Below are 288,358 nucleotides of genomic sequence, written 5' to 3'. Positions count from 1 at the left end.
GACTGCCTCCCACCAGGGTCTGTTACCCAGAATCCCTTGCAAACCTAAAAAATTGTAAAAAAAACCACATTTTCCCCACATTTATGTCGTGGAAAGTTCCGGAATCTGCGTGGATCCACAAATTTCCACCCACCCCGCGTTCCCCAAAGTCTTACGAGAAAAACGGTACCTCACTTGTGTGGGTCGGCCTAGTGCCCGCGACAGGAAACGGCGCAAAACGCAACCTGGTCACACCTCAATTTCGCAGTGAAAAATGACCCTTTTTTGGAAAAATGACTAGCTGTAGTTTTTGAACCCTAGCTCTGCGGGCACCTTGGGAAACCTAGCAAACCTATACATTTTTTAAAACTAGACACCCAGGGGAATCCAGGATGGGGTGAGTTGACTGCCTCCCACCAGGGTCTGTTACCCAGAATCCCTTGCAAACCTAAAAAATTGTCCAAAAAAACACATTTTCTCCACATTTCTGTCGTGGAAAGTTACGGAATCTGCGTGGATCCACAAATTTCCACCCACCCCGCCTTCCCCAAAGTCTTACGAGAAAAACGGTACCTCACTTGTGTGAGTCGGCCTAGTGCCCGCGACTGGAAACGGCGCAAAACGCAACCTGGTCAGGTCACTCCTCAATTTCGCAGTGAAAAATGACCCTTTTTTGAAAAAATGCTTAGCTGTAGTTTTTGAACCCTAGCTCTGTGGGCACCTTGGGAAACCTAGCAAACCTATACATTTTTGAAAACTAGACACCCAGGGGAATCCAGGATGGGGTGACTTGACTGCCTCCCACCAGGGTCTGTTACCCAGAATCCCTTGCAAACCTAAAAAATTGTCAAAAAAAACACATTTTCCCCACATTTCTGTCGTGGAAAGTTCCCGAATCTGCGTGGATCCACAAATTTCCACCCACCCCGCGTTCCCCAAAGTCTTACAAGAAAAACGGTACCTCACTTGTGTGGGTCGGCCTAGTGCCCGCGACAGGAAACGGCGCAAAACGCAACCTGGTCACACCTCAATTTCGCAGTGAAAAATGACCCTTTTTTGGAAAAATGACTAGCTGTAGTTTTTGAACCCTAGCTCTGCGGGCACCTTGGGAAACCTAGCAAACCTATACATTTTTGAAAACTAGACACCCAGGGGAATCCAGGATGGGGTGACTTGACTGCCTCCCACCAGCGTCTGTTACCCAGAATCCCTTGCAAACCTAAACAATTGACAAAAAAAACACATTTTCCCCACATTTCTGTCGTGGAAAGTTCCGGAATCTGCGTGGATCCACAAATTTCCACCCACCCCGCGTTCCCCAAAGTCTTACGAGAAAAACGGTACCTCACTTGTGTGGGTCGGCCTAGTGCCCGCGACAGGAAACGGCGCAAAACGCAACCTGGTCACACCTCAATTTCGCAGTGAAAAATGACCCTTTTTTGGAAAAATGACTAGCTGTAGTTTTTGAACCCTAGCTCTGCGGGCACCTTGGGAAACCTAGCAAACCTATACATTTTTGAAAACTAGACACCCAGGGGAATCCAGGATGGGGTGACTTGACTGCCTCCCACCAGGGTCTGTTACCCAGAATCCCTTGCAAACCTAAAAAATTGTCAAAAAAAACACATTTTCCCCACATTTCTGTCGTGGAAAGTTCCGGAATCTGCGTGGATCCACAAATTTCCACCCACCCCGCGTTCCCCAAAGTCTTACGAGAAAAACGGTACCTCACTTGTGTGGGTCGGCCTAGTGCCCGCGACAGGAAACGGCGCAAAACGCAACCTGGTCACACCTCAATTTCGCAGTGAAAAATGACCCTTTTTTGGAAAAATTACTAGCTGTAGTTTTTGAACCCTAGCTCTGCGGGCACCTTGGGAAACCTAGCAAACCTATACATTTTTGAAAACTAGACCCCCAGGGGAATCCAGGATGGGGTGACTTGACTGCCTCCCACCAGGGTCTGTTACCCAGAATACCTTGCAAACCTAAAAAGTTGTAAAAAAAACCACATTTTCCCCACATTTCTGTCGTGGAAAGTTCCGGAATCTGCGTGGATCCACAAGTTTCCACCCACCCCGCGTCCCCCAAAGTCTTACGAGAAAAACAGTACCTCACTTGTGTGGGTCGGCCTAGTGCCCGTGACAGGAAACGGCGCAAAACGCAACCTGGTCACACCTCAATTTCGCAGTGAAAAATGACCCTTTTTTGGAAAAATGACTAGCTGTAGTTTTTGAACCCTAGCTCTGCGGGCACCTTGGGAAATGTTAGAAATGGCGATTTCTGGTTGGCTAAGGCTTGCGCCAAGGTCAGGCAGAAAACACCACTCTAGTCAGGGCAAGGAAGTTACACGCCAAAGATAACCCCTGCTCACCCCCTTGGTAGCTTGGCACGAGAAGTCAGGCTTATCTCTGAGGCGATGTGTAAAGCGTTTGCGCGCGCACCCAGCAACAACACCCAAGGCCCACCACAAAAGAAACTCCACACAAGGTATTATATAACAATAGCCTTTGTATTACCAAAACACATTAGATAAAAACACACACTTTACAATGTGCCAACAGGCACGGGCAGAATTTACAAGGGATTATATGTACAGAGGACAGGGCCACATGGACCACTGTCAGGAATTAGCACTCTTAGAACATAGGAATAATACTGTAGTACAAAATAGCAAATGTAGCACACAACCAGTAACTACTGGTAACAGGTAAATACCACCTACGCAACCCTAACCACCTTAGGAAAATATTGCGCAGGGAACCAGGACCTCACTAGCACCACCTGTACTAGGGAGAAAAGCAACCACCTAAGTATCACAATACCTGTAGGGGTAAACGCACATTACACATGATGCATCACATTCAGAGGTGTAGGAAAGGAAAACACATGACGCATAAAAACACATTCAGCGGTGCAGGTTAGGAAGAATAACGCAAAACTCACATTAGCCACCACTGTGGCAGTCCCTAGGCCAATTGGCCTTGAAGGGGCAAGGACGCCCTGTGTCCAGCAGAGTCAGAGCGTGCATGCGCAGGCTGCGCAAACCAGGGCGCACAAGGCACAACCTACACGTAGCAGTTGCCCACTAAGTGCTGGGCAACTGGAGAGATGCTGGGGCACCACTGTGCCCTCCTAAACAAATATGGCAGGGGTTGGAGCCTCCTAGGCTCTGAAATGAATAATGTGCCTTTTTGGGAGCCTTCTAGGCTCTTTCAATGATGTGCCCCCTAGAGCGTTCTAGCGCTCTAGAACAACGATTGCCCTCCTCGTTGGAGCGGCCCGCTGCCTTCCGGGGCCGCTCTGAGTACCAAAGGAAATGCCCCCGTGTGCGTTGGAGCCCTCGCCGGCTCTTCAAAACATAGCCCCCAACGGTGGAGTCCTTCTCATGGACTCAAAGAGAATAATGCCCCCAAACGTCGGAGCCTCGGGCTCTGAACCAATGATGCGCCGATAGGTGGGGGCGAAGGGGGCGTTCTCCGTGGGGAGCCCCCGTCGGAGCGGCCCGCAATAGCGGCGCCGCTGCGGAGGGCAGGGATCAGAAGCCCCCACCCCCCCGGAGTCCCGCTTACCTGGGGCTCTGCTCCGGGGTGCAGGGCAGCTGGGCGGGAACTTCCTCCGGTCCTCGGAGGCTCCCGTCTGCCTCCTTTAGTGACGCCTGCACTTCACCCGGAGGGGGGGAACTCGAAGCGGAGTCCTCCTCACCGGGGCTCTCCCTCGCTGCCGGGAGCCCCGCGGGTGCAGGTGCTGGCTTTCTCCTCCCGCCCAGGAACGCGGGGTGGGCTCCCGTCGACTTCCTGGTGTGGGACGAGGCCCCGCCCACGTCTCCACAAGACTTGCCTGACTTCCTGTGCGTCCCGAACCGGGCTGCAGCAGTGATCTTTCCCGTCACAAGAGGGGTGGGCTCCCTCGTAATAAGCAATATACGGTGGGGTGGGCACCCGCCGTAAGAAAATAATTAAATAAGCGGGGTAGGCACCCGCAAGTGCACCACAATGCGGGGTGGGCTCCCGCTATAAATATCGCAGATTAGCAGGGAATCCCTACGTCGGGGTTCCCTCGCTGATAATTGCAGCGCCGCGCTGCTGGCCCCAAATGAAGCGCTCCCAGCGCTATGGGGGAAAGAAAAGCGCTTCCAGGCGCTTAGGGGTGCCAGTAACCACAAAGTCCAGCAAAGTTCTTCTCTGCATGCCGCAGGGCAGGGGTGGGGGGGCAAGGCTGGACCCAGAGCCAGCTCACTGGGCCTCCAGGCAGGGAGGTAGTCCAAGTGGCGGTCCTCTGGTCCAGCGGCAGCAGCAGCAGTCCCCCTCAGGTAAGATCCTGGCAGAGAACAGATTCTGTGGGGACACAGCCCCATTTTTACACATAGCTTTCCTTTGTCTCAAGGTGCAGGGAAGGGGCGAACCAGTTACAACTGGTTCCTGAGCACTTTGTTTTGCTCAGCCCCTCTCCCTATTCAGAGTGCAGGCCAGGGTCATCAGTCGCACCACAGGGGGCGGAGCCAGCATTGTGTGGGGAAACCCAGCCCTATTCAGGACCCAGGTGTACTCCTCCCACCCATCTAGCTGCTGATCTCCCTATTCACCACTTGGTGACTCCTCCTGACTCTGGGGATTCCCTGGCCCATCACATGACCTCAACCAGCCAATCGCCAGACAAGGCACACATTTTACACTGCACACCGAAGTGCCCACTTCTAGAAGTGGCACTTCCATACTAGCTACACGCACGCCGCACGCATCATTGCGCAGCATTTAACCACACGAGTCCGCACATACCAGACTCGACCCTGCACACCCCACGCATCAGGAACTACCAGGGACCCATACATTCCCCATGCATTCCTATGGGAGGGCAGGCCTATCTCACCACATGCACTCAGAGGGCGCACGCACTTTACCCTGGGACACAGGGAAAGTGCGCAGAAACCAAAAACCACTATCACCAGGTCACCAATACAAGCAAAAAGTTCAGGGGTGAACCTGCCAGAAGGGCCAAGTCCAACAGGAAACCTAGCAAACCTATACATTTTTGAAAACTAGACACCCAGGGGAATCCAGGATGGGGTGACTTGACTGCCTCCCACCAGGGTCTGTTACCCAGAATCCCTTGCAAACCTAAAAAATTGTCAAAAAAAACACATTTTCCCCACATTTCTGTCGTGGAAAGTTCCGGAATCTGCGTGGATCCACAAATTTCCACCCACCCCGCGTTCCCCAAAGTCTTACGAGAAAAACGGTACCTCACTTGTGTGGGTCGGCCTAGTGCCCGCGACAGGAAACGGCGCAAAACGCAACCTGGTCACACCTCAATTTCGCAGTGAAAAATGACCCTTTTTTGGAAAAATGACTAGCTGTAGTTTTTGAACCCTAGCTCTGCGGGCACCTTGGGAAACCTAGCAAACCTATACATTTTTGAAAAGTAGACACCCAGGGGAATCCAGGATGGGGGGACTTGACTGCCTCCCACCAGGGTCTGTTACCCAGAATCCCTTGCAAACCTAAAAAATTGTCAAAAAAAACACATTTTCCACACATTTCTGTCGTGGAAAGTTCCGGAATCTGCGTGGATCCACAAATTTCCACCCACCCCACGTTCCCCAAAGTCTTACGAGAAAAACGGTAGCTCACTTGTGTGGGTCGGCCTAGTGCCCGCGACAGGAAACGGCGCAAAACGCAACCTGGTCACACCTCAATTTCGCAGTGAAAAATGACCCTTTTTTGGAAAAATGACTAGCTGTAGTTTTTGAACCCTACCTCTGCGGGCACCTTGGGAAACCTATCAAACCTATACATTTTTGAAAAGTAGACACCCAGGGGAATCCAGGATGGGGTGACTTGACTGCCTCCCACCAGGGTCTGTTACCCAGAATCCCTTGCAAACCTAAAAAATTGACAAAAAAAACACATTTTCCCCACATTTCTGTCGTGGAAAGTTCCGGAATCTGCGTGGATGCACAAATTTTCACCCACCCCGCGTTCCCCAAAGTCTTACGAGAAAAACGGTACCTCAGTTGTGTGGGTCGGCCTAGTGCCCGCGACAGGAAACGGCACAAAACGCAACCTGGTCACACCTCAATTTCGCAGTGAAAAATGACCCTTTTTTGGAAAAATGACTAGCTGTAGTTTTTGAACCCTAGCTCTGCGGGCACCTTGGGAAACCTAGCAAACCTATACATTTTTGAAAAGTGACACCCAGGGGAATCCAGGATGGGGGGACTTGACTGCCTCCCACCAGGGTCTGTTACCCAGAATCCCTTGCAAACCTAAAAAATTGTCAAAAAAAACACATTTTCCACACATTTCTGTCGTGGAAAGTTCCGGAATCTGCGTGGATCCACAAATTTCCACCCACCCCACGTTCCCCAAAGTCTTACGAGAAAAACGGTAGCTCACTTGTGTGGGTCGGCCTAGTGCCCGCGACAGGAAACGGCGCAAAACGCAACCTGGTCACACCTCAATTTCGCAGTGAAAAATGACCCTTTTTTGGAAAAATGACTAGCTGTAGTTTTTGAATCCTACCTCTGCGGGCACCTTGGAAAACCTATCAAACCTATACATTTTTGAAAAGTAGACACCCAGGGGAATCCAGGATTGGGTGACTTGACTGCCTCCCACCAGGGTCTGTTACCCAGAATCCCTTGCAAACCTAAAAAATTGTCAAAAAAACCACATTTTCCCCACATTTCTGTCGTGGAAAGTTTCGGAATCTGCGTGGATGCACAAATTTCCACCCACCCCGCGTTCCCCAAAGTCTTACGAGAAAAACGGTACCTCAGTTGTGTGGGTCGGCCTAGTGCCCGCGACAGGAAACGGCACAAAACGCAACCTGGTCACACCTCAATTTCGCAGTGAAAAATGACCCTTTTTTGGAAAAATGACTAGCTGTAGTTTTTGAACCCTAGCTCTGCGGGCACCTTGGGAAACCTAGCAAACCTATACATTTTTTAAAACTAGACACCCAGGGGAATCCAGGATGGGGTGACTTGACTGCCTCCCACCAGGGTCTGTTACCCAGAATCCCTTGCAAACCTAAAAAATTGTCAAAAAAAACACATTATCCCCACATTTCTGTCGTGGAAAGTTCCGGAATCTGCGTGGATCCACAAATTTCCACCCACCCCGCGTTCCCCAAAGTCTTACGAGAAAAACGGTACCTCACTTGTGTGGGTCGGCCTAGTGCCCGCGACAGGAAACGGCGCAAAACATAGTGAGGTGACATCAAAATTGCCTATCTCAAAACCTCCTAGTTTTGCAAGGGGGGTCTCTTGGGTTTTTGGCCCGGTGCACGGCGGCCATCTAGGGAAACCTACCAAACCCATACATTTCTGAAAACTAGACACCCGGGGGCTTCCAGGGAGGTATGGCTTGCGTGGATCCCCCAAAGTTTCCTTACACAGAATCCCCCGCAAACCTCAAATTTACCTGAAAAAAGCACTTTTTTCACACTTTTTTGTGTGGGAAAGTTGTGGCATCACTGGGCTCACTCAAATTTCCCACCTCCCAGCGTTCCCCTGGGTCTCCCGGTAAAAATTGTGCCTCACTTGTGTGGGAGGCCCAAGTACCCGCGACAGGCAAGGGCCCAAAACGTAGTGATGCGACATCAACATTGCCTATCTCAAAACCACCTGGTTTTGCAAGGGGGGTCTCTTGGGTTTTTGGCCCGGTGCACGGCGGCCATCTAGGGAAACCTTCCAAACCCATACATTTCTGAAAACTAGACACCCGGGGGCTTCCAGGGAGGTATGGCTTGCGTGGATCCCCCAACGTTTCCTTACCCAGAATCCCCTGCAAACCTCAATTTTAGGTGAAAAAAGCACTTTTTTCACACTTTTTTGTGTGAGAAACTTGTGGCATCACCGGGCTCACTCAAATTTCACACCTCCCAGCGTTCCCCTGGGTCTCCCGGTAAAAATGGTGCCTCACTTGTGTGGGAGGCCCAAGTACCCGCGACAGGCAAGGGCCCAAAACGTAGTGATGCGACATCAACATTGCCTATCTCAAAACCACCTGGTTTTGCAAGGGGGGTCTCTTGGGTTTTTGGCCCGGTACACGGCGGCCATCTAGGGAAACCTACCAAACCCATACATTTCTGAAAACTAGACACCCGGGGGCTTCCAGGGAGGTATGGCTTGCGTGGATTCCCCAACGTTTCCTTACCCAGAATCCCCTGCAAACCTCAATTTTAGCTGAAAAAATCACTTTTTTCACACTTTTTTGTGTGGGAAACTTGTGGCATCACCGGGCTCACTCAAATTTCACACCTCCCAGCGTTCTCCTGGGTCTCCCGGTAAAAATGGTGCCTCACTTGTGTGGGAGGCCCAAGTACCCGCGACAGACAAGGGCCCAAAACGTAGTGATGCGACATCAACATTGCCTATCTCAAAACCACCTGGTTTTGCAAGGGGGGTCTCTTGGGTTTTTGGCCCGGTGCACGGCGGCCATCTAGGGAAACCTACCAAACCCATACATTTCTGAAAACTAGACACCCTGGGGCTTCCAGGGAGGTATGGCTTGCGTGGATCCCCCAACGTTTCCTTCCCAGAATCCCCTGCAAACCTCAATTTTAGCAGAAAAAAGCACTTTTTTCACACTTTTTTGTGTGGGAAACTTGTGGCATCACCGGGCTCACTCAAATTTCACACCTCCCAGCGTTCCCCTGGGTTTCCCGGTAAAAATGGTGCCTCACTTGTGTGGGAGGCCCAAGTACCCGCAACAGGCAAGGGCCCAAAACGTAGTGATGCGACATCAACATTGCCTATCTCAAAACCACCTGGTTTTGCAAGGGGGGTCTCTTGGGTTTTTGGCCCGGTGCACGGCGGCCATCTAGGGAAACCTACCAAACCTATACATTTCTGAAAACTAGACACCCGGGGGCTTCCAGGGAAGTATGGCTTGCGTGGATCCCCCAATGTTTCCTTACCCAGAATCCCCCGCAAACCTCAAATTTACCTGAAAAAATCACTTTTTTCACAATTTTTTGTGTGGGAAAGTTGTGGCATCACTGGGCTCACTCAAATTTCCCACCTCCCAGCGTTCCCCTGGGTCTCCCAGTAAAAAGGGTGCCTCACTTGTGTGGGAGGCCCAAGTACCCGCGACAGGCAAGGGCCCAAAACATAGTGATGCAACATCAACATTGCCTATCTCAAAACCACCTGGTTTTGCAAGGGGGGTCTCTTGGGTTTTTGGCCCGGTGCACGGTGGCCATCTAGGGAAACCTACCAAACCCATACATTTCTGAAAACTAGACACCCGGGGGCTTCCAGGGAGGTATGGCTTGCGTGGATCCCCCAACGTTTCCTTACCCAGAATCCCCCGCAAACCTCAATTTTAGCTGAAAAAATCACTTTTTTCACACTTTTTTGTGTGGGAAACTTGTGGCATCACCGGGCTCACTCAAATTTCCCACCTCCCAGCATTCCCCTGGGTCTCCCGGTAAAAATGGTGCCTCACTTGTGTGGGAGGCCCAAGTACCCGCGACAGGCAAGGGCCCAAAACGTAGTGATGCGACATCAACATTGCCTATCTCAAAACCACCAGGTTTTGAAAGGGGGTCTCTTGGGTTTTTGGCCCGGTGCACGGCGGCCATCTAGGGAAACCTACCAAACCCATACATTTCTGAAAACTACACACCCGGGGGCTTCCAGGGAGGTATGGCTTGCGTGGATCCCCCAACGTTTCCTTACCCAGAATCCCCTGCAAACCTCAATTTTAGCTGAAAAAAGCACTTTTTCACACTTTTTTGTGTGGGAAACTTGTGGCATCACCGGGCTCACTCAAATTTCACACCTCCCAGCGTTCCCCTGGGTCTCCCGGTAAAAATGGTGCCTCACTTGTGTGGGAGGCCCAAGTACCCACGACAGGCAAGGGCCCAAAACGTAGTGATGCGACATCAACATTGCCTATCTCAAAACCACCTGGTTTTGCAAGGGGGGTCTCTTGGGTTTTTGGCCCGGTGCACGGCGGCCATCTAGGGAAACCTACCAAACCCATACATTTCTGAAAACTAGACACCTGGGGGCTTCCAGGGAGGTATGGCTTGCGTGGATCCCCCTACATTTCCTTTCCCAGAATCCCCTGCAAACCTCAATTTTAGCTGAAAAAAATCACTTTTTTCACACTTTTTTGTGTGGGAAAGTTGTGGCATCACCGGGCTCACTCAAATTTCACAACTCCCAGCGTTCCCCTGGGTCTCCCGGTAAAAATGGTGCCTCACTTGTGTGGGAGGCCCAATTACCCGCGACAGGCAAGGGCCCAAAACGTAGTGATGCGACATCAACATTGCCTATCTCAAAACCACCTGGTTTTGCAAGGGGGGTCTCTTGGGATTTTGTTCCGGTGCACGGCGGCCATCTAGGGAAACCTACCAAACCCATACATTTCTGAAAACTAGACACCCGGGGGCTTCCAGGGAGGTATGGCTTGCGTGGTTCCCCCAACGTTTCCTTACCCAGAATCCCCTGCAAACATCAATTTTAGCTGAAAAAATCACTTTTTTCACACATTTTTGTGTGGGAACATTGTGGCATCACCGGGCACACTCAAATTTCACACCTCCCAGCATTCCCCTGGGTCTCCCGGTAAAAATGGTGCCTCACTTGTGTGGGAGGCCCAAGTACCCACGACAGGCAAGGGCCCAAAACGTAGTGATGCGACATCAACATTGCCTATCTCAAAACCACCTGGTTTTGCAAGGGGGGTCTCTTGGGTTTTTGGCCCGGTGCACGGCGGCCATCTAGGGAAACCTACCAAAACCATATATTTCTGAAAACTAGACACCCGGGGGCTTCCAGGGAGGTATGGCTTGCGTGAATCCCCCAACGTTTCCTTACCCAGAATCCCCTGCAAACCTCAATTTTAGCTGAAAAAATCACTTTTTTCACACTTTTTTGTGTGGGAAAGTTGTGGCATCACCGGGCTCACTCAGATTTCACACCTCACAGCGTTCCCCTGGGTCTCCCGGTAAAAATGGTGCCTCACTTGTGTGGGAGGCCCAAGTACCCGCGACAGGCAAGGGCCCAAAACGTAGTGATGCGACATCAACATTGCCTATCTCAAAACCACCTGGTTTTGCAAGGGGGGTCTCTTGGGTTTTTAGCCCGGTGCACGGCGGCCATCTAGGGAAACCTACCAAACCCAAACATTTCTGAAAACTAGACACCCGGGGCCTTCCAGGGAGGTATGGCTTGCGTGGATCCCCCAATGTTTCCTTACCCAGAATCCCCTGCAAACTTCAATTTTAGCTGAAAAAAGCACTTTTTTCACACTTTTTTGTGTGGGAAACTTGTGGCATCACCGGGCTCACTCAAATTTCACACCTCCCAGCGTTCCCCTGGGTCTCCCAGTAAAAATGGTGCCTCACTTGTGTGGGAGGCCCAAGTACCCGCGACAGGCAAGGGCCCAAAACGTAGTGATGCAACATTTGGGATAGGCAATGTTGATGTCGCATCACTACGTTTTGGGCCCTTGCCTGTCGTGGGTACTTGGGCCTCCCACACAAGTGAGGCACCATTTTTACCGGGAGACCCAGGGGAACGCTGGGAGGTGTGAAATTTGAGTGAGCCTGGTGATGCCACAAGTTTCCCACACAAAAAAGTGTGAAAAAAGTGCTTTTTTCAGCTAAAATTGAGGTTTGCAGGGGATTCTGGGTAAGGAAACGTTGGGGGATCCACGCAAGCCATACCTCCCTGGAAGCCCCCGGGTGTCTAGTTTTCAGAAATGTATGGGTTTGGTAGGTTTCCCTAGATGGCCGCCGTGCACCGGGCCAAAAACCCAAGTGACCCCCCTTGCAAAACCAGGTGGTTTTGAGATAGGCAATGTTGATGTCGCATCACTACGTTTTGGGCCCTTGCCTGTCGCGGGTACTTGGGCCTCCCACACAAGTGAGGCACCATTTTTACCGGGAGACCCAGGGGAACGCTGGGAAGTGTGAAATTTGAGTGAGCCCGGTGATGCCACAACTTTCCCACACAAAAAAGTGTGAAAAAAGTGATTTTTTCAGCTAAAATTGAGGTTTGCAGGGGATTCTGGGTAAGGAAACGTTAGGGGATCCACGCAAGCCATACCTCCCTGGAAGCCCCCGGGTGTCTAGTTTTCAGAAATGTATGGGTTTGGTAGGTTTCCCTAGATGGCCGCCGTGCACCGGGCCAAAAACCCTAGAGACCCCCCTTGCAAAACCAGGTGGTTTTGAGATAGGCAATGTTGATGTCGCATCACTACGTTTTGGGCCCTTGCCTGTCGCGGGTACTTGGGCCTCCCACACAAGTGAGGCACCATTTTTACAGGGAGACCCAGGGGAACGCTGGGAGGTGTGAAATTTGAGTGAGCCCGGTGATGCCACAAGTTTCCCACACAAAAAAGTGTGAAAAAAGTGCTTTTTTCAGCTAAAATTGAGGTTTGCAGGGGATTCTGGGTAAGGAAACGTTGGGGGATCCACGCAAGCCATACCTCCCTGGAAGCCCCCGAGTGTCTAGTTTTCAGAAATGTATGGGTTTGGTAGGTTTCCCTAGATGGCCGCCGTGCACCGGGCCAAAAACCCAAGAGACCCCCCTTGCAAAACCAGGTGGTTTTGAGATAGGCAATGTTGATGTCGCATCACTACGTTTTGGGCCCTTGCCTGTCGCGGGTACTTGGGCCTCCCACACAAGTGAGGCACCATTTTTACCGGGAGACCCAGGGGAACGCTGGGAGGTGTGAAATTTGAGTGAGCCCGGTGATGCCACAAGTTTCCCACACAAAAAAGTGTGAAAAAAGTGATTTTTTCAGCTAAAATTGAGGTTTGCAGGGGATTCTGGGTAAGGAAACGTTGGGGGATCCACGCAAGCCATACCTCCCTGGAAGCCCCCGGGTGTCTAGTTTTCAGAAATGTATGGGCTTGGTAGGTTTCCCTAGATGGCCGCCGTGCACCGGGCCAAAAACCCAAGAGACCCCCTTGCAAAACCAGGTGGTTTTGAGATAGGCAATGTTGATGTCGCATCACTACGTTTTGGGCCCTTGCCTGTCGCGGGTACTTGGGCCTCCCACACAAGTGAGGCACCATTTTTACCGGGAGACCCAGGGGAATGCTGGGAGGTGTGAAATTTGAGTGAGCCCGGTGATGCCACAAGTTTCCCACACAAAAAAGTGTGAAAAAAGTGATTTTTTCAGCTAAAATTGAGGTTTGCAGGGGATTCTGGGTAAGGAAACGTTGGGGGATCCATGCAAGCCATACCTCCCTGGAAGCCGCCAGGTGTCTAGTTTTCAGAAATGTATGGGTTTGGTAGGTTTCCCTAGATGGCCGCCGTGCACCGGGCCAAAAACCCAAGAGACCCCCTTGCAAAACCAGATGGTTTTGAGATAGGCAATTTTGATGTCGCATCACTACGTTTTGGGCCCTTGCCTGTCGCGGGTACTTGGGCCTCCCACACAAGTGAGGCACCATTTTTACCGAGAGACCCAGGGGAACGCTGGGAGGTGGGAAATTTGAGTGAGCCCGGTGATGCCACAAGTTTCCCACACAAAAAAATTGTGAAAAAAGTGATTTTTTCAGCTAAAATTGAGGTTTGCGGGGGATTCTGGGTAAGGAAACGTTGGGGAATCCACGCAATCCATACCTCCCTGGAAGCCCCCCGGTGTCTAGTTTTCAGAAATGTATGGGTTTGGTAGGTTTCCTTAGATGGCCGCCGAGCACGGGCCAAAAAGACAGTTGATCCCCTTGCAAAACCAGAACGTTTTGACATTGTTTCTACAACGTGAGAATTTCGGCACAATATTGCATGGACAATGTGACAGATATTTTGAGGTTTGCAGGACATTGAGGATAAAAAACCTTTTTGTAATTCACAAGAGAGACATCACCATGAACTCCCATGGGTTTACGACAATATCTACACTTGGTGGGTTATTTTTACATGGAACATACACCTTGGCAGAGAAACTAAAAAGACAAAGAATCCTGCACAGCCACCTATTCCTCAAACGCACACACATACTGGTTGGATTTGGCACGAGGGCGAGTGATGGTTCAGTATATTAAATTTTATTAACAAGAGATTTCACAAAAATGAAATGCACTGTCAGTAATTCAATGGAGAAAAAACTGAACCAATGACTCGCAGCTCGTGAGCTGTAAAGCCACGGCAAGGCACCAACCGCTTTACAGGCCATTCACACACCTTTCATACGTGATACACACAAGACCATTCGCACCACCAGGCACAAAAACAGCACATTACAAAATTCACAAAAGGGACAAGGTACACCCTGCTTCAGAAAGGCAAATATTACTGCACAGCCATCTAATCCTCAAGCACACACACATACTGGTTGGATTTGGCACGAGGGTGAGTGATGGTTCAGAATATACAATTGTATTAGCAAGTGATTTCACAAAAATGAAATGCACTGTTAATAATTGAAAGGGCGAGAAACTGAACCATTGACTCACAGCTCGTGAGCTGTAAAGCCACGACAAGGCACCAACCTCTTTACAGGCCATTCATACACCTTTCATACGCGTGAGACATACAAAACCATTCACACCGCCAGCCGCGGGCCCATCACATAACAAAACTCACACCAGCACACAGGGCCATTCAAGGGCCCATCACTTTCACACGCCCACATTCCTGACACAGCAACTACACAAGCAGATGGATTGCGTGGAGTGGCACTCAGCTAGCAGTGTGTGTAGTGACCAGCAGCAAGTCACTACTCACACACAGCCAGCCAAGCACCAGTCCACGTACACCGCTAGCCGAGCACCAGTCCACGCACACCGCTAGCTAAACACCAGTCAACGCACACCGCTAGCCAAGCGCCAGTCGAGGCACACCACCAGCCAATCCCCAGTCCACGCACACCGCCAGCCAAGCACCAGTCCACGCACACCGCCAGCCAAGCACCAGTCCACACACACCGCCAGCCAAGCACCAGTCCATGCACACCACCAGCCAAGCACCAGTCCATGCACACCGCCAGCCAAGCACCAGTCCACGCACACCGCCAGCCAACCACCAGTCCACGCACACCGCCAGCCAAGCACCAGTCCACGCACACCACCAGCCAAGCACCAGTCCATGCACACCGCCAGCCAAGCACCATTCCACGTACACCGCCAAAGAAGTGCCAGTCCACACACACTGCCAACACATTTAGGATTTTTTTAGACAAAAATAAAAACACAAACAAATCACAAATAGATACAAATCTACAAACACAAAATCAGAAACTAAACACATTGCACTAACGGCAACCTTGAAACAGAATCAAATTTTTCAAAGAATACAAACCAATCAGTTAACTTTACCACTCATGAATGCTCCCAAAAAATCTTTTGCGTATGGTACGCTCTAAAACAAGCAGGGACACACAGCCCAGGTTTAGATGGACAGTCGGGGCAATACATACGAATCTCCTTCCGCGTACCTCTTCGCCAACAGACTCTGCATCTCCTAGTGGGAAAATCTTTTGCCGGTGTGGGAGGGATGAAATCAGGAAAGTGGCGATCTTTCAATCGAACCACATCCTCCACCACTCCAAATCTAGGAACACTTGCCTGTTCCACAACAACAAGGCTAGCTATCACAGAGTGCTGAAACTGAAGAAATGTCAACTTTGACGCAGGAGAACACTCCTTGAACACAATAAAAGCATTGAACATTGCTAATTCGAAGAAATGGATGGCCAACTTCTTATACCAAACATAAGCCCTCCGAATAGCAGAGTAAGGTTCCAACCTCTGATCTACTCTGTCAACACCACCCATGTGCTTATTGTAGTCTAGAATGCACACAGGTTTGCGCACTTCAGCAACCTGACCCCAAACAGCCACAGGTGAAGTACTCTCATCATGGATGGTAGTCAGCATGTACACATCCCTCCTGTCCACAAATTTTACAGCTAGTAGTTCATCACTACGCAAGGAACTGCACTGCCCCCTCTGAAGTTTTTTGCAAACAAGCTCTTTCGGATAAGCTTTACGGTTAGAGCGGATTGTGCCACATGCAAAAGTGTCCACTTTATACACTTCCTTAAATAATTGCACAGCAGTATAGAAGTTATCAAGGTACAAATAGTGGCCTCTGTTAAACAGTCTCCTAGCAAGATCCCACACAATTTTCTCTGCAACTCCAAAAGTGGACGGACAACCTGGGGGGTCAATAGCAGAATCTCTACCAGTGTACACACGAAAATTAAAAACATATCCTGTCCTACTCTCAGACAACATATACAGCTTAATTCCATAGCGTGCCCTCTTGCTAGGGATGTACTGCCTAAAAACCAAACAGGCCCTTGAACAAGACCAAAGACTCATCAATAGATATTTCTTTCCCTGGAGTATAGATCTCAGAAAATCGATCCACAAAGTGATCAAGAACGGGCCGAATCTTAAAAAGACGGTCACAGTCAGGGTGATCTCGTGGCAACGCCATAGAATTATCAACAAAATGCAGCATACGTAGCAAAAGTAAATACCGATTACGAGTCATAACTGCAGGAAATATGGCAGTTGCCAACAAGGGGCTAGTAGACCAATATGAAGCCAAGGTTGGCTTCCTTACCACACCCATCAATAAAGTCAAACCCAAAAACTTCTTAATCTCTTCCAGATATGTGGGAGTCCACCGGGTAGCTCTAGACTGGGGCCTAAGTTTGTCGCTGTTGTTCCTCAAAAACTGTTCAGCATACAAATTCGTCTGCTCAACAATCTCACCCAAAAATACATCATCCATAAACAACTGAAAAAACTGTATAAGCAGAAAGTTTTCACAATTCACTGTACACCCTGCATCACCGCTAAAGGCAGGCAACACCGGCTGCACCATGTTTGGATCAACCCAAAGTCCAGCACTTCCAGTAGGAAGCCTATCAGCCTCAGACTGCAATCCAGATGCCTCTTGCACCATCGGCACAGCAGTTTCCTCCTCTAAGACAGGCACTTCATCCGCACTGAGAGTTGCTTCATCCACACCAAGAGCACCTTCATCTGCACTGAGAGTACCTTCATCATCCGATGATTCCATGTTGAGTCAAAACTCACTGCCAGAATCTTCCCCTCCCTCCTCTCCCTCAGACGCACTGTCAGTCTCATAATCATGCTCAGAGGAAGATTCAAGAAGCATACCGACCACCTGTTGAGCAGTCATTCAACGGCTAGCCATATTGCTTACTAATAAAGATAACTTGTCAAACAAGTCAACAACAACAAACTCTTTGTAAAATAAGTAATAAGCAAAAAGCACCTTTATCAAAAACTCAAATATACTCCAAAACAATACCACTCACTTGCCAGAGGCAGCTAAACTACTCACCACCACCAACTCTGTACAGACACAGTATGGATCAACAATATCCCACTAAAAAAGAAAGAGAAAAGCAATTACACATAAGACTATGCAAAACACATCGCAAATAATTTCATGCTCAAACCACTAACTAAATATGCCGCCATTATGACATCACTTACAAAAAAATTCATTCAGACATTATATTATTACTCATTTGGTGTAAATACAACAACAAAAAATGTCTTACCAACACAATGCAACTACACAAAACTGCAGAACAGCCACCGTCGAAAAGCTTTAGACTAGAATAAAAAGAAGAAAAAAAAGTTATTGTAACATATGCATATAATGCTCTAGACCATCACGTACTGCGCAAAATGTATTGCTTGACCCTCCCACTTTCAAAAAGGAAAGATCGATGGCCCAATCCTTTACAAGCAATGCGGCGAGAATCTGGAACTGAGCCTCAGCTCCGGACCTCCCCCTCCCTCTTCCCAGTCCTTCAAAACTAACCTCAAAGTTCACCTCCTGCAAAGACACTTCCAAACTTAATTCACACCCTCTCTATTGTGTGAAGGAAGTCTTTACATTATAGGAAATTCTGTTCTCCATGCCCGTAGAAGTGCCTACCCAGTGTGTTCCTGTGTTTTGCGTGTCTGCCATTTATTGCACTTTTATACCTCTACTTGTACTTTGTACTCTTTTGTAAGTTGACACCACTACAGTACACCTGCTTGTGCTAAGACATCAAGCCTTCTAAGGTCTAGTGGGGCCTTCTACGGTGTAGCATGGGAATGTGCTCCCTCAGTACAGTGGTGTGGTGGACTGGTCATGAATGCTGAACCCGGTTACCCATTTCCAAATTCAACAGCTCCGGCCATAGTGCCACATCCCCACTGAACGCCATACTTGCCCACTGAGAGAAACTCGCACTGCCTTCAGCTATAACCTAATTGTGCTCGCTATAAACACTTGGATGTGGCTCAATTCAAATTATGCACTTGATAAGAGTAATACGCTGCCTAAAAAAAAAAAAACACTCCTAGGGAATGCAAAGCATGTGAAATGTAAGCAGAAACAACATGGTTACCTAAACGATCTCTCACTAACTATTCAGAAATCAGCGAGTGGTTTCACCGGAAAAGTTATGGACATGACTAGAGGGCCCTGAAGGGAACCGTTTCACTGTCCATTGCTTACATCCTTACAAAACATAAGCAGTATGGTAGACCACATCCATAAACACAGAACCATGGTGCACATTGTGTTTTCCAATTCACCAATCAACCAGGTATTGCAGTACCTCCAGAAATGGTACACTCTCCCACCCTGGAAACAACAATGCTATTCAAAGGAAGACGAGAAAACGAAAGTAGCAATACACTGGCAAACTCTGATGCTGGTGTACTTGGATGCAAATTAAATCAATCTGGCCACTTTGCAACCCCTTTGTCTTACTTTATTTCGCCCCCCCTGGGAACAACAATGCTGTTCAAAGTTAGATGAGAAAACGAAAGACGCACTTCACTGGCAAACTCTGATGCTGGTGTACTTGGATGCAAATAAAAACAATCTGGCCACTTGGCAACCCCTCTGTCTTACTTTATTTCGCCCCCCCTGGGAACAACAATACTGTTCAAAGGAAGACGAGAAAACGAAAGTAGCACTTCACTGGCAAACTCTGATGCTGGTGTACTTGATGCAAATAAAATCAATCTGGCCACTTTGCAACCCCTCTGTCTTACTTTCTTTCGCCCCCCCTTGGTACAACAATGCTGTTCAAAGTTAGACGAGAAAACGAAAGTAGCACTTCACTGGCAAACTCTGATGCTGGTGTACTTGGATGCTAATAAAATCAATCTGGCCACTTTGCAACCCCTCTGTCTTACTTTATTTAGCCCCCCCTGGGAACAACAATACTGTTCAAAGTTACACGAGTAAACGAAAGTAGCACTTCACTGGCAAACTCTGTGATGCTGGTGTATTTGTATACTAAAAAAAAAAAACAGGGCACTTTGCAACCCCTCTGACTTATTTTGTTTCACCCCCCACCCCCCTACCAGCACCCACCGATCACAAGATGTAAAAGAAATCAATCTGGCCACTTTGCAATCCCTCTGTCTAACTTTATTTTGCCCCCGGGGAACAACAATGCTGTTCAAAGGAAGACCAGAAAACGAAAGTAGCACTTCACTGGAAAACTATGTGATGCTGGTGTATTTGGATGCACATAAAATCAATCTGGCCACTTTGCAACCCCTATGGCTTACTTTATTTCGCCCCCCACCCCCATCCCACGCTAGCAGCACCCCTCATACAGAAAACGAGAGAAAAAGGGCATCTCTCGAAAACGAGCGTTTATTTTTTGGATCCATTTCACATAAAAGCAACTGCACTTGGATGATCCAAGCGCAGGAACAAAGCGGAGCCTACATAAAAACATTTCTACCCCCCCCCCAACATTGTGCCCCCACCCTACCTAACCCACCGATGCAATAATACCCCCTCCTCAGCCCCAAAACTGACCTTTACTCTCCGACGCGCAGGAAGCAAATGGCTTCCTGCGCCTCGGAGAGCAAAGGGGAAGCCTCCGGTGATGTCAGCGCGGCTCGCGCGCTGACGTCATTGATGACGCAGGCGGGGGGGCGGGGGGAGGCAGGGAAAGGTCTTCCCCTGCCTCCCCAGTAAAAAAAAAAATCGACGAATCACCAGGGGAGCGCCAGCGCTTCCCCCAAGGGTGGGTCCCATGACGAGATGGTCTCGTCATGGGCACAGCGCGACTGTGCTCCATGACGAGACCATCTCGTCATGGGCACAGAAGGGGTTAACACTATAATGTCCACAACACACAACTAAATTAAACTATAAAATAATAAAACAATTAAAAATTATTTTTCAATTAAAAACTATTACTATTAACACTTAACTATAAAGTAATTAAAATGTATCTAATCCCCACCCTTTACCCCTTTAAAAGTAAAAACAATACACAAATAATAAACAATTACCCAAAATAAATATTGAATAATTAACATTAATTAACAACTAAATATTAATTAATTAAACACAAATTACTTACCCTCTATTACCCCTATAAACACCAGAACAGACACCTACAATTAATTACACATGTGCCATAATAAATGTTTATTTAATTTAATTAATATCAAGTAAAAAAACATTTATTAATAAACTACTTAACACACTTTACCCCTATAAACCCCAAAATAGACACCTAAAATAATTACACAATTACCATAATTAATTACCAATGAATTATTTATAATTAATTAACAACCAACTATTGATTCATTAATTAAAAATAAATTACTTCCCACCCTTTACACATATAAACACCAAAACACACACCTAAAATTAATTTCACAATTACCATAATTAATTACAAATTTAAGGGCCTATTACTTTCGCCACCGTAGCGGAGTGCGGGACCGCCATGCACATTAGGATGCACCCGCCACACTGGCGGGCGTATCCTGTGCCTTTTCCATTGCGGGTGGATTTGCTGGCAGCAGACCCGCCCACAATGGAAAAGAACTGTGCACATCATTGCCATGCACTACATGGCATGGCAATTAGGGGGGTACCATAGGTACCCCCATGTGCACCCCCCCACCCCCCTTCACCCTGGGGGCCGCAGCGGGCCCCCAAAGCAAAGACCGTATGCCCGTTGCCGCCGTGGAAAGGCATACGACCGCCAGCATTGTAATATGGATGGCGGTGTCTTTCAGACACCACCACCATAAGCAGGCACTTTTTCCACCGGTCGACTTGTTGACCGGCGGAAAAGCGGCGGACTGTCTTTCCGTCCGCCGCGGAACCCCCAGCCATTATAATATGGCGGGGGGTCTTTGTTGTGTGGATGGCGGGTGGATCGCCTCCGCCGGGCCGGCAGTGACTTCATAATAAAGTACTTTACACATTTAACACTATAACATATCAATTACAAAATATTAATAAATACAAAATATGCAATTAATTTAATATATTTAAATTACGTCCTACCCTATTCCCCTATAAACCCACAACCTCTCTACAGAACTAAAGATGCAAAATTCAAAGAAAAAAAATTAATAACTACTAAAAATGTAAACACATATATTGAAAATACAAACAACTCACACAAAAAACATACATCACATACATTTAAAACATATGATAAAATACATAACACAAATAAAAAAAATTGTATTTTTAACAAATATATTTTTGCAAACGATATTAAAAACTTCGATATTTTTAAACTCAATATTACTTACCTTAAGTCGATATTCTTGAACATAATATTCTTGCTGTCGATATTTCTGAACCACGATATTTCTGACTCGATATTTTTGCAATTCGATATTTTAAACTTGATATTCTGTGCGCACACACTGCACTCTGCATCCCTGATGTCGTACTTTGCATCGCAAGCCCCATCAACAGGATCCTCAATGACAACGCAAAAGTATCTAGCACCGCAATCTTGCCTCATCAATTTGGCTATGCAGTGCATCTAGATACGGACCCTCGCAACGCTCTACAACCAGGAATTAAGGTACTATTTTTAGCAAGCCTAACTGGGTCCCAAGAGCTGGCCCGTGCTTCATCATGGTTGGCCTGAACTTGCAATTGTGTTCCAATTCAGCACAACCAGATGTCCACAATGGGCGTTTTGTGCTGTTTGGCACTATTTTCACTGAAACTGTAAAAATTGACTATCTACGGTTCTACAAACAGTATTTTTGTAATTTGCCCATGTTTTATTTAATAAATTAAGCTATATTTTTCAAACTTTGGGCATCATTAGGATGGCGGGCGGACTTTGCCCGCCCGCCATCCTGACGGAAAACAGGACCGCCCACCATATGTGCAGCGGTCCCACATCACTCATTTTTAACGTTGCGGCGGGCAATGCTTTCAGCATGACCCGCCGCAATGCCAAAAGTGCATGTTGTGCATATGCATGCGCAATGTGGCAGCCACCGCGTGGTGCCTGCCATGTTGTGCATGCACATGCAGGGGGTACCATAGGTACCCCCCATGTATCCCCACCCCCCCAACATCCTGGGAGCCCGCAACAGGCCCCCAACTTGAAAATCCGCATGCCTTTCCCGCCATGGAAAGGCTGCCTCCCGCCTGCATCCTGATATGGATGATGGTGTTTAGAAGACACTGCCACTGTATTAAACCCTTTTCGCCCGGTTGACTTGTCGACCGGGCAGAAAAGCGGCAGACGGTCTTCCCGTCCGCCGCGGTCCCCCCGCCATACTAATATGGCAGGGGGGAAATGAGTGGCAGGCGGGGAAGGAAGTAGGGCGGATCGCCACAGCCATGCGGGGGGTGGCGATCCGCCCTACATCCTAATGGGCCCCCTGGTGTGGTGTTCTTACTGTTTTACTGTTTAAAGTGTTGCAAAAAATACTTTACACATTCCCCCAACCCAAGACCACTGTTAAAATCTAGGTATCTGGGTGGATTGCATGGAGGTGTCCCAGCAGTTGCAATGCCCATGAGGGACTAGAGGACAGCGCTGGAGTGTAGACAAGATGGAGATGGCAGTGCTGACCTCGGGCTTGTCCTGGCCTAGTGAGGTATGTTGAGGCCCACACATGCTCGAGTTATAAACGAGCTGACCACAGGGTGACAGGAATGGAGAAGGTCTCCCCTACGGAAGAGATGGTAATCGATATGCCACCGTGGCCCGGCCTGCTGAAGTGAGAGAGTATAGCCGGCAGCGAAGCAAGGCAGGAAGCGCGCAACTGAACATACAGTGCACTGAGTGACAACCCGGGTAGATTGGATCGTCCCGCGGCTATGTACTGTGTGTGTGCCACCTACTTTACCCCGATGGAGACTGTGCCCATGTGGTAGGGCACGGGCCTCAGCCTTGGGGAGACTGCCACAGTCTGAGAAAAGAAGCACCTGTGAGCTTTCAACTGCCTGTCCCCTTTGTCATTGGGGAGGTGTATTGGATGTGGGAGCCCCATCAAGGAAGAAACATGGTGCCGGAGTATAAGATGCGCCGCGAGGCCCGAAGCGTGATGTAAGCTGCTGCTACCTCCTGAACTGACTACAGCCGCCCAAGCCCTGAGGTCCAAGAGACAGGGTGCGTGGCCCAACAGGGGGCTCACATTGTGAATATGAACTGGTGCCTGGAGAGAAGTGCACCCTAGGTGCCAAGTCATGCGTTTGCAGTATACCATGAGTGAGGAAGTGCAAGGCAGACTGACATGGCCTGCGGTGGCAATGAGGCAGCACCACTTATCAGTGAAAATTCAGGGGGTTGGGTTTTTCACCAGGAACAGCAGTGTACGAAGCCTAGGGGCCGTGCTGGCATTGCAAACAGCCCAGCACCTGCACCTCTACCCGCAGCATGGATCCCAGCTTCAGCCAGGACTGCCATAGCCGGAAGAGAATAGGGCTGCAGTGCCACCTACTGGCAAATGGTGGTTTATGAGCCTGTGAAAGAGGAGCAGTTTTACAGTACAGTTGCTTCCGGCACTAAGGTACGCTCCTGTGGAGCACTGATAATGAGTCACCCACACCCAACAGAGTTACATTTGAAAAGAGATGCACAGCCCATACAGCGAGTCTAGGAATTCAAAGAAAGTGTATGAGGCACCACAGAAAGAGACTCGCCTAGACAGTGCAACATGCTCCCTGTGAACTGCTCCTCGTTCGGGGGAGAGTCTTTTAACCCCCACAAAGAGCCCCAGGAAGCCCAAAGTGGCTCCACCCAGAAAGCTGCCAACAGTACGATGACAGAAAAAGAGAGTGACACCAAAGGCAGATGAGGAGAGTGAAAGCCACTGTAAATGCAGCAACAGATGGGTATTTCTCCCAATAGACGGCGCAGTGTGTATTTGATCAGAGTACAGAGGTCATCCATCGGCAAGGAAAGGAGACTGGCCCTAATGGTGAACACACACTAATGCAAGTCAGAACCAAGGCATCAGTGGAGACTGCCCAAGAAGAGAAAGAAAGGACATCAGCTCAGAGAGGCACTGAGGCCTGAGTCTGGAGATCAGACAGCATGGGCATGAGCCTATGAGTGAGGCGCAAGGAGTGCATCCTCAAACAAAGAGGCAACCTGTGAGAGGTCCAAAAAGAGGAGCTCTGTGAGAGGTCCTGGGAAGAGGAGACCTGTGAGAAGTTCATGAAGAGCAGACCAGTGAGAGGTCCACGAAGAGGAGACTTGTGAGAGGTCCACAAAGAGGAGACCAGTGAGAGGTCCATGAAGGGAAGACCTGTGAGAGGTCCATGACTTGATGAAGTTTTGGTTTCTACAAGTAGGACAGGACGTAACCAGAGAGGTTCCTGTAAAAAGAAGATCACAGCAAGAGGACTGGTCAGGGAAGAAAGAAGAGGAGAGAGTCAGTCCTAGAGGTTAGGACGTGACCAGGAAGGTCCAAGTGGAGTGCACGTCACTTAGAGAGGCCTGGTCTGTGGGAAGAGGAGAAGAAGGAAAGGAAAAAAGATGGAAGAGGAGAAGAAAAGTGTGGCACAAGGCCACAGCACTAAAACATAAAGTAAAAGAAGACGAAGAGAATGTTTTGTACTAGACACCTGTTGTACCGAAAAATTCCAGACTAGGACCAACAAGTGTTACCGCAATCAAGTACATCCTTAAGAACATTCAAGGAGCACTGGACATCCCAGAGGGCAATGAGGCATATTTGGCACTGTGGGAGGCTGGCCACCCAGGAACTAGCTGTGTACACTGGTGAACCTGACGCCTGCTGGTGAGAGCAATCTTGACCATTGGAAGATCCACTCTTGGGATTGCATGTGAGGCTCGGACATGGCCCTGTTGGGAGTTCTTCAGTGACCCCTTGGCAATGCCTATCAGACGCCTGCACAGGCCACGCAGTCCCATGGCAATCCAGGGGCAAGGGCCTCAAGGGATTCCCATGAGAAGGGAGCCCCTCCAAGAGAGATGTGACTCCACGACAGGTATCAAGAAGCAACAAAAGCATGCATAGAGAATCGGTCATCCCAAAGACTGCCCTGCAGATGCCTTTGCACCAGAGTTTACATGGCAGGAGTACACAGGCCCTAAAACAACTACCCTTAAAGCGGAGCAAATGACTTGAAGGTGGGACTGGTGGTGATTCCTCCGTGGCCCTAAAGTGTGGGATGGTGGGGATACTGCGCAGTCCAAACACAGTCCTGTGGAAGCCTGGTGAAGAGGACTTCAGGGGATTCCAGTGAGAGGGGAATCCTGATAAGAGAGGGAAGCCTGAAGTTGCTCCACCATCAGGCAGCTGAAAGCACTGTGGCATCCGAGGAAGATTCTTCAACAGTCGCCGTGATGTCATCTGTCTGTGGAGGCTTGCAATCCATGGAGCCAGTGCGCTTTGGAAGACATATCTGCAGCACACTCCACCACTGCTCCAAAGGCACCCTCGCAGTGAACATTGTAAATTGACTTCCACACAGTAAGACCAAGTGGCACAGGACCCACAGCGCCCAGGTGGACTGTGACGGTTCGAACTGGGGAGCGAGAAATCTGGGCTTCATCTACACTGCAATTCGTGCCCAGGGTAGTCTGTTTGATACAACAGAGGTGTGCCATGATGCCTGGTTCTCCCAGCTGCACATGTACACGTATCCTGTCCTGCAACCCACCTTAATAGACTGAGTGGAGTTTTGTATGTTATTTTGTGCTCTACCACAGGTTGGACTCGTTGTCCATTTTTAATAAAGTTTGGGAGGGACGTAGTGACCAGCTGGTCATGGTCTATTGAGGGCTGGCTTCCACACTCACCCCACACCCATCCATCACAGGTGTCACCATTGAGGTGATCCAGCCAATAAATGGGGCTGGGCGCACGTGCCCTGGGCCAGTTCCAGAATGCACGCTACTGTATCTATGTGTTTATTATAACTGCATTTGGGCCTAGGGCCCTAACCTTACAGAAACCATACACATTATTTGAATTTAACACCAAGGAGATTCCAGGGTGCTGTGTGTTGAGTGAATCCCACAAGGTTTATGTTAAGATGTAAGATTTATGGGTTCTTCACAAAAGTTGGTCATTCAAGTAGTCTTTATTAGATCAAAGGTAAAGACCACCAGTCCGGACGCAGGTCAGACAACAACTGACACTGGCAGACTCTAAGTTCCAAATGGAATATCCACATTGCTAGGTAACCTACAAAGGGTTCTATTTAAAGTGGAAATATTCAACCACAACACATCTCCCTCCCATGAAAGGAAATTTAAAAAAAAATACAATAATAGAAAAAGTAACCATACACAAGCATCGAATGGATAAAACAGGTAACAATATTACATAACAGCTAACATGAAAAGAATTCACATGAATACTTAAAACACAAAGAAAATTCAGCCTAACAACGTGAGTACTACATCATGAAATAATCACGATGCCAAACAGGAGGAAACCTTGCCCTTCCAGTGGAAAGACCCTTTTTTATCAACCCTGATCTTCTGACCAGGACTCTATCTCCAACAGACCATTTTTTCTCACAAACTCTATTTTTCCCATCAAATCTGACTTTATACTTCCCTTGATGAATTAATATTCTACACTGCATTCTCTCTTTGGATTGACACACACTAATACTCCTCTTCAACCAAGCTGGAATCAACTTATCATGAGGTTTTCTCCCTCTCAAGATTGAAAAAGGTGACAACAAGGTTACATTATTTGGAGTATTACGATGAGCCCAAAATGTCTCCCTGAGCAAGCATTTTAGAGAAGATTGGGTATGCAAAGCTCTCTGAACACAATTCTTCACAATTTTGTTCATACTTTCTGCTAGACCATTAGCTTGTGGTAGGTGCAATGCAGTTTTATAATGTTTGATAGACAAATCATTAAGGAAAACACACATCTCTTGAGAAACAAATTGGACCCCTTTATCAGTAATGAGACACTTGGGAATTCCTTCCCTAGAAAATTCTTCTGTAAGAAATTCAATCACAGTCTGAGTATTGACCATGGGCACACATTTGGTTACAACCCATTTGGAAGTATAATCTACCAACAATAGTACATAACGTTCATCTTGTCGTAAAAGATCAAAAGGTCAAGGGGGGCAGAGCTTGCCGGCGACTATGGCGGACGTGTGAGCGCTGAGCTCTCCGCAATAGCCCTAGCCCTCACACAATCCTTCAATCGATCCTTCACGGCAGAGCTAACAAGTGGACAGGAGGGGGGATTCCCTCCTTTACCTGGCGGGGCTGTCTGCGATCTCCAGCAGCGGACGGCGGAGCCCGGCGGGGCGCGAGCGGTGTCTTGCTCGGCGGACCAGGCCGACATCCCCGAACTATCCTGTGACCCTCCCCGGCGTGCGTAACACAGTGTGCGGCGTGACCGTCAGAGGCAGACCCGGTCAGCCGCGCCCATTGGCCTCAGTGGAGAGGGAAGGTGGAGCTGGGGCGCTGACGGCTCCGGAGGGAACAACGGACTTGTGTGGACCCATAGGAGGTGGGGGGGGAGCGTGACGAAGCGACCCCCCCTGCTCGGCAGGGCCGCAACTCGGGACTTCCAGTGGCGGCAGTTTGGCACGCGTGGAGCCCCCGCGCCGATCGACACACCTGTGGATCCTGACTGGTGGCAGGCTGCACACGCGGGGGGCCCCACCCAGAGACCCCCACTGCACCGGGATAATTGGCAGAACACTGGCTTGAGTAACGGTGCGTGCACTGGGGGCCCGTGGTAGGAGGCGAGCGCCCTGGCGCCTCTGTGGCACTTCGCTGGCCGCATCCCTTCCCTAAAAGCCCGCTACAAGCTCCTCAGAGGCAGGTGAGGTCGGCGCTGGGTGAGAGCCTGCGGGGGGGAGTTGCGGTGGCACGACCCTGAGTCTTCGTGGCATGGAGACTTACGGGCTTCCTTGGTGTTGGTGCCCTCCCCCCTGCCACCCGAGGTCGCTATTCTGGACTGCAGGGTTTGCGGAAGAGGTCAACATTCGGCTCCAGTCTTTACCTGACTTGGTCCTTGGGAGCGCGCTGTGGCTGGAGTGCTCTCTCGCACAACCCCTTTTTCTGCAGGAGGCCAGTCTCTACATGGTGGCTGCACGGAGGGCAGTCCAGACTGCTAGTAGGCAGAGCTATATACTGCGGTGAGTGCCTGGAGCATTGGATTCCTTGGCCCTGGCAGAGGCTTTGCTGAGTGTTTGGCGGGGACCCTCGGGGTGGTTGCCTGGACTTGGGTGCAGCGCTGACATCTGCCCTACGTGTGCGGGCCTTGCTTTTGGCTGTTGCCGACTGCCACACCAGGGGCGCCTTCTCAGTGGCGGACGACCGCTGATTGCGTGGAGGAGAGTGGAGCGCGCCGCCTGAACGGGGAGAGCTGCGTCCTGCCCGGGCCTGTCGTGGTTTTTGCGGACCGCCGGCGGCGGAGGCCTGTTTGGGTGCCAGCGGACTGGCCCAGACCGAGTGCAGTGAGGAAAGTTGGGGACCGGTTCGTGACCCTGTGCTGGGGGTCTGGTGGCGTTGCAGACCAGGCTACCTCGGAGAGCCCGGCTATTGAACCTCGGCGAGGTGTGGTGGTGCGGCCCTTGACCTGCTTCGCTGGGGTCGCACGCCATGCGGTTTCCCGGATTGGAGCTAGAATTCGACTCAGTGCGGCTGGACCACCGGGATTGCTGACCCATAGAATCATCATGGGTAGAGGTGACAAGACTCAGCCCAAAATATCTTTCGACCCCCGCAAGCCGAAGGGACCCGGTGTCGTGGTGCCGGAGACGTCTCCCTGCAGTGCTGCCTCGGAGAGCTCTATGTGTGCAGACATCAGAGAAATGTTAGCGACCATGGAAAAGGGTCTGCAGGGCAGTCTGACAGCGATCGGTACCAAGCTTGACGCACTCTCCTACCGCATGGACCACATGTCGGAGCGGGTGGACAAGAATGCGGAAAGACTGGATATGTCTGAGAAGAGAATAACGCAAGTAGAGGAAGCGCAGTCGGAATGGGATACGGATCGCAAACAATTCAGCAGATTGCTTCAGGTCATCCAGGACAAGTCGGAGGACTTGGAGGCCCGCTCGAGGAGATCGAATATTCGCATAATGGAGTCAACACACACTGGGAGGATGGAACTCTTTGTGGAAAAACTATTGCATGCCCTACTGGGGGAGGACGTGTTCTCCCCCATGTTCGTCGTTGAGAGAACCCATCGTTCGCTGGGCCCCCGCCCCAAGCCGGGGGCACCTGCGAGACCCATTATAGCAAAGCTGCTGAACTACAGGGACAGAGACACAGCCCTGCGGGTGGCAAGAGAAAAAGGGAAGTTGCAATTTGAAGGAATGGACATCTCCATTTACCCGGACTTCACGGCGAAAGTCCAAGAAGAACGGCGGCAGTTCGCACCATAAAAAAAACAACTTCGCGACCTAGGACTGGATTACGCTATGTTATACCCGGCGAAGCTCCGGATCAACAGGCAAGGTCACTCGCATTTCTTCACTGACCCGAGGGAACGGCAGCGATCCCTGAAGGAATGGTCTAAGGACCAGCGGAACAGTCCACGGTGCCACACTGACGCTCGTGCGAATACCCCCCGCTTAGAGGAGCAGGACTAGGTTGTTGGTTGTGGCTTAATTTTGCAAACGGCCACACAGTTTGGGTGTGCTAGCTGGACGGGGGGCATCTGCTACCCTGGCAGTGGCTGGGACTCCTGGAGCTGAGTGACAGCGGAGGATGTGGCGGTCACGCTTGAGGACTTCCCAGTTGCTACTTGGTGAGACCTTTCTGATATATTGAGGGTGCCTAGACACTGTGGTCCTAGACTCATGGGCTCTGGGGAGGGTGGATTACTTGCTCTCACTTGCTGCCGGCTTGACTGCCCCATGAACTTTGGAACTGAGGGGTCCCCACTAGGTTGGTTCCCTACATTTGCTGTGTTGGCCTGCATCTGAGGCTATTGGATGCTGGGTGGGATGGTTGCACGGGGCCCCCTCGGACCGGCAGGTATGCATCGCTGGACGTGACGCTTGGACCCCGCTTGGGGTGTTGGGAATCCCCCTGGACCTATTGGTGAAGGGAGGAGAGCAGCTCGTGCTGTACTGCTATATGGGGGCAATGGTGTGGGGACACGTCTATACAGTGGCCTGTTGAAAGGTTGTTTTTGCCCGGTGACCTCTGCCCCAGCGCTGTTGGCTCGCATGGTACCTACGGGGGCCGGATTGGGGAATGTTCTAAGTATTTGTTGTAGTGGGGGGAGGGGGGTAGGGACGGGGTCCTGTCTGGCCAGGTTGGGGGCGGTCGGCTGTGGGAGGGGGGAAGTGACGCTAGGGGGACATTTTGGGGTTGGGGAATGGGGTACGCACGGTACACTGAGAAGCATGTCTTCTGTACTATCTTCGCATGTCCGAACTAAGTTGCCCGGTGGTGACCAGTGGGTGGCGCTTCGCACAGGGACCATATCTGCTGAGACTATGGTATGTATTGGCGGGGATGTCTGACCCTAGAGTTGTGAATGGTGACAATGGCGCTGTGGCTCTGAGAGCGTTGACGTGGAATGTCAGGGGGTTGAATGATTTCCGCAAACTGAGAAAAGTGTTGAATTATTTCCACAGGCACCACATTGACCTGGCACTTATACAAGAGACCCACCTCCCACTTACGAGTAAAATGCTTTCAGTGAAGGGACTGGCGGGTAACAGTGTGGCGGCGGGCTTTACTACGCACTCCAGAGGGGTGGTCACATGGGTAAACCCACGATCAAAATTGAAATTAACGATGCTGGCTGCCGACTCGGACGGGCGCTATTTGATTGCTAGGTGTGTCGGGAAAGGTCATGATCTAGTTGTAGTCAATGTTTACGGCCCCAATTATGATAACCCAGAGTTCTACGCCGCACTGGCCGCACATTGTAGGCAATACGTACACGCTGGAATGGTGTGGGGCGGTGACCTTAATTTTACATTCAACTCGAACTTGGACCGCTCTTCGGGGCAGATGCGCTGCCCGGCGGCTGCCGCCTTACACATGCAAGCGGAACTGACTAGACTTGAAATGGTGGATGTCTGGAGACACAGACACCCTGGGAAAGGGGATATACGCATTACTCTGCATACCATGACGTGCATACCAGAATCGACTATTGGTTAGCATCACAGTCGCTGCTGGCGGTTATTAAGGGGTGCGAGGTCTTACTACGTACTCTGTCAGACCACTCCCCCCTTCTTTTGATACTGGATACTCCGGTCAAAAGAATTCCGCCGTTCACATGGCGGCTGCCACCCTACTCACTGTTAGACGAGGTGTTTAGGGGGGAATTGGCGGAGGACATAGACATCTTCTTCGCGATTAACTTGGGGTCTGTTCAGAGTTTCCAAACGGTGTGGGACTCGTTCAAAGCCTATATTCGCGGTATAGCTATGGCCAAGCACTCTAGTGTTCTTAAGTCCATACGGCAGAGGCTAAGGGCCCTGGTGGCGCAACTCGCGCAGTTGGAAGAGCACCATGGGATATCCGCGGATCCCGATGTAGCGGCTCAGATTCAAGAGTTGGTTTCTGAATACAATAGTGAAGGGGATACGGAAGTGCAGCATATGGGCAAGTATGCCACGGCCCGTACATATGGGGAGGGTGACCGCCCGAGCTCCTTATTAGCGGGGATACTTCGCAACGCGAGGAGGCCCCTGGTCATTGACGAACTTGTTACTGCCTCTGGGGCAGTGATTACCGGTGAGAGAGAGATTATTGATGAATTCAGGGACTACTATGCTGGACTTTATAAATCTAAGTCCTCTCAAATGGAGGAGGAAATAGATGACTACCTCAGTTATATTAAAATGCCCTTTTTGTCTAACTCTCAGAGGGAATTTCTGATGCTGCCCATACAAAAGGACGAGATTCTGGAGACACTGGAGGGCATGAAAACAGGCAGTGCCCCGGGGGCGGATGGGCTGACGGTGGCCTTTTACAAGGCCTTCAAGGATAAGCTCCTCCCGCATCTGATGACTCTCTTTGATGATATATGCCAGGAAGGTAGCATGCCTGACACTATGCGAGAGGCTCTGTTAGTCGCCATTTTGAAACCCGGGAGACCTCCTAACTTGTGCGGATCCTACAGGCCGCTCTCCCTGATTAATGTTGACGCCAAGTTGTATGCCAAGGTCCTGGCTACGTGCTTAGCACTGCTGGTGCCGGAGCTCGTGGCTCCGGAGCAGGCGGGCTTTATCCCGGCCAGAAACCTCACATATAATATCCGCACGGTACTTGGTGCCATGCAGCACGTGCGCCCAGAGTGCAAGGCCTTAGCTCTCTTCCTAGACATGGAGAAGGCGTTCGACTCTGTGGAATGGCCCTTTATGGTGAGGGTATTGAGGAAACTCGGACTGGGAAAGCCTTTCCTGCAGATGCTTGGAGCATTGTAATATCGACCTACTGCCAGGCTGCGTATAGGTGACCACGTTACGGAGGCCTTGGAAGTTGGCAGGGAGACCAGGCAGGGCTGTCCCCTTTCCCCCCTCCTATATGCGCTAGTGGCGGAACCCTTAGCGTGCGCAATGAGAGAATACCATAGATTTGAGGGTATTAACTTTCCCACCTATAAGATCGGTATTTCAACATACGCAGACGATACGGTGCTATACGTCTGCGATCCGGAGGAGAATCTCTCTCCTATATTGAGTGAGGTGGTCAGGTTTGGGGCCCTGTCTGGCCTCAAGGTGAACTGGAACAAGTCGCTGGCATTCCCTCTGACTCCGGTTACTTTGCCGTTCCCTATGGAATACTCCCTGCAGTGGACGACAGACTCAATCCGATACTTGGGGATTCGGCTCCACAAGGATCCGGAGGTTCTGCTCAGGGGAAACTACGGGGTGGCTTACGCCAACCTCGTTGATGATGTAGAGGTGTGGAATAGGCTTCCCCTGTCTCTGCTGGGCAGAATAGCCATCATGAAAATGGTGGTCTTGCCAAGATTTTTGTTCCTATTCAATAACATCCCTATAGTGCTCTCCAAGGCCTTTTTCGCGCAGTTGACCCAAACCCTTATTAAGCTGGCCTGGGGTGGTAAATAGCCCAGAGTTCAGTGGAAGGTGTTAACGCTGCCTTATGAGATGGGAGGGCTTGGAGCCCCGGACCTGGAAAGGTATTACAGGGTAGCGCAGGCGGCCCACCTGCACACGTGGATACATGCCAACTCTGATGTCCCACATGTGATATTGGAGCGAATGTTTGCAGACCCACTCCCCCTGCCGGCGACTGTCTTCCAGCCGGTTGATCGCAGTGTAGGAACATTGGATTCGATAAAAGCCACGAACCACGCTTGGCATGCGTTACTGAGAGCGCAAGACCGTGTACTATTGTATTCCCCACTGATGCAGGTGGAGTGGGCGGTCTGGCTCCCCCCCTGCGAGAGGCAGGAGTGCTTTGGGCGCCGTTAGGATGGCGGATCTGTTTCTGGACGGGGTGGTTAAGACATGGGAGCAGATCGGCTTGACTCGGCCTGAGGCTACGCTACTCCAACGCTTTCAATTTCATAGGGTCGGTAGTGCACTTGCGGCTCAGTTGGGGTCGGACATGCCAGAGCCTCCGGAAATCTCGGAACTTGCCTATGTCATTAAAACGGTGGCGCCGTCCAAACTGGTTACGACCCTTAAAAAAATTGGAGACCAGCACAAGACGCACCAGTACTCCACAGCGAGGCGAGACTGGCAGACCGACCTTCAAATGGATATTACTGATGAGATGTGGAAATACTGCTGCTCTAGCACCAAGAAGGTGTCCCTAAATGGTCGGCACAGATTGATACATTTTAAGTACTTACAGCGGGTTTATTATACCCCGGAGAGACTGCATAGGTACGGGCTCCGCCTAACAGTGGAGTGTGAGCGCTGTCACTTCCCAGTGGCGGACGTCATACATATGGCCTGGTACTGCCCGGGAATAGCCTAGTTTTGGACGGTGGTGTTCCGGGAACTGAGCCAGATTTTGGAAACGGAGATACAGCCCAACCCATCACTGGCGTTGCTGGGTTATTCCAGGCCGCTCCCGCTAGCACTGCGACGTCTGACAGATATGGCGCTGTTAATAGCTAGGTGAGTGGTGGCGGCATGCTGGATGAGAGGGCCACTTCCCACTAAGAAACGGTGGTCCAGGGATATGCTGTATTGCAGCACACAGGCGGAGACATAGCGAATTGCTACCCCCGAAAAGTCGCCCCAAGAACTTCTGGGGTTTGTATAGAACGTACTTGACTACCGGGGTCACCGAGACGGCTGGCCAGGGGGAGACACAGAGTGAGGAATCCAATGCACACAATGGGACCGAGGGGGGCACGGGACTAGATCAGGACCCTACGGGCGCATGATGGTGTGGGATGTCGGTGTGGCAGCTGGGATGGACGCTTGTGCGTAGAGAGAGTGGAAGGGTGCACCTCGGATCTGACTGGCGCGCTCTAAATGGGGTCACTCGGGGTGTGAACGAGTACTGCAAGGTTGTATACGGTCTAAATGCGGGGGGCGCTATCACTGGTTACTGCTAGGAGTAAGGACTGCGGACGTGTATGCATGTAGATGGGACGAAGGAGGAGACAGCTAGTGTGCGGTGGGTGGGGTGGGTGGTTGGGGGTTGTGACATGATTAAAAACTTACAGGAACTAGGCCAGGTTTGTAGGCGCTGGTGGATAATTGTAGGCTTGCCATTCATAAACGTAAGGCTGTAGTATGGACTGGGGACTAGTGCAGCCACCAATCGCAGAAGCAATCATGACCGGTCTATTGTATATGATGTTTTACTGAGACACCGCCGGTCCTCCGGGATGTCGGCTAAATGGCCGTGTAAGAGACAACTTAACTGCCCTGCTGGTAGGTTGGGTCCTCCCATTGCTATGTGATTCCACGGCGGTCTGCCCTGTACAATTCCTATATGTCAATAAAGGTTTTTTGAAAAATAAAAAAAAAATAAAAAAAAATCAAAAGGTCCAGCAATATCTAAACCCAACTTAACCCAAGGTTCAGTGGGAATCTCCACAGGAGAAAGAGGAGCTACGTAAGTTTTCCTGCTTTTATCATTATTGGAGCACTCCCAACAATCCTTAACAACTTCTTCCACCTGATGATCCATACCAGGCCACCAATACCATTGACGAGCCCTAGCCTTGGTCAGATTCCTTCCCAAACGTCCTTCGTGAGCCAAGTTAATTCATTTACTCCAAAGACTACGAGGGGGTATCATTCTCTCACCTCTGAGTAATTTCTCATCCATTATACACAACTCATCTTTCACGTGCAAGAAAGATCTGTAAGTGTCTGGCACCTCTTGATCTGAAGGTCAACCCTTGACAATCCAATCTTTAAGTACATCCCATTCCTTATCTTCTCGACAAGATTGATCTCATTCATCAGCATGAACAGCAGACTCACAGACCCATGCTACCAAAGAATCTTCAACTCCATCTCCAACAACATCTAATGGCATCCTAGATAAACAATCAGCTGGTAAATTTTTGGAACCCTGAACATATTCAGCTCTAAAGTTAAACTCCGTTAATCTTTCCATCCATCTTTTGATGCGAGGAGATGTTTCAGCCTCTCTACAAGAAAATATCTGACAAAGCGGTCGATGATCTGTTTTAACCAGTATGGGTATACCCCATAAGAAAAACTTAAAATGACGGATGGCCCAATATACTGCCAAAGCTTCACGCTCTACAACAGAATATCTCTCCTCAGCACCCCTCAAGGAACGTGAAGCAAATGCAAAAAAAAAATGTCTCCATCCACTACTTGAGACAATACCGCTCCTAGACCCCTCATACTTGCATCTGTAGTTAAGACTGTCTTTTTACAAGCATCAAAATGTCCAAGTGTAGGCATTTTGCCAATAATCTTCTTAATGCTGTTAAAAGAAATTGCACACTCTTGCGACCATTCAAACGTAGCATTTTTTTTAGCAATGATCTCAACGGTAAAGACAAGCTAGCAAAATTCGGAATAAATTTAGAGCAAAATTCCGCAAGCCCCAAAAAGGATCGTACTTGATCCTTACCTGAAGGTACAGGTGCTTTAACTACACTTTCAGCTAGATCTAACTTTGGACTAATTCCTTCACCTGAAATCGTATGCCCCAAATAGTTCACAGAGGTTACACAAAATTTACATTTTTCTTTCTTGATTACAAGTCCCGAACTTTGCAAACGAGAAAGAAACTCCCGCAAATGTTTGTCATGTTCATTCTTATCACAACCATAAATTAACATGTCATCTTGAAACACCAATACTTTCTGTAAACATTCCAGCACTTTACACATGACTCTCTGAAAGCAAGCAGCTGCCGAGGCTAAACCAAAAGGCATGCGGACAAATCTGTAAGCGCCTATGGGTGTGACAAACGAAGTTTTGACTCCGGATGGAGCTTCACTTGGTGGTATGCTGACGATAAATCCATCACACTGAAAAATTTCCCATCTTTTATTAGTGCCAGAGTCTCTGAAATATTTGGTAGGGGTTGTCTGTCCACCCAGATGTGCTTATTAAGTTCCCTCAAGTCCACACATATCCTGACACTCTTTCCACCATCCTTGGGCACTAAAACCACTGGAGCCAACCATTCCGAGCTTTCTATCTCCTCGATGACATCAGCTTGAAGGAGTTTTTTGATTTCATGTTCTAAAGGCTCCATCATTTAATGTGGTACTCTCCTCACTTTTGAGACAGATGGTTGAGCTCCGTGCTTCAGAATAATTTTGTGTTCAAAACTCTTCAACAAACCCAAATTGCCACAGAAAACTGTGGGGAATTCTGCACAAATGTCATCAGAAGACTGACTGGTAGACAGTAACAACACTTTCTCAGGCAAGTTGGGATTTAAAGTGATACCCATATCTCTCTGATGTCTCCACCCCAACAAGTTATCTCCTCTTCTGGCCACATACACTTTACCAACAGTTTCTCTGTCCTTAAATTGAATTTTCATCACTACGTACCCTAGAACATCAATATTTTTGCCCCCATAACCAACTGGATTAATGTCAGGTGGGGAAAGCTCTAAATTCTCCTTGTCAAACAATATCTCCCAATTCTTATCTCCAATCATTGTATAAGGAGACCCAGGGTCAGCTAAAACCGGCAACTTTTTCCCTCCAACTATGATGTCACAGACAGGCATCTCCAAGACATCACCATCCACTACACCATTTTCTTCTTTTACACTTAATATAAAATTTCCTCGTTCTTCCACACATGGAACCACTTGAGTTTTAACACAGCGACACATACGAGCATAGTGTCCCTTTTTGCCACAGTTTTTACACAATGCAAATCTACCAAAACAACTTCGACTATTCGATACATGTCCTTCACTACCACACCTAAAGCATTTGAAACCATTTGGGAAACGGCCTGTATATTGGTAATCACTATTGCCAAATTTCTTACGTACCTCTGCACTGTTTTGTCTCTTGACATCACCAACCTTATCGCAGGCACTATTTTCCTCATTTCTTTTGTTGTCATCATTTTTTTTTATCTCATTGACAGCTACTTCTTCCTTAAGCACCGCGTCACCCTTAACATCCTTCATCTCACGCACCCACATATTCGTGTTTTCTAGGCTTTCTACAATAGCTAATGTCTCTTTGAGATCAGGATTTTTAGCTAAAAGTGTTTGCTGAACTTTCTCATTATTAGTACATCTCACAAACTGATCCCTTATTAAAGAATCTGTGAGTTGCTCAAAATTACATGTGCGAGCTAAAGTTTTTAAAGTTGCCACATAGTTCCCAATTTTCTCCAATTTTCCTTGCAGCCTCGTAAAGAATTTATGTCGTTCTAAGACGACATTTATTCTAGCCCCAAAATGCCTCTCTAACATCATTACCGACATGTCATAAACATTCTCAGGTTCACCTTCACCTCGCCCCAAAACAATTTCATCTAGGCTTTCATAGACATGTCTACCCTCAATTCCTAGATTGTGTAAAAGAATCGCTTGTTTCCTAAGCGCAGAGAATTTCTCCCCACCAATGGCCAACAAATATGAGTCAAATAACAGCTTCCACCTACTCCAAGGAAGAGTAGGTTCACCTTTATCTGAGAGGAACTGTGGGGGTTGGGACATGTTAGAGGATGACATAATGGGTAAGCGCAAAATGGTTAATTATCCACTACAAATAAGTTGTAGAATTTGCATACACCAGCAATCAATGTCACCTTATAGCAGTAAGTAATGATAAATGAAGAATTATGACACGCAAGGTTAGAAATTATAAATCCACAAAGGTGTGCGCATCACCGCACATCTCCAAGGTGTGCACTCAACAAGCGAACTAGATGTGCGCCTTACTCCGCTCTTTACAGTGTTTCTTCACCCTTTACTGCGCTACTCTGCACTCCTTCATGCTCATTGTATGTGAATTGGTGTGCGCGTCACCGCGCATGTGCAGAGGAGTAGTGGAATAGTGGAGCACACAGCTGTAGAGGCAAAATCCAGGGTGTGCGTGTCACCGCGTCACCGCGCATGAAAAGAATATGCTCCGGAAACTCCGTAGAAGTGTAATACTTCGAGAGGTCGTGTCGTGCCTCCACACGTCAGGGAACACTTTGAGAGAGCTGGATCACGTCGTGTCTCACCTCCGCACGTCACAGAAGCCGCTGAACAGCACGCACGCTCCCCCAGGACAGCATGGATCCAGTGATCACGAGAGGCATTTGAATAATGCAGGTAACGGTCATATATGAAAAGTCCGATTTTGTATATTTCCGTTTCAAAGGGCAAGTTTCCAACTTAGTTTCCTTGCGAATATGTTTTTCCTAGTAAATTAAATGTTCCTTCAACGCTGTTACTCCGTCAGCTCTGGAATTCAAATCCGTGGGTTTCTTTAGAGAACTGGTGGTCAATACTTGAATACCCGATCGTCGCCAATGTTAAGATGTAAGATTTCTGGGTTCTTCACAAAAGTTGGTAATTCAAGTAGTCTTTATTAGATCAAAGGTAAAGACCACCAGTCCGGACGCAGGTCAGACAACAACTGACACTGGCAGACTCTAAGTTCCAAATGGAACATCCACATTGCTAGGTAACCTACAAAGGATTCTATTTAAAGTGGAAATATTCAACCACAACAGTTTATTTACCCACAATGCCTTGCAAACCTTAAACTGTGCCTAAAATCACGCATTTCTGTGAAGGAAATGTCAGGAATCCGCAGCATTGCCCAGCGTTACCCCCCTTGTAATGACAAAATGCTGCCCCACTTGTGTGGCTGTGCCAGTACCTGTGACAGAAATGGATGAAACCAAGGTCAATAGGAGCCTTTGCTAGGAGACTCCCATTGACTGTGGTTTGATCTGTTCCTGCCCCTCCCTCAAGGTAGAGCCTGAGGGCTCTTTGTAAGCCTCTTAGCCCTACCACACAAGTGGGGTACTGTTCCTATTGAGAGATATGTGGGAACTCGGGTGGTAGGAAATTTGTGGCACCCCACAGATGCCAAAGCTTTCCATTACAGAAATGTGAGAAAAATGTGTATTTTCCAGCAAAGTTTGAGGTCTGCAAGGCCTTCTGGCTTAAATTACCTAGAGAGCGCTGTGCACGTCACACACCTCTGGACTCCACTAGTTTTCAGAAATGTGTGGGTTTGGTAGTTTTGCCTGGGTAGTGGCACAGAGAAGCCCAAATTCACAGCTGGCCACATTGCAAAAACAGGGTGATTTCAGTTGAAAAATGTGATGTATCCATGTTGTGTTTTTAACACTTTCCAATTGTTGGTGCTTGGACCACCCAAAATAATTGGGTTTCCTGTTGAAGTGGAGGCATGTGGAAATGCTGGGTGGTTCTGCAATTTGTGGATCACAACAGATTTTAGAAATATCCATCACAAAATGAAATAAAGAAGTGATCTTAACCATTTACATAAACATTCATGTTTTGCAGGGTATCGTGGGTTCAAGGCAAGGTATACCATTCTGGGCACTCGTGGGTGTTCAGTTTAAAAAAATGAGGGGTTGTTACTGTACTTTCAAACTAACACCACTGCTCAAACAGGCTAAGTTCAAAGAACAGATACTAATCACAGTACCAGAATATTAAAACCAACACTACTGAAGGTGAGTAAAAAAATCAGGACAGGGCACCAACTGGTTTATCAGCCATTCACATGCCATTCACACACCACATACAAGACTTGCATACTGCCAGCCAGAGCCCCAATCCAACACATCTGCACCCTCACATCAACATACAGCCAACATTCCAGGGGCCATCGTATTATACACCACAGGAGGGATGCAATAGAAATGGAGTTGCAAAACATTTGCACTTTACTGCCAACTCAAAGCTGGTGGTAAGCCATTTTCAAATTGGAAGGGGTCCACAAGGGACCATTTCCTCTTGGAGAATGTGTGAAAAATAAAAATCCCATGAACCACTACCTGCTCATTAAAAATTAAAAGATAAAACAGTGACACATGTGGTCTTCTGACTCCAGCAAGCCACCATCCCTGCGATGGCTGCGATTCCTAATGGGTCACAAATTGTGACCTAGCTTATTAGTATTCATGAGGCAGGTTCACTTGTGAACCACTACAAATAGCTTAAGGAGTTTCATACATTTGGAATAGCAATTTACTAATTGTGATTCAAAGAAAATCACAATTAGGTAATCATTATTCCTAATATTGACACATCTAGCCCAAAATGCCTTGCAGATGTGGCACACATCTAACTCTTAGTGGATGCAAGACATGTTTTATCCAAGCAAGTCTCCCAAGTGTGAAAATTACACAAAAACTCAGAGCTTGTAAGGATTGAAACATTATGTAAAATATGCATGACACAAAAATAATAATTTTCTTGCATATTAAAAATTGTAACCAGGCCAAAGTTCACCCTGTTGATTTTTTCTACCCTGTACCAATTGTCTTGGATTACCTTAGAGTGACAAGATTACATTTCTGGATTTACCTTTATCTCTTTCCTACCAAATATTGGCCTTGTTCAGCACAGCACCAAGCTTCTCCATGATAAAGGCTGGACCTGAGACCTCCAACAAATGTCATTAAGTTGATGGTAGTTTGGTACATACTACAATTCATAAACTATTACAAACACTCAAGTATTAAAAAATGTAAAAAAAGGTATGACTTTATAAAGAGGCTTTCAATACGAAAATATTATTTCCTAGAAAGAGCACACACCTATATTTATATTTCATTCACAAAAATGTTATATCCCAGATACATACATTTTAGTCCCAAACAACTAAGCAAACACTTGCACCCACACATGCACATACTGAAGAAACTGATATCTGGTAAAAAAGAAAAAGAAAATAAACACATAATAATATTAAGAATCTAATCCAGTTTAAGGTATTTTTTTCGCAAAAATAAAATTGCATTGTGGTCACAATCAGTAAAATTGCATTAAATGAAAAAGACTTAAGCTTTCTTGGACTAAAACGTCTTTAAGCCACCTTCATCAGGGTACAAACATAGACAGATACTGAAAAAATGGAATCCTCCTCATCATTGCAAAGGGTTTTTCAAGACACCTATTCACAGGAATCATTATATGCAATGCGTGTAAACCAGACATCTTTCATCAAAAAGATTCTGATTCCTCTTTTGTAACATGTAATATTCACATTCGAAATGATAACCTCAATATAAATCAGGAAATATTTTGCAAGTCCAGAAACTTATATTTTCTAACATGTGCATGTGTGTAATTGCTTTCTTAGTTGTTAGAGATTAAACAGAATTCTTCTATTGTACAATTGTTTTAGAAGTGTACACTCACTAAGAAAATAATACAATTGTATTAAAAGAGTTTTGTAGTATTTTAAAAAGGGGCGATACATTTAAAAAAAAATATTGGAGTGCTTTCTAATAATTTAGTTTTTGTGATCTGAAACAAACGTCATTGTTGCAGTCTAGTCAGGTAATTAGAGTTCTTTCAATTTTTGGCCTGCATGTCTTCCCCTGTGTGCTAACTTTTTATCTGAAGTTTCCCCTTGAGAGTGATTGGTCCACCTCGCACCTCATCTTCAAACATGGAAGATGGCCTCCAGGTTGAGGATCTCCTACAAGTAGCTCAGTCAGAAGATCCCTTGCATATTCCCTTCTCAATCAATAAATACCAGAGTTGTTCAAACAACCTCCAACATGTCTGGACATTGACACTACTTACTCAGATCATAACACCATCTGCTCCACATCTGCTTTCTGCACCCAGCTGCCCAGTGGCAATACAATTGACTTATTCTACACAGCAGTTTTAAGGGAGCTCACTAAAGAACATCAGAAACATCTCAAGAAGAAATAATACCTGCCGACCAACATGCAACATAAAGAAAGGAACGCATTGAAGGAGCTTAAAAACAACCCCGATATAGTCATCAAAGAGGCGGACATGGGGGGAACGTGGTCCTTTTAAATACTGATGATTACATTTCGGAGGCACAGAGGCAACTTAATGACAAATCTTGCTACATGCAACTTCCCAATAACCCAACCAAAAGGATTCTCCAGGACCTTAAAAAGAAATTGAAAGGATAGCTTGCCAACAACGTACTCATCATTGAAGAACGAAATGACCTATTTATTGATCATCCCACCATGGCGACGCTTTATCTACTGCCGAAAATACATAAGAATGGTATAAGACCACCAGGAAGACCCATCATTGCAGGAGTGAACTCCATCTGCTCAAAGATAGCGGAATTTATTGATGTACAACTGCAACCTTTTATGAGGGATCTTCCGTTGTACATACCGTATACGAAAGACATTCTACTCAAACTCAACAATATCCCATGGGACAAGGATTGTATCCTGACCACTATAGACGTAGTCAGCCTCTATTCCTCAATACCTCTATACTCTATCCTCTAGACCTGTTTATTTAACCAGTAACTCCTTCTATTACTGCCTTCTATTAGCTACACCTATTCAGCTTGGCGCCGGGAAACCCTTTTTGGGTAGCTGTTGCGCCCTATAAATTAAAATAATAAATAAATAAAATTTGCCACGAGGACGGCATGGAGGCAGTCTGCAAAGAATTATCGACCAAATCAGTCCATTACATGGAGTCAAATGAGATGATTCTAGAAATGTTGCACTTCTGCTTAACAAACAATGTATTCTCTTTCAACTCCCAATATTACTTGCAGTTACAGGGAAGTGCAATGGGAGCCAAATTTTCCCCACCATACACATTTATTTTCATGGGACTAGTGAAAAAGTATAGGTTTTGGGATGACACTTTTTCCACCTACACTCCACACATTCTGTTTTGGGGGTCATTAAATCGACCACATCCTCTGCATTTTGCAGGGGACACAAACAACTCTGAATGAATTTCTTAACAAAATCAACACCAACAGATGCAATATCCAGACTGCTTCTACAAGTTCACCAACAGAACTTGATTTCCTGGATATTACAATCTTTGTGGAAGATGATAAACTGCAGACTAAAGCTTTCCGGAAACCTACATCAGCCAACTCAATACTCAGAGCAGACAGCTGTCATCCTCCCAAAACCATTTTGAACATTCCTAAAGGGGAATTCAGATGAATGAAAAGAAATTGCAGCAACTTGAACATCTATAGAGATAAGTCACAAGACCTTATAGAGAGACTGTCCAAAAGAGGATACCATCGGAATTTTTTGGAAAAAAACGCTAAAGACTGCGAAAGTCTATCCCGGGAAACATTGCTCACACCTAGGATCACCAATCAATCTGACCAGCCCAATAAGATCCAGTTTCTCACAGACTTCCATAATGGCCACCAACACATTCGAAAAACATTCCAAAAACATTGGTATTTGTTGATGGACAGTGTCTCCCTCATCAATCGGATGGAAAACCATCCCCAAATGGGCTTTAGAAGAGCCAGGAACTTGAGACAGATTTTGCTGCATTGCAGTGTTGTGATTGGCTCAGGGGAGCCTGGGTGCCTCCAGGCTGCCTCCTGTTCCTGCCAGCGGGAGGAGAGATACGACCAGAAGGAGCGGTAACGAGGACAGGGACAGCAGGTAAGTTAAATTATTTATTTATTTAAACACCCCCTCTCCACGCCGTTCCCACTCCCGCCCCTTCACCCACAATCCATCTGACTGCTGCTGCCTACGGCCATCTGCTAAAAGTGGTACGCAAAGGATCTCCCTACAGAGTAGGTAAATCTACCCCTTCCCGTAAGAATGATCGCTCTCATCAATCAATCCAATAAAAGGAAGACTTTCACATCATACAATTATAAATCATTGAATCAGAATTGCTGCTTCAGATTATTTCTTATTGCACTGCTTCTTTTCTTCCTGAGAACTGTGAAGTTTGTGATTCAATTGTGCAAATCGTTTAGTCAGTAGGAAACAAATGTGATTGTGCCAATGAAAATTCAGATTGTGCCACCCAGCAATATACAAAATGGATGCCTGTAGAAAGAAGATAGTGCTTACAAGCGAAATGACTTTTCTTTTTCTGTAATTTGCCCTGGGTTTGATGGTGAAGTCTTTGGTCCACACGTATGTGACATCACCACATTAGTCACTCAGCATGGAACCTCGTTCTCATGGCAACTTTTGGGCCTTCTGGTGTGACAGGGTCTGAATAGTTGTGGCCTTGTACTGGAAATTCTCTGAAGGTAGGTCTGCTGTCCTACCCAGTGTAAGCCTATGATAAAGAAACCACTGCTGCTATGGATCAACACACTATTTAGTATGCATGCTGGTCATTTCAAGAATATTTTTCTTTGTGGTACATTTAGGATCCTTCAGTTCTATCACATTACAATTCATTATGTTACAACAATAGATCATTAGCTCATGACATACTGCTCAAAATATTTACAGTGAGAATAACCCCTAACCAGTGTTGTGGTGTTTAAATTGTGAATCGCAGAATTTATTCAGATAAAGGCAAAACTAATCCTAGTTTCAGTATAGACTAGACCATACACTAATCCATTTATCTGGGTTCATGCAGGAGTCTTTTTTCATATCATTCTTCAAACTATGTTATATGTGTCCCTCTGCGAAAAATCAATACCAATGCTGAGAACTACAAGTTTAATTTTGTTATGTTTTGCCTTTATATTGTTCACTTCAGGAAGTTGGTTGAGAAACTTCAATTACATCTTCCCACTGACAGTAAGAATTCATTAAATGCAACAATAATTCTAAAGGCACTGAACACAATTCTCCAATACTGATCCCTGATTTAGTCTTAATAATGATGTGGTATTTTTAGATTTTGAATATTGAATTAGTCAAAAAATGTCAAGGGCCCTATTTGCAAAGTTTGCAAATGTTTAGGTGACTCAAAACTCCAATAAATTTCACTGACCAGGGACCTAAAACAATTAAACTCACAGATGGTACTTACAACAGTTAAAAAGTCCATGAATATAAAAGATCTACTACAGGATCACAATTATATTTAAGGCTCCCAGTATTCAGTTTTTACTGATTTTTTATAGATCAATACATACAGAAAACAATTTGTTTACCGTCTGTATTTATTTTTACAAGAAGAAAAATACTGCAAATTGGGCTTCTAATGAGTGACTTCCTATGCTGACTGCTGTGAATTCCAAGATGATATATAAGCAGATAGACAGCATGTGGAGTTAAGAACAAGTTAAGATTTAATTACAACAAATACATTTCAACATGTGCCTGTATTTAAATTGCTAATATTTACCTGTGGTTGTAGTGTTTTGCTACAGTTGGGTACTGAATTTGCTGAAACGCGACAGGCATCAAAGTATGAGTGCATGTTTATCTTTAAATAAATGTGGAAATGTACTGTTTTTAACTCCATTTATTTACAAGCCACAAAATAAATATGGATAAATACTAAGAAAATGGTCAAAATATTAATATGGATAAATACAGACAGAAATGTTAATAATATAAATACCATAAAACCAGGAGCCCTAATTATATTTAAGGAAGGAAACGTGGCTTCCAAGAAGAAGAGGATGGTTCTACCCTTAGAAAGTCTATACATTTCCACATTGTTGTAAACATGTGGGTATTTGCAAACCTTTTTTTGTCAAAATCTTTTTTATTGATTTAAAAATAAACTACACAACACATTGTAGCTCCACCGAGCACAGTTCATATGCCAAGAGTTACAGATGTCTGAAAAGAGACACAGCATTTCCACAAGTTCTCTGCATATCTTATTTGTCTTTAAACATTTCCCTGCTATGATAGGTCTGTCTGTACGATGCTTCAAATACAAAGCTTATGTGTTCCAGGTTGCAACTGCAGTTTGTGCTCGAAAGCCTATAAAGAACACATAGCTTGAAAACAAAACCAAAACAGAAACAATCAACCATTTCCGTGGTGGCTTGTGCTATTGGTCCAAGTGGGACTGGGGGTGCAACAGGACGGGCACCACTTTGGACCCGATAGGAACACGAGTCTCCCACACCATCCCCAGGAGGGACAGCACCGCCAGTCTCGCTGGGGTCTTCATTGAATTCGGCGGGACCCAACCGCCTGGAAGATCAAGGATGACGCCCAATCTATTAAATCTGAAAGAGATGGAGGGCTTGCAGTCTTTGAACACAGGCAAACATGGGCACACCCTTTCCAACAGTTAACCCACCAAGGAATTCCAGACATAATAGAAGCCCCTCCATGTGTCCTCAACAATATCCGTCATTTGCTAGTGACCAGAGCCCGCCACAGTCAGGTATGCCATTGAGTGAGAAGGGGACCTCGGTTTTTTACCATACGGCAGCTATTGCAATCTTGGCTGCTCCCAAGCATAGCCACATAATGGAATGGTCCCCTTGGCTTTGGTATTTCAGACCAGGGTCCCGCACCCCTAGGAGAGTGTGTTCTATGGTATCTAAGATTGGGTATCCCAGCATAAGTTTAATTTTGGAGAGTATTTCTAGCCAGAAAGGTTGAATAGAGGGGCAGTTCCACCAAATATGACAGAAGTCTCCCAGCAGCCCACAGCCCCTCCAGCATTTGTCTGAAATGTTAGGGAATATAGTGTGTAGTTTCTAGGGATGTAAATACCATTCATACATAATTTTGTAATAAGCTTCACTTAGGAACAGGGAGCGATTATATTTGATGATGTCTTTGTGCAGGGAGCTACACTGTTTTTCCTCCATGTGGGTGGCAGTAAAGTGTCCCAAAATCTTCGGTGTTGTGGGGGCGGTTGGGGACCCACAGTTAAAATAAGGGAGTATAAAAATGATATGCAGCCTTTAGTCGTAGTCCAAGATTGAGCAAATTTTTCAATTGGGATCAAGTTCCTGGTCACGGCAAGCCACACCTGGGGTTGTTGCACCCAATGTTTTAGCTATAAATAACAATATTCTTCTATGGGCGGCAACTTAACGAAGGCTGAGCATTCCGTGAAGTAAGCAGTTCACCCTGCTTGAAGAGGTCAGATAACATGAGGCCTCCACCTTCCCTCCTGCTATTGAAGGGACCCTCCCTGAGGGGCAGGGGAAAGGCCAAATTGAAATCAATGGGGGTATAGGGGAAGGAGAGGTCGTCAAGGGCAACATCTTGGTGACGCTGTCCCATATTTGAAGGGTGGTGGCTGTGGGGGTGTTGAGGTATACATTAGGAGGTCTATCTTGCTTCTGCTTCCATGGAAGGTCCCGTATGGTTCTGCTGCCCCCTATCTGCTGATCCCTATGGAGCCAGTGTTTCTCAGATGCTTTGAGGGACCACTTAGCAAGCACCCGGAGTTGGGAAGCTTTGTAATACCCATTGAAATCAGGAAGGGCATGGTCTACTTAATAGCCGCTGGGATAAGCAAGCCCTTTGTCCCTGACAAATAAATGTAGTTGTCATCTTTTTCAGCTCTGAGAACAAGTCTTTGTCTACAGTGGTCGGAAGGCCCTGAAATAGGTAAAGGAGACGGGGTAGGACATTCATCTTAATTCCATTTATTCTGCCTATCCAAGAAATAAATGCAGATTGCCATTTTTTAAAATCAGATTTAAGCTGTCGCAATAAGGGGGGAAGTTAGCCTTATAGAGGCACGGGATTTTGGGGGTGATTTTGATGCCAAGGTAAGTAATTTCTTTGCGTGCGCAGCAAAAAGGAGATTTCTCCTCAACTGATGCCATAGTTTCTCAGGGTAGTGTTAGATTGAGGAAAAAGGATTTAGACAGATTTACTATGAATCCTGCGGCCCGTTCAAAACGACTGAGTTTCATGTGTATATCTGGCAGCGTAGCCAGCAGGTTGGTGATGGGTAGTAGGACATCGTCCATGAAGAGCAACATTTTGTGCTCGTCTGTGCTGAACATGACCCCTTGGTTGTCTGGGTTGGCCCCTATCTGTGCTGCCAGTGGTTCAGAGCAGAGGGCGAAGAACTTGGGAGAGAAGGGGCAGCCCTGTCTCGTACCCTGTGAGAGTTGAAAAGATTCTGAGGCTTCCCCGTTTACCAGGACTCGGGATCTGGGGGAGTGATAATCAGCCTGCACTATTCCTATAGAGGATTTGCTAAACCCAAATCGACATAGAGAGCGGTTTAAGAAGGAACAATCAACGCGGTCGCAGGCCTTCTCCTCATCTAATGAAAGAAGAGCCTCTGGGAAATGCTTTTTCTGCACTTTCTCGATTAAATGCAGTATCCTGCGTAGGTTGTCATGGGTCTGCCGCCCCTTAATGAAGCCCGATTGGTCGGGGTGAATTAGTGCAGGTAGAACATTTTCTAGTCTGCTGGCCAGTATTTTGGAGTAGAGTTTAGCATCAAGGTTGAAGAGGTCTATGGACCAGTATGAAGCGCAAAGTTGAGGATCTTTACCTGCCTTATGGACTATGGTGATCAAAGCTTACCTCATGGGTGCAAATGTTTGGTAAAAGAGGGCTTTCAGCAAGGAGGGGCCTGGGAATTTCTGGAGTTTAAGGGTTTCTATCGCCTTTTGGACCTCCTCTATTGAAATTGGTTTGCTAAGTTCAATGTTGGTAGCAGGGGGGACCTGTGGAAGTTCTAGGGAGTCTAAATAACTAGATTAGTCCTGTTCTGTTAAGCTGTCTGCAGTATAAAGTGAGCAATAGAAATCCCGGAAAGCGTTTGCTTTCTCCCCTTTGCTGATGTGTGAGACACCAGCGCCATCAACTATTTGGTTAACGTACTCTTTTTCCTGCTTCGCTCTGACCTGATGTGCCAGTAATGAGCCTACTTTGTTGCCCCCATTATATAATTGGCCTTGAAGGTGCAAAATGTTTTTTTCCGCCCTGTTGGTATATATGGCCTGCATCTTCCCCTTTAATGGCATTACCTTCTGTAGGGTTTGTACATAAGGGGCATCTTTATGTGATCTTTCCGCCACTCGTAAGTCCCCCTCCAGGAAAACCCTTTTCCCTGTCTGTTGTTTTTTTAGAGTGGTAGCCAAGGCTATACATTTGCCCCATATGACTGCCTTAAAGGCATCCCAATTATTTACATGGGAGGTATCTGTGGGGTCATTTGTGGCAAAGAACTCTTAATTGATCTCCTCAGGTCATCCCGGAGGAGCCTGTCTCTGCTAAGAGAGTTGAGAAAGTACCATCTAACGTGTTTAGTAGGTGGGGCTGGCCAGTTGATTGATATCTTCAATGGGGCATGATCCGAGAGGCATATCGGGTGAAAATGGGCCCCAAAAAGTGATTGGGAAAGAGTTTGACTAGTAAAAATATGATCAATCCTGGAATATGTTCTATGGGAGTGGGAAAAATGAGTAATCTCGAGTTGAGGGATTAAGGGCCCTCCGTGTGTCTACCAGACCCATGCATTGCAAAGAGACTTTAAGTGACTTCCTGAACACCCCTCCTGCTGATCTGTGTGGGTGAGTCATGTCCATGGATCAATCCCAAATAAGGTTGAAATCCTCTAATAGAAGCATGTCCCCCCCCCGGCAAAATTCTCCAGTGTCGATAGGAATGTGTGGAGGAAATCCAATTGCCCCGTGTTGGGCATGTGTACCGTGCCTATCGTTCCCTCAAATCGCCCATGACTATAAGAAACCTCCCTGCTTTGTCAGTTTTAGTGTCGTGGGGGTGGAAGTGAACCGAAGAGTGGAAGAGGAGGGCATGGTCAAGGAGCGAAAAATTAAACGGTAGTCTTTATGTTTCAGGTGAAGGTCTTTGCCTTTTTCAGGTGGGTTTATTGCATAGCCACTATCGTAATCTGATGATCTCCCATGAATTTTATTGGGGGAGTTAAGACCCCTTACATTCCATGATTCCATGACATGTAGTTAACCGCGAATCATCATGGGGCATACAGTACCTCCACCCGGGAGAGCCAGCTAGTGGCCTGCCTCGGTCGCATCTCCCGCCAAGCCCCAATCCATCCACCGCCCAAGCAGACTTGACATAGAAGTCACATCTCGAAGCACCACTTTAAAAACACATTAACAACAAATCAAAAAATATGAACAATAACTTTGAGCTGAGAAGCTCCAAACACAATATGAGAACCTCACGTTAAGTAGCTCCAGGGGCGAGCCCACTCCCACTCCCAGAACCTTGTTAACATACCTTTTGGGGCACTTGACGTCTAGCAAGTCACCATCATTGAAATAGACAGGGGAGAGTCATTACTAGACCATATATGACAAACACTTCCCTCTAGCGGAGTCTCGGGCCCTAAGCCCTCGGTTGTAGGAAGACTCCGCCCTAGTTTTGCTCCTTCCTCACTTTACATTGTCGCTTACCAGATCAAATATGGGGGGCACACTGGGTCTGACTTGAGTCCTGGGGCCAGAGCTTCTGTAAGTGTCACCCCTTTGCCTTCTTGCGACCTCTCCTGGGCGTCTGCGATGGGCCGAGTGAGCTTTGTTCCGTCGGATGACACATGTTTTCATCTCTAGAGTTTGTTGCCTGTTGCGGTGAAGTGTTCTTGAGTCCAAGCAGGTCCTCTGCTTCTTCTAGTTCTGTGAAGTGGTATTGTTTACCGTCCAACAGAAAGGCTATGCCGAAAGGGTAAGTCCACTTGTATTTAATTTGGCGTTCCCGTAGAGCTTCTGTGATGGGGCGTAATTGTTGTCTGCGTTCCAGTGTAGCTAGGGCCACGTCCTGAAAAAGAGAGCATAACGCATCCTGGAATGTGACTTATCACCGCTTCAAGCTTTTCAGAGGACCATTTCCTTGACTTTAAAGGAGCTAAACTTGGCATGGATGTCTCTTTTTGTCACCTGTTGTCTTCCTGTAGTCTTGGACAAACCCTGTGAACTCGTTCCAGCTGGACTTCCAGGCAGCCATCTCCCAGGACCATGGAGAAGAGTCCCACCATGAATGCTTCTAGGTCAGGCCCTTCACTTCCTTCCTCCAGTTCTCTCACCCTTAAGTTGTCCCTGCAGGAACGGTTCTCGAGGTCTTCACATTTGAGCGTGGGAGCACGTAGTTGACTGTGCAAGTTGGGGGCACCTTCTTCCAAGGGAGATATTCGATCTTCTAGTTCTCGGATTTTGTTTCTGGGTCTAAGGTACGTCTGCAAACAAGTCCACATCAGCCTACAGCACCACCAGCTTTGTTCCCATCTCTGCTCTGAACGCATCAAACGAGGCGCCTATGTCAATTTAATGTCCTCCCTCAGCTCTTTCTTAAAGTCTCTCAGCGACGCCAGCAGATCTTCTCGGGTGAGTGCCATTGCGCCCGAGCTTGTGCATCTCCTTCCTTTTCCACCCTGGTGTCAGATGGGGCAAAATAGTTGGAGACTATATTGCTTTGAGCATTCCTCAGTGGCATAGGGATGGGGGCTTTGGTCAGCGTGGAGCCGCCCACTTCTCGATCAAGCGTGGGTCCAGGGAAGGACCCTCTGGTGTGCTACGGGGCTCTGCGCGGCAACCATTGGTGTCTAGGTCTGTAGGGCACCTGGCGTTCGGTCTGGTCAACTAAAATTAGGGTGGGAGCCCCCAACCGACCACTGGATCGCCCTTCTTTTTTTTCGTATAATCTGTTTATTGAGTATAGCAAGAAAACAATACAATAGTGAGATATTAACCACTTTCACTAGGCATAGCAGACAGGTACATTTACCAAGACTTCTTGTGTACTCCCACACTAATGCCACCTCATATGTCTTCATCTGGAGCCACTCTGCCACCCCTTGCTCCATCTGTATGTAATCTCCAGGCATGAGGATGCCTGCAAATGTTCCCTCTGAACGAGTTCCATTTTCCCTAAATCTTTTCCCATTTCCGATGGCATCCTCTATTTTTATAGACCTCAATCTCAGCAATCATGCACCAGTCCATGTCTTGTTCCTAATCCACTGGGATTGGCGGCTCTGCTGCTCCCCATCTCTGGGCAATATTGCGTTTTGCAATCATAAGGTCCATAGTACACCACAACTGTTCGACCCAATATATATCGGTTGCCTCCCATATATTCAGTAAGCACAGTTTCGGGAACAATGGGATGACCCCACAACCTACGTCTTTTATAAGCGTAACTATTGCCTTCCAGTATGACTGAATCAAGGGACACTCCCAGATAATATGAAAGAAAGTGCCCTCTTTTCCACAGAGCCTTTTGCACCGAGCCTCATCGGTCCTGCCCATTTTTACCAGTGTAGTGCATGTAATATATGATCTATGTAGTGTTTTTAGTTGGATGAGACACAATTGTGATGTTATTGCAACTTCCCGGGGGCAATGCCAGTGCCTCCATCCACTCCTCCTCCTCTAGAAGCACAATGTCAGCTTGCAAACGTTCACGTAAGGTGAGGAGCGGGTCAGGTAAGTTATTACTAATTTTTTTATAGGTCAGGGATATCACTTTGCATTGCATATGCTCTGATAGAAGCCTTTTCTCCAGATGTGATGCTTCCCATATGTCCTCTCCTTCTAGGACTAACCCTCCGAGAGCATGTCTCATTTGGGAATATCGGGAATGTTCCTTCTCAGAGAGCTCGTATTCTTCTTAAAGTTCCATAAATGGGATTATTTTCCCCCTTGCCCACAGATCATTCACCCCTGAGATGCTGGCGTTCCATTTATTAAAACCCTGGTAGCGGCCAAACTTGCACAGGCAGTCTGCCCACCAGAGGGGTGTGGCTAGTGTCACCTTTTTCTCCCAACCGAGATGTGTAGTTACTTTGTGCCACATGACTACCGTTTGGGCCATGGGCCGTGTTAATTTCTGCTTTTTGGGATTGGTATATAGTGCTTTGGTGTACCCCTGAATCCCATCAACCATTCGTCCATATGACACGACGGATCCACCTGTGTGCAGTAAACCCATTTATTAATGACTGCTAAATGAGCTGCCCTATAATACGCCTGAATATTTGGCAGCGCGATTCCTCAGTCGTACCAGCCCCTGATGAGTTTGTGGGCTGCTATATGTGGAGGCTTCCCATCCCAGAGCAGGTTCCTAACCTCCCCGTCTATGGAACTAAAGTAAGTTTCAGGAATAGGGTGTGTTTTGCACAGCGTAAAGGAACCGCGGCAGGGCCATCATTTTAAATAATGCCACTCTTCCCAACAGGGATAATGGCTGGGCATGCCAATGTTGCACATCTCCCTGCTGTCGGACAAATGGAGAAAGGAGATCACGCTCATAGAAAAGATCCTCCCTGGAGGTGACATATATACCCAAGTATGTGAATCCTTCCATCACAATTTTTTCTTCGCAGCCTACAGGCACGACAGGAGTGGGCCCCCATAGGGGGAACACTACCGACTTGGAACAGTTGATGGTGTACCCCGAGAATGGACCGAAGGTAGAGCAGATTTGGAGTATCCTATCAATAGAGGATTGCAACGATGCTCCATATCGGAGTATATAGTCTGTGTAAAGCAAAATCCTATCTTTGCGTCCCTCTGTCCATCGTAACCCTCAGATAATTGGGTCCCCGTGAATCCAGCTTGCTAAGGGCTCCAGTATCATGGCGAACATCAGCGGAGATAGTGGGTAACCCTACCATGCTCCTCGATTTAGTGTAAAGATGGTTGATGTTCGACCGTTTACTATGACTTGAGCCAGAGGTGCTGTATATAGCAGCTGCAGCTATTCCATAAACATTTCGCCCACCCCCATGCGCCCTAGAACTGCGAACATGTATGGTCACTTGTCTGTGTCGAAAGCCATACGTGCGTCCAATGATAGTATTGCTGCATCTTCCCAGATAGAATCCCTTCGGCCAAAAACTGTGTTCAATCTCCTCAGGTTAAGAGTGGTTTTGCATCCGGGTATGAATCTGTACTGGTCCGGATGCACGAGCTTGGCCACAATTGGGATCAATCGTTGAGCCAGGACCTTGGCTAGAATTTGACCTCCACGTTAATTAGAAATTTCGGCCTATGGGAAGATCATTCTTCCGCTAGCTTACCCTTCTTTTGTATGACTACAAGTAAAGCTAGTCTCTGGTCGCTGGGTAATAAAGCCAGCAGTCTACTTTCTTCGTACATATTGAGGATGTGAGGCGCTTCTTTGTTGCAGTTAGTTTAAGGAGCTAGATTGGGATACCATTAGGTCACATGGCTTTGCCGGATTGTTTGGTGTTTAAGGCTGTGATTATTTCCTCTGCCGTGACGTTTTCCTCGAGCGATTCCCTATCTTCTTGTGAGAGGGCATGAATTTGGATTTCTGCTAACAATTGTCTTGATTCCTCGATCATGCCGAGCCCCCCCGGGGAGTAGAGATGTGTGTAGTGGGCCGCGAAGGCCTCTGCAATTTCTTGCGGGTCGCACAGCCACTCCCCCTCCGCTCCCTTGATTGTCATGACCCATCTGTCTGCCTTTTGTCTTTTATTTAACCAGGCTAGCAATCTATCCGCTCTATCTCCATGCTTGTAGACTCTGTGGCGAATTGCCAGGAGCCTGCCTCTAGCTGTTTCCGTCTCTAAGTTTCTATATTCCTGTCGCTTTATCCCTAATGTATGCTGGGTCTCTTCAGCTAAGGGGGTGGGGGACTGTTCAATAGCTAGCAGGTCTCGCTTCAGCGCCTCTAGCTTAGCCGTATTTTCTTTCCTGTGTCTGACCATAAGGGAGAGAGCCTGTACCTTCAGAACCGCCTTGTATGCCTCCCAAATGGTCCGAGAAGACTTGACCGATCCCACATTTTCTACACAAGTAGTCGTCTGTGGCTTTTGTGATGTCTGTTTTAATATGTGGTACGGTGATGAACCAGGGACTGATCAATATGGACTTGCGAGTGGATCTCATACCCAAGCTATATTTTGCTCACAATGGTACACGATCCGATATCCCCTTAATCAAGTGTTTGATTTATGTGAAATATTGTTTGTCTACCGCGACCGTGAGGATGTGGTCTATTCGGGGCAAGCTGTTGTGTGCCCCTGAATAGAACGTGAACTGTCATGCCTCAGGGTGGGCTTCTCGCCACACATCTACCAGGCTAAGGACGTCCAGGAATTCTCTCATTTTGTTACAGTTGCGTGTATTGGCTCTTGGCGGGAGCCTATCTATCCAGTCACCAAGAGTCATGTTGAGGTCGCCGCCTATCATCAGTGCCCCCTCAGAGAAATCCAGGATAATTTTGTTTAGGTCGAGTAGTGCCAGGTTGTGTAGTGCAGGTGGCACGTATGCCAATAGTATATTGATTCTTCTGCCCTTCCAGAAACCAGTGCTCCCGCAAATCTGCCTTGTTTGCCCATGTATATATTAGCCTCTGTGCAGGGGAATAGTTTGCGCACCATGATCCCTGCCCCCCCTGGAGCCTGAAGTGAACCATGAATGGGCAACATGTTTATAGCCCCATCTGTTAAACGCCTCACAGCTAATCCCAACCAGGTGGGTCTCCTGGAGCAGCTCCATATCTGGAACTTGTCTTTTAATGTATTTAGGCACAATCGCTCTTTTAAGTTTGTCCCCTAGGCCGTTAACGTTCCAAGGGAGTATTTGAATTGATGTTTCTGACCTCCCCTCCGTCACGGGCATGCCAGTCTCTTCCGTTGAGTTAGAGGTCATTTACGTGTTCATTGTATATGGAGCGATAAGTGGACCGGCACGGTATGTGTGGTCGGCCGAACTGTTTCCTGTGCTGCCTAAGTGATTAATTAGTCTGCTATGAAAGGTGTGTCTTCCGGAGTCCCCTGAGTGAACCTCAGTGCTGTTGCAAATAAACAGTGTTACAAAATTAACAACAAATGTTACGACAAATCCCCCCCCGGAACCACCCCTCCCCCTCTCCTTGCCTCCCTGCATTATGGTTTCAAAAGAGCCCGCCTTCCCAACTTTGCAGAGTGGCCGCCACCCATCCATCCCTGTATCGGAGGAGCCATGTGCCCAACCTCCTGCCCGCCCATACCTCAAGTCTAACTTGACAAGGTGTTACAATAGATACATGAATGCAGTTATCATTATATTCAGCCGTCTCTTCTTCTGTATAGTTTCGGTGATCGTCTATTTCTTTGTCGCCAAACCAGGTCGCCAGTCACTAGCACAGTGCCCCTGTAGTCTCAGAGACCGTGCAACCTTTTCTTTGGGAGTCTTTCGGCATCACTTGGCACTGGAGAGATTGAACCTCCTTATTCAGTTTGTGCCGTGCTGGGTCATTTATTAGATTTCTTATTATTGAGAGATCCTTCTTCCTGATTTGGGTCCTGACGTCTCTGTGTTTTCCCCTGTCACTGGTCACGCTGATCTGGATCACCCTGATCGCCAACTCTGCGCCATCCCTCCAGCAAGTCCCAAACCTCTCCTGGCTCGGTGAAGAACCAGCTTTTGCCCTCCGCCTCGACCCTGAGCTTTGCTGGAAACAACATTGCATACTTTAGTTCCTTCTCTCTGAGGGCTTTTTTAACCTCTAGGAAATTCTGTCTCTGTTTCAGTACCTTCATAGTGAAGTCGGGAATTGTTGTATTTAAGAGGTGATGCATTGCGTTGGAGAAAAACATCATAATCTCTGTAGTTGAATACTCAATCCAGGATGGGCCGGGGGGGGTGCACCAGGCCGGGCCCTGCCTCCCGGTACTCGATGCGCCTCTCTATGGAAAAGTAATTAGAGAGATTGTGGGCTGCAAATGTTTTGTGATTAGATCTTCCAGAAAGAGATCCACTGCCGGTCCCTCGGCCCGCTCTGGCAGTCCCAGAATTCTGATGTTGTTTCTCCTTGATCTGCCCTCATAATCATCCAGTTGTGTTGCTAATGCTTTGCTAGTGGCTTGAAGGTCAAGGACTTGTTTCTTCAAGTCTGCCGTGTCCGAAACCAGGCCGTGAGTCACATCTTCCACTTCCTTGACCTGTGTGTCCATTTTTCTCAAGTCCACCAGCAGCAGGGAGATATCTGTTGACACTGAATCCAAGTGCGCCCCTCAAGGGATGTGCGCACACTGGTGATGGCATTATATCCTGCAGCATGGGGGATTCCTTCTCAGCCTGTTTTTGTTGAGTCTCTTGCTCCGGGTCCGGCTGCCCAGCTGCCCCGTCCTGCACTTTTTGCCATGTAAATTCATCCAACTTTGATTGATGTGAGCCACGCCCGCCTCTACTGCCCGACATCGTTGCGTTAATGTGGCGCCTCCAGTGAGGTAGCGTGCGTATTCTCTGGGTACTCGCTGCCATAAGCCAGGGATCCCCATGCCACCTGTCGGTTTCCTCCTTGTGAACTCACACGCCTTTGTGTTATGTGCTTGTACTGCCGCAATCTTCAGGTGTAATTTCGACTTTGAGCTATGACTGGGCAGTGAGTAGACATTGCTGCATGTCACGGCAGTAGTCGGAGCCTAACGTCCACTCCCACTGCTTAAGCCCTTAATCTGCCCCTCCCCCAGCGCTCAGGGCCCATGGTGCCTTAGGATGGTAGCGTGGCTCCCCCACCTGCCAGAAGTCTCTCCACACTTTGTACTGTTTTTTTTTTTAATCAGGAGTTTACAGCGACCGAGGAACAAGATATGAGGCTATTGCACATTAGCGCTTACACTGCGGTCTTGCCAGTCGTAAATGTTACTGGCCGCTCAGTGTCTTCATAGCACCCCCCACATGCTCTTGGTTCATGCTGTTCGCAGGCTGCATGCTCTTAGCCATGAGGACAGAGCACTGTTTGCCCCGGGGGTCAGGCGCATTCCTCACCGGTCTGGTTGTGTCATTCTTGGTGGACAGGACACGGGCCCCTTCTTGCTGGTTCCTCTCGCAGGTTTTCAGCCGGTGTGGAGCACTGCAGCACATTCTCTGTCAGTTTACCGCCGAGCTCAGAGTCTAGATGTTTTTTCCGTGAGGCAGTCCCCTCTGCTGCTGTATCATCGGGCAGGTCGCGACTGTACCGCCAGGATTGCCGACTCCATGTCAGGCTCACACCTGCGTCACACCACGGCTTCCTGGCACACACGGGCCTCAACTTCCCCAGGCTTCAGGCGGCCGCACTTGCTGCTGATCACTGTCCGAATTGCTAATCTGCCACACCAGGTATTTCTGCACTGCACCCAGTGTCCGGTGGATACGGATGTATTATGGATATTTAGGGGTAAACGGCGGAGAGGGTCAGAGCTGCGCTAGTGTGCAGCCATCTTCTCCGGCTGTTGGCAACGCCCCTGGATCGCCCTTCTTGAACTCGCAGCTGCTGTCTATGGTCTGTCACCCTTGGCTTATCATTGTGTGGCCATATTCCTCCCCTTGCGGCGTCAGCTCCTGTTCTTTGCCTCTCACTGAAGTTAAGGCCTGTTGGGTGGCATATTGGGGTCAGGCACTGACTATAGTGGCCTGGCTGTGGGCCTTGCACCTGTCAAGTGTCTGCCATTTAGGGAGACCCAGGACACTCCCTGCCCCTTGCCATTCATATTACATACCCCCACCTCGGCATTGCAATGTGCGGCGGGTCATCCACCCTCGTCTTCTTGCGGGGGCCCTTACCAGATCTGCCAAGTTTGGGCCACGCCCCTGCTCCACTGGGTCTCTTCCCCGTTAGCGGCTGGGAGTGGGTCGTGTTCTGTGCTCTGCGTCGTGTAATGGGTCAAACCCGCGATTCCGGGAGGGCAGCTCCTGCATTCCTTCTAACATTCGGCAGGGGCAGCCGTCATCTGGGGCGATGCTCCGTGTCGCAGGTCCGGCCGACTTCTGCCTCAAAGGACTGTGTATGGGTGTTGCTTAAGGTGTCACAGTGTACTCCTGATGCCGTGCATCGGTGTGCGTGGTTTATACAGCCTTTCATGAGCTGTGGTGGCCAGCTCTCCGGTGCTCGGAGAGGACACAAACAGTATCATGTCTGCACGGCCATGATGGCTGGCCACACCCCACTTGCAAACCTTTTTGATATTCTTCTTACTCAGTGGCAGAAAAGGCAGTTAGTTGTTAAGTGAATAAGTTGGGTGTAGAGGACTCAGACATTTCTACATTTTGCGCAGGTGTTGGGAAAGGATTTTTCTTTATAAGGAGAAATAAATTCCTTGTTGAGAAAAATAGAAAACAAGTTAAAATGCTTTTGAACCTTTAATGAAACTGTAAACTGCAGGTTTAGGATTAAGTGTGGCTAAGAAAATCTGTGAGTTGGGTAGATTTTCACATTCACCTGTACTCTGGGAGTGGTACAGAAACCTGAGAAAACTGTGAGCAGCACAGCTAGCACCGCAAAATTCAATGTATTACTCTCTACTGAAGAAGGACAAATATACTGAAACATTTTTGTTGATTGCAAGAACACTTGTGAATACTAAAGACGTTCAGCTAAAGTGAATGTTACCATGCACTCCATTTACCACAATTCATCTCTGCGAAGTGTGTGCTGATATGCCAGGCAGTATGCTCCCTTTTCCTTTTTCAGATTTTCATATGTGATGTTACCAGTTTTTATGAATCCTCAGACTTACTGAAATCCACACAAATTGTGTGTGCAGATGTACCATTTCAAATATTTGCGCATTTTGCATGATTCTCTCTAAATCAGGTGCAAAATCTTGAAATCAAATTAAGAATATGAATTAAATTTGAATATCTCAGAAACCATGTGGCATGTAAATGTGGCATGCTGATGGCAAGTGACTTATGTCTTTCTGTCCATGCACACATGCACATCAGAGGAATTCTGTCCAAACTAATTTCCCATTTAGGAATGCAGTTTTTTTTTTTAAGTGGCATCAGTTTACATTGGGCCCAATAAAAAGACATGCAATGTTCTTAATCTTGAAAAAATGCCATTACTGTCAGTGTTGTTTGAAGAGTGAATAGATTGGCACGATTATCTTTTTTATTTTGCATTTTTTAATGGATCCGACCATGAAGAAGTAGTTCAGGTGTTTTCTGCCTTCCTATATATGTACCTGTGTGCATTTATGCATGTATGTTTGCAACATAAAAGTTTGCCAGATTTGAGTAAACTGCTTTCCTGTAATTACACCATAAGACCAGCATTTAGCAGGATTTCAAGCAAACAAATAGTGCAAAAAATATAGTTGTTGCGAAGAACAACCACTTGCATTCTGGTTGTTCATGTTGTTCCTGTGCTCCTGTGTTGCATGGTGTAGTTGTGTAATTTTGCAAATTTCACATAAAAAGCTTTAAGAAATTGAGTAATTGTGAGTGGCAGAAGTCCCACACAAATAATAAACACAATCCTTGTCAAGGTGGACCACAAAAATCACTAAATAAACCTGTGCTTAATCTTCTAGTAACTTGGTACAAAAACAGTCAGGGTTAACTTAGTGGAAATGTGTCAAGTATTTGTGCAGCATTTTACAGTAATAAGTTAAAAACACAACACAAAAAAATCCCAAAACAATTTAGGAAAATAGTTTTCAATTTTAATAAATAAAATGACACCAAAAGGTCAAAAATCCAATCAGTCGAACTCAAGATATTAGTTTTTAAAGTTTTGGTGAAATAGCACCAAAAAACACAATGTACCACCTGTGGTTATCTGGTCATGCAGGACCAGGGTAAAGTTTGTGAATGAGCGCACATTGGATACAGGGACCAAGTTCATTCTGTTGAGGGTATACCTTCTTATGTTTGTGCAACAAACTGTCATTCCCATTGGCGAGGGCGGCAAGGAGGTAATTGTCGCCACACGGAGCCGGTCGGCTGTAGTGGATGATTGACGGAATTGATGCAACGAGCTGGTCAGCACTGATGCCTCGCTTTCATGGTCATCACATGCTGTTGCTGTTGGCTCAAAGTGAAGGTCTTGCTGGGATTTTGCATTGGAAGTTACTGCAAACGGTTGGTGTCACCATGAAGTACAGGTCCCGCTGGAGATTTGTATTCAAAGGTGTTGCGTGTGTTCAGTTCTTGTCAAAAACAGGCCGTTCTGCAGTCACATGGAGCCCAAAGCTTCAGTATCTCTACCTTTTCTTCAGGAGGAGCACATTCTGATGCCAGCCAAGGTCCAGAGCATGTGGGCACTTGTTGTTGAACTCCCTACAGCAGAGGACAGCAGCAGGGCTCAGGATGGTCCAGTTGGTGGTGGTTGCCTCGGCAGTTGCAGGAATGCCTCTGGAAGCTTGTTATGCCCCTGCAGCTCAAACAGGAGGTCAGCCAACTGAACCTAGGAGTCACTTCTAGGGACCCTGGGTTCAAGGTAAGCAGGTACGGACTTCATTTTTCAGATAGCAGGGAAGGCCTTCTGCTGAATTTTATACAGATCAATGATTGTTCTTATGAGAAGTTCTGAAGGTGTGACTTTTATACCTGTAGGCAGTCTTTGTGTGTTGGAATTCCCTGGCCTACCCCCAAAACTGTTTCTGCTCAGTTCATCCCTTTTCCCTGTCCTGGCACCAAACCGTCTAATGTGACAAAGGCAAGGGCAAATCTGGTGTCAGGTTCCTTTGTGTGGGATGAGGGAAGAACCCTTTTAAGTGCGATCAGGGCAGAGTAAAGCTCCTCCACAGCGATCCTGTCAGGTAGACCCACTCCCCTCAGTCCTAGGCCTCTTTGTCCCATTTTCTGGAAAGAATAAACAACCCACAACAGGAGAAACATTCACAGACATGTGACCCAGGGCACTGGCAGAAAGGCATAGTTGATTTGAGAAGAAAAAAGCCAATGTTCTAAAAGTGACATTTGCTAAATATTAATTTAAAATCTAACTTTACCATTAAAGATTATTTTACATTATAATTCATAAATGTAGCGGAAGCATTTCTCCATCTTTTACCAAACTGAAGTTATCACTTATTAAGTGTGATAATGTAACCCACTGTTAGTCTATGTGAGGGATAGCCTTATAACTGAAAAATTACTTTAGCAGTTTTTCTTTGACAGATAAACCTAAGTACAATTGACCTATTATTTAAATACCACGCACCGTGTTCAATGAGCCTTTAGCGCCTATGTAAAGGGTGGCTTATGTGTATTAAAAAGGAGGTTTAGGTCTGGCACAGGTTTATTTTTCCAGTGAAATGGCAATTTCAAACTGCCCTACAGGCTGAAGTGGCAGGCCTGAGACACGGTTTACAGGGCTACTTTAGTGGGTGGCATAAAGGGTGCTGCTGTCCACTAGTAGATTTACATTTCCAGGCCCTGGGTACATGTAGGGCCATTTAATAGGAAATAACAAGTATAACAAAAGTTGCAATCAGGTGTAGACCGATTTTACCATGCTAGAGACAGAGAGCACAGGCACGTTCCACTGGTAGCAGGGAAAAGCAGGGAGTCTTAAAGCCAACAAAAACAGGCTCAGGAAAGGAAGGCAAGACTTTGGAATGACCCTGCAGAGAGGCCCATGTCCAACACAAGAGTATTAAGACATTTTGTGAAATAATAAAAGATTATGCCAGCGTATCAGAAGTTTTACATGGTCCTAGTAGGTATTATTTGTGTATGGATGCATCTGGTATTTATATATGGGGTCAAACAAGTTATCATCTGCAATATTTTAGAATTAGAAAGTTATAGAGTGGGGTGGACATGGAATCTTCACCATGCAAAATGATGTGAGAAAATATGCTTGCAGAGCATTACCGTGGTCAGTAGGATGCACAATTATGTGGCGCCCCAGTCATCGCTCAAAGCAAACAACACATAAAACATAAGTGCGATCATTATTATTACTTGAAACATGTATTTACTGATCACCTTTTCACATATCAAGCAATCCATATAACAACAAGCAAACAGTACATTATTGGAGCACTGACAAGGTTCATTGTCTGGTGCTTTTATGATTGAAATGTTAATTGTCAATAAAAGTATTCTCCATTTATTGTTTTCCTTTAAGAGTCTGGTTTTACCAAGAGTGGGGCACCTTAGGACACACCTGTAGTGGTGGGTGTGATATTTCTAGTTTTCCTTAAGAGCCTGGCTTACCCAGATTATGGTACCTTGTGACACACCTCTAAAAGTGGGTGTGAAATAATCCTTTCTTGATGAGTCTGTGTCTTGTTTCGTTGTCTACTCAAATTAAATGAATTGTTGCACAATCTCTGTCCTTGTCAGATGGGGAGGTAGGTGGAGCTTTGTTTGGAGAAGGTTCAGCTTCAGGCAGATATTTAATCCTTAACTCAGTCGTTGTCTGAATAGTCATTCTGAATATATTATCTTTGGTCAGATATTAGACAAGGGTTTTTTTTTTGTTTCCAGGAAATTCTTCAGAAAGAAGCCTCCACAGAGTCACAGTCACTTCTTGGTATTATACAGCTCTGTCTCTATCCATTCATAAACTGTAAAAGAGTTTCCTTTATGAGCTGAATCAAAACTGTTTCCTGAGCCAAGGGTGACTGAACTTGGCAATTCAATATCATGGGTAAACTTCACAAAGTATATGATATCAACACATATTGATTTGCCTAAATATATCAGGATTTAATTGGACTTGGCATTTAATTATTGTAGCATCCCAGAAAATGTATGAAAAAATAAAGACACTACGGCCCTGATTACGCGTGTGGGTGCTATTTAGCGTTCCTGATAAATAATGCTAGCACGGTGTACGTTATTTATAGGGTGCGATAAATAGTTCCTATTACGAGCTCTTGGGGAATAACATGGCGATTTTGGTGTTTAACACACCATAATTCAAATAGCACGGTGATTACCACACACATCTCCCTTGTTAAATTTCATCAGGTTTGACCTGCCAAAATTAATGAAACATTAAGGGCCTCATTCACTATATTATGACGCACTGCAGCACAGCAAGCCTACTTGCTTTGATGCTGTGTGTCAAAATAAAAAGACAGGAATGGGACGCATCTACACGGTATGGTGCATTCCTGTCCTTCTGCCATGTTCCAGCGCACAAACACCAACCATGTGCTAATGGAGACACCCTTGTGTCATGTTGCAAGGGAACCTGCATTGCAGTGATGAATGTTTTTGTGCAGGAAGGGGTGCTTCCTGCATAAAAACAATAATTGTTGGCATTTTCATCTTTCTATGCATGCTGCATGACGCTTTCCCCTTAATAAATCATGTAAAACATGCTGAACTAATTTATAGTTTCCTAATTATAGAATGTGGTTTTAAATTACAAAAATGTTTAAATGTGTGTAATAGTAGCATATAGTTGTATTGTATTAATATGACATTTTACAGTGTAGAAAAAGAAAGTAGCTCATAATTTTACTTGCTCTGAGTTCTCCAGCTTGACTTTCTAGAAAACATAGGAATGTTTCTTCTGGTGTAAAAGAAAGGTGCCTCGTATAATTTACAGCATGTAACCTGCCTTATCATAATTAGTCGCTGGCAACATTTTTCAAAACAAACCCTCATTTATTTCTTTGCATTTGAGAGGATAGAAAATCACGCACATTTTAAAACGTATTACCATATTATGTTTTAATGATTCCTAATTTTTTTTGCACATAATGTTATGTGTTTAGTTAAAATAAAATGTTTCTTTAACAAAATTAAGTCATTTTAAATACGATTCAAAATGTGTAGTGCAAAGGCTTTCGCTTGCCTATTGGATGACGTGTGCAGATGGCAGAGAGGTGGAGATGTCCTTCTGGAGAATGCTTATTCCCATTAGATGAAGAACGAAGATCTTGCCTCATGCTCTGCAACATTTCTTTTTTAACATTTATAAACACGTTTATGATTCAACTAGGCTTATTTGCTCATTGCTTTATTTCTCTTTATGGTAGATTCTGCAATTATTTACTATTGATTTAGTTTCATCCTAACCTCACTCCCGCTTTATTTTTGACTGACATCATTTGCGCCACATTTCTTATAATAGTGATTCTTTCCTTTATGGAACGCCCTAGTGCACATTATAGTATGCTCTGCACTAACTTTATTTTTCTATTATCAGTTCTGTAACCTGATTGATATTTGACTAATGAATAAAGAATCAGAGAATCTTAAGGCAATGTGGAAATAACTAAAACAACAAAATAAGATAAGCAAGCAGGGTGCACATCACTGCTCGTTCCAGCTGCAATACTCCATGGGAGTTAACTTGTAAGAAAAGGTGGGACTTGCACCAATAATTAGCCTTTACAGGCTACAATTTTCAAATGTGAGATCAAAAAGGACTAGCCTATTTGTGAATTTACATAGACTCAAGACTGTAAGGCAGGGTACAAACCATTTTGTTTGTTCATGAAGCCCTCACCCACCAACCTAGTTGGTGGCATGCTTCATCATCGGGCCCACCTAGTGACACCGAGTGTGTCCCGGGTGTGCTTCGACGCCTTGATACAGCGGAGCAGGTATGTATCTGAGTGTGCAATGTAGTGACGTGAAGGTGACGATTTAAAAGCTATGCAGGGATCCCAGTACCCGAGGGTAAATTATATTTTAATAACTGAGTCACTGCTAGCATTAAAAAAGGCTGTTGGATGTTATAGGAATGTTAATTAAGATTTCCTACATCCAGGTGTGGTCTACATGTTTCAGCCAGGCCTTTATGATTAAAACTGGCTTTCCTCAGGACCAAAGTGTGTAGGTGCAAATTACTTAGATTTAAGTAATTGTGTAATTTTGAGAAATGTGTAGGACTCGCTAAGGTGCTTTACATGTGAGAGGGGGATTCCCTCATAGAGCATTACTGGACATACAACAAGTATGACAGGACACACATACAGGGGAGAGTCTCAGTATGGTTACATATTCACAAAACAGATTGATTGCCGATATCTATTGTGCTGTGTAGACGATAAATAAGCGGCAAATGGTGTAGCCATATTGGTGGTATGGCTAAGGTGAGAGTTATCATATGTACACGAAGTTTTGTGGTGGACTAAGCATCGTAAGCGCATCAACACACAAAAAAACAGTGGAAAGTGCATGAAAGGAAGATTATCCTCATGTTGGCTTGTTGCCAAACATGCCCGATGGAGTAGTCCGGCAGAGGAATGGACCCTGGGAAGATAAAGGGTCCTTAGGGGGTTTGGGACCTGTGGAAAAAGAGCTTACCCGGCTTGTAGCTGAAGCGCCTTTTTGATCTCATATATAAACCCCGGGGATACGGACTAGCTACCTAGTCCTCTCTCTCTCCTTTCATAGTGATATACAATTTTCAAATGACACACACAAAAGCCAATCAAAAGCTTGGGAGGAGTCAGACCCCACAAAGTACATACAACAGATCACCTGACAGCGTGGGCGTTGTCTAGACTTGTCCTAAATATGACTCAATCCCATTGTACAGCATAACCACTCGTCATGTAGCAACCCCCATGGCTCCATTCTTCGATATATCGTCTTCATATTGCACTCTACTTTGTGTATTATATTATTATATCATTCTGATTTCCTTATCACCTCTTTGCCAATGACACACAAAGCTCGTCATTTAGCCTTCTCTATTCCTTAACTTCCTCTCTTCTATTTAGCAGGGATTATATGTCTGCTACCAGAATTTCAACCACCCAAATACAAATATTTTTTATTTCCATTTGTATTTGTTTCCAGATCTAATCCCTACTTTATTTATTTGCACTCTGACAACATTCCCAAATACACCTCTGTGTATGAGATTGTAATTCAGGTCAACAGCAAGTTTGCAGCTCTTCTCCTTTGTAGCATTCACATACGCTGCTGCCTATCTCAATTCTGTTCCCAATCCAAAGAAAAGTCTGTCCCTAAGGACAGCTGTCAGTGGTCAAGAGCCAGGCCCATGACCCCAGGCCATCCAGGGCTCTCTGACCACTGGGGTTTCCCAGAGTGGTGGGCAGTAGCTCCAGGTGCCTAGCACCCTAATTCCATTCTACCTCCCACCCATTCATTGGATGGTATCCTGAGATTGGTCACTCAGCCCAGGGTCTGTACCCCGAGACTGAACAGGTGACAGTGGTGAGTGCTCCCTCAACTTGCCCCTCCACCTGGGTACCCGTGCCCTCCGCTTGGGAGTGGTACCTCCAGAAAATTGAACTGTAAGTGTGCCCTGGGCATCCACCCCTCCCAGTTCACCTGACACAGGGGGCAACTCATTCCCCAGAATGCAGTCTATGTGCATTGGGGACTGACTGTGGTCCTTTTATGTGTCACTTCCCCGACCCACCCCAGGGATACCGGGACCATAGGCAGAAAAAGTCATGCCAGGGGGCCTGGGTCTCCCTACACACTTGGCTGGTGTACTGCTCTGGGAAATCTAGCCTTTACACTATCATGGTCTGGCTAGTCCCAGTGTCCCCCAGAGCAATGACTAGGACCCCATTCACTTTCGCCTGGTGGAAGTGATGACTCCCACCCACAGGGACCTCTAGCTCTCCCTCTGAGTTGCCCTCCCAGCTAGGGGATAGCATGGACCTGCCCCTGGGGACTACTTACCCATAGGCCCACATCTGCCACCCCTGCAGAGGTCCCACCAGTGCTTGGTTTCTTCGGACAGACAAAGTCTCCCTGCTTGTGTCCTAGTTGAGAAGAAACAAAGCAGCGGGGTTGGGAATGGGGTGCCATGGGCAACCGTCCACCAGAACCTTCCCACCCCCTAACACTGGGACTTTTCTGTCTCTCTTTTGACATCCCTCTGACACTTCTGAGGGGAACCTGGACCACCCATTTCCGGGTCACTTGCAGGTACCTTCTTTGTCCTCTAGTGCTGATCCAGCCGCTTTAGCAAGCTCAATAAGCTTACTATCAATCAGGTGTTGGCACAGATATGGCAAACAAATACTGAACATGTGCTCACTTGCAATTAAATTATACAGTCCTTGGTAATACATTTCCTCACTGGCCTTCACTCAACCATCACTGACCTTCACTCAGCCATCCAGTGCCTTGCAAAAGGAATCCACGCACTCCACGCTGGTCTGCTGGGACAGTTTCTGGCTGTACCTAAACTTTTGCCTATACTTCTCTGGGCTAAGACTATACTTCCTGACAATGGGTCCCTTCACGGGGAAATACCTTAACCTGTCTTCCTTCGCTAGGACCAGTAGGGTGTCCCTCCCTTTTCTAGGGATATGCCTCCATAGCCTTGCACCCCAATATTCCTCAGGAATCTGGTGCATCTGTAAGGCAATCTAACAAGCCTCAAACAACTTGTCAATATCATCTCTCACAACAAAGTCAGGCACTAGACCTTTAGGAATATGGACACTCTTGTCAGGTTGCATTCCAAGTCTCTCCTGAGGGTCCTGCTCTGATCATTCCTCATCTTCCAATTCCTCTTGGTCATCTGTTTTGCCTGGCAACTGGTGAGCCTCTGCCCATGCTCTCAAGCTCTTTTGGAGCTCCACCTGATTGGTACCCCTCTTAGTGAACAACCCCATTGCATGGCAAAAATCTTTGAGCGCAGCCAAAGTATAGCCCTCCAGGTAGGCAAGCTCAAACTCCATCTTTGCAGGCGTATGTTGGAGTGTTCGATCACGATACTTGACAGTAACACATTTATGGCAACTGAAGGCTCTGGTGGTGTCTTGGGCAGCCAGCTTCTATCCCTGGGGGGCAATTACCTACTCCACTAAGTCATCTCAACGTAACACGGAGAAGGATCCTACCTTGAAGGATCTCTTTGCTAAGACTTCAGTAAAGAAGGCAGACCAGGCACCTAAGGCTACCCATTGAAGGTTCTAGGATGGAGGTGACCTCGGGAGAGGCTCCCATAACAAGGAACATTCTGGAGCAACGTTTTGGGACTCTTCGCAATGTCTTTGTGGTACTTAAACAGAATATAAGCACAGAGATTAAGGAAGTCCGGCGTGATGTGGAAGAGCTGGGGCAGAGTGTGAACTCACTGGAACAGGGCCAGGATGCCTGCGAGGAGGAGCTGGATGGCCATAGTCGTGAACTATTGAAGCTGTGGGACCAAAACTAGGAGCTATGCTACCCGCTAGAAGATCTAGAAAATAGGTCCCGACGTTTGAATATACACATTGAGGGCATACCTTTACAAGTGGTATCTGGTAAATTTGAAGCGCCATTGCATGGGGAGCAGGAGAATGTTTTTGACCACTCTCACCACACCGGACACCCAGCCTGGACACCGGGTCAGCCCAGGACATTCTTACTTGTCTACACTATTATCGACAGAAAGAAGCAATCATGACCGATGCCTGCGACAAGGCGTCAATTGAATTTGAGGGCCACCGGTTGTAGCTCCACCAGGACCTCTCCATGATTATTCTACAATGACTGAAGACCCTCAGACTTTGACTGACTATTTACGAGCGAGAAACATCAGATACAAATAGGGGCACTTTTTCTGCCTGAAATTTGTTTGGTAAGATGAAGCTTGTATTGTTTGCGTCTTGATGATGCTCGGTTTCTCTCAAATATTCCCACCTTTCTGTATGACTCGCGGCATGTCTCGCCGCCCCAGAACCTGGCTGCTGCTAGTTCTGATTCTTAAACTGTGTCCTCGCCAATGACATGGACCCTCACCAGTTATTGTTGTTCCGAAGTGAGGCACATTTCTGACCTGTTGCTCTTTATTTCTCCGCTTTGTTTCCCCTTGTTTTCTTGTATTTACCTCTATTCTTTCTGGATAGCTACTACTGCTTTGTGTAGTTCGAGCTGGCTTAACTTTGTCTCAACCACATCTCACATTGCTTCGCCGCACGTACACTATTAATGATATCTATACTATATCTCTAACTAGCCTTAATGTTAAAAGGCTTTAATGCTTCCTGAAAGTGTCTGACACTCCACTCAGTCCTAAGGACACCCACCTGCTTCAGGCAGATTGGAGACGGATGCGCTCCAGCTGGTTTGACCACCAGTAAATTTCACATGGAACCATCAAGAAGTCTGGGGTTGCAATTCTCCTAGCCATACATTTCCCAGGACGGGTGACACAGGTTTATACTGATATACCTGGCAGGTTTTTGGCCTTACATATAAACTTGAAAGGGAATGGGTTCACCCTGGCTAAAATATATCCACCCAATGACCATTAAGAAGCCTTTATTAAGGGCTCCCTGAGTCAGGTGCTAGCTACACATAGATATAGATGTTATTGTGGGTGGAGACTTTCATAAAGTAATGGATTTACAGAGGGATAGGTCCACTCCTAGTACGGGTCAGGTTGGAGGCCTTACTCTGGCTGCTAGACAGGGGCTGAAGGAAGTTGGTCTTACGGACATATGGAGGCATACTCACCCCACTAATACAGAGTACACTTTCTTCTCCGCAGCACACCAAACATATGTACGCATCAACTTTTTTCTTACCTCTCAGTGTATTACACAGGAGTTGTCCATGGACATCGGAGCTGCGGCCCTCTCTGACCACTCTCCTGTAGTGCATAGATACACCCCACATAGAGAGCCACCGGCCCCCAAGATTTGGCGACTCAATGTGAAGCTTCTCACTTATGAACATATACTCACAGACATCTCGACAGCCATAGCCTCATTCTTAAAGATTAACCATACACCGGGCACCTCTGTTTCGATTTTCTGGAAAACTCTAAAGGTGGTTATGTGTGGCCACTTATTGCGATAGCAACCTGTTAGAATAGGGACAGGCGTGACAAACGGCTTCAATTGGAAAACCAAGTCAAGGAGCAAGAGATCTCCCATACCCAATCCGGTTTGTGGGTGATTCGGCAGCGCAAAAACAATCGAGGGCACTGGACATGGGTTTGGCAGAATATGCACTCCTCAGGGTGAAACAGCAACAGTACGCTGGGGGTAACAGGGCGAGCCTATGCTGGTGCATCACCACCGAGCACAATCTGTGGATTAAAGAGTTACTGAACTGAGGGGGCCAGATGGCTCCCCACGGTCTCGAGACAAAGACATTGCCCCTTTGAGAACTTCTACGCCACCCTCTACACAGCAGACACACCTGTGGTGCGTTACCAGAATCTATGCGCCTAGCCACTATCTCTGTAATTCCTAAAGTGGGTAAGGACCCTACACAGTGCGTATCATATCGTCCAATCTCACTTTTGAATGTTGAAGCAAATGTTTTTACAAGTATTCTGGCTCGCAGATTGGCTCCTTAAGTGGAAGGATTGGTTGACCCCGATCAAACCGAATTCGTTCCGGAGCGAGGATGTAGCGTCGACACCAAACATGTTCTGGCCCTCTTACTGTCAATTGATGCCAAAAAGGCCTTTGACAGCGTTCACTGGCATTACCTTCACATGGCCCTTGAACATATGGGTTTTGGGCGTGATTTTGTCAATTGGTCCATTGCTGCTACAATTCCCCTAGGGTGAGGGTGCGGGTAAATGGGCTGCTGTCTGCATCCATTTGCAATTACTTGTGGAACTAGGCAGGGCTGCTCCCTAGCGCCCCTACTCTTTGCTCTATATATGGAGCCTTTTGCAGAATGGATTAGTTGCTTCTCCCGTTTTGCCGGCATTCGAATGGGTGGTAAGGAGCATAAAATTATGCTGTATGCGGATGATTTCCGCCTGACTCAAACTGACACTTATACATCACTGAGGGCAGAAATGGACAAACTAGAGGCATTTGGTGGAGCATCTGGTTTTAAAACCAATTTACAGAAATCCTCTATACACAATTTGACCATCCCCGCCACGGCACAGGCCCGTCTTGACTCACAGTATCCCTTTAGATTGACAGACCAGGGACTATCATATCTAGACCTACAGCTATACTCCACAACCAAGACCACAGCAGCACATAACTACGTCAGTCTTTTGGCAACTGCGAGATCCGATCTTACTAGGTGTAGGTGCCATGGCCTATCTTAGTAGGGACTCCTGATGGCAGGCAAAATGGCGCTTCTGCCTAAAATCCTTTATATAATGCAAACGCTACCCCTGCAACCTCCCCCATGAAGAGTAGATAAGCTGCAATCCCGTATTTTGGAGCCTAACAGAATCAAGGAATTCCTAGACATGCTGTGAACCACAATCGCTAAAATTTCATGTATGTGCTATTGTACAAGCCCATGTGTCTAAGCGAGTAGGCATTATGTTGTTGTCAGCATCATTAGCCACAGATTTAATTGCCAGAGGGCAAAAGCACATTGGTTGTATGAATGCTGAACAAGTCTGATTTCCTTGAAGTGATAGACATTTTTTGAATTAAAGAGTTGAACAGAGCTTAAAGACAAATGAGACTGACAAGAATTACTAAGCCATAACAGTTTCTGGGCTGTGTGGCTTCAACAGGACCAACAAAGATTGGCTAAATCATGGATTCTCAATATTGGGCATGCATGTAGAATGTTGGACATATTTTAGTTTCTTTCTCTTCACTGTTTTTGCAGAATAATATCTGATACAGCTGACAGGGATGAGAAGAAATATGGAGTACAGTATTGTAGAAGTAACTTTGACCTGTCCTGGATGCAAAGAGAGCAATATAACAATGGTTACATTAGATGATATGCTTTGCAATGTGTTGACAAATAAGGGTGAAATGGTTCCATTGGTTGTTCTTGTTCTTTCACTATGCCTTGACCTAGGTATGTTGTTAGCTGTGAATAGTGAGGTATTTCGTTCATGTGAATGCACAGCGATAACTGCTTTCCCAAATCTCTTTTTCCTATGGTGTTCACGAACAGATGTGATATATTTTCCACATTCCTCACTGTGGACGCCAGAAGCAAATATTTTAATACTGGCTCTAACACCTGACAACATTGTGTGTTCCTGGGCATTTCACTTTCCTTGTGCATCCAGTTCATAACTAATCAAATTTGGGAGTACATAGAAACATTGGATAAAGGACAGGATTCCTATATTTTACGTTTAGGGGCTAGAGGCCTTCTTAGGCTCCATTCATTGTTTGTTGTCTGCTGCAATATCTAGAATAAAGCAAAAACCAAAGTGTTCAACAATGCAAGCACTCACCCCCGGTCAACTGATCTGGGTTTAATCCATCACCGTTCTTTAGCCCACTCTGCCACCCCAGTTCAGACATGGCCATATGCAAATCAGTCTGACCCTGTGCCTCATGGGAACAGTCCAGCCCGAACTGCCAAGCCATGTCTTCCCTGGACCGGAAACAAGCTTCCTAGGACCGGTTTCTGGCATTTCAGCCGTCTTCAGCCAGGCTTGCTTGAATCTAGTGGCAAAGTGAGCAAGGGACTCACGTCTGAGCATACCCTGCCAACTTATGGCGAACAAAGCAAAAACCAAAGGAAATGAGGCGAACAAAGCAAAAACCAAAGGAAATGAAGCGAACAAAGCAAAAACCAAAGGAAATGACTGGCTGATGACGGCTGATTAGCCAGAAACCGGTCCCAGGATGCTTGTTTCCGATCCAGGGAAGACATGGCTTGGCATTTCGGGCTGGACTGTTCCCATGAGGCACAGGGTCAGACTGATTTGCATATGGCCATGTCTGAACTGGGGTGGCGGAGTGAGCTAAAGAATGATGATGGATTAAACCCAGATCAGTTGACTGGGGGTGAGTGCTTGCATTGTTCAACACTCCGTCCATCATCCCTTTTGGTTTTGCTTTGTTCGCCCTAAGTTGGCAGGGTATGCTCAGACGTGAGTCCCTTGCTCACTTTGCCACTGATTTCAAGCTAGCCTGGCTGATGACGGCTGATTAGCCAGAAACCGGTCCCAGGATGCTTGTTTCCGGTCCAGGGAAGACATGGCTTGACAGTTCGGGCTGGACTGTTCCCATGAGGCACAGGGTCAGACTGATTTGCATATGGCCATGTCTGAACTGGGGTGGCGAAGTGAGCTAAAGAATGATGATGGATTAAACCCAGATTAGTTGACTGGGGGTGAGTGCTTGCATTGTTCAACACTCTGTCCATCATCCCTTTTGGTTTTGCTTTGTTCGTCCTAAGTTGGCAGGGTATGCTCAGACGTGAGTCCCTTGCTCACTTTGCCACTGGATTCAAGCTAGCCTGGCTGATGACGGCTGATTAGCCAGAAACCGGTCCCAGGATGCTTGTTTCCGGTCCAGGGAAGACATGGCTTGACAGTTCGGGCTGGACTGTTCCCATGAGGCACAGGGTCAGACTGATTTGCATATGGCAATGTCTGAACTGGGGTGGCGGAGTGAGCTAAAGAATGATGATGGATTAAACCCGGATCAGTTGACTGGGGGTGAGTGCTTGCATTGTTTAACACTCCGCCCATCATCCCCTTTTGGTTTTGCTTTGTTCGCCCTAAGTTGGCAGGGTATGCTCAGACGTGAGTCCCTTGCTCACTTTGACACTGGATTCAAGCTAGCCTGGCTGATGACGGCTGATTAGCCAGAAACCGGTCCCAGGATGCTTGTTTCCGGTCCAGGGAAGACATGGCTTGGCAGTTCGGGCTGGACAGTTCCGATGATGCACAGGGTCAGACTGATTTGCATATGGCCATGTCTGAACTGGGGTGGCGGAGTGAGCTAAAGAATGATGATGGATTAAACCCAGATCAGTTGACTGGGGGTGAGTGCTTGCATTGTTCAACACTCCGTCCATCATCCCTTTTGGTTTTGCTTTGTTCGTCCTAAGTTGGCAGGGTATGCTCAGACGTGAGTCCCTTGCTCACTTTGCCACTGGATTCAAGCTAGCCTGGCTGATGACGGCTGATTAGCCAGAAACCGGTCCCAGGATGCTTGTTTCCGGTCCAGGGAAGACATGGCGTGGCAGTTCGGGCTGGACTGTTCCCATGAGGCACAGGGTCAGACTGATTTGCATATGGCCATGTCTGAACTGGGGTGGCGGAGTGAGCTAAAGAATGATGATGGATTAAACCCAGATCAGTTGACTGGGGGTGAGTGCTTGCATTGTTCAACACTCCGTCCATCATCCCTTTTGGTTTTGCTTTGTTCGCCCTAAGTTGGCAGGGTATGCTCAGACGTGAGTCCCTTGCTCACTTTGCCACTGGATTCAAGCTAGCCTGGCTGATGACGGCTGATTAGCCAGAAACCGGTCCCAGGATGCTTGTTTCCGGTCCAGGGAAGACATGGCTTGGCAGTTCGGGCTGGACTGTTCCCATGAGGCACAGGGTCAGACTGATTTGCATATGGCCATGTCTGAACTGGGGTGGCGGAGTGAGCTAAAGAATGATGATGGATTAAACCCAGATCAGTTGACTGGGGGTGAGTGCTTGCATTGTTCAACACTCTGTCCATCATCCCTTTTGGTTTTGCTTTGTTCGCCCTAAGTTGGCAGGGTATGCTCAGACGTGAGTCCCTTGCTCACTTTGCCACTGGATTCAAGCTAGCCTGGCTGATGACGGCTGATTAGCCAGAAACCGGTCCCAGGAGGCTTGTTTCCGGTCCAGGGAAGACATGGCTTGGCAGTTCGGGCTGGACTGTTCCCATGAGGCACAGGGTCAGACTGATTTGCATATGGCCATGTCTGAACTGGGGTGGCGGAGTGAGCTAAAGAATGATGATGGATTAAACCCAGATCAGTTGACTGGGGGTGAATGCTTGCATTGTTCAACACTCCGTCCATCATCCATTTTGGTTTTGCAATATCTAGAATGGCACTAAAGAAATATCAGGAAAAAGTTTGAGCATCATAAAAACATTTTGCTTTTCGATGTGTGCTATTGCTGCCTAAACTAAGAGTCGATGCGGATGAGCACTCACTTGTGTGCAGTAGTGCTTTTATTTAAAATCATCTTAAAAGCCGTATGGAACACTGGTAATTTTGTTTTGAGCGGAATGGAGCAAAGTATAAATGTCCCACAGAGCATGATGACATGTTCATGCATGGAAGGGATTTATCTATTGAGAAACAATGACATGGACTTGAAAGTATTGAGTAGTTTACCACTAACTTTTAGTTTGCCAGGTCAGAAAGTGTGCTGCAATCAACATAAAATGTGCTAATGGTGAGGTCACGACATAGAGAATGGGTGTGGTTTGGCATTCCCTTGAGACAGAATTTATTGATCTTGGCATTCAGAGGAGCAAGGTCTTCCTTCTTTGAAAAGTAGTGAAACTCCTCTTCACAACACCCCATAGCAATGCAATGAGGATCAGGTATTGTTGAGAATAAAATATATATATATATATATATATATATCAAAAAAGATTTGGTCCTTGTCGAACATTAAATAGAACACAGTCTTCTATATTAATGTTTCAAAGGAGCAAGGATGATGGTGGTGCATATTATAAATATGTTTCACTGTAACCTGAGAGTACAACAGGTAACACATAAGAACACATTAAAATGTTAGCCTTACATGTTAATTTATAATAAATGTAATCTCAGCCTTGAAGTGTGCAAAACCCTTATGTAATAACATAGTCTAGGAGCATGCAACTCTGTAACTTTTATCACACTATTCTGGGAATGCTCTGACAGGGGTATCGTCTCCAGTGTGTGTTCTTATTTGCAATTTCTCCAATGGGGCGGTTGTTGAACTTAATCTAGGGTGCCTTCACTTTATATATTGCATTTAACAGTACTTTGAATATTTGCGATTCAAGAATATATTGTATCTAAGTCACTTTTTCTATTTAGCTGCGTATGCATATGCATATAGTCATTCAAGATAATAAAATAAAGTACTGCCACTGAAAGACTTGTTTAATGATAAACGTCAAGGTCCCACAATTCTTTGCAGTAGATTAAATTAGATTGGGAAACTAGGTGCGTAATTGCCCATTTCAGGGGTGTAACAGAAGTTTTGAGGCCTTTTCCAAACCTTCTCATTGCTCAAAAGAGGTTGAGTTCTAATATGTATCTCCTCAAATAGACTGAGGGCCCGATTATGATCTCATTTGGAAAGCATTCCCACTAACTCTGTTCCAGAATGCTTTCTGAACTAGTTAAACGCGAGCTGTCCAAACCACCGAGTACAATGCAATGCATGTAAACTCCAACTTTCTCATTCGGAGTCTGATTTGTCCAAACAATTCATCCAGAAACAAGCTCAGTCTGACCGAAATGTTTGGGAACGCTGAAACATAGCACTGTGGGCATAAATCAGACTCAGTTCAACCCGCGAACAGATGACGACGTGTTGGACATGGTCTTTGAAACGTGTCTGTTTGTGACAGTAAATGTAACTGGAAAATGTCAAAAATTAGGAGAACAAGCATTGGCCAAAAAATTCAGAATCATTAGCCACACCCACCAATCCACCTATATAAAGGTCAAAACAGATGGCCATGATCCTTTGGAACAACAGAACTGACCAGAAGACACCAAAATAGTCACTGTTCCACTGCTCCCTGCTACACACACACACATCAACTACCAAACAACTACCACTTATTTTTTAGGGAGAAAGGACACCCTCAAAAACACACTCCTTTACCCATTCACACTCACCCATACCTTCACCTTCACACTCACACCCACCTTCATCTTCACCCTCACCATGCGCCCAAAGCAGCCATGTTTCACAGATAAGGAGTTGGAAGTACTTGTAGATGAAATACTCAGCGTAGAGCCACAGTTATTTGGGAACCAAGTCCAACAGACCCCCTGTCCCAGAGAAATAGGTTGTGCTAGAAGATAGTTGACAAGGTGAACGCTCAAGCACCTTGCCTGCGCACAATGGACGATATCAGGAACAGGTACTATGATGTGCGAAGGAGACTCAAGAAGCTGATTGCAAGAGAACACTCCTCAAGTCAGCAGACTGGCGGTGGCACTCCTGCACCACCCGTGCACTTCACTTTCTGGCAGTAGAAGTTGTGTGCCATCCTTCCACAGGAGGGCATCTATGGAATACCAGGAGCACCAGAGCCTGGTGAGAACCTACTCAACTGTCCAATAATGTTATCAATTACACATCTACACATCACTTTCAAGAATACAGTGATACAAATCACTGTTTGCAAAGCAATAAAAATATTGAACAAATGAGCCTGTGATGTGTATGTCAGTTTGACAAACAAAATACCTGCAATGTCAGAGTAAATGTAAGTATGTCATAACATGTGCAAACTTCTAACAAACTCACAGCAATGCTTTGTGCTCCAAACAACAGTCACCACTGTCAGCCATCTTGCCAGCACAGTTGCACTCACTCACAGGGAAGCTGAGTCACAGGAAGGAAGGTTGGGATGGCTGGAAAGGAGGGTGTTGGCACAGGCCTCATGGGAGTTGCAGTCACAGATAACAATCCTCCTTCCACATAGCCCAACAACACCACCTGGAAGTATGCCTTCCTCACAGTGAGTGGAAAAGTACCGGCAAGATGGCTGACACTGGGCACTGGTGTCAGGAGCACAAAGCACTGATGGGAGCTGTGTGCAAATCAAACAGCAGGCACCAGTGTCAGCCATCTTGCCAGTACTTTTCAACTCACTCTGAGGTAAGCACATTTAAAGGTTGGCTTGTCGGGTTTTGTGAGAGGATGACATTAAACTCCCTGATGGCCTGGTCGGGCTGCCTGGGAGGAGGACTGGCTGCACTGGTACAGCACACCTGGGTCTATGCAGTCCCTGACAGTCAATGGAAATATACTGGCAAGATGGCTGACACTGGGGACTAGTGTGGGGAGCACAAGGCCATGATGGGAGTTCTGGACAACTAGGCACCAGTCATCAGTGTCACACCTCTTGCAAGTACATTCTCACTCACTCTCAGTTAAGCTGAGTTACAGGTAGGCTTTTGGTGCTGGGTGGGAAGGTGTGTGTGGGACACGGCCTGTTGGGAGTTGTAGCCATTACACATACTCATCCTCACACTCAGCCCTGCTAACTCCTCTGGGCCTATGCTCACCTTACAGTGAGGGGAAGTGTACCGGCAAGGTAGTTTACACTGCTGCATGGTGTGGATCTTTTTTTTTTTTTTTTTTTTCAAAAACCTTTATTAAGAGTCAAAGGTACACAGCAGAGAGCCTACAACCCTTATGGGCCGGCCGCGGTAATTAACTTGCATATGTCTCGAAGCACACAGCCCATATGCCGTCAGCCCGGAGGTACGGCGGCGTTGAAGGATACCGGTGTACCAAGGTGTAGCTAGTATGTGGCAAATCTAGTGTCCTTCAGAATGTCCACCAAGATATGGGCAGAGTGCCCCAAGTTGCATTATAGTGCCAAACAATCGAACTAACAAACTCAACAAACTCCCCCCCCTCCCTCCCCTTAGCTACCGGTCCACACCACACTTGTCTCCCGTGTCCAAGGCTCGGGGCTGCAGCCGCCACCCCCCTCCCAACACCCTAACCGCACCAGCAGGATACTAGACATCTCCGGGTTCTTCCTGCGCGATGGCGGGTGGTTCACAAATGCCGCCCCTGAAATCGTTCCACTTGGTCCATACCTCAACCCATTTACTAGGGCACCCTCTTGCAACATACACAGTTCTTTCCTGCAGCATGCACCAGTCCATATCATTGGTCCAATCTGATAGTTTTGGCGGAACAGCGCTTCCCCAGAGCCTAGCTATGTTCCTCTTCGCAACCATTTGGCCAAGTGTGACCCAGAGCCTCCCTTTTGGCGGCAGGTCGGTTGGTTCCCATATATTAAGGATGCATCTTTTAGCCTCAGGGCGAATCTCCACCTCCCACACCTCCTCCATACACCGCACCACTCTTCTCCAGTACCTCTGAATCTTCGGGCAGCCCCACAGTATGTGGAAAAACGTTCCTGTGTACCCACAACCCCTCCTGCAGCGTGCTGTGTCCGCCCTCCCCATCATGTGTAGTCTCGTGCAAGAGATGTAAACTCTATGTAGGATCTTCAGCTGAATGAGCCGCAATCGGGCCGATATCGCGACTTCCCGTGGGGAGGCCAGGGCGTAGAGCCACTCCTCGTCATCCATCTCCAACCCTTCCGCGACCCATTTTGCTTTTAGGGGGAGAAGCACATCTGGGGGGTTATTGATAAGTTTTTTGTAGGTGAGGGAGATGGCGTGTTCCGCGAGATGCCCGTCCAGCAGCCTATCTTCGAGGGGGGAGGCGGGCGGCAGCTTGGCCTCCGGTGGGATATTGGCCTGCAGGGAGTGACTTATCTGCAAGTACCTATAGTGTTCAGTATCTGCCAGCTCGTATGCTTCTTTCATTTGGGCGAAAGTGCGGACCCCCGTAGGCCCCCAGATGTCTTTGATCTGGGAGATGCCAATCAGGTCCCAGTTACGGAACCCCTTGGTGCGCCTGAGATTGCCAAGTGCTTCGGAGGCCCAGAGTGGCGTGGCCATCGTGAGGACGCCAGACCAGCCGAGTTTCTTCTGTGCGATATGCCATATCTGCACCGAGTGGAGCGTCGGACCGGTGAGTCCGCGCGCCCCTCTTTTAGAATAGAGTGCTATGTCATAATTCCCGCCGGGAAGCAACCACCTATCCATACCATACGCTGGGTCGTTCCCGTCCCCGTAGGTCCCTTGGTTAATCGCGGACAGGTGAGCCGCCCAATAGTATTTACGGATGTCGGGGAGAGCTATTCCGCCATCGTACCACCCCAGCGTGAGCTTAGCCAGCGAGATACGCGGCGTCCCGGCCCAGAGGAGGGTGCGTACTGCGGTCTCGATCGCCAGAAAGTAGCCGTTCGGGACCAGGTCTGGGTAGTTTTGCAGCGCGTAGAGGAAGCGCGGGAGCGATAACATCTTAAAAAGCGCTGCTCGGCCCAGCAATGACAGTGGGAGGTTTTGCCAGGATTTCGCCTCCCTCTGGAGCCGGAGCAGCGGCGGTCTGAGGTTGTGCTCGTACAGCAGGGTCTTATTGGTGGTGACATACACTCCGAGATATTTAAACCCATCCTTTGCCACCCGAATAGGACAGGAGGCAGGGAGTCTGGGAGGGTCCCCGTGCAAGACGTAGAGGTGCGATTTAGCCCAGTTAACTCTGAACCCTGAGTTGCGACCAAAGCTAGCCAGTATGTCCAGCGCCGCTATCATGGAGCTACGCGGCTTAGAGAGGTAAAGAAGTATGTCATCAGCATACAGTGATATTTTATCCTCCCACCCCTCCGCCCATGCTATGCCCTGCACGGTGGCAACCTGTCTTATCCAGGCCGCAAGCGGCTCCAGCGAGAGGGCGAAAAGAAGTGGCGAAAGGGGGCAGCCCTGTCGAGTCCCTCTGGCTAGCGCGAAGACTTCTGACACCTTGTTGTTTACCAGCACCTGCGCCAGGGGTTCCGCGTACAATAAGCGCACCCACTCGATGAAGCGAGGCCCGAAACCCAACTTTCGTAAGACTGCGAACATATACGGACATTCCAAGGTGTCGAAGGCCATGGTGGCATCCAGTGAGACCACCACCGCGTCCTCCTGAAGCCTATGACATTGCCCTAGCACCCCGTGGAGTCTCCTGATATTTAGGGCCGTGTTTCGGCGAGGCATGAACCCCGATTGGTCGGGGTGTATTAGTGAGGCTAGCACCGGCCTGAGCCTATTGGCCAACGTTTTCGCCAGAATTTTGGGCTCAGCGTTGAGGAGCGAAATGGGCCTGTATGAGGAACATAAGTCTTTAGGTTTTCCCTCTTTCGGAAGCGCTACAATGGTCGCTATGCGCTGATCCCGGGGCAGCAGCCCCATTTCCCTGCTACGGTCGAACATGGATTTAAGGTGCTTACTAATGACGTCTGGCTGGAGCTTGTAGAGCTCAATGGGAATTCCGTTTGGACCGAGTGCCTTGCCCGGGCGGAGGTCCCCAATCGCCCGCTGTAGCTCCGCCTCAGTGAGAGGGCTATCCAAAGCTCCCCGGTCTGCGTCCGAGAGAGTGGGCAGACGTATGTCAACAAGGAGGTCAATAGAGTCCTCCTCTGGCCGGTCCGATTCCCGCCTATAGACCTGCTGATAGTGAGCAGCAAACTGTTGTACTATCTCCCGCGGCTCCGTAATCACTCTCCCGTCTTCAGCGCGCAGCTCAGGCACTACCCGACCGGCACGTTGCTTCCGCTCAAGCCAAGCAATGAGTTTCCCCGCTTTATCGCCTTGGTCATAGATCCTGCCAATTTTGTGCCGCATCACCACCTGGGCTTCGTGGGTCGCCAGCGCTCTGTATTCCTCAGCCTTAAGCTGTAGCTTGTGCCGAACCTCCCGGTCCCCGCTAGCCGATGCCTCCCTTTCCAGTTCTTCCAGTTGCGCCTCTAATGTCATGACCTGCTGGGTTCGGTCCCTCCGTCGAGCCGCTATGGCCGACAGCGCCTCACCTCGCGCCACGGGTTTAAATGCCTCCCACAGGGTGACCGGGGAGTCCACCGACCCCTCATTCTCTGTGAAGTAACGCGATATGGAGGTGGAAACGTGTTTCCTAGTAACCTCATGTTTCAGGTGCCAGGCATTTATTGGTGCAATGCAGCCCTCTCGCCTACTTCCGAACACAATGTGGGCAAGGACCGGCGAATGGTCAGAGATGCCGCGAGGGAGGAGTACAGCCTCCAGCACCTCCATCTCATGTTGCAGCAGGGTAAGGATGTGGTCAAGCCGCGAGAAGGAGTGATGTGCCCCAGAGAAAAAACTAAATTGATTTTCGGTGGGGTGGAGCATGCGCCATATGTCAGTAAGTCCAAAGGACTCTAGAAAGTCCGCCATCCACCTCTGCCCCTGTGGCAGTTCTCTAGGGGGCTGCCTGTCGCGCGATCCCGATACTACTGCATTAAAGTCCCCTCCTAGCACCAGCTGCCCCTCAGGAAGCGAAAGGAGAAATGCGCCCAGGTCTGCAAAGGCCCCGGTCTGGAGGCCCGGGGGGACATAGACTGAGAGTAGATTGAGCGTCCGGCCCTCCCAACGCCCCGACACCGCCGTGAAGCGCCCCTGCGGATCAGTCTTGGTGAGGTCTATGTGAAGAGGCAGCGAGCGGCGCAAGAGGACCCCCACTCCCCTCGACCCCGTGGTGAAACCTGAGTGCGCCGCTAGCGCGTAGCCATATCTGTTTAAGGCCTGACAAACATTCCCCAGCAAATGCGTTTCTTGCAATAGCACCACATCTGGCTGGTGTCGTTTGAGAAATTGTAATACTATAGTACGTTTTAGTCTATCCCCCAATCCATTGACATTCCAGCTGAGGATCTTCAAACTTTTTTCCCATCTCTTAGCCATTGTATCGTCTCAAAAAGGTGCCAAGTCCCACCACCCCGGCATCATAGGTGTCGACAAAATTTGTGTGACCGTACCAACTCCCCAACTCCCCCCCTCCCTGGGTCCCCCCCCCCAACATGGCAAGACAAGTAATGTACAACGAGGCCAGGAAACCAGTCCAGCCACCCCCTCCCTCCCGTGTCTGACCCCAACATCCCTACCCCCTCCTGCAAAAACAAACCCCCCCTCCCTGCCCCCTGCTCCGTGGGTTCCGAACTACCCACCACCCCAATTAGCAGAGCGCCTGTCGCCCAACCCTGCCCCGGTGAACCCACCGGGAAACTGTACTTGGGAAGTTCGTGGGCCAGCCCCTCCTGGCCGCCCGTCCGTGGTGTTCCAGTTCGTTCAGTCCCCGAGGCCTGGTGCCAAACGGAACTGGAGCCGGCCCCCAAAGGACTTGCAACCACAGCGCCCCAGGGCCAATTAATCTCAAAGTGAGGGCACATATGTTATACGTTACTGTCCGATGCCTTCATGTTGTCAGGTGTCTTGGCTTCGACGCGGCGTTCCGTCTCCCAGCGAGTCCCAACGGGGACTGTTCAACCTGGAACGCCAGGACCGCTGACTCAGCTCGCCACCCTCCGGGCGTCCTGCCGCCGACTCTCGATCTGTGGCTGGAGGGCCCGCGTTGCGCCACCGCTCATTTTCGCGCCGTGAACCCTGAGCCGCCTCTCCGGCATCCAGCCATTCCTGTACAGCCTCCGGTGAGTTGAAGAAGAGGGAGCGGCCGTCAGCAATAATTTTCAGTTTGGCGGGAAAGAACATCATGTATTTGATGCCACGATCTCGCAGCGCCGCCTTGACCCCCTGGAAGGAGCGCCTCTCCCGCTGGACCTGGAGCGTGAAGTCAGGAAAGAATCGGACCGTTGCCCCTTCGTACTTTAGATCGCCCTGTTGTCTCGCCGCCTGGAGGACTGCGTCCCGGTCGCGAAAGTTCAGGATTTTCACTATGATCGTCCGTGGCATAGCCCCAGGCTTGGGTCGTGGGACAGGGGCTCTATGTGCCCTCTCGATCGTGAAGAACTTAGAGAGACGTTTGGGTTTCAGGTGCCTGAGGATCAGGTCCTCAAGAAAGAGCTCCATACAGTCCCCTTCAAGCCCCTCCGCCACACCAACGACGCGGACATTGCTTCTCCGGGCCCTACCTTCCTGATCGTCCAGGCGCAGGGCCATCAGGCGGTGTTGGTGCACTAGCTCATTTACCCGACCCTCGAGCCTCTTCTCCGAGTCCTGCAGTGCCTTGATGTCGACTTCATTGGCTTTGGAGCGGTCCGAGGTTTTCCCGAGGTCGGTGCGGAGCAGATTCACTTCAATAGTGATTTTGTCCATCTTTGTTTCGAGCGTTGTGCCCAGGGTTTGAATAGCGGCCATGATGGACTGCAAGGACGGTTCCGCCGGGCCTGCGGCCTCCTTCGTGGCCCCTTCCGTCTGGGGCGGCACCCTGGCCACCGTGTACTGGTCAAGTGTTTTGGCCTGAGTCGCAGCGCCGCCCTTGGGCCTCATGGTGGCCCCCTGGTAAGTACCAGCGTCCTCCGGTGTGTCCCTGGCTCTCTCAAGGCCAATGTGGAAGGGGGCCTTCGTCGCACTCAGGTAGATTCGCGATTGGGCGCGGCCGCGATGCCCCACTCACCGGCTCCCAGGCGGCAACCGTCCCCGGCCGCAATCAGCAGCCTCCACCCGGCGTCTGTGCTGGGTAGGCCTCGGCAACAGCCCCGACCGGGCCCTGTCACCCCGCTCCTGCGGCTGGATATGGCGCCCTCTCCGCACCAGCCTCGATCGCGGTGTCGTGTCCCTCACTACTGCTGGTCGCCGGATCAATCGCCGCACACGCGGCCGCGTCCCTCCGCGCCGGCGCCCCTCCGCTCAGGTCACCAAGCAGGCCGCGCGCCGGGGCCTCGAGTCTCGCCCTCGGCCGTCGCGGAGCTCCAAGGCCGATGCGTCCTGCTGCCGCCGTCCGTCGCGGCCGATCTCCCGGGCGGTGCGGTTCTTTCCGGCAGTCGCTGAGCGGCTCTCTGGGGGCACCAGATCAAGGGGATCCGGGGGGAAGCTCAGGGCGCTCCCCTCCGTGCGGATTATGGCCGGATTTCAAAGAACACCAACGGCCCCGGCGGAGCTCCGGGATCAAGCGGCCATTTCCCAAGGCGCCTGGCCACGCCCCCCATGGTGTGGATCTTTAAGCCAACTCCCATCAAGGCCCTATGCACACAACACCATGCAACAGTGTCAGCCATCTTGAGAGTACACATCCATTCACTGTCAGCTAGCCATAGGCACAGATGACCTGGTGTGATGGGGGGTGTAGAATGTAGGAGTATTTGCCCTGACTACATCTCCCATCAGGTTCTGTCCTACACACCTTTCTAAACATTGCACAGAGCTTACAAGTCACACTCTGCTTTCTTGACAGAGTGTGGCAATGTGCTGCCAAGATGGCTCACACTGCTGCATGGTGGCTGGAGCAGAGGACCTTGTTGGGTGTTGCAGTCAAGTCAGACAACAGGCACCATTGTCAGACTTCTCAATAGTACATTGCCACTCACTGTGAGGTAGCATAGTTCCAGGTGGTCTGTTTTAGGCTGGCTGGAAAGGTATGTGGAGCACAGGACCTGATGGGAGGTGGAGTAATAGCAAACAGTCCTACTTACACTCGAAACAACATATCGACCTGGGCCAATTGCTAACTGAATGTGAATAAAAGTGCAAAGGCAAGATGGCTGACACTATTGTATGGTGTTTGGTGCACAAGGCTTTGATGGGAGTTGTGATCAAATCAAACACCAGGCACCACTGTCAGACATCTTGATAGTACACTTACTCATTTTCAGGACATCAAACTCCCTGATGGCATGGTGGGCTGCTTGGGAGGAGGACTGTCTGCACTGACTACATGTAACATCAGGCCCTCTCCTCTACACACCTTCCCAGCCAGCCCAAACAGCACACCTAGGACTATGCAGGCCCTGAAAGTAAATGGAAATGTACTGGCAAGATGACTGACACTGGGACCTGGTGTTTGCTTTTGGCCACATCTCCCACTAAGGCCTTGTGCTCCTCACACCAGTCCACAGTGTCAGATATCATGATAGGACTTTTCCGCTCAACATCTGGGACAGCATGGTCCCTGGTGTGCTGTCTGAGCGGGCTGGGAATGTGTGTGGAGGACAGGGCATGATGGGAGATCTGGCCATTGACAACACTCCTCCACCATGTTGTGAGAGGCCAAACTCTGTACATGAAGTCAACATTAGCTTCAGTAGACAATGTCATGGTAATGATCTGAGGGACTGTGGGCATTCACAACAATCATTGTGTCTTACATGTACCCACAGGGCAAGCTGGAAACTCCTCAGCAACAAACCAGGACAGCCAGTCCTAGACTCTAGCCAACCCTAAGCTCTCCGACGTTGAGGTCTCTCCACATCCTTCGGATGACGATGAACTACCTAGCCCATCAGGTGTGGGTCAGACCACAGCACCAGCAGCAGTAACACCAGCATCCTCTGTGACCCCTCCCGCCTCAGCAGCTGACACCCAGCTGACCCCTACCCTTACGGACATAACAGCCCTAGCTAACACCGAAAGCACAGCAACATGGGGCACTCTGGAGTTGGTGGACAACATCACCACAGTCAGCGAGGAAGGAGGCTCCATGGTGACTGTGCCTGCACCAGCTGGTCCTGCTTGTTTGGGTAGGGGTGGTGGGAGGGGCCGTGGGGACATGCGCCAACATGCAGCTGGTGCTGATGCTGCAGATGACCCATACCTATCCAGAATTCCCAATGCATATGAGGGTTGCAAAGGGGATTTTGGCCAGGTAGTTGGGATCCTCTGGACCAAGCAAGAACAGCAGGCAGCCCATTATGCAAAAGTGGACAACTACATGCCAAAAATTGATGGCCTGACGGTGGTGCACAGGGACATTCTCACCTGCCTCCGCCACATACCACCAACATGTCCACATATCCTTGTGTGCCCACAACATCAGGTGTACCAACATCTGCCCCCTGACAGAGATTAATGTGGATGCTGGCTGAGCGCCCCCTGCACCGCCGTCGCTGCCTGCACCTGAGGGTCTCCCGAGAAAAAGAAAAAGGGTTGTTCAAAGAAGAATATGACATGAGAGAATGATGGCTATGCATCACCCCCAGGAAGTGTCAACCTGATCTTGATACCCTCCATTGTCAGCCAAGCGTTCACTTTGACTCTCACTGAACTCTCCCACATTGGCTGGAGGGTCTTATTTGGTATTTTAACTTAAATAACTGGATTTACTTCTGACAACTTCATCTACAAACACTACCAACTCTTTTCTGCACTTTGTTGTCTCGGTTTTGTTTGATCACTCTCCCATCAACTCATTTGTCATCAACCAACCATGCACTGAAATAAATCACTTTGTACCAAATACTTGCTCATGTCGTGACTTTTAAACACAAATGCACACGTTGAAATGACTCACTGAAAAACAAAGCTGAAGGTGTACACAAAATTAGACAAGTAACCAAATCAGTAATGTCAACTACTGGCTTGGCAGTAGATGTAACCAGTCACAGCATAATAGACAGACAGAACAAGGTCATCACACAACCCATTGTATATGGTACTAATGCCATCGTTGTCAGTACACATGTCCCCATCTGCAAACACCAAAAATATTAATTGTTACCAAAACAGATCTCCATGGAATATGTTTGGTATCAGGATAACCTGTGGATGTGTGCAAACAGACGAGGCACACTTTAATGTGGAGCACAGGTTCATTTATATGATACAAACTTGCACCTTGACACAAATTGCAATCACATCAAACAATAACAAAAGTCTCACAAGTGTAAACAAATTGCCATCTGTTCAAAAGGTATTGTGGCCCAGGGATGTCCACAACTGTTCACTGTCGGAGTATGACACAGGATCATGGCTCTGGTGTGGTCACAACTCAGCAGTTGACATGGTGAATGATCCTGGAAAGGAGAAAAACATAATTGAGTTAGGAACTCAGGAATGATGTAGCTTAATGTCACAAACTTTCTCAGCTAAAGCATGCCAATGTCAGAGTGAACACAAGATGTTACCGAGTGTAGCATTATCCATATCACTTGCAAAATTGGATTAGGCAATTCGGTCCAAAACCATTGTAGAATTACAGACTCTCAGAAGCATACATACAAATAGGACAACAGCAACACATAAATGAACATTTAGGGGCTGACTCCTCTCATTCAATTTTAAAATGTAGGTGAAGAAGTTGCGGATAAGTTGTTGTCGCAAATCCCCCTTGTTGGACATGGCCCTTTTTGCAGGCTCATCCCTAAACTTTTTGCCTTTCTCCTAGCCTTTTTTCTCACATGGTGTTGGTGGTTTCAGGACTCTGGGCATTTTGGTACTGCAGTCCAGTGTAAAGTGCGTGTGCTCTCTGTGTTAAATATGGTAAGATTGGTTTACACCTGTTTGGCCTATTTAATTTACCTGTCAGTCCCTTGTAAAGTGGTATCTCATATACCCAGGGCTGGTAAATTAAATGCTACTGGTGGGCTTGCTTTATTTAATTGACAACAAGAGCACCCATATAAGGTCGGCCTGGGACCATGGGAATCATGTAATTATAAACAACAAAAGGTCCCTAGGAACAAGTAAGATAGAAAAGGGAATGAATAAGGACCCAATCAGTGCTTATTTTCAAAGACTTGTCTAGCCGGACAGTGGTCATAGATTTTACTGATATAGTAATTAAACAGCAATTTACAAAGAAAATTCTCAAAATTCCCAGCAGCCGTATTACCGGACCCTGCTCTCCGCACCGCCGGAATCCCACAATCATTCTTGAACGCGCATTGCCGCGTCTCGCCTTGAGCCCCTTGAGCACCCTGAGCTGCTCCCCAGTCGAGGACCATGCCGACTGAAGTCGCCTAATTTTGAGCTGCATTAGCCACATCCCGTGCACTGCTGCAGATTGCAGTAAACCCAACCCGTGTGACTGCCGATCCTCCGCCTCTGATGACTTGGCTCCATTTCGCCCCTTGACTCGGACCTCGGTCACCGTACCATCTCCTTCCCCCTCCCGATAATCAGGTTTAATTTTACAGGCCTTATTAATGTAGTCCTGATGATGATCCTAATATTGCGTGTGTAGGATCGAAACGCCGTCGACACTTGTACACACCCTATATGTTCCTAACGATACTATGTTCTATACATAAGGGTGCCCTATGCAATGTTTGTTAAGTCCACTCTCCATTCTGTGCCAAAATTGTAACAAACATTTTTTTGCCTGAACCTTGTTTGTTGTGTATGTTTTCTTCCTATTTAACTGCATGGGACACAGGCTTGTGTCCAACTTTGAGAATTTTATTTGTAAATTGCTGTTTAATTACTATATCAGTAAAATCTATGACCACTGTCCGGCTGGACAAGTCTTTGAAAATAAGCACTGATTGGGTCCTTATTCATTCCCTTTTCTATCTTACTAGTGGGCTTGCAGTGCTGATTGCGCCTCCCACCAAAGTATCCTTTCAAACCTATCTCAGGCCTTTGCCATTGCAGGGCCTGTGCGCGCAGTGTTACTGCTGCTGTGACATTGCACCTAAAGTGTGTGCCATGTCCGTGACCCCCCTTTTACTACATGTCAGTCACCCCTAAGGTAGGCCCTAGCTAGCCCTATGGGCAGGGTGCATTGTAGGTAAAAGATAGGACATGTACCTTAAGTGTGTGACATGTCCTGATAGTGACAAACAGCCATTTTGGTTTCTCACTACTGTGGGGCTGCCCTCCCATAGGAATGCATTGGGGGTTCCCTGATAAGAGTTTCAGTGATAATTCCTGATATGAGAGGAGCAGTGTGGTTAAGTTTGGTATGTTTGAAATAGTAATAATAAATGCTACCCAAAGGTGTGCGCAGATTTATTATTTTAGAAATGTCACTTTTAGAAATTGGCATTTCTGTGTGCTATGTGTCTGCCTGCCTGATGTGGATTGCATGTCTGGCTGTTGAGTGACAGGGGCTGGTGAGGTGTGTGTGGCTCCAGGAGGTGCAGGGTTAGTCAGCGCTAGGCTGAATAGGACATCTGTATTTGGAGTAGTCAGAGGAGAAGTCCCTGGTCCCTGAATAGGATTCTGCCTGCCCTAGTGAATGCTAGCACTGCCCCCTGTGGTGTGTCTGATCACCGAGCCCCCACCTGACAAATTGGAAGAGGAGCCTGGAAAACAGAGTGCTCCAATTCCCCCCGAACCAGTTTTGGCTGGTATCCCCAAGCCCCTGTGCCAGCGCAGACAAAGGAAATTTTAGTATAAATGTAGGGGCTGTGACCCCATGTAGGTGTGTTGTTCTGGACTTTCTGGGGCCTTGCTGCTGCTGGGGGCCCAGAAGGAACCGCCACGAGGGCGTGCCTCCCTGCTGGATGGCCCTGTGTGCTGGCCTCCCTGTGCCGCGCTATGCCCCTTGATCCCTAAGTGCTTTTGCTGTTAGAGCTGTGGCTCCTAGCGCCTCATGAGCACTTTTCTGTTGTTCCCTGAAGGAAGAGGAGCTGAGCTGCTCTTTGACTCGATGGAAGCCCGGCGTGGGGACTCCCCCACCCTGCCGTGAAACCGAGCGGGAGCCCACCCCGCTGGTTATGCTGTTAATGATAGCGGGTGCACACCCCGCTTCCGTGATTTATTTGCGAGCGGGCGCCCGCGGGTGCCCGCCCCGATTTTGTTTTTATTTGCCGCCCCGAATTTCTGATATGGTGGACGAGCAGGTGCCCACCCCGCAGTTACTTTCATTGAGGGTGGGAGCCAACCCCCCCATTTGCCCGAGAAGAAGGGATCACCACCTCGATCCCTGAGCCGGAAGCCAGGCAACTGTTGCCTGACTGTAGGCAGAGCTCCCCTTTGAGGAAGAGAGCTCTGCGTGGCGTCCGAAGCTGTTACTGGGAAGATCGCGTCGGGGGAAAAGGGCCGCTAGAGACTTCGCTCCGGATCCAGCCCCCGGCCTCACAAAGAGCCAGTGGAAGGCAGGCAGCCATCATCTGGTTACGGGCGGGGCCGACGGAGGCTTCACTCCGTGCCCTGCTGCTTCCTTCTTCTTTCCCTCCTGAGTCTGGTCAAAGCTGCGCCGCAGGCTCGCAGGCAGCTGCAACTTTGGGGACAGTCGCCAAGGAAGGAGTCAGAGTCAAGGGTGAATGGCATCCCCGCCCCCTCCCCTCGCATTACGGGCATTGCCAGGGCTCATGTGGCTCTGTTGGTGCTGGGCATCACAGGTGCTGATTGGGGGCATATTGTTGTAGAGTGGGACCGGAGAGGCACAGTGGTGCCAGGCCTCAGTACCCCAGCTACACCAGAACGGGCAGCTGCAACGGTTGGCACATTTGTTGGAGAACGCCCCAGTGGGGTCACAGTGAGTGCCAGTGGCCCCAGTCTCTGCACAGCTGCACCACAATTAGTGGCAGCTGCACCGTTTAGGCCAGTTGCTTAAAAGTCCCAGTGGGGACCCAGGAGGCACAGCGGTGCTGGTGCAATTGCGCACTTTATGTTTGCTGCTGAGGCAGCCAGGGGGCCCTTTGCGAGGTCCCTCTTAGAGCCCTGACTTTGCGGGACATAGGGCATTTGAGCCCCATAGAAGGCCAGTTGGCCTGGGGGTCATTGTAGATACCTGTGTGTCAGTAGGGTGCAAGGTAATACCTGCTGAGGTTGTATCATGTGGTTAGGTTTATATGGGTGTTTCATAATGTGTTTAGGCCTAATATGATGATTGCATAATATGCTTTATGCCTAATGTGATTGCGTAATGTGATTTATGCTTGTGATGCCTAGGACATAATGTGTTTATGTTTAGGATGTTGGTGCATAATGTGTTATGCTGGTGAGGCCTAATGCGTAATGTGTTTATGCTAATGAGGTTTGGACCTAATGGGATTTATTGCCTAATGTCATGCTATGATATTTTAGGATGGGGTCTAATGCTAATGTGATAATGCTTAGGTCATTATGGTACCAGTGGTTACTGGTTGTGTTTTGTATTTACTTACCTGTTCTGATGGTTCTGACTGTGGCCTGATTGGCCTGGTCCTGTATATAATCCCCTGTGAATATTGCCTAGTGCCTGTTGGCACAGTGTACATATGTGATTATGTTTCTAATGTGTTTATGATAATACAAAGGCTATTTTTATATATAACCTTATGTGGAGTTGCTTTTGTAGTGTGCCTAGTTGGTTATTGCTGTGTGTGTGTGTTGCGCACACGCTTTACACATTGCCTCTGAGATAAGCCTGACTGCTCGTGCCAAGCTACCAAGGGGGTGAACAGGGGTTATCTTCAGCGTGTAACTCCCTTGCCCTGACTAGAGTGGTGGTTTTTACATGGCTTAGGCGCAAGCCCTAGCCAACCAGAAATCCCATTTCTAACACCCCTCATCATCCTCATCATCACTGGCATCATGTCCCAAGTCTGGTTACTCCCTTGCTGGTGGCTGCTGGTCTCCGTCATCCAGAATAAGTGGAATTTACTTCTGGATTGCCAGGTTGTGGAGCATGCATGCTGCTGTGATAATCTTGCACACCTTCAGTGGGTCATATTGTAGTGCACCTCTTGTGCGATCCAGACACCGGAACCATGTCTTCAGTAGCCCAAATGTACGCTCAACCACTCGCCTGGTCCTCCCATGTGCCCCATTGTAACGAATCTTAGCTGGAGTGACAGGGTTCCGGAGTGGTGTCAGCAACCAAGGTATGTTGAGGTATCCAGCGTCTCCTACATTGAACACCGAAAATACTTCAGTTGTCTGAAAACAGAGCACAATCTGACATACAAGCCACACACAACATAAACACACAACATAACCTACCAACAAGACAGGCACGCTCACCCTGCAACTGAGACATCAACGGGGGGATGAAACTATTCCTCATGATGTATGCATCATTTGCTGATCAAGGGAAATGTGCACACATGTGGGAGATCACCATGTCAACTAGACCTACCACCAGGACATTGATTGAGTGGTAATGTTTGTGATTCCTGTAGGTCTGCTCATTGGCTTGTGGTGGGATCAAAGCTATATGTGGCCCATCAATTGAGCCAATGACATGTGGCATGCGCCCCAGTGCATAGAACTCCCCCTTGTCTGCCAACTGTCTAGGTGTTAGGAACTTTATGTATTGGTCCAGGAAATGTAGCAATTCCTCTAAAACATCACAAAGCACATGACTAAACATGGTCTGGGACATGCCACCTGATGTTACCACAGTATGCTGGAATGAGCCGTGGTGAAGAAATGTAGGGCCGCCATCCCCTTCACCTTGGGGTTCAGCGCAGGGGGATACGGGCATCTAGGCTGCAAATGCTGTGCCAACTGGTCAGCCAACTCCACAAAAAGTGGCCTGGTGAAGCGGTATCTTCGGATGCAATTCCGTTCCTCCACGGTCTGGAGGTCGGGGAAGGGCCTGTAGACTGGAGGTCTTCTGCGATACCTATGTGTAGAGTGTTAACACAGTTGATGTCAGTTTACAATGTACGAAGCTACATGCTTTGAAACACACAGAGCATGATATCTGGACAAAATGAAGTCACAGGACATTGGAAATGAACCTTGATAGGATAAATGTTGAGCCTAGATACAAAGCACAGCCTTAGTTCCCTTTCCAGACATATCTCCAAGCTATGGTTACACAGCAGTGTGAGTGTTGTACTGTAAATAGTCATTAGTGTCTGTCACCGTACATGTGAGCAACCATCACATACGCAACAACCCCCAAACACATTAGCCAAGAAATTGTTATATGACAGCTACCACGTAGTTGAAAGGTACACACAAGAGAATCATGTAATGCCAGATATTTGGTACACATCATACATACATTGGGTCACCATGAGAAACCTGCACACCACTGTCACAGGTTGGACTCTGTCATGATGTTATGTTTGACAAACATGTACAATCAGATACACTGAACATCTACAAAGTAGGGGTGGCATTTAGTTTGCAATCATCCACGTAAGCCTGGGACCCAAAGACACAACAGCAACTTACATAACATACACAAGCTGATATGGCTGGTAAATGTCATGGTACATAAATTCACAATTGACTGAGTTGTACATGACTCAAACACAGCAGTTTCACAGTCAGAAACGTTCCCGCAATGCACAGTGGGTCACACAGTCCACCAAAGCAGTGAATATGTGTAGCCAAAACATGTTTTCACAATTTCTCCCCTGGGACTGTGACCAAGCCTAGGAGGGTAATCTGAGAAGTGTACTCTCAATGTTGTAATGAGACTCACAAATAGTGTGTTGTGTGCCACTCAAGGTTAGCTCCTCATTGGAGTGTGATCTATCAATTCAAATATACAATATATCATGAAAACACTGTACCCACACATGTAATGCACCAGAACGTCTTCAATTGCACTAGTGTCTGCCCTGCTGACCGATTAGCGGAAGAACGAGTTTGCTGCACCTGAACCGAGTCTGTTGCACTCATTGACTGTGGGTTGTCATGGTGAATAACGCGGGTGAGTATTCAAAGGATGTAGGAGCCGCTTCCAAACCGAGTTTGTTGCACCCATTGGCTGTTAGTCGTCATGGTGAACGACGCGGGTGAGTATTCAAAGGACACGGGATCTGCATCTGAACCGAGTCTGTCGCACCCATTGGCTGTTGTTCGTCATGTTGAAAGACGCGTTTGACTATTGAAAGGATGTGGGAGACACTTCCGAACCAAGTCTGTTGCTCCCATTGGCTGTTGGTCTGCATCGTGACAGACGCGTTTTTTGTTTCGTGTCTGAATCGCATGCAAAATGAAGCAGTAACCTTCCATCACCAATGTGTCTAAGTCACTAGCGGGCCGATGCAGCTATTTCGAGCGTTGCGGTAGGCGTGGCGGATACTAGTGATAGAGCGCTGTCAGCACTCTCTATTGTATGGGTGCACTATACTCATGGTTAAAACACACTCATGTGTATTCTTATCGTTTGCAGTGTTTTATGATTATTAAGATGTATTTAGTGGAACCAGTTAACAATAAGTGTAGTGGATACATTTAAGTAGGACCATGTATGTATTGTTAGCCCTGAATTTCTAAGGTACAGTATGATATTATATTCATATAATGTACTTGTGTTTAGTTTAAGTTGCCCGAGTCTAGGCCCAAAAGCGCAGATTGTTTATAGTTTCACATCTCCTTGGTCTCTCGAGAAGTAAATAATTAAATACATGTTGTGTTCGAAAAACAGAGTATTCTCATCCTACTGCAGGTGCCGGAATGCAAATTCATTATTTTCAGATTGAAGGAGATACCCAGAATGTCTTTGAAGATGGCTGAAAGGCGAGAAGGGAGGATGCCTTCCATGTCTGGCCTATCTGGGTACCAAGGCCATCTGAACAAAGAAAGTTTATCATGCCCCTGGCTGGAATATAACCACACTGACAAAGTTGTAATGGAAATTTTCTGATGACGTATTATCAGTCGAACCCCATTTTTTTGTATGATGTGCAGGGACAGTGAGACCAGACTTCTGCTAGCTTTCGGAGGAGAAGGAGCATCTTAGAGCGAGCTCCAAAGCCCTAAGCTAATCAACCCATTTGACGTGAGTACTTCTTAGGAAGTCAACACGTGCTGACACCTTTGGGAAATGATGGAAGGGAATTAGGTAGGATCTCCATTTAGAATAGTGTAGGGAAAACTTTTGTTCCTTCCTAATGAAAAAGGATCTGGACTCCGCCTCTATTCTTTGTTGCATTCTTATTTTGGAGTTCATTAGCATATGCCTTTTGGGTCGAAAAACCTATATTCGTAGACTCAGCTCTGTATTGATTTTTCAATATCTATATAATTTGATTCTTCGCTGTGTCTACATCCAATTGTTTTTGGCTTTATAATAAATCGACAAAACTGAAGTTCGGAGTCTGTGGTCCTTTAAGGCATGTATAACCTGGAATTGTTTCGTTCCCTTCAACCACTTTAAGCACGTAAATAAAAGACCATCTGCGCCAATCTAGTAGGAAAGATAAAGGGTTCAAGTTGGCATAATCACTGGCAATGTTATGGATTGGACAGATTTGGATAATGCGACCGAGCCCATAATGCCACTTGTTCACCCCTTCGACATTGCTGGCAATCTGAACAATGTGTAAAATTGTGACTCTGAAACATGTACCATGTGAATTAATGGACTGTCACCATGTCATCCTCACAGGTCTACTCCCATCAGAAGGCCAAGATGTGGTAGACCACCGCCCGGACAGTTTGTTCAGTGGGGGTCATCAACCAACGCATCTGCCACTGCCAGAAGACCCTGACCCCCACATTCTCCGGATCCTGGCGGTGCTCTTCCCTGACATGGATGGGCAGTTGAAGGCCAGACAGCAGCAAGGAGGGGGTGAGTATGTGCCATGTCACACACCTATGTTCAACATACATGTTGCAGTCTCTCAGCCTGCTGCCCCTCTTACAGTTCGTAAGTCATCCAAACACACAGTTCTGTCTCAAAAGATGCATATGCACCATGACTAGGACATTTCCTGCTGTGCCCCTATCTACCTGTGAAATGTGGGTCACTTATGTCGAGGGTAGTGAGTGTAGTCCCATGCTCATGTGATCAGCACAATCCACAACATGTGCATGGGGATGACCTTCATGAGTGAGTCAATTGTCTGACATGTGTCAGCACAGTGCCTAATGTATGAACTGTACTCAGTATGGTTCAAATAAATATGTGCAGTATGTTGCAAGTGGAGCACACAGGTGTGGGATGCCAATTCTATACATCCTGGCAGCAGGTGACACTAATTTGGATGCCTTGTTGAGTTCATCTTGCTCATTGTGCTAAATTTCTGTCCCAGATGAAGTGCTCAGCGTAATCACATGTATCCCATGGGCCAATGGGAGGTATGCCAATTCTGGGCAACTGTGACACTGGCCTATCACATATTTGTAGGTGTTATTCCAATTTCCCCATTAAAATGAGAGAATCCATGTGTCAGACTCTGTTACAGTAACTACACCTGACAAACTTTGACAGACACAGGTGTTTACTGTTGGAAACAAGGATACACTACAAATGTATGTTTGCTGTTTCACATGCACAACTGTTTACATGTATGTAAAATCGCTTGACCATGCATACTTTTGGCTTGGTTATCCATGTGCATAATGCATTACTTTCATCATGATAGATGTTAACTGTGCATCCAATTTTGTTTGTGAGTTCGCAAACCCTGATGGTGAACAAGAGCAATGACAGCTTGTCAAAGTGTGCAAATTGTGTCTACCACGTAAGGGACATGCAGACTTGGCACCCAAAGATGTGGACTGAAGTAGTCTAGACAGGATTAGTACACAGTGTTGACTGTAATCATGTGATGTTGAGGTTCTTCGCTACTAGTCCATACAGATGGTGCGCCCAAACAGGCCAGTGGTATAGTGTACCACATGAAGCATTGTGATGATGCAGTCATTGGTCTTCAAATTGTGTTTGATATTGTACAAATATGTAACTGTTGGATTGTGTACAATGTGCATCACATCCTGGAAAATCTCCCTAACACTGTCCATGGCTGACACAAGACAGGTGGCTAAGTGAGTCTCATCCTAGCTAGGCCTACTACCTTGTTTTTTACTAAATGAGAATCAGATGTGTGATCTGACAGCAGAGGACCTGAGACACTAGACAAATTACCACTATCTCTGTTATCTGTGTGACATAAGTCATGCACTGACTATGGAAGCCTGCTTTATTGCAGGCTGATCATTTTCCCAGTTAGGCCATAGCCATGGCTTCACAATTTGATGACTGGGGATTGAAGAATGGTTACCATGTCACATTTCAAACGTGTGCATCCCATTTACAGTGTCAGTTCAAGACTCCCTTACAGGAGATGAGACAGGTATGTCATGACACAAGACCGTCAGGAGCATTACAAATCAATCAGACAACATGCTACGTAGTGTGGGAGTTGACATTGTGGTTGTGGGATTTGACATTGATCTAACTAATGCTGCACATGACATCATGGGTCTGGGAACCATGGTTAACTGGAAAGTGCCATGTACACATATGTGTAATGAGTAGAAAGCTTCTGTCAAAATTATGTATGTTCTTTCTCTGTGATGATTTGTGATAATACCCATGTGTCAAGTACATGCAGATGACTCATGTGAATCTCTTTGGCATTCATGTTCAGGGCATCAGCTCGGGCTCCCGGAGGAAGCAGTGCTACCGGACCAAGGGGAAGCAGCTCGCCAGACTGGGTCCAGTGCGGAGGAGGGACCTAGTGGCATGGAGGGTGAGAGGAGCCACACTGAGGGCAGCTCCAGATCACCAGCAGAAGGAGCAGCCAAAGATGACACCTCCAGTGATGACTCCCTTGAGGTGGTGGGTGAGCGAGAATTGGTTCAAACTGCATCTGAGTCCTCCAACTTCTCCACCCTCCCAGCTGTCCCATGCCCAGTGTCTGTGGCCGCTCCCATATAGAAGAGCTTGCTTCATTTGGGCCAGGCACTGCATCCCCTCCACCAGTCTCTCCTGCTGACCTGAGTGTGGAGGCTGTGGATTTCCTGACGCAGATCACTGTGGGGCAGTCATCCATGCTGAATTTCCTCAATGCGCATACCAGTCTTTTGACACGTTTAGTATCATACATGGAAGGCATCCACTCAGACATGTCTGCCCTACAGAGATCCAACCAGGCACTGGCCTCTACACTGACAGCAGCAGTGTCCCTGATCCAGCAGTCCCTCACCCCTCCTTCCTCTTCCCCATTCAAAGTCTCAACTACATACCTGACCCAAGCACACGCAAACATGCACGTGCACACTCATCAACATCCACATGCAGCACACAACCCCACACACACAAAACTCTACAATACGGCGCATCATGGCGCAAGGATTGACAGATACATCAGAAATTCTGATGCATCTGTTGACGCAAAAGTCACGCATTGCTGGAGATGTGTTGCTAGCACAACGCAAATCCAGCAATGCAGGGGGAGGCCTATCCTCATTGTGCTGCGTCACTCCTTACGCCTGCTTAAAGCTAGCATAAGAATTTGACGCAGAGGTGTCCTAAAAGTGGCGCAGTGAAATCTTGGAGATTTCACTGCGTCACTTCTAGGAGGCTTTTTTGCATTGAAACGCCCACCCTGCATACATTATACCTGATGCAGGTATAATGTGATGCAGGGCTTTGCAACGTGACCATCTCCCTAGATGCGTCAAGTTGTAAATGGGCCGCTTTTTAACGCTGCCATTGCGTCACTAAAAGTGAGACAAAGGAGGCGCAAAAATGATGCAAGGGGCTTGTAAATCTGCCTCCGGAGTCCATCCCAATTACATGTTTACCCATCCACAAATACACCATCCCAAAGAAAGGCAGGCCCAGCCCATCCCCCTCTCCCACAAACTGTCCCCCTCCAACTGTCCCCCCACAGTCAGAAACTGCCACTGCAATGGACCCCCCTCAATCTGGCCCATCCACTGCAGTGGACCCACACACCCCTCTGGATCCCTTCCACAATCCAACACAGTCTTCCCTAGTCCAGTGCTGTTGGTGCCTGGAATGCCCCAGGTGCCCATACCAATGGAGGTGTCCCCTTGCGGTTACAGTGCAGGCAGGGGTTGGAGGGGATTACCCCATACCCCCTCAAAGACTTTAAAATAATGGACTGGCCATTGACATTATGTTAGAGTTTTACAATAGTGCATTTTCATGCTGAGTAAAGAATGTTGGAAGTTCCTTACTGTTGATTTCTTTGTCCCACAACTTGATTATAAGTCAACTGTCACTCATGTACAATTTTTGTGGTGGGTAAACAATGATGTTGTTCTGTTATGGGCTGCATGTGGTTTACGTAGTGTGTGACCCATTACAGTATGTAAGTCCTCATAGTTTACCTTTGCAGGGTATCATCATCCATATAATTTTGGGCCATGAAGGTGACATGAATCTGCCAAGCTTCCATGTTTTCATTTCACCTTTTCACATAGGTCATGCTGCCATATGTTACCAAGTGCAACAGCTTATGAGAGGCATGCAGAAAAGTCACCTGTCTCAACAGTACACCTGGGTACATATGGATTTTGTATACGTGGTGGTGACTTTGGACACAACCATGTACGCAAGGTATTGTTACAAAAGCTATCAAGTGACTTGATAGTGTTGGAGCCATATCTGTGTCCCCTTTTGATCTGGTAGACCCTTGCCAATGACAAGATTGCCACAGGTGGCCTTCCACTGTAGGGAATTTCCATCAAGGCAGTGTGGCCATCTGTGACACATCCTGAGCCCATGGTGTGTGTGAGGTGAGCAGGAATCCGAACGTCTTCAGACCCTGTTGCCTCCAGATTCTCAAGTTTATGAAGATGTTCTTCTTTGACAAGGTTTCCATCTACGTACTAGTCCAGTGCTTTCTCATCCAATTGTGTGTCGTGCCATCCTGCTTTTGTCTGTCTACATCATGTTGATGTTGTTTTTTGTCTGTGCAAGCTTTAACATCATGTATTCACCCACACTCCATTTGTAATTGAACATGAGATTTTTGTGTAGGTTGTAATTTGTGCTGGACCACTGATGTTGTCCTTCTGAGCTATGTTCAATGCTGTGCCTGGTCACAATGATCTGGACTAGGGATGCTGTGATGTATGTTGTTTGGCACTGTGCTCCATGTTTTAAGACACGTGGACTGTGTGTGCCCAGATGTGTAGTGTGTCCGTCTCCCATGCAGATGCCACTGCAGTCTGTAACACATCTATGCTATTCAAAGCTACATAGTTTAGTATGTTGAAATGTGTTTGCGGAACTTAACTGCAGGTGTGTTTAGCAAGGTTGATATTGCATGTGATGAGCTGGCACACACAAGGGTAGAGGTGATGATGACTGATGTAACGTTAGTTTTGTGTAGTGTAGACTCCTATCTGATGGTGAAAGTACAATTTAGGAGAATGTCCGAGGGTGTGGGTTGTGACTAAAGTACATTGACAGTACTTGTGCTGGTGACATGGTGTGTCTACATTGTCCCTATGTGAGTGCTTGACATATGCAGGGTTGTGATTCAGAGTATGCAAGCATGATTCCCTCCTTCCTTACTGCGTAAGGTATGGTAGGAATGTGTAGATGTGATAGGGGAATATCCAGCTAGACAAGGTTGGATTTTTGCAGGTGACGATAGCTGTGGTCTGTGGACCTATTGTGTAATTGGGCAGTGACAGTGCATTTTTGATGAGTGAGGTTTATTGATACTGTGCATGAGTCCAAGGTGTTCTTGCTCATGGAAGTCTTATGTGGATGTGACTGGACCACATTGATACAAGGTTTAACTAGTCATATGTGACAGAGTGGACAAGTGTATGTGAAGGTATGTACACCAGTAGTGTGATTATGGGTGCTGGATGGTGAAATGCGAGGAGTTGTAGTATGTTGTGTTTGAATCTGCATATGAATCTTGTGCAAATATGAACAGGCATATGGTGATATGCAAATGACTGAGTGCACAATCATTGATCTATGTATGTGTCTTGATGTGAAATGTGGAGATGTGTGGAGTGTGCATGTCAGGATGTGCAGTGATGCTGCACCTTGTGGCATGAGTGCAGTCCAAGGCATCACTGAGGGGCACATTTTTAAGGTCTGGCGCATCTCTGCAAATCAGCAGGGATGCACCAGAATAGATGCGACAGGCAATTCTCCCCTTGCGCCACCACGGATACGTCGCATTTACAATGCGGCGCACTGTGGCGCAAGGATATGCAGATGCGTGTCGCATCTTTTGGCGTAAGGCCGGCGCATTGCTGGAGTTGTGTCGCAAGTGCGATGCAGTTCCAGCAATGCACAAGGGCCGTCCATACTTAACGTGGTGCATCACTCCTTATGCCTGCTTCAAGCAGTCATAAGGGTTTGACGCAGTGGCGTTGTAAAACTGACTCAGTGAAATCTTGTAGATTTCACTGAGTCAGTTCTACGAGGCTTTCCTGCGACGGAATGCCCACCCTGCGATGGAACGCCCACATGAAACCTGACACAGGCTTCATATGGCGCAGGGCTTTACAACATGACGCATCTGCCTAGATGCGTCACTTTGTAAATAAGTTGCAACGTGGCACATGGTTTACGCTGCTGCTGCGTCACAGAAGTGAAGCAACGGCGGGGCAAATGTGTCGCAATGGGCTTGTAAATCTGCCCCTGAGTGTGCAACTGGTGATGGGAGTGGTCCATCTGGCATGTTACGTTTGACGTCTCCTGAGGGGGGATGTGTACTGTACATTGTGTGCGTGTCATCCAAGTGAGAGGGGTTTTGCACATGTTGATGGAGAGTGGTGCTGCCAGTGTATGTGTGGATGAGATGAGGGCAACTCACATGTGAGTTAGGATTACTCAGATTGTAATGGCTTGTGTAGTGGGCCGGAGCTCATGTGGCAGACATGCTTTTACGTCTAGATTCATTAAACAGAGGGGGCTCATGACTTGCTTGTGTGTTTGTTAGTAATGAGAGTTTAGCATGCACTGTGACTTGTTATGTTATGTTAATAATTTATTAAGCGCACGAATACCCAGAGATGTCTTGGCACTGAGGACCAGAGTAGGCAGGTACAGGTAAGGCACAGGTCTCTATTTGTTGAACAACCAGGTTTTCAGGGCCTTCCTGAAGGCAAACAAGGTCGAAAGTGTTCTGATAGAGAAGGGAAGATCATTCCAGAGTTTGATGCTGCCACCTAAAAGCTTCTGCCACCCCAGCTGGTTTTGAAAAATCTCAGAGTTGCTATCAATTTAGCTCCATCTGAGCAAAGATGTCTCTTAGGGGCATGCCAGTATAGCAGGTGTCTCAGAAACTTAGGACCAATATCATGAAGTGCCCTATAGGTAATGCAGAGGAGTTTAAAGTTGATACGGCTCTTAACTGGGAGCCAGTGCAGTTTTTGCAGATGTTTTTTGACTGAGTGAAACTTGGGGATTCCCACCAAGAACCTACCGCCTGCATTTTGAATCATTTGCAGCTTATTGAGTTGCTTCTCAGGCATACCAAGATAGAGCCCATTGCAATAGTCTAGTTTGGCAAGAATCAGTGAAGTAATTACCATTTTCTTACTGTCCACATGGATAAAAGGTAATATATTTTTTATTAACTTAAGTATAAAGAAGCTCGAGGAGGAGACGGCATTAACCTGTGCCTCAAAGTTTAATTTGTTATCAAGAATTATGCCAAGGTTTCTTGCCTTGGCAACCGGCAAGAAATTGCCAAAAATGACTATTTCAGTTTTATCTGAATTTAGTCTAAGATAATGAGAGCTCATCCATGAACTGACTGAGAGCATGCAGTCCTTAAAATTTTGCATCGGTGGCAGAGTATTTTTGGAAACAGACAAGACAATTTGTGTATCGTCTGCATATGATGTTAATGCCAATCCGAAAGATGTAGTAAGTGTCGCCAATTCAGATACATAAATATTATAAAGACTGGGGCTCAAGGACGAGCCCTGTTGGAGGAAGGAGAGTTGTAGCTGCCCAAAGTTACTGATTGTATTCTTCCAGACAGAAAAGAAGAAACGCTTAAGTAGCACATTGTGATCAACCTTGTTGAAAGCGGCTGACAAGTGAAGCAGGATCAGAGCAGCAGCGCCCCCAGTATCCAGAACTGTTCTGATTTCATCTGTGGCTTTAATTAGGGTGGATTCTGTACTGGTTCTGCCCTAAAACCAAACTGTGTTTCGTCTAGACAGTTGTTGTTAAGCAGGTAGTGAGTTAGCTGTTCATTCATAACATTTTCCACCAGTTTTGCAGGTAGAGGAAGACGAGAAATAGGTCTATAATTATTCGGTTCAGTGGGATCGAGGTTGGGTTTTTTCAGTAGTGGCAAAATAGATGCCATTTCCCAAATGGTCAGAAATACTCCCTGAATGAACATGGAATTAAAGATGGTGGTAAGACCAGAGCTTGCTTGAAGATCGTATATGCCCCTTCTATCCCACTTGCGCGGAATCCATTGGTTCCGGCATTGGCAGACAGAGGAAATGTCGCTATGGCGAAGTCCATGGGATTTTAAACCTTTGCCGACCTCTATCCTGATGACAATTTCTGCGGTCCCACGGCTGAGGGCACAAGGAGCTTCTCCAAGATGTTTCTATATTACAAGTTGAGAGCAACATGTAGACAACTTCACACCACCTTTCCGAGTCCCCCCACTTAACTATCCGCACTCAAGCAGATGATTACAAATGCATCTTCTTGTAGACTGATCATACGATTATATAACTCCATGTAAACCACAGCACCATTAACTGTGCCTAGGGCCCAGCACAGTTGGAAGTTAGACCTAGATAACCAGATAACGGACGACTTCTGGGCCTTTTGCTGTGGCCAACTCCTAATGCTCACACCAAACTATAAACTGAGGCTGATACATTTCAAATATTTATATGGGCTCTACAGGACCCCTCTCATTTGCATCATATGGGGATCAGACCTGTTGAGAGTTGCTAAAGGTGTGGCTACGCCCCCGCTACTTTCCTGCACATGTCCTGGTGTTGCCCAGCTATAGCAGCCTTCTGGGCAGACATATTTAGCAAAATCCAGGAGATTCTGGGGACCTCAAGCGAGCCTCAACTGCTCACTGAATGAGAATGTATTGCTTCCTGACTGTTTTGTTATGTTTTGCGTCTACGCATTCGAACTGTATCTCCACCTGATCATACTGATTGTACTGTAACTTAAAAGGCGACCTGTTTCTTTTCTTGTTTGAAAATGGCAATAAACACATTTTTTAAAAAAATCCACTAGGGAACTCTTTCAAGCAGTCTCTAAACTGTCTGGACTGGCCAGAAAAAAGCACTACTGAGCACTCACAAGACATCTGCAACTCCTAAGCACAACACTTTTAAAAAAAGTGGAGCAAATATATGTCATTTTTGACACTAAAACATGCTCAGATAAATGCATTTTAGCTAATGTGGGCCCTCCTAATGTTGCGACTTTTTCTGAATTTAACCAAATTTCTAATGATACTATCATTACACTTATGCAGCAGGCCAAATCAGGTTCCCCCATGACCCTTTCACCCACGACCCTTTCAACAAAGTTGACAGTGTGCATGTTCTGAATTAGAGTAGAGTGCAGCACCACCAGCCCACACATGATGACTGTCTCCAACATTGTTGTTGGGCCATGATTTTCTCCATTGTAAGTAGGAATGTAGTCTATAGATGTGGCTCTGACAACTGTGACACAAACTTCTGGTTTGTTGTAGTGGGAGGCTCATAAATTATTTGTTATTGTTAGTATACTTGTGTGCTGTCGGGTCTGGTATCCCCTATGCTTCAGTGTACACAGATTCATCACAATGTCATTCTTCTGTGAGTATGTGTACTCCTGTTGCCCTGTGAGGTTTGAGTGTGTGGTGTGGATGCTTGGACTATGTGTCACATACATATGTGTATGTCTGGCACTTCCTGTTCCACCATCAAATGTGTGTTTCTCCTAGTATTTAGGTGGCTGGGTGTACCTACCTGATGCTGATATTCCCTCATTTTTCATACTCAACATGCTATGGACCCATCGTCAGGTTTGAATCACAATGATGCCTGGACACTCGTAGAGTTCTTGCCATACATTCCCTGATCTCCACTGTCATGATTGCCTCTGCGATGCCACCTGTCGATGGTGGTTTCAATGAGGCACAATGCTGCTCATCGGGGGGGGGGTTAGACTGTCCAATAGTGACTTTGCTACCTGCAAGGCCCCTACCTCCAATACAGCCTCCCTGCAACTGCCATGCCCTGAAAGTCATGGTTGGGTGTGTGAGAAGACACTGCTACTTGCTAAGCATGTGACACAGGAGGCAACAGAGTGTCTGCTCCGAAGTCTGGCCAACATCATCAATTTGCAGCACAGCAGCTCGGCGGACCGAATACTGGCACCACAGTGCTGTGGCCTGGTGGAGGGACTGGGGAATTGAGTCAGTCTCTTGTTGTAGTTGTTGGAGGCCGCCTACAGCGTGGGCCGCAGTTGACCCTGGTGCACCCGCTCATCGACAAATGCTTGATTAACCACATTGTCAATCCAAGGCCTATCCAGGCCAGAACACACATATAGCTCAGTGGAGTTCAACACCCCCGTTGTGTGTGTCATTCCAGGCTGACACAGCTTCCACACACACACATGTTGAAATTGATGAATTTGATCTGATCGGTGTGGCTGGCCTGTTGTCTTTTGTGCATCAGCACCCATTCATTTCACCTGTATTTGAGGGGCATTGAGTGGATGTTGCTCTTTGTTTTTTTCTCTCCTGGACCTGGCCCTCCAACATCTCCACCATTTCTTTAGCTTGTCAGTCAATGTTAATGTCAATGTTAATGTCACAGTGTGGGACTGCGTTTCATTAAAAGTGAGAATCACCTTAGGTTGTATTGATGCATTTTGGATGTTAAAATGTTCAATTTTCCAATTACACATTGCTGGGAGTATTAGCCCCCCAAACACTTGATTGGCTGCACATAGCTGTGTGTATATAACCTCCCCAAACAATGCTTGCCTGTACGTTGCTGTGGGTATTTGGCCTCCAACACCCAAATTATATCTAAATGGTGAGGGGGCGGGGGGCCCAAAGTCCTTATGAGGATGCCATGCTGGGAGGGGTTGACCATCACAACCCTCATATTTGCCTGTACATTGCAGGGGGGTTACCCCCAACCCCATATTGTCTCCACATTGCTGGGGGACTTAACCTCCCAAACCCCATATTATCTCCACATTCCTGGGGGCTTAGCCCCCTCCCCCTAAACCCCATATTGTCTCCACATTGCTAGGAAGGTTAGCCCCCCAAACCTCATATTATCTCCACATTGCTGGGAGTATTAGCCATCCACCAACCTATGGGCATTAGATTGCTGGGAGTGCTAGCCATCCACCCCCTATAGGGCAGACAATGCTAGTGGTGTTAGCCATACATCCCCCTATGGGTATTGGATTTCTGGGAGTGTTAGCCATCCACCCCCCTATAGGGTAAACAATGTTGGGAGTGTTAGCCATCCGCCCCCCTATAGGGTAGACATTGCTGGGAGTGTTAGCCATCCACCCCATATAGGGTAAACAATGCTGGTAGTGTTAGCAATCCACCCCTTTATAGGGTAAACAATACTGGGAGTGTTAGCCATCCACCCCCTATGGGCATTAGATTGCTGATAGTGTTAGCCACCCACCCCCCTATGGGCAATAGATTGCTGGGAGTGTTAGCCATCCACCCGCATATAGGGTAGACAATGATAGTGGTGTTAGCCATCCACTGCCCTATTGGCATTACATTGCTGGGAGTGTTAGCCATCCACCCCCTATAGGGTAGACAGTGCTGGTGGTATTAGCCATTCACCCCCTATGGGCATTATATTTCTGGGAGTGTTAGCCATCCACCGCCCATGGGCATTATATTGCTGGGAGTGTTAGCCATCCACCCCATATAGGGTAGACAGTGTTGGTGGTATTAGCCATTCACCCTCCTATGGGCATTATATTTCTGGGAGTGTTAGCCATCCACCCCCCATGGGCATTATATTTCTGGGAGTGTTAGCCACCAAAAAAGCTCACTCTTTCACAGTCCTGCCAACATCTAAATCAGGTCCAGGGTCTCAAAAGAAAAGCAGAGGAATAAGGTAAAATGTTGGCTTGATTACTGAAAAAGAAACCATATAATGGATGAAAAGGCAGCAACTTGGAGCAAATAGGCCACTATTAATGAGTATATTATGGCTACCTCAAAGAACTTTACTGAGAAAATTAATACCCTCCATTGCCTCTACTAAGGCCAAAAAGGATCCCCTCTTAGCAGGTACAAATGCAAGTTTCTTGAGTAACGCTATGGGGACAATAAATACAGAAATTGAAAGTGCGAAGAAAGACTGGGAGTCACAAAGGAATCCTTAAAATTGGTTGCAGTTAAGAGCTCTAACCGAATTGCTCCCTTGCCCTTCATTTGCGAGCACAGAGAATATGCATGGACATATATATGATGAGGTGTTGACGGTGGTGGCGAGCCAGCAGGCAACAAGTAGCATCAGGGCAAAGAACAGGCCATGTGTTTGTGAGGGACCCTTGGAACTGATACGTGAGAACAAACCCCAGGGGACCAGCGATCCAATGGGGTCACCTCCAACAGAGCAGCAGAAGAGCATGAATCGGCCAAAAACTGGTATCAGGAAACCTGCTGCAGCAACCAGACGGTTAAACAAGAGAGGAGAGATGTCAGAGAAGGGACCAAGCTCTAGGAGTTTTCTTCTCAACATGTTTTAAAACCTGCAGAGAATGAGGCTAATAGCCATCATTTGAACTTAAAAAGTGTGGAACATGTTATTTTTAAACTGATTAACCCAATAGTGGTAGCTCTGACGTGCATTGATTCGACACTGAGAAATATCAAAGGGCATCTTTTAGATTTGGCAGTGAGAGATAGGCCAGCATGCATACGGGAAAAATGATATGTCAGTGGTACCACAACATCAGCCATAGAGATTGTCAAGGCTCCGTGATTGTGGCAACGTCTGGAGTACCCACTGGGGAAAATTGTGAACAGATTGTGCATGGTACTGCTCCTGCTAAACACCCTCCATCTCCACAGATAAATGCAAGTCCTTTACCTCCTGCCCCTCCTCTTGATGATGAAAGTATTTCTGATAAAGCGTGGCTAATCGTGCAGCCTGTGCTTCAATTGCCACCTGAAGTGGCACCACTAGTGATTATCCTAAAAAATGCACCAACACTGTGTCATGGCCAAACTGCAAGTCAGACCCCCCCGCAAATTAGGATATTCATTGGTTATGCTCATCCTTGGGGGATCTGAGTAGAAACTGTGCTTCACAGAGCATTGTTTTAGTGCAGAGAATATCTTGGTTGGGCAACACAGTGAAGAGGGCGAGGGCAACTGTACAGTCATCAAAGTTTCTTGTGCTCATTTGGTCGCCACCATATTGCATAGGCCAGCAGGGGTGCCCAAAAGCAACTATGCCATCATGGCAGTATCACTTAGTTTTTTCTATAAGCTCTACTCTGTAGCACCAGTTGTGTCTGAATATATGGATCCATCATTTGGAAGATCCCAGGCTGTGCCTTTTGTCATACCTACGTACAGCCGCTTTTTTGCCCTTGCTTATGTTGTTTGACTGGGGAATACTGAATGCGTGCAAGAGCCAAATGTGGAACATATCTAAAGGCCTCCTGGACCAACTGATAAAAATGTGGAAGACAATAGTAGGTCTAGGCTCCTTCCTCATTTGGACAGGGCAGAGAAGTAGGGGTATGAGGTGGAGAACGGTCTGATTTAGGCATGGTAGGCAACAACTTTATCCAGGTTGTGGCTCGCCCTGCCTTTCCTGAGATAAACTTGGCTTTATAAAGGAGTAATGCTTGTACACAGAGCTTCGGTCAACCTAGTCCCATACCTATTAAGGATACTAGTGTTCTATTCTTGAATGTTTCAGGATTTGCCCAGAAGTTGACAGATCCAGATTGGGCAAACATGATTGGTAATTATCACATAATTTGTCTACAGGAAACTTGGACATTTGAAAATTTACATTTAATGTTTTTTTTGCTATAACCACTTCAGCCTTGCCTGTTGCTCATGGGCATAACGGAGCTGAGGTGATAACTTTGATTAGTACAACTTTGCCCTGTCAGATAGTAGAAAGGGTTCTTGATTCACCACGCTTTCAGATTTTGAGTTTAAGTTTTGACTCACTTCCTGTTATAGGGTTGATCTATTATTATCACAATCATTTTAAGTTCGGTGATTTGACAATTGTGGACTCACTGGTCACGTGCTAACCAAAGTTGTAAGATTAAGGCATGATTACTATATTATTTGGGGGGAGTCTTTAATTGTAGAATGTGTCCAATTTTGTGCAATTCTCTGTGTGGCCTGTGGGATATCGATCTTGATTTTCCCCAACATTTTGAGCATAACCCATGTGGTGATTCGCTGAATAATATACTGGTTGGACATAACCTTATACTTACAGCTAACTTGTTGAAAGACCCATCTGGTTGGCAAGTATCATTTAGGGAGAGAGGTAAGGGCAGTTTAAATATTTATTTTGCAGTTTCACTAGCGAAGAGAGGGAAAGTCTAGCTTTTTTCAACTGAGCCTTGCAATAAAAATGACCATAATTCATTAGTGCTTCTGCTATGCTTGAGACTAGTAGCCCCAATACATACTTACACCATGCCATTACTAGAATACTCCAAAATAGAGGTATTAGGCATAAGTGGGTAGATATGGAATCTGGGGAACTGCTTGGATGTTTGGTGAGAAGTAATGGAGATAAAATGACGACTTGTTTGGACGCTGGTGCAACCCCAGGGGATATACTGGAGGCTTGCATAGATCTATGCAGGCGAACCGCTAAACTTTTATCAAATCCCGGTGACCATTGTACAGTAAAGATCCACAAGGGGTTTGATGGTCCTTGTCCGAAAGCCCACAGACAGTTAAAAGATGCTCTGAAGAAATTTCCCTGGGATTTGGAGGTAGTGCAGTCCTGTAGATGTCCTTAGTGAAAGAAATGATACAATAACACAATAGCACAATAAAAAGGGAAGCATATGAAAAGCTAAGGAAAGCCAGTTTGTGGATATTCCTATCCTGTCACCTACATGGGTAACTTATGTTACAAAGGCATTTGAAGCCCTGCCTAGGGAAACCTAGGGTAAACAAGGCAAAGATATAAGCGAGCCCGAGACAGTAACTTTAAATGAGGTAGATTGTGCAGTGGCAAGATGCCCTAATAGCAAAGCGCCATGCCCGGATGGAGTCCCAATAGACCTTTTTAAGAGCAATATGGATCTGTGTGTCCCAATCTTGGTGAATGTCCTGAATAGTGGAATGGCTTGTGGCCCCCAATGTCAAGATGAAAAGCCAAAAGAGCACTGATATATTTTAAGGGTGATAGAGGAGACCCCAAATGCTACCGCCCAATCTCACTCATACATTCCACAATAAAGGTGTTGGGCAGGATACTCTTAGATTATACAGAGACCTGTGCAACCGCGGAGAGCATTTATTGCCCACGCAATATGGATTCAGACATGGTCTATGCACTATAGACCAGTACCCAAACCTTTACCGTTTGTATAATAAGTATGTACAGGTGAAAACCTGTACCTTGCCTTCATAGATCTCAGCATAGCTTTGGATAACATTAACAGAGGGGAACTCTGGTTGAAGCTGCTGACTCTGGGAATGGAGGCAAGGTTAGTGCACATCCTTTGCCACATTTATGAGGAGGTGGTTGGGTATGGACCAAGCGGCAAATGTACTCCTCTGATTTACATCGGTATGGGTGTACAGCAAGCCCATGTCCTCGCTTCGTTTTTGTTCAGCCTATACATCAATGATTTGGACCTGCTCCTACTAAAGAAAGTGGCTGCCGCTGGGGTGATTATAGGCCAACCTGTACTCATGTATGCAGATGACAGCGTACTAATGGCTCGAACACTTATTGGCCTGCAGAGGTTACTAGACTGGTTTGTGCAGGTTATGGGTTCAATAGGTCATCAAACAAATAGGTCAAAATCATTTACTATGGTATGTGGCAGACTGATAAGTATGGGAGGAGCTTTTCAGATAAAGACAGTACAACACCATTGCATGTCTAGGACGCCCATTTAAAAATAAACGCAACTGGAATCATCTTTTTAAAGTTAAATACACCCACCTTGATCAAAAGATGCGCCCATCCTTAAGTTTACTAAGAAGCTGGGGTCATCACCTATGGGTGCAATTTTAAATATGTATAAGCCCAGATGCATTGCAGCAGCCCCCTAAGAAGCAGGCATATGGGGCTGGCACGACCTGGTATCGTTACAATCTGCTGAACATATTTCCGGTTGTTATTGCCGATATTGTACCATGCACCATAAATAGTCGGCGGTTGAAGAAGCAGCCAAACAGTGAGGGCTTGCTGTGGAAGTATGGATACGAACCGATATGAGAGCACTCAGCCGGTCAATAGCTTCAGACACTACGAGGAGGTTCTAATGAGAAGGGGCGGTGAGCTGTAGCCTGTTTTGAATAAATATACCTTTGTAATTTTGTCTAGGCACACAATCTTGTATGCGCTATTCATGATTGGCACATTGTTTTATGGGATACTTAGTGTTATGTCATTGACAGGTAGAGACTGAAATTTGCAGTCCGGTAGGCGAAACATGACCTGTTGACACGGTATTCGTCATTGAAGAAGGTTGCAGGTACGAGGGACATCAGCAACCACTCGGTAATCAAGTGATCATGAGGTGGGGCTTTGTCCCCGGTCCTTTGAAATAGGATGCTTTAATAGCATGATTGACATAGGCTTTGTTCACGATTGGCACATTTTCTTTCCTTTTATCTCATCAATAACCACAGATATGGTGCAGTAATGAATAAGATGTGAAGACTGGTTTCCCCTAATGCCCTGACGAAGTTGCCTAGAGAGTTTTGGCAACGAAACATGTTGGCCTTTCGTGGGTGAAAGTGGTCATATACATTCCCGGTTTTTAACCTGAGGATACTCGCAGCACTCAATAAAGTATGTCTTGCATGTGAGTGGCACCTCATTTTAGTCGTGAGAATAGTTTCTCTTATTCACGGTTGGGGTCCAGTGGGCACTGAGTGAGCTATACAGACTCAGTGTTGTTTGACACATTTTTTATGATTTATTCTCGGTTCTACTTCTCACCTCTGGGAAAGTTTAAGTACACACTGTTTCCTTTTTCTTCCTGGCCACGTAAGCAACCAATGATGATAACGTGGGCATACTGGCAAGTACCATCCAGCAGCTCTTTGGGTTTGCATACGTGAGGTGCTTGCAGGCCTTCTCTCACATTTTTTGTCTTTAATCTGCAATACACACTAGAGAGAGGGTTTAAAGTCAATGTATGCTGTGTATAGAGGCTGTGGTTATTGACGTGTGTTTAAATTGAAAAGCATGGACCAGCAGGCCATTTACAATGAGCGGGCCTTGCTAGGGAAGCTTTGAAGTGTATAGTGAAAGCTCCCTGTTGGTCCCTAATTATAAAGTGGTCTGTTCGATAGGGGTCAGATCTTGTAGTGTTTATGATTATTTGAGTGGGGGTCAATCTGACTTCTCATTCCCTCTTCACTCCTGTTGTGTTTGGTATGAAGAATTTGGGAGCAGATATCTGCGTGATACTATCAAGCTAGTGCCAATCATGCTATGGCTGTCTACCTGGTCCCGCCATGAAGCAGCATTGAAAAGAGCAGCGATTAAGGACTGTTTGGCCCCGGATAGGGCTTGTAATAGTTAGTGGCTACAGTTCATAAAAAATCAATTAGCCAAAAAGAGCTTTTTGATAAGCCACAGAAAACAATAAGGCAGATGAAATTGCTGATCAAAATAGCACTTTTAGACCATATGCAATGGGAGAGAGAGAGAAGGGTGAGTATAGAAAAAAGACTGTTATTTTTCCGGGTTAGGCCCATGTAGCAAAGCAGCTTATTTGCTACGTTGTCCTCACAATAACATTTCAGCTGTGACTTTTCGCACAAATTTGCGTGCAGAACAATGTTGGATTAGTTTCTCTGAAACTAAACTTGTTTACACATCGAGCTTCACACAACATTATCACAATGCCCTGTACATCATGTACAAGGTCTCTTTTCGCACCATGTACAAATGTCATCTTTATCTTCATCACAGGGCAACAGGGCTATCTACATACCCACAACATCACTAATCTATACGCATACCGCAAGTCTGCTTTCCATTATAAAAGATGAGCATCCCAATAGATTAGTAGAGGAGGCACTTCCGCTGACACCGAGGGTCCTTGCATACTGAGAACTCTCAATGCAGTGGTCTGACATCTCGTCATGGGTGTCCAGTTCATGACCAGGACAGGGTCCTTCATCCTATCCCATCAGGTAATGGGGTTGGATTGTTCCTTGGGGGAATTCTTGGCTCTACACCTACACACACTCTAGGTACACCTAGAGTAGGGTTTGCAACATAGGAGTACACTTGATTACTTCATGTTTTATATACCTGCATATATACACTGTTTTAGCACCATGGTAGAACTATATCTACTCTTCACACTTCTGGTGCTTGTAATCACGTTTATCTGCTTCTGTCTGTAAATCCTTGCAGCACACTTATTTTGTAGAAGAATAAAGTTGGTTCAATAAACTTATTGAAAATTTCCCACTGTGTATTCTCTGTATACTTCTCTGACATGAGTGACTGAGCGAAAGAATCTATACTGTTTCCACAATCCCAGAGGGGTCAGTGTTGTCATGATCAGTGATTGCCAGAAACCATTTGCTCCCTTGTTTAGTGTGGCTTACCGTGGTACTGTGAGCTAGATGGTCTATAGGCCAATATATCCTGCGGGAGTGTCCTGAATCAGTCTTGGCACCAAGCCCCTAGTTTATGTTGTCCAAACAAATGCACAGATCCTGCAGATTAGTACGAACTACACAACACTACTTATCATTCCCTCGGTAGAGCTTTTTCATTGGTTAAGGTTCAGTCTAAAAATGGCACATCTCCTTGTTTCATTTCCATCAGCCTCAAATTGTGAGAGAGATGTTACAGTATGCCGTTGCAATATGCACATGGCCCAATCACAACTACAGTTTTTTTCTTTTGTCACCTTTATAGCGTGCCTAGGAAATCTATACTTAGGCCTTTGCTCAGGACTTTACATTTTATACAGTGTAGGCCAGCTTTGATGTACCTACAACTGCTGCAAACTGAGTTAATATGCTGCACAATTTATAGTTATCTCACAACGTGTGTTAAGCTTTGCAGAATTGTAAGGAAATAATACACCTTGATAGTTTCTATCGCGATAGGAATAATGCTTTTTTGTCTCTATTTATCTCTTCATGTGAAAAAAGATTTATGATTTAAGTGTATCAGGGTGTCCATTGCTTTATCTTAATAAGTCTTAGGGGGATTTTCACAAGAACGTGTGATAATTATCACAAAATTAGCTTAACGCAAGTTTCAACATCGCAGTCTATCACGGGAAAATAACGCTGTGTTAATGTGGTATTCTCAAAATGGCTGTACCATGCGATAGTCTCACGATAACGCGTCAAATGACCGCGTTAAAATTAACGCTACGCCTAAAAAATGCGAAACGCGAAAAAAGCGGCGATGTACCAAACCGCGAACCAAAATTCAGCGATAACCAGCGACAGGCCTGGAACTCCCACACGTCATGGGGGAAAATGCACCAGAAAAGCAGAGAAAAAAAACTGTGAGATGACAATGTTTGAGTACAACTTCACATCCGTGATGTAGTACTACAAATGTCCACTGTCCCGTATCAAAAAGGCATCTCCTCACAAACAGCCACAATGTACATTGTCATGCAGTCCATATATAAACTTCGCCAATGCGTAAACATACATGGAACACACTGTGAAACTGCATCTCCCCTTTACATTTCAGAGGCACAATCAACACCTCCTGCAGAGCAGACCCTGCATCAGGTCAGTGATGATGGAGACGACCCCCAGGACAACGACTACGATGAACTCCAACGATTCATGGACAACCTCCAAACCCCACCTCCAGTAGCAGGTCAGCCCAGCACCATCAAGGTGAGCTCACCCCTGCACATACCACACAGCAGGAAGCACCCACCACCATGTCTGACTCCCAGCACCTCACCGAAGAACACATGGCGTTCCAACACCGTGTGTTAGACAGCCAGAATGAGCTGGCTGAAAAGGTGCGGGTGGGGTTCAGCCTCATGGCAGCCAAACTAGATGCCATACGTGGGTTTCTAAGTCCCATCAGGAACCACCTTCACTCCCTAACCGACACCCACCATCCTCCCCATGCCCTCTGTTGGACTAAGCCCTTTTTGCAGGGTCATCCATGAACTTTTTGCCTTCCTCCTATATTTTTTCGTACCTGTTGTTGACTATTTTATGACTCTGGGCACTTTACCACTGCTGATCAGTGCTAAAGTGCATATGCTCTCCCTATTGTACATTATTGTATGAATTAGTGATTCCATGATTGGTTGGTTTGGTTTACCTGTCAGACCCTATTACAGTGCACCAGGAATGCTGCTGGTGGGCTTGCAGCACCGGTTGTGCCACCCACAGAAGCAGCCTTGTAAAATGTGTTCAAGGCCTGCCATTACAGAGCCTGTGTGCAGTCTGGTACTGCCATGTTGACTGGGCAAGTGCACCCACTTGCCAGTCCCTAAACCTTGCCTTTTCTTCATATCAGACACCCCTATGATAGGTCCAAGGGCAGGGTGCATTGTAAGTACAAGGTAGTACATGCCCTGGTGTGTGTGGCATGTCCTAATAGTGAATTACAGCCATTTTTGTTTTTCACTATTGCAATGCTACCTGTTTTCCCTAGGCCAGAATGGGCAGTTAGATTATTAAATCTTATAATCCTAACTGACTCAGGGAACATGGTAGCAAGTCAAGTTTAGTATGCCTGAACTCAGAATGATAAAATACATCTTTTAGTGAAGTTGGTTTTAAGATTCTGTGTTTGAAAAAAACACTTTCAGAAAGTAGGTATTTTCTTGTCTAACTATCCAGGCCTGCCTTTGCTAGGCTGTGTAATCCTTTTCTGGAGTTTGAGTGACAGGGGCTGGGGAATTCCAGGGAGCTGTGGAATTCCCGGAGACAGGGTGAGTCAGCACAGGGCTGAATAGAGAGATCTGCATCTAGATGGGAGGGAGGAGTTGCACCTGGGACCTGAATAGGACAGTGCCTGCCCCCAACAGTGCTGGCTCCACCCCCTGTGGTGCATCTGATGTCTCTGCCCTGCACTGTGAAAGGAGAGAAGGAATCATGTCAACAAAGTGCTCCAGGGCTGTGCTTTCCCTCCACAATGCTGGCTCCACCTCCTGTGGGGCGTCTGATGTTTCTGCCCTGCACTGTGAAAGGAAAGAAGGAGTCATGTAAACAGAGTGCTCCAGAACTGGTTTGGACAGTGCAAAGGCCCCTCTGCCCTCAGAGAACAAAGGATTTTGGGGTGAAAAATTGGGACCCTTGTCCCAAGAAATTAGATCACTTTTGGGAAGACAAGAAGAAACCTCTGCTGAGGAAGGAACCCGCGAAGACTGAAGGAGAGGCTATCCCCACCTGGTTGCTGTTTTGGGGAATTGGCCTGCAGTGGTTGCCTTGCTGCCTAAGAGAGGGAGGAGAACTGTGTGTGTACCCTCATCAACTTGTGCAAAGATCTCCAAGGGATTGGAAGAGAGCTTGCCCCCTGCCTGAAGTCTCAGGACCAGTAGACTTCACCAGCCTTTGTGGGTTGCTGCTGGAAAAGCTGTTTCAGTGGCTACAGAGGCAGGGAGCTGTGACCGACTCTCACGCCCGGCTGGTGTCCTGTAGGCACCACATTGAACAACGTCCGCATCGAACAACGCAAGCTCTGTGCTCACCGACTCCGTCCTGACGCCATCACCGAGCCGTTGCCTGCCCCGTAACCTGTGGACACCGTGACATGCAATGCCTCGCTACACCAAATCGAACTGGTCTGACCCACACGATCACTGTTGCTGACTTTGAGTCCTATGAACGCATCAGAGTTGGGCACCGCTCGCAGGCTTCACGACGCACCGCCCGACTCGTACCGCTGTCCAGATTGATCGACGCCAGCTCCCACAATATAGCTCTGTCGCCGCACCACAAGCTGCAAGCATCGCATCGAAGCACCGTCTCGCCCTGCAACGTACGCCTCATATCCACCGACTCCGTCAACGGGCCGTTGCCTGCACCGCATTGAGGGACAACGGGTCCTGCAACGCTTTCTTTTCTGCACCGCGACGAACGCCTCAAGTAAAGGTACTGTGACTGAGTCTGTCGACATTTGAGTGGGCCGCTGGATTTGTTAGACTCTGTGTTATTTCAGCAATGCTGTAGCCGGACAGGGCTACCGACTCGCACAGAACTTTGATTTAAGCCTTTTTAACAAGAACTCTTGATTTCTAATAGTATTGTGGATTATTTTTGTTGTTTATGGTCTTGTGGTAACTCTATATAAAAGATACTTATTTTTATAAATATACAACCTGTGTGGTGTCCATTTGTAGTGTTGTCACTTGATTACTGTATGTGTTCACAAATGCATTACACACTGCCTCTGAGATAAGCCTGTCTGCTCGTGCCAAGCTACCAAGGGGGTGAGCAGGGGTTATTTTAGGAGTGTACCCCCTTATCCTGACTGGAGGAGAGGGCCCCTATTTGTCACAAGTACCTACCTGTGCCAACTAGAGATCCCCAATTCTAACACCCTCCAACAATCCATGGCTGACGTCGCTGGAGTCATGACTCGGAGACAACCACAACTGTCTAGTCAGAGTGGATACAGAGATGTCCTCCGTGATTTGGGAAACATAAGGAGGGTCATGGAGAACATGGAGCGGATGCAGGTGCAAAGAATGGCTAAGACGGCCGCACACGAGAAAGCTGTAGATGGAATCTTCCATGCCCTGCAGATCCTCAACATGAGAGTGATGCCACAAGACAGTGCGCATATGAATGCTGCTGCTACTTCTACATCCACATCTCCGGCCCCTGATGTGTCAGTGCCACACATTGCTGCAGACCAACCACCACCACCCACATGTGAGGCACATGAAACGTCAGAGGATGAAGATGAGGATGAATCTGCCTTAGTGGTAAGAAGGAAGCAGTAGCACTCATCTCCGCCATATGGCTTGTTTCTGCTTGGTTCTGCCCTCTGCATCATGCCCTGGAAGAACACCTTCCATTGTCCCCCGATACACTCTGCGATACTAACCTTGGACCTCGACATGGACTGCCATATTTTGTTTGCTTAACAATGACACAGCAATCAGCCTGCGGACTGGACCCTCCCCCTTCCGAGTAACTTGGCAATCCCAAAGGACTCTAGTTGGTCCTCCACGGGGCAGCATTGTAAAGTGTTGTCTGCATGGCCCAGTACTAAGACAGCTTCAACACTCCACTGAACGTGAATAATACATACTAATACACACAGATGTGTCATGTCTATGATTAATCAAGTATGAAAGCATGGACGAATGTAGGGGCAGTGATTTCCCCTTAAGTCCATGTTGCTCATGTTGTGGGACTTGAGTCACAGGGTGCATCCCTTCATCATTGTGGTACATATCTGACCCCAAAAGAAGGCCTGTTGTCAACTGTAGGTCACAAATGACAGCCTATATGTAATGATTTTGGACACATGTGAAACGCTGATGAGTGGGATTCCGTACTATCTCTGACACACAGAAATGGCATTTCGAATACGTGACACCCCAAACAGCCTCTCTGTACAGAGGTGACACACCCACCATCTATTTTCAAATTATGAGACTGTTAGCACTACATGTTGAACTTACACTTGTCAGAGTGACGTGCCTGTACGGACAAGTGACATGCACTCAGGGAATGTGTGTTGAAATGAATTTGTTTGCACATGCTGTGCCTGTGGTCATTTCGTACTGTCCCATGATTGCTAAGGGCTGTGACAATGTGACTTGGTCATGTGAAGAAATTGTCAATGATGGTGTTCCTATGGGCTATTCCTGCTGCGGCTGCAGTGGGGTGTGGTTCACCTTCCTCATTTCCCTCATCATTGGCTGGTGCATCTGGCACTTGTATCCTTGGGGCATTTGTGCGTACACATATGTTGTGCAACACACAAAATGCAACGATCATCTTGCACATGATGTCTGGCTGGACAGGAGCCTTTCACCTGTGATGTCCAGGCACCTGAAATGTGACTTCAACACGCGAAATGTACATTCCACGATGCCCCTGGTGCGTTTGTGGGCCACATTGTAATGCCTCTAGGCCTGTGTGTTCGGGGCTCGGAGGGGTATCATCATCCAAGGGCAGAGTGCATATCCTTGATCATCTGTGACAGTGCAGAGAGACATGAGTCAATAGTTGGTTCTGCATGATGTGTTGGCAGGCTCACTGGTTCATTGGTGTGTGATATGTATGACTTAGTGATTCCTGTTTGACATGTACTGCTTGTAGCAAATGTGCAGAATCACTGCTGCTCCTCCCTCCCCCAAGCCTATTTACTAATGTGTGCAGCGCGGTTGCATCACTTGCACTCCTACGGCACATCATTGCCATGCCTGTCTGCGCATGTCCACAAGCCTGACAACGACACTGTGATGTTGTGCGTTGAAGGTGGGCGGCCACATGTGTGTAGGCCTATTGTAAGATGTAGAGTTCATGGCTGGCTGCACTCGCGATGCGGTTTGGGGACCTTTGGCTTATGTTGCGGTAATAGCGACACACACAGCAGTTGGCATGTATGATCCCTGACCCCGAGCGGGCTTGTGCTCCCTCATTTACACCTTCATCCGAGCCAGCACTCCGGGGGCATGCTACATTGCAACATTGTTTATTGCGAAACGGGTGGCGCAGACACTACAACAGAGACACAAGCATTAGTTACTTCCTTGGCAAGGCCAAAACTTAACCACGCCCAGAGCCCCGGGTTGATAAACCACACCCCTACGCTGAACTGTCGTACGCCAGTCCACTCAGCTTACGCTTACGGGGGGTACGACACAGCTACATGTCCCAGGTCTACTCCACTGCCTGAAGTGACATGGTTATGTCCGCTGTACACAGCACAATATTATGTGGTAGGGCCCGGGGCCTTCATGCATACATAATGACTACACAGACACACTTAGATAGTTTGTGGAACTGGCTACGGGTATGTGCGCCCGGCCCCTTTTATAGCCAGGGTCACATGTCAAGTGATGCCTGTGCTGGATGCGTGTGGGGTGAGTGTAAGCCAGCCCTCAGGGAGTGGTTGGTGCAGGCAACAACTACAACAGTGATCAGAAAATCAGAAGTTCAAAGTTCAATCAGCAAGGGCCCATGACTTGAGCTGCACAGAGCTAGTGGCCCCAGATGCACTGCGGCCAGCACAGGCACACCGCCACGGGCCGGTGACTTGCGGTGCACTGAGGTAGGGCCATGAGAGCTGAGCGGGTCCTTGTCGATGTCCAAAGTGAATGTCGCAAAATGTTGTTATGTTATGTTAAAATATTTATTAAGCGCACATACACCAAACGGTTTCGCGGCGCTGAAAGCAAAGGGGAGGCTGCATCAACGAGACAGTCAACTTAATCATATGCCTGGGAGAACAGCCAGGTTTTTAGCTGTTTCCTGAACTGTGCATAAGAGGCCACTTGACTTCATTTCCACAGGAAGCGAGTTCCAAAATTGCGGGGCCAAGACTGCAAATCTGAGTCCCCTATGCTTTTTGCGTTTGAATAAGGGAGTGGTCAGCAAGTTCAGATTGGAAGAATGCAGTTCCTGAGAGGGGATATAGCGCTGGATCCTTGAGGAGATGAATGCTGGCCCATTCCTAGTTAGAGCTTTAAAGATGGTACATCTCAGCTTCAAAGCACAGCGTTTAGCCACAGGAAGCCAATGTACACTCTTCATCAGATGTCTGACATGATTCGCTGGTGGAAAAAACAGGCAGAGACCATTGAGCCAATCTGGGCCTTCATGGACAGATCATTACTGATCACAATCCCCAAGCTCTTAACGGAGCTTGCTGAAAGTAGGTAGGCCAAAAAGTGGAGTTCCACAGGTTGGCTGGTCCTCCTGTGAGAATCATCTCAGTTTTATCAGGCTTTAGTTTCAGTTGGTTGTCATTCATCCATTCACTGATGAAACTCAAAGTAGATTGGAAATTAGAAACAGAAGAAATAGAAGAATTGATGTCAAACACCAGCTGTAGGTCGTCAGCATAGTTAAAGGTTTCGACCTTTCTTTCACACAAGGACCAAAGCAAGGGTAGGAGGTACAAGTTAAAAAGAAGGGGCAAGAGGGAAGAACCCTGGGGTACCCCACAGGTCATTTTTTTTTTTTTTAGGAAAAGTTTGCAAGGAGAACTGCTTGAAATCATTGGCTGAGGAAAGAAGAAATCCACTTCAACGCTAGACCCTGGATCCCAGTATTGCTGACACGGTCGATCATGGGACCAAGATCGACCTTGTCAAAAGCAGCTGACAAATACAGGAGTACCAGGGCCTGGGTGAAACCCTTGTCAGCCCCACTTCTAAGCTCATCCATGACTGCAAGGATAACTGACTCCATTGAATGTGCAGGTCTGAATTCTGCTTGATGGGAGTCAAGAAAGTGGGAGTGTTCAATGAAGGAGCTGAGGCAGTTTGCTACATGAGCTTCTAAAATTTTGCCTAAGTAAGGCAACAAGGAAATGGGGTGCAGTTGCTGAGAACCAGGGGGTCAGAGCTGGGCTTCTTCAGGATTAGGATAATTTCAGGGCTTTTAAAAGTGTTGGGGACTATACCTAACTTGAGGGAATTGTTCAGGAATAAAAGGGGGGGCCCGGACAGGTGAGTTTCGGGGGACAGTGGAAGGTGGTCTTCCAGGGCATGATGCAGAGGGTAGAACCAAGCAGGAACAGGCAATATGGAGGAGATGAATGCTACAGACTCATACTTAACACCAAGTCGGTATCAGCTACATGATGATGAAGACAACCCCCAGGCCATATACTCAGATGCCACCTAACTACAACCAGAGAGTGTCCATGAATTTCGTTGCACATAGTTAGTGGCACCAGAGCTGAAAGGGGATGCAGTCTGCGATGAGGCCTGTACAATGATATGAAATCTGCCATAAATAAATCAAGACTCAGTTCCAAATGTGTGACCTACTCGACAGCAGTGTAGGCCGGAGGAAGCGGTCAGCAGGGGCCCACAGCCACATGTCGTTGGCTTGCAATGCACAGAGTTAGTGGCACCGGAGCAGTTTTTGGTAGTGTTCGAACACCTCCGTAACGATGATCCTTTTTTCCTCCGGACTGAACCGCATCTTCCTCTTACTCCTCTCCTTGCGTACAATAATATAAACTCTGCCATATATAAATCAAGACTCAGTTCCAAATGTGTGACCTACTCGACCGAAGTGTTGGCCGAAGGCAGTAGTCAGCAAGGGACCACAGACCGGTGTCGTTGGAATGCTATGCACAGAGTTGGTGGCACCACATCGAATGGAGTATAGTGATATAAATGTGGCCATTGACATATGAACTCGGCCATCATGATATCATGACTCAGCTACAAATGTGTGACCTACTAGACCTCCGTGTATGCCGGAGGCAGTGGTGGAGCACGTCAACGGGAAACGAGTACTGCCGGCCTGTAACGCGGAGGCCGTGATAGTCTGAGGAGGCTGCCAATGTCGCGGGCCTCGGGCTTGGAGCTTGCACCGTCACGTGGTGGGCCGTCTTTGACACACACCGGTGTCGGAAGGTGAGCAGTGAGGCCTGGGTGCGCAGGGGCGGGCAAGACGGGTCTGGGGACCAGCGGCCTGGGGTGCAGCAGGCGCACAGGAGTGCAGGCAACACCGCTCACGGCGTCGGCCTCGTGGCAGGGTGAGAGGAGTCGCCCTGGCAGAAACGTTGGTCATTCCGGAAGAAAACCATGCCCAAAGCTACATGCTTTTTATTCACACCACTACCCTAGCCTGGTGTACGCCGGGCCAGCCCACTCCACTCACGCTTACAGCGGGGGGTGTAACAAGCTACTTTTCCACGATCTTCCACACTGGCTGAGGTAACATGGTTGCGACCATTGTCCACTACAATCCAAACACCAGCATTGTACGTCAACATGGATATGTCTGTGGTCTGCATACTGCAGTCTGTCCAGCACATCCACGCCACACTTGGCATTGTGTCCATTCTCATTCATGGGTCACTTGTCTCCTTCGCACATACCTGGTTCCCACCTCTCCCCACATTCTGCTATTGTGTGGCTGAGGTGCCATGCCGTTGATGGCTTATGTACATGGCTAGCCCAGGTTACCACAGTAAATTGTGCTGTCGTGTCTGGTAGGTGGGCATGTTTTTTGGCATGTTGTATATGAGTTTGTAAGGTGTGCATCCCAAGAGTTGTGAGTTGCATGATTGTGGAGTTGAGGTGTGTGGTGTGTTCATTTGGTACTTACCAAAGAGCAGTGCATTCCCATAGGTGCCATCCTGGAAGCGCTGGTTGATGATGGACTGTTGTAAGATGTAGGAATCATGCACACTGCCTGGGTAGTTGGCGACGACATTGGTGAAGAGTCCCCAGTGGTCCACTATTGCCTGCACATTGATGGGAATGCGTGTGCTTTCTGTTGCGGTAATTGTGCGCAGTGTCGGCAGGGGGCACAAGTAGGACATGTGTGCAGGCAATTGCCCCCAACACGTCAGGGAAGCCTACTATGGCGTAGAAGCCTTGCTTGGTCTCCAGCTGTTCCTGCGCAGTGTTGGGGAAGTGAAGGTGCTGGGGTACAAAGCTGTTGATGGCATCCTAGACAGTTGTGATGAACTTTGATAGGGCTGATTGTGAGACTCTCCCGACTCTGGCGGTTGTTGGTTGGAAGGTACCAGAGGCCAACAAGTGCAGCACAGCCAGCAGCTTTGTCTGAGGTGGGATGTTGGTTGTACTCTGTGTTGGTACCATCAGCCTGTGGTCAATGATGTTCAGGATGCGGAGGATGGTTGTCCTTTTGAGCCTGTAGTGGGCAATGACATCCTCTGGTGTGAAGACTGTGAGGCTGGTGCATTTTCTGAAGGTCCCCTGTTTTTGTCTGCGCTGTCTCTGTGGTAGTCGGGGGGAGCAGGGGAGTTCCGGGGAGGTGGCGGGCCTGGGGATGGTGGCGGTGGGTGTTGAGGCCCTCTTGGGGCTCCGAGCTGCATGATCAGTAGCTCCATGGCATCTGTTGTTCTTCAGGTGTGGCTCTGGGCTCGGCTCCCTTTTATGGTGCAGGTTGTCGTCTGACCAGGTGTTAAATTCCTGCTGCTAACGCGCTTTATCGCCTGTTTTGTGATCTTATCCGCGATCTGGCAGGTCGTTGTGAATGTTGCGAAGTGGTGTTGTCGTGGATTTTTTGCATGGGAACATCTTCTCTGCATCTCATTAGCGATAGTTGCCAGTGTTATCTGTGGCGATGTTTTTTGCGGTTGCTATCGCAGGTAAATTGGTGATATCGGATGTTAGCACCAGCTTGTGAATGGGACAATACTTTTATCACGACTTTGGCTGCAATAAAGTGCCGCTAACTCGGCGATAGGCCCTTGAGAATATGCCCCTTTATTTTTTTACCTAATCCTGATGACCAGGTTTTTAGTTTAATTGTTAAATTTGATAATGTATATTACAATGTGTATTTGCTAACATCTATTGGTTTTTGCAGTGAATTTTGTGGCTATATATGTCCACACAGTTTCTAGTTATCCATTATGAAATGTATCTAATGAACTGTATTTGCATTATACTTTTATGGATACGTAATACGTAGCCGCTTGCCTGTTTGTTGCTGGGGAAGCCTGCAAGGAGCTGCAAAGTGAAGCAGCGGGGGAGGGCTTCACATCCTTACCACCACTGCTCCTGGCCATGCTCAAAAGCATGTTGTGGCTCCAGCAGCAGCATAGCCGCTTGCCTGTTTGTTGCTGGGGAAGACTGCAAGGAGCTGTAAAGTGAAGCAGCGGGGGAGAACTTCACATCCCGACCACCCCTGCTCCTGGCTGTGCTCAAAACCACTTTGCGTCTCCTGCGGCAGCGTCGCCACTTGCCTGTTTGTTGCTGGGGAAGTCTGCAAGGAGCTACAAAGTGAAGCAGCGGGGGGAGGCCTTCACATCCCGACCACCCTTGCTCCTGGCCGTTCTCTAAAGAGCATTGCATCTCCCACGGCAGCATAGCCGCTTGCCTGTTTGTTGCTGGGGAAGCTTGCAGGGAGCTGCAAAGTGAAGCAGTGGGGGAGGATTCACAGCCCGGGCCAAGGGCGGGCCCGTCCAATCCTGTCTTCACTCAGAGAGGCTAGGCTGGGCCAACCCCTTTCGTCTGGACTTTTGAAGTGGATATTTTATATTCACGGCCATGGCCAAGATGAAAGTAAGGCCTGGTGATCATATCTACCTTGGACTCCTTCTTGATAAGAGTGGCTGGATTCCTGTCGAAGGAGATAGAGGTCACTGAACGGCACCTCTTGTTGGAGGAGGTAGGACTTCCTACCATTATTCGTGAGGACTTGGGGAAGGGTATCTCATCATCTAGGAGTATTCCAGGTAGTACAAGCCTCCCAACTATGATGGCCTCAAGTGAGCCGCCCAAAGAGTCTAATTGTATTAGGACTGAGTCCAGCCCGGTACTTGAACCCCCAGGCAAACGGAAGAGGGGGAGGACTAAAACAGGTGCTAATGATGGTAGGAGTAACACTAACCTAAAAGCCCCTAAGATGTGCAAAAATAGGGTGAGGAGCCCAGTGCGAAGTGACACTACAACTTTATCTGCATTATAATATCACACCACCAATACCCCATCCCCCAATAGAGGACATTATGACTCAAAAATTGGACCAAATTTTGCGCTCTATGCTACAGCCAATTACAGACAGGCTAGCGAAGACAGAGAAAGCCCTTCAGATCCACTCGAAAGACGAATCAAAGGCGTCCCCAATTAAATTCTCAAAGGTTATCAGATGGGGGATCCTCCCTTCACGACTCTGTAAGAACCACACATGTGGCTGCTGAGGTTGTTGCTCCCACTCAGACACTGCCCCCTAGAGACCAAGATAGACCTTACCCAGTCAACCCTGGGGCTTATTATCAAGAAACGGCTTTAAAATTATCGCCGCTTTAGCGGCAGAAAACTGCCGCTAAAGTGGCGATAATGGGCTTGATAATATGCCCTTGAGAATTCCCATTGAAGCCCATGTTCTGGTGTCAACATGGGCTTCTATGGGAATTCTCTGTGGCATATTATCAGGCCCCATTATCGCCACTTTAGCTGCAGTTTTCTGACTCTAAAGCGGCGATAATTGTTACGCCGTGCTTGATAATATGCCCCCCTTTTTTTACATTTTCAAGATAAAGGCACCCTCTATCAGCAGAGTGCACATCTGTCCTCCATGTCTGGAGGGGGGAGCCGGGGACGGAATATGCCTGGATCCAACCGTGAGGAAAGAAGTAGAACTAAAAGAGCCAATAATATGTATACAAGAATGGATGGTCCAATGGTTAGAGAAAGGACAAAGCCCTTAATGCAGACAAAATACCTCGACCCACTCCCAGGAGCATGCCCATATGTAATCATTTTGGCCAGCACACCCAAACTCAAACAGTACCAGTATGAGACAACTTCACAGCTAAAGGACAAGGCTCTGCACTGGCTCACTAAATTTAGTACGGGGGACCTTAGCCTGTATAATCACATTATAATGGCAAGACAGGTAAAATGGGTGGGCTACGGCATAAAAACTATTGGGAGGGATTGTGTTGTGATAAACTTTAACAATAGGTTGGTGGAGCATCTTTTACAGGAACTTCCAAATACTCCTTGCATCAAAACACAGATCTTTACATTACCCCTCAGTTTCTTTTACAAACCTCCGGGCCGTACTATTATTTCACAAGCCCCTCTTACAAAATCAAAATCGGCATTCTTCTGAAGACTGGTTAGCGGTACCAACGACAAATAGATGCGAACCACTAGCTGATCTTGAGGCGTGCAATTGACTTTCTGGCCAGTCTGGAGTGCAGATCCCTACTACTGCCCCTATTAGTAATATAACATTAACCTCAGGTTATAAACTGCTTAATCTAAAACTTATGTCATGGAATATAGCAGGGTATAGGCAGTAAATTGAGGATCAAGAATGGTTACGAGTTGTTTCAAATTATGATATTTTGTGTTTACAAGAGACAAGGGAGTTACAAACTATAAGTATAGATGGGTTTATATCCTATCAGATGCCTGCAGTACAAACTAGACTAGGCCATGCAAGAGGGGGGGCTTGTTAGTTTAGTAGCTTATAAAGGTGGGGTCAAGGTAAAGAAGTTTATAAATACATCACCATGTTACCATATTCTCCTATGTGAAGGTCAACATGGAAGGGATTGGCTCAGAATTAATCTATTATAACAACAATTTAGCAGGATACATGGCTGGGGGGATTAACTTAATCAAGAAATACATGGAAAAACTTCAGGAGTGACACTATACTCCTCTAGATATTCTATGGATGGAAGATTTCAACATTCATACATGTAATAAGATGCATCTCCCTGTTTGTGGTGTGATGGATGATCAAGGGGACCCAATTTGTCACCTAATCCATAATTATTATCTTGCCGCCTTAAATAGATTATTATTGATCTATAATCCAGAGATAATAAATCCAGTAGATGCCAACACAGGTCTATTAGTACACACATTTTTTGCTTGCTCAATCTTATAGGACAACGGTTGACTTTATCTTGACCTCTGAATTTATAAGATCCCAGATCCTTGGGCCTCATTCACAGAACTAATTTAAGACAAAATCCTAAACTTACTACCATTTTGGTATTCACAGAAGGCACTTACTCATTTTGGTATTCACAGAAGCCACTTACTCATTTCGGTATTCACAGAAGTTAGGAGTCGTAACTTTACTACTCCTAAACTGAGAAAAATCCTAACTTTAAGACTTTCGGTATTCACAGAAGGCATTTAGGAGTCCTAAAGTTAGGAGTCGTAACTTTACTACTCCTAAACTGAGAAAAATCCTAACTTTAAGACTTTCGGTATTCACAGAAAGCATTTAGGAGTCCTAAAGTTAGGACTCCTAAATTCTGTGAATACCGAAATGAGTAAGTGCCTTCTGTGAATACCAAAATGGTAGTAAGTTTAGGATTTTGTCTTAAGTTAGTTCTGTGAACCTGGCCCTCTATGACTAAGACAATAATTTACCTTTTTAGTGCTCATGTGGCAGTTATCTGTCAAATGCCTTGGGGTATGAAGATTTCTACCTCGAGTGAACGAGTCCCCAAACAATCACTTGCAAGGAAAAATTGTATCATTTTAAAGTGGGACAAGGTGGATGTACCAAATTTTACTCACACTTTGACTCTCCTATGTACCAGGAAATTCTAACCTGTCTAGACCCACTCTCGTCGCCTGAGAAATCCTCGGTAGCATTTGAGCAAATTCTATCCAACATTAATGAAAATCTCGTGAGCTGCCCTTGTAGGATCGCTGGGGGTCCAGTGCGTTGGTTTAATGACAAATGCAGCATGACACTCAAAAAGCTCCGAATTGCCCTACGTACAAACCCTAGAGGCATCTTACTGGTAAAATCCTTAAGGCACAGTTACAACTACCCTAAAAAATAATGAATGCACCGTTCCTTAGAGAAGAGTCAGACCCCTCTTTAGAGCAGCATGTGGCGGAGGACGATTGGGTAAGCTACATTACGGGGGTCTTTGGCATAGAAGCGGGGGACAGTGGAGGAGCTATTGTGGCAGATTTGCAAAGAGGATCTTAATTTAGTCTTCAATGTGGATGAGATTAAAAGAGCGCTGAACCAACGTAGCAGTTTGAAGGCGGCTAGACCAGACGGGGTTCTAATTGACTTCTTTTTAATAAACCAGGAGCTGTGGGCACCTCTACTCAGTAATGTGTTTAACACGGTATCCAAAGCAAATGTTCCTCCTTCCTGGAAAAAGTCTGTGATCGCCCGATCTATAAAAAGAGGGCTAGAGCACTAGCGAAAAACTATTGCCCCATTTCGCTCCTGAATAGCACAGCAAAATTCATGGTCCACCTCCTGCTAAACAGGCTAGAGGCATTGGGCTGAAGAGAATAAGATACTAATAAAATCCCAGTATGGTTGTAGAAAGACTAAAGGGACAGTGGATCAGTGTCTCAATTCAAATTTGATGATTGCCGAATGCACAGCAGCCAATAAAGGCCATTTGTATATGGCTTTTATGGACTTGTCAGATGCCTTTGATCGAGTGGCCCATACCAAACTTTGGCCCATAATGGGAGATATGGGCATAGATACACCAATAATAAATTATATACAGGAGTTTTATTGCTCAGCCAAGGCTTGCCTGTGCATGGGGAGAGAGGGAGACTGTTCTCGACCCTTCCCCCTTGCTTGCGGAATCAGGCAGGGGCGAGTACTTGCACCCTTTTTATTCTACCTTTGCACGAACGGTGTAGAAGCCGCTTTGATGGGAATGACTTGCAACGTTCCTTTGATTAATAATGCCCCTGTACTTATACTCCTTTACGCAGATGATGTGGTTCTGCTGGCTAGGACCGACAATGCACTGCAGACATTAATAGACACCTATGTAAGTTTCATGAACAATATAGATCTGATAGTCAATTAAACCAAATAATTTGTACTGTGGCAGCAGCCAGATTGAGAAAACAAATTAGATGGAATATAGAAGGAAGGAAATTAGAAGTAGTCGACTAATTTCCCTATTTGTGGGTATTGTTTGATTCTAAAAATGCATGGCTCAACATGGTGGCAAATAGGGGTCTCATGATAGAAAGAAGCATAGGGCCAATATTTATCTTCATCAAGAAATTGGGGTCTAAACCGATAGAAACTATAAAAAAGATATACGAAGCAAAAACAATGTCAGTGGCAACTTATGGTGCAGCAGTGTGGGGGAGTGGCATCTGTTGAATGTCTTCAATCAATAGAAGACAAATTCTTTAAACTTCTGTTAGATGTTTCCCAATCCTACTCCTCCTATATTTGCCATGCTGAATTGGATGTCCCTTTTATTGCAGACCAAATTTATGCTGCTCCCTCCCCTTTGTGGCACTCAATATGGAGGAGGGAGTCTCCAAAGCTAACGCAAGATATTATATTAGATTGGTTAAAGTTGGATGGGCTATGCAGAATAAAATGGTTGCAATGTGTTCAGGATAGCCTGTATACCATTGGCTTCCCCAACTTATTTGATGATCCACTGACTTGTGTTACCATCTCTAGGTCCGAATTAAAAAAATCCTTAATAGGAATCCAGAGAGAATTGAGATGGGCAGCTAATTGCAGGAAATCAAGGGTGAGACAATACTATCTAGAACCCATAATAAACTCTTTGGGCCTTAACTATCTAACTTTTGTGACGAATCATCACCACAGATTTCTGCTAATGAGGTTTCATATAAATTACATTCCCTTGATGTTTGGACATCCTGCTAATACATACACCCTGAATGCTTTGCCCTTTTGTCCATGTGACTTTTCCTCAATGCAATGTGATCTGCACTTGCTGTTTTTTGTAAATTTTATAGCGCAGAGAGAAAGAGATTTAATTGTCCAATCTTGTGCACATACGGTCTGAGTCTAGCCCTTAATTTTTTAAAACAGTTGCCTGACCCGCTTACTTCTTACTGTTTGGTTCTGTTTTTTCCACATGCCTTAAAGAGACGCAAGTGTTATCTGCAATAGTAAACAGAAAATGTAGTCATGATGATGTACAAATAAAACAAAGCCTTCAGGGAGCGCAAGGGGATTCAAATCCCCTCAGCTCCCTGAAGCCTTTGTTCACAGCCAGAGCTGTGAACAAATAAACATTGGAATGTTGGAGCTCCGGGCTTATGCCAGCCATTATAAGCCCGGAGCACTCCATTGTTTTCAATGGAGCTTACAATATTCCAATGTTCTAATATAGCCTTATAGCCCGCCGTAGCGGGCTATACCGGCGATTAAAGGCCCGCTGCAGCGTTAAAGGCCTGATCCGAAGGCGAGGAACTTTAACAAAAGCAGCGGGACTTTAATAGCGGTATAGCCCTGCTACGAAGGGCTATAAGGCTATTAGAACATTCTGCCACTAGAGGGCAGAATGTTCTAACAAATTAAACAGAGGCTTCTCGAAGCTCAAGGGGATTTAAATCCCTTCGAGCTTCGAGAGGCTTTTGTAAAACATTGGAATGTTGCTCTGCGGGCCTTTACCGGCCCGTAGAAGCATGGAGCACTCCATTGTCTACAATGGAGTGCTCCACATTCCAATGTTCTAATATGTTTTATCTGTTTTATACTCTTTTGTCGCTCCTTTTTTATATCATGATTTAATTGTCTTGTATATTACTTTTTTTGCCGTTTTTATTAACTGGCAAAATAAAGTCATTTGACTGACTGACTGGATACTTAACCAAATACATTTTTTATCGATTGATTGTAGTGGCATTTCTGAAACAGTAATGTTAAATCCAACATTACCATTAAAGAGGATTTATCGTTACTATTTCAAATATATGAAACATGATGCAGCTACTCTTTTCTTATAAGTTTCTTTATCCAGTACAGAGCCATAAAAGTACATAAAAACATATAATCAATTGGTACAGTAAATAAATAAATAAACTAATAGGCTCATTCCAGTGATACAATTTAGCAGCTAGCTTACATACAGAATATGTGCAAATCAAGCAATAATAAAAGCAGGATCACTGGACTATAGATATTTGCACCTTAGTCTACAAATACAGAACAGAAATCATAAGACCACTAGCACTGAGGATTCGCCTTGTATCGTTTGTCAATATCCTAATTGCTATTCAACAATCTTGTATGCCTACAAGCCGACAAAGTGGAAGTTTCCATTTTTTTTGATTTCCTTGGTAAGCTGGACAAAAGAGTAAAGCATGTTCAATGGTCTCGTTAAATCCAGCACAAAGAGGCTCCTTCCAGATCCCTATTTTCTGTCTGCAATTTAGACGTAAAGGAACATAGAGGAAGAGTCCCATAACGGAATTTCAGTTATAATGACTTAGCTAAAAGAGGCTTCACCTCGTCAAGAAAGGGTTCCAGTTTAAAATCTACTTTACAATCAAGGAATGCAGAAGCTGGAGATCCTGTTCCCACTTGCCCAATTTATGTGGATGTTGTATACTGCCAGTACAAGCTCTTTAAGGCAGCCTTGGTAATCCCACTAAGGTCTGCTGGGGTTAGTCCAGAGACTCGCACAGCCTATTTGGATAAAAGATTGCTTGATATACCTGACCCATGATGCCCTATTTTTGCACTAAGCGTTCTCAGTCCGTCAAGCTACTATCTTCTAATCAGGGATTAAAGCTTAAATATGTTTTATGGAATTTGCAATGCTAGCCTATTAGAAGGAGAAGGCCTCAAAATAGTGAAAAATGAATTTAGGTGGTCGCCACTGCCAGGACATGTAAAACTTAAAAGTACATGTCCTACCTTTTACTTACACTACACCCTGCCATTAGGGGTGACTTAGGAGTAATAAAAATGGAGGCTTCGCAAGTGGTTTTTAAATGCCAAGTTGAAGTGTCAGTACATTGCACACACAAGCCTTGCAATTGCTGGCCTAATATAGGTTTGAAAGGCTACGTGTGTGGGTGCACACAGTGCAGCAGGCCTTTAGTAGCACTTTAGCACTATTCAGAAGAGTGTTAAAGTGCTCAGAGTCCTAAGGCCAACAAAAACATAAAGCAAAAAGGAGGAAGTAAGCAGGCAAAAATTTTGGGGGAAGACCAACGTAAGGATGGCAGGTCTAACAGTTGCCTTTTTATTTTATAAAGGCTTTCATTAACCAATAATATTGTGGCTTGTCATTTATATATACTGTGGTAGACTGTGAAATTAGTGTGGCCCAATATATCACTAGGTTTTTCTCCCTCAATACCTAAAGCTACTGAATCAATTTACATATAATAACAAAAAGGGCCTTTTCCACGCTATAATGGATTTTTCTGCCACATTTCATAAACATCCATTCAGCCATTTTGCCACGAAAGCCATTTTTCCACTACATTTCATTTGTCTAAAAAAATAGATGGAAAATGAAGTGGTGAAAAAAACGTGATATGGGACCCAACTTTTTTCTTTGCATCCCATTAACTAATCCCCACAAAACTTTGCATCATCAGCCAATACAACAAGCATTGGCATAGCCAATAGGTCACGCCTTTGGAACCTTATAAGTATTTAGTTAAGCAGTACAATTTCCTTGGTGCAACAACATCAACTGTTGCATGTCTAAACACTTATAAGGTTTAGACATGCAAGGCGAGACCTATTGGCTATGCCAATGCTTGTTATTTATTGTTAACGTTTAAGAGTGTGTTTGCATTGGAGAGTGCACCATATAATCTTTTTTTTACTGAAGCCTGAAGCACTGATGTTTTGTGTCCAAGCATTACCCAAGGATCACTCCCACCTTCCTCTGATACTGCTGCCACGCCGCTGACTAAACATTCATAGTGCCTGGCAGCCCTCTATCACTGTTTCTGTGGCATAGAGTGTCCCCCTGCCAGGCTGCTTCTTATATTAGCGGATCATGTTGCTGGTGCGTTCGTTAAGATATCCCTCTTACATCGCTCAGTCTAATACTGGTGTCCAACATGGCGCTGTCTTGGATTAGTAATGTTAGACCTGCCAACTCACATGCTGACACTGTGTGACACACAATATTGGCCCCCTTCACACGGCCACCCGATGAGGAGCTGGTATCACATGGTGTCAGGCAAAACAGGCTGAAAAGCACTATAAACAGTGGGTTTCCAGCTCGTTTTTGGAGACTTTGAACTGCCGACGTCTGTTAAGGGTATGAAAACACCCCAGGACATTTTTTTTTGGGAAGAGGTGGGGGTTTGGGGGCAAGGCTTGGGCAAAAGTGCCTCATAGGTACTTCTATGCACGATACACCGCCTCCTTCAAGGTCCCGCCCCATCCTCACACTGTGAAATTTGTGTTTAGTTGGCAGGTCCGATAAAGTGAAAATATACTGAGTTGTAAACCAGTTTACAATTTAGTTAATAGAGGTCTCCCAATAAGGCATATCTCATTTTCTGTAATCATGTAAAAAAACTTTGAGGAGAGCTTGTGGCCTTAAGGCCAACATCCTGTGATTCTGGGCAAATCACTTAATCTCCCACACCTAAAACAAGGGCCTGAATGGGAAAAGGCAATGATGACAGAAAGTGAGCAGGTGCTTAAGAGGAGTTGTGATTTAGTGAGTGAACTCACGCAGTGCTTTATTGAGGGACTCTTTTGACCTGGAGTGCACATTACCCGTGGGGGAAAGGGACCTTTCTCTTTCGATAAAGTCACACAAGATGCCCTGACAGAGGGGTGAGTAAGGGTTAGAAGCAATCCTGAGCGTTCTTAGATGCTGTCAACTGACTTCATGACAGGCCCCGAGACTGAGCTACATCAAGAACAGTCATAACTGATTACACAAGGAGCCCTTTGAAAAGGATTAATGGGGGTAGAAACAAACTAATTCCTGTGATGCCCTGAGAAAGGGGCTGTGGGATGAAGGAAACCCAATCGTATGGCACCAAAACTGATATCTCGACACCCAGGTGACAGGCTGAGAGAGGAGCATTCATGACAACAACAAAAAATCAGGTGCCAAGCCGTGGGAGCTGCTGCAGCTAAAAAAAAAAAACTCATGCTATTTTACCATGCTGAATTACCGCCAGGTTACATTGTGTCTGGAATTCCAACACCAGCTGCAGGAACAAGGCTTACCTATAATAAGACGGAGCAGAACTCCACGTGGTAATCCTGCTCTACTTGAGTCATACTCGGGGACTTAGAAGGAGAGCTGAATTTTATGGCCAAGCAAGGCCTATGAGTAGTGGTCGCTGAAGTTCGGATAGACATATTACTACAATATTTTTGTTAGGGTGGAGTTATGGTCCTCTAAGCGTTGCGCGTAAGGCAAAAATAAAGTATTTGCTTGGGATGCGGTGCAAAAAAATCTTGCATGCCTAGTCAATTAACTACTCTCCACCATCCAAGCACAATTAAGACTTGCACACGGAGAATAACTCGACTTAGCGTGCTATAAATGTGAACTCATGAAAAACGCTGTCATGTGTGAATTAAACAGTTACGAAGATCGGAAAGTTTTCTCTTGCTTAAGTAGTCAGCGGCGCAAACTTGCGTCAGACACTGACATCAAAAGCTTCATTTTCCACAGTCCATGAAAGGAAACGAGATAATTAATGAAGGGAAGAGGAAACAACTAAAAGTATAACAAGCACAAGCTCGCGCGGCAGCAGGGAAAGAGAGGAGGGGGGCCTGCGCGATTCACTTGCGGGAGTGAGCGGCTGGCGCGTGATAATTGATAACATATGGCACCAGCCGCTCGCTCCCGCAAGTGAATCGCCAAACGTACACGCGTTGCCATTGAAGGCAATGGAACGCATGCACATTTTTGGCCGCAAAGCTGTGCCGATGACTAAAGGTCTCTCTTAAGCAGCGCATGCGCGCTGCATAGGCGAGACCCAAAAATGAGTAGGTCTACATAGTTTCATGGAGATTTGTCAAATGGTGCAAAGTTATTACCAATAAAAAATTCAAGGAATTCCTATCTCTCGGGATCCTAACTCTAACTATAGCATTCCCCATCTTCCCACCGTGCCCTCTGGTCCTCCCAGATTTACTATTTACTTATTAACATATTTCTACCTGCGTGGAGATTACAGAACATATAGAAGAGGTGGAGGCAGATGTATCCAGCTGTAGGTTTGTGAAATCTAGTTTGTACTACATGAGTAATATTTAACCCTGGATGTCAGTTAAATTAAGCCATCATAATTCAGGTAATTGGAAACATTTTGGTATTACGCTTAACATACTAGTTTGCCACTTTGCGTAATTAGACGTAACAACCTGTAAAAATGTAAAGCAAATGTGACATTTGGAGGAAAGCTTTATGGCAAATGCAGTAGAACAACAGAATACAAGCAGCCGTTGTTTGTGATGCTTTTATTTTTTGCACTTTTATAGTGCCAGAAGTGCCCTGGCAAAAAACATTGATGCAAGGGTGCATTTCATGGTAAAATACAGTATAAAATGACAGATTTTCATGTTGCCATATCACATTTAATTTCGTATAATTTCACAGAAATTTTGCTAAATTACATGAAAGTGAACTATGCAAATTTCATACAACCTTATTATTATTACAGTAGTTCTACTTAAGGTACTATGGAATGCAGTTTGTAAATAGGCCCATAGATGTTAAATGGAAAGTAACTGAAGTTTACAGGAATAAAAGACATAATAAGTCCCATTACTCACATGAGACTTTGAAGTGGTAAAGATCATGTAAATATGTTTTTAATGTTCATAAACCTAATGTAAATGTTTGTTTATTGGTCAGGTGACCTGATGCAAGATAAGTCATAGCCTTCTTGTGTATTTTTTTATTTAAGAGTTTATATAGTGCTTGACTGAGGGTGTGAGAGCGCTTTACAGCATCTTAAGTCCTTAACAGTCATTCACAATACAGTGTGATTGTAGTGTCACGAGTCCAATCATAATCAGTCAAAGACAGTACAGTACAATTGTAGTGATGAGTGTCTAAACATTGTAAGAACCTTGGGAGGGATATGCGTATAATGTGTTAGTATTACATTGTGCATTCTGAGTTATTTCCCAGAGGGTTAAGGTGCTGATTTTGAAGGAATAATTGTTATTGTCTCTTGAAGCTCACAAAAGAGCGGTTAGTTCTGATATGGATTGGGAGAGAGTCCCAAATATTGGGTGCATTGCCCTAGAAAGAGAGAAAAGGAGCTTTATGTTTTTGTTTTTTTCAGGAGGGTGAGAAGTAGTGAGTTGGAGCTTCTTAGATTTCGCGAATGTCCTAGTTTTGTGAGTTTAGGTGTGAGATAGTCTGAATTGCCAGTGTGTAGTGCTTTATGGGTGAGACAAGAGGTTTTAAAGCAGGAGCGTGCTCTGATTGGTAGCCACTTCAGATTTTTCATGGAGGGGAGATGTGATCCTATCTATTTGCTCCGATGACCATCCTTGCGGCTACATTTAGAGTGGCAATCAGGGGGGGCTAAGTATACCATTGGGGAGCCTGTGAGTGTGGCATTTCCCGGATAGTGGCAGTGCTTGTGTGGCAATTTTAAGTTATTTGGTGGCAGGAAGGGCTTAATTTTGTTGAGGGTTTTAGGCGCTCTTTACTGTGGACCTAATGTATGAGCTCATGTTTAGATCTGAGTCCAGGGTGATCCCGCAGAGTCCATCAGAGTCAGCTTGCAGTACAGAGCATCCAGGTTATTTAGCCACTCTTGGCTCTATGGTGATTGGCCCTGATCGGACGAAGCAAGAATTTCCACCTGTTCTTGGTTGATTTTAAAGTGGTTGAGTGATAGCCAGTTCTGAACATTTATGTGTGTGGTATTAAGCTGGAGAATGTCATTCAACATGGATATTTCTAGTGAAAACTGGATGCTGTTCACTTAAAGGTGACACTAATATTTGTCTGAGTATTGCGGTGAGGGGCTCCATGTAGATTTTGAAGAATGTTGGCGAGTGTACTGAACCTTGGGGAACACCTCAGATGATCGCATGGATGTCAGAGATTGAGTTGTTTATTTTTTTTGTTTGGATCATTTGTGCAGAAATGAGGTGAACCACTACAGAAGTGGGCCATCTGCACTGGTGCGTTGTTGCAGGGATTTAAAAAGTAGTTTTTTGGTCGACTGTGTCAAAGGCCGCTGATAGGTCTAAAACGATGAGCAGGCAGCATCTGTTTGAAATTGGGGATAGTTGCACCCTCCATCGATTCTTCGTGTTCTTGAGACTGAGTGGCACACCCTGACAGTATCTGAAAAAAACTGGATAAGGAGTGGAGGTGTAAACCTTTCTGGCATTTTCAAATACAGTACGAGACTAAAGCCTTGTCTTAATGGCCAATGTGAAGATAGTAAATGTAACAATAGGAGTAGGAAATGAGAAATGACTGCAAGAATAGAACCAGAAAAGCCATAAAACTTGTTGTTCTCATCGGCCTTCACTGGGTTTGTTTCATCCAAGAGTACACAGTACTTAATCATAAAAGAATAATTGCCAGGGCCCAGGGTTTTAATCATAAGCTGGCAGCCGGGTCTCTTGATTGTCAGTGTGCCGAATGCCAAGGTTGTGAATTCCTGCTTCACCTCATGCCTCTTTAGTCCTCTAGCAGACACTCCCTAACCCTTTACCTCACTCTTTCAGGTTATTTCATCCGCTTTCTCATCTTTGTCATTTATTTCCCTTATTTCTCTTCTCCCTTTCACTTGGTCAAATTCTAATGAGAAACATAAGCGCCAATCCATACAAATGAGGGCTCTTAGGCCTTACCTGCAACCACTGGCTCAAATTAGGCACTAGGATTACATTCAAAAGTGTTGCCTGGTACAAGAAATCATCCATGAAACTGGATCGGAGAAAGTGGCCAAAGATGTTTTACATGGAGGGCTTTTTGGGATTCAACTCAAATATGCAGTAGGAGCCAGAGGTCAGGCAAAGAAGATAGAAAACATAAATTACAATGATTATCTCGAGATATGATTCTCTTGTGAACAGAACTGGGCAAATAGAATCCTATAAAACAGCTATATTGGATCCAGGGCTCATTACCTGTGTTTGTATATCCTGACAAATGTGGTAGTTATTTTATTCAAGATATCTTAAACGCCTGTGTCTGAAAGGTTGGGTTTGAAGCCACATATTGCAGTGAGCTCTGGTAGAGTTGTTGCTTATTAAATGTAAAATAAGTATACCTGAAACAGATACTTGCAGATGGTTTTCCAAGAGTAAAAAGCAAAACACATTGAGCCACAATGTTGTTCTGAAGGATTGATTTATTGAAAGAAAATCTTACTGAAAAGAACAGTCTGAACATTAGATACAGCTTTTTACATTCTTTAGGAGGATAGACATACACTTATTCCAAAATGGATGTTTTCTTTCTGATAGTAAAGAGCAGTCACTTCGTTTCACTTCTGATGAACCTCTTTTCTCTTTCTGTAAAGAAACACAGTCATATTAGTTTATAGTATATTGAAGATGTTCTGCTGATTTAAACTATTTTTGGTCAGCACCCAGAGTAATGTCCATAACAGAGATGAACATTATGCAACTCATTATTATTATTAACTTCTAAGTCTGTTTTTAAAGCTATAAATGATCTGTATTCTAGAAACCAATTTAAAATGCTAACCCCATATGCGTCTTCTTGCACCTTTCACGTGACTAATCTTAACCTTTCTTGTTTTCCCTAATCTCCCTGTGCTGCTTCACGATTCCATTCGTTCAAGCTACTCAGCTCATACCAAGGGACTTGACCCCTATTAGGACAGAACTCCATCGACACTCTTCCCACTGTCAAATGACTCTGAAATCCCACCGGCCTTTGATTGATGGTGGTCACAATTAATTTCTTGCACACCCATTCCCTTACTTTATCCCTTAGTGAGAATATGTTGAGATGTATATATGTAAATATATTAGGCTGTCTATCCTGTGTTTGGACTTTCAATCAATAGCTATCATGCATCCATTACAGACAAGATGGATATATTTTTTTATACCCAGATTTCATGGGTATATACAGAAATTCTTGTCAAAATGTGTATTATTCTTGCTGAATATGTTTATTAAAGAAATACATTGTTGAGATGAGAAAGCATAGTTTGAAAAGCATTGGTGGAAGCCATAGAAGTTAATAAAATTGGCAAAGATCAAATTATAAAAAGCACAGTTAAGCATAAATGTGTTTGAGAGGATCATCTCTGGTAATGACTGGGGGCGTCATTAATTACATTTTTAATAAAAGTTTTCTTCTCACCCAGTGGGTGCAGTGGAGTTTGGGTGAGAGGAAATCTTTCCACTCGACATTTCAAAGGGTGACATATAAAAATAAGTCTTTAATGACCAAGATTCATAAATTGTGATCACTCAAAGAAGTGCTGCTATACCGATTATTTTCTTCCCATCTCATGCTTCCCCGTGGCAGTGCAATATGATTATTTTGAAGGAGCAGTTGTGTAAGTGCAAAATCAGGATGATTGTAGCTATAAACAAATTGGAATGCAACCCATTGTAAATTAGCTATAGGTTTGCTCAATGCAATATACAATATGTTTGTGTAAGGTAGGAAGGTAATGTTTACTAAGGGGACAGGATATAGCTGTACAAGTTTCTTTTTCACATAATTTGGCAAGGGCTCCCTGGTGACCTTTTTGGTACTTCTCCACTGTGGACCTTTTATTTATAAGCAATGACGGGGCTGTGATTGGTGGCCACATTGCACTGCCAATTCCCAGAATAGAGGGCTGTTGTCATAAATGCCTTTTTTAGTGACATTTTGCTTTTAAGTGATGCTTATTTATAATTCAATACTGTTCAGATTGAGACCCTCCAGCTACAAAATGTCAGCCTGTTGTGTATAGTTGTACAATAGGTCACAAAAAGACCTTACACAATAGGTCACATGGGCAGGGGAAATACAGATGCCACCGGATTTTATTCTGCCCAGACAATGTTTCCATATCATTACACTTTGCAGCTCAGAATGGTGGATAGTTAGGCAATACATTCTGTTCTCCAATGTTCGAAGCTGAAAAACGCTGTACAGTGTGTTTCAATCTGCAATACTTGTGTCAAGTTCTTCCTTGTGGGGGGAAAGAGCATGAAACTATATACCACTGATAATCCTAAACTGGAGTTTATTTCAGAAATGAGATTATAGGTCACTCAAAATAAGGCAGTATGTGTTTCTGCAGATCATAAAGTGAGATGAATGCATGTTAATTGCTGTGGCAGCTCCAGACCTCAAGGGCCAGATGTACGACCAGTTTTTGCTTGCGCAAACGGGTTTGCAACGCGTTTGTGTACACAAAAACCTACATAGCCATGTACAAACACTATTTGGTGAGTCGCAAAAAATTGCGAGTCGCAAAATAGCCTTTTGCGAATCGCTATTAGGAAGGGGCGTTCCCTTCCTAATAGCAACTCCCTGTCCATGTATGAATGCTTTGCGACTGCAATTGCGGTCGCAAAACGCTCTCAATTTATGTCCCTCTTCAAGAGGGTGGTAATGAAGTCGCAAATGGGAAAGGGTCCGCAGGGGACCCCTTCCCCTTTGTGACTGGCTCTAATATTATGTTTGAAGGGCTGGCAGTGATTCCAGGGACAACTATCTGCCCTTATAAAATGAAACAAAAATGTTTCATTTTTGTAAGGAAAACGGGCTGCAAAAAAAAACCTGCTTTATTGACAAGCAGTCCCAGACATGGAGGTCTGCTGAGCCCAGCAGGCCACCATCCCTGGGAGGGCAAGCCATTCCCAATGGGGTCGCAAATTGCAAGTGGCTCATTAATATTCATGAGCCTTGCATTCTGAGACCCCATTGGGAATCGCAATCAGTGTCTCTGACACTGTTGTACATTCCAAATTGTGACTCGCAATTTGCAACTCGTAATTGAGTGCAAATTTGGAATAGTCGCATATCTGGCCCCAAGATCCTTCCAGAAGGAGATAAAGTCAAAGGCTAAGCAGACTAGAAATGGCAGTGTATTCCAGACTGCGAGTGCACATCAATCAAAGAGTGTGAAATGTTTGTTTCTAAAGCTTTTTGGAGTTGCAGGATTCTTCTGCTGGTATTGATCAGAAGCCACCAGGTCTGGTATGTTTTTTCAGCCACCCAAAAAAAATTACACTAATCACTTATGGGATGCATCCATCAGAATATGTGGCTGTGGGTGTAGTTTGCATTACTAAACTACACAATGAAGCACACCTGGATCACCAAGAAGCTCAACAGTGGTCTGCATGTAGTTCAGAACTAGTTTTATGAAGTGTATCTGAACCAATATAAACATAATCAGGTGAGAGCTGTACACAGTCTGCTGCTGAAAGCTTAGAATGAAGAGCTTCTACTGCATGGAAAGAACAAAGTCCCAAGAGTACTAGCCATAATGAAATAAACTGTAACCAAACAATATTAGATCGGGATCACAATCTGCATTCAATTGACAACAAATTGCTTTCAAATGTTTAATCCACATCTTCTGATCTTCAAGCCGGTGTCCTGAAGCAGCTGGAGAGTGAGGAGTGGCGTTTGCCAGCTATGTTTATATTGTCTCTTCATTTGCTTCCCACTGTTTAAATTGAGATTTCTTTTTGAGAAATGTGGGACTTGTTGACTTTCTGTAACCTAATTTGTTCTCCTTTACATGGTGTGATGCTAAATGAACATGTGAATAACTATTTTGCTCCTTATGTGTCTAATAAGATTTTAATAAAGACATACTTGTTTGGGAGGGTGGCGTTATCAGAACTTGTATTGTAACACTCACAGTGCTAGGGAAGCATGTGTGGTAGGACTAGGTACAATATTGTGTGGAGCTGCTAGGTTTATTTGTGCACCTACACTTGAGGTTGGTGTTATTAACACATACTTTGGTGAACATGTTTGTTTTCCTAACCACCATAAAGAGTTATTCCATCTTTCATAGTTCCTATATTTATCAATGCAAAAAATGAGGAAAAAGGTGAAAAAAGAGTGTGGTTGTTGTGATTTCTGATTGTTGGCCTCTGTCCCCACACAAAATGATGAAATATTTCTATATGTTTACTGGTGCATGCATCCCATACCTGATTTCATATTTAACCTTGAGCCGTGGAAGGCTTGGTCGTAGTGGGAGTAGTTGTTGTTGGTGTAGTAGTGGTTGGAGTAGTAGTGGTTGGAGTGGTAGTGGTTGGAGTAGTGGTGGTTGGAGTAGTAGTGGTTGGAGTAGTGGTAGTTGGAGTAGTAGTGGTCGGAGTTGTTGTTCGACGTTGATAATGATGCTTCTTCTTGTGCCATTTTTTTTCATGCGACTGGAAAATAGAGAACATACAATAAAAAATATGATACACTCTAAAAAAATTATAATACAGATGTACATAACAAGACAGCACACTATAAACTTTGGAGAAATGTATCAAGGTTTTTGCTCACTAGAGGCACACACAGCAGAACATACCAACAAAGGTATATTTCCACAGACATCAAAACACCAGCCTATGATTTAAGCTCTAAAGCACATTCACTGCAGGTAGTCACCCTTTCTGATACATACATATAGCTTTTTATGGTGTGGTTTGGACAAACAAAAATTAAAGGACTGGAAGTAGGAACGTGTGCGTTTAAATGTTGAGTCTGTAACAACTGCAATGGGAAACACAGGCATTCAATGTATTCTGATCACAAAGTGACCTATTTGAGAATGTTTATGAGATAAGCTGCTGTTTTCCTCCACATTCTGTAAGCACAGAATGTAGGAGCCTTGATTAAAAAAAAGAAAACATATATTTGCACCTCAGGTTGACTCCTTTACATGGATGTAGATTTCTGAATTGCAGGATTTCATAAATCATTACACAGGCATTACAAAGGCATTGCTTAGTAAGGTTTGATATGTTTGGCCCATATAGCGCACTATTAGCATGAATGACTGGACTCTAAACCAAATAATTAATCGCTATGACGAAACAACAATAGTAGTTAACAGAACGTGTTAAACACTGTTGCTATATCAGAAAGAAATTCCAGCCTGCGCTAGCTGAGCTCTGTGAGACACTGTCAGAGCAGTGCTGGAAAGCAAGGAGCGCAGCTTCGGAAGGAGAGGGAAGGCACAGAGCAGAGGGGTTGGGTGGCAGACCGCCGCTTATTGTTTTTTCTTAAATCTGAATAGGGAGGACTGGTCACATTTTGTATGGTTCTGCATTACTCATCTGTCCCTGTATAGCGGGTGAACACAGGGGCAGATGATTTTGGAGCCATATATGACATAAAATTATAGATGGGTAAAAAATGTATTACAATGATATTTTTTCACCTTGGAGAGATAAGTGACAGTATGCTATTTGATATCCCGCGAAACGCCGTACTGAATAAACATTCCTGTATTTTATGTTAACCATCTATAATTTTATATGTGATGTGTGGTATCTATAGAGAGCCTTTGGCATAAGCAACTGGATTCTAAATCCATTAATCCTCTACTATGAAGTACTAATAAAGGTTAACAGAACTTATTACCCACTATTGCTACATCAGAAAATAATTCCAGGCTGCTCTGTCTGGGCTTTCTGAGAGCCTGTCAAAGCAGCACCAGAGATCAGTGTGCACACCTTCTTGAGGCGATGAAAGGGAAGGCATAGAGAGTTGTTGGGAATGGGTGGCAGGAGCCCATGTATTTTGTTTTAAAATTTGGGACAGGAAAGAGAGCCCATGGCTTCCTCATTACTCCTCTGTCTCTAGCAGCTAGAAGCAGGGAAGATGTATTTAGCGGTCATACATAATATGAAATTATATCTATGTTAAAAGTGGTTTATGAGGATGCCACCCATCTACCATCCATTATTCCATATAATGATGTATCTCTTTCATTTGAAGTCTCTATCATAATACCAGACTTTCATTACCCACTGCTATGATATAACAAGAGTGAGAGACAAAAGCTGTTTCACATTGTTGCTACGTCATAAAGGAATTCCAGGATACTGTGACATGCCTCTGAGAGCCTGTCAGACCTGAGCTGATATTCATATTGCTTTGGTAAGGAAGTGGTTGGAATCTCTCTGGGGTTGGTACAACATTTGGGGCAGGGAGGGGAGGCCATCTTTTGTGTGGCTCCCCATTACTCCTCCGTCCTTGGGCAACAGATGAAAGCAGGAGCAGATGATTTTGGGGGCCATACATAGCATGAAATAAAGCTCAGTAACAGTAAATAGAACGGATGTTTTTCATCAGGAGGTTCTGACTGACATTATGACTGATGTTATAAACATCACAATTGTTGCTCTTGTTATTATTTGATATTACTCAGAAGCTCTGAGTGAACAACATCCCTGATGTTCACTTTTACCCATTTATAATTCTATTTATTAATCACTACTTACAAAAATGTGAAATGTGCTCCACAGATGGAGTTTACCAGTGCACATGGGACAATACCCTCCAATGCGTACAGTCACATTTTTGCTGTTTCTTTCTTTTTCCCCCCCCCAAAGGAAATTATTTTTCACAAGTGATAAATATCTTCTCCTTTTTCATCAGGATTAAGAATGTTGATTTCCCATTTGCACTCAAGAAAGGGATTTACCCATTCTCTTCACAGGAATAAATCTCTGAGCATTTCTAAGATTGCAATAGGTCACAAGCATGTCAATGTGAATATTACCATATTCAGAAAATCATTGGTTTGTGGGTTGTTTCGAAGATTTCAGGGCAACCTGGTGCTGGAGTGCCAACTCCCTGCCCCTGGGGGAATATAATATGATATTTTTCTGAGTTACTGATTTATTTTCAGACAAAACTGCTTGGAAGCAGTGAGCAAGGTTTTCCTCTTTAAATTTATGATCTGTGCTGTCTGAAAATAATATAATAACTCAGAGAAACATCGGGTTAAATAAATTCTCTTTTTGCCCCACAGGTGCATAAAATAGATGCTGGAGTCTGTGGTTCACCTCTGAAGTGGACTTACATAGCCAGATTCAACAGGAAATCACATTGACTCAATTATATACGAATTGCTGATTTGCTGCAAATCTGGCCAATGTATCTAGGAATTATGTAAAGAAAAAGCAAGAAAGTGAAATATCAAAGATCAAACATTGAGTCAGACACAATCTCTCTCGCCCATCTGGGATTACTTGTGTTCCTTTCCAGAGAATTAGCACTGGAGATATACTGTTCTATCATAAAGAATGTCACAAACAATACCATGTCTCTAATAATCCTCCTGGCAAACATGGAATGGAATACTAATCAAAGTACGTACCACTGGTTAAAATTAAACTGTTTCTTTCCTTTTTTTAATCTGAGTACCTTATTCATGGTCCAGGTGGTGAGGAATCTAAAATCTTTCAATCCCCAAGCCCAAATATTATCCACAGTCAATCCAGAAAAGTATTTTATAAAGTCTGAGAATTCAGATACAATAAACCAACAAGAAAATGAAGCCTACAAAGGTAGAATGCCATGCTCACTGCAGGATATAAGAAACTATCGCAGAATGAAGGTCTCATACTTACACCACTGTCACTTGCACTCCTCTCATCCCGTTCGAAGGCCTGGAAAGGAGGGAAAATAAAAATTTAAAGAAACAAAACTTCTTAGCCAAGTGTAGTTGGGGTGCAATGCAATACAAGAGTGAGACATTTATCATCCATTAACTTAAGGTTACCTTCACCACTTATCACTGAAATATCCAGCTATCCTCTAAACCTGCTTCATTGGTATAACATTGCTGTTCTCTCCATCAGCTCCCACTCTGATTCCAGCAGCTACTATTGACAAGCTTTGAATCGCTATCCCGACCATCATCTCAGACGTTACTCCTTTGACAATGAGCCCTTTGTTATTTTCAAAGACCGCAGCATAGAGGGAGAATTTAATTTTGCCCTAGAGGTTTTATTTTTATTCTTCGTGTTTGCAAACATGCTCTCTTTCATATGAAAAAGCTACGCACTTAGGGGCAGATTTACAAGCCCCGTGCGCCACTTATGCGCTGCCGTCGCGTAACTTTTGTGACGCAGAGGTGGCGCAAAGCTAGCGCCATGCTGCAACAGATTTACAACGTGACGCATCTAGGGAGATGCGTCACGTTGTAAAGCCCTGCACCACATTAAACCCGCGTCAGGTTTAATGTATGCAGGGTGGGCGTTACATCGGAAAAAGCCTCGGAAAAGTGAAGCAGTGAAATCTACAAGATTTCACGCAGTCACTTTTCCAACGCTGGTGCGTCAAATCCTTACACCTGCTTCAAGCAGGTGTAAGGCGTGACGCACAATGTTAGGGATAGGGCAGGTTGGAACAGTGCTGGAGTAGCGTCGCACTTACGACACAACTTCAGCACTGCGCCAACCTAACGCCGGCAGATGCGTCACGCATCTGCTTGTCCTTACGCAATGATGCACCGCATTGTAAATGCGGGGCATCTGCGGTGGCGCAAGGGCAAACTTGCGTGACGCATCTTCCATGGCGCATCCCTGCTGATTTGCAGGGATGCACCAGGGAACGTAAATGTGCCCCAAAGATTTTAAGTGGTTTGAGTGAAAGGTGATGATGCGAACATTAAGGGGTAAAGTACCCTCTGGCGTACACATTAAGGACATTGCAAGTCACTTTCGGCCTCATTCCTCTATATGGATATGGAATTCTTTAGTGACTTGCAATACCCTTATAATGTATGGTAGGGTACTTTATCCCTTATATTACACTTTTTGTTTCCCCTTTTAACAAACAGCATTTTGTCCTTAATTCTAGGTGTGTTCCAAAAGAATCTTCTGAGGGCACACCTCTCTTCCACTTTTCAGCCCACACTGCACAGTAGAGGCTTTAACAACAGTACAGTAATATCACTTATGTTAACCATGGATTTTTCAGAGTGGTTTTTCTGAACACTGATATAAACTGGTACTGTCTTGCCTGCAGCTTATGTGATTTCAAAATAAAATATTACACAATGTGCATGCCCTATCATCACTTCGAGACTGCTCAATATTTAATTTCATTTTCAAGTACAGACACATTTTGAAATGCTTCAAACACCCAGACAATACAAAAGCATCATTTGAACCCTAAAAGTGCAGTAGGATGTTTCCAATTCCCATTTTAGGGGAATGGACGACAGAACACATGAAAGTAGGAATATCTGCTTATCAACAGAAGCACAAAAGATATTTTCACTAAAAGCATTGTTGAGTGAGACTAACAAAGTACTACATGTCTGCTAATGTCCCACACATCATCACTCACCGCAATGCAAACGGCTAAGGCCAGAAGGCAGGACACCACAACCAAGGTCCTCATCTTTTATGAATGGTATCTACAAGGAAATATGAAAAAAAGAATGGTTAATAAAGAGTAAATTTCTGAAGTACCAGCCGTGATCTCTGATAGTGATTGTCAGAACACTTGCCCAGAGTTTCGTTATGTTGGAGGTTAAAATAGACTATATATTTATAAATGTAACTTATAATAGCACCACTGGAGTTATTATAAATCAAGACTGCTGAGCATATGTTCATTGCGTGCTTTCTACACAGAAAGGATAAAGCATAAACATACTATCACTGGCAGGGATTGTGTTTGAAGGTTGAACGGCTGGATGCCCAGCTTCCTCCTAGGTTTGTATTTGGGGATCATTTGGTCCAGAAAGACATGTATTATATGCATTCATCCCAGGCTTTGTATGTGTTATAAGGTACATTGGTGTGGGCTTTTTAGATGTAATTATAAACCGTTTTTTAATAGCCAATCAAGTTTACCCTGAAATAATTCAGAAGTTATCAAAACCTAAAACCACTCAACTGGTTACCCTATCATCCAGTGCTGACAAGCAATCTGAAGGTTAAAAGCAATAACTTACCAGGAGGAGCTCGTACAAGGATCGTCTTCTGATGCTTTTGCGTGTGAAGTGGTATTTGGTGTTATAATGCCTGCACATTTATACCGTTCGTTTAAGGGCCTGGCTTTACCAGGATTAGGGCTCATTGTGTCACACCGGTTAAAGTGGGTGGTAAATAATCCACCCTTGATGACTCCTGCTCTGGTTTCCTTGGCTGCTGCTTATAAGTGCAATATTTTGTAAAAAAAACTCTGTATTGTTAGATAAACTAGGTACGTAGACGAAACTCCACACTTGAGTTGCTGAAGTTTCAGTGGTCATTCAGACCACAATTTAGGTATTGTCTGATACTTGTGAGTTCAATAATGCCTTTCATAGGTGGCTTTTTGATTCTAGGAACTGAGTGCTGAAACCTACAAGGAATTAGAATGATTGATCCCTTGGTATTGTTCCTGCTTCTTGCTCACCACATACAGCTCTGTCGGTTGCCATGACATGCAGGGCGATTATGAACTGAATTTAAACTCTAGCTAGGTACATGTGGGTCAAAGTGTACAGCTCGTTGCCATGGAGGACCCAAAAAAAAAAAATCAATTTAGCAAAAAATGACAAATCAACAAATAATTCCTATCCTAATTTTAATTCTCTAGAGTTACTGTCAATTTCATTGGACGTTACATTATGAAGTTTTAAATAAGTTAATTCCAAAATATGACACCGTGCTCCATCAATATTTTTCTGAGGCACTTCTTTTTAAAGAGTGTTTCACAAAACCAGGAACTTCATTATTTAATTCTGAATAGAAATGATAGTGGAATGGAAAAGTAATTAAAACCACAAGCAGATGAGTGGTGAAATATAGTACAAATAATAATTTCTATTAAAACAAAAGCAACATTAGGATAGATTAATGTATTCTAAAAAATGCAACATTTCACCAACAAGGGTTATTTAAGAAATGGGAAGAAGAATATGCTATAAATGAAGTTGTGAAAATTCACCCAAAAAACATTAGAAAAGCAGTCTTTCTACTTTTGAGATAAAGTTCAACAAAAATATATACTGAAAACCTAAATATGCAAGACAAGAAAATTATCCAATGAATGAAAGTATTTTAAAACAAACCCAATAATGGCAGAATGCTAAAGGACAGAGAGTTATTTCAGAACATTGAAATATTTGGACCTCCATTGACCACAATGGCAGGGGCCAAATATGTCTGATAAAGAGTATATGTACTGTTTAGATCCTGACAATCATGCCCATTTTGTGGTTTCTACCTTCGTAGACTTTTTAGAATGTATAAGGAAGTCACTTGTCAAGAATAATACTGAGGAGCCAAAAAAAGGAGAAGGGCTGATTTGACTCTACTTGTTCTCAAAAAAAGAAAGTGCTCACTAAAGCTTTAGGTTTCAAACCAAGAAATTTCCATTCTCCGTAGGGAATATAAAGCGGCCAGGAAAAATAGGGAAAAGGTACTAAGAGAAGAAACTTGGGTAAAATTAGAGCAGGCTTCAGCTACAGGTAACTCAAAGGAGTTTTGGGGAATATAAATGGCCCCCATTTTAAAACTCCGAATGACCCAGGGCTTGATGTTAATTTAGGAGAGGAGGAGTGGGTGGCTCCTTTCGAAGGTATTTTTGGCACAACTGATTATCTATCACTACAGTCACCTATCATCCCTGGTACTCATCTCTCATTTAATTATAATGAAGTCAGGAATGAGATTAAGGCATGTAGAAGTGGGAAAGCCCCGGGTCCTGATGGCGTCCCAATGGATTTCTTTTTTGAAAACATGGATATATGGGTTCCCCTTTTAACTAATGTTTTTAACAAAATTGCCATAGTGGGCCCCCCTACATCCTGGAAAACCAGTATTATCATCCCTATCCATAAAAAGGGAGATAAAAGTAACCCAAAAAATTATCGACCGATCTTGGTGATCGATACGATGGGCAAACGTACGGGCCGTCTACTTTTAACGAGATTAGAGGCATGGGTGAGGAGTAAAAATATTTTAATGGTGTCCCAATATGGATTCCAAGAGGGAAAAGGGATGATAGACCAATGCCTGACGCTTTCACTGATCATGGACAGATATGTCAAAGCCAAGGGTGGAAAGATCTATCTTGCATTTATGGACTTATCCGCAGCTTTCGACTGCGTGTCCCACCCTAGTCTCTGGCAGATAATGGAGGAAATGGGAATAGATCAGGCATTGGTTGACTTCATCAGGCAGCTGTACTCTGACGCCTCCTCCTCAGTCCGTTACGGGAGGAACGGGGAGTGCACCTGATCATTTAACATCTTGCGAGGGGTAAGGCAAGGCTGCGTCCTGGCACCATTTTTATTTTCCATAGATAGTAATGGTGTGGGAAAGCATCTTGAGGGTGCAGCCTTGGACGTCCCTGTGCTTGCTAACCATCAGCGGTTACCAATGTTGGCATATGCTGATAATGCTGTTTTAATGGCTCGAACTGGGAGTGGGCTTCAGTTTCTTATATCCACTTACGCGACTTTTATGAATTCATTAGATTTAAAGGTCAATCAGAGCAAATCTTTTATTATCATTACGGGGGCGGGGAAACATGATAGACCACCCTCTTCTTTTATGGACTCCGGTAAAATTGATGTGGTGGACTTGTTCCCCTATTTAGGAGTCCTTTTTGATAGAAGCCAATCATGGTCTAAACTAATAGAGGGAAGAGCAATGGGCATGCAGAGAAGCATAATGGCATTAAAAACATTCTCCAAAATGCTGGGAGCCAAACCTCTGATCCTAATGAAAAAAAGTTAGCATGCTAAAACTAGGGCAGCAGCAGTGTATGGAGCAGCGATATGGGGGATGGCTCCCAGTGACTCTTTGCAGTCCGTAGAGAATACATTTTTTAAGTCTTTTACTTCCCTCCCACAGTCATATTCAAACTATGTTCTACACATGGAATTGACTTTACCATATATTATTGACTCAATCAAAATGGCACCACTTCTACTGTGGCTCTCTATTTGGCGAAGGGCGACATTTCCCCTTAGGCAAAACTTAATAACCCTTATTTTAAAGTCAGAGAATTACAGAAGGATCAGGTGGCTACAGTATGTGGAGTCAGAGTTATCTGCCACAGGTTTAAGCCGCCTTTTTAAAGACCCCTCTATCAGTAAGTCCATAACGAAGAAAAAATTGGCTGAGATATTCATTTTGAGGGCCCAATACATGAGAAAGGAAAAAAACTCCCACACCCAGACTGTACGTCTGTACGATCTAACACCTGTGCTGGTGGAGGAAAGTTGTTTGTATCTGGCGGATGTCACACTCCCACATCACAAATACATTTTACTGAAATTTCTTTTAAATATGATCCCTCTGATGATAGGATACCCGGGGAAGCAATACAAACATTCCGATCTCTCAGTGTGTCTGTGTGACAATAACTTCCCTCAAAATGATCTTCATGTTTTATTTTTCTGTGGGTTTGATTGTCAAGAAAGATATATTTTTATTGTACCAATTTGCAAGCGGTACAATTTTAAATTTTGCTGTGTAGGTCTGGTTTTCCCCAAATCCTTGCAGAATTCCTATGTTTGTTTTTCTTTAGCTTCATTTCTATGGGCATGTCTGAAAAAGAGAAAGCAAGTGGGCCCTTAAGAGGTAGTAGGATGGCTTATTATATCTTATTGTATATATATAGATGAAATGGATCTTATGATAAATTGGATATTAGCGTATTTTATAATGTTTTTATAAATTGTGATTGTAATTAGTTTTATGATCTCTTGTGTAAGATCGAATAAAGGATTTTTGATCTGATTTGAGTATATGAATAATGGTTATTTGTACAACTCTGTATTTGTGGTTAACCATTATACCATGTAAGTAAGAAGACATTTTGTTGAATGTGTTCTCTCTTGCAAACTAGCTTACATTTGAAAGCCACATATGTAGAACATTTCTATTACTGATAACAAATATTCTACTACTCTGTGTTCACACTTCTCCAGATAGAACTGGTACCCCATTTGTGAGGGTGAGCCTATTTTCTGCAATAGGGAAGTCCTCAAAATCCGACAGGGAAATATCAGGATATTTCCTTTGAAATTCACTTATCCTGGCAATGTGGGTAAATGAGGATTCAAGCTTGGATTTGGCAGGCAACCATGGAAACCTACCAAACTCAGATATTTTTGAAAAATAGACACTCAGGGTTGTCAGGTTTGGTGGGGTTGCATGGATCCCATCACAATTCCTTAGCCAGAATGTCATGCAAATGTCAAACTCTGAATATAATGGCAGATTTTCCCCACATTTACATGAGGGAATGCCCCCGAATCTGAGGCGAGCAACACAATTCTCACCATACAATGTCCCAACACTTCTCCCCCCAAAAATGGTACCCTTTGTGTATGGATGGGCTCATCACCCTGGGCAGGAAAGGCCACAAATTGAATGAGGAAATATCAAGATTTTTCCTTTTAGACTATTTCATCTACGCAATGCAGGTACCTGTCTATCTTTAAACCCCAAGACATGTCAGGCCAGGCTATGCTTTGACCCATTAGATTTGTGGGCAGATGGGTGTGCAGTTGTTAGACCTGTCAGTCTTAGGGTGGTCTCCTCTCCAACGTTTTGCCTTCCTCTTCAATTTTCTAATCTTATTTTTGCTGGCCTTAGGACTCTGAGCACTTTTCTACTACCAACCAGTGCTAAGGGAGTTTTCTCTGTCTTCTAAAAATTTTAAAATTGGCCAACACCTAACTGGCATATTTAATTTGCTTATAATGCATAGTAAAGTGGTATTATATGTGCCCAAGGCCAGTTAGTCAAATGCTACTAGTGGGCCTGAAGCACTGATTGTTCCACCCACTTAATTAGCCCTTTATACATGTCTCAAGCTTGCCATTACATAGCCTGTGTGTGCAATTTAAACCACCATTTTGACTTGGCAAAATAAACCTTTTGACAGTCCCAAAACGTCCTTTTTCATACATATAAGGCTCTCTTAGAGTAGGCCCTGGTTAGCCCTGGGGCAGGGAGCAATCTATTTAAAAAGTAGGACATGTGCTTTTAAGTTTTACATGTCCTATTAGTGACAAACTCCTAAATCTGTTTTTCACTACTTCATGACCGATCTCTCCCATAGGATAACATTGAAGTTGCCTTATTACATTTCCAAATGGGAAGAATTGACCCATTCAAGTTTGCTGTCTCTGGAATCCTAATTTAAAATCCTAACTTATGGTGAAGTTGGATTATAAATTACAATTCTATAAAAGCCACTTTTAGAAAGTTGACATTTTCTTGCCTTCGCTATTTGATGCCTGCAGCCTGTCTCTGCTTACATGAATGGGTGTAGTTGACAGTTGGGCTTAGGTATGACTTGATGGGCCATCACTAGCAGGATGGGAGGGAGGAGCTAAACCCAAGCTCACTTACACCTGAATAGGCTGTGTCCTGTCTCCAAAGGGCCTAACCGCCCTGCATTGTCACTTCCCCAGCCAGGGCAGGGGAGGTAGGGAATTCCTTGCACTTGGAAGACACTGTCTAGAAGCTTTTCCCACTTTCCAGAACCAGGGCACCAGGGTATAAAAATAAGACCTCAAACACCAACTCTTCAATATACTTCTGGACCTGTGGATACTCTGCCAGGAAAAAGGACTGCTGTGCTACTGAAGGACTGTCACTCTGCTGCACTGCACTTTGCTGGACTCCTGCTTTGCTATGCTGACCTTCCTGCCGGATGTTGCCACCTTGCAAGAGTGAGAAGGGCTGGACCTGCATCTTTTAACTCCAGAACCAGAGTGACTCCAAGGGCCTTCTGATCTGAAGCCTCAGGGACATATCAGGTTTCCAACACTCTTGTACCGCACCTGGGCTCTGATGTCTGAGTCTACCCTGCCAAGTGGTGCCACCCCAGTCCTGGACCCTTGCATATGGGTCTAAGGCACTTGCCAGCCTCTTTGGATCCAGTGGAACTGACGCATCTTCTCTGCTGAGTGGCTCATCCCCGAGCACAACCGCTATATCTTCTCTACTATGGGCCTTATCCCCAAACAGAATGGACATATTACTGCCACCACTTGGATTGGACCCATCGCAAGGACTCACTTCGCCCCTGCATCCTGCGCCATCTTTGGAAGTGCTGCTGTGCAATGCACCCTGGGCGCACTGCCTCGCATCTCTCGCCAATGGCAGCATAGATTACTACTACAGACTTTGCATAGCAGCCTCGCAGGACTTCGAAACCGATGCATCGCCCTGACTGCGCGCCGCATCCCTGATGTCGTACTCTGCATCGCAAGCCCCTTCAACAGCATCCTCAATGAGGATGCAAAAGTACCTTGCACCGTAGTCTTGCCTCATCACTTTGGCTATGAAGCGCATCTTAGACATGGACCCTTGCAACGCTTCAAAACCAGGATTTAAGGTAAATATTTCAGCAAGCCTAACTTGGTCCCTGTAGCTCGCCCGTGCTCCATCACGGTTGGCCCAAACTTGTGACTGTGTCCCAGTTCGGCACAACCAGATATCTATAATGGGCGCTTCGTGCTGTTTAGCACTATTTTCACTGAAACCGTAAAAATTGAATATCTCCGGTTCTAGAAATGTATTTTTGTCATTTGGCCTTGTTTTATTGATTAAATTAAGCTCTATTTTTCTAACCTGACATGGTGTTGTCACTGTTTTACTGTTTGAAGTTTTGGACAAATACTTTACACATTCCCCCAAGTCAAGATCACTGTTAACATCTAGGCGTCTGGGTGGATAGCACCTTCAACTTGGAAACGCAGGCGAAATCGTTAGCAGGCACGTGTTTCGGGCACCTGGGAGGCCTCAAATCCATTTTTGGATTTCTTGATCCGTGCACTCGACAGACCATCTTTCAGTCAGCAATCCTATCTTGGCTATACTACTGCAACATTCTATACCTAGGAGTCAACAAGCCAGTGATCACAAGACTCAAGTGGACTCCAAATGCCGTGGCTTGGCTGCTCTTTTCCCTTCCGAAATTCTGCCCTGCTTCCAGACTCCTTTCTAAAATGCACTTGCTCACTGTGGAAATCTGTGTGCACCTCAAGACCTTGTGTACCACCCACAAGATCTTACTCTCCCAGGGTCTTACTCAGCCAACCTTAAGCAGGTCGCTGTTCCTTATGTTAAGAGAGTAAGAGCCAGTTCTCTGGAATGCGCTTCCTTCACATATCAGGAACGTCCAAACCGCTCATCCTTCAAGAAACTTCTGAAGACCTGGCTTTTCGGCCGGGAAAAGGGCATGGCTGGACACTGCATCCTATCCCAGAAAAGTCTGAGCCTTTGCATCATGGAACATGCAATCCACAATTTGCGTTCCCCTCAGTGTTGACTGTAGTGTTCCATCAAAGTTTGATGAACACTACAGTCAACACTGAGGGGCAGATTTACAAGCCCCTTTCGCCACCGGTGCGTCACTTTTTGTGATGCACCAGCAGTGCTTTTTCTGCCCCATATTTACAAGGACAGGAAAAGCCACTTTGTGTGACTTTTCCTGTCCTTGTAAATATGGCCCCTTTGCACGTAACACTTTGCATGAAAGGGGAGTTCCATGGGTGTTGCTGTGGGTGTTCTCAGGCAACACCCATGAAACCAGACACATTTCCAGATTCTGGAAATGCGTCTGAATGAGAGGCGCAACGAGGAGAAATGTATTCATTTCTCCTCGTTTTTTTCCTCTTTCTGTGCGTGCTGCATTTTGCAGCAAACATAGAAAGAGGAAATCACCTCTGGTGATTGTTTATGTACAGGGATGTGTCCCTTCCTGCACATAAACAATCTCCCCACAACGCAGGCATCCTTGCACCATGGTGCAAGGGTTCCTGCGCATGGTAGCAGTTTGCGCACCAGTGCAGGGGTAATCACAGAGATGCCACATATTGTTGTAAATATGTCGCATCTGTGCTTCCAAACTAACGCAGCACGGCGCAGCAAAATGGCTTGCTGCACCGGGCTGCGTTAGTTTATTGTATATCTGCCCCCGAGTGTGGTGTAACACTACACTAAACACTGCGGGGAGCACAATTTGTGGACTGCACGTACCATGATGCAAAGGAGCAAACCTTTCTGGGATATGATGCAGTGTCTGATCACACCCTTTTTCCTCGCCTAATTGATTTTCAAGATCTCCTCTACCATTTATCCCATGTTCCTAATGTTCCTCTTTATAAAAATTGCTTTCCAGCCCACTGATTACACTTCATCAGGCTCGAGCTGGAGAGTATGGCCCAAACCAGAGAGTACGTCCCGGGTGCAGAGAGTATGGCCCAAGCCGGAGATCCCAGACTGACTGCGGACGTACAGATGCGACTCAAAAATGCCCTCTGTGAATACAAAAAGTCGTAGTTAGACTTTTGTCTCAGATTGCCTTTGTGAATCAGGCCCATTGACAGTGGGGTTTATTCACAGAACTAATTTGAGATAAAATCCTAAACTTACTACTTTTAGTATTCACAGAAGGCATTTAGTAGTAGTAAAGTTAGGACTCCTAACTTTTCTTCTACTAAACTGAAACAAAATCCTAACTTTATGACTTTCGGTATTCACAAAAGGCATTTAGAAGTAGTTAAGTTAGGAATTCTAACTTTACTACTACTAAATGCCTTCTGTGAATACCAAAAGTAGTAAGTTTAGGATTTTATCTCAGATTAGTTCTGTGAATCGGCGTCTCTGAGTTTAGCCTGACTAATCTGTGCAAAGCTACGGAAGGAGTGAGCACAGGTTAATTTGGGGTTTGCCTGTACCTTAACATGACAAGGATTTTGGCGGCTGTTTGACCAGGGCTAACAACCTAGTCAACAAACAACCTAATCTTTTACAATAGTCATAAGTTTCCAACAGCAGAGTCAGCTGAGGCTTTGTCATATGAAACTTAATGGTTCCCCCAACTACAAATTAGTCAGGGAACTACGGATTTGGCCATCAAAATACCTCTACATCATCAGATTTCTGCTGTCTCCTTAGAAACTTAAACACCACTTCAGGTATGTGAAGCAGTTCTACTTTAACCTCACCTCTAGCAGCTAGGCCATGGATGTATCCTAAACAAATTCCCCTCAAAATTCTATATTGATCTCCTTCTCGATGTTCAGGATCCTATTATTTTAGTTAAGGGTTCATTATACTTTTCCTCACTTGAGAAAGTTTGAGAAAAACAATTTCATTTAAATCTAATGGGCCCTAACCCCACTCGTAACCATTGGAATGCAAGTTTCCTCTGTCTTTAATGCCTACTGTACAACTGCAGGGTGGCTGTCAAACATAGCGTAGAAATAGCCAACACTATCAACATTCAGAAACTGAGCACTAGAATACCTCCAGAGGCAAGCCCAAATGAAACTTTGCATCCTATTTTGGACCAACTATTTTATTCACCTACACTGGAAAGAAATAATTGGTGATGGGGTTGCCCTTATGGTCAGAGACTACCTCTGAAGCAAGCACAATTTCAATTATTTTTGCTCCACTTTCCAATGTTTGGTAATGGAACTCACATTTTACCAATTTTAAACCACAAAAATGAGTTCCTTAACTGCTGAGGCTTTTTCATCCCAGTGCCTAGCTCTTTTTGGGCTATTTGGGGTACTTCGCGCTTAGGCCTCCTAACTTTTCCACATAAGATATCCATGCCGCATTTGCATACCTTTAAAATCCTAGGGATTCTAAAGGTACCTGGAGGGGACCGAGAAAATAGGCAAAATATAGACAAATAGGCAAAATATAGCAAAATGTTTAACTTTTGGGGGAAAAAAGGAAATAAGTGCTCCATAAAAAAGTGTCTGCTTTTTTCAAAAAATGGCATCAAGCAAAGGTTTGCTTTACTGCAATCACCATCTCCACAGCTTTCAGGAACATGCCGATTTGAATCAGCATACCTATTTTTTATAACAGTCTCATTTCCTCAGAGGTAGCCCATTTTTCCTAATTGTTGTGCTTTCAACTTACTTCCAGTTTGTGGTGGGAACAGGCGTGAAACCCATGGGTGAGCCAGGACAGTTACAGTTTTCTGAAGTGTAGACAAAATTCTGAATTCAGCAAGGGGGTCATATATGTAGATCCTTTAAAGTTTTCTCAAAGAAATTAACTGTTGAAATAAAGAAATATTGAAAATGAATAGGAGAAAAGGTAATCTGTGACTTTTTGTCACAATGGCTGATTTACAAAACTAATATACCATTATGTCTTCTAGACCCTTCTAGTTGAGGGGTTACATAGGGTTTGTAGGTTGTCCAAGAACATGAGGCACCCAGTGCCAGCAATTGAGCTGCACCATGCAATGTTTTTCCAATGTGTACCGAGTATAGGCCAATTCATATGGTGAAATATGTAGAGTGAAAAATGGGTATCAAGAAAACCTATGATTTCTGAAATGGGCATCAGATATGTGGTTTAGGAGCAGTAGGTATTTGTACATTTCTGAATGTGTGGGTACCCATCCTAGCAAGTTATTCAGAGGACATTTAAAATAATATATAAAAATCGTACATATTGGTTTACATTTGGAAGGCAAAAATGCAGTGAATTCCAAATTGGTAATAACACATGTTCTAATATTCTAGGTTTCCACATGTTTTCCAATAAGAATGGTAGCTCACTTGTGTGGTTAGGTCTAATGCCCACAACAGGAAGCGGGCCAAAAAGCAACATGAACACATTGCCATTTTGCACTGAAAATTGTCTCCTTTTTTGCAGTGTGGATAGCTTTGGAGTTTGAGCTGTAGCACATGCCACAGCACCTAGGGAAGTCTGTCAAACCTGCACATTTTTTAAAGCTAGACAACCAGGAGAGTCCCCCCAGGTAATTTTAGCTAGAATCCCTTGCAAACCTCAAACTTTGAATAAAAACACACATTTTTCTTAAAGTTCTGTGAGGAAAACTTCTGGAATCTGTGGTGACCCACATATTTCCTCCCACCCAGCATTTCCCCAAAGTCTCCTGATAAAAGTTGTACCTCACTTGTGTGGTTAGGCCTAGTGCCAGCAACAGAAAAGGAACCCAAACACTACATCCACACATCATATTTTTGTGATGAAGACAAACATTTTTTCCAAAGTGGGTGTTGGAAATGGGATTTCTTGTTGGCTAGGGCTTGCGCCTAAGCCAGGCACAAACCACCACTCTAGTCAGGGTAAGGGAGTTACACGCTGAAGATACCCCTTGCTCATCCCCTTGGTAGCTTGGCACGATCAGTCAGGCTTATCCCAGAGGCAATGTGTAAAGCGTTTGCGCAACACACACAGACCAGCAACACCCTAGGCACACCACAAAATAAACTCCACACAAAGTTATATATAAAAATAGCCTTTGTATTATCCAAAACACATTAGAATAGTAATCACACAATATACACTGTGCCAACTGGCACTAGGCAATATTTTCAGGGGATTATATACACATAATATCACAAAAAGAGAGACTAGGGAAAAGAGCCGTCTCTGACTCCCCTATATAAATGAAAACTCACTAAACAGAGAAGTGCTACAATCAATTAAACCAATAGTTCTAAAGCTAGAGACTTAGAAGTGTGGGACTATAAACTGCCCTCAACACTCTACGACAATTAGAAGAGGGTGATGTACAACAAGAAAGACAACAAATGTCTTAATACTGCCCTCACACACTTTGCAGTGTCATGCTTCATCATAGGGCCGCATCTGACGGCCAGGTGCAGACCAACACACTGGACGGAGCGCAGTTTTTTTGTATATAAGAAGATTAGTGGTGAGGGTACAGAAAATGTGAAAGAATAAACAGACATTCACAAAACATACAAAGAAAATATATCTGTAGAGGAAGCAGAGTGTCCTCCTCCGACGGGACCAAAAAGGTGCAGACATATACAGATAAAACTACCTAAGAGGAAACCATCATTCTCCTTTATTCCTGAGGCCCCTTGGTAGGATTAAGAACTCAAAGGTTGGGATATTCAGGGGAGGTAAAAACCCCTATATCCTTGCTGCAGATACCAACATGTTTCTGCCAATCATTCACGCCCAGATAGGTCGTTCTGGCTTTGGTCAGGGTGTTGGTCCCTAGTTGTCTGGTCTTAAACCCCTATTAGAAGTATATTACGTTATTTCATCAGGCCGAACAGTGCCTGGATATCGTCTACTCTGGATTTATTTACGTGAGGGAACAATTTTCTGTAAATAAAAGTAGAACATTCAATTATTGTTCTACATACTTGTTCCCAATATCTCTTCACAATCTCTTGTTCTTACAACCTCTAATTCACTATACCTAATAAACTTAAAATTATTAAAAGGTAAAAAATGACCAGAAATAAAAATTTTCATAGTGTTATCTACACCACGTGTACACACAACGCACCACAACTCAGAGAAATAAAAGGTAGGACTCTCCAAGACCAATTGTCCGTCGAAAGAGTGCCGCACAAATATATAGTGCCATGTTAGTGCTCCCATTCATCCAATCCAATTATTAATAGAGCCTCTCACCCTAAAAAATTACCACAAACTTACAAGGGTTTACTAGTACTTCTCTAAACCCGGGACCTTTGTGGGACCGTAGTCTTGTCGTCACACTCTGAAAATAACACATAGACAATGAAAACACCTTCAATTTGTGTTAAATTCAGTTATATCAAAGATGCGATTGTTATGTCTCGCGAAACCCCCATATTGTCTCATCTATCGGTCTCTCCTTCTTTCATATCACAATGTCAGCTCATAAAACGTGATAGAAACGATTGTATATAATCCTCAGACGAAAACGCTCAAGTTTTACCGAGCGCTACCAACACCATATAGTAACCCATTTGTAGTCCACTTACTACTCCAAAGAACCACCGAGTCACTGGTTCCTCACGCCGGTCCTCCGTTGATAGAATCAGGGTGCCCTGAACTCCATTTTTAAGAGGAACCGTATATCAATTGGTGGTCCAAAAAAAGCACTTCACCCCTTCCTGGGCGTATGCGTCCTCGCGTAGCGGTCAAGTCCGCCTACGCTAACAACATCAACAATATCAACAAAGGTATCATATCTGCCAATGTTCAAAAGCGGCAGCCATCTTACTAGTATATATCGCAGTAAGGTCATGCCACCCTGAGGTATTAGTGTAGGTTCAAAAAATATAGTAGTCCACCACCATTAGGGCTGCACTGTTTCTCAATATTAACTTTGTCCTTGCACATTTTTTATCTTTATTGTGACCCTAGGCACAAACAGTCGCGTAAGCAATTGCGTTAAGCAACGGCGATATTATTAACGTTACTAGATTGTATCGCATCCAATTGCAAAGTATAACTTTATTATAGTTTTGCTGGTAGGTATATTTCGAAGCGTCCTGAAAGCATTACACACATGCTTTTTAAGTGTGGATTGACAGGTAACTTCTAAGTTAGATTTTATTCTGCACTCGGCCCCTCTAAATGGCAAACAAAAAGACAAAATGTCTGTGTTTTATTAAGGATCAAGCAGTCTTCTACCTGCGATGGCTGATTATCTCTATTCATATCAAGGTAAGTCTTACTTTATTCAAAGTCTTGCTGGAGGTATTTTTAAAAGCATCCTAACAGCATTACACACAGATGCTTTTTAAGTTTGAATTGACAGCCACTTTTTCAATGTTCATTGTATTCTACGCTCAGCCTCTCTAAATGGCATATAAAGCTTCTACTCTGCTAAGAATAAAGCAGTCTTCTACCTAGGCTGGCTTAATATCTCCGATCATGCAAAACGTTATCCTGTTCACAGTCATTTGGTATTTAATCCATAGAGTTGAAACCAGGGTATACCATCATTTAAACCCTGATTACTACACTTCAGCCTATCCACCCAACGTTGTTCATGGACCAAAAGGAAACTCGTGACATCCACAGTATTCGGTGGAATAAAAGGTTTATCTAATACTGTCCACCTAAGATCTCGCTCGCTATGTCTTTTTTCATTAAAGTGGGCCGTCAGCTTAGTATTTGTTGTCCCGCATCTTACTGTGCTCAAGTGTTCCAAAATTTGTGTTCATGATTCTGTTCATTGGGATCATTCATCGTCATCCTAGGACGTGTGTTAACAATCATGTCTTTAATACTCACACTTTTCTTGAAGGAAAAAAGGAGGGTAGGTTGATCTAGTCCATTAAAAGTAAGAATTCTCCAATTCTTTTGTATTATCTTTTTAAGGTGATTAGATGCCTTGTTAAAAGTAATCACACAGATGCTGTTCTCAACTGGCTCTTTTCCATTAGTTTCCAATAGGATCTCTCTATTACAATTTCTCGCTCGTTTCTGGGCCTTACTGATAACTTGTTCTGGGTAGTCTCTGTGTCTCAGTTTGTCTCTCCAGAAATTGGCCTCCTTTTTATAATCCACTATTGAAGAACAGTTCCTACGCAATCGTAGGAACTGTCCAGGGAGCAGGGATGGAAACTTTGGAAAGACAAGAGGTTATTCCTATCTGTTAGTTTGTGATAGACACTGCTGACTAACACACCATTCTCTGCTCTTATATTCAGATCCAAAAAAGGGAGAATCACATTAGTCATTGTGCTCGTAAAGAACAAAAAAGGATTTCTCTGATTGAGCCAGCTTAAGAAGGTCTCTGCCGAGCTCCTACTTCCTCTCCAGATGATGAAAACATCAACAATATACCTGCGCCAAACCCTAATCTGGTCAAAATAAGGGTTGGCCGGTGAGAATACATTTTCTTCCTCAAACTTGGAAACATAAAGGCACTCCAGGCGGGGGGCACAGGAACTCCCCATGGACGTACCATGGGTCTGAAGATAGAACTGGTCTTCAAATTTGAAGAAGTTCTTGGTTAGTGCTAGTTCTAAAAGACTCAGGATGAATGTACGTGTAGTCTGATGCTCCCATCCCTCAGCAAATAGCGTATTTTCAATGACCCTCAAGGTTTCTTGTTGAGGAATGTTCACATAAAGAGACTCTATGTCGAGCCCAATCATAAGGTCACTACTAGGATCAAAATCCAAGTCTTTAATGAGATTCAAAACTTCCTGAGTATCTTTAAGATACGCTGGCATCTTCTGTACTAGTGGACATAAAAAAAGATTTGCAGGGGATTATATACACATGACAGGGCCAATTGGGCCACTGTCAGAACCATCACAAAGCACAAATAATAAATGTTGAACACAACCAGTAACTACTGGCAAAACACTGTACTCAGCATTATATCCTGCAACATAAACATATTATGCAATTAGTCTCACATCAGGCGTAGAACACATTCTGCGCCAACCTCATAAGTGTAAACACATTAGGACCAGGAGTTTCGTGTAGGGTTTTGAGTATACAGGAAAAATGGCGCCCTGCCTGGTAGCGGTGAGTAACAGTAGTTAGAAAATGAAGGAGGATACGGTGCCACTAGGTCAGAGGAAACCCCAATAACACCTGAAGAGAGTGACAAAGGCCCACTCAGTAAATACAACAACAGTCCTGTGCACACGTTTCAAGATAAATAAACATAAGTGTCTTTTTAAAGAAACATGATGTGATGGCACAAAATGGAGACAAGGTCGACATAAGTTTTTCGGGTTCCCATGGGCCCCCTTACCATCCTTATTAACAAACATCTGTCAGAATGGCATGATCTAGGACTTATTGATGATGACGAAGCACTCTACATGAAGGTATTGAGACCCACTTTCCCATGGCTATACACCCTCCCTAAGATCCACAAACAGGCGGCTTTCCCTCCTGGCAGACCCATCATATCAGGCATGGGGGGACCAACTGAGAGACTTTCCCAATATGTTGACCTCTTTCTGAACCCCATGGTCCAAAACCTCCCTTCCTACATACAGGACACCAAACACATCTTGAGTATTTTGACCGACTTACAGTGGCAACCAGGCCTGGTTATGGCCACTTTGGACGTTGTGTCCTTATACACCTCCATTAAACCTGACTTAGGCCTACAGGCAGTGACCAAAGTCCTGCAAAACAGACCTCCCACCCTCTGGCAGCACACCAACATCTTGATTTCTATGATGGGCATCATCCTCAATAACAATGTCTTCATGTCTGACAATCAGTGGTACAGACAGACTAAGGGAGTGGCCATGGGCTCCAAATTCTCACCATCTTTTGCTAATTTATACATGGGCTCTCTCAAATCTGAATGGATTTGGGGAAAGAAGGGGGGCACAATGGACTGACTCGATCATTTACTGGGGGAGGTATATCGATGATTGCCTCTTTCTTTAGTCTGGCACCCAAGATAAACTAATAGAATTCTGTGACTACCTTAGCAACAATGACATGGACATGAGATTTACATGTGAATCAAGCACAACCAGGGTTACCTTCCTTGACATAGAACTATACACTAAAGATAACTGCCTACACAGCCGCCTTTACCGCAAGGAAACCTCATGCATCGCAGTGCTGCATGCGGATAGCTCTCACCCGCCACACCAAACTGAGAACATCCCGTATGGAGAGTTCATTCGGGCAAGACGCAATTGCAGTGAAGATGTTGAATTTCACAAATGTATCAAAGATATGGAAATGAGATTTTCCAGTAGAGGCTACAAACCACACATTTTACGTAGGGCAGCCATGAGAATTGAGAAGGTGGATCGTGATTACACACTCAGAAAGAAAGAACATCAAACACACAAGACACAACCGGTGAGGTTGATCATGGATTTCAACGACATGAGCTTTTTTATGAAAAAAAGTCTCAACAAACATTGGAATGTACTCTTAGCAGACAAAACTTTGAAAGATGCAATCAGCCCTAGACCTCAAATAACATACAGGTGGGGCAGGAATTTGAAGAATAGATTGAGTCCTACGGTACCCCCTGTCACCAGAACTATGATATGGCTCATGCCTCACTCCAAAGGCTTTTTCAAGTGTGGCTGCTGTGGAGTGTGTAAATGGCCATGCCATGGGACCAGGAATTTCTGTGGCTTCAACAGACACAAATACGCCATCAATCAAAACATTACGTGCAACACCAAGTATGTGACCTATGTCCTTGAGTGCACATGCAAAAGCCAGTATGTGGGGAGCACTATCAACGCCTAAAAGAACGCATCAGTGAACATGCTAGAGCCATCCGCCAACAATATGAAAGCTACCCAATGGCATTACATGTGGCATCCTGTCCCTCACAGGGCCCCTACAAGAGATTCCAGTTTTTTGGAATTGATGTCACTGAGGCCAACGTAAGAGGAGGTAATCGTGAACTCAGACTTAGACGTCAAGAAGCCACCTGGATTATGCGTCTCCAATCAGTCAAACACGGCCAGAATTCAGATCATGAACTCCAATATTTCCTGGGTACTTAATCACCTGTTGTTCTCAATCCATCCACAATTTTCCTCATCTCTCTATGATATTTTCGCTTGTAGCCTTATGTTTGTTTTTTTGTCTTTGCGTCCTTTTGGTAACTGGTAGAGTATTCCAAGCTTCCTTAGATTCATATGAATTTCATTGCCAGGACCTTTTTTGTAATAACCTTTTTTGAGTGGCCTACAAATAATTATTATATTTTTTCTTACTACTAATTCCATTTTGTTTCAATACGAATATACTGTTGTATGTACTGATTTGATTCATCCATAGTTCTTACATTATCGCTTTTATCTTTATTACCCCTAGATCTGCATCTACTCGTGTAATTTTGCAATTTATATTAGTTGCTAACTGTATTATTTTGTGTTCAGACATTTTGTTTCATTATTCACACGGTATGTATTGATTCACACTCATGATTTAGAGATCTATTACCAATTGGCAGCACAGGGCAGATATGAGACTGTTAATTTCATTTGTCACTCTTATTGAATATGACGTATACTTTATCCTTTTGAGCCTTTTTATACTATACAGTTTTCATTTTTCATTACCCCTCACCACTTATTGCTTCGCTCTCCTCTAGTACTTTTACACACTTCCTGTTTTTTATCCCCTATCCGGGTTAACGTTTTACTCCTCTCCTCCATTTGTTATTCAACCGTAACAAACTTTGCCCTTACGTCCGTTCGCCAACCCATTTCCGGGTTAGCATTCTAGTCCTCCATACCCATTTTACGTTCTCCCGCCATGCACTGCCATTTAGACTTTGCCCTGTCCGGCTCTCTCCCTCATTCACCTGGAGAGAGCTACGTTATCCTTAGACCTTGGAGCACACAGGTAAGCGCTCATTTCACACCCATGGTGATGGCCCCTTTAGGTAGAGTTTGCCGTTCCCATGTTAATCCTTTCCCCTGTTAATCCTTTCCCCTTTTCTCTTACCCCCGCACGCCTAGTTTTCACGGCTGACGGCTGAACCCGCCCGTCACCCCGTGGTTCCTAGTTCCAGCAAGCCACTACTGGCCTTTGCCATTTACATTGAACCCGACCAGGCCGGGTTGGAAGTATCACCGGCCTCATGGTGAGTCATTTTAAACTGCCCGTTCTACCTTTTGTGTTTTGTTGTTTTTTTCTCTTCTAAATATAATTCTTCTTCTGTTAGGCCCCATGCCCTCCTGTTTTTGATTCCCAACGTTTTTTTCTTTCCAGATCCTTATAATCTTGATCCATATTCAGGTATTTATTGCACCCACCTCCCTGTTCTTCTATTTACACCACATTGAACGGTAGCCATCTGTTCGCTCGCGTGATTTCTCTCCTTCTTCCTATTATTCCATATTTTCTTTTAGTTTGCTGTACAAACTTGGGAATATATATGTGGTCTTAAAGAAACAATTTTGTCTAGTGTTCATTGTAGCAATACTGTATTTGCATAATATGTACCTATTGTTGGAATTTAGAGCAAGACCGCAGTGCCATTTCGCAGCTGTTCTCTCCATAGTCACGATTTATAACTTGTTTGGCCCTGACCTATATGTTTTATTCTGAACTGTGCACCCCCCAAGTGATCCGTTAAACGTATCAAGTCCGTTTGTTTATTATATTGCATAATGTTCTTTCTTGACCCTTTTTCCTTTTTAATGAAAGGCTCTTCTGATGGTTATCCGCCTGTAATTAATCTTTGCCCTTATTTATTATTATTATTATAATTTGTGTATTATTTTACTTAATGTTGTGTTTATCCATCTAGCTCTAAATACTCACTGCCACTCCACCTTTTTGAGTCTTTCTGACACGTTGCGATTGTGATTTAATATTCAAGATTTCACTATTACTCGATCCTTAGTTTTGGCGACTTTTAGATTTTCGCAGTAATTTACTTTGTGTTCCTAGTTCAAATGCACTATATACACTTTGGTTTTGAGCCTCTAAACTGTGCAAATTCACTTGCGCTTTGGTCCCTCATGCTCTTTCCACTTCTCCATAGGGTTTCCACTTATATGAGGTGTTTTCACGCCAATTCACCTCTGTATGGCTTATTTTGCTTTTCTATTATTGAATTTGTATTGTACTTGATGCCCTTTGGGCTAAGTTTCTGCGCGTTATAAATTTAATTTCATTTCATTTCATTTCATTTCATTACTATGTTATTTGTTTATCCCCAGCCCTGAAGAGTCACGGGTACACTGCCCGCTTGACGTAACACGTGTTGGCTGGTTTTTTCTTTGATGTTCTCCTTCTGAAGAAGGAGTTTCAAATATATTGCGACTTGAAAAGAACCGAAAAACTTGTGTCGACCTTGTCTCCATTTTGTGCCGTCATATCATGTTTCTTTAAAAAGACACTTACGTTTATTTATCTTGAAACGTGTGCACAGGACTGTTGTTGTGTTTACTGAGTGGGCCCTTGCCACTCCCTTCAGGGGTTATTGGGTTTTCCTCTGACCTAGTGGCACCGTATCCTCCTTCATTTTCTAGCTGCTCTTGCTCACCGCTACCAGGCAGGGTGCCATTTTTCCTGTATACTCAAAACCCTACACGGAACCCTAAATCACCCCATTGACCCAAAAAAACTTTAGTGACAGGTTGGCATTTTTGCCCTGGCTGCTTCAAGAAATCTGACTAATCTGGAGTTAAGTTGTGGTGATGCTGGATTGAAGCATGCCAGAACTGCTTGCCTCCTTGTCCTTTGGTTGAAGGGAATTTTTAGCAGTTGCCTCCTTTCCTGAAGCATCTCCGTGCAAGAACATACAGTATGGCTGATGTCGCCCTGCCAATTTTTTAACAAACTGCATACTGTGAAAGTCTGCACCCTTTTCCATGGTGGAAGATGCTGCGTGCATGGTAACACTCCAAGTCGTAGCTTTAAGAATTTCTGTGCTTTTGGATAGCCTTGCGCTCTAGCTGAAAAAGCTGCTTCAACCTCCACCAGTGACTGTTTTTTCAGCGACTTCCAGACTAATTTCTTCAGAGTTGAATGGTGGCACTGTGTGTTCCATAAGGACGTTAGGCCTGTGTTTGCCAGTGCTTCCTGAAGATACATTCTTGTAGGCGAAGTCTCCCTTTGTTCGAGGTCTTGCCACAGAAGATGGTTTAGTGATTTAGGGGTTGATGTTCTGATTTTATTCCAGCAGTTAATATATGCTCCGTATTTGGCCAAAGATTGCTTTAACAGGCCGAACTCTGTTTAAGTTGCACCGGGGAGGTATAATTCGGGAGGCTGAACATGGTTCTATATACTTTTACTAGTGTTATATCTAAAAGATTGGCATTTCTCCCTCGCAATGCTTCACTACCATAGCTGATTGTAGGTTGGATTTTAGGCTGTACTACCATTAGAAGAGGGCTCAGCGTTGGACCCAATAGTTTAGTTGATAAACTTTTCATGGTTAAGACAAGGATCATCCCTTTGCTTTTGTTCTCTTCTTGCTGGTGGGTAAATGATCCTTCTTTGTCTAAGTAGACGTCCAGATACTTGTAAGTCTCCGCTGATTCAATATGTGTACCACCCAGGTGCCAGAGGTGTCTTGTTTTTCGTTTGTTAATTGCCATGGTCCTGGTTTTGTTTAAGTTAATTGAAAGGCTATTTTCTGCTGCATACTCCTGCAATCCGTTAAGGAGATCTATCAAAGGCTCCACGATCCCGCAAGCCACCGTCTCCTCCCTTGATAAAGATATCACTGTCTAGGAGGTCCTGCTCGACATCCAACATTTGAAACCAGGTAAAGCTCCTGATCCCCAAGGCTATAGTGCTGACTTTTATAAAGCATTTGGTATACATTTGGTGCCCCTATTAGTACGCTTCTTTAATGCACTCAGCACCTGTGGTGCATTGCCAGAAATGATGTGCCTAGCCACTATTGCTGTAATCCCTTAAGCGGGTAAGGGCCCTACACAATGCGCATCATATTGTCCAATCTCACTTTTGAATGATGATGCAAAACGTTTTACAAGTATTCTGGTTCACAGATTGGCTCCTTACGTGCAAGGGTTGGTTGACCCCAATCAAAGCGAATTTGTTCTGGAGCGGGGATGTAGCGACAACACCAAACATGTTCTGGCCCTCTTTCTGTCAATCGATGCCAAAAAGGCCTTTGTCAGCGTTCATTGGCATTACCTTCACATGGCCCTTGAACATAATGGTTTTGGCCGTCATTTTGGTAATGAGTCCATTGCTTCATTTCCCCTAGGGCTAGGTTTTGGGTGAATATGCTGATGTCTGCATCCTTTGCAATTACTTGTGGAACGAGACTGCCCCCTAGGGCCCCTACTCTTTGCTCTATATATGGAGCCTTTTGCAGAACAGATACGTTGCTTCTCATGCTTTGCGGGCATTTGAAAGGGTGGTAGAGAGCATAAAATTATGCTGCATGTGGATGATGTCCTCCTGACTCTAACTGACACTTCTACGTCACTGAGGGCAGTAATGGACAAACTAGGGGTATTTTGTGGAGCATCTGGTTTTTAAACCAACTTACAGAAATCCTCTATAATCAATTTGACCATCCCCGAGAGCACAGCAGCAAATAACTACATCAGTCTTTTGGCAACTGCGAGATCTGATCTTGCTAGATAGAAGTGCCATGGCCTATCTTGGTTGGGACCCCTGGTGCCAGTCAAGATGACGCTTCTGCCTAAAATTCTTTATATAATGCAAACGCTACTCCTGCAACGTCCCCCACGACTATTAGATAAGCTGCAATCCCTTATTTTGGAGCAGAACAGAATCAAGGACTTTAATACATGCTGTAAATCACAATCTCTAAAGTTTCATTTTTGTGCTATTGTACAGGCCCATGTGTGTGAGTCAGTAGGCATCATCTTGTTGCCAGCATCATGAGCAACAAATTATATTGCCAGAGAGAAAAAGCACATTGGTTGTGTGAATGCCAAACAAGTCTGACTTTCTTGAATTGACAGACATTTTTTGAAAAATAGAGTTGAACGGAGCTCAAAGACAAATGAGACTGACAACAAGAATTAGTAAGCCATAGTAGTTAGGAGGCTGTATGGCTTCAACAGGACCAACAAAGATTGGCTAAAGCATGATTATCCATGTTGGGCATGCATGTAGAAGTTTGGACATATTTTAGTTTCTTTCTCTTCACTGTTTTTGCAGAATAATATCTAATACAGATGACAGTGATCCCTCCACTTTATCTATGAATTCCATAAAGCTAAAGGCTGGCACTAGCCAAGGGAAATCGAAAGAGAAGAAATCTGGAGTACAGTATTGTAGAAGCAAATTTGACCTGTCCTGGAGACAAACAGAGCAATATAACAATGGTTAAATGAGATGATATGCTTTACAATGTGTTGACAAATAAGGGTAAAATGGTTTCATTGGTTGTTTCTTGTTCTTTCACTATACTTTGACCTAGGTATGTTGTCAGCTGTGAATTGTGAGGCATGTTGTTTATGTGAATGCACAGCGATAACTGCTTTCCCAAATGTCTTTTTCCTATGGTATTCATAAATAGATGTGACATAATTTCCACATTCCTCACTGTGGACCCCAGAGACAAATATTTTAATACTGGCTCCAACGCCTGACAACATTGTGTGTTCCTGGGCATTTCACTTTTCTTGTGCATCCAGTTCATTACTAATTAAATTTAGGAGTACGTACAAACATTGGATAAAGGACAGGATTCCTATATTTTACATTTAGGGGCTAGAGGCCTTGTTATGCTCCATTCATTGCTTGTTGTCTGCTGCAATATCTAGTATGGCCCTAAAGAAATATCATGAAAAATGTTGAGCACCATAAAACATTTTGTTTTTCGATGTGTGCTATTGCTGCCTAAACCAAGAGTCGATGCTGAAGAGCACTCTTTTGGGTGCACTAGTGATTATATTTAAAACCATCTTAAAAGCTGATGGAACACTGGTAATTTTGTTTTGAGAGGAATGGAGCAAAGTATAAATGTCCCCCACATCATGATGATATATTAATGCATGCAACGAATTCATCAACTGAGAAACAATGACATGGACTTGAAAGTATTGAGTAGTTTACCACCAACTTTGAGTTTGCCAGGTCAGAAATCGTGCTGCAATCAACATAAAATGTGCTAATGGTGCAGTTACAACATATAGAAAGGATGTAGTTTGGCATTCCTTTGAGACAGAATGTATTGATCTTGGGACTTAGAGGAGCAAGTTCTTCCTTCTTCACAACACCCAATAGCAATGCAATGAGAAACAGGTATTCTTGAGAATAATAAAAATATATATATATAAAAACGCATTTTTTCCTAGTCGAACATTAAATAGAACACAGTCTTCTATATTAATGTTTCAAATGAGCAAGGATGAAGGTGGTGCATATTATAAATATTCTTCACTCTGACTTGAGAGTACAACAGGGCACACCACATAAGAACAAACTAAAATGTTAGCCTTACGTGTTAATGTATAATAAATGTAGAATCAGCCTTGAAATGTGCAAAACCCTTATGTAATAACATAGTCTAGAAGCATACAACTGTGCCTCTCTGTCCACTCAGCCTTTCATCCATCTGAGGTTGATAAAATGAGTACTATTGAGTTGGATAACAACAACCATCTGTTATTCAGTGCCAAGATACATGTAGTGGTGAACGTGTGCTTTACAAATGCACGTTATGTTATATCACACTATTCTGTGAATGCTGTGAAAGGGTTATTGTCTCCAGTGGGTGTTCTTATTTCCTATTCTCTCTATTCTGTGAGTGCTGTAACAGGGTTATTGTCTCCAGTGAGTGTTCTTATTTGCTATTCTATCCAATTGGACGAATGTTTAACTTAATCTGGGGTGCCTTTACTTTATATATTGCGTTTAACAGTACTTTGAATATTTGTGATTCAAGAAATATTGTATCTAAGTCATTTTTTCTATTTAGCTGTGTATGTATATGCATATATTAAACAAGAAATGGTATGCAGTTCCTGAGTGGGTCAAAAAAGGGGGTTTGTAGTAGAGAGAGATACAAATAGGATGATGTAGTCCTATGTCATGGAGTGGGATATTATCCCTTCGGAACTAGGGCCCTATAGTGACAGTTTTATTAATGTTCAAGTGAGGTTATCAAATACTGCAATACAGCAATGCAAGTACAAATTTTAGAGTACTCAAGAGGCTTCCAATCCCTATCCCTACAGTGAGATGAACAAGAGCAAAGCTTTAAAAATTCTCAAAATCCCTTGTTGTTTTTATGGCAAAATATATGAGATGAGTTAAGTTAATAATGCAAAAACAAATTTGCTTTTCATGTCCATTCATCATCATCTACTGAATATAAATTGGCACATATGTAGAACACAAAGACATTCCCTGGATGCTGGGTTTAATTTTTCAAATGCATCTGCTGTTAATGCACCTGAGATTCTCCTAACACTTCCTCCTCTCCCACATACATGCACACGAAGTAGAGAAGCTGAGAAAAACTTTCTGAAGTTAGCACATATCCCATGGTTTGGGAAAATCATCTTCAATGACATCATTCTTAAAAGTATTTTTTAGCATGTTAAAATATCATTTTTCTTTCTTTAAAAAGAAATTTCTTACATACCATTTTTACCTTTAAAAAGAAAGGACTTCTTTTTTTTTCTTAAACAAAAAACTAGAAGCTGCAATGATAACATTTTTAAAACTTTTACGCAACCTTTTAAAGTTTGTGCCTCAGCAGGGAGTAATGTTTATACTAAAAAGTAAACTAGAGTAACTTTTTAGTTTTGATCCGAGTTAAGATATCCCTATTATATTCTCACATTTTGAAGTTCTATTTCCGTGGCACAATGCTTCCACACATAAAGTGCGTTTTTGCCACCAGTCACAAAGTACTAGATATTGGCTTCAGGAGACGTGTAGGTTTTGGCATATAGGCCTTAGCAACAGTGTGGTTGGAAGAAAGTCCCATGAGTCAATGGTTCGCTATGAGGAGAAGATGTCTGGGAAGTAATCAGAAGACATTGTATGCCCTCCAATTCTTTTTAAAAACTTTGACAAGACATGGCTGACTCTCTAAAGGAACAGGATAGGGTAAACCTGCCTACAAGGGATTTTTTTTTTACAAAAAATCTTATTGATTCAAAGACCTATATCTATAAAGCTCTAATTAGTGGCTTAAAGCAAACAAATTAACAAAATTAATTATATTCATACAAAGCGAGCGTATCAACAAAGTGAAGCAAAATGGGTGTATACTTTAAAAATACAAATTTATGTAGAAAAATCTGTTTATGAATAAGGGTACAAAATGCAAATCACATAATTACAAAAGTGAATGAGATAAATTATTTATACAGCAGCTGTTTTCTCATAAACACTTTTGTTGTAACCCATTCCAAATATTTTGTAATGTGGAGAACATCATTGAGTAAACGATGAACATTTCCGGAAAGTTTCTTTATAAGTGAAAATGGGTGGAATTGTCGACGTTTCGGTCTTGTTTTGTGCTACCATCTATAAGACCATCTTCAGGACACAATATTTAGATGTGGACTGAAGACCCTAGATCAATAAATGATCTTCCTGAAGGCAGGGGAGCTCATAATCATAATGACGATGCTGTATCAGCTTGTAGAATAGCACAAGTCGAGCTTGACAGTATCGGTCTTGTTGTTGTCATTGAATATTAGGTGCACACATATTGAAGTGCAGCATCAAGGAAATCCAGGGATGCAGACAATGGGGCAGATTTACGAGCCAGCCCCTTGCGACACATTTACGCCGCCGTTGCGTCACTTATGTGACGCAGCAGAGGCGTAAACCATGCGCCAGGTTGCGCCTTATTTACTATTGTGGGAAAAGGGTAGACACCGGGCACAGTGTTGGATAAATACTACTTGCAAATTGACTCCCAATAAACATGCATATCACTCATTCTATTAACAACCATCTAATAATGTGCAACAAATACAAATTGTGAAAATAGATAGGCATACAGGCTAATGAATATGTGATATATCTTTTTTATTTTTACAAAATATAAATATCTATTTTTTTACGTTTTCTGTTTTTCAATTTCTTTTTTTCACAATATATTCTTTTTTTTCAACAATACATATGGACAATAATATATTTACAAATGATCATCTGTGCAGATTGATTCTTATTTATACAGTACAAACTTTGATAGATTCATAATTGATTGATCATAAGAGTTGTCCTTAGCCTGCTAGTATTGATAATATTGATAGTTCATTATTTCTACTATGATTATTTTACCTCACACACACTATATACAAGAACTAAAATCCAAAAAGTCAGTGAAAAACTTTTTTTGTTTGTCTCAACTATATACTCAATTGTGAAACAATGGGCACATAGGCGGTCGATTGACACAACGCGTTTCGGCTAGGCCTTCGTCAGGAATCCGCTCTGAGTTTAACACTATATATAAAAAAACAATAACAACAAGAAAAAAAACATATATCAATTAAAACCCGTTTTATGAATTGTTTACGGGAGTCAATGTAGCAATGATAATTCATAAATTTAAACAATGATGAGCTAATTCATTTGAACTATGAAATCCCCTCCCAACGTCTCTCAGCTCCGCACCAATCCCAACAGACCTGAGCCAGAAAATCAGTTACCCTAATTCTTGGTGGTCCAAAAATGGGGAGAAACAATACCATATGACTGTAGCTATACTTAGCAAAAACCATTCAGATGGCAACCTGGGAAGTATTGGAATAAGGTGCTAACAAGTGTTCTTTTTTGTTGCACAGGGCGAGTTTCTCTACTTTTGCAAAAAGTGTGGAGAGCCAATCACCGCTTGCGTGAGCTATATCTACCACGGTCAATCTGATGGAGACCTGGGCTATACTGGAGTTGGGTACTATCAAGTATTCTTTTATGGACGAGTTTCTCTACTCTTACAAGAGGTGTTAACAGGCGATGTTTTTCTAGGTAAATGCCAGTTAAATTGAAGATAAGAATATTAGATCTATGATCTTGCTTATATATAATTATGAAATATAAGAAAACCATACTGACCCTTGTTATTCCAATAAACTATTTTTCGTGTGTAGCTCGAAGTAATCGGTTGAACCCAGTTTATATCCTGATTTAGGGGGACGAATAGTATACAATGGTTCTAAGGAAAGACAGAGATGTGTCACTTAGACTGGGGGATGGGAGATAACTGATTATAGTCCATTTATAACAATATATTGGTCTAATCTGTGGCTCGCTTAGCTCACGTACTTACTTGTTTGAAAAGTGTTGCGCCGATTAAACAAATGATTTCTTGCCAAGCATGGATGTCAATGGGGCGCACCTTTATATTTCTGTCTTCGCAGATAAGAGTGGACCTGAGGAAGTGGATATATAAGCGAGTGTACTATAGCTGCTCATTTTTATCTACAGTTAATAGTGAGGACGAATTTTCCCATTTATTATCTGTCTGAGTAACCCAATAACTGCACAGATATCATTATAATTATTTCATGTGTATTTAATACACATACCTTAATTTTGTTATTCTGTTCTCAATGTTGTTATCGTCTGTCTTTGTTACGTCTGATGTTTCCCCCTCATGTCGGGCTCTATTAAATCGTCCTGTTGAGTAGCATAAATGGTTGTCCATAAGTTTAAAGCAATTTTACCACAGAAAGTGAAAAATCTCCTTAGAAAAACACTCTATAGTATGAAAATCTGAAACTGATAAGCTTCCCTATCTGCAATCGATATTCATCTACCGGAGAGCATTTATCAAATAAGTTTAGTAGCGCTAGTGTGATATAATCAACCGGCGTTCGTGTCAACAAATGCACAGACCGCATGTCTGTTGGTTCGAGTCTAACTCGAATCAACTATTAGCACTCCGTATGATGTTTCCTTACCCGGTCGGATCTCGAATGGGTAGTAGTCTCCTCTCTGTTTGGCTCAGCGTCCTCTCCTGGTTCGTCCGTGGTCATAATTGCCGCCATACTGGGTCTATTTACATACGCCCGGTTTACGTACGTTGTGCGGGCGTCCTCGGTCATGCGCATGGAAATAGGACTAGTGGTTTGGTCGAAATAACAACCTGCGCCATGTTTGAATGGTGATTTTATAACTTTATTGTTCCTGTCTAGTTAATGGATATAAGTCTCACTATCTCTGTGATTAATTCAATTTAAATGATTACAAAAGTTACCACAATCTTTTATTTGTTTTAGCAACTTTTATATGTGTTATATTTTGTATATATCTCCTTTAGTATTAGGAAATATATATTGCAAACAGTGATAGAGTTTGTTTTTTGGTTTGAGACTTATAACGTAAAAAAGAGCGACCATTCTTTCCATGATATTAAGATGTTATTGCCTGGATCTCCAGAGCTAAAATGGTTACACATTTCTCAACTACAATCCTATATGCAATGACCTCTTTATTCTGCTTATGAACTACTCTATGTTAGATCAGTATAGCCAATTTTATTTCTTTTACTTTTCTGTTTCTTAACCTTGACTGGAAGACTGGTATAAACTTGACTGACTTGACTGTCCTCATATGTCTCAATTATCCATTGTTTTTTATTGCTTGATCCCAAGGTATTTCTTGGTTCAAACCTGATGTAGCTGTATTAAGGATATACATCCAGTAAACCTCTCTCATTTTTCTGATCTTATCCATCTGTTCTCCTATGCGGGGCCAAATCTTTTCCAGTATATACCACTTAATGTCTTCTGGTGTGTGTCCCAGATCTAAGAAGTGTTGCACCATGGGTGCCGATGTTTTCTGTGTTCTAATTGCTGATTTGTGCTCGGTAAGTCTGACATTGAACGCTCTCCCTGTTTCTCCCACATATCCCTTGTGGCACGGACAAATGATCAAATAAATGACATTTGTTGATTTACAGTTGTTTAATGTTTTGGGTGTGATATTTACACCATTGAAAGTAAATGTCGTTGCTTCGATGGCCATGGAGCAGGATTTGCACATAGTGCATTTGAAATTCCCCACCACTTTTTTAGTGCCTTCTAAATCTATTTGATGGAAGTTTGTCTCATTTTTCATTCTAGAATGTACTATGTGGTCTCTCAAGCTTTTGTTACGCTTGTATGCGAATAGAGGTTTAGGTATTATTTCCTCTCTCTTGGATTTCTCCACATTTAATATGTGCCAACTAGAGCATATCGCTTGTCGAATTCTAGAGTTCAGCATGGAATGACGTGTAGCAAAAACTAAGGGTGGATTTGATGTAGTTTTGATATTTGTGAGTAGGTGTTGTCTATCATAGTATCGTGCCCGTTTGTAGGCTTCCCTTACGGTTTTATTCGGATACCCCCTAGCATGAAATTTTTTCTTCATGACCTCTGATTTCTCATCGAAGTCACTGATGTTCGTACAGTTTCGCCTAAGGCGTAAAAACTCACCGAACGGGATATTGTCCTTTTGGCTCTTGGGGTGATAACTATCATAATGCAATAGTGTGTTTCTTGCTGTTGTCTTAGTATATAGCACAACCATTAATGCTCCTTGTTGGTGCTTGATGAGGATATCTAAATATTCTACCTGTTCTGAGCTGATGTTGTGAGTAAAGCGGATATTTTCATCGCATAAATTAATCCACTCTATGAATTCAAGTAACTTTTCATGTGTGTCCGACCAGATAAAAAAAACATCATCAATAAATCGCGACCATTTGGTCACTGATTCGTAGAAAGGTGCTATTTCATTATAGATGTAGTTTTTTTCAAAAAGGCTCATATAGATATTAGCGACCGTGGGGGCACAAGACGCCCCCATACTGACGCCTTGATTCTGTCTGTACAGTTGTTGATTGAACTCGAACACATTGTCCTCTAATACAATTTTAAGACATTCTAGCACAAAGATAGAAGGACAATCGATGTTATATGTCTTTATGAACCAATGCACGGCCGCAATGGCTCCTCCAATTGGAATGTTGCTATATAAGGCCTCTATGTCCATAGTGACCATATATTGATTGTCTGGGCAGAAAGGTGTATTCTCCACGAGGTTAATGATATGTCTTGTGTCCTTTACAAAGGCTGGAGTTTTAGGTATGTGTTTGCATAGTAATGCATCCACGTATTTGGCCAATGGTTCGGTCGCTGATCCGATAGTGGTGACTATCGGTCTCAGTGGCGGATCACTGGCGTTCTTATGCACTTTTGGTATGCCGTAGATGCTGGCCATTTTAGGTTTTTCTTTATTAAGGAAAGTCCATTCCTTAATGCATATGTCTCCATTTTTCAGTGCCTTGTTTGTTATTTTGAGTATTTGTTTAACAATTTGTGCTGTGGGGTCTCTGGTAATGGTACGATAGTATCTAGTATCTCCCAACATTTGGTTCATTTTTGTGACATATGTGGGAGTGTCGTATACGACTATTCCCCCTCCTTTGTCACAGGCTTTAACTGTTAGATGTGATGCCTGTTTAAGGGTTTGCATTGCTGTATATTCCTCTTTCTTTAGGTTAAACGGTGTTGCCGGTACATATTTAATGATATTCTGGACTTTGTTGTAAACTACCTTTTCGAATACCGCTACTTCTGGTGGTAGTTGATCTAAGGTAGGCGTGAATACAGATATTGGAGCAAGACCCGATAAATTTGGGGTTCCTTGTTGAGGGTCTGCGCCTGCAAAAAAAACCTTCAATCTTATTTTTCTGAAGAGGGCTACAAGATCTCTCACCAGCTCAAATTTGTTAAGGCCTGAATGAGGGGCAAACGTCAGTCCTTTGGACAATAAGGCAACAGTGGAGTCAGATAGGGGCATGTGACTTAAATTAAATACAGGTAGAGTATCTATTCTCTCCAATATTGTGCATTCCGGGTTACCAGATATTGATCGTAATCCATCGGTGGATTGCCCTGGAAGCGCGGTTGGAATTGTGGAGTGGGATAACGTGGTTGATATCGGGGTCTCCAATTTTGGCGTCTGGTGTAACGCCTCCCTAAAAAATTAGACTGTCTTCCTCTTGATCTTCCTGTATTTATTCCGTTATCTCTGAGCTCTTGGGCTCGTTCTTCCTGATCCGAATCTGTTGTGTCAGAGAATGTGGTGACTTTCCTACTGGCAAATGTTGGTCTATTCATAAATGTGTCGTATTGCATCTCTCCTGCTTGATTGTAAAATTGTTCAGCTAAGTATGGATATGTACCTTCCTTGCTGAAATACCTTATGTCTTTTCTTAATTTCTCTATCTTACGCTTATTAAGGTATTCTGTGTAGGAGTGTAGGTCTTTATCTATTTCTTCTAATTTCTTTTTTGCTATCTCCACTGCACAAGAGGCTTTGATTTTATTCTCTAATTCTGCGATTTCTGAGGCTAGTTGTTCAATTACCTCCTTTGCTGTTTCCACAATCAGCATCATGTAGTCACGGGAGCAGCGATTGGAAATCATTGCCCATCGTTCAAGAAATTGTTTAACTTGAACAAACAATCCTGGGATGTTCCTGACTTTTAAACCTTGCGGTATGACTCCTACCTTTAAGTATTCCAACATATATTGGCCATGTAGTTCAATGCGTTTGATCTTTTTTCTCAATGCTAGAAGTGATGTTATATCTTCATTTTTATCTGTACCTGTGAGAGTTTGATGTCCAAAATTACTAGAACTGCCTACCATGTTGGCAAACTGTTCATCTGTGAATCCAAATGTTTGGAGATTGGCCATATTTGTACTATGTACTTAACGTGATAATCTAACTCTGCGTGTAGTAATCTGTGCGTACCCAGAGACTATTGGGTTAGGAATCCAAGTTCAAATTGATAAATCTATAAAGAACGTCAATTGATAATCTTAAAAAGAACCCCTCACAGACAGGCTGCGAGATAATGTGTTTGGTAAAGCAACGGGGCCCCTACTGACTTATTATATAGCCCAAGTAGGGAATAGACTATTGTGGGAAAAGGGTAGACACCGGGCACAGTGTTGGATAAATACTACTTGCAAATTGACTCCCAATAAACATGCATATCACTCATTCTATTAACAACCATCTAATAATGTGCAACAAATACAAATTGTGAAAATAGATAGGCATACAGGCTAATGAATATGTGATCTATCTTTTTTATTTTTACAAAATATAAATCTATTTTTTTACGTTTTCTGTTTTTCAATTTCTTTTTTTCACAATATATTCTTTTTTTTCAACAATACATATGGACAATAATATATTTACAAATGATCATCTGTGCAGATTGATTCTTATTTATACAGTACAAACTTTGATAGATTCATAATTGATTGATCATAAGAGTTGTCCTTAGCCTGCTAGTATTGATAATATTGATAGTTCATTATTTCTACTATGATTATTTTACCTCACACACACTATATACAAGAACTAAAATCCAAAAAGTCAGTGAAAAACTTTTTTTGTTTGTCTCAACTATATACTCAATTGTGAAACAATGGGCACATAGGCGGTCGATTGACACAACGCGTTTCGGCTAGGCCTTCGTCAGGAATCCGCTCTGAGTTTAACACTATATATAAAAAAACAATAACAACAAGAAAAAAAACATATATATCAATTAAAACCAGTTTTATGAATTGTTTACGGGAGTCAATGTAGCAATGATAATTCATAAATTTAAACAATGATGAGCTAATTCATTTGAACTATGAAATCCCCTCCCAACGTCTCTCAGCTCCGCACCAATCCCAACAGACCTGAGCCAGAAAATCAGTTACCCTAATTCTTGGTGGTCCAAAAATGGGGAGAAACAATACCATATGACTGTAGCTATACTTAGCAAAAACCATTCAGATGGCAACCTGGGAAGTATTGGAATAAGGTGCTAACAAGTGTTCTTTTTTGTTGCACAGGGCGAGTTTCTCTACTTTTGCAAAAAGTGTGGAGAGCCAATCACCGTTTGCGTGAGCTATATCTACCACGGTCAATCTGATGGAGACCTGGGCTATACTGGAGTTGGGTACTATCAAGTATTCTTTTATGGACGAGTTTCTCTACTCTTACAAGAGGTGTTAACAGGCGATGTTTTTCTAGGTAAATGCCAGTTAAATTGAAGATAAGAATATTAGATCTATGATCTTGCTTATATATAATTATGAAATATAAGAAAACCATACTGACCCTTGTTATTCCAATAAACTATTTTTCGTGTGTAGCTCGAAGTAATCGGTTGAACCCAGTTTATATCCTGATTTAGGGGGACGAATAGTATACAATGGTTCTAAGGAAAGACAGAGATGTGTCACTTAGACTGGGGGATGGGAGATAACTGATTATAGTCCATTTATAACAATATATTGGTCTAATCTGTGGCTCGCTTAGCTCACGTACTTACTTGTTTGAAAAGTGTTGCGCCGATTAAACAAATGATTTCTTGCCAAGCATGGATGTCAATGGGGCGCACCTTTATATTTCTGTCTTCGCAGATAAGAGTGGACCTGAGGAAGTGGATATATAAGCGAGTGTACTATAGCTGCTCATTTTTATCTACAGTTAATAGTGAGGACGAATTTTCCCATTTATTATCTGTCTGAGTAACCCAATAACTGCACAGATATCATTATAATTATTTCATGTGTATTTAATACACATACCTTAATTTTGTTATTCTGTTCTCAATGTTGTTATCGTCTGTCTTTGTTACGTCTGATGTTTCCCCCTCATGTCGGGCTCTATTAAATCGTCCTGTTGAGTAGCATAAATGGTTGTCCATAAGTTTAAAGCAATTTTACCACAGAAAGTGAAAAATCTCCTTAGAAAAACACTCTATAGTATGAAAATCTGAAACTGATAAGCTTCCCTATCTGCAATCGATATTCATCTACCGGAGAGCATTTATCAAATAAGTTTAGTAGCGCTAGTGTGATATAATCAACCGGCGTTCGTGTCAACAAATGCACAGACCGCATGTCTGTTGGTTCGAGTCTAACTCGAATCAACTATTAGCACTCCGTATGATGTTTCCTTACCCGGTCGGATCTCGAATGGGTAGTAGTCTCCTCTCTGTTTGGCTCAGCGTCCTCTCCTGGTTCGTCCGTGGTCATAATTGCCGCCATACTGGGTCTATTTACATACGCCCGGTTTACGTACGTTGTGCGGGCGTCCTCGGTCATGCGCATGGAAATAGGACTAGTGGTTTGGTCGAAATAACAACCTGCGCCATGTTTGAATGGTGATTTTATAACTTTATTGTTCCTGTCTAGTTAATGGATATAAGTCTCACTATCTCTGTGATTAATTCAATTTAAATGATTACAAAAGTTACCACAATCTTTTATTTGTTTTAGCAACTTTTATATGTGTTATATTTTGTATATATCTCCTTTAGTATTAGGAAATATATATTGCAAACAGTGATAGAGTTTGTTTTTTGGTTTGAGACTTATAACGTAAAAAAGAGCGACCATTCTTTCCATGATATTAAGATGTTATTGCCTGGATCTCCAGAGCTAAAATGGTTACACATTTCTCAACTACAATCCTATATGCAATGACCTCTTTATTCTGCTTATGAACTACTCTATGTTAGATCAGTATAGCCAATTTTATTTCTTTTACTTTTCTGTTTCTTAACCTTGACTGGAAGACTGGTATAAACTTGACTGACTTGACTGTCCTCATATGTCTCAATTATCCATTGTTTTTTATTGCTTGATCCCAAGGTATTTCTTGGTTCAAACCTGATGTAGCTGTATTAAGGATATACATCCAGTAAACCTCTCTCATTTTTCTGATCTTATCCATCTGTTCTCCTATGCGGGGCCAAATCTTTTCCAGTATATACCACTTAATGTCTTCTGGTGTGTGTCCCAGATCTAAGAAGTGTTGCACCATGGGTGCCGATGTTTTCTGTGTTCTAATTACTGATTTGTGCTCGGTAAGTCTGACATTGAACGCTCTCCCTGTTTCTCCCTCATATCCCTTGTGGCACGGACAAATGATCAAATAAATGACATTTGTTGATTTACAGTTGTTTAATGTTGTGGGTGTGATATTTACACCATTGAAAGTAAATGTCGTTGCTTCGATGGCCATGGAGCAGGATTTGCACATAGTGCATTTGAAATTCCCCACCACTTTTTTAGTGCCTTCTAAATCTATTTGATGGAAGTTTGTCTCATTTTTCATTCTAGAATGTACTATGTGGTCTCTCAAGCTTTTGTTACGCTTGTTGCGCCTTATTTACAACATGACGCATCTAGGGAGATGTGTTACGTTGTAAAACCCTGCGCCACATTAAACCTGCGTCAGGTTTAATGTATGCAGGGTGGGCGTTCCGTCGGAAAAAGCCTCGGAAAAGTGACGCAGTGAAATCTACAATATTTCACTGAGTCACTTTTCCGAAGCCCCTGCATCAAAACCCTGCGCCTGCTTTAAGCATGACGCAGCATGACGCAGCATGTTAGGTATGGGCAGCTCCTGAGCATTGCTGGAGTTGCGCCGTGCTTGCGACACAACTCCAGCAACGCGCCGCCCTTACGCCATCAGATGCGTCACGCATCTGTTTATCCTTGCGCCACGATGCGCCGCATTGTAAATGCGGCACATCTGTGGTGGCGCAAGGGTAAACTTGCATGACGCATCTTACCTGGCGCATCCCTGCAGATATGCAGGGATGCGCCAGTCCTTGTAAATCTGCCCCAATGTCTGCGGTCTGGCTCGTGCCAGAGTCAGTGATGAAGCAGGTGATGCTGGTGTTGCTGGATCTTCATATACTGCATATGTCAGGATTGGCAGCTGCATCAGGGTGCAGTATGAGTGGTGCGATTTTTATTGAGAGAATCACTTCTCTCATTTTTAATGCTACTATCTGTATACAAGCAGATGGTTTCAAAACCGTTTAAGCACCAAAAGGAAAGTCTCGAGGGGGGAGCTTGCAGATTGTAACAGTCCAATTTGCACTGGTTACATTCAATCATTTTCTTCCGAAGTAGAATGCCATATTCTGCCGTGTTCTGTTGATGCTGTTGCTCAGTTGGATAGACGTAAATGCCACTGACGTTGGAATTCATGCTGACTTTATTTCTTTGTTGCTTTCGGAAAAATAAGTATGGCACAACCAGCTATCTGTATTATACTTGAAAATACACCAAGGCCATTTCAAAACAGTGAACTGAAAAACAAAAGAATCAGTTAAAAAATATAACTCTAAAGCCAGTCAATAACCCTGATCCAGAGTAATTGAAAACTCAAGTTTTGTGTTTAACGAGTGGAAGATGATATACAGTAAATCAGCAAAATAGGTTGGAAATTGAGTCTGCAGAAGTCTTTGAGTTTCATGTGCAGAATGTGCTGTTTGAAAGGCACATGTTTCTACCTAAGAGGTTGAAGACGTCTCTTTCTTTCTTAATAGAGCAACAAGCTTATTTAGCCTGTCAAAGGGCATATCTATCATTTCTAGTTTCTGCCACTGGACACTCGGCTCAGCCCACGATACAATGTAATACAACACTATTTTACAGTTTTTGAACAGATAACAGAAAGGTGACACAGCAGTTGTCATTTGTCCTTATTAAATAAGAACCGCTACTTAGGAATCTGTGATAAGAGTGAATTAATGGAGTATCAAAGGGTTACCAGCTCCGTGCAAAGTGATGGAATCACAGAAGAGTGAATGTCCTAGAGCAGGGCTCTCCAAATTCATTCCTGGAGGGCCAGATCCATGCCAGATTTTTTAGCATCTCCCCATTTAGATAAATGCAGTTATCTTAAAAATACGGCGTGGATCCGGCTCTCCAGGACAAACTTTGGAGAACCCTGTCCTAGAGGACTGATGCATGCTGATGTGGGTAGGAATGCTGGCTTGTCTTTTGTCCAACAATGGAATTCAAATGGAAACTTTCATTTCTGATAAAAGTAGACATTGTGTATTTTTTCATGCCAACCTAAGGGCATGTGTTTTTAACATTCATTAGAAATTAAAGGTAGTAATTGGCAAAAAGATTACTCCATGTAAGAGCTAGATAATATGTGGGTCTTCTGCCGTTGAGAACGGGGTGCTATGTATTCCTTCAGCACTTTAAAGGGTACACAATGCTTCTTTTTTAACCACTGTTATCTGTGTTAAGCTCACAATATGAGGGTCAGAGACGGTGATAAGATGCCATGGCAAAAGGATAAGAGAAGTTGTGCTGCGCCATTTTGAATGATCTGTAAGCTGCTTAGGAGGTATCGGGGAAGAGCTACATAAAGAGTGTCACAGTCATTCCATTGTTTAGAAACCATACCTGTACTAAGTGTTGCTTAAAAGCAGTGGGAATCAGGGGTAGAATGCATGTCAGGATCTTCAAAATAAGGAAACAGTCAGAGGTCAGTTTCTGGGTATGAGGTCAAATTTCAGGTAAGCATAAAAAATTACACCCAAATCACAAACCGCAGTGGCAGGTACAGAGCAAGGTTCAAGATAGTGAGGCCACCATGACAAGGATCATGTTGTTACATCTCCAAACCCCGTTCAGTCTTATCAGAACTCAACCGCAGTGAGTTGATGTTCATCCATTTGAATTTGGCATTATACAAGATTTAAAAATGTCCCAGAAGTCAGCTTGTTTGTCCTAGTGAAGAATGAGCAGTGTGTCAGAGGCACAAGTGTAAAAGCAAAAGCCAAAGAACAAAATGCATGTTTTCTGCTGCTTTGTTTTGTTTAAAAATATATTGATCTAACAAAACTTGGTACCACAATCACTTTTTTCATTTATCTATTTTTTTCAATATTGGTAACCGTGGACAGTAAATTGTGCAGAATACATGAACCTGTGACTGTTAATAAGAATTTTCTGAAAGTTTCGGGTTTTTGTGAGGAATAAAAAGCAGATGGGTACACCTTATCATTACCATGAAGATAAGCAGACCTTTTCTGGAATTTTCTGGACTATTTATACGCAGGATCCCACAATGCTCCCACTTTATATAATGATATATTTTGGGGGGATTGCTTGTTCTATGAATGTGGAGAAGTTCATAATGATTAAAACAAAACAGCCCTTGAGTTTCAGCATTTATGGAACCAATCTTTTATTTGTCTTTAAACAACAATCCTGTTGCATTCGAATTACACAGCTATATGCCTACAACCATAGAGGCCAGCAGCAAAAGTTGCAGGCACAATGCATAAGTTAGTAGCACCGTGTAGACCTAATTGGAAAATCCATATGTCGGATTTGAATGCCCTCACACACCCTTGCAGGTGTCATGCTTCATCATTTGGGCTGCTCCTCGTCGGGCCGGCGGTGCAATGCCCGACGGGCTCCCTCGAAGGGGCACTTTGGCGGAGATCTTTAATCCGACTGCCGTAAAGGTGAAGTGCGGGTATGGGGCCTGGTAGTTGTAGATATGCGGTAATGTGATTAAAAGGAGGTTAGGAGTGTCCGGATGAAAACAAATTTTATTCTAGTGGCCTCCTACCTGGGATTAAAAACGTGTGTACATAGCACTCATACGGGTTCAATGTCCCTGGTTAAAGTGGCAGGTAGCTATCAGAGTTCGGTCAATATGTTTCTCGCTGTGAGTATCTCTACTCGCGATTCTTCAGGACCTTTCTACAAAAAATATATAATATCTACAATGTGTGGACCTATTTAGGTTATGGTTGTAAAAGGGTCTATAATTATAGACTCTATACCTGTCGGTGTCAGGAACTACCTGAAAGGGAAAGAAAAGGTTATGGTCAGGTATTCAAACAGGTGCTATTGGTATATGGTGGTACGTATGAAAACCTAGTTGTGATTCACACTCTCTTACTTAAGTACCAGGTGGTGCAAGATCGTAATATCCATCAAGCTTTATAAAAAAGACAAGGTGGTGAATCCCTTGGTGAGCTAGAGTGAGTACTCGCCAAAGTGAAACATGTAATAAAAGCAGCAGACGTCCATACAATAAAGACTCACCCTAATCGGTCATTTCCCTGTCATCAACAGTACTCGGTGGACTGTACAAGGGATCGTATTCCTCAACGTTATAGGACTGGATTAAAACAAGAAATGCATAAATAATATTGGAGCAAAAAAGAAGAAAAGAAGAATACTCATAAAGCAATCCAGAGTAGTGGGAATGAAACAGCAAGTTGAGGGTTGGTGTAGGAGGGGTTTCTATAAACAGTACTCAGTTTTTCTAAGTAATGGTATACAGAAGCAATCTTTCATGCGTGGGCACTGAGGATCGGAGGGGAGTAAAAAGGGGTTTTATCCTAAGTGCTGGAAGGGCATTGTCCCTATGTTGCTGCTGTTAATAAAGTTATGCTAGTGAATTGTTGATCGATGAGTGTTGGGCAGGTCTCGTAGTGACGTAGATGACCCACTAACCCCACGAGGTAAGGAGGAAGTACAAGGCACAAAAATACGATGTGCTGGCAATTACGAGATCCGTCATCGACAACAGTGAAGGTTGGCTGTTGAAAGAGTGACCAACTATATAGGGTGTGGAGGCTCTTACAAAGCAGCGTCCGAGGTGTGGGAGCCCACTTCTGACAATTGTCAAATCACCTGTATTAGCTACTCATGGTCCGTGTAAGTGTAAGAAAGCTGGGCTATCGCTGAGCGAAGAACGGGAATAAACATGTAACAAAAGTAGAAGGTGTACTCACATAACTGCTTCCCAGGACGAGCGCGTTCACCTACCCTCACCACCGAGTCCGGGAGGTGGCGTGGTGGAGAGGGAGGTAGGACTTATGCGCCGATCTAGGTCACCTGACCCGCCACTGTGAATGTAGTATAGGGAAAGGGGTGATATTGGTCGCCATATTGGAAAGGTGTTACATGGTCGAAAAGTAATGCCTCGGTAGAGGCGGTAGTATAGATTACGTGCCTCTAAGAATGGAATCCCTATTGCCACCCCATCATTTTATTACCCACCCTCTGTCCACGAGCAGCACTGTAAAACGGTAGAACTATTACCGCTACACCTGCCCAACCTTTAACGAGGATTCAAACCCCCCCCCCCCACCCCCACCTCCCCCATGAGTTAGGGTGCTTATACTTAATAGCACGCCGCTAGGTCTTATAGGCACGTAATCTATACTACCGCCTCTATCGAGGCACTACTTTTCGACCATGTAACACCTTTCCAATATGGCGACCAATATCACCCCTTTCCCTATACTACATTCACAGTGGCGGGTCAGGTGACCTAGATCGGCGCATAAGTCCTACCTCCCTCTCCACCGCGCCACCTCCCGGACTCGGTGGAGAGGGTAGGTGAACGCGCTCGTACTGGGAAGCAGTTATGTGAGTACACCTTGTACTTTTGTTACATGTTTATTCCCGTTCTTCGCTCAGCGATAGCCCAGCTTTCTTACACTTCCACGGACCATGAGTAGCTAATACGTGTGATTTGACAATTGTCAGAAGTGGGCTCCCACACCTCGGACGCCGCTTTGTAAGAGCCTCCAAACCCTATATAGTTGGTCACTCTTTCAACAGCCAACCTTCACTGTTGTCGATGACGAATCTCGTAATTGCCAGCACATCGTATTTCTGTGCCTTGTACTTCCTCCTTACCTCGTGGGGTTAGTGGGTCATCTACGTCACTACGAGACCTGCCCAACACTCATCGATCAACAATTCACTAGCATAACTTTATTAACAGCAGCAACATAGGGACAATGCCCTTCCAGCACTTAGGATAAAACCCCTTTATACTCCCCTCCGATCCTCAGTGCCCACGCATGAAAGATTGCTTCTGTATACCATTACTTAGAAAAACTGAGTACTGTTTATAGAAACCCCTCCTACACCAACCCTCCACTTGCTGTTTCATTCCCACTACTCTGGATTGCTTTATGAGTATTCTTCTTTTCTTCTTTTTTGCTCCAATATTATTTATGCATTTCTTGTTTTAATCCAGTCCTATAACGTTGAGGAATATGATCCCTTGTACAGTCCACCGAGTACTGTTGATGACAGGGAAATGACCGATTAGGGTGAGTCTTTATTGTATGGACGTCTGCTGCTTTTATTACATGTTTCACTTTGGCGAGTACTCACTCTAGCTCACCAAGGGATTCACCACCCTGTCGTTTTTATAAAGCTTGATGGATATTACGATCTTGCACCACCTGGTACTTAAGTAAGAGAGTGTGAGTCACAACTAGGTTTTCATACGTACCACCATATACCAATAGCACCTGTTTGAATACCTGACCATAACCTTTTCTTTCCCTTTCAGGTAGTTCCTGACACCGACAGGTATAGAGTCTATAATTGTAGACCCTTTTACAACCATAACCTAAATAGGTCCACACATTGTAGATATTATATATTTTTTGTAGAAAGGTCCTGAAGAATCGCGAGTAGAGATACTCACAGCGAGAAACATGTTGACCGAACTCTGATAGCTACATGCCACTTTAACCAGGGACATTGAACCCGTATGAGTGCTATGTACACAAGTTTTTAATCCCAGGTAGGAGGCCACTAGAATAAAATTTGTTTTCATCCGGACACTCCTTACCTCCTTTTAATCACATTACCGCATATCTACAACTACCAGGCCCCATACCCGCACTTCACCTTTACGGCAGTTGGATTAAAGATCTTCGCCAAAGTGCCCCTTCGAGGGAGCCCGTCGGGCATTGCACCGCCGGCCCGACGAGGAGCAGCCCAAATGATGAAGCATGACACCTGCAAGGGTGTGTGAGGGCATTCAAATCCGACATATGGATTTTCCAATTAGGTCTACACGGTGCTACTAACTTATGTCAGCCTCTTTGACACCATTCCCTCTCTTTTTTGAGGAACTATAGGAGCACTTGTTGTTATTTCCGTATCAGGGGCCTTTGTTCCTACTGGACCTCCCACTCACCTCTGAGTGGAGAACGGCCTCTCTAGTCCCTCTTGTTGTATTCAGGCACAATGCATAGACACAGCTGTTTGCATACAACCCATGGGCCGGCAGCATAGTAAATTGCATGTACCAACTTGACAACAGGAACAAAGACATATAGGAATGTCTACAAATAAAATGAAAGAAAAACCCCTTCCTCCCTCCCAAAACAAAAAAGAAGAAGAAAAAGGGGTATCTGCACCAGCGAGTATTCTACTTAATGCGGGAGCAATTCTCTATTCTGTTAAACCATATCTCAAGATTCGGCCCTTCCCTTGTGGGATGTTACTGCGTCATCCTCTGCAGAAAGCAAATGTAGTATTTGGAGATATTTGGGGCATGTTACCTCTCGGAAATTTTAGGAAAATATGCGTATGAAAGGGGTTCATTGCTCTGCATATTTCTCTCCCTTCCATGGCCAGGGTTAACCACAGTCGATGTAGCCATGCCGTATGGTCAGGGACATGCGTGGTGCCCCACTGTGCCAAATTGTCTGCCGGGCTGCCAGTTACGCCAGAGCTATCTGCCTACCCCGCAGCGAACGCAGGGGAAATGTCAGTGCGTTTGAGAGACCCAGAAAGGTCTACGCCCGAAATCGTGGGCTCTCCATGTCAAAGGCATTGTCTATGTCATTCAACACATCTTCCCAGAAACATTCTAGATGCGGGCAATGCCAAAGCAGATGTGCGAGAGAGCCAGTGAGACCGCATCCCTGCCAACACTCCCCCGTCTGATTTTTGTCCCAGCTATGAATACATGCTGGTGTGAGATACCAGTATGATGTGATTTAGAAGCCCGATTCAGTGCCAGCAGTACTGTGCGCATTGTGGTGTGTCCTATAATAGATATTCTCCCACTCTTTGTCCGTCAAGGCTCTACCCAATTCCTCCTCCCACCGGAGTTGTCCTTTCGTTCGCCCCTCTCCCTGCCCTGTGGCCAATATGGCATACAGTTCTGAGATAAGGTGCTTATCATCTGTTTTACAAACCAACCATTTCCCGAACAGGGTAAGCCTTCGGGAAGCTTGCTCTATGTATGATGAGGAGGTGACCCAGTGTCGGAGTTGGAGATAGTGGAATTCATCAGCTTTAGGAAGACCGTAGTCCCTTCGTAACTGCTCGTAGGGAATGATACCCCGGGTATCAAACAGCGAACCAATCCTTTTACACCCCGCCTCTCTCCATCTCTCGAATACCTCGGATTTACAGCCCAGCAGGAAGTCCGGGTTGTCAACAATGGGGGACATTGGGGATGGAACAGTCGTCAGCCCCCTTCTGAGCACCACTGTGTCCCATATCATCATTGTGGCTGTGGTAACTGGTGACAAGTATAGACCCCAAGCCCTCGATTTGCGCGGCAGCCAGGCCTCTCTCCAAATGTTAATCCTGACAACCGCCTAGTTCATGAAGTTCTAGTATTTCTCAGAGAGTGGTCTATTCCATTCCACAATATATCTAAGGTGAGAGGCCTGTAAGTATCTCTGTATTAGAGGGAGAGCTTCATCCCCTCCTGGTTGGGCTTTGACATCTGAGAGAAAGGCAGGTCCGTCTTAGTCCTTCCACACACACATTTATTAACAGCTAATTGGAGGGAGCGCAGCACCTTTGGGGGAGGAACCAACGGTAGCAGCTGGAAAATATATAGGATTCTCGGCAATATAGTCATTTTAGCTGCCGCAATGCGCCCGAACCAGACCAATTTTAGCCTCTCCCACCCAGCCAGTGCTTTTATCGTCTGCTCTAGCAGCGCAGAATAGTTTAGCTCCAGTGTCTTTGAAATCGTCGGGGCTAAGAGACTACCCAAATATGTTATCGGCTGAGAAGCCCATTGTTGGGGAAATCTCTCCCGCAGCGCCTCCTCCTGCTCTAGCGGGGTAGCGAGGTTGAGCACCTGAGATTTGCTCAGGTTAACTTTAAAACCTGGAAGGGAGGTGAGTGGTTCCACTAACGGACAAATCACATCATCTGCGTAACGACTTATTTTATGAACGTATCCACCAAAGCACAGCCATTTTATTTGGGGGTGATTCCTGATCCTCTGGGCCAAGGGCTCCATATATAGGGCAAAGAGAAGGGGTGAAAGCGGACACCCTTGCCTCGTGCCTCATGCTATATGGAAGGAGGAGGACGTCCCATTAACTCTAACAAAAGCTCGGGGTGTCTGGTATATACATCGGATCCACATCAAGAATTGCTCCCCAAACCCAAAGCGACGTAAAGTATCGAACAGGTAACTCCACCGCACCCTGCCAAACGCCTTTTCCGCATCTATTGACAGGAATAGGGCTTCCCTCGCAGAGCGGCGCACGCTGTCCATAAGATGGAGGAGACGCTTCGTATCGTCTCCACCTTGCCTAGTGGGGATAAACCCTGCCTGATCCGGGTCTACCAGCTCTTCCCTCCTCGTGGAATAAAGCCTCCGTAACCCTTATATTGAAACCAGGAAAGCCTGCTTCCAGCTGCGGTTCATATAGACCGATTTCCATCTTAAACTCTGACTATAAAATATTTACGTCAGTCTTGTCAGATGGGTTGGGAGCAGTAGTAACGGGGGTCTTGCACCCAGACCAGAAGGGTTTTGTGAGGGACCGACAACTATATGAGCTGACATATGATCTCATAGCAGCCATCGATGTGGCAACAACAGAGTCTCTCCCATTGGCTGTACATACATTAGATGCCACCAAGGCCTTCGATAGGGTCAACTGGGCATACCTGTCGAGGGTCTTGAGTAGGTTTAACATCGGGGAGAGAATCCGGCGAACTGTGAAACTCCTATATCAGAATCCTTCCGCCTCCTTGTTGATAAACGGAGAGCTGTCCATGCCGTTTAACATATCGCGTGGTACGCGTCAAGGCTGCCCTCTTTCCCCCCTCCTATTCGATCTATATATTGAACCCTTCGCTCAACGGCTGAGGGATGAGCGTAATATTAAATCTTTCACTTATGGGGAGTGGGAGAAGAGGGTAGCCTTATACGCGGATGATAGCCTGGTCTTCTCCTCAGAGTTAAGTATGGCATTCCCCACAGTGATCGCTTTGGCACTTGATTTTGGAAAAATATCAAGATATGAGATCAATGCTTCCAAAACTGATATAATGGTTTGGCATGACCCCGTACCCGCGGCTGGGGCTCAATTGAGCTCTACCCTACGGTATTTAGGGATTGATATTGTTAGAGATATAAATAAAATTGCATCCTTAAACTTTTCCAATGTTGCTAAAGAATGTAGAAGACTTATGCGATCTTGGTCTTCCCTACCTTTATCAATCCTGAGTAAATTTAATAAAAATGTCTATCTTGCCAAAAATATCTTTTTTGTTTAATACCATTCCCCTTTTTTTTTTAACCTTCCCTAATAACTAAACTACAGAGTCATATTAGCTCCTTTATATGGAATAACCATACATCCAGGATTGCCTGGAAAAAACTCAGGCGGCATAGAGAGAAGGGGGGCTTAGCAGCGCCTGATCTTCAACTATATGCATGGGCATTTCAGTTTTCCCATGCCAGGATGCTGCTAAAAATGCCCACAAACTCTCATATTGGATGTATGTTTGCAGAATTACTCAGTGGAGAGGGGGTGACCCACCAGGGGTTTTTGTTTAAGTTTGGAGATCTGAAATTTTTTAAAAAAAAGTGAAATTGAAGGTGCTGCGAGACATGGCAAAAAACTTGGAGTAGACTCATGTGTTCTCTAAAGATTGGTTATTTCATAAATAGGTCACCATTGTGGAATTCACCAGGCTCCCCAGATTGGTTGATGGATAGCCTTGCAATACCTTTGAGGGAGGCAGGTTTGGAGGTCTGGGGGGATTTATTCCTGGAAGGGTGTTTGCTTTCATGGGAGGCTCTGTTATCTAAAATAGGACCAGGCCTCTCTAGGTTTAAGTTCCTTCAGATTACAAGTTGGGCACACTCACAGATCTCTGCTAGGGGCAGTTGTTTACTAGGAGGAGATAGTAACCTAGTGATGCAGCTATTGGATAAACCACCAGCCCGAAAGGAGGTCTCGACATGGTATGAGTTATTATTAGAAGAGATGGATGGCGAATTTAAACTACCAGATTTGTTGTGGGCCTCTACCATTACCGACCAGAATATTGAGAGTCTGTGGTTTACATCTTTTAAGATTATGTGGGACAGAGTGAAACCTGCTTGGCTTCGTAGGAACGATCTTTTTACCCTACATAGGGCCTATTATTCGCCACAGAGACTCTCAAAGTTTTCTAAGGGCATTCCAGTGGCATGCCCCAAATGTGGACGGATTGCTGCCACAGATATACATTTGTTCCTTGAGTGTCCCCTTCTGTCCCCGTATTGGAAGGCGATTAGTATATCACTCTCATCGGTTCTGGGTTTCGAAGTCCTTATAACCTCTTCTCTTGTAATTTTTGGAGTTTCATCTGAAGTTCGGGGTCCGGCAAAGAACCTTCTCTTTTATTGCATATTGTTGGCCCGAAGAGAAATTTGTAGGAAATGGAAGGACCCGACTCCACCAACCGTGTTTGATTGGCGCACTTCAGTTCTACAAACATCTAGTGGATTTAACAAGAGCTGGTAATCCTGAGAAAAGACATTTTTGGATTCGTTTGAATTGGGTGTAATTGGTATACCGGGCGATGTTTTTTTTTGTGGTTTTTTTTTTTTTTTCCCCCATGGTCCAATGATTAAGCTGCTTGGGGAACTCCATGTGCTGTATATCCATTAGGGCGCCCTCGATATCAATAGCAATGGGTACTTGACTGCAGCAATGTTACCTCCTTGTTTATTTTTTCAATGGTTGTCTTGGGGAGACGCAACTTTCTTGCGCCCCTGATTGGTAACCAAGGGCGGAAAATGAGGACCAAAAAAAAAAAAAAGGAAAGAGAGAAAAAAAAAGAACAGTATTATTTCTCATGCAAGAGATATGAATTGCTACAATCGTAAGACAGACTGCGAAGTACAGTATGTACGAGGTTAGCAGTACGATAAAATAATACTGCAATAGCATGGTTTGTAACTATGACACATATTAATAAAAATACATACATAAATAACATAAGCTAAAATGTGATACTAAATTGATCTACGCCAGTGTACCTAACCTAAGTGCAGTACGAGGTTTGAAGTAGGTGCCATTTCTAAAGTATAGCTAGCTATATTTTAGTTTAGCCAAGAGTTGCCAAAAGTTTCTCTAAGTTCTAGTCAGCTCCATACCATAGAATGAGAGAGGTTGAAATTTCTTTTCTGGACTCGATAGTCTAACCCCCGCAAGTGAAGTCAGAGAGCACTGGAGCTGGATTCTCTGCGAGGAGGATGGCAGTGTCACGTCAGTGTATCAGGCTGGAACTCGATCTCCGTCGAACTTGCCGTGGCGAACCACGTAGTCTGGGTTGGATCGAATCCTCCGGAAACTGCAATATGCCAGGGCAAGTGCTGGTATATTTATACCTTAAGGTGTCTAGGAATGCCAGTATTGATGTTAACCCCTTCAGCGCTGGGCGAATTCCGCCGCGGTGCTGAAGGGTTCGTGCGCGGGCGGGCCGATGACGGAACGGTTCCGTCATGAGCACAGCTCAACCGTGGCTCATGACGGAACCGTTCCGTCATGAGCATGGAAGGGGTTAAAGTCGGGCAGAGGAATGTCATGAATTAACCCCTAAGGAATAGATGTTCATGCATACTTAATGAGTTCTTGGAGAAGTCAATATTCAAGCTGAGGGAAATTCCTAAAGGCTTAAAGGTCTGGTTTTCCAAGAATTCGTTGTGACGTTAATGGACGGATGTAGGTGGCCATGCCTGCATTTGGTTTGTACGGACAATGTCTAAATAAGGGCCGGATTTCAATGTCCAAATAAGGGCAATGTGAATTGTACCTATATAAGGGCATAAATTGGGAAACCTATATACGGAATCTAAATCTGCACACAACAGCGCCTGAAGAGAGGAAAACCCTTCTTCAAACCCTCTAGGAAATCCGTGATGATGGGGATTCTGAAAAAAGAGGTGTGTGAAGGACATTTTCTGTAGGCAGTAAGAGCTACCAGGTGAATCTTTATAGAAGAGAATTTCGAGCCAGATTTTGCCAAATGGAGTAAGTATGGTAGAATCACATCTTCTTGGCATATTGTAGGATCCTCGTTCTTAGATGAACACCATATACCAAATCTCTTCTATTTGAAGGTATAGATGCGGAACGTGTGGCAGGCCGCTCAGCTTCTTTGAGGATCTCCATGCAGTCTTGCAGAAGATTCAAAGGTCCCTACTACATTAGCTCAGGAGCCATGCTGCCAAATTTAAAGAGGAGAGATTGAGGTATACAATTTGGCCTCTGAATTCTGTCAGTACGTCTGGTCTGCATGGCAGCTTGAGATGTGGACAGATGGACTGGTGTAGGAGGTCCATGAACCATCATTGGCATGGCCAATCCAGAACTATAAGGATCATTTTGGTTGTAAACTGGAACAACTTGATGAGGACTGCCGAGATCAGGGGAATTGGCAGAAAAACGTAGAGAAATTTGCCGGACCAGTTAAATCCGAGAGCATTCCCCAGAGTCTCTGCCTGGAAGAATCTCAATTTAAGCTTAGGCATTTGCTATTTTCTGCAGTGGCAACAAGTCAATGGGTGAAACTCCCCACCACTGTAAGATGTTCTGGATGACGTCGTTGTTTATGACCCACTCATGGTTTTCTTGCAGGAGTCTGCTGAGAGAATCTGCTTGAGTATTTTGCACACCTGGAAGGTGAGTTGCCATGATCGTGAGTTCTCTGGCCAGAAGCCATTTCCACGTCGTCTGGTCTTCGTGTGACAAGGGCCTGGACTTCGTCCCATCCTGCTTGTTGAGGGAGTACATGGTTGTCGTATTGTCCATCTGAACAAGCAGGGAGTGGGACCTGAACGATTGATGAAACGTCTTCAGCATCAGATGGCCTGTGGGTAGCTCTAGGAGATCGATATGGTACGTTGATTCTCTCTGCGATCAAGTGCCCTGAATTTGGAGGTGGTCATTGTGGGGTCCCCATCCCAGTAGTGAGACATCTGTGACTACAGTCTGAGGAGGGATCTGCTGATAAAATGTAATACCTCTAAGTAAATTGTTTAGAGAGCACCACCATTTCACTGAGAGCTTTGCATGAAGGGATAGGTGTATCCTATCATCCCAATTGCCTGTCAGTTGGTCCCACTGGTCCTCCAAACATTCCTGCAGAGGTCTCATGTGGAGACGGGCATTTGGTATTAGAAAGATGCAGGAGGCCATCGAGCCGACGAGAAAGGTTACTGTTCTCACTGTTGGATGACAGGCTTTGTTGAGAGCCTGAGACTTCCAAAGGATCGATAAGTGTCTCTATTCTGAAGACACACTCTTGCCTGCAGTGTGTTGATGGAAGCACCCAGATAGTGTAAGGTTTGGACCAGTACTGATGTTGACTTTGGTTGACATGTGGGCCAAACCTTTGTAGGCGATTGCAAGTCCAAATGAAATGAAGCTGAGCTTCATGAAATGTGGACACCTTGATTAGCTAATCATCTAGATATAGGTAGATGAATATTGTGTGTTTCCTGAGCTGGGCAGCAACTACTGTCATGCACTTGGAGAATGTCCTGGAAGCTGAGTTCAGGTCGAATAGAAGCACCTGGAACTGATAATTGTGCTGCCCCACTGAAAACCTCAAGAACTGTCGATGCTTTCTGACTATTGGTACATGAAAGTATGCGTCTTGAAGGTTGATGGAACAGAGCCAACCCCCCTGTTGTAAATTGGGGATAAATTTGATTTAATGCCAACATTGACAACTTCTCTCGCTGAATCCACATGTTGGCAGTTTTGAGGTCATAAAAGGATTTGAAATCGTTCTTGTGTTCCTTCTTGATGAGAAAATACCTGGAATAAATTCCTTTACCTCGTTGTTGGTGAGGAACAGGTTCCACCGCCTGCTTCTATAAGAGGAAGTTGACCTCCGATCGTAACATAGGAATCTGGAAACTGTATGGTTTCGGAGGTATGGACGGTGGAAGACTTGTGAACCTGAGACAGTATTCTTTGTGAACAATATCCAGAACCCAGGCGTCCTGTGTAATGGTTTGCCACTCTGGCAGAGAATGTTGGATGCTTCTCCCTACCAGAGTGGGTAACCAAAGAGGGGCAAGTAATGATTCATCATTTTGACCCAGATGGTTGTTTGCCTACTTGATGCTGCAGTTTGGTTGATCTTCCGTTGGTGCTGTTGTTGTGCACCGCTTTGCTAGCATCCATGATACCAGTGAGGGGTTTGAACCCTTTGAGAATAAAAACTGCATTGGTATGGCCTGAAAGATTTCCTTGATTCTTTAGGTTTTTCTAAGTCGACTTCCTTTAAAGTCTCCATTTCCGACTTCATCGTCGCTATCTCTTCAATGATATGACTTCCAAATAGGGTGGTACCGGAGAGTGGAAGATTGAGTATTCTCTGTTGTGATTCTGGATTGATGGAGGTAAGGCAAAGTCAAGAATGCCTGTGGAAACGACGCCATGGCAGTACTCATGTGCCGCAAGTAGAGAAGAATCTGCTGCAGCACTAATGACCTGGTTAGAGGCCATTAGCCCTCCATTGAGGATTTCCCCAAAGTCTTCACGTTTGTCTCTTGGGGGGAGTTCAACAAACTGTTGCAGGGATTCCCACAGAGCTCTGTTATACCTGCCAAAGAGGGCGCTGGTGGTTGCTGCCTTCACTGAGGTTGCTGCTGTACTACAGACCTTCGGACACACAGAGTCCAACCTCTGACTCTCTTTATCAGGAAGTTTAGAAAAAATGCTTCGATGACCATAAATTCAAATCAGTTTCTATCAAAAGTAGGAAGAGTCTCTTACCTACTTTGCTGTTCAACTTAATGAACTGAATTTCTCATTATCACTCTGTTTTGTGGGTCAACAAGCAAAATCAAAACATATTCAAGTTGAAAAACAGACTATGTTCAATTCAAATATTTCATTGAAATAAAAAGTTTTACTTCATAATTATTTCATTTTTCTTTGTTTTGTTTTTTCAAATCTATCTCAATTCAAATACAAACATTTATAACTATACAAATTCATACATAGAAAGTGCAGTGAATAGTACATAAATCAAATTGTTTATACATAAACAGTATATTGGAATCAACGGGTCCTACTACATTGTACTAGTGTAACAGGATCTTACCTACTTATCCTCGTTACTAAATCAATAGATGGTCCAGAAAAAAGGGTAAAGATCAGAGAACGCCTTTGTGTATCTTATCGTAGTTTTCGCCACTGTTTGTTGGCTAAACTAATGAGTTCATGAATTCTTTTCAATTTTGCATATCGCAATACTCTTGGCCTTGTGAAGTGAGGGAGTGAGTAGAGGGTGTGCCGACGCATTTCGACCTTCGTATGGGGACCTGGAAAATTCAAGGAAGGTCTTCCTCAGGGCTGGGATTTATTTCTTTTTGTAGGACACTGCTATCGTCTGGAACCTATTTTTCTATTGAGCTCTGGAGTGTATATCAGTCAGTTGCCGGTGTATCTCTGTCAGTTGCAGGTGTTGGTGCTTTGTGCGCTTACTTTCTTCATCTGGCGCTTCGGGTCAGTCTACACATGCCGACACTGGCACTCCGATACCTTCGTCCCGGTTTTCGTTGTTCAGCTCTCCGTCATCCTATTTTCAGTGTAAGGTCATAGAGGCATTTTTTCTAAACTTAATGTTAATCGATTCCAGCCTCTAGGTTCCTTAATTGAATCAATCTCTGTGTTTTGAAAAATCTCTGATCAGGAGGCACAGTTAAAGTGGGAGTAGTGAAATGATGCTTCTTCGCTGCCACAACAATGTCAGTGTCCGTATGGAAAAAGGCAAAATCCTGCTCCAAAGGATGGTATTTTTTTTAAGCCTTGATGGAGCTGACTTGACAGATGCTGGCATCAAGAAGAACTCCATTGCAGGTTCTAATAGCCCTGGGACTAGGGGCAACAAAGATCTTAATACTCACTTATTTTGAAGGGTTTCGAAGATTATTAATACCGTTAGTGTTGGAGTGGGCATCAGAATATTTGGTTTTGTAGCTTCCCTCACCAAGACTTCTTGAAAAGTGGTGGTATCATCAACCGGTGACATGCGTGGTGGTGGGAAGCCTGACAGTGTTGGAGAGTAATGTCCTGTAGTAGTATATGAGGTCTCCATAGTGTGCCTGGATCGTGATCATTATGAATGGAGGCGAAGACGTGAGCGACTGGATAATGGAGATGAGCCCCTGTGCACTGTAATGGCGATGCCAACAATGATGGTGCGATCTAGAATGAGATCTGGGCCTCAGGGCAGAAGTGACTGGCACTGTGGGGGCTGTAGAAGAGAAGTTGGAGGAGGAAGAGGAATAGGAGGAGTTGGTGGTGGAGGAGGAGGAGATGCTGCTGGCAGAGGAGAACCTAATGCATCCATTGAAGGAGAGTATGTTCTAGAATACTTGAGTCTAGAGAGGAATAGATACATCCCCTTTTACTTCTTTCCTCCTGTAGCCTAGATGATGCTGAAAGAGTCTTTGATGTCGACCGTCCTCGATGCCTCAACGTCAATCTACTTGTTGACGGCGACGTCTGGATGTCGAAATGTGTCTTGACACTGACTGACGATGGTGCCTCGGCGTCGATCTTGATCTCGACGGTGAGCGCAGAGGTGGCCTCGTAGTCGATAGGCTCCTCGAAGTCAAATGAGGTATGTGGATCGAAAGTGTAGTTATCCACATCAATACCCCTTGCCTCCATGCTGATCTGCAGCACTTGCTCGTCTCCGAACCATGGGTAGACGGCGAACTAGTTGGCGCTGTACCTCCTCCTGACATTGACCTGGACCAATGGGGTTTTCCTGCCGTTTTCTTTCTGGTAAGTCCTCCAGAGACAGATGACAGAGCCCTGGTAGAGGACTAACACTCTGCTCACTCTGGGGTCCCATCTGAAGATTGCCTCTGTTGTTTTCTTCGCTTCTCTGCACCCTGAATGTTAATTTTGGATGGTCTTGTAAGGTGCGTCTGGAAAAATTCCTGCAGTGATGGCAAAACTCAGGAACATGATTATGTGGAAGACTGAGTATAAACACCCTATGAAAGTCTGTCTTGGCCCTTTTTCTCCCACAGTCTGGGCATTTGTCAAAAAGAGATGGCATCTTTTCAGTCAGAAACTAACTAATTCCTGTCAAACAGCACAGAAAAAGCCAGGGAGAGACCAAAGATGTTAAGTGAAAAGGTTGTCACCGAAATTCAGATGTGTATTTTGAGGAAAAAAGTCAAATTTTGTCTAAGCTCAATGCTCCAGGGTCCTCTCAGCAGGAGCTGCATAAAAGAACTGAAGTAACTACCTCCTGCTGAGCATGATGGGATACTGTTGGTCTTTGCGTTCCTAAAGGCACAGTCTCTAATTAGGCATATAGTGACAGCCTATGAGGCTACTCTGTCCTCCTTCATCTACATCATAAAAAGAGTTTGTGAGGGAGATTTATGCTGTTTGCAAAAACTTCTTGAAATTATACACAAATGCTTTGTGCTGGCCCTTTTTTGACATCATGATGAAAAATTCGGCCATTGTAGCCTATGTATATAGGCTGCATAAGTTGTCTCTTTCTTATATGTCTTTGCAGGCCTTCCTTAAGATATATATGGAAGAAGGGCTCCGGGGTCCCACATGTGGACAGGACTATTCAGTGCTTATGACTATTATGGAAATTCCCCTAAGAGAGAACATCACGTTATATGGAAATAGCTGTAAGTCAGGGATGTAAGCATCATGCCAGGGATCCAGAAAACACAGTCAATGGATCATTTAAAGAAAACCGCAAGCAGCAGGTTCTCAATCAAGAAGTACTTTAAAGTGTATTTGATGAATGAGGCCATCCACAAAAAGGCTTATTTGCTGACACAGACATCAAAAAATGCCCAAGCTTCAACGAAAAGTACTACTAACCAGGGTCCATGGGTAAAGCTCTTTTAATTGACTAGTCAAGGACATTTTGCTGCTCTATTCCCCAATTTCATTGATACCAATTATGCTGACCAAACAGTGCCATTGCAAGGCCAAGATGATACTGTTAGCCCTAGAATGGTCATGACAGTTGTAGCTCATGTGTCTCCTATACCTGTCCGAGAGGCCACACTAGAAGCTGCCTTCCAGACTGGATCTACTGTACAAGTTCACGGACCAGGTCCTGCATCCCAACCTACCATCACTGACCTTAGAAGTCTGGTTCCTGAATTCCTGCAATATTGACAGTTAAATCTTGCACAATACTGTGTGCAAATTTTGAGTGAAGAGACACGTCCTTCCACCAGAACATCATATGCATTTCATTTGAAAAGATTCTGCATCTGGCATATTAAAAAAACTATCATCCCTCCAGATTCCAAGAAGATGTGGTGATTCCATATTCTTTCACATCTTGCTGGGCTTTGAGTTACATCACTGGAGGTACACCTTGTAACAATCACTGTGTGTAGCAAATCTTCACAAAACTAATATAGATGCCCATAGGAAAAAATTTCTTAGAAGGTATTAATAAGGTACGTACTCACACTAGAATTCCTTCTCCAACTTAGGAAGTGACTAATTAATGGGTCCATCATTTGAACCAATACACAAGGCTACTCTAAAGCGTTTAAATGGAAACAGCTTTTATTTGGTACTTATCACTACTGTTAGGAGATTGCAGTTTTTCATAGGGAGGCAATGAGATCTCAACCGAGTTTCTTACCATAAGTAACACCAGATTTCCATGTCAATCAAACAATCACATCACTTCACCAACGTTCTTGAACCCATCCACTCCAGCAGAAAGGGCTCTTGAATCATTAGACAGTTAAAAGAGATATTCATTTCTATATAGACAGGGCAAAATATTTGAAGTAATACAACCATCTATTTGTAGATTTTGGCCTTAGAAGGTATGGGTTGACTACTATATAAGCAATCCTTTTCAAGGCGGGTAGTTTCTTGCATTAAATTATATTATCAGTAAGCGAACAGACACATTACTGTAAGTTACATTTATTCAGGGGGAAGGCTGTCACCTTAGCTCTTTTAAGAAATGTCCCTATTTCAGAAATATGTGAAGCTGCTACTGGAGATCCCTACATATGTTTACCAGACACAGTTGTTTGGATTCAGACTACAGAGCCAATGCTCCAGTAGGTCAGACCTCTTTGAGGATTTTTTTTTAAAGAGGATGGGTGCTGTTTTTTTTCTTTTCTGCAATTTAATGTGATGGGTTTGCTATTCCATGCAGTGCTTATGACTACTGATAGACCTGTCAGAATTAGGGTAGTCTTCCCCTCAACATTTTGCCTTCCTACTCGATTCTTCTTACCTCGTTAGGACTCTGCGCACTTTACCACTGCTAGCTAGTGCTAAAGTAAATGTCCCAACTCCTCTAAACATGGTAAAATGTGCTCATACCCATTAGCATATTTAATTTACTTATAAGTCGCTAGTAAGTAGTACAATAAGAGCCCAGGGCCTGTAAATTAAATGCTGCTAGTGGGCCTAAAGCACTGCAAGTGAGTGTAGTTTATACTGCTATTTCGACCTGGCAAAATATACCTTTTGTCAGGCCCAAATCTTCCTTTTTAATACATATAAGTCGCCACTAGAGTAGGTCCTGGACAGCACAGAGGTCAGGGTGCAATATATTTAAAGAGCAGGACTTGTACCTTTAGGGTTTACATGTCCTGGTAATAAAAAACTCTTACATTAATTTTACACTACCTCAAGGCCTATATCTCCCATAGGATAACATTGGGATTACCTTATTACAGTTTATAAGTGTAATTTCCAAATGGGAAGATATGACTGGCTTAAGTTTGATGTCTTTGGAATCCTAATTTAAAATCCTAACGTATGGCGAAGTTGAATTTTAAATTAGAATTCTGAAAATCCCACTTTTAGAAAGTTGGATTTTTTTTTACTTAACCATTTGGTGCCTGCAGCCTGTCTTTGGTCACATGGCTGTGTGTAGTTGGCAGTTGGGCTTTCTGTATTCCTCCTAGACAGCCACACAGAATGGGAGCTTAGGTGTGACTGAGTGGGCCATCACTGGCAGGAAGGGGGAAAGGAGCTGGCACCGGCCTCACTTACACAGGAATAGGCTGTGTCCTGTCCCAACGCAGAGGGCTGCATATTCCCTGTAGTTAGTCTGGAGCCAGCGCAGGCAAGGCAGAGCATCTGTGCACTTCAAAGGTATGCCTCTAGAAGCTTATTCCCACTTCAAAGGCACAACTGTGTATTAAAGAATAACCTCATACACCCAGCACTTCTGACCAGTTCTGGACCTGTGGATACTCTACCAGGAAGGACTGCTGTGCTGCTGAAGGACTGCCACTCTGCTGGACTGCACTCTGCTGGACACCTGCTTTGCTGATTTGCTGTCCTCTTGTCTGAGTGAGAACGACTGGACCTGTATCTCTTGAACGCAGAGCCCAGAGTGACTACAAGGGCTAGTCGGCTGGCCTAGTGACCTGAAGCCTCAGGGACATAACAGGCTTTCAACCATCTTGCACCTGCACCTGGACTCTGCCATCTGTGAGTCTACCCTGCCAAGTGGCCTCACCCCATTCCTTGACCCTTGGAAGTGGCCCTTAGGTGCTTTGCAGCGGAACCGACACATCTTCTCTGCTGAGCGGAACATCCCCAAGCAGAAACAACGCATCTCTTCGGCTGAGCAATGCATCCCCAAGTAGAACTGATGCATCATCACTGCTGCGAGGATTAGATCCATCGCAAAGACCCACGTTGCTTACCGCAGTCCCCGGAACAGACGCATCGCTCAGCTTGGGTGGTGCATCTACAGCCCAGGTCCTCACATCCCTTGTTGACGGCAGCCTCGCCAACTGACTCTACATCGCAGCCTCATGGCTCCTTGGAACTGATGCATCGTCAGCTGTGAGCAGCATCCCCGGTGCCAAACTTTGCATTGCAAGCCTTGTTGACGGGATCCTCAATGACGACACAACAGGCCCTCACACTGCAGCTTCACCACATCTTGGACCCAACACATCGTTTCTGCTGCGTGGTGCAACTTCGACATGGATCCAAGCAATGCTCCACAACCAGGATTTAAGGTACTCTGTTCAGCGTGACTACAGGTTCCTTGTAGCCAGCCCACTCCATCGCAGTCGGCCTAAACTTGTGACTTTTTACCGGTCCAGTGCAACCATTTGGAACTATTTTGACTACAAACGTTAAAAGTCAGTGTCTCCAGTTCTACTAATTTGATTTTTGTAATTTTGGTTTTTGTCTTATTTATTGAAAATTACTCTATTTTTCTAAATCTGCTGTGAGCTCCTTTTGAGGGGTGTTTTTACTGTTTTACTGTTAGAAGTGTTGCACCAATACCTTAAACATTGTTGCTAATTTAAGACTGACTGCTCTGTACCAAGCCACCAAGGGGGTGAGCACAGGTTAATTTGAGGTTTGCTTCTGCCTTACCGTGATAGGGATTGTGGCTTCTGCTCAACCAGGGCTTACACCCCTGTTATCACCAACCCAATTTCTTACAAATATTAAAGAGGATCCCTTGGAAGCGAAGGAAAAGTTACCTACCTGTAATCCTGGTTCTCGTCCAAGGGAATCCTCATCATAGTCACAAGTAAACCTCCAACCTCACTGGACAAGAAAGAGTACACCATTTCTTCCAGACACCTAGGAACCTCTTGAACCTGTAAGAAATTAACATGACCTGTGAGCCATGACTGGACACAGATGAAGGGTTGGGCCCTAAAAGGCACAGTGGCAGTTTTTACTTTCATGTACAGTTGAGCCTATCTGCTAACATTGCACTTCATTCCCTTTATTCTTTTAAAAAAAGAGGTTGTGAATTAAGCTGTCTAACTATTTATCTACAATTGCTTCACTATTAAATTACAAAAACATAAATATATTTGTTAATAAAAACAAAAAGATTGACATTAAATGCAGCAGCACTTGAAAGTCTGAGTTTATTAAATACAACTTAAATCTACATACATAACCTTCCTTATACATATATACCTTCCATGGACTGATGTATCTTTATATTTACTACTTTGGTTCTAATTCAGCATCTCTAATGCACTACCCATTTCTCACCCTATAACTTTCTCAATACATCCTCTAACTCAGCTCAAACCTCTCGGAGGATTCTGCTGGGTGTTTTTCACTCACCGGCTGGTATGTTGGCTAATCAGTAGGCCCTGGGGCCAAGAGACCGCCTCGAGAATACATCCACTGCTGAACTGTGGGTGAGTTTGACAGGTGGTGGCAGGGGTGCGTGTGAGTAAAGCGGGCCCCAGCTGTGACCCAGCAAGTCCCTCTGGAGTACAGCAGATAAATGCGGGTGTTCCGCGGCACCGATGAGACTGGGTAGTCTCTGCATCAGACTCACCTGGGGACCCTTTCGCCGCGGGGCCATCCTATTCTGCAAATGGCATGAGGAAGTGCTCCAGCATCCCCTTGTTGTCAATCACATCATCAGTCAGTGAGAATGAGGGTAGATTAAATGATGGCGAGGATTCTAGTTAGATGAGGGCCACAGCCTCTGGAGCTATGCAATATAGCGGTCATCTTGGTTGCTGCCGTGGCCACACACCCCCTAGTAAAGTTGTTTTTTTTAATTAAAAAGTTGGCATTTTCTTACTTTGATCATTCTGTGCCTCTGCTTGTCTCTGAATACACATCTGTATTAGGGTGACACTTGGTCTTTGTGCATTCCCCTTTTGTGCATTTCCTCTAGGCAGTCTCGCAAAGAGAGCTGTGGTATGACATTTGCACCCTGAAGGCCGATTACCAGGCTGATGGGCCTTCCTGAGGTAGATTGGGAGGGAGGAGCTGGCACTTGCACCGGAATAGGGCTGTGCCTGTTCCCACACAAAGAGCTGCATACCGCCCTGTAGTGTTTCTGGAGTTAGGGTAGGAAAGGCAGGGACCTTGTGATGTTCAAAGGCCTCTTTGATGACCCTCCCACTTCAAAGGCACATTTGGGTATAAGCACTAGACCCCTGACACCACCAAATCAGAACTCTACTGGAACCAAGGACATTCTGCCTGGAAGAAGAGCTGCTGTGCTGAAAGAGGGACTGCCACGTTGCTACCTGCATTGCTGTGTTTGCATGCTTCTTGCTGTTTATTGTGCTGTAGGAGAGACTGACACTTTGCTACCTGCTCTGCTGTATTGGCCAACTGCCTGCTGCTTCTTGCCTGGAAGTGAGAGAGACAGGACTTGCTCTCTACATCCTTGAGCCAAAGTTTCTCCAAGGGCTTGTTAGCTTGCCTCCTGTCCTCTAACGTCTCAGGATTACAAAAGACTTCTTGCAACTGTGCTGATGCTGTTGGACTCTGCCATCTGTGAGACACACCCTTGCCTGAGGTGCCCCTATACCTGCGCCTCAGAAGTGGGTTTCCTGCACTACAGCCCCTTTAAATCAGGCTTTTGGGCTCTTCACGACTGAGAACGGGCCCATTGGCTCCAGATCCGCATCGCCCGCTCTAACCATCAGCACAAGCAGGTGCGAGTTTGTCTCTTCACACAGCAGCAACACAGCTAGTGACCGTGATGTCCCAGCCCATCTGTCCACGACGTCCGACTGCTCTTCACGTCCCGCAGATCACCGCTAGTGGCACTCACAGTGCCCCCAGCAAACTCCTGCCCTGCATACTCTTGGCTCAACTTGAGAAGGTTAACCTTCAGCAGAATCTGTTTGGAACTTTCCCCGACCTGCGCTCCATTGCGTTAGGCTTGATTTTTCAGATTTGGCCCGGTCAAGCGTGACCTCAAGTAACCCTTTAGAGCTATTGACTTCCAAGCACTGTTTTGGGATTTAATCTTGAAAAATTCATATCCCCACTTCTACAGATTGAAATTGTCATTTTGGTCTTGTTTTATTCAGGTAAATATTCTCGATTTTTCTAAACTGGCGTTGTTTCATTTTGTAGTGTTTTCACTGGGTCCGAATTGCCAAGCCAGGTCCTCCCTGGACTGGAAACAAGCATTATGGTACTGGTTTCAGGTCATCACCCCTCCTCAGCCAGGCTAGCTTGAATCCAGTGGCGCAGTGAGCACGGGATCCATGTCTGGGCACACTTTTCCCACTTAGGGCGACAAAAGGAACAAAGGATACATATTGGCAGCATCATAAAAATCTAGTACCTTCCATCTGAAATGTATATTGATTTTCTAAAGAGGGAAAGATTTTTGTTGTCCTGGAGAAGTTGGTGTTATCATTAATTTTCCACTGAAATGACACACACAATCGTTGCACTAAATTTGGCGAACAGGATCACATAAACGAAAATGGTCTCCTCTATGTGTTCTTATTTATTCCTACAAATCAGTTCGGACAAATGAGATTGTCTTGTTTGTGTCTCTTTTTTATCACTGCATCCATGTTTTAGACTATTTGGGTTTTATTTTGAATGAATTTTACATATATGTGACTTATTGAATCTTTTATTAAAAATACTGTATTTTTAAAAAGGTTTGTGGATTGATGTGTTTGTGCAACCTCTAAACTCACTCGAGCCTAGGAGTATAAATGTATTTTGAGTGGGTGTTTGAATTTTAAATTATGTATTTATAGTGTCATCCAAAGGGAGCTATTTACGCCAAAATATGTCATGTTCTGTGTCAAACTACATGCCGTTTCACCCCTGCCGTGGGTTATGTGGTATGCACCCAGGTGGTTTCCTTAGATTTTGTCCACCTGACTGCCCCAGCTTCTCTATGCTCTGGCCGTCAAGTCTGCATTTCCCGCACCTGCTGCAGCCAAGACAGGATTCTGACTTCCTGCCTGGCAGTGTGATCACTCCCAGGAGTCATGAACAATGGCTTGGGCAGGAAGGAGGTCACTACTCTCTCCTCCCAAGCAAGCTAGTGAAGTAGCACCACAAGGCGGTGAGCTTCAAAGACTGCACCACCTCTGATATGCATCAGGGCTGACATATTTCTACCCGGGCAGGTGGGACAACAGTAATGCAAGGAGGAGTACACCTCCAGAAGACTAGCCACACCTCCAGGGTGAGCAGCCTAGTCTGTAAACTAAAATTTGATTTATACCATCCTTAGCAGTGGCAGCAATATGGGGTGCTGTGTAGAAAAGGTGACTTGCACCCCTAGATGTGGTCACCTCAGGGGCAGACTAGTTGAAGGAACAAGATGCCTATTGGATACTAGCTTCCATAGCCCTAACTCCACTAAATGTGGGATTTAAGGGACCCTCCCCAACAGTAGAATCTCAGTTCTGAACAACTTGCATCAAGGTAGGACCAACAGGAGACCAGTCCGGCTACCACTGCCTTTGTTCTATACTGTGCCTCGAGGGAACCCAGCAGCATGTTCAACCTAAGTGGCCTTGTTGTCGATATTTTGCACCCCTTTCCCCTCCAGCACCGTCAGTAAAACTAGCAAACCAGAAGCACCTGAGACAGCCAGGACAATTCTGCACGCAGGCTTGATGAGCCAGGTGAAATTCAACTGACTATCAGAGCCTGATCCAGGACACGCACCACCTTACCCCCAAGTGGTTTCCCCTGGACTCGACCTGCAAGTGACCAAGTATCACTAGTGTGTTTTCCCATTGACCACAACATTATCGTTTTGCAAGAATAAAATGCACTGAGTTATTTTTCCTTTAAAAATCCATATCTCCAGTTATACTTATCCGATTGTCTTCATTTTTGTGCCTAAAATTATATATAAATCTGCTCCATTTTTATAAATTGGTGTCAGATTTACTTATTGCCCATGTTGGTACTCTGAAATGCTTAACACGTGTTCCTTTAGTAAAGCCTCACTGCTCTGTGCCACGCTACCAGGACTGAGCTAGGGGTATATTAGTGTGAATCCAAGGACTTATTTGGAGTAAAGTGAAGTTATTGCACAGTGAAGCTTAACCAGCCTCACTACATAATACCCCACTTTCCTACAAGTGTCATCCCATTAGTTGGTATTTAAGTCATATACTGCTGCATGGTATTCTTGTGAGGCATCATGTGTGTTCCATATACAACTTGTATTGCATTAACGCTACAATTTCTTTTCCAATGAACTTCTTTGTGACCTGCTCCAATTCTCACCTGAACATTATTAGCATTGTTAAGAAAACACTACCGCTACCATGAGAACCACTTCCTTCACTGCCAGGACACTGAAATTGCAGACCAGGAGCTTGGAAAACTCCTTGCCAACCTTTTTGAAAGAATTGAGTCTGTGCCATCATCAACTTCTTCACAGTCGACTTCAACTCACAATAATAACTATAACATTTTGAGTAGGCCAATATCTTGTTAAATAATTTTGCTTACCAGCACATCACACTCTGCTGAATCTATGAGCTCCACTCTGGACGCTTACCCAATATAAAAACTGCAAGAAATCCTGATGCTCCTGCCTTTGATGGGTCATCTATTCCACTATGATGCCTGCACATCTTCGTTAATGTCATGCGCCACTCACCTGTTCCGCGACTAGACCTAATCCCCTCTGAGTGCTGACCGTAGTAGCAGTAAATGTTTAAGAACACAACACCATAGGAACCTCCCACAGGGAGGGAGATAAAAGAAAGACAGACCGCACGCTACTGCAGACCACCTCTTGGATGCTTGCGCCTGGTATGGAACTGGGTCAATGATGTACGGGATTGTTTGAGGTCACCATCACCAAAAGGAGCATAGTTTAGTTAAAAGCCTACATAGCGCTAGAAAATAATTGCCCAAGTTAGATAAATGTCCAAGTCCTGATTCCTGACTCCAATGCTCAGAACCTGAAGACTGGCAAAGCAGTACTGGAAGGTGATGCAAGAAGGCGATTGCTGGAGTGGTGTGAGTATCAATAGGGTTGTGAAATGCTGTTAATGTGCTAGGATATATTTTTGAAGTGTTGAAAATAGTAAGGGTTTTGACTGTTGGTGAAAATTTTGCTCATTTTTGACTTGATGGTTTTATTGATTATATTAGTAATTTCATAGGACAGAATTTTTGATTATTGATTATATGTTCTTAACATGAAAAGTTAGGGGTCTATTAGGATGATGGGTGGTGCCTGCGGTGGTGGATAAACCAATCAATCAATCATAGGCATTTATAACGCGCACTACTCACCCGGAGGGTCTCAAGGCGCTTGGGGGGGGGGGGGGGGGGGGGGGGGGGGGTCCGCTACTGCTCGAACAACCAGGCCTTGAGCTTCTTCCTGAAGGAGAGGTGGTCTTGGGTCAGGCGTAGGTCGGTCGGGAGGGCGTTCCAAGTCTTGCCGGCCAGGTGGGAGAAGGATCTTCCTCCTGTTGTCGCTCTGTGGATGCGGGGGACGGCGGCGAGGGCGTGACTGGTCGAGCGGAGGTGGCGTTTGGGAGCGTAGAAGTTGAGGCGGCTGTTGAGGTAGGCCTTGGTTGTGTAGGGCTTTGTGCGCGTGGGTGAGGAGCCGGAAGGTGATTCTTTTGTTGATCGGGAGCCAGTGCAGGTCTCTCAGGTGTCTGGAGATGTGGCTTCGTCTGGGGACGTCGAGGATGAGTCTCGCCGAGGCGTTCTGGATCCGCTGGAGTCTCTTCTGGAGCTTGGCGGTGGTACCGGCGTAGAGGGCGTTGCCGTAGTCCAGTCGACTGGTGACGAGGGCCTGGGTGACCGTCTTCCTGGTCTCGGTGGGGATCCACCAGAAGATCTTACGTAGCAAGCGCAGGATGTTGAAACAGGACGAGGAGACGGCGTTGACTTGTCTGGTAATGGAGAGGGAGGAGTCCAGGATGAAGCTCAGGTTGCGTGCGTGGGCTGATGGTTTGGGTGCGTTGCCCAGGGCGGGGGGCCACCAGGAGTTGTCCCAGGCGGAGGGTGAGGAGCCCAGGATGAGGACTTCCGTCTTGTCTGTGTTCAGTTTCAGGCGGCTGGTCGTCATCCACTCGGCCACGTTTTTCATCCCTTCGTGTAGGTTGGCTCTGGCGGTGGCGGGGTCGTTGGTCAGGGAGAGGATCAGCTGGGTGTCATCGGCGTAGGAGATGATGTTCAGGTTGTGTTGGCGTGCGATGGCCGCAAGGGGGCTCATGTAGACATTGAAGAGGGTGGGGCTGAGCGAGGAGCCCTGAGGGACGCCGCAGATGACTTCCGTGGCTTCTGATCTGAACGGAGGCAGTCGGACTCTCTGTGTCCTTCCGGTGAGGAAGGAGATGATCCATTCCAGTGCCTTCTCCTTGATTCCGACGTTGCTGAGGCGCTGCACTAGGGTGCGGTGGCAGACAGTGTCGAATGCCGCGGAGAGGTCCAGGAGGATGAGGGCCGCTGTTTCTCTGTTGTCCAGCAGGGTTCGGATGTCGTCGGTGGCAGCGATGATGGCGGTCTCGGTGCTGTGGTTGGCCCGGAAGCCTGACTGGGATGGGTCGAGGGAACCAGTCGTCTCAAGGAAGGCTGCCAGTTGCTTGTTGACTGTCTTCTCGATGACTTTGGCTGGAAACGGGAGGAGCGAGATGGGGCGGTAGTTCTTGAGTTCGGTGGGGTCCGCCGTTGGTTTCTTTAGTAGAGCGCTGAGTTCGGCGTGCTTCCAGCTCTCAGGGAAGGTGGCGTGTCGAGGGAGGTGTTGATGATGTCCCGCAGGTGGGGTGCGATGACAGCGTCGGCCTTGTTGAGGATGTGGTGAGGGCAGCGGTCGGTTGGGGATCCGGAGTGGATGGAGTTCATCGTGCTGATGGTGTCTTCGAGGTTGATCGGTGTCCAGGCGTTGAGGGTGGTGGTGGGGGGCGTTGGTTTGGTCGTGGGGAGCGTTGGTTGTGTTCTGAAGCTGTTGTGTATGTCAGCGATCTTGTTGTGGAAGTAGGAGGCGAGGGAGTTGCAGAGGTCTTGCGATGGGGTGATGTCGTTGGTTCCGGCGTTGGGGTTGGAGAGCTCTCTGACGATGTTGAAGAGTTCCTTGCTGTTGTGTGCGTTGTTGTCCAGCCGGTCCTTGAATGCTGTTTTCTTGGTGGCGTGGATCAGTTGATGGTGCATTCGGGTGGCGAGCTTGAGGGTAGTCATGTTGTCCGGCGTTGGGTCTCTTCTCCAGGCTTTCTCGAGGGCACGTCAGTTCTTCTTGGAGCTCTTGAGTTCGTCGGTGAACCACGGGGCCTTCTTGCTTCCGGGTCTGCTGGGCGGGGTCCTCAGAGGGGCGAGCTCGTCCGCGCAGGTAGAGATCCATTTCGTGAGGTTGTCGGCGGCTTGGCTGGGGTTCGGTGAGCTGGCGGGAGGGTGCTGGCTCAGGGATGCGGCGAGTTGTTCGGCTGTGATCTTGTTCCAGCTTCTTCGTGCAGCCTGTTGCTGGTGGTGGTGGACCGTGGTTCTTTTGAAGGAAAAGTGGATGCAGCTGTGGTCCGTCCAGTGGAGTCCAGTGGCGTGGCTGAAGGAGATGTCTTTGCTGGACGAGAAGACGGCGTCGAGTGTGTGTCCGGCGAGGTGGGTGGGGGTGGTCACCAGCTGCTTGAGTCCGAGGGTGGCGAGGTTGTCAAGCAGGGTGGTGGTGTTGCGGTCGTTGTTGTTCTCCAGGTGGAAGTTGATGTCCCCGAGGAGGATGTAGTCAGCGGAGGGGAGGGCGTGCGGGCTGATGAAGTTGGCGATGTCTTCGCTGAATTGAGTGCGTGGTCCCGGGGGTCGGTAGATCAGGGTGCCTCTGAGGGTGGTCTTGGGGTCGGTGTGGATCTGGAAGTGCAGGTGTTCGGCGGTTGTCAGGGTGTCGTCGGCGTTGGTCGAGATACGGATGGTGTCCCTGTGGATGATGGCGATGCCTCCTCCAGTCTGGTTGTCGCGGTCTCTCCGGATGATCTTGTAGCCCTCTGGGATGGCGATGGCGATGTCGGGCGCTGAGGAGTCGTTCATCCAGGTTTCCGTGAGGAAGGCAACGTCAGGAGCTGTGGTGTCGAGGAGGTTCCAGAGTTGAACGGCGTGTCTGTGGACGGAGCGGGTGTTGAGCAGGATGCACTTGAGGTGGTTGCTGCTGGTGTTCCGTTTGGTGGGTGCTGAAGCAGTGCAGGTCCGGATGCAGGAGAACTTGCAGGACTGGCAGGTGAAGGGTGCGTGGGTGCGTCTCGGAGTGGCTCGGTAGCACCCGGGGGTTCGGCCGGTGTTGAGTGCGTTGAGGGTGGCGGCATCGTAAGTCCGGCGGGTGGGCTGGGGTCTACGGGGGCCAGGGGTCCTGGCACTGGGCGCGGTCCAGGCGCGGACGGGCGCGGACTGGCTTACCTTTGGCGCGCCTTCGGCGCTCAATCGGTGCTCCCGCTGCGCGCGTCCGCTGCGCGGTCGCTCTGGGGGTGTCATAAGAGGGGAGCCGGGAGGGAGGGTCTGCGGGGAGGCGGGGAGCGCGGGACCCAATCGGCGGGCGGGGGGGCGGGGTCTCGTTGGTAGTGGTGGGAAACCTGGGGGCTCGGCGGCGGCTCTGAGGTGGCTGGGGCGCCGCTCGGCAGCCCTGTGGCGGCTGGGGCGGCGCTCGGCAGCCCTGTGGTGGCTCAGGCAGCAGGTGGCAGCAGGAGGCTCAGCAGGTAAGGAGCAGGCGGGAGGTGTGGGGGCGACAAGGCCGAGGGCGCAGTGGTCACTCCTGGGGCAGTGGTGAGGGTCCCCTTAAGAGGGGAGCCGGGAGGGAGGAAGGGTCTGCGGGGAGGCGGGGAGCGCGGGACCCAATCGGCGGGCGGGGGGGCGGGGTCTCGTTGGTAGCGGCGGGAAACCTGGGGGCTCGGCGGCGGCTCTGAGGTGGCTGGGGCGCCGCTCGGCGGCCCTGTGGCGGCTGGGGCGGCGCTCGGCGGCCCTGTGGTGGCTCAGGTGGCAGCAGGAGGCTCAGCAGGTAAGGAGCAGGCGGGAGGTGTGGGGGCGACCAGGCCGAGGGCGCAGTGGTCACTCCTGGGGCAGTGGTGAGGGTCCCCTTAAGAGGGGAGCCGGGAGGGAGGGTCTGCGGGGAGGCGGGGAGCGCGGGACCCAATCGGCGGGCGGGGGGGCGGGGTCTCGTTGGTAGCGGCGGGAAACCTGGGGGCTCGGCGGCGGCTCTGAGGTGGCTGGGGCGCCGCTCGGCGGCCCTGTGGTGGCTCAGGCAGCAGGTGGCAGCAGGAGGCTCAGCAGGTAAGGAGCAGGCGGGAGGTGTGGGGGCGACCAGGCCGAGGGCGCAGTGGTCACTCCTGGGGCAGTGGTGAGGTTCCCCTTATGAGGGGAGCCGGGAGGGAGGGTCTGTGGGGAGGTGGGAAGCGCGGGACCCAATCGGCGGGCGGGGGGGCGGGGTCTCGTTGGTAGCGGCGGGAAACCTGGGGGCTCTGCGGCGGCTCTGAGGTGGCTGGGGCGCCGCTCGGCGGCCCTGTGGCGGCTGGGGCGGCGCTCGGCGGCCCTGTGGTGGCTCAGGCAGCAGGTGGCAGCAGGAGGCTCAGCAGGAGGCTCAGCAGGTAAGGAGCAGGCGGGAGGTGTGGGGGCGACCAGGCCGAGGGCGCAGTGGTCACTCCTGGGGCAGTGGTGAGGGTCCCCTTAAGAGGGGAGCCGGGAGGGAGGGTCTGCGGGGAGGCGGGGAGCGCGGGACCCAATCGGCGGGCGGGGGGGCGGGGTCTCGTTGGTAGCAGCGGGAAACCTGGGGGCTCGGCGGCGGCTCTGAGGTGGCTGGGGCGCCGCTCGGCGGCCCTGTGGCAGCTGGGGTGGCGCTCGGCGGCCCTGTGGTGGCTAAGGCAGCAGGTGGCAGCAGGAGGCTCAGCAGGTAAGGAGCAGGCGGGAGGTGTGGGGGCGACCAGGCCGAGGGCGCAAATGACTTTTTCCGCATGCCAGCAGTGGGCCTCACGCCCGCCATATCAGTATGGCCAAACACAGCCAATTTCCCGTCTGCCGCGGTGCGGAGCGCACCGCCATCAAAGTGCGCCCCCCACTGCAGCGGTGGGAGCCAATGGAGACTCACCGCCATGCGGAATGACGTCCCATCCGCTGTACAAATCAGGATGCCTCAAAAAGCCAGTTGCACCGCAGCGGAGAAACCACCCAACTAGAGACGGTGGAAGCTGGACAGCGGAGCTCGAAACCTGATTCCCAGTCCCGACCGCAATGGATCCAGCTCTTCACGTCTTTCCGGTTCTGCACCTGATGCATCATCAGCAACTCATGGACCGTCGCGGCCGCTGCCGCAGGTACGCAACAACACAATCCCGCACACAACCACAACACACAACTCATGGGCTGATACAGGGTCCCTGGCCCCGCAAGACACCCTGGTGGGGACAGGAACACATCCACAAGTGTACCCACACATGTCCTACCTGCCACCAAGTCACCCCCCGCAGCCAGGTCACACATCACCGCGATCTCCAAGTAATGTCCCGGTCATGTCACCGCAGCGGTCCAAACTGGAATGGCATGGTGAGAAAAAAAACTATGGATTTAGGCCCAGATCTCTGTACTGGGTTGAATGTATGACATTGTTCTGCATTCTGTCCATCAATAGTTCTTTTTACCGAAGCGGTGAAGACAAGGGAAAACATGCGCACAATGCAGAAGGAAGGGCCAGGCATGGGCAGGGCATAAAGTACACAGGGCCACACCTCCCCACTCCACACACTGCCCCCCAACATGAATGAACATGCCATGTGCACCCCCCTGTGCACCCCCATGCCCAACACCAAGCTAGGTGAATCCACAGCCTGCACCACACAACAAACAACTAGGGAGACAGCCACAGCAGGAGTGGCTGCAGAGAAACACACAGCAGAGAAGCACAGGCCCAGGGCAACACACACACCACAACAACAACACCACATTCATGACAAGAAAGCTGAGTACAAGCACAAAATGAACACACACACATACAATGAACAAACATTCTTCTGGACACACAGCCTGCCAAGTCACACAGACATACCCCTCACTGACACAGAGCCACATACACAGACCACATGCCACCAGCAATGGAGCACACCATATAGGACAGCCAAAGTAAGGTGCTGTTGGACAGGCCACATGAAGGGCTTGCTCCCTCCCCGCATGACAGGGCCCAAGCCCCGGCCCTCCAGGTGTTACCCACAGAAACAACCCGCACCCCGTCTCCAGACGGAACTCCTGCCCCCGGACATCTCTGTATCATGGGGCCGAACCACTACCGGCTCCCTCGCCCGGACCGGCCGCCATCTTGGACACTCCACCACGAGGCCGCGTGGCCTCAGCTCGACACTAACCCTGGGCCTGGCCCCGACATCCCGGCACCACCATCCACCCAGGAGGTGAACTGACCACTTGGCAGGTCGATGGGAGAAAGAAGTGTCGATGGCTCTCCCCCGCCAGGTGCCGATCGCCCCCCAGCTCCCCCGGGCACTGGCTCCACCCCCCTGCTGGGTGTCTGGACTCCCTCATCCCGGACCTCCCGACCTCCAAGTGCGAGGGTCCGGACATCAAAGGGCGCCAGACCTATAACTAAGGCAGCTCCAGAGCAGGAAGGCAGTTGTATCCTGGAGTCGAGAGACACCGAGAAGAACTCATCCTTGACGGACTACCGGCGCTGCCGTAGCCCTGCCTTGTGAACTATCGTCCTGCCTGCTGGCGCTGCCGCGGCCTTCTACATCCTCCATCCTCGTCGGGACCTGCTGGCGCTGCCGCGGACCGTTGTAACCACCACCTTCATCGGGACCTGCTGGCGCTGCCGCGGACCGTGTAACGACCACCTTCACCGGGACCTGCTGGCGCTGCCGCGGACCGTGTAACGACCACCTTCACCGGGACCTGCTGGCGCTGCCGCGGCCCGTCCAGCTAGAACACCGAGCTCGAGGATTGTGAGCTATCCATCATATCATCGCATCTACCAGATTGGTAACCAGACTGTCCCGCTACCCCCTTTCCCGACCAAGAGACTAGAATCGAGGGGACCCCTGAGTCCAGACCTCCTTGTACCATTCTATCGTACCTAAGAGATCGCTTATAAAGAACGTTAAACCTTATCCTTGTGTGGTGTACATCTGTGGGGGGGGAAGTTACTCGTCTGTACGATCGCTGGAGACGGCTCTCCCCGGAGACCTCTCCCCTTGTCCTCGGCCGACCCTCCCGGTCCGTCTAACATTGGTGGCCAGCGGCGCGATCCGAATCAACGCGTAATCGTACAGAGAGTAGCTCACCCCACGACAAAACCACAATGTCAACCAAAGAGAGCGGATCCACCGAGAAATTCCAGATGGAGAAATTGGAAGAGTACAGCCATCGTGAATTGAAACAATTCTGCATGGAACTAGGCATTGCTACCACCGGCCTGAGTACCAAAGACGATTTCAAGCACGCCATTGAGTCGTGGGCAAAAACCGGGGCCGCCAGATCCCCGGACCAAAACATTGCAGCATCAGAGAGGAACACCACGGCTCCCGAGGAGCGAGGAACGGGCCTCTCGCAGGAAGAGATCCAAGAGAGAGAAAAAAACAGACTACATGAGTTAGAAATGGCACGGCTCAAAATGGACGGTGAACTAAAATTAGCCGAGCAAAAACTGAACCTAGAGCATCTGCGGCTCCGAGAAGAACGGGAAGAAAAACAGAGGCAGAGAGAGCTCGAAGAAAAGAGATTAGCATACGAACACGAGCGCAAACTGGCAGAAATAGACCTACGGAAGTGAGGAAATATGAATTTTGTGATCAGTTATGTCCCCTATCGTAGACCCCAACGGCTCCATGTACCTGCTATAAGTACATGTATGTTCCCTCCTGCTCCAGTTTTGAAGACGCAAATATATGTGCGTCCACCGTCAACATGTCCTCTTTCAGATCCGCCATGAATGGGTCAGATATTCCATTCCTAAGTATGAAAGGCCACCGACTTTATATGGTTCACTTTCCAACATTTTACAGATTCAGGCGAGTAGGCCCGAATTCTGTCATCAAGCCTTTTCTTGCCTTCTGCTTCTGAAAGCTCCAGTCTGAGCCTGCATCTGTATCCATGAACTTTGTCCTACTCCCTGCGCGGCTAACGGTGCCTGATCCAGCATATTGCTTGCCAAAAACTGTATTTCACCTTCAAGATTATCTACTCCGCTCCCCATCCGATGCATTCCTGTCTAGTAGTTTAGGTAAACATTCCTCCAGCTACCGTGCAAAGGGCCAGGCCTCGCTGTCCTCATGCAAGTAATTCATAGCCCCGGTACCATGGAATATTCCTACCCCCTCGCATCTAGTGTAGACACTTAGACGCTTGTACACGCACTAACAGTCAGTATAGAATAGATTCTATCCTAGAGACCTTTCCTTTTGGATAACACAGTTCTTTAAACATAGGATATTAGATATGATTTGGGATTAGGTTGACATAACCCCAGACTTCTGTCTCCACATGTAGAGCTAAATGTCAAGTCCCTTTCACCCTCTAGTTGCACGTCAATCACACGTCATGCGGCTGCGCGCGCATCTCTGCCAAATATTTCTGCTGACATTGCAGGATTCTTTTATGGATCCACCCACTTGTGACATGTTTAATGACGTATTTTAGTTACACCTATGTTTACGCCTCTATTAGTTACGTATGTACAGTTTATCTGAATTATCAGCTGTCACGCCTCTTGCATCTGTTTCACTGTAATGTATTTTCTATAAAACTGCTTAACTGTCAATAATATATGCTCCCTTCCTTCCTGAACTTTCGTGGTGATGGAATAGAAGGCCCACAATTCGAATTGTATTCCTTTGTATAGGAATAAAGCCCTTTTAAAACCTCTAATACCACGGATTCTGCCTCTTATTTTTACTGAGTTATTCTCACTAAGACTTTACCGCATAAAAAATAGTACCGGTAACGAAATATTTACCACATAAATTGGCGCCCGAATAGGGACACTTTCTCATCTCACGCGCCGGCGGTGCGTTGCAGGCCCGGTCTCCTGCCACAGCGGAACGGACAAAAACGCGTACCAGCAGGATTTCCTGTATCTCCCTCCGGCCAAGCGGGAGCGACTGAGGCTGCGATCAACACCCAGACGAGGCGGTGAGAAGTGCGAAGTATCCCGACCAGAGCCTAGCTGAGAGAGCAAGATCCGAGGTATACAGAGTCCCACCAGGTTCCGAAGTTCCGAGTCCAGTCGAGTCGAGTCCAGTCCAGTTTCAGTTCCGGTTCCGTTCCGAGGCCTTCCGTTCCGAGCTACCCGGTGAGTACCATTACCGGGGAGGCACTTTTACGTGCACATAGTCTGTGCCGGTCAAGACGGGTTTGGGTACACAAATCCGGTCTGCACTGTTTCAGCAGTGTATCTGTACTGTTTAGCAGTATATATAGTATGTCTTGCATATAAATAAGTATTATCTAGTGTCAGTATTATGTCAGTAACTAGTTTTCTATTAGTTATCATTGTTCGTTAAAACTGTTAAATGTTAAATGTTTTAATACGTTCTATATATCGTGGTGTGAATGACTGTTCATTATTTACGTTGGTTTGTATAAAGTGTGTTCTAGAAACAAGATCTAAAAATGCCGCTCTTTTCGAAACTAAGACAGATCAAAACTAGAAAAGGTGTACTCGAAGAAGCTGTTCCCATTCCACCTAGGGACACTCCAGGATACTTTATGTATCATAAGCATGGCTTAGATGCCGTATTATTTCTTGATTTATGGGTGGACTACACCAAAGAATTACCAGAGAGTCAGAGATGGCCCGCAACGGGGACCTGGGATGCAGATTGCATCATGAGAGTAGAAGAAGAATTATGGAAAAAGAAAGCCAGACAGTCACAGAAAGATGCCATCGAATTATGGCGTAAAGAATCATACAGACGTACAGAAAAAGCACACAGACAGGAAGAGAAAGGTAGAGAGAATTCAAATAAAACTCGAAAATCTATTACTTGAGGAAGGTACCCGAGTAAACTCAGAACAAGTAGATAGACAAAGAAACACTCTTATGAATGGTATGTATCCTCTTCTGGCCGAAGGGTTACCTAAGGCTACCCCGGAAATACCAAAAGATTTAACTCCTCCATTACTCCCGATAAAAGCACATCCCAAAACACATCCCAAAACAGCAAAGGACGTTTTCCTTTTTTCCTATTTAGATGACGTAGCTCCCGAGTATGCTAATGCCATACCACACATACCGCTTGCCGATGGTGTTCAACACCAAGAGCATCCGTCTGTACCCCTGCAATTACAAACTCCTACACAAGTTCCTACAGGTCCGTCCGTTTCTACAGTTTTTCCCGCATCTACAATCTCTATCCTACGTCCAACGAATCCTTTCGTGCCTAGCACCTCAGACGGTGCTACCGGAGGTACGACAGACATGTTTGCCACCCCGCCGCGAAATAAACAGACCCTTAGAGATTTAGCACTCCAACGTACACCCCAATTAGCGACATCCGACATGTTTAAAGAACAGCTTGTGGATTGTAGATACGACCCAGTACCAGGTAGACAGGATAAGTTGCTCATATCATCACTACGTATAAGACGAGCTACATTATATTTAATGACCATCCCAGGAATGGGTGAACATCTAGACGAAATATATCGCTTTGTCCAAACAGGGCAAGGTCCAGAAAGTATTAACGAAGGTATGGAATACCAGAAAGTGGATGTCCAAAGACAACTACTACGTTTTTTCATAAATTGTGTAATTAGGAATCAAGACAGGCCCGGGGCAGATCACGATACCATGCAAAGACTTGTCAAATGGGGTCAGAACATATCAGAAGAGAAACACGATAGGCGTGTATAATCGCCATGAGTCGAAAGATCCGCAAGGAAGTAGAACGAATACATAAAGAAAGACGAGAAACAGACAGAGTAGAATCAGAAGAGGAGGAGGAGCAAGAATCAGAACAAGTCGAAACAATAGCTTATGTAGGTAGAGGAAGACCCCATAATAATACTAGAGATTTTAACGACCCGATACGTCCAATACGTCCAGAATATAATAGACATTTTCCAAACCCTATGTTAAATACAAAATCCCCCGAACACCTATTCCAAGCCGTTGATAAATTACTCCGAGATCGAAGGGGGTACCATATGCTCGATTCCATGGACGAACAAGAATTAGCTAGGTCAGCAGTACAATGGGCTGACAGTCCCAGCGAATACAATGATGATGTACTTGCACACACATTTCTGAATCTAGACCCATATGAACAGCGTTTAGCTAGTATATACATGATTCAACACCTCCTTATATTATATAAAAGCCAACACTCCGATCCAGGACCCTTACCTGACATATTGACAGAACTGCTCACGAACATATGGAGAGGGTCAAGTACTGATTTGATTAAAGAAATTCTAGAATCCCGAAACCAATATTTAAATTTCGTATGCCCAGAACACGTTCCAGTTCCCATTATGGGAAGAAAAATGTATCACATAGATAGACAGAACCCGTTACGCGAAGTGCACCCAATTAGAGGTGCCGGTGATAATTTTACACGCGTGTTTGTGTACACGCCTATAACTAAATTGGAATTATTAGAAATGAAGAAAGTAGTACCCAGCCATGACAAGGACCCAGCAGGTTTCCACCGCGAGATAAAAGACATGTTACTCATGGGAGAGTATACCTACCCCGACATTATGAAAATATTAAAAGTCCTATTACCCGCCGGTGTTTATGAGAAACTCAAAGAAAAGGAATGGGAGACCAAAAGATAGATTGGACAGCATTAGAAAACGAAGAGAAGGCCCGAGCTGCAGGAGCAGGGCTTGGGGAAAAGACTACAGCACTAGCAGGATTACTAATACAGGTATTGCCACGTTTATTAACTACGAAAAAGGAAGACTGGGGTGCAATCTCAGCCTGTAAACAAAAACCAGATGAAGACACTAGTGATTTCTATTCCCGATTTGAAAAATGTTTTGGTATAAATAGTGGCATAAAAGCCAGTAGTGAGTCATATCCACATCTGTTTGTGACAAAATTAGTTGAAAATTCTCTGCTACAAGTTAAGAATAGAGTATTGAAATTCGAGAGTACCTGGCAAGGTAATACCCCATCACAGATGTTACAGATGTTACAATATCACCACAATAGAATTAGAGAAGAACAAGAACACGAACAAAGACGTATGAAAGATACAAAAATGAAAATGCTTGTTGCACAGTCAGTTCCAGCCGATGGTCATCATCAAAAGGGTGATGCCGCAGGTCCTACGAAAGGGACATGCAACTATTGTAAACAACCAGGTCATTATATACACGATTGTCCAGTCCTGAAACATAATATTGCTACAGGTAGAACACATGAGAGACCACGTCCACCTAGACAGGATCAGAACCAACAACAAATCCCTCAGCATGCACAACCTAGGTTGGCTCCGCAACAATTAGCTCCGCAACAGGGAGCTCCACAACAGATCGTAGCACCACCACAAGCGCAGCCTATTGCTGCAACACAAGCGACAACACAACAGATGTATCAGTATGCACAAGCAGATTATCCCGATTATCAGCGATACTCATGAGATAGCCTAGAGAGGGAAGTTGGCTTACCCCTTATTGAGGTTCCTGTAGACCAAGAGGGACCTTATGTACATAGTGAACTATTAGGGGAAGACAGAAAGTTTTTACTTGATACAGGGGCAAGCAGAACGACTATAAGACGCAGTGAAGTTCCAGGGGCACCCCTCTCAGGCTCACAAAATATTTCCCTTGGATTCTCAGGAAAACCTATAATAAATGACGTGACACAACCTCTTCCACTTACGATTGGTCCATTGACACGTACTACAGATTTATTGCTCACTAAATCATGTCCAGAAAACTTGTTAGGTATAAAAACATTGAAAGCTCTAGGAGCTATAATATGTTGTTCTCCGGAAGGAGTACGACTATTTTTACGTGACTTTAAAGGTCACTACGTGTCCAGAGACATGGATCACCGACTGCAGGATTTACCTACACATTTATGGGCACAAGGCCCCACTGATGTTGGTTGCATGAATATTACACCATATCGTGTCACACTAAAAACAGGAGTAATACTACCACGAATACGACAATACAAGTTACCACCCGATGCTGTTGTGGCTTTGCTGCAAATCATTGACGAGCTCATTGCACAAGGAGTGGTTGTCGAAACTGACTCCAATGTATGTAATTCCCCGATAATTCCGATTCTTAAAAGAACGGATCCAAAAGCACCACCAGTATATCGATTAGTTATTGATCTGCGCGAATTAAATAAATGTATTGTACCACAATACCCCGTGGTCCCAGATATCTCTTCATTACTAACAGCTATTGACTCAGAAGCAACGTTCTTCACTGTAATTGATCTCAAGAATGCTTTCTTTAGTGTCCCAATAGATCAGGAAAGTCAATATTTGTTCGGATTCAGTTTAAATGGACGAAGTTTTAAATTCACACGCGCACCTCAAGGATTTACAGAAAGCCCCAGCATCTATAGCCAAGCACTGAAACGAGAACTTGACAGTATCCACATGCCAGTTAACACTGCCTTGCTTCAATATGTCGATGATCTGCTGATCACCGCTCGAAGCGAACTTGAATGTGAAAAAGCGTCACTGACGGTTTTGAAATTTCTGGCCGACAAGGGGCACAAGGTGTCCCCTTCTAAGCTGCAATTCTGTGTCCAGCGAGTTGTTTACCTTGGGCACTCGCTGTCCAAGGAGGGAAGACAGCTTACACCCGACCGCATCCAGTTAATCGCTAACATGCCACCACCCAAGACACAAAAGGAGGTGCGGGCTTTTATAGGCCTCACTTCATACTGTAGGCAGTGGATCCCTCAATATGCATTTCTAGCAAAACCACTCATCCAGTTGACAACACAGGAGGCAGCCACATCGACTGTCCTCCCTTGGACTCAAGAACATACACACGCCTTTGAAAGCTTAAAGAAAGCTTTATGCCAAGCACCTGTTTTAGCAACACCATGTTACAGCAAACATTTTACACTCTTTGTTACAGAACGCGAAGGTACTGCTTTGTCAGTACTCACTCAGGAACAAGCAGGATCACACAAACCATGTGCTTATTTCTCTAGTACATTAGATCCAGTAGCTCAGGCTCTTCCTGCGTGCCTGAAATCGGTGGCAGCAACAGCTTTAGCTATCAGACAAAGCGACGCCATAGTGTTAGGACATCAATTGACAGTACAAGTACCACACGCAGTAGAGGTTCTCTTGAACCGCACACAAAGACAACACTTGACTATAGCGAGACTCACCGGTTACGAACTGACATTGTTTCAGCCACACATAGAAATCAGACGTTGTAATACGTTAAATCCTGCCACACTGTTACCAGTGGGCGGAACAGATCCATTGGCACATGATTGTGTCGAAGTCATTACTATCACGACGAAACCCAGACAAGACTTGACAGATATCCCTTTGTCAGATCCAGACTTGACATTGTATGTAGATGGGTCATGTATGAGAACAAGTACAGGAGAGTTAGTGGCTGCTTACGCAGTCACAACAGACACTGAAGTCATTGAAACATATTGCATAAATACCTTGTCAGCTCAAGCAGCAGAGCTCATCGCTCTGACACAAGCCTGTATTCAAGCCACAAATAAGAAAGTCAATATATACACAGATTCACGTTATGCATTCGGAGTCGTCCATGACTTCGGCGTACTGTGGCGAGAGAGAGGTTACTTAACTTCTCACGGTGCCCACATCCAACACGGACCCCTCATTCAAGCCCTATTAGACGCGATTCATCTACCCACTGCAATATCGATTATGAAATGCAAAGCCCATACAAAAGTTACCGATATCATTTCTCAGGGTAATGACCTAGCTGACAGAACAGCTAAACAGACTGCTCAGAATCAGACTCACACAACTGACATGACAAAGACAATAGTTCCGACGCCAACGCATTGCATGACAGTTAAGGATCCCGCCCTTGATGTAATTGACATACAGACACATGCTACACCAGAAGAAATAAAGAAATGGACTGAATTAGGAGGGATCCAAACAGATCAGGGATGGATGACGAAGGAAAAATCTATATGGTTTCTTCCCGACTCTATGGTTCAAGTTATCATTAACACAATACATAGTCCAGCGCACCTCGGGGAAAAAGCTATGCTAGACAGCATTCAACACATTTGGTTCAACAAACACTTGCGAGCAGCAGCTAAACAAAAAGTTCGTACCTGTATGATATGTTGTCAGTTTAATCCAGGTAAAAGCATCCCCGTAGAGCAGGGTGGATTTCAAACTCCCGATCATGCTTTTGAAGTCCTCCAGATGGATTATATCCAGATGGAACGATGTCGAGGATTCAAATATGTTCTCGTAGTTGTCTGTGCTCTTTCCCGTTGGACAGAAGCATACCCGGTTTCAGATTACACTGCCCCGACTACTGCCAAACAGTTAGTTCGAGAATTCTTCCCACGGTACGGTTTACCACGTGTTGTCTACTCAGATAACGGCCAGCCGTTCTCATCCGAACTAATGAAACACGTTTCCCTTCTATTAGGCTACCTATGGAAATTCCACTGTGTCCGACATCCTGAGGCCGCAGGTCTCGTGGAACGCCATAATCAAACTCTGAAAATTAGATTGTCCAAAATATGTAGGGAAAAAGGTGTCGACTGGATAGTAGCCTTACCAGTTGCGCTCTTTTACATGAGAATGGTAGCACATTCTCGAACTGGGCTATCCCCGTACGAGGTGATCTTCGGTAGACCACCAAATATGTGGGGGACGCCTATACCTCGCAAAATCACTGATGTTGACTGTAATATGCTGACAGATTACCTGGCTTCCTTGATGTCTGCACTACAATCTTGTCGTTCACAGGTAACCGCAGCTTTTCCCGATAATACTGAGGTGAAGCCCCATGACGTGGTTCCTGGTGACCTGGTTTTGGTCAGGAATTTCGACCGGAAGACCCAACTGGATCCTAGGTGGAAGTCGCCTAAGTTAGTTCTACTGACTACAAGGACAACCATGAAGATCGAAGGACGGAAAGGGTGGTTGCACTCGAGTCATATCAAGAAATTTTATGGACTACCATCCAGTATAAATACTCAACCCTGTATTCCCTCAAAGACAGACTCAAAGCTCCCCTTGGCTGAATTAACCAAACCAGAACTTTATAAACTAAAATTGAGGTCTAGTAAGTCAGACAATTTGATTGTTTAAGTCCTCTCCAAGGTGAATCGGTTGAATTTGTCTCTGACATGTATCCTCTAGACCGGAATAGAGAAAGAAATCATCAGATGCAGCTCAAAAAGCATGCGTATTGTAAATCACTTCGTAGTCACTGTACAGTAACATTATTAATTTTGTTTTTTCTAAGTCTTCTGATCATTATTTTTAGCATACTATTGCATATGTATTACCCTATTCTTAAGCGTGCTTACAATATAACTGCAGAACATTCTTTTAGCGAATTTCCTCCGCATGAATTGTCCTATAGATTTGCGCTGCGCAACAACACATTCATTAGTATGTTACATCATTCTCATCAGACCAGCAATGCCACAAATTGTTGGATATGTGGCCGACTCCCTCCCTATCAAAACTATAAGGGAGTTTTGCCCCTCTTTCCATATCCGTTCACACACAATGGCTCCTGTGGAGCATGGTTTAGTTTGATTAATTCCCTAGATTCAAATTCCGCAGTTTATCAAGACAACTGGGTATGGGGAAACCTGAACTTAGTTTTACTTAAAGTCTGCTACCCTAACAAGGAGGGACTCCCCAAAAGAACAGGAACTGATCTAGAAAATGAAGTATATGGATTAGGTAATTTTACACTTAACCTCATGATCCTGAACGTTGAATCTGAAGCTACACCAATCTTGCCCGCCATGTCAGTATTCCCAGTAAAAGGGGAATTATGTATAAGAAAGAATGGTTCCATACACATGGGCCATAGTAAATGCACCACTGTAATAAAATTCAGTGATCAAGGCAAGTCTACATTTAGAGCTTCCCATCATTCCTACTTCATATGTGGCCAGACCGCATATATATGTCTACCTCTAGATTGGGATGGTACTTGTTACATAGCATTCCTTCTGCCACCTGTTTTCCTAGCTCCTCCTGATTATCATAGAAATACCCATTTAGTACACAATAGACAACAGAGAGATCTCCCAATTGTCGATTACACTGAAACAGCATGGGAAAAATACACAGATTTCAATAAAGGATTCTTTCCCTATATAGGTACAGTCACTAATAGTAAGCTGATACGTAGATTAACCAGAACCCTTGAAGCAGTAGTGAACGAAACTATTTCCGCCTTAGGCAATTTAACAGAAGAGCAGTCTGCTATGCGGATTGTTGTGCTTCAAAATCGTCTTGTCCTTGACGTCATCCTGGCCGATAGGGGCGGAGCTTGTAGGGTCATCGGATCAAGTTGTTGCATTTTCATACCAGAAAATTCGCCGTCAGTATATAAAGCCATAACCCGCCTTCATAAGATTATAAGCCAGATACACCAGAGTCCAGGCACCTGGACTTGGTCCGGTTGGTTCTGGGGCGTGTTGTCAGCCTGGGGATGGAGAATCCTATCCTTCCTAGGTATTGGCTTTCTCATACTATTCAGTTGCTGCTTATGTCTACAATGTGGGCCAGCGATTTGTGGTCTGTGTGCCACATCGTGTATCCCACATCCACGTTTTCATTCAAGATCCCGGAAGAAGAAGAAAGAAGAACAAATGATGTTATATGAACAGATCGATGGATTAATGAAGATCGATATCTCCTGAGGGTCCGTAGGGGACAAGGAGGGAATGAGGAAATATGAATTTTGTGATCAGTTATGTCCCCTATCGTAGACCCCAACGGCTCCATGTACCTGCTATAAGTACATGTATGTTACCTCCTGCTCCAGTTTTGAAGACGCAAATATATGTGCGTCCACCGTCAACATGTCCTCTTTCAGATCCGCCATGAATGGGTCAGATATTCCATTCCTAAGTATGAAAGGTCACCGACTTTATATGGTTCACTTTCCAACATTTTACAGATTCAGGCGAGTAGGCCCGAATTCTGTCATCAAGCCTTTTCTTGCCTTCTGCTTCTGAAAGCTCCAGTCTGAGCCTGCATCTGTATCCATGAACTTTGTCCTACTCCCTGCGCGGCTAACGGTGCCTGATCCAGCATATTGCTTGCCAAAAACTGTATTTCACCTTCAAGATTATCTACTCCGCTCCCCATCCGATGCATTCCTGTCTAGTAGTTTAGGTAAACATTCCTCCAGCTACCGTGCAAAGGGCCAGGCCTCGCTGTCCTCATGCAAGTAATTCATAGCCCCGGTACCATGGAATATTCCTACCCCCTCGCATCTAGTGTAGACACTTAGACGCTTGTACACGCACTAACAGTCAGTATAGAATAGATTCTATCCTAGAGACCTTTCCTTTTGGATAACACAGTTCTTTAAACATAGGATATTAGATATGATTTGGGATTAGGTTGACATAACCCCAGACTTCTGTCTCCACATGTAGAGCTAAATGTCAAGTCCCTTTCACCCTCTAGTTGCACGTCAATCACACGTCATGCGGCTGCGCGCGCATCTCTGCCAAATATTTCTGCTGACATTGCAGGATTCTTTTATGGATCCACCCACTTGTGACATCATGTTTAATGACGTATTTTAGTTACACCTATGTTTACGCCTCTATTAGTTACGTATGTACAGTTTATCTGAATTATCAGCTGTCACGCCTCTTGCATCTGTTTCACTGTAATGTATTTTCTATAAAACTGCTTAACTGTCAATAATATATGCTCCCTTCCTTCCTGAACTTTCGTGGTGATGGAATAGAAGGCCCACAATTCGAATTGTATTCCTTTGTATAGGAATAAAGCCCTTTTAAAACCTCTAATACCACGGATTCTGCCTCTTATTTTTACTGAGTTATTCTCACTAAGACTTTACCGCATAAAAAATAGTACCGGTAACGAAATATTTACCACAGAAGCAGAACAAAGAACCGGAGGTGCCCGAGCGACCGCGCACCCCGGAAGCGACAGAAAAGAAAGTCCACATCCCCAAGGATGTCGTTCGAGAGTATGTCCGAGAGGACGACATACAACAGTGGTTCAAGGCCTACGAGATCGCCATGACCTCCCACCGGATCGATCGAAGTGACTGGGGAGCCGGTCTATGGGGGAGGTTCGTCAATGAAGGCCGCGATGCCCTGCTACAGCTCCCAGACCATCAGATGTCATCCTATGGCCACATGAAGGCTGCCCTCCTCACCCGATATGGGCTCACACCCGAAATGTACCGCCAGAGGTTCCGAGACTGCACCCGGATCCCGGGTACAACTTGGGTGGAATATGTCAAGTATTTCAGCCGAGCCTTCGAGGGTTGGATCAAGGGAAGCCACGTAACGACCTACGAGCAACTTTTTAATCTCATGGTGTGGGAGCACCTCTCTAACAACTGCTTCGTCGAGCTCAGGCAGCACCTCCTCGACAGTAAATTGACTGACCCACGGCAACTCGCCGCCGAAGCTGACCGGTGGGAAAGCACCCGAGTGGGCCGGAGAGGGCCACACGAACAGAACCGGAACAACCAAGGTCAGCACCGTCCCCGAGGAGAAGGCCAGGGACGAGGAAGAGACACCGTCCCGGCCGCTCCCGCTGCCAGCACCCCGCCCCCGGCCAGCCGGGGCAACCCCCCGATGCGCCCGGGGTTCCGAGCCAACGTCACGTGTCACCGATTCCAGCGAGTCGGCCACTACGCCAATGACCCGAACTGTCCACAGAACCAAACTCCGAGACCCCGCCAGGTAGCTGCCGCCGCCCTGGGGGGAGAACAAATCTCCGAAGAACAGGAAGAATACGAGCAGGCAAAACAAGAGTGGGAACCGGCCGCCATGGTTCTAGCGTGCCTAGGGGGAAGAGACATGGTCCCGCGGGCTACCCTACCCGCCAACACCAGAAAATATAGCCAGTGGGTGAACATTAATGGACTCCGGGCCGAAGCACTACGTGACACGGGGGCCAGTGTGACGGCCGTCCGCTGTCACCTGGTAAAACCAGAGCAGATCCTGCCGAACATTCTCTGCCCCGTCCGTTCAGCCGACAATTCAGAGAGTCTATGTCGGATGGCCTGCGTCCCCTTCGAATGGGGAGGAGTCTCCGGCATGTTGAAGGTGACGGTCCGGGATGATGCCCCCGTGGACTGTCTCCTGGGGAATGATCTTGAGAGTTCCCCGTGGGCCGCCGTAGAAAGAAGAGAACACCTGGGGATGTTGGGCCTCCCGGACTGGGCGTGCGTAACCACCCGGTCCATGGCCGCCCGTGCCATCCCCCGACCAGAAGAACCAGAATGGCCAGCACCTCCTCCCCCGATCGCTCCAGTAGGGGGACACCGACTATACCGACCCCCCAGAGCAAACCCCCGAAGGGGTCGCTCAGCCCCAGGACCTTCCCGACCTGGCTCAGTGGCGTCAAGAAGGGGGGCCCACCCAGGAACAGTTCCGTCAAGAACAGAAGACCTGTCCCTCCCTCGAGGGACTCCGCCAGCAAGCCCTCGCCCAAAGCGCAGGGGACACCACCGGAGCCCATTGGATCTATTGGGACAACGACCTATTGTACAGTGAACAGAGAATCGCGGAGTTAGGGGCCAGTCGAGTGCTGGTGGTGCCCCTCCGTTTTAGAGACTTCCTGTTAAATTTGGCCCACGATGTCCCTCTGGCTGGACACCTGGGCCAGGACAAAACCTACAGTCGCCTGGTGACCCACTTTTTCTGGCCAAAGATGAGAAACGACGTCCTCAACCACTGCCGGTCCTGCCCCACGTGCCAGGCCAGCGGGAAGAGCGGCCGCAAACTCAAAGCACCTCTGCAACCCTTCCCAGTTGTCACCACCCCGTTCGAGAGGGTGGGAATAGACATTGTGGGGCCCCTGGACCCCCGTACAGCACAAGGACATCGGTTCATCCTGGTACTGGTGGACCACGCCACCCGCTACCCCGAGGCTGTGCCCCTGCAAACTGTGACAGCCCCGGTGGTCGGCCGGGCCTTAATGGGGATCTTCTCCCGGGTGGGCTTCCCCCGAGAAGTCATCAGCGACAGAGGCACAAACTTTATTTCGAAGTATATGAAGTCCCTCTGGCAACAGTGCGGGGTCACCTACCGATTCACGACCCCCCTATCACCCTCAAGGAAACTGACTAGTCGAGCGGTTCAACCGCACGCTCAAGGGAATGATTGGGGGTTGGAAGAGCCCCTCCGTCGCCAGTGGGATGTACTACTTCCGTGCCTCCTCTTCGCCTATCGAAGTTCCCCAGAAGTCCCTCGGCTTTAGCCCTTTCGAACTCTTGTACGGGCACCCTGTGCGAGGGCCCCTCAGCCTAGTCAAAGAAGGTTGGGAGATGGCCCCCCTAAAGACCCCTCCAGACGTCTTCAAGTACCTCCTGACCCTACGCAATCAGACCAGGCGATTCAGAGAAAGGGCAAAAGCGAATCTTGAGGCGAGTCAGGAGGACATGAAAAAATGGTACGATCAAAATGCCTCCTCCATCGAATTCGAACCTGGCCAACAAGTGTGGGTGATGTCCCCCACCGAACCAGGTGCCTTGCAGGACAAGTGGACGGGGCCCTTCAAAGTGGTCGAACGCAAGAGCCCCGTCACCTATCTCATCGATATGGAATCTCCCCGGAACCCCCTCCGGGTCCTCCACACCAACAGACTCAAACCCCACTTTGTGCGCTCGGAGCTCAGCCTCCTGATGGCTACAGACAGTGGAGCGGAAGAAGACTCCGAGCCTCTCCCTGATCTCCTGAAGACTCGGGAGAAAGATGGTTCCGTGGACGGGGTCCGGCTCTCCGATGCCCTCACCCCGGAACAGCGCCAAGGCTGCCGGGACCTCCTGCTGCAGTTTTCTACCTTGTTTTCCCTCACCCCAGGGGTCACCCCCTGGTGCTTGCACGACGTGGACACTGGGGACAGTCCCCCTATCAGACACCGGGCATACCGCGTACCAGATCGGGTGCGGGCCTGCATCCAAGAGGAAGTATCAAAGATGCTCACGCTCGGGGTCATCGAGCCCTCGGACAGCCCCTGGGCCAGCCCGGTCGTGCTGGTCCCCAAAGCTGCTGCCCCCGGCACTACTCCTGAGCTCCGATTCTGCGTCGACTATCGGGGCTTGAATGCTGTCACCAGAACCGACGCTCATCCCATCCCCCGAGCGGATGAATTGATCGACCGCATGGGGGCTGCCCGCTACCTCAGCATCTTCGACCTGACAGCGGGCTACTGGCAGATCGGTCTCACACCCCGGGCCCAAGAACGATCCGCCTTTTCTACCCCCGATGGCCACTACCACTTCAAAGTCATGCCTTTCGGCATGAAGAATGCCCCAGCTACTTTTCAGCGACTGGTGAACCAGGTCTTGGCGGGGCTCGAGGAGTTCAGCGCCGCCTACCTGGACGATATCGCTGTGTACAGCCGCCACTGGTCCGACCACCTCCACCACCTCCGAGAGGTCCTGCAGGCCCTCCAACGGGCCGGCCTCACAATCAAGGCCAGCAAGTGCCAAATTGGTCAGGGATCCGTGACCTACCTCGGACACCAGGTGGGAAGCGGTCTGGTGGCCCCTCTGCAACTCAAAATCGCTGCCATCCAGTCCTGGCAGCCCCCAGTCACGCAGACCGAGGTCCGAGCCTTCTTGGGGCTCACCGGCTACTACCGGCGGTTCGTGAGGGACTATGGCAGCATTGTGGGGCCCCTCACGGGACTCACATCCAAAAACCACCCGAAGAAGATCAACTGGACCCCAGACTGTCAAGCGGCCTTCGAGAAGCTGAAAGCCGCCATGTGCACTGCCCCTGTGCTCCAGGCCCCCGACTACAGTCGGGAATTCATTGTGCAAACAGATGCCTCCGACCATGGCATCGGGGCGGTCCTCTCCCAGCTGAACTCCGAGGGACTTGACCAACCGGTGGCCTTCATCAGCAGACGCCTCCTGGCCCGAGAACAGCGCTGGAGCACCATCGAGAGGGAGGCCTTCGCAGTGGTGTGGGCCCTCAAAAAGCTCCGGCCCTATCTCTTCGGTACCCACTTCCGGGTGCAAACAGATCATCGACCCCTGCAGTGGCTAATGCAGATGCGGGGGGAAAACCCCAAACTATTGCGTTGGTCCATCTCCCTGCAGGGGATGGACTTCACTGTGGAACATCGACCGGGCCAAGACCACGCCAACGCAGATGGCCTGTCACGCTTTTTCCGCCTCGACGAGGAGAGTCCCCAAGAGGATGGGTGACTCTCCCCGCCTTCAGCTGGGGGGGACGCATGTTGGACAGGCCACATGAAGGGCTTGCTCCCTCCCCGCATGACAGGGCCCAAGCCCCGGCCCTCCAGGTGTTACCCACAGAAACAACCTGCACCCCGTCTCCAGATGGAACTCCTGCCCCCGGACATCTCTGTATCATGGGGCCGAACCACTACCGGCTCCCTCGCCCGGACCGGCCGCCATCTTGGACACTGCACCACGAGGCCGCGTGGCCTCAGCTCGACACTAACCCTGGGCCTGGCCAGGCCCCGACATCCCGGCACCACCATCCACCCAGGAGGTGAACGGACCACTTGGCAGGTCGATGGGAGAAAGAAGTGTCGATGGCTCTCCCCCGCCAGGTGCCGATCGCCCCCCAGCTCCCCCGGGCGCTGGCTCCACCCCCCTGCTGGGTGTCTGGACTCCCTCATCCCGGACCTCCCGACCTCCAAGTGCGAGGGTCCGGACATCAAAGGGCGCCAGACCTATAACTAAGGCAGCTCCAGAGCAGGAAGGCAGTTGTTTCCTGGAGTCGAGAGACACCGAGAAGAACTCATCCTTGACGGACTACCGGCGCTGCCGTAGCCCTGCCTTGTGAACTATCGTCCTGCCTGCTGGCGCTGCCGCGGCCTTCTGCATCCTCCATCCTCGTCGGGACCTGCTGGCGCTGCCGCGGACCGTTGTAACTACCACCTTTGTCGGGACCTGCTGGCGCTGCCGCGGACCGTTGTAACCACCACCTTCATCGGGACCTGCTGGCGCTGCCGCGGACCGTGTAACGACCACCTTCACCGGGACCTGCTGGCGCTGCCGCGGACCGTGTAACGACCACCTTCACCGGGACCTGCTGCCGCGGCCCGTCCAGCTAGAACACCGAGCTCGAGGATTGTGAGCTATCCATCATATCATCGCATCTACCAGATTGGTAACCAGACTGTCCCGCTACCCCCTTTCCCGACCAAGAGACTAGAATCGAGGGGACCCCTGAGTCCAGACCTCCTTGTACCATTCTATCGTACCTAAGAGATCGCTTATAAAGAACGTTAAACCTTATCCTTGTGTGGTGTACATCTGTGGGGGGGGAAGTTACTCGTCTGTACGATCGCTGGAGACGGCTCTCCCCGGAGACCTCTCCCCTTGTCCTCGGCCGACCCTCCCGGTCCGTCTAACAGGTGCACACAAATGGAAGGCCAAGGAGACAACCAACAAGCATGTGTACATCACATGCAAGACAAGGAACAGAGAACAACACCCTCACCCCATCAAAGCACACATGGCCGGCACAGTGAGTGAACTCAAACTACAGTCACCTCAGTGCAACAACTCAGGGAGGCAGCAAGGCAACCCATGTATAGGCACAGGGATGAAAGGAAGGCCCTGAAGTCAAACTGTGAACAGCCACACATATGTACACAACTACACAGGTGTATGCCAGCAGCACAACACACAGGGCACATTGACACACTCCATGACTGCCAAACACAAGTAGGATTCTTCACACATACCCCCCTCACACCTGCAGCACACAACCCCAGTGTCGGACACACAGAAGGGTGTCAATAATGTCCAGTCAATAAACAGACAAACAATCTCACTCCCTGGAGGTATCCACAAACATCACACACACACAGGGATGCCAGAACCTATGTCTGCACAAAAACAACAGCCTAACACAGAAACACACACAGAACCACAACAAGACCACACATGACCTGTGCAGCCAAACTGTGGGAAGGCAATGGGAGCACAGATACAACAGGAGTGCACAACCTCATCAGTCAGGAACAATGCAGACAACATACCACAACACAGACAAGAAGTTCACCATCACAGAACAACACAGCCACATCAAACACACAACAGATGCACATGACAATAAATCACATAGCAAACACAGAAGGACATCAGGAGATGCACACCAGGCCAGAACAAGGCAACATACACCCACAGCACTGCATGCACAACAAGCAGTGTGTGCACACAAAACATAACAGTCCCACACAGCCATGAGTGACACACCATGAACACCCACAGCAACAATCAAAACAGCACACCGACAACATCACACGCAGGAAGTCAAGCAGTACCCCAGCATACACCTATACACCTAAAACACCCACAGATGCACAAGTCTGGGACACAAAAGTGGAAACAACTTGACCAAAGGACTGGGCAGCACAAACAGTTGAACTGCACATGAGCAACCATGACTGCTGAACAGTACAAGAACAACACAGATAACTAATTGGGGAAATGTCATGGGTGGCACAGTGCTCCTGGCCAAAGATCTGCAACACAAAGCACAGTGTCACAAATGAAGTGATGGGGAGGCACACACACAGGCAACACAAGGAGACAGCTGACATCAAAGTGAAGTGGTGTGCACTTCAGTAGTGGACATGGCAGGAGTGTACCATACACAAATAGAGGGAGTGCTGACTCACAATGTCAAGGCACCTGAAGCACAGATAGGGGACGGTATGACACCGCACACCACATGCCACACTGGAGGCAATAATGCACCATGTGAGAGCAATGCATGAGAACATCACACCCACAATGTCAGTGTGGTTGAGCAGGTATGCACAGTGAGTACAAACAGTATCAAGACACGCGGCTGTTCAACAAAACACAACCCTGACTTGCCAGTCACATACTCTGCATACTCACAATTGGCAAAAGCAAAAAGTAGGAGTCAGCCAGAACTGCAAGGACACACCAACACACTGCGCAGTGCACAACATACAACTCACACATGTGCACACAATCACAATCACAGGCCTGAACAATCACACAAACTGGCACTCTACTCCTGGGTGACACATGTGTGTAGTCGACACTGCATGAGCACACATACATCAACACTCACGACAAACTCACTCCCTTCACACTGCTCACTTCTTGACCACCCAAGTGCACACATTGAAAGTAACCCATGTGACTAGGATGACTTCCCATCACAACATGACCATACACCTACACTGCTGGGCACACAGAAAGTAAGAACACACACACATGATGACCCTGGCCAGCCTGCCTGTAATCCTGTGGACAGAATCCCACACTGTGCTGGCAGTGCCCCCAAACCTGACATGTGTACAATATAGCCAACATGAACAAAGAATGAAAATGACAACGGCGTACCATCTAAAAACAACATCATTGCACCCACAAGTATCACAGGAAGAACTGAAGTCGCTGGCACCCCAGTACAAAATTGAACAAGTCAGACAAGCCATTGGCAATGTTGAAGTGGCACACAGGGCATGTGGCCCAGTAAACCATATACACATAGAAAAAACTTTATTCAGTAAGGACACTGACAAAACAGACAACAGGAGCAACTGTCTTTATTCACAAATTGCACAGATAGGCCCCATTAGAGAAGAGCAAGACACAAAATGCAGAGCTTGTCCATGAGAAGCTGCACAGGCAGGGGGCAAACAGCAAGGCCAGTGGCCAGTCCAAGGTGCCGCTGAGGTACATGAGAAGCTGCACAAGCAAGGGGCAAACAGCAAGGCCAGTGGCCAGTCCAGGGTGCAGATGAGGTACATGAAAAGCTGCACAGGGAATAGTTCAACACAGCAAGGAGCAACAAGGCCAGTGGGCAGGACAAAGTGCAGGGTAGTCCATGAGAAGCTGCACAGGCAGAGGGCAAACAGCAAGGCCAGTGGCCAGTCCAAGGTGCAGATGAGGAACATGAGAAGCTGCACAGGCAAGGGGCAAACAGCAAGGCCAGTGGCCAGTCCAAGGTGCAGATGAGGTACATGAGAAGCTGCATAGGGAATAGTTCAACACAGCAAGGAGCAACATGGCCAGTGGTCAAAACGATGTGCAGAGTGAGTCCATGAGAAGCTGCACAGGCAGGGGGAACACGGCAGTGAATGACAAGGCCAGTGGGCAGGACCAAGTGAAGAGTAAGTCCATGAGAAGCTGCACAGGGAATGTGTGTGACTGTACCCTGCCATGGTCAGCAACACAGTCTGGGGTGTCACGATGGGCAGCACAGGCCCCACCGTGGGAGAGACAGGTGTGTGAGGTTGACCAACATTCAGACTTGGCTGTCAGTCGGACTGGGAGATGGCTGTGTGTCGGGCACAGTTGGAGCACTTGACTGGGGAGAGAGAGGCCCAGCTGAGGTAGACCTATCAGTGGTTTGGCAAACCGGAGGGCCGCTTGGACCAGGTGGTGTAGTGGCACGTGGAGGTGGAGTCATGCAGACGTGAGACACAGTGTGGGTGGGAGATTGTGGAGGGGTGCCTTTCCACTTCTTGGGGATTCTAAATGGCTTGGCTGACTTTGGATCAATGGGAAGTGGTGTGGACACAACAGGCACACTCAACACCAAGGCTGCAGCAGTTGCAGATGTTGGCCCTCCCTCTGGGGACGTACTGGATCCAGCAGTACGCTTCGCATGGCCTTGCCGTTGCCCCTCCATCACCTGTCTACCAGGTGTACCCCCTACAGTGCCCTCCTTTGCCTGTTTCACTGGGCTTGGAATGGGAGTCGAGGTAGGGGGTGAATCTGCCTTGGAGCCCTTCTTATGTGTACCCTTGGCAGTCACAACCTTCCCAGTGGGCACGGAAATTGTCTGCTTGTCTTTGCGAGACGCTTTTGGGACAGGAGAGGGCTTGGCTGGGGATGGCTCTGAGGCATGTGACCCTGACGTCTGGTTCTTTGCTTTTTATGCCCCTGGTGTCGCCTGATGGGCTTTTCTCTTTACGCTCTGGGGTGGCTTTGATTTTCTGTGGGGATGGTGTCTGCAGCCTGGACCGCTTGGGCTGCTGCTGTGTGCTACGTGTGCTGTATCGTGACCTTGAGGTCTGTGGAGCGTGGTCACTATTGTCAGACGTGGCCACTGGCATGGGGGCGGACAAAGGGACTGGAGCTGGACTCCGAGATTGTGCCAGTTGAAGGGCTGCCATCACTGCGGAGGACAAAGACTGGACAGTCCGGTGCAGCCCACCCACTTTTGAATTTATGCCCTCCATGAAAGCAACCACCTGAGCCAATTTTTTGTCGTGGTCTATGAATGCAATGAGAAGAGAGCTGTCTGGCCTACACACAGCTGGCGCAAAAGGTCCACAGACTCAGCACTGATGGCAGCAGGGGGGACAGGGGCTGCGGTGCCTGGGGTGAAGGACACTCTTCCCCTCTTACTGGTGCGAACACGGGCAGTACCAGAGGAAGTGGATGGGAAGGTGGACACTGTACGCTGTGTGGTGGAAGATGATGCAGAGTTCCCGTTCCCTGTGCCCGCCAACATGGATGCGTCGCCGCTGGCATCAGATGACGTTGAACTTTGCGTCTCGGGCTATGATTCCTCCAGCAGACTCCTGTCCCCCTCCGAGGCGCTGGTCACATCTGTGTCACTGGGCTCCTGTGCAGCTGTTGAGCTTGTTTCCCCACCACTGGTGTATGTCCCCTGTCCCTCCGTGACCACAGGAGATGCTGCATGAGACAGAGAGATGTAGGGTCAGTTCAGTGGCAGCAACAGAACAAACATATGCAAGCAAAGCAACCATGAAGATGACTAAATCTACATGTTGCACGCCACCCTGTGCAATAACATTGTGCAAACACACTTTTGTTACTCAAACAGTGCGTGTAAACAAGAAAACCAGGCCTAAGTGAGCCATGTGATGACCACACAACACAACATCCTGCATGTGGATCCGTTCAAACAGTAACCAAAATAGCTCAGACCTGAAGCCCACCACCCAGAATGCTATTGAAATGCCCAGTACTCGAATTCCCTTGGGAAGTACAGGTATGAGAAATGCATGACAGCTGCACCCAGCACAGAGGCCACTTACAAGCCACTGCATCACACTACCAACATCACATTGCCCAGCGCTGGCACAGGCTGTGTACACATGCAGTCACACACAGCCAAAGTCACCCATCCCAGAATACTCACCCCTAATTTGCTGCTGATGCTCCTTCAATCGTGCATCCAGCTCAGGGTGTGTCACGGCCAAGATGCAGCACATTAATGGTGTCATACTGCGCCGTGCCAACCTGCCAGTGCGAGGGAGCAGCCCCAGTGTCATCTCCGCAACGTTCTTTGCCAGCCGTGAGATGTTGTCCCACCTCTTGTGGCAGTGGGTGTGCCTTCGGTTTGAGACACCCAAAGCCCGCACCTTGCTTGCAATGGCCCTCCACACGGCCTTACGCTGGTGTACTTTAGGCTGCGGGCATGGGAGACAGGAGGGGGAAAACATCAGTGACACAGTGTCATGTAACAAAATCACTCAGGACAGTAGCATGAAACTGATTTGTAACAAATCCACAGATTTGTCTTGCAGAGACAGGAATGCATCTCACATGCTACATCTGCATGTGAGAAGCACACATAAATGCATGCAGGTGTGAGGGGGACACAGTACCTGCACATCTCATATACAAGCAGGATGCCAGCACAGAAATCCATGTGTACTCTGCCCACTTCTACTGTCCATTTCCAGGTAGCGCAAGACATATGTCACATATCAACAAGTGTTTGGGGGGAGACTCACTGTGTCCAACATTGCGCAGGCCTCAACGACCTTGCCCTGTGAATAGCTTACTGTGTCACGTATGTCACATTGAGGGACATGATCTCACAAATCCACACCCTTCTCACAGGGCCAGTTGTGTGCAATCTACAGGGCTGATATGGCTCATTGATGGAGAGTCCTGCAAAAAACACACATGTAACACTCTGTACATTCAGTGATGTGTCCTTGTCAGATTGGGCGGTGACTGTGCTGGCCAAGTGGGCTCACACTGAGATGGACAACAGGGACCCACACAGGGATGTATGACGTTACAACGCATGCTTTTACAACGCATGCCGTTACAACGCATTTTTTACAACGCAAAATCTGTTACAACGCAAGTCTTTACAACGCAAGTCTTTACATCGACTTGCAGTAGATGGCGTGCTAACATTAAAAAAGGGTAATTTACTATTCTAACTCCAGTCCACGTTGCAGTAGGGAAGGTGTTTGGATAGTAAACTACCTTATTTTTAATGTTAGCACGCCATCTAGTGCAAGTCGATGTAAAGACTTGTGTTGTAATGGCAAGCGTTGTAACAGATTTTGCGTTGTAATAGTTTCGTTGTAATGGTAGCGCGTTGTAAAAGTTGCGTTGTAAAGGTTGTTCCCCCCCACACAGCCATTCACACAAGCAATCACTGTCCTGACTCCTGCATTACCAACTTTCTGCGTCACTGTATGGCTGACAAGACAACACATGTCTCTCCAATCTTGATGTGCAGGCAGGGAAACGTATGGAGTACGGTACACCCCCCTTCACCCTACGAAACAGCATGTTAGGCAGTGCATGACACAACCCCACTCTCTCAGGCACATACTGCATCAGACCGACTACATGCGTGCTCCCCTGCACTCTCACCCCCACTGTTGAAGACTTACCACGACATTTGGGGCACCATATAGCCTTGGGTACCGTGTGAGCACCTCGTCCACCAGGAACTCCAGCTTCTCGCTTGTGAAGGGACTGACACGGATCTTCTCAGTCCTTGCCATCACTGTGGCCATGAGACAGCAGCGGCGGCAGTGGGTGGTGAGGGGTCTCAGGCTGCAGTCCCTGGAGCCAGCAGCAGGTGAGGGGTCTCAGGCAGCAGTCCCTGGAGGCAGCAACAGGTGAGGGGTCTCAGGCAGCAGGCTCAGTGAGCAGTGGAAATGTGGGGCTCTCTCTCACACATATATAGCCCCCTGGTGTCGTTTCAGTGGTTCTAAGCTGCTGGAATTGGTGTTCCAGGTCAGTCTTTTTCAAATGCATCCAATGACCGGCTCCGCAGTGGCGGAGCACGCCTACCTCAATTTTCAAAATTGCATCAAGCCAACACAATAGCGGATCCCATTGGCTGTAAGGGCATGGTCCATGACGGTGACACTCCGCAGGGGCCAGGCGGTAGCTACTGCGAGTTGGGTGCCATACAGAGATATGGGTGACCGGGATATGGGTGGCGGAGCATGGCAACAGTCATTTCACTATGTGCATATGCCTATCACTACCGCGAGTGTGTCCCGGGCATTGGTGGTGGCACACCACAGGGGCCAGGTGGTAGCTACCGCGAGTTGGGTGACATACAGAGTCATGGGTGACCGGGATATGGGTGGCAGAGCATGGCAACTGCCATTTCACCATGTGCATATGCCTATCACTACCGGGAGTGTGTCCTGGGCATTGGCGGTGACACACCGCAGGGGCCAGGCGGTAGCTACCGCAAGTTGGATGACATACAGAGACATGGGTGACCGATATATGGGTGGCGGAGCATGGCAACTGCCATTTCACCATGTGCATATGCCTATCACTACCGCAAGTGTGTCCTGGGCATTGGCGGTGACACACCGCAGGGGCCAGGCGGTAGCTACCGCGAGTTGGGTGCCATACAGAGACATGGGTGACCAAGATATGGGTGGCGGGTGACTGTGACAGCACCAATTGACACATCATGCTGTGTCAATGGCCATCTGGCAGCCATCCACAGTGCACAGTGGCCACATGGTTGATGGCACGTCATAGTGCACACAATGCCAATGTGCCATGTACCTCACTGCTGAGTACACATGCCATGTTTGTGAATGTGATTTCTTAGATTGCCATGTACTCCCTCACATGTCATTTGTGATATTGATGAGCCTGTACACAGGACAGTGTTGTTATGGACTCCCCAATGTGTACACATGTCAAGGTGTAAAAGTGCAGGGAAAATCACTGCAATGTTTTTCGAGTTGAAGATTGTCCATACGTACCTTTTCGCTTATGTTTGACCATGCACACACTCGTCATGTACGCTCAGCCTGTGGTCATTGTGTTGTTGATGTGTGCCAGGTTCAACTAACGCCTAAAGGTGTGTCAGGTGCAGCAGCTAGGTGTGAGACTGTGGTGTTGCATTTTTACACTAATGCTGAATGATATACTCCCAGGCGTGCCCATGGTGAATGTGGCCATATCCCTATTTGCATTCTCATATGGCGAGTATGATTTGGAGGTACTTGCTGTGTGTCAGTTGACAGGTGTACGATTAGTGTAGCTGAAGGAGTCCCTACATGTCAGCTGCTCTGTAACGCAATTTGATGACAGTCATTGTTGGCGTTGTGTCCGCCAAAACGTGAGATGCTGTGCCCATCTCATGATGTATTGCATTGGCATGTGTCTACTTTCATCTCAACTAGGAGGAGACCAAATCTGCATCATCCCTTCACAGTGCTGGCAGACATGGAGAATGAGGAGATCACCCAGAAATTCTGTCTAGATAGAGCCACCCTACAGACCCTTAGTGCTCAGTTGGAGCCCCACCTGCAGCCTCGCCGAACATATCCAACAGCTTTCACCTCCACGTCTAAGGTGATGGCAGCCCTGCATTCTTTTGCCACTGGATCATTAAAGCACACGGTGGCCAGCGCAGGTGGGATGTCGCAACTGATGTTTAGCATGGTTCTACGGGATGTCCTGTCCGCCATGATGATATACAAGGACACATATATCCATTTCCCCAGGGGGCAGGAATTGGCTGCTGTGAAGGGAGATTTTTATTCCCTTTGACACATCCCCATGTTGTTGGTGCCATTGATGGCACCCATGTTGGGCTTGTACCACCACAGGCACGTGAGAACATCTACAGGAATCATAAACATTTCCGCTCCATAAATGTGCAGGTGGTGTGCCAGGCAGATATGATCATCTCGCACATGTGTGCCAAATTTCCATGCTCGTACAAAAGGGGGTGGTGATGGACGGAGCATCAGAACCAATCAAACACTCACACCCAGTCAACAGATCTGGGTTTGATCCATCACCATTCTTTAGCCCACTCTGCCACCCCAGTTCAGACATGGCCATATGCAAATCAGTCTGACCCTGTGCCTCATGGGAACAGTCCAGCCCGAACTGCCAAGCCATGCCTTCCCTGGACCGGAAACAAGCTTCCTAGGACCGGTTTCTGGCATTTCAGCCGTCTTCAGCCAGGCTTGCTTGAATCCAGTGGCAAAGTGAGCAAGGGACTCACGTCTGAGCATACCCTGCCAACTTATGGCGAACAAAGCGGTACAAAAGGGGGTGGTGATGGACGGAGCATCAGAACCAATCAAACACTCACACCCAGTCAACAGATCTGGGTTTGATCCACCACCCTCTTTTGTACCGCTTTGTTCGCCATAAGTTGGCAGGGTATGCTCTGACGTTGAGTCCCTTGCTCACTTTGCCACTGGATTCAAGCAAGCCTGGCCGAAGACGGCTGAAATGCCAGAAACCGGTCCTAGGAAGCTTGTTTCCGGTCCAGGGAAGGCATGGCTTGGCAATTCGGGCTGGACTGTTCCCATGAGGCACAGGGTCAGACTGATTTGCATATGGCCATGTCTAAACTGGGGTGGCAGAGTGGGCTAAAGAACGGTGATGGATCAAACCCAGATCTGTTGACTGGGTGTGAGTGTTTGATTGGTTTTGATGCTCCGTCCATCACCACCCTCTTTTGTACCGCTTTGTTCGCCATAAGTTGGCAGGGTATGCTCAGACGTTGAGTCCCTTGCTCACTTTGCCACTGGATTCAAGCAAGCCTGGCTGAAGACGGCTGAAATGCCAGAAACCGGTCCTAGGAAGCTTGTTTCCGGTCCAGGGAAGGCATGGCTTGGCAGTTCGGGCTGGACTGTTCCCATGAGGCACAGGGTCAGACTGATTTGCATATGGCCATGTCTAAACTGGGGTGGCAGAGTGGGCTAAAGAACGGTGATGGATCAAACCCAGATCTGTTGACTGGGTGTGAGTGTTTGATTGGTTTTGATGCTCCGTCCATCACCACCCTCTTTTGTACCGCTAAATTTCCATGCTCGGCCCATGACTCCTACATCCTGCGGAACAGCATTGTACCACAGCTGATGGCTAATCTGCTTCTCGAGCATGCATGGATTGTGGGTCAGATTGTAGAGGCATGCTCCACAACCTAGCCATTCGCAAGGAGATCCCCCTGATCCAGGATGATGAAGAGCAGCAAAGGCCCCCACCTGAAAACCAACCTGTGTCCAGTGATGAGGACAGTCGAGAGGAGGAAGGTGTTGACCTGCGTCAACAGCTCATCACCCGCTACTTCACTTGAAGGTGAGTGACAATGTACAATGGATCCATTGTCTGATGATGTTGCTGTTGTTGTGAAGATGTATGTGGGCTTTGTGACTGCAGCCGGTTGTTGACTCAGTGGTGGCTGCAAATGTTTCTGGAACAGAGCAGTTTTGTACATCGACAGGATGTGTATGTTGGCACTTGTTGCTGATTGTGATGTGTGCATGTTAGATTATCTGGATGGTAGGTGTTGTGTGATGTCTGTGATGCCACACCCAGACTAGTGAATGTTTTCTGTTGTTTTTTCCTATTTGCCTTCAACCTATCCTTGCCTACATACATTCCATACTCCTGGTACATTGTAATCATGTTGAAGACTGTACATCCTGGAATAAAGACAGAGCAGACACAACAACATGTGTGTAAGGATTTATTTACAATGGTGACATGTGAGGGGGTGAACATTTACATTGACGTGATTAGTGGAGCAGTGAGTTGACAGTTGTGGTAAATGAGATAATTGAGTGGTCACAACATTGATGTGGTGGCCCAGTCCAACAGACAGATGCCATTCACAAGGCAGTGTGGGGAAGGACAGTCCAAAAAGTCAATGCAGTGGTGAAGAGGGTTGCCATCATGGCTGGATCTGTGACTGGCATTTGGCAGGTGCTTTGCCTCCGGTTACTACCATGGTTTTCTTCAGATGGCCGCGTCGTCGCTTGGCAGGGGGGCCCTGCTGTAGGGCCAGTGGGGTTTGAGGACTCACCCCTCTCTGTGGCCGCAGGGGAGGATGTGAACTGTCCTCCTGCAGCCCACCAGAAAGAGGTGGAGGTGTTGGTTGTGACGCAGGCCTGTCCCTCAGTACCGCCACTTGCTGGCCCAAGAGGTCCACAATTTGTCCCATGCGGGTGTCGATGGACTTCATCAGCAGGATGAGCTCACGGAACACTTCTTCCAACTGGCCCGTTCGTCCATGGGCACGTTCATATGCCCCAAGGACTCTGTTAATGTGGTCCAGGGATTGGGTCCCAGCCTCATGGTGTCTGTGAGTGACTCTGCCCCTCCCACCTTCCATGCTGCCACGGACCTGTTGCCTCACCACTGTAGGCACCTGCATCCTCTCCCTGCCCTCCTCAGTCGGTGGGGTGCGGTGGTCATTCTCTGGGACAGGGGGAGTGTTGCAGGCAGCACTGGTGGTGGTGATGTTGGTGGTGATGGTGTTGGTAGCAGAAGCACAGGCCGTGACAGCAGGGGACTACAGAGACGTTGGTAGTGCAGCAGATGTGGTGGGGGGACGATGGGGTGGGTCCTGGGACCTGTTGCACCCTGGCACATAAGATGGGCCGGCTTCAAGCTCATCGTCCAGATAATCCTGGGAGTCAACATCAGAGAGTCCATGTACCGGAGGGAGACTGGCTCTGCAGGTCGCTGGTGTTGTCCTCTGCAGTGAGTTCTTGGTCACCTGTGGGTCAGATGGGAGATGGTCATTGTAGTGCACCCCCCGAAAGCGTTGTGTTAGCTGTATATCATCCACACTTTGTACACCACACAGTTGACTATTCATTAATTTTTTCTCGATTTGCACTACTGTGCCTCCTGACATGATGCTGTGGTACATGCATTACTTGTCCATAGTGTGAGTTGTCAATACCTACCATGCGCAACGTGCATAATTTGTGAGTACAGGCACATGTTGCCATCTAGGGACTAGCGCAGCAAAAGATTTCGGTGAGAACTATTTTTGGCTTACTCTGCCCTGTCAGACGTTACATCTGGGCATGAACTGGCCATTGTCATCTCCTGCATACCTTTGTCTTGTAATGTGGATATCTGGATTTGTACCAACAACCATGCTTTTTTGTTTCTCATTTGGTCCTTGCTGCTCTGGCCCCATGGCACTTAAACATGGAATTCAGTGCTGTGCATGATTGTGCCCAGACTTTCTACTACATGTGCATTGGTGTGTCACACTTTGGTTGCTGTGACAGTTTCATTTGCTTAGCTGTGTGCACACTGTGAGTGGCAATGGGATCTGTGTGTGTGTGTGTGCAATGAGAGGGCTGGTGTTGTCATGTGGCACCATGCTTCTTGAGGAGAACGGCTGTGTGCACATACTGGCTGCTTACCTGTTATGTTTTCCCATTTGGCTTTGATTTGACACATCTGTGTGTGTGTGTGGTGGAGGGTTGCATCCTGCTCAGGGGTGTGACAAGCAAGCATGATATGTCTACCTACCTGTTAGTTTGTTTGTAGTGATACAGTGGCTGACACATGCATCTGGGTGGGAGGGGATGCTCCATCGTGATGGTCTGGGGGACGAGTCGGCCTGGGGAGAGTTGTTGTTCAGGCATCCCACCCCCAAACAGACCTCCCAGGGAACATGTCAGCCTACCTGTTAGTTTGTTTGTAGCGAGCCAATGGCTTAGAACTGCTTCTGGGTGTGGAGTGCTCCATCCTGCTTGTGTTGGGACAGGGCTGCCTGTTGGGAATTGTAGTGCAGCCCCCCCCCCCCCCCCCCCAAGACCTCCATGTGAAGGTGGCTACCTACCTGTTAGATGATGGTCAACAATGCAATGGCAGCAACATGATTTTGGGTGGGGGTGGTGCTCCATCGTGCTCAGGGGTGGGACAGAGGGCATGGTGGTAGTTGTAGTACAGTCTTCACACCCACCCACAAGCACCCCTCCCTGTTAAGATGGCTACCTACCTGTTAGTTTGTTAGTAGTGGGACAATGGCTTTCTGATGCTTCTGGGTGGTGTGGAGTGCTACATCCGGCTCTGGGGTGGGTCAGGGGGCATGGTGGGAGTTGTGGTGCAGGCCTCCAACCCCCACACAGCCTACATGGCAAGATGGCTACCTGCCTGTTAGTTTGTTTGTGGTGGGACAATGGCTTCCAAATGCTTCTGGGTGATGTGGAGTCCTACATCCTGCTCAGGTATGTGCCTGGATGCCTGGTGGGAGTATTACTGCAGTCTTCCCACCCATATACACCCCTCCCTGAGAAGATGGCTACCTAGCTGTTGGTTTGTTTGTAGCGAGACAATGGCTTCCTGATGCTTCTGGGTGGTGTGGAGTGCTACATCCTGCTCTGGGTGGGACAGGGGGCATGGTGGGAGTATTACTGCAGTCTTCACACCCACATACACCCCTCCCTGTGAAGATGGCTACCTTCCTGTTAGTTTGTTAGTAGTGGGACACTGGCTTCCTGATGCTTCTGGGTGGTGTGAAGTGCTACATCCTGCTCTGGGGTGGGACACGGGGCATGTTGGGAGTATTACTGCAGTTTTCCCACCCACATACACCCCTCCCTGTGAAGATGGCTACCTACCTGTTAGTTTGTTTGTAGTGGGACAATGGCTTCCAAATGCTTCTGGGTGGTGTGAAGTGCTACATCCTGCTCAGGGGTGGGACAGGGGGCATGGTGGGAGTTGTAGTACAGTCTTCACACCCACAAACACCCCTCACTGTTAGGATGGCTACCTACCTGTTTGTTTGTAGTGATAGCATGGCTGCCACATGCATCTGAATGGGAGGGAGCGCTCCATCTTGATGAGCTGGGTGACAAGGGTACATGGTGTGAGTTGTTGTGCAGGCCTCCTACTCCCACACAGCCTCCATGGCAAGATGGCTACCCACCTGTTAGTTTGTTTGTAGTGTGACAATGACTTCCAAATGCTTCTGGGTGGTGTCTAGTGCTACATCCTGCTCAGGGGTGGGACAGGGGGCATGGTGTGAGCTGTGGTGCAGGCCTCCTACCCCCAGACAGCCTCCATGGCAAGATGGCTACCTACCTGTAAGTTTGTTTGTGGTGAGCCAATGGATTCCAACTGCTTCCGTGTGTGGAGTGCTCCATTTTACTGAGCTGTGGGACAAGGGGGCCTGGTGGAAGTTGTTGTGCTGGCTGCCTGTGCACATGCCCCTATGGTGATGTTGCTAGCTACGTTTGGGGTGGATGTGAGTGAGTGAATGTTGGATCTGTGAGGCATGTGTTGGGGAGTGTGTAGTGCATATCAATGTACTTGGGCCTAGGAGGTGTAGCTTTGTAGTTGTGCAAGACAGTACATAGCAGTGTGGTGGTAGTCATTTGTTTGTACTTACTACTCCTGTGAGACTCTCTGGATGCAGTATGGAGAGCACCTTCTCCTCCCATGCAGTGAATGGTTTTGGTGGGATGGGAGGGCCACCGCCAGTCCGGTCAGCCAGCTCACGGTTCTTGCTCCTCTTCTGTTTGACAACCCTCTTCAGGTCATGCCACTGCTTCATGATTTCATTTTTTGTGCGCGGTGTAGTCCCTACTGCATTGACCTTATCGACTATCCTTGCCCACATTTGAGCTCTTGTGGCTAATGGTGTATGTTGGACCAGGCTACCAAACAGTCATGGTTCTACTCTGACTATCTCATCTACCATAACCTTCAACTCACTCTCTGTGAATTTTGGCATTTTATGTGTTGCCATGGTGTGTGATGTTCAAAGGGGTTATGGGTGTAGGGGTGTGATGTGTATGGTGTGTGATGTTCAAGGGGGTCAGAGGTGCAAGTGTGGAAGTGGTGGTGGTGCTGTGTGTGGTGTGAGTAGTGCTGGTGTATTGCTTTGCCTATCCTTTGTTGTCAGGGTTAGTGGCCATCAGTCTAGGACTGTTGCAAAGGATTGTGGTCAGGGAAGGGGCTGGTTTTATACTCGGCTATGTGGGTGTGTCCAAATGGGGTATTTCTGTCAGGTGTGTTGTGTGGGTTGTCCTGGGATTTTTCTTTTTTGTATTTGCCATGTGGTTGTGTCATTGGGGTGTGTTCTGTGTTTTTGGGGGCATGGCTAGTTGCTGTGTGCACTTTGTGGCCTTGTTGTAGGTTTTTTCTTTCGTCCGCCATATTTGTCATGGAGTGTCAGCAGCTGTGGCTGTGCTGCAGCTCTTCTGCCGGCTCTCCCATTCGTGACTGTTTGCGACCGTGGCGGTCGGAAACTGCGGAACGTACCGCGTGGGCATCGAGGTTATCCTAATTTGACGTGCGGTGTCTCCGCTGTCCTGGCGGCGGTTTGATTGTGTACCGCCGCGAATATGACCGCCGCGGACGGGTTTTGGCAATCTCCACCCGCTATGGACAGTGTTTCTTGGCCTCGTTCCGCCGGGGTCGGTGTATTTTGGCGGTTGTTCCTAATTTGGACGCCCGGATTTTCCACGGTGCCAGCGGGCGGTTGATTTCCGGATCCATGGCGGTCGGGGTGGGTTTCCACCCGCCATCCTAATAGGCCCCTTAGTGTCTTGTTTTATGTTGTCTGGAAACACAGGTTTGCAGAAATAATTAAATATATTTTGAAATGCAATGAGTTTGAGAAATTAGGAGACAAGTGGGCAAGAGAACATGAGAAGAAAAAGAAACCACCAGACCTTGTTAGGGAAAATAATAAACAGGATGAGGGAGAAGCCTTTGCTTACTCATTGAGAGAAAAGGTGGGAGAAGTGCATGTTCATGTGCCACGGAACAAAGGTGAACTTGCAGCATTTCTGAACACATTCCCAAAATTGAGATACAAACTTATGCTGTGGTACCCACAAATTGATGGATTTGTTGACATTTTAAAGGAGTTATGCATTAATTTGGAAATGCTCTTTGACATTGCCATGCAGAATGAATTGTGGTTTGAATATAAAGTTGCTGTGCAAAGGCCAGGTGAGGAGACAATGAAAAAGGTTTGCATGAATGCACCATCATTTTCTGTTGTTATGGAGAAAAACGTAGCAGTGATTGCTTTCCTGAAGGGCAGAGTGCCAGCAAAGGATGTTAATTGGGTACAGATTAAAAGAACACAGGATGGAAGTAAAGGTGTTTTGCTTTGTGCAAATTCAGGTATGGATGTTGTACTGCTGGAAAAAGTATTCTTTTGCCATCTTTATAACAGATTTGAGCACTGGAAGAAGAAATATTAATTTAAACATGATGCAGTAGTTGGAAATGTGCAAAAACAGAGAGAAATGCAGGTGCAAGATATGTCAGCCAAGCAAATGCAAATTTCAGTTCAGAAACAGGTACCAATGGCAGGAGTTTTTCAAAATCAGATGCTCCCACAAAATATGGAAAATGCTCAAATTAATTTAAATCAGTTGCCCAGAGCAAGTGCAAATTCATTCCAGAAACAAAATCAGAACCCATTTCAACAGGTTACGGTATACTCAGGCCTGGCAGGAAAACAATTGTTTTGCACATTAAACAGCACAAATTACTGTACACCAGATGATGTTAATTATCAGATTCCTGAAGAGGATGTACATTTTAAAATGGCCCAACAAGAGACAGCTGTAGCATTGTTTTCAGAAAAGACAGTTGAAAAATTACCTTCTGGTTTGAAAGAAATAATAAACACAGAAGTAAGGGAGTTCACAGAGAAAGATGTCAGATTAATAAAATGTGCAGAACATGGCTTATTCAAATTATAATCAGATGACATGTATTCAAGAACACCATCAGTTGCAGAAATGTTACCCATAATTGGAGTTAAACTGATAGAATTGATTGGAAGTTTATGTAACTTTTTGATCACAGGTTCACAGAAACTAAATGAAAAGAACAGATTAGTGCAGGAGATTAATAGCATGACTTTTCCATGTTGTCCTGTGGTACTGAATCCAGATAGTATATTTTTTCACATTCCGTGTGCTGAAGAATGGCTTACTGTTATTGATTTTTGTCAAGTTCATGTCACAGTGCCATTACATGAGACTAGTCAGGAGTACTGTCAAGAAGAAGATGGATGTCTGGGACATACAATTGGAAAGGGAGGTAGAAAGGTGTCACCAGAGAGAGTGGAAATAATTCACCAAATGAATCCACCTCAAATTCAGAAAGAAGTCAGGAAGTTTTTGGGAATGGTTAGCTGCTGTAGAGAGTAGTTACTAAACCTTTCCCTAGTGGCTAAGCCTTTACTGAGGCTGACACACAAGGATGTGTCTGATTCGCTTCCATTGGACAACAATTGCACAAGAGCATTCCTAGAGTTGAAAGAGAAAAATTGTTGCGCCACGACACTAAGAATGAAAGTTTATTTAAAAGAAAATACACCAATTTGCAGTGAGAGGGAGGGCTGCGCTATCTCAGTGCCTGTTCAAAAACATGAATTTGTTGAAGGGTCTGTGAAGTATTTCCCAATGACCTTCGACCCCAACATCAATGAAACTGAATATGAGTGTCTAGATGTCATGAAAATATGCATAAAGCCAAGATCAGAATTTAAGGATGAGCGTCTGATTCAGCCCAATAATGTCCATTTTGTAGATGGCCCATATTTCAAAGGTAACAATGACACATTAAGAGCAGCAGATGCTGTGCTTTCTATACATTATGTTGTCAAAGATTCATGGCTTTCAGTAGTTACCTCAGCCCAAAATTCGAAATTGACTGCCCTTACCATAACATGCAGTATATCTGGTCAAATGGGAGTCACTGTTGTCATGGGAGAGAGAAATGCTAATTCAGTTGCACAAAATTGTGTTCTGTTAGCATATAGATTCAATGGAACTTTCACAGGTGAATTAATAGAGGCTCAAGAAATAGTTTAAGAAGCAGAACAACAGGGTTGTATCAGAACTGTTTTTGAGAAAAGTGACAACTGCATAGTAGCAAATGTGTTTTTGCAAAAACTGATGCCCAGGTATAGATTGCCAGTTTCTCTGAAATCAGATCATAATGAGGTTTCAAAGATCATGTGTGCAGAACCACAGATTAGACAAGGATTGGATTGTAGCTATCTCCCTGATATTTCATGCATAATAAAGAAACACCAAGACAGTACAGAGTTTCACTTTGCAAAAGACTGTGTTCCAGCATCACTGAATCGGCTAGAAAATGTCCATGCAAATGCACTTGTGAAAACAACTGACGAAAAGACTAGCCATTGCTGTGAAGGTCTGATTTATGTGGGGCATGCAGCTTCTCACCAGATTGCAGCTGCTACACAAGATCTACATAACAGATGGTGCCAAACCTTTGATCCTTTCATGCTGTGAAATGGAAAGTCCTGTTTCAAATGATCCTGGCAAAGACTGTTGTGAAATGTGGTGCCCTTCCAAATTGGGTGCATGCCTCTCACACACACATGGTCCTGTGTCCCCCTGATAAAACAGCTCATCTTCAAGAAGAGATGCCAGCAGTGATCAACAGTCCACAGAAGAGGGTCAGTCAAGCTGTGAGGGAACACACAGAGTTTGAAGCAGCACAAGAGAAAACTGAAGTGGCACTGGAAAAGCAAAAAGTGGAAACTGACTCAGATGAAAGCGGTGTCCAAAGGGTGAAAGAGTCAAGATGCAGTCTCTGAAGAAGAAGTTAGTGCTGTGGGCCTACGTGTGGAGGTAGGAAAAAGCTGGGTGAAAGGGTATCCAAAACGTTTGCAGTGGCCCCTTGAAAAGTCATTTGCACCAATAACTGAAACATCTGAATCTGATCAAAGTGAAAATAAAAGTGAAAGGCTTGGATTGAAAAAGTGCAAAGAATTTATGGTACTGTGTCAGAGTTTCTCAGCACCTTAGTGGTCAAATTGCATGGAAAAAGTACAGAATGCCTCTTTGAATGAACTCTATGAGCCAACTTGATGCAAGCTGATGGAGAGCCAAGAAATGCTGAAACAATGGCTGAGAATTGTCAAGCGCTGAAGAGAAAATAATCTTTGCATGATGAAAGAAAAAGAAGAAAAGAAGAAAAGAAAATAGAAAAGAGAACTGTTCTGTTGAATTTTCCTTTTATTATTTGAGTTACTAATTTTAGAGAAGACTAACAGTTCCAAGAAGCTACTTACAGAACTCTGCACTAAACTTTGAGCTTGGCTATATATGATCTGATTACAGACAAAACTTGTGTTGCCTTAGAAATCGAGGTAAAATTGTTATATGCTCAGCTTTTGCAATAAAAATGTCACTTGTGAAAATAAATAAGTGTGATGATTTACAAATCATTTGAGGTATCATGATTTGTTATCATCAAAGGGTGAGTTGATAGAGCTAGATTTCATCAAGAATAATCATCGCTCTGTTTTGTGTTTCAGACAGACTGCATTTAAAATGGCACGTAGATTTTGGTGCAAGTGAAAACACATGGCACATGAAACATGAAATGAGGCCTAGTCAAATACTTTTTAACCTCTTCGATGCGGCGCTGATTCCCGCTCAGCGCTGACCGTTTCTTGCGCGGGCGGGGTCATGACGGAACGGTTCCATCATGACGGAACCGTTCCGTCATGAGCGCCGAAGGGGTTAAAAGTGGCACTTTTGGTGAATGCAAAGTGAAAGACATGAAATGAGGCCTGGTCAATGCTTTCAGTCTGAAATGCTTGTGCTGAAATAACATGTGTTTTTGCAGTGTAGAGAAACTCGTGATTGCAGTTTCCTTTTTAGCTTTGAAGATAAGCATGGAATGTGTTACTCTCCTCCTAGCTCCTTTTCCTTATAATCTACACTCCTTGTTCCAATCTCAAGAGACTCTGGTTTTGTTGCATATTTAGACAATACATATTCAGTTCATAATAACATCTTTTTATAATGTCCATTAATTAATCAACCATGCACCAACACTACACGTAGGGCAAAAGCATTTTGCATGAAAAGCTATCTAAAACACTAGAGCATGTTGCTATGAATACATATTAACTGCTTGCGCTTTGAAAATTTGCACTGGTGCATGTTCATGCTATGTTGTACATTGCACATTTTTGCATGATGTGCACAAATAATAGAAAAGCTGCTTTAAACTAATAGCTTTTGCTAGGTGATAACTAATACAGGGTACTAGTATGGGGGAGGTTAACATAATGGTTTTTTTTAGAATACATTAATACTCTTTTGTGTTTGTTTTATTTTTGGGCCTACCATACAAGGGCTGCCTGGGAATCCAGCATGGCTGAGAATTGTGCTGAATGAGAGACGCATGCGCAGACCCAGCTACATGAACTGCCAAGTGCCTCAAGTGAAGACACATGGGTCAAGGCCACAGTGAACTGTACATTCTTGTCATCGTGCCAATGTACCAGTGTTTGTGGGAAAGTGTAATTCCTGTGTGCTATGTGAAAGAGAGATAGGAGTTTGAGTGATACATTTTGTTGCAAGAAATGTTCTTACTGATACATGTTATGTATATTGTTCTTAGCACTAAGCCCCTATTGTCAGAACTGGTATGGGTTGGATTTGCAATGAGAACAGGATGGTGAGACCCTCATGTCATCTATGCTAACCAATCACAGTGTGAGTTTCTACTGAAACTGCAACATTATTAGTGTCGTCAGCTAAGAAATAGAGTATAAATATTGACCCCTTAGAGGGCGTGTCAGCCTTACAGCCTTAGAAGAAATAGGAGGAGAGAGGAGAGGGAGCAGATGAGACCAGACATCATATGGGTTAGGTACGTGATTGTCGAGGGTGCAGCCTGGGAGCAGATTGCGTCCGAGGAGAGACAGAGGGAGGTGGGGGTCTTGCTCATATTTTTTTCAGAGAGTCCTTGCACGTCATATTTTTGGCAAGACAGACCACATTCCTCTGTGGTCTTGTGAAGGGAGGGCAGCCTCTCTCAGATGAATAGACCAGGGCAGAAAATGCAGCTCATAGAAAAGGTTTAGATTTAGATGCTAAAACTCTAAGGGGCAGATTTACAAGAAAGTGACGCATCTGTAGAGATGCGTCACTTTCCCTGCGCCAACATGCCAAATCCTTGCGTCACCATGGATGCGCCGTATTTACAATACGGCTCACCATGGTTCAAGGATTGACAGATGCGTCAGAAAGTCTGACGGATCTGTTGACGGAAAAGTCACGCATTGCTGGAGTCGTGTCGCAAGCACGATGCAACTCCAGCAATGCTCAGGGGCGCCCTATGCCTCACATGCTGCGTCACTCCTTACGCCTGCTTCAAACAGGCGCAGGGTTTTGACGCAGCATGGACATAAAAGTGACTCAGTGAAAGATTGTAGATTTCACTGTCACTTTTACGGGACTTCCTGCGACGGAACACCCACCCTGCATACATTAAACCTGATGCAGGTTTAATGTGGCGCAGGGCTTCAAAACGTGACGCATCTCCCTAGATGCGTCACTTTGTAAATGTGCCGCAACCTATACGCTGCTGCTGCGTCACAAACGTGATGCAACAACGGTGCAAAAGTGATGTAAGGGGCTTGTAAATCTGCCCCTAAGTTTATTCTTTGACTAACTTACTAGTTTTGAAAAGATTTTTTTGTCTTATTCATTTATTTCTCTGTATGGGAGATTTTTGCCAATTATTAATTATTGATTAGCCTTGCAAAACTCACTCTTGAATGATATTTTCCTGAACTCTTTAAATAATTCTGACCTACATTTGATGCCTCATTCCCTTCCTTTATGGAATGCCTTGTATTCAGTCTGTAATATGTTCTGTATTAATTCTATTTTTCCTATTTTCAATTCTGTAACCTGATTGATATTTGACTAATGAACTGAGACGTGACGGACGGGAAGTAGCCGCCAAGACAGGGCCGGTAGCGTGAGTACCAACTACAGTGCTTACAATCTCATAGTATGTCGAAACGGAAAGGGAGCAGTGTTACATCGACCCAAAAGGGGGTCGGTCAACAAACATTATTGACAGCCCTTACAGGGGCTATGGGACAAATTGAAGAACAGATCCATAGGGTAGAAGAAACGTTAACCAATGGGGGGGAGATACAATCATCGCGGAGAAAGGGAATACTATCTGCCCCAAAGCTACACGAAAGGAGGGTTCTCGAGGAAATCTGCACAACGGCTGTATAATGATCACGGATGACTTAATAAACCTTAGTGATCACAGCAGGACTGGCGAGGACTCATACCCCCCCCCCCCCCCCCCCCCCCCCAAAGCAGAGTAAGACCTCTACACGCTCAGAATGCTCCCAACCCAGCGAAGGAGTTGAACAAGTTTTGGACATAGGACAGACTGATAGAGGGGGTATAAAGAAGAAAAATGTACAGAGAAAAATGGTCACTAAACCCAAGGCGACCAAAAGGCATTATAATGTGGGCAATAACTCGATTATGGGAATATTGGAGGGTCAGAAAAGTATAATGGAAAGTCTGCAGAACATAATAGCTACCCTTCAAACCCATCTCATAGACGGTATGGGAGCATTATCAGATAGAATGGCGGCAATCAAAATTAGTATAAGAACCCTCCCAGGTAAGAGCGTAGAGGCGCCACACAATAATGGAAGGACCCTGCAGGAATGCATTTTTAATACACCCATAAACGTAACAAATATAGATGGTGTGCCCAAAGTTCCTAATAATAATTATTTGGCGCAGGGTATGGGTGAAGAGGCGGAACAATAGAAGAGTTTGAAGGAACAAAAGGTATCTACAGACAGTAATATAGCCACACGTAGGACCCAAGAACACTATACTAGAGGGCAACCCTGTCTTAATTTACCCCCGGCAGCTGACCCATATGTGGTTATGCTAGCAAATGTCCCAGAGTTGGCCCAACCTGACCAGGAATCTTGGAGGGAACTACGTAACAAGTCGTTGCACTGGCTGGGAAACCGGATTGGCCTGTGTGACCCTTTATTTAAGCATTTTAAAATGGCTAGACGTGTTCCATGGGTCGGGAACGGCAGAAAAGAACTTAAGGGGGACTGTATAGTTCTGACCTTTAGCGATCCAAGATTGACAGGGAGATCCTGTATAGGGCAGGGATCAACCGCCAGGTACACTCAGAAATTGTTATCCTACCTCTAGGATATTTTTATCCAGTAGATAAGACAGGACTGAATAGCGCAATGACCATTGCCAACAACGTCCCCATGGGGAGAAGAGTTACTAGTGTTCCTATTATTAACTGGTTACATCCTAACCGATATGAACCCTTGTCACGGTTGGATGACCAGGATTGACAGTTTGAAATTCTGGAGAGAAAAATAGAAACTCACGCTAGTAATGCGACCTACAGATGGGGGGAGGTTGGCAGTGCTATTAGGGACCAGAATATTGGTAATACCCATGTTATTGAAGGGACACCAATGGAGTCAGTTAGTATCTACTGTGATAATGCGGACACTGATTATCATCTAGCTTTGATTGATAATATAGTTAGTACTGATCAGATAGCAACATCTCAAATAGTCTTGAACAAGGAAAATCTGAGACACATGGAAGAAGTAAGAACTTGTAATATTTTAAGTTGGAACGTAGCAGGTTTACAATCTAAAGTACATGATATCGACTGGATACTCTTCACTGAAAAGAATGACATTATATGTTTACAAGAGACATGGCTGGAGAGGGAAATCCATATCCAGGGTTTTAGCACGTTTCATACTCCAGCAGTCGCCACTAATTTTGGCCGTAACAAGAGGGGGCTGTGTACCTATATTTCAGTTGAGGCAGGGGCAACTAATCTGAAGTTCAGGCATTATTCCGAGTTCTTTCAGATTTTGACTTTGAGGTTAAAACATGACAAAGAGGTGGTCCTAGTGAATTTGTATAATAACGTCCCAACAGATCGTCAAGAGATGGTTTTTAGGGAACTAAGCAACATATTAAAGAATATAAATGATAGTATGCCAAGGGACATGCCCCTAATATGGGTTGGGGATTTCAATTGCTCTCTCTGTGCGCACAGTGAATTAAATATCTGTGGCTTGGGGGAAGATAAAGAGGATTTCTCCTCGCATTTTTTGCATAATAAAAGCGGGGAGATGTTTAATGAGATATTATTTCAATTTGATTCAGGTTTTGCAAATGAGAGATGTTCTAATCCCACACCCTTCTGCGCAACTTTTAATGAAAGAGGATGTTCCTCAACGATTGACTTTGTAGTGCTCTCCAAGCGATATGCTTTTGAGATTTTGGATTGCACCACGGAGGAAATCTCCATGAGTGACCACTATCCCATTATTCTTAGGTTGTATGCTCAGACAATCTGCACAAAAAATAAGATCCAGGTACAATATGATCACGGGGTGCGTCTGGCGACAAAAAATGGGTATACCCTAAAATGGGATAGAATAGAACCTGACGCTTTTTTGCACAGTTTAATAAATAAAACTCAGGCCGAATGGGACACATGCCTTACACAGGGGACTCCCGCCACAGATGTCTATTTTGCTTTTTTAAAGATATCTGAAGAAGTCCACAGTCTCCTTAGGAGGGAAAACAACCGAGAGAGAATAAAAGCAAAGAGCTGGTTTGATGGTGATTGCTCCAGAGCTCATACCCACCTTAAAAAGCTCTTACATATAGTACCTAAATGTAAAGAGGATATAAGAAAGGCAAGGAATGCTTATCACCTAGCCCGGAAAAAGCGTAAAAGCCAGCTAAAGAAAGACGCCTGGGAAGCATTACATCAGGCTAGTCTAAGGAGGGACAACATTAGCTTCTGGAAGGCTGTAAACGCTCCTTTCTACCAAGATAGAGAGGAAGATGTTATAGACGTGGCAATTACAGGTGAAAGGTGGGTGGAATTCTTTAGGGACTTTTTTAAATCCACGGGAGCGGTCCTGGATAACCGAGTTGCTGACACTCATGATGTTTTTCCTCTGGGTCTGAATTTCACCCTGAAGGAGGTGATAAGAGCAATTAAGGAGAGTGCGGCAGGGAAGGCCCCTGGCCCGGATGGGGTCCCTGTGGATGTCTACAGATCAAATATTGACCTGTGGGCCCCACTATTAACGAGGGTTTTGAATAGTTGTTCTACTTTTAAACTTATTCCCACGTGGTCAGATGCGATAGTGGTCCCCATTTTCAAGAAAGGCAACAGAAATGAGCCTAGTTGCTATAGAATAATTCTTAATAGACTCCAAACCTGGGCACTTGAGGCAGGTTTTTTAACAAAAATACAATATGGCTTCCGCTCAGGAATGGGAACCATTGAACAGGGATTAAACTTAGCTCTGATCATAGATAAGTATACTAAAGCAAAGAGGGGGAAACTTTTTCTTACCTTTGTAGACTTGAGTTGAGCTTGCGATGGGGTTGATCATGGCATGTTATGGAATACTTTAAAAGATCTTAAAGTAGACAGGGTTTTAATACTGTTTATAAAAGAAATGTATAGGAATGCGGAGGCAAGGGTTCGCTACGGAAAAAAGGGGGAGTGTTCGGAAAATATTTTCATTGAAAAGGGTGTCAGACAGGGGTGTATACTGGCCCCTTTTCTTTTTACACTCTACATCAATAGTCTGGGACAACACCTCAATAGAGAACAAAATGATTACCCGACTATTGGGGGTAACCCTATCCCCGCCTTACTCTATGCCGACGACGCAGTGATCATGTCAAGAACTCAACTAGGCCTCCAAAGAGCAGTAAACAGCTTTGTTATATACATGAGAAAGAGAGGCCTACGAGTGAATACAACAAAGACATACACCATGGTATGTGGCTGTAGTAGAGGCACAACATGTAATATTTTTATCGATGACAGAAAAGTAGAAACTATAGGTTCCTTCTGTTACCTGGGCATAAGCTTTAACAAAAAGGGAACATGGAAATCAGCCATCAAAGCTAGGAAATTGAACTTTAGCAGAGCCCTGGGGCAGTTATTAATTTTGCCAAAAAAATAGGAGGAAGACCTGTCCCAGAACTCTTGAAAGTTTTTAAGGCCAAATGTGTGTCCACGGGGTTGTATGGGGCCAGATTATGGGGCATTGAAAACCCAGACATTATACAAACTGTGAAAATGGTTTTATCCGTTATCTTCTGGGAGTACCCATTTCTTCTGCCACGTACAGTTGCCATCAGGAATTGGGACTCTCTTATATATCGGATACTATCAAGATAGCCCCACTATTATTGTGGCATAAGGTGTGGGTCACAGATGAGACAGTTTTTAACAGAGAAATAATTTTAGATTGCCTTAAGATGGAGAGAGTCAAAGATATGGCGTGGCTTAATTATATAAAAACGACTACTCGGGCTATGGGGCACCCTGCATATTTTACAGATCCTAGCACCTTGGTGGATATTTCTAGGAAAGATTTGAAGTCACTTTGCCTGAAATACTTTGAAGATCAAAGATGAGCTCAAGAGAGTGTTAAGCACTCCGTTATGGCGAACCACTTGATCTTGAGTGGCACGGGCCTTCAACATTATTTGTTGCTAGCACAAGATAGTTTTAGTCGTATGCTCTTGGCCCGTTTTCGACTTGGCTCCTTTTACAGAATGGTTTTATTTCCAGTGACAAATGTCTTGTCATCTCAATTCTCTGTATGTCCCTGTGATGACGTGTCACTACAATCAGCAATGCACTGCACTTTATTCTGTAAATACTTTTCTATACCCAGGCAGCGATATCTTAGACCGATCCTTAAAAATTGGAACATTAGATACTGCAGGGTAGCGTTTTTGATATTACAGATGATGGAAACATCGGACACGATCATGGCAGTCAAAACTTACTTGAAAGCGATTGTTAGGTCACGAGCCACAATGTAACTTTGGTAACTTGTTATTTTAACACTTTTAATATTTAATTTTTCTTTTATCTGTGAATAGAATATTATGATGAATTGCTTCCCTTTTTTGTAACATGTCTTTTGTACTTGATTACTGTGGATATGCCTATGTATATGTTGCTATTTTGAACTTTTATGATTTCCATGTGATGAAATCGAATAAAGTATTTTGATTGATTGATTGATTGACTAATGAATAAAGGGCCAGAGAATGTTAACTTTTAACTAGAAAAAAAAACCCTTTAAAACTACTCACAACTCTCTTTATTGGCTTAAATATTAATCACATTTTGATTTTTCATGTTTATGTAAAGTCTCCTAGAAGTGATACACAGTGGCAAAGGTCCATCACCTTTACAGCGGTAAACTAGAGGTAAATGATGTTTTGCATTGAGAAATTACCGTGAAAATACCACTGGATCACTGGAAACAAGCATGAAACGTAAATTACAGCGATTCATTGATTCATAATAAAACATACCAAACGAAGTTCTTTGCAACCCTACAACCTTTCATATGTCTAGGATCTTGGGACAACTGTAATACAGAGGGTTGGCATTAGTTTGCAGAGTTTGCACACATATTATGCGCTCAAGAGTTTTTATGCGCAATAGACAGTACTGCCCTCTGGACCCACTGCACAGTTCAAAAGGGAGAAAGTACCGTCCAAATATCTGTGGGATTAGCAGAGAGTTTACACACATAACAATAATAACGCCCTTGTTTGTGCACTTGCACGACGCTAAGCTCTCATGTCCTATAGCAAAAGTCTGGTTTGCACAGGCTTGAAGAAAGGTTTTTAAAACATTTGTATGCACACCTGAACGTCTGTCAAAGTGTTCACAACAAAAATACCTCACACGCACTGATTAATGGAAGAGTTTACCTCTGTGTGATGTTCTGTTCTAGATGCAGCAACAGCAAGACGTGGTGCAGACAATACCTGATTAATCTTGTCTTTTTTTTTTTCAGGTCTTTTTGCAGGATCGTGTAGTAGCATGTGCTGACGAAACAAGGGACGGAATAGCTGCCAGCCACTAGGGATGCCGGGGGTGTTGCCAGGCAACAGGATGCTGAAGTCGGAAGAATTGACGTTGGAGAACAATCTGGAAATGTTCAGATAAGCACGTTCTCGACGAGACCAAGCACCTGTGGCTGGTTTTAACACCTTATATAGCAGAGCATCTTAGCAGCTGCACGTGCAGGTTGTGGTGGCAACATGCTACCGTTGGGCTTGCCATGTGTGCCTGTCTCAAGGGGCGGAACTAGACTCAAAGTTCGGGGGGGGCTAACAAGTCAAACAAGTGGGCAGAGATCATTACAGCTATTTTAAAATTAGTTATGGGGTGCTTGCGTTTGCTGTTCAGGTGCAATGCATAGTAGTTCTTTTGAACTACATGTGGTGAATAGGCGCATTCAAAAGTTAACTATGTCAGCAATATCGTTCACACAATATGAGTACTTATCATTTTCAGTTTGTTTTTTTCTTTCAATCAAAACATTTTAGAACAATGAATTATAGATGTGTTTTACCGTGCACTGGACCAATCAACTTAGCGTGATATGGAATATTAGGTTCTACTTTTTGGGACTGTATACGATGAGTAGCCAATCCTAAACACACTAAGTCAGTTGCAGCAACTTAAAAGGACAGAAAAATCAACTTTGTGGTGTTGCTGCATCCCACCTCTGGAATGCGTCCTGCATCATTATGAGGTATGTTGGAGAATAGGGTTCTGGGTGTTCTGGGGCTGCAGTTGGGATTCAGCCAGGTTTGTAAAGGGACTGACTTGATGTCCTGTGCGAGCAGAGTTGATAATAAAGGAAGATTACACTACATGCTTTGAGTGATACTTTATAAAGTGGCAACGGGCTCAACTCTGCTCGAACCTGCGCGTAACTGAAGGATTTGAAGAGGAAGAGTTAATTAGATGAGGAATTACAGGACAAGCGGATGAGTTGAAGTTTAAATAAAAAAACTGTACATTCGGCATGGACTGAGGATCGGAAGGTGAGCGGAGGAAGGAAGAGACGTTACAGCTGTTTGAAGCTGAAAGGAGGCACGGGAGTCTCGTTTAAGGAATAGAGACCCAGCTGTGAGGAGGAGATCGCATGATGGAGCTCGAGAAGGAGGCAACGTCATTGACTCGGCGGTGAGGACGAGCTGAGGAGGCAGTGTGAGAAGAGATGACGTGTGAGGAGTCCTGCGAGGAGAGCGAGAACATACGTGAGAGGTTGATGTCACACGCATGAGGCGGCCATCTTGGATAAGTCAGGAAAACAGATATTCGATAATAGGCACATCGTGAGTTTTGGAAGTGCGTTGATGGAAGGAGGCATATCTTGTACTTCGGTGAAATGCACAACAGATTATTGGAAGCCATGCTGGCAGCATATCTTTAACTTCGATAATACGCACATCGTGAGTATTGGAGTGCGTTCACGAATGATGATGCGCACACCTGTTAAGTGATTTTGTTTTTTTTAATTTTTGAGTTTTGGGTGACGAACAGCCACAGGACTGTGACTTATTGTGCATTATACTTAAAATATATATATATATATATATATTGGGTTGTGGTTAAAAAAAGAATAGTTGGAGGTTGGTTTTATCATTTTATTAGGGTTGTTTGCACTTTTATTTTGAAGCTATGTGTGCAACACAAACTTTTACTTTAACAACTCTAATTCCATTTTTGCCGGGTCCTGGGGAGCCACGGATTAAATGGCAAGAATGGAAAGACTATTTTTTTCATTATATGGTTACTATTAATAATAACAGTTTGACAGATGATATAAAGAAGGGCATTTTGCTGCATTCACTGGGACCGGATAGTATCAAGCAATATAATTAAATGGAAAAAAGTGCGTGGGGAAGATAAAACTCATGTATACGCAAATGCTTTGGATGATTTGAAAAGATAATATGCACCTACCGTTTGTATTGCAATTGATAAGTATACATTTTTCCGAAGAAAACAACAACAAAATGAAACTATTGATGATTATTTGTCTATACTAAAAAAATGGTGATTCCTTGTAGATTTGGTCCATTGCTGGAGGAATTTATAAGGGATCAGATCATTATGCTGACAAATAATAAAAGGGTGCAGGAAAGGTTGTGGACCATGGAGGATGGTACCTTGAACAAAGTTGTATCTGTTGTGAGGAAAGTGGAAGTTTCACTGAGATGTGCAAAAGCAGCCTTGGAAGATAGTAAAGAGAGGGAAGAAGTGTGTGTGTTTAATGAAAAGAAAAATAGTAAACCATTTAAAAAAGTAGTAGCAAGTAGTAAAGCACAAGATTTTAAGGAACAAAGGTAGATTTGCAGTTCCAGCAAAAGTGTATGTCAAGAAAGATGGACAAGAAATATTGAGTTGTTATAGGTGTGGAAGTCATGAACATTTGGCAAACAGTGGAATTTGTAGAGCAAAGGATCAGAATTGTTCAATATGTGGATTGATTAGACATTTTGCACGTGCTTGCAGGAGAAAGGTTACAAGATAGTTAAGTGTGTGTCTTAGCGTCAGGAAGAGACCATCAAGGATGAGGAGTATTCTGGAGAGGATGAGGTGGTAATTATGGTTAAGGATGCAGTATTAGATATTAAGAGTCAAGGGAGGAGTAAATCGTCATGTGAAGTAACTGTTGCTGGTGTTCCTGTTGTTCTTGTAGCAGATTCAGGATCACCGTTCACTATAGTCAATTTGGACATGTGGAAGGAAAAATTTGAGGGTGTGATTGGTAAGGAATTAAAAGTATGCAATATAAAACCAGAACGCTTCACTGGTGAAGTCATACCTATGGTGGGGTGCAGGGATGTTTCATTTGTGTTTAAGGGTCGTAGGGCTGAAAGAAGAATTTATGTTGCTGAGTATGGACCTTGTGTTTTGGGTTGGAGAGATCAAAGGAGTCTGAATACTATTCTCAACCCATTTAGTAAGGAACAAGTGTTAGTGCCGAATGATGGAGACAATTTAGGTGAGAGACTGTGTGAGGATTACAACGAGGTGTTTTCAGGAACAATAGGATTATTGAAAGGATTCACTCATAAGATTATACTTCAGGAGAGTGCTGTTCCTGTGAATTACAAAGTAAGAAATGTTCCTTTTGTTGTGCGAAGTGAAATGGAAAAAGAGTTGAACAGATTGAAGGAGGCCAGAGTGATTGAACAAATTGAGTCATCGGAATGGATGTCTCTGGTTATAGTAGCCCGGAAGTCCAAAGAAAAATTTGATTATGTGTGGACTTGAGAGGTGTAAATCAACAAATACAAGTGGACAGATTTCCTTTACCAAAAATAAATTAACTTTTGGCAAAAACGAAGAACATGAAATGGTTTCCTACAGTGGATTTGTCGTCGGCGTATCACCAAGTTCCCTTACATGAACAGAGCAGGAAAATACCAGCGTTTGTTACACCGTTTAGATGTTTTCAATATGTTAGAATGCCATTTGGACTGGCTTCAGCAGCCTCACTTTTTCCAATACTGATGAGTGAAATTTCGAAGGGTTTTGTACTTTCAAAGCGATAGCCTGATAATGGGGGAGAACAGACAAATGCATGATCAGAGATTAAAGGAAGTCATGGAAGTGTTGAAAGCTAAAGGATTAACAACAGAGTTTGCAAAATGTCTTTTTGCACAGAACAAAGTAATTTATCTGGGTCATGTGATTGGAAAGGAAGGAATTTCCCCCAAAAAAGAGTTGCTTGAAGCATTAATGGAGGCTCCAGAACCGAGAAATACGGAAGAGCTTCGCTCGTTTTTAGGTCTTGAGACATTCTACTCCAAATTTGTGAAAATATTTGCAGAAAATTCATATGATTTGAGACAGTTGTTGGAACAGCGAAGCAAATTTGAATGGGGGGAGAAATGTGTAGAAGCATTGAAGAGGTTGAAAAATGAAATTTATAATGCAGCTCCAATCAAGGGTTTTGATCCGGATTTGCGCAGTGTGCTAAAAGTGGATGCGAGTGGAAAAGGACTGGATGCGGTGCTTACTCAGATTGAGAACGGTGCAGGTGAAGTGGTGATTGGTTTTGCGTCAAGAAGTCTTAGTCCGGCAGAAGAAGTGTATTCTGTGATTGAGAGGGAAACCCTTGGGTGCATGTGGGGTATGGAAAATTTTAGAGCATTCCTGTCGGGTACTGAATTTGATGTTAGAACGGATCACAAGCCTTTGGTGAGCTTACTTTCAATAAGGTTACAGGATTACGATTACAGGATAAAGTATGTGCCAGGGGTACAGAACAAGGTTGCAGATTGTTTGAGTCGTATTCCTTTCCCTGTTAAGGAAATACAAGGAAGTATGTGGGATGATCACCAGATTGCATTTGTGGAGGAAGAAGGGTTGAATTCAATTGAGAGGGAAGAGTGGATGATGGAATATAAAAAAGGATGATTTGCTATAAAAAAGTGAAGGCTTGGACTTGCAAGGTTGGGGTGAGAAAAAGCCGGACATGGCAGGGGTGAGGAGTTTTTGGGAGGTGAGAAATGAATTGGGAGTGGTGTGTGGATTTGTGATGAGAGGTGTAAAAATTGTTCCTCCATTTAGGCTTAGGGGGAGACTTTTGGATTTATGTCATGAAGGACATTTCAGAATTGTGAGGATTAAAAAAAGAGTAAAAGCTTTGTATTGGTGGCCTGGAATTGATAGTGAGAATGAAAGACGAGTGAGGGATTATGGGCTATGTGCTAATTCAGATAAAAGTTTACATACTCTAAGACAACAATTGATGCCCATGGAGTGTCCAGAGATGGTTTGGGATATGTTGGCAGTGGATTTTGTGGGTCCAGTGCAGTCCATGTCTGGTGAGAGCAAATACATTATTGTGCTAATGGATTATTTCAGTAAGTGGGTTGAGTTGGAAATTGTGGAGAAAGCTGATGCAGACACAGTGGTGAAGTTTTTGGGGGAGGTGTTTTTGAAAGGTTTGCCAAAAAGGCATCTAAGTGACAATGGAGCGCATTTTACAGCAACTAAGGTGGAGCAGTTTTTGAGGAGAAATGGTGTGCAGCATGTGAAGACTTCGGTGTATCATCCAGCTGGAAATGGTGCTGTGGAGCGTTTTAATTGGGTGATCAAAGGCACAATTCAGATTGCATGTGAGAATAAGAAGAAATGGGAAGTTGAAGTAAAAAAAATGTTGTGGGGTTACAGATTGACACCATCTCTTACGGGGTTTAGTCCGTTTGTTTTGATGCGAGGCAGAGAGCCATTTACTACGGACAACATTGGCTGGATGGATAGTATGAGACAGGTGGAGTGCTCACCAGAGGTAGTCAAAGATAACATCATTAAAGCACAAAAGGTGTACAAAAAGAATTATGATTTGAGGATTGCTACAAAGGTGGAGACGTTGAAGGTGGATGATTGGGTGAAGGCTAAAAAGATGGGTAAAGTGGCAAATGGTCAGAGTGTATTTTCTGAACCATTAAGGGTTGTGGAGTGTTTAAGGAACTCTGCAAGACTGAGTGATAATCGTGTGTGCCACATGAGTCAACTTGCAATATGCAAGGGTGTTGAAAAAGAAAAAGGGGGAGATGTTGGGTGTGCTTTTGATATGAGTGATTGGTTGTGGGAGGATGAAGTGGATGAGGAGATGGAGCAGGTGCCGAGTGAGGTGCCATGTGTGCAAGAAGTGATGGATGGAACTGAGATGGAACAGGAGTTTGTGGTTACTGGCACAAGGAGGTTGGGTTGGATGGGTAGAGTAATTCACACTCCTTACAAAATGAAAGAATTTGTGCTGTGTTAGCTTTTATCTATTTTAGGTGATGGTTTGTTTTGTCTTTTTGTTCACATTGTTAAGCAATGTTGTAGATAGTTCTTTTATTGTTAAACTTTCCACATTATTGTTGCTCATTGTATGCAGGAGGGGGATGTGTGGTGTTGCTGCATTCCACTTTCGGGATGCGTCCTGCATAATTATGAGGTATAGGGTTCTGGGTGTTCTGGGGTGGCAGTTGGGATTCAGCCAGATTTGTGAAGGGGCTCACTTGATGTCCTGAGCGAGCAGAGTTGATAATAAAGGAAGATTACACTGCATGATTTTAGTGATACTTAACAAACTTTAACAAGATATTTGAGCATCATTCCCTCAAAAGAAGTTTTGGAAAATTGGTAGCGTGTAGGAAAGTTTAAGCACATTTCTTTTAATATTGATCTGTAATAATGGAGATACCTGCACATATTATTTTTTAATTATTTGCAGAATAGGATGTTAGTTTAGTTCACAACCCTCTTGATCTATGTGGAGCTAGCTCATGGCTAAGCTCTACAACACACAGAATGTTGAATATCAATGTCCCGGTATTTCATAATACAACTCCCATTAAATATTCGTGGTATTGAAAAGATTTGGCGTTCATGAAGCATGGAACATAACTCATGTTTGGAAAGATGTGCTGCAATAGGTTGCAGGAAAGTTAGAAACTGAGCACCCATCCCCCATGTATCTTGTTATTGTCACTGAGGAAGAGGGCATTGTTAACCAGATGAAGCATTAATGTGTCAATACTGCAGCATGGTCTGAACCCCAGTAGACAGTCTTGAAATATATTATTCTTGCTGATGTGCCATCCACTGCTGGGTGGTAACTGCCTTCTAAATTCTTTCAACAAATGGGAGGTGGGTTATAGAACAGAAGTTGCTGAGGTGAGCTGGATCTGGTATGGACTTTACTAGCAAGGGGAGGATAGGAGCAGTCTTGAGGCTCTCTGGAAGGTGCTCTGGCTGAGCTAGGCATTGACAATGTGGAGAGGGGGTGTGACTGCTTTTCCCTGCAGAGTAGATGATGGAGGAGAGGAGCACATTATTTTTGTAGGAGGTGGCTTGAGTGTGTTCAGAATGTTATAGAGGTTTGTGTGGGAGATAGTGTTTGATCTGTTAGTGGCCTGACAACTGGGTATAGGTTGTAGTGTGGATGATGATGGTGAACATGTGAAGTTAGATGTGATGTCATTGATTTTCTTAATGAAGAAGGGTTTCATAACATTACTTCTATTGGCTGATGGTGAGGTAGGGTTCTAGGATGGGCTGCTACACAGTTTGACTGCCTTAAAGATGTCAGTGGCTTTAGCTGTGGTTATGCTGGCTAGAGCAGAATTATTTCAGAAGGGAAAGGTCCTCCTGGCATTTCAATCTCCATTTCATCTCCTGTCTTTGTAGGACATGCTTGTTTTCCATAGGTTCTTGTGTTTACCAGGGTGACGATGGCTTGGGGGCACTGGTTCTCAGAGGAGCATTGCATTTTACATGAATCTTCAAAATGCGGTTGTTGATTTTTACATCTGTTGAGGGCTGGAAGTGCCTGGGATAGTTTGATTAGTTCTTCTTGGAGCTCTTCTGGATGGGTGTCCTTGAAAGAAAGGATGGCAACTTGTCTTTCTGCTCCCTTCCTCTAGGCTTGATGCATACACGTAGAAGCATGTAAAGCACTGTTGCCATGCCCAGGGAAAAAATAATGTCTTGGGGTCATTCCCTCTGTTTTGCGTTCTCCTTTTCTTCTACCAATACTCCTCCCTTAGCATTTTGAGGCAGAGTATACCTTCTAAGCTCAGCCTCATCACACTCAACTCTCACCTCATGACATCATTGTTATTCCAAATGAATAAAAGAAGACTAGGCATTACAGAGACTCCAAACGATTAATACTAGTCAAGACCTCCTTTTGCCTGAACCACAGACCAAAGACAACACAAACCTAAAGATGTTGAAGACAGAAAACAGAACCTTGGAATACCAACTGATTGAAGTGAAAGGACTGCGCTTACAAGCTCCCCTTTTAGTATCACACAAGGATATATAATTAGCAAATAAAATAGGCAGAAGGACCATGACTCCCATTGGAGCTCTAAAGCAGAATTCCACTATAAGTAACTTTGCAGGCTCAACTCAGAAGTTCACATTAATACCCACATCACTATCAAGATCACACTACCTCCAAACTATGTATGACCCCCCAGCATACCAACTTGTTGTGAAAACTAATACACTGACACATTACCTCAGAGGTAAATCACCTAGTAGCCTCTATCCTTAGACCATACAAGAGAATCTGTGGTGGCAGGCACACATTGTGGCAGTTTTCAAACAACTCTTTTCCATCCAGTTCAAGAACCTGTCCAAGACCAGCCTCCCAGCTATCTCCCCATCAGATACGTGTCCATCTTGAGCTTTCAAATACAACCAACTCTCCGCTAGCACCTCTGTCTAGGAAACAAGCATCACCCGCAACTCCATAACCCAAGACATCATTTCATATTACCGCAATATCTCTAACACCAAGCCAATCATACAGAAGGATAACCTTGATTCAGCTTGACATTGACCAATAACAAATTCCTTTGCAAACTGACAAAAAAAAGCTGCTTTTAAATAAGTCTTCAAATTCCTGGAAGAAAATAACCTTTTCACTAATTGTCAAAATGGCTTCCATCCTAGCAGAGAAACACTACACACACTCATTTCCACCTGAAGATCACAGCTCATAGAAATGGAGTTGCCACGTACTACACCTGGATTGTCTGCTATGCAGTCCTTCCCTTCACCCAACTACAAAGGCTAGAAGACTTTATCATGGAAGGAATCATCTTAAATTCAATCTTCCTATCCTTTTTTGGCAGATAAAGCACTATCATGCTCCCACCGTACTCACTGACTTCATTTTATACTAACTATGGGGTGCTGTAAGGTACTATCATATTGCTAAACCTCTACAATACTTACTTCACTCAAATTATCATCCTTTTCGGGTACTTCAATTTATCCTGTTAAAACCACACTGGTGATACCTAGACTATCCTAAAGCTGGAAAACAAACTGGACCTACACTGCTCCAACAGAGATTATTGCATTTAGTCAATGGACCTATGGATGCTAACCAATGACATAAAACTCTAGTCACCCAAAACTGAGGTCCTCACAGGTAAAAAATGAAGAATTGTCATTTAAGAACCATCTGACCTAAGGAACTTGGTCCGCCCATGATGACAGCAACTGAGTAAGAACTTTGGCTGGTTATCCATATATAGTACAGCAGACAGGATGAGCCTGGGAGGTAGCAGTGAAACGAGTCCTGAACTGAAGCCCATGCACTAGAAGCCTGGTATTTTGGTCCTTGCAACCAACAATTTCAAGAAATGAGTTACAACATTGTTGTGACACAATAGAGGGAGGAGGATGTTGCACACTGGGTGAAATATATCCAGGAGAAACATTCATACTATTTAAGAAAGCCCAGGAAGCACTTGGGGTGCAATCTGGCCATTTTTATGCAGTTTGCAAAGTTGTCCAGCATTGTGAGGGAGATCTGGACAGAATTCCTAAAGGTGTCTGAGTCATCACCATTACTTGAAGTGATTTTACACTCAGAGGGGAGTCATAAATTGGTCTCACAATTATTCACGACTTTGAAGGCAGAGAGAAATGGCCAACCTTTGTGGGTAAGGCAACTATGGGAAGAGGGCATTCAGGAACTATTAACATAAAAAATGGGAAGTAACTTAACAGCAGGCTAAGAAAGTATAAAGTAGAGCTAGGTTCCATTTGACCCACTTCCATTTCCTACATCATGCATCTTTGAACCTGTATAGGATTAAGGGGGATATTCTCAAGAACGTGTGATAACTACCGCAAAAGTAGCTTAACGCAACTCCTCACATCGCAGTCTATCGCTGGAAAATAACTCTGTGTTAACATGGTATGCACAACACGGCGGCACCATGCGATAGACCCACGATAACGTGTAAAATGTCCGCGATAAAGTCAATGCGACGCCGTAAAAATGCAAAACACGAACGCAAAAAAAGCTGCGATTATGCCAATTGCGATACAAAAATCAGCAAATATCAGCCACAGGCCTGCAATTCCCATGTGTCATGCAGAAAAATGCACCATAAAAGTCGAAAAAAAAACACAAACAACAGTGAAGTCCAATGGAAGTACCCGGAGCAAGTGCAGAGGACAACTAGAACCCCACAAGCCCCCCGGAGGACCGGCCTGGGACTTCAGGGTCAGGGAAGGGCAAGGACAAGAAGAGTAGGAAGAAGCGGTTCAGTCCGCAGGAAAACAGGATTTTGATAACAGAGGTGATAGAACACCATCAACTACTATTCGTCACCTCCACTGTGTCACTGGCAACTAAAAATGGAATATGACAGACCATCGTGGACAAGGTAAATGCAGTCGGAGGGCTGAAGAGGACAATGGAAGAGGTCAAGAGGTGCTGGAATGATGTGAAGCGCAAAACCAAGCAGATACTCGTAAACAACCAGAAGGCAGCAATGCAGACTGGAGGTGGGTGTCCAGCACCAGGAGGAGCTGGACGAGATGGAGGAAATGGTGCCCACAGTCATCAGTGGGGAGATGGTGGCAGGAGTTGGGGGCCCGGACACTGCTCAACATGACCGGGCACAACAGCAAAAGGGTGAGTAACGACCAGGGACTGGGGGGATGGGGGGAGATGGGCACAATGGCACACATGCACAATTAAGCATAGTACATCTGCGGACACACCATCCCCCAGACCCCCAACTCCCACCAAGAGACCAATGAACCCAAGTATGCAACATCTCAGCACTGTATAAGCAACTTATAAACAACAACTACAGCACATTCAATAATCAAACCAGTTTAAAGTAACAATTCCCTTTTTGAAGGCTCAAATATTTCAAAGTGACTAGCAAAACAGTAACAAGCACAGCAGAATACATAAATCAAACCTATTTAGTCAGACTAATTCCCCTTTTGTTTGTGCATGAAAGCATAAATATTTCAAAGTGCCTGGTAAAGTAATAACAAGTAAGCAGCATAAACATCAAACCCATCCAGTCAAACAATGCCCCATATATTTGTGCATAAAGGTGCAAATATTTCAACGCGAGTGATAAAAACAATTACAAGTTTAGGAGCATAAACATTAAACCAGTTTCGACAAAGTATGCCCCTTTAGTTTGTGCATAAAGGCACAAATATTTAAGGGACCGGCAAAACAATAACAAGTTCAGCAGCAAAATAGACAAAGCTGTTTACTCAAATGATGCCCCTTTTTGTCTGAGAAAAGTGTCAGGTTAAACTGAATACATTTCTTCTTGCCTCTATAAACGTATGTTCAGAATATTCAGGTAGCCTATATGTAAGCGAACAATATTTAAAGTATGACATACTGGCAGAATACCATATTACTTACTGTTTCCTCATGGGACTCAAAGGAGAGATACATTTAGAAAATCATACTTGAAGTAGGAACAGTACTTGCAGGAACCTGATGAAATGTATTGCAGAGTTTGAAGGCTGGTACAGCAGAAAACAATACTTAAACAGTGAACACAAGGCTGAAGACTGCTTACAGCAGGAAGAGTGACTGGTAAATTAGACTGGTGGCTGAAGGCTACTACTGCTTGGTTCACTGAATTGGAGTGATGTACTTGACTGAAAGAATGTTTGCCTCTTGGCCTTTCTTCGTGCAAAGTCTTCTGTTATAGCTTTCACATTTATTTTGTTTGCTCGATCACTTTCAATGCTTAAAGTTGCAAGCCCCGACAGCCTTTCCTGCGTCATTGTGCTTCGCAAATAGTTTTTGATTAATTTTAACTTTGAAAATGACCTTTCTGCACTGGCTACAGTTACTGGAATTGTTAGAAAAAGTTTCAGTGCTGTTGCAACATCCAAAACACTGGGCAGAATTGCATGGTTTCTCAAAAATAAGAGGTCAGCCAGATCCTTTATTGTGCCACCTGAGATAAGTTGCATTTGTTCTTTCAACACTGCTTTGAACGATGAGTTGATGTGGAAACTCTAGGGACAAGTCTTTTTCGTAATGAGCTGCCAGGGTCATGGCTGCTTCAAACAACTCCTCCTCACTAGCTCTGAGGATTTCTGAAGGCATCATGAAATGAAAGCATTCGATTATGGTGTTCATACCAGCAAATTGAGTTTTTATCTGATTTACAACAATATCTATGTTAGCATAAAACACAGACACCTTAAAATTGTCTTCAGGATTGCACAGCCTTTCGTCTTCACAGAGTTCATCGAAGTGCTTTTTTTGCGTCGTGGTCGATTTTGTGTAAAATGCAATTGAATTTCCCATGCAGCTGCAAGTAAAGATGCTGAGCTTTTAACATCTTCAAACTGTTCTCTGAAACTGGCAAATGTATTCGCTGCGCTACTTAACATATTTGATGCTTGTAAAAGGTCCAGATCTTTAGACTGAAGCAGTTTGGACACATAATTTATTGTCTCCAGCACTTTGGACTGGATTACAACCATTACCACAAACTCAAAAGTCTCCATGCACTTCCTAAGACCCTGAGCTTCTGTGCGCTCCTCAACTTTTTTAGACTGCAGTAAAATGGTAGTGAGTGCTTTCATGATGTCCATAAAACGATAGCGTAGAGCATGGAGAGCATCATGTCTGGATGCTCAACTTGTTGGACAGTGTCTCTTCAGTGTTGGCTTTGAAAGAGTTGTGCTCTCTTTTGTAATGGTAAGAAGTTCCCACCGTTTGATGCTTTGACTGAAAAATAAATATACTTTCTGTATAATGTCATAAAATTATGCAATTTCAGGAATGTGCATGCAGGCGTCATTCAACACTAAATTTAGATTATGAGCCGCACAGTGTACATAGACTGCATTGGGTTCTTTCTGTCGTATTCTGGTTTGAACTCCACTATATATACCACTCATTGTACTGGCACCATCATATCCCTGCCCTCTACATTTATTAAGCACTAGGCCTTTGTCCTCTATAAGGTTTACAAGTTCTGTTGCTATCCCCTCAGCACCATGGTCTGTATTTTATAGAAACCAACAAAGCTTTCATTAATTTTGATTTCAGTTAGAATTTCATCGGTATTAAGGCACAGTGTTACATATTGGATAACCAGGCTTAATTGGTCTTCTTTTTTAATGTCCTGCGTTGTGTCCATTATAACAGAGTAAAATGGTGCATTTTTTATTTCAATTACTATCTTATTTTGCTCTTTATTTGAAAGCATTTCAAAAAGCTCATTTTGAATAGCAGGACTCAAGTATTTAACTCTACTTTCTGTTGTAATCAGATGGTTTAAAACAGGATCATATTTGGCCAAAAGTTCAATGACTGCCAGAAAGTTCCCACCATCTTTTTCGTTCAGTTTTTCTCTATGTCCTCTGAAAGGTAAATTGCAAGTTGACAACAGAAGTGTAACATCGATGATCCTACTCAGAATTTGTGTCCAATAGTTGAACTTGCTCTTTGTAGTCGGATTCAAGTTGTGTATCGATCATCTCATCCTGCCTCCATCTTCCATGTACAGCACAAGCCGCTAAATGTGAGCGCGTCATTTCATGTTCTTTAATTTTTCGAGACATGCCTTGCCAATCTTTTATAACATAAGCCCATGCTTGCTGATAGGATGAAAGTTTCTATCTCCAAAAAGCCAACAAGGTTCACAGTATGCACTGTCCATTTTTAAAGAGTAGCACAACCACAGTCTTGGAGTCTTATCTCCAGTCCTATTTTCCTTGTAGTAGTACTTTGTGGAAAAGCACCTGTTTTTATTATCTCTTGGGACGGGTCCCCTAGGCTTGCATGGGCCACTTCTAATGACAAACCTTCGTAACTCGGTATCATGCCAAGGTTTGTCTAAAAAGTTCCTTCTATCACTCGGGTACAAATCCTGGCAAAACTGGGTATTGCTTGATTCTAGTTCTTCTAAATGTAATTCCACATCCTTACTCATAATGTCTTCAGTTTCTTCTTCAATGTTTGGCAATACTTCAGAAACAAGTAGCACATTTGTAGGTTCTTCACTTTCTTTAGCCACTGGTAGCAGCATCTGGTGCACTTACAATTTCAGCACTTCCTTCACTTGTTTGTAATATTAGACTCAGAGATTCATCTGTTGATGGTGTATTCTCAGTTTCTGAGCTTCCTTCAGTCACTGGTAGCAGTGTAGGCCTACCTGGTGTACCTGCAATTTCTCCGACTCCTTCTGTACTAGATGGAGGCACTGCTGACACAGCTTTTTGACTTTTGCTTTCTATGTTTCCTATAGTTGTTGTTGTTGCCTGCAGCGCTGCCACAATTGGTGCGTCAATGCTAAAAGGTACATCTGTGGTTTGATCAGAGCACTGTAATGTTTTGTCATGTGGTGGGACCAATTGGGATTGTGGCAATGCTGCTTTGCCTCCTGTTGATGATGCAGCTGCATCGCCTTCTGGTAATGATGCATGAGATGATGATGCGTCATGATCACCTGCACACCTAAACATAGAGTCAATTTTCATAAATTTGCCTTTAAACTGCTCTTGTTTTGATTTAATATGCCGCTTTTGAGCACGGCTTAAATACTTTCTTGGCTGTTTGCTCATTTCTTTGATTAAAATGTAATTGTAGAAAGTCAATGTAGTAGTAGAGAGCACGAACATGAAGGTAGCAGGTAGAATATTTTGTGTACACCACAAAGATTAGAATTGTGGGTTTTATTCCACCAATACTGCCTAAAAGGAAGGAAAATACAAAGCATTGTTATTAAACACTACGGTAGCTTAACCATGCCAACTATTGATGTAGAGAGTTGGAGTAAGGGATACTTGAAGGTAGGAACTGGAGGAATGGATGCAATGAGGTGAGTACTCAGGGGAGAGATACAAGAGAGGAGAGGAATTGGCCTAACGGCTAGGGTGGTCGACCTCGCATCTGGGGAACCGGGTTCGAGTCTCAGCAATGACGCTGAACATCCTGTGAAAATCGGTTAATCTGAATGTGTCTTCATATAACGCAACTGGTGCTATGTAAAGCGCTCTGATACCCGATACCTTCGGGTCAAGTTCGTGCTATATAAAACTCCAGAAAAAAACAGAAAAAAACAAGAAGGGATGGGATTGAGGAGGTAATCACTCAACAGTTGGATGAGGATGGTGAGAGCGAAGAATGCAGGAGGTGAAAGCAGATGCAAGAAGGCATGAACTGAATGGACGGCTGCAAGGAGGTAGGAGCTAAAGGACAGAGCCAAGAAGACAGGGGATGAGCGGTCTTGAATGTATTGTACTGTTATATTTATAGAGGGCCTACTACCCCTATGTGGAGGTCTGAAGCGCTTGCCTACATGAGGAGCAATCTACTATATGCGTAGGGTGTATGGTTGGAAGGGCGTTGTATTTGTTTTGAATTTGATGCTATGTTAGAAGTGTTCCCATTTCATGTTGTGCATGAGGACCACTGACTGGGGTGCATGCAGCTTATTGTGCAATAGGATGCAGGGCTTAGCAATGGCTTAAGAGGTGAGAGATATGCACACTATTTTGTTTTTCATCTCTGTAGGTCCCTTTATGATGTATATTTTGTTCATAACCCCACCTTGGTGATTACTGCACGGAGTCGTCCATTCTGAAAATACTATGCCTAGTGTTTAAAGTTAATGGTCCTGAGTAGGCATAGATTAAAGAGTACACAGTGAGTGATGCATCAGTGTGAGAGTAGGGTAATAGGAGTGACTGCAGGGTGAGTGAGGTGACCATATGTAAGTGCACAGTTGGACGAAAGAATGCATGGTTAATAATGGGCTTATTTGAGTGAGATTACAGATTGAGCAGTGAGGGGGACAGGTGAGTGAAGTGTGACATGAGTGCAGGGTGAGTAGTGTGCTAGTGTGACTGCAGGGTGAGGTACAAGGTGAACAGCGCAAGTGCATTGCGAGTGCAGAGTAATGACCGAGTGCAGGGTGAGCGGGTGAATGGTGTGAGTGTATGGTGGTCGGTGTGAGTGCATTGTGATTGCTGTAAGTGCAGGGTGAGCGTAAAAATTAAGGGCGAGAATGAGGAGTGAGTTGTCTGAATGCAGGGTGCATTCCCGGACACTTGAAGTAACTCAGCATGTTATTGATGGCAGTGTAAGGTTTCAAGTACAAGTTAAACTATTGTTATTCTGGCACTAATAGGGAACGAGGGTGAAGGAAATAATGTGCTGATCCTGCAACAAAATTCCAGTGTTATGATTAGGGTTGCCAGCTCATTATTTTAATGCCCCATTCAGGACAAAAATAAGCAGTCACCTAAAGCGGTATTTTCAGCACTTATCTGTGCATACTTCAAACAACAAATATAAATAGAAAACACTTTTAATTGTGTTCTAGGGCTGCCTGAATGATCTATAACTGCTAATTAAAGGGAACAAAGACAGAAAAGTCACATTACAAATGAATACATACATTTTTATCTATAACCCTATTTAGTGTCAATACGAGGTCTGTCAGTGTCTTTAAACAACACATGGCTGGCATTTTTCTTTGGCAACCCTACTTAATAATCCTTTTCATGAAAAGCATTCTCACTTCTACAGCAGTAAATGTAAATTTCAAATGTAAGGAATAGGCAGAGTGGGGGGGGGGCTCTTTTTTTGGTCACAGCATGCCTAGGCTTTCGGATGTCATCCTGCCTCAGGCCCATGGTTTGTGCTGCTTGCATTCTCTAGTCATGCCTTGCCTATGCTCTCCTATTCCCACCTACCTGCACTCGTTGGGGCTACGCTGGTTGTACAGATACTGTATCTTTCATTTTCGTCCACGGCATTACCCTACATATGTCCCAGAAATCAACGTCTATTCTCTCTCTCTCTATCTCTCTCCTCCTTCCTCTCTCCCCTCTTCTCTCTCTCTCCACCCCCCTCTCTGTCTCTGCTCCTCCTATCATGGTATCACCTTGCCTGTGTTAACCCATCTTACTCTGGATTGCTCACTGGCCTGAATGTCGGCATGTAGAGGCCCCCTGTCCTCACCACATTAAATGCATCCATTCATCAAGGGCCGGCCTGTTGGACTTATGCAGAATGTGTATAGGAAGGGAAAGTGGCCGAACTCCTGCTGAAATCTCGGGAGCCTAAAGGAACATACACAAATGCCAGAGTCCATCAAGCACGCCCTAGCAGTAGCAAACTGGGCTCTGAATTTTACAAGCTGCCCCGAGTGACTGTAAACACACGTCTGCCTCCATTTCTGAGTGCTCTGTGACGTGAACTGAGGCGGCTGCTCAGACTGGAACAAGAGGATTTAATGCCAGGCAGGACAACAGTTGAAACAAAAAAAAATGTAAACAGTCACTTCTTCAGCAAGCCAGGGCAGAGGGAGAAGAGAGGATATATGGGAGGAAAAGAAATACCAGGGAAGAAGGAAGTAGCAGGAGGGATAATCGAAGATGAAAGACTATGTAAACAAAGCAGTTTCTATATATGAATGCTGGTTTGTGGTCACTGGCCTCTTGCTTGTTGCTCATGGGTTATGTGTTTTTTGGTCATTGAGATACAAGAACTCTCTTCCTTCCACATTTCAGATTTAAAGGATAAGTCGGTGGTTGTGCTTGTTTCCAAAGACCTCAAACCCAAAGTATAACTAAGAAATGAAGCTCGGAGCTAGGTAAAACACCCCTTCACCTTTAAGAACAAATTCATCATTTTTCATCATCTTTCCATCTTGTGGTTATAGCAGAATTATTAGTGACTATGAAGTGGGATAGAACTTATATTTTATTGCCTCGGAGGAGACAATCTTGAGAAGATTATACCGGTCTTGGAATACACAGAAGAAGCAGCTCACATAACAGACTCACAATAAACAAGACTATCTTGAAGCAGTTAAATAAGATAGACATGCACTTTGGAGCATCTGTTAAATAAGAATAGCAATTATGCTTTTAGGTAAAAGGCTAAGTTTATCTGCCATCAATAAGTCTTTAATGGCAATGTGGCATAGGCTTCCTAAAGGTCACAGAGGAGGGGATCTAGAGTGTTTCTACGTTTGCATAGCAGTTAGGCTTTGGCGCCCAACTACAGGCCCAAAGCATCAGCATATAATAAATTCCAAGCATTTGAACATGACAGCTGCTTTCAGTTCTACATACACACCGCATCTTTGATTATATTCTACAGTCTTGCATTTCTGCCTCTCTTGGTGTTATATGACCAACAATACTCATTTAACATCCTCTGTGTGAAGTGTGTAAGTTAACCCTGTCCTCAGAGAGTTGTCTGGTTTTGCATACCAAACACATGGAAAGGCATCTCATCATTACAAAACAAGATGACGTTATTTGCTCCACTATATGATACAGATCGTCTAAGGTTTTGTGGCTATCATACTGTTGAAAAAGGTTGCAGCCACATTCACAGTCACGCCACCCACCTCTCTGAGACTCTCCACTCAGAGTCCGAAGTCGAATTCGGCTGAGCGGCACCTGGGCAGTGGCTAGCCCGGCGTTTTGGACCACTACTCCTGGTGATAGTATGATACCAGCCTGGGATAATGCACTTTATTGATGTGTTTGACCCGCCCTTTTTTGTTGTGTTCCATAGCTATCTCTACAGTCCCTGCTCCCCTGGCTTGTCATCTCAGTTATCCCCTAAAGAGCTTCTGCAACATATTTTTAAATCTTGAATGAATTATGTTATTATTGGTTTTATGTATAATGTTTTTTTATCGGTCTTATGTTCACCAGTGTTCTTTTTTTATACAACTGTAAAGATTTTAATCATACATTAGTATTACCTTCTGGCACCCAGCGTAATATAAGGCTGCTCCCTAATGGCGAGGGTGTCTCCCGATGCCCCCTGCTGGTCTAATGCTGTCTCCACATCACAACCCATTGCAGCTGACAGCACCAGCCCTCAGCTATCTGGGTCCCACCCTGTTTCCTACCCACGCTCGCGCTGGGGGCCTCTCATCTCTTTGGCACTTGAGGGGGAACATTGAAGCTTTGCTGCCCCTCCCAGGTCCACCTACTCTACTGCTTTCAGCACTACTACCGGTACTCGTTCCTCCATCCCTGCTCCCCCCCCCAATCTATTCGACATCCAGCCCTCCTTCCACTGCTAAGGGATATTTCCCGCCATCTCCCTTCTGCGCCTCTGGGCAGGGGACCTTCAGCGAGCAGCTATCTTCTTGGTGGCAAGCCATATCCCTCTGGGGTATAACATTTTATAATACAGAAAACATCATGTTTTTCCGTTTTCATGAAAGCAGATAATCCATTCACCCTTCTTAACATCTAATCCTCCTCCATTCTATCTGCCTTTTAATGTATTAATTCAAATATCCATCCGTCTGTCAACACCATACCATGTGCCTATCTTTCTGTCCTTCCTTCAGTCTGTCTGCTTTTCAGTTCAGTCACTCAAGTTGCACATCCTTCCATCCACAATCTGATTAATCCACCTAGCATTCTAAAATTTCTGCCCATCACTTAATTAACCCAACTACTGCTCTGTATTTCATTATCCATCTGTCCTCTAGTCTATCCATTTATCCTTATGAACATCTATCAATCAATGTCCATCGTTTGCCATTCCCTTCTCTAACTTTTCTTTAGTGTATCTTCAAGTCAGCCCTTTCACCCAACCATTGATCTGTAATATATTACTTGGTCTGCCCATCCATTCATCTGCTTTTGTTTTTCCTTTAATTGCAGAAGTCAGTCTATCAGATACTCATCCATCCATCAGTCCATCTATGCATTCATCCCTCCAACGCCGCATTCTTTGTCAGTCCAGTTACCTCGTTCCATCTGTCTGACTCTTTATTTCTATTTAAAAATTAATATTTTGACACTGGTCTTTCAAAAAACGTGTAGGTTGTTAACATCAACCATACCTGCTATTTATTGACACTGCTTAAACATTAATTTTTGTTTAATTGTATTGTTTGTGTACGGTTGTGCCTATTGTAGTGCTTATCTCTATACCCACCAAAGGCACAGCCTGAGACTGCACAGCCGGCTTCATAATCATTAGATCCTCGTCCAAGTCCTGAGCAGGACACGACATACTCACTCACTTTAGGCCTGGCTGGCCTGCAGCTTTGAGGGCGAGCGCAAGCCCTCAGCTATCTCTTCCCAGGTCCACCTACTCTACTGCAGTGCTTTCAGCAGCGCTACTACCGGTATTCGTTCCTCCATCCCTGCCCCCCCATCTCATCATCGACATCCAGCCCTGCCAGTGCTAAGGGATATTTCTGGTTCCCGCCATCTCCCTTCTGCGCCTCTCTATACCCACCAAAGGCAAAGCATGAGAATACACAGACAGCTAAAATGATCCTCCGAGTCCTGAGCAGGACACGACAAACTCACTGACTCACCTTAGGCCTGGCTGGCGGCTGGCCTGCAGCTTTGGAGGCGAGCGGGCCAGAGCGGGCAGCAAGACTGGGCGAGGCACTGGCACAGTGCAGGCTAGCGCTAGCCACCAGGCAGGGCCAGGCAGGGGCTAGTACTCTTCGAGTACCACGGCGACCGCATCTTTCTTCTCCACAGCGGCCGCACCCTTCTTCTGTTCTCAGGCAATACTAAAGTCACGCGCACATTTAATTTCAATGCGCATGACAAAATGGGCACGCCGCATGCATTAGTCACCAGCCCCGCCCCCACCCTGAAGACCGCGGCACTGGGGCGCGCAGTTACAACAACTAGTCTGCGCGCCGCCGCGCCCACGCACCATTTTAATTCTGAAGAGCGGTCTGGGCGTACTGCGCAGTGCGCACCAACTATTTAATTAATTTTAAAAGGCGAAGGAAGGCCGGCAGGGCATGCGCACGCCGCACAGCACCATAATTAATGCTTCCTGGAGCGTGGGGGCCCCCTGTGGGGGCCTGTGTTAATATGCCCCTGTAATTAATGCATCCGTCATCCGTGGCGTGCAGCGCACTGTTTAATTTAGGCTTGCTTGCCCTTTGCACAGCCGTCTTCTTCTGCTGAGAGTGAGGGGGCCCCTGGAGCGTGAGGGCCCCCCACACTGCGAGGGCTGCGGGTGCCTATGTTACGCCCCTGCAATGTGGCACAAACCGCAACACTTCCACAACAGAACAGAGGACACAACTGGTGCTGCTTGTGTGCAGAAACTGGCCAATCACAAATGGCATCGCAGGGAAATGTGAGTTGACAATGTACAAGTACAAACACACATCCGTGATGTTGTCGAAATGTCCTCTATCCCGCATCATATAGGCAGCTCCCCAAAAACAGTCACAATGTACACTGTCATTCAGTCTGAATGTAAACATGTACAATGCGTCAACATACATGTGAACACAATGTTAAACTGCATCTCCCCTTCACATTGCAGGGGGATATCCAACACCTCCTGCAGAGCAGTCCGAACCTCTCTTCTCTGATGACGAAGAGGACCACCACACCTTCGACTCCGACGCCCTCCAACAGCTCATGGAGAGACTCCGCAGCCCACTTCCATGAGCAGGTCAGCCCAGCAGCTGTGAGGAGAACCAACCCCCTGCACAGAACACACAGCAGGCAGCACCCACCACCACGGCTGCCTCCCAGGACCCCCACGACAAACATATGGCCTTCCAACGCGTGCTTTGGGGTGCCAGAAGAAGCTGGCTGAACAGGTGCCGGTGGGGTCGACCACATGGCAGCCAAACTAGACACCATACGTGGGTATCTAAGTCCCATCAGGGACCACTCACAGTCCCTAACGGACACCCACAGTCCGCTCCATGCCCTCCAATGAAACCCCGAAACCGGTCCTAGGATGCTTGTTTCTAGTTCAGGGAGAACCTGGCTTGGCAGTTCGGGCTGGACTGTTCCCATGAGGCATATGGTCAAGACTGATTTGCATATGGCCAGGTCTAAACTGGGGTGGCATGGTGAGCAAAAGAATGATGGATTTAACCCAGATCTCTTGACTGGAGGTAAATGTTTTGATTTGCTCTGCATTCCGTCCATCAATTGTGTGTCTTTTGCTTTCTCACCCTAAGTGCGCCGGGTATGCCCAGACGTGGGTCCCGGGCTCACTGTGCCACTGGATTCAAGCTATCCTGGCTCAAGAGGGGTGAAACCCCAAAACCGGTCCTAGGATGCTTGTTTACGGTCCAGGGAGGACCTGGCTTGGCAGTTCGGGCTGGACTGTTCCCATGAGGCACAGGGTCAAGACTGATTTGCATATGGCCAGGTCTAAACTGGGGTGGCATGGTGAGCAAAAGAATGATGGATTTAACCCAGATCTCTTGACTGGGGGTGAATGTTTTGATTTGCTCTGCATTCCGTCCATCAATTGTGTGTCTTTTGCCTCCAATGAACCATGGCTGACATCGCCAGAGTCCTGACTCTGTGACAAAAATGGCTGTCTAGTCAGAGTGCCTCCAGCGATCTTGCCCGGGAGTTGGGACTCATGCGGAGGCTCATGGAAAACACGGATCGGACGCGGGCAGAAAGAGCGGCTGCCACGGCTGCACACCAGCGAGAGGTAGCTGGGTCCCTCAATGCCATAAAGACCCTCCTCATGGCATTGCTGCCACAAGGCCTGGCACTGATGCATACTGCTGCTACCACTCCATCCACAGCTCCGGCCCCTGATGTGTCAATGCCACACTGTGCGGCACACATTCCACCTCCGGCCCCTGATGTGTCAGTGCCACATAGTGCGGCACACATTCCACATCCAGCCCCTGATGTGTCAGTGCGACACAGTGCGGCACACATTCCACCTCTGGCCACTGAGGTGTCAATGCCACATAGTGCTGGGGACAGATCACCACTACCCACATGTGAGGCACATAAAACAGCAGAGGACGAAGATGCGGATGAATCTGCCTTGGTGGTGAGAAGGAAGCGGTAGCATTCATCTACGCCCTTTGGCCTGTTTCTGTTTGGTTCTGCCCTCTGCATCATCCCCTTCCACTGTTCCCCGATGCGCTCTGCGACACTCACCTTGGACCTCGACATGGACTGCCATATTCTGTTTGGTTCCCAATGACACAGCTATCAGACTACGGACTGAACTCTTCCTCTTCTGATGTACCTGTCATTCCCTGAAGGACTCTGGCTGGCCCTCCATGGGCCAACAATGGGAAGTCGGGTTTGCATGGCCCTGTACTGCTCCGGCTTCAAAACTCCACTGATTGTGCAATAAACATTCATATTCACACAGATGTGTCATGTCTATCATCTTTCAAGTGTGGAAGTATGGATGAATGTAGGGTCAGTGATTCCCTTTTACGTCCATGTTGCTCATGTTGTGGGACTTGGGTCACGGGTGACACATTACCGATTGCGGCACGGGTGGCGCCGCCACTACAACGGGGACACACTCATTAGTTACTTCCTTGTCCAGCCCAGGATGGAACCACACTCAGTGCCCCAGGGTCATTGTTCACACCCTTACGCTGGACTGGCATACGCCAGGCCAGCCCACTTGGCTTACGCTCACAGGGGGGGACGACAATGGTACATGCCCCAGGTCTTCCCTGTAGTGATCTGCTGCTCACAGGTCTAGTTGTCAGCATGCCACAGCCACTCCCTCATGGCTGGTTTACACCCACACCACACCCATCCAGCACAGCCGTCACAGGACATGTGACCCTGCCAATATATAGGGCCTGGCGCACATGCTGGACGCCATTTCCACTCTGTAACTGGGTGTCTTCGTGTGGTTATCATTTATGCATAAGGGCCTAAGGCCCTGCCACAGCACATTGCCCAGTGCCGAGGCTGACATGATGGGGTCCGCACCATGAGCCTCAATCATAAAGGATCCATGGCTTGCGGTGTACAGACTTGGTGCCACCGGATACACAGCGCAGGCACACCACCATGGGACTGTGTTTTTCGGTGCACTGAGTTAGGGGCACCTTAAGTGCTGAGCGGGTGTGCAGCCTGCGATGATGCGCCATCCTGGCGGACCGGACTGGTAGAATTAGTGTGAGCCCTGCTGGACCGCAGTGTAGGCCTGAGCCAGCGGGCAGTGCGGGCCTACTGACATGTAGCGTCGCCTCACGGTTCACAGAGTTAGTGGCACCTCTAGAGCTGAGCGGGTGTGCAGCCTGTAATGATGTCATGTGCACTGATATGTTCTCTGTCATAGCGAAATCAAGACCCAGAATCAAGAGTGTGACCTGGTGGCTCGCGGTGCGGGGCTGCATGATTTGGAGGGTGCCATGGTCACGGGCCCCGGGCTTGGAGCTCCCACCGGCAAGAGGTGGGCCCTCTTGAAGACATGCCGGTAGCGGAAGGTGAGCAGTGAGGCCTGGTTTTGCAGGGGTGGGCAATCACCACTGGGCGGCAGGAGGGGCTGTGGTTCATGTGTGCAGGGGTGGGCAAACGATGATGCCGTGTGCTACTGTACGGACTCTGCCATTCATGTCTCTGGAAACTGTTTCAGATGAGGGACCTGGGGGACTGCAGTGTGTACCGGCATGTGGTTGAAGACAAACCGGTGGCAGCAGGTGAGCAGTGAGGCTTGGAGCCACAGTGTCGGCACTCTCTCTCCCTCTCTTTCTCTCTCCCTCTCTTTCTCTCTCCCTCTCTCTCTCTCTCCCTCTCTTTCTCCCTCTCTCACTCACTTTCTTTCTCTCTCCCTCTCTCTCTCTCCCTCTCTCTCTCTCTCCCACTCGCTCTCCCCCTCTCTTTCTCTCTCCCTCTCTCTCTCTCCCTCTCTTTGGCTCTCCCCCTCTCTCTTCCTCTC

At 45.8% G+C, this 288,358-nt stretch overlaps 1 protein-coding gene and 1 long non-coding RNA gene across 3 annotated transcripts; one reads left to right on the top strand and one right to left on the bottom strand.

The window, feature by feature from the left end:
• Positions 1-143,474: 143,474 nt before the first annotated feature.
• Positions 143,475-149,283, bottom strand: LOC146866295 (uncharacterized). The gene is made up of 4 exons (XM_085640831.1): positions 149,240-149,283; positions 148,627-148,696; positions 146,901-146,939; positions 143,475-143,699 (listed from the first exon to the last, which is right to left on the bottom strand). Exons 2-4 carry the CDS (start codon positions 148,678-148,680, stop codon positions 143,487-143,489), a joined length of 306 nt encoding a protein of 101 aa, XP_085496957.1. The 5' UTR covers positions 148,681-148,696; positions 149,240-149,283; the 3' UTR covers positions 143,475-143,486.
• A 17,956-nt stretch (positions 149,284-167,239) lies between these two features.
• Positions 167,240-264,784, top strand: LOC146866294 (uncharacterized). Of its 2 annotated transcripts, XR_014976783.1 has the most exons (6): positions 167,240-167,366; positions 167,483-167,607; positions 167,736-167,762; positions 176,243-176,423; positions 182,309-182,489; positions 263,882-264,784. It is a non-coding gene; the product is annotated as an uncharacterized LOC146866294 (long non-coding RNA). The 2 variants fall into 2 exon arrangements; XR_014976784.1 differs by lacking the exon at positions 167,736-167,762.
• Positions 264,785-288,358: the final 23,574 nt, after the last annotated feature.

This window comes from Triturus cristatus, chromosome 2_1 (genome assembly GCF_964204655.1).
Source record: "Triturus cristatus chromosome 2_1, aTriCri1.1, whole genome shotgun sequence".
In the NCBI taxonomy this organism is placed as follows: domain Eukaryota; kingdom Metazoa; phylum Chordata; class Amphibia; order Caudata; family Salamandridae; genus Triturus; species Triturus cristatus.
The sequence above is the reverse complement of the archived record's forward strand: the minus strand, read 5'-3'. Positions and strand labels throughout refer to the sequence as shown.

Coding starts and splice junctions, on each gene's coding strand:
- LOC146866295 (XM_085640831.1), bottom strand. CDS start 148,680: ATGAGGACCTTGGTTGTGGTGTCCTGCCTTCTGGCCTTAGCCGTTTGC. Junction 146,940..148,626: donor CCTTAGCCGTTTGCATTGCG/GTGAGTGATGAT, acceptor CCTCCTTTCCAG/GCCTTCGAACGGGATGAGAG. Junction 143,700..146,900: donor GGAGTGCAAGTGACAGTGGT/GTAAGTATGAGA, acceptor TCTATTTTCCAG/TCGCATGAAAAAAAATGGCA.